This window comes from Pithys albifrons, chromosome 4 (genome assembly GCF_047495875.1).
Source record: "Pithys albifrons albifrons isolate INPA30051 chromosome 4, PitAlb_v1, whole genome shotgun sequence".
In the NCBI taxonomy this organism is placed as follows: Eukaryota; Metazoa; Chordata; class Aves; order Passeriformes; family Thamnophilidae; genus Pithys; species Pithys albifrons.
Genome location: NC_092461.1, coordinates 54852898 through 55141255, shown reverse-complemented (window position 1 = coordinate 55141255; position 288358 = coordinate 54852898). Strand labels below are relative to the sequence as shown.

General features: G+C 36.3%; 1 protein-coding gene across 3 annotated transcripts; it reads right to left on the bottom strand.

Moving 5' to 3' along the window:
- Nucleotides 1–69934: 69934 nt before the first annotated feature.
- Nucleotides 69935–246203, bottom strand: MMP16 (matrix metallopeptidase 16). 3 transcript variants are annotated; one of them, XM_071554216.1, is made up of 11 exons: nt 245812–246203; nt 162552–162700; nt 156886–156900; nt 154415–154537; nt 145474–145778; nt 127100–127261; nt 124605–124825; nt 98776–98914; nt 90791–90941; nt 86155–86270; nt 69935–81273 (listed from the first exon to the last, which is right to left on the bottom strand). In XM_071554216.1, the coding sequence occupies exons 1-11, from the start codon at nt 245941–245943 to the stop codon at nt 80939–80941; spliced, it is 1848 nt and encodes a 615-aa protein (XP_071410317.1). In that variant the 5' UTR covers nt 245944–246203; the 3' UTR covers nt 69935–80938. The 3 variants fall into 3 exon arrangements, with proteins under 3 accessions (XP_071410317.1, XP_071410318.1, XP_071410319.1); XM_071554217.1 differs by lacking the exon at nt 156886–156900; XM_071554218.1 differs by lacking the exons at nt 86155–86270; nt 90791–90941; nt 156886–156900.
- Nucleotides 246204–288358: the final 42155 nt, after the last annotated feature.

The window sequence follows — 288358 nt, the reverse complement described above, 5'->3', positions numbered from 1 at the left end:
TCTTAACACACACTAAAATTTTTCACTGGATAGTCATCCTTAAAATGAAAGGTGCTGCCAAAAGCTAAAGAAAGTGAAAGAGAAAGCAATACCCATATGTGTGTCTCATTTTCTCAAGCTGAATAATCTGAGCATTATCTCTACTCTCATTCATTGCAGGTGTGAATCTACTTTCAGCCCCAAATTTAGGCTGATTCTCTCATACTCTCAAAGTGCAGTGGAATGCAAATCAGACTGATAAAAGTACAAGTGTCAATACAAACTGTTATAGTTTACAGGATATGGATATGCATCTGCTCTGCTTCTGCTTGTTCTTGTCTAAAGAAAATAAAAACTATCACTGAGCTATATGCAAAAAGATGGAATAGGTGAATATGTCAATTTGGGCGTATTCTAATTTATTCTCTCAAGTATTTTCCTTACTTTACAGGCTATGACTACTCTGGTCAATAAAAATGGCATAAAGACACAGAAACAGACATTGATATACAACTTTTAGACTGTTAGCATAGTCCCTGGCAATAGTTTGAACTCATGTGATTGAGTGCTTGCACAAATTATAGTCTGGAGTTTAGGGGATAAAAACCACTCCTAATGGGCCGTCTCTGGTTTGGGTAGTTGAAGAGTTTAACTGCGGGGACGTGAAGTATGCTGAGCCGGAATGAGTCCCTGCCTTGTGTTATTTACTGTTTCACAGAGGTAACCATAGCAGTCGTGGTCACAGGGTTATGCAAACTGCTCTTATTAAAGAAAAGTTCTAGCTAAAACATTTTATTTGTGGCTAGATAATCTATTTGCAATTATTTGCCCACAGAAAGACTCTTGTAAGCAGCATTTATTTTTCCATCTAAACCTGGGATGAACACAAAAGTCACATAAAATAAAGACAAAGAAGTTCCCTTTTAGCGGCCATTAAAAAACTGGAAGACCTGTTCCTGCCCTCTGCACTGTGCTGCAGATATTCTGTTTCAGGATGTTGTGAGTACTAAAAGGATATTTAAGGTCATACCTCCTAGCTCTGTTTAATATGGCTGCTTTTCTTTTCCTGATTGCTATGAGTGACTGCTTTTCCTAAAATAAATAATCCTCTTCTCACTGACAATCTTAGTGCAGAGAATCTTCTAAGTGGTAAGAGGCAAATCTCAGTAGTGAGTCATCCAATCAGTCAATCAAGAATATAGTGAAGGTTGGCCACGCAGCAATCTCATACATATATATTCCTTCTTGTTTTGCCCATTAGTGTCAAATTCAAAATGCAGGTGCGTAAATGCTCTTTGATGGTTGCACAGTCTTCTTTACATACTTCAGCCAGTTGATAGGTATGCTCAGTAGTGTGAATCACTATTCAAATTTTCTTATCACCAAGGGAAGTATTTTGTTTTTTCCTTGGTGACCAATGAGTTTGAAAGAAAATAAGAGATGGACGGAACAGCAAGGGGATTCTGTCTTACTGGTACAACAGTAGGCCTTTTCCTTTTTAGTCAGCTACCATTCAATGTCTTCTCCACGTAGAGGCCTGAAGTATAACCCACTTTTAGTAACCAAAAGTTGACATTCAGCGAGATTATAAAAATGTTGACTGCCTCCAATTCCAAGCTCTCTGCATAGGTAGTTACATCAATAGTCTTGATTTCCTAGACCTCATGAGGAGATGGGGTTATCCAAAAGACAGTTCAAGGCCTGTATATTTGCCTGCTTTTCTGAATAGTGGTATGGTACGGCCTGTTTTTCTGTGTTGCTAATGTCTTAATGTGAATAAACTGATTTCATAATTCAGCCATTAACCTTAGCCATCTAAAATTTAGTATGAGAGTATATTTTTTTTAGTGTTCCGAAACTTTTGAGGCCGATCTAAGTTGCTATTGTAACACCACCTTATCTCCTGAATGCAGTCAGTTGTACTATCTTTTCTGGTATTTCCTGACACTGAAGCACAGATGAAACCGGCAAAATATTTCAGGGTGCTGTCATCATGTAAAATGACTTTTTTGAAAACCTGTCTGTTGTTTGAGCTCCATCAGCTGTCTCACATCCTTTGTCAATGAAGAGAGAAAGAACAAAATGAGAAGTGTGGGACTCCAGTGTAAATAAGAAGTGGTTTAAACTAGTTTATAATTTTTTTAAAAAATTACCATGAAGTCAAAATCCAGAAGAATGTAATATGTTCAAGATCCAACATGCAATATCAATCCATGATGCATGGGATTTCGTGAAAGGTTTCAAAATGCTGACTTAGACAGCTATACCTCCTGGCTAAAGATGCCTGTTTCCTACGTAACAGGCAGCAATGGGCCCTCACCATGGAGTGGGAGACCTGAGGTCCAAGTCCTTAGTAGCTGAAGGATACTGCAGTGTAACATGCCCCCATAGTATCTTGGAAAGAAGCATCCATCATCCCTGCTTTGGAGTTGGGCCACCGTGTGTCCTGCAGCAGAAAACTCCTGTGCTCAGACAAAAAAAAAGAAAGGTCCAGTAAAGAACTCTGTTCCTGAACCTGTCTCCATGCACATGGAGAAGCAGACTTGAGTTTCTCTGTGTTGGTTCTGAGGGTGGCTGCATGAAGCTATTCCGACCCATAAGAAATATAGAGGATTTTCTGTGGCACTATGCCTGACCTAGTAAGTCCATGACTTATTAGCTTTGGCACAGCACCAGCCCAGCATGGCTAAGCAGTTCCTAGTTCTGTCCAGCTCAGAGTCTGAGCAGAACAATACTAGGCCTGTCTGAATTTTTTTGAGTACATTATGTGTCATGGCATTTGATTTAGTAGTAAAAGCACTTCAATACTGCTGTTTAGGCTGTATTTAAGGATGAACGTCAAGCAGCTACAGTTAAGGAAGGTAGGACCAAGACCCAGGGACTCCTCTTTCTAGTTCAGAATTTGACTTTGCCTTCCACTTTTCCTCTACAGTCTTAGCCTAACTTGGTGACCTAACCTGGGAATAAAATGAAAGCAGAAAATGGAGAACTCCTTTAGTCCTCTAAAGCCCTATACACGGAGATTGAAAAGAGGTCAAGGGAAGCTTCAGAGTACCATGCATAGGAGACAAAGAAATGGCTTTGTTCCTTTCCAATTCCCTTTGCCTTGTTGTTTTTCTGTCCCCATAAGACTCATGAACTTCCATGTCATAGAGAAAATCATCTTCATTTGCCCTGTGGAGCACATAGTCTCCTGGGCCCCAAGATACTTCAATTCAAATCTACAGCAACTAAGACACAAGGCTCTTAGCACTGGGTCTTCCATTCCCCGATTAATTATGGGGACTGCTCATATGTCAATATTATTATGTCTTTCATGTTCACTGCAGACCCCAGAAAGCCTAAACCTTTGGTGTCTTTAAGATTTAAATGGTTGTATGCCTAAATCTGGAGTGCAGAGGAGGTATAAATAGAAAGTAGCACCTGTTTTTTCCAGAAAAGGCACTTTTGAATGTAGTTATGTAACTAAAATTATTTTCATTCAGAAGCTACAGGTTAATAAATAAGATAGCCATTGCCTTTAGGGACTCAAAGGGCTAGTCAGACCTTGAAATTCAGTGAACTGTTGTTGGGGTTTTCAAGGGCTTTGAGACACTAAGACAGACAATGTAAGCTTTAGCCTAACCATTAACTGAGGAGAGAGAATTCCTGCACCATTTTCTCTTCAAGCATTCTTCATCCTATGGGGTGCATAGGTCTTCCTCCTTCAGAAGAGGTAAAGGGTGACACTTGCTGCTCTCAGCACTCAGAAAAGTTTTCAACCTGGTACTTACAGATATTCCACTTGAGTGTAAATGTTATTAATTCAAAGAACTTTCTTCTTACTTATGGAAGGAAGAAGTTTTCCATTTTCTAGGTAGGTATCCACTGAATCTGGCTGGTATTGCCTGGCCTCTAAGTTTTGAGTTGGACATATACAGAGTCTTAGGAGAGTATTAAGTGAATGAAGGCACAGAAATACTAAGCTTCTGTAACAAAAGCAACCACAGGCGAAAGACAGAAATGGAGTGCCAATCCTGATTGTGTAGAGAAAATACAACTACAGTATGGAAATACAGCTGTAGCCTTTTGAAACCATTTTTGCCTGAAAACATAAGCAGCTAGGGTTTTTAAGCAGGTTACAGTGGGATGAGGGGTAGCTTTTGGATAGCTCTTCTGATCTGAGGTTTTTATATTCCATTTAAGGTGTTTACGAAGTATTTTCATAGTCACCTTAAGGCCTTGTGAAAAATTTACTTCAACTTTTGGCTCCTTTGCTGAAAGTAGAAATGTCTTTTTTGTCTTCTTGGCATACCCCAATCTTTTGCTTTTATATGAGATACATACTTTGTGCTGGTAATGTTTTGGCTCATTCTCTATTGTGTCTCCTAAAAAATACCATTATTAAATGTATTCTCTTTATTTTAAAGATAGCATAAGTGTAAACTCATTATATATTTGTTCCATTTAAAAGTCTCCAGCTATGATTCTTTTATTTAATGGTGTTGGCAGACCCAAATAGTTTAGTGTTACCCAGAGACATGGAAATGAATGCAAGAGTTTTATCTTCCTCTTAATCATTTAGATGCATACTGAATGCATCAAGTTCAAACTTTTGCCTCTTGCTATATTCCACTAACTCTTGAAAGACACTTTTTCTTTTTAAACAAAAAGAAAGTATTCAATTCTGCCATCACAAAGTGGCCAATTTTTTTAATATCTTACTGCTATTACCATCTATGTTTCAGTTTCATAGTTTCAAAGAATATTCTGGTTGGAAAGGACTCACATGGATCTTTGAGTCCAGCTCTTGAGTGAATGGTCCATGCAGGGATAAAACCCACAACCTTGGTGTCATGAGCACCATTCTTTAAACAACTGAGCTAATCTCATTGGGTTGACCTTCTAAATTTTAGTTAATTCAGTTTTAACAGCTTTCATCCAATAGTTAATGTGTTAAAGTATAAGTATTTCTGGGTATTTTAAGGAGCTATTTTCTCTCATGGTAGATGGTGTCTTAGCTGGGATACAGACTAAGAAATAATAATTACATGGCATGTTGAATATAGATCCTTTTGGACAGGTGATAAAAATCAGGTAAAATTACCCTTGCTAAAAAGAATAAAGGATTTTGCATGGTTAAAAACTGCACATGGACATGGGACAGTTATATGACCATGTCTAGGATATCTACCCTTTGCAGTGGTTCACTGTCAGCATTTAGATCAGTTTGAATTGGGATAGAAGCCATCTGAAGACCTGATTTGAAGGAAGGCGAAACAAGGATATTTCACCTGAGCATTTACATTGTCAAGGGTTTACTATTGTCTTCTTTGGAAAAAAAATTCCTTTTCTAAATGTGTTTATCATTTGTACCACAGACAGACTTTCTAGTTGCTAGGCAGAAACATAAGCAGTGTTTATAACAACCGTAAGTGGAAATATATTAACCAAATACTTCATTTGAAATGAGCAGTTAAAGAGTAACTTGGAGTTGCATGCTACCGAATCTTAGAACTTCTGGCCCTGTTCCAGCACCTAAGGAGTCCCATTACCTTCAACTCTTATTCTGTAACCATTACTGTTGGAGTCAAGCAGTGTTCAAAATGAATAAAAAACCTCATAAACCAGCCAGCAGTTTCCATCCCACTTCTTATAATCCACAGCATTTAATTAAAGTAAATTTTATTCCTCTTTCATCCAAACTATTGCAATTGCTGTAGGATACATCTAATCAAATATAGTTGCAAAACATAATTATTTTGCAATCATGAGCTGAATTTTTCAAAGGAAGTTTAAAAGAGATTTCATGCTGTGATAAGTTAAATATGGTCCAGTATCAGCACTTGAAGAGGAAAGAAAATATAATAGGTGTCCTTAAAAGAAAAAAAAAAAAAGAAAAAATATTTGGTTTGGAATTTTATGTGTTTTGTATTAAAGGGATATGGACTTTATAAAGATTGAACAGCTGGAGAAGAAAAGTTTTTTTTTTCAGTTATTCCGAACTTACTGAGGTATTTTTTCATGTCTGAAGAACTAGTGAGATAAAGATATTAGAGAGATCATTGATATGATATTTGTGGCTGAGAGATAAATCTTAACCATATTCTGTAATCCTCTCTCTGACTGTAAATTTTCACACAGGTCTAGATTGATATAGTAATATTTTGTAAAAAGAACATCCCTCCAATAAACCTGGATCTGCTCTAACATCATTTATTGAAGAAAATGAACAACAATAACAGAAAAAACTTAAGAAAACTCACATACTGCATACTTCTACATCCTGAAATGAAATATCCCAGTTGACTTTTTTTACATATGTGGAAAAACTAGGGTAGAGTTTTGAAGGTACAGACTTATATCCATACTAAACTACATATACATCTAAAATTAAGAAATATTCACACAGAGACCCAAAGGGAAAAAAGAAGCTCAGCCAACTAAAATCAAACCAAACCAAATCCAAACAAATGAATAAAAATCAAACCAGGACAAATATAAATTATAAATTTATTACCTTCATTTTTCTTATAGTCTCCTGTTATAATATTTCTAATTATATTTGTTAGAACTGTTTTATAAGTTATTGAAGCAACAGAAGATACTCTGAGTTTTCACTACATTAACGGACTTTGAATTATCTCACAGACATATGTGGTAAATTGTTACTGCTTTTTACAGGTTCTAAAGTTTATACTGTGAAAACAATCACTTCTTACAAAAGCTATTCATTCTCCATATTAGTATGAAGGACAGTGATAGAATTGTCAGAATTCCTTTCCTTTAAGGAACAGGGATACATTTGTGGCAAAGGCGATGAGCCTTTTTTGAAAAGTTTGGGATTGCTTACCAAAAAGCCCATATAAATCAAATTTTTGTAGCCTGTCTTTAGGCATGCCAAGGCCCCTGCACCTACTGAAGTTGAAATTTTTCACAAGTTTTCTAAAACTTGCTATTTCAGACAGTAAATGTTGTTTTGCTTGGTGCTTAATCTAGTCAAATAATGAGAGATTTCACACACTTAGCTACCACATCCAAAACCAACTTTCTCATACAGTTGGAACATAAACATTGGTTTTCTTAGCTGTCCTGAACTTGGTACGTGTTATATGGAATGCAATCACGCTCTGGCTCTGAGGGCTGGCTTGAGAAATTTCTTTTCCCATGTTAATCTTGCCAGTGATCTGATGATATTGTACATGCAGGATATTAAACTGAAAGACAGACCCTACCACAAACCCCATATTCTAACTTGTTTGGAGCAGAATCAATGCATTCTCTTTGGAAAGCTCTTTTGTTAACATCTGCTGCATTTATTAAAAAAAAAGTTAAATAATTAAAAATATGAGTAGTGCACACATGCAATAGTAGTATTGTAGTGCTGATTTTCAAATAATAAAATTGAGGCAGCTTGTTGAGAGATTTTATATCTTTTACTAAAACACATGATATTTCTGAAAAAGAGAGGAGGCATAAGGCTTATAAGCCTTTGTCCGAATGACAGGAACATAAAAATAAGAAATTGTTCAGGACAAAGGTGCTAAATTAAGAATAAATTAAGAAAAAAAAATTTCATGAAAATTCATTAGTTCTTTTGTATAAGTTCTTGAAGACCACAACCCATTTTGAATCTGCTGTTAGCAGTGAAAGCTTTGATAGGTAGATACGTTTTCTGATAACAGGAGGAAATTCAACATAATTTGTGGTGACTTTAAAACTCATGGACTGAAGCAATTTTGAGAGAAACACGTGATCTGGCAGTGTATGAATAATACTGCCATAATTTGATTCTTTTAGACTGAAATAATAAAAGAGACAATTGTAAAATGGCAGGTAATAGAAACATCTGGTTTTCGTAAGTGAATGAAATCAAACAGCACAATAATCAGTGTTAGGCATTTGGAGGTAGTCTGCAGCTAAGATGACTGGTATCAGTGCTCTCCTCTCAGGAAAGAGCTGATAAAGAATATAACTCCCAAATAAGCTAACATTTTTAGCTTATGCAAATGTGAGTGTTATACAAATCCTAAGTATTGTCATCATTGTTTCTTGCATCATGGTACTGAAAGGTGCTTACAACTTTTGATAGGATCAGTGGACAGAGAACATTACATGTTTCAGTAGAAAGCTTCAGTTCCTTCAGATGGGGTCTGGGGCAATGCTGATGACTATATCAGAAACAGTTATTCATGTTGGCCATTTGTCACTGCCTTCATCATCATCTGTGAGAAAGTCCATGGATATGTATCACACCTGTATACATATTTTTCCTCATTTCCTTTCTAGAGTCAGGATCCTGAGGGCATTGATATTCCCCAGAAACCTTGACAGACCTCTTCTGGGACCCCTACCCATGACCCCAGGCCCAGGGCTCTGTCTAAGGCCATCACACTCAATACCTGTCTGAGTTTAGCTGTAGGATTATCTGTGCACAGCCCTGTCCCCCAGGTGGACTTCAGACCCATCTTTTAGATGACCCCTTCATGTACCTTCCAGCTTGTCTTCAGCCCTGCCTCTAACCTTGTCACCTTGTGACACCAATGGGACCCTCAGTTAGCCCCTGGCCCTTGTTCAGCCCCTTGTCCTGTTACCAGTCCCTGGCTTTAACCCCCTGTTCAGCCCCAGGAGTACATTGCCCAGTCAACACCCTCAACTTCTGCCTTCCTGTCCTCAGTTGCAGCTGGTTCTCACTTAGTCCTGACATGAAGTGGGTTCCCTTCCCATTTATTGTAGCTCTTTAATGATCTTTTTTAGAGTTATAATGAAGAGAAGGCTGTCCTGTGAGGAAATAAGAGAGGTGTGCCCCAAAGATTGGAGTCATGCCATTGAAACTTTGAAAGTATTTGAATTCAGTCACAGGAGATAAGAAGATAAAGTCAGTATCAAGCAGAAAAGTCAGAAATTGACTTGGCCAGACACTTTGCCATTTTACTAAAGATTTGAAAAGTTGATACATAACCTATGCATTCAAGTGAACAAGCTTAAACACAAACAAAAGAGCTGCCAATCTCTGAAATTAAACTACTTTAACTATTTCCATTCAGAAGAGTTTGTTGGAAATGAGGTCTGAACTGTTTATTAGGTTGTGAATTCAAAGATAGCTGAAACTTGGAAAAAGATCTTTGTAGTGTTATCGACAAGACATTTAGGGATGCATTCTGGTATTTGTGTAACGTAAATACCTGATCTAAATATGCAATATAAAATATCTCTAGAAAATTTTGATAGTTTCTGAAGGCTCTCTAGTCACTACAAGTAATACTCAATTAAATAATATGAAATTAGAGTATGACAGTAATATCTGTCTTAGCGCCTACAGTAATAACCACGTTCATACACTTTGGACTTGATGGTCCAGTGTTGGACAACTTCTGTACCTAATCTTGTAACTGGGGTATAAGTTTTGAACACAGTACCAATGTACACGGAGCTGTAGAGTAAAGGCAATAAAGAATATTAGGGAAGAAAATAAAGTTCTCCTGATGATAAATCCTCATAACCAGTCACACATGATAAGATATCAACAACAATGAAGCAAAAGAATTAATGTTTAAGAAATATTAATATTCTTTAATTAGGAAGAAGCTTTATGTAAATCAGATTTGGACAATGAAATCCTTTTTCAGGCAACTACTATCCCTAGGGAGCTGAAAAAAACCCTTCTGTTATAGATATACACAGTCTGATTGTCTGAATAATATGAGCTGAAAAGTCCAACACTGGCTGAACCTATGTTGCTGATGCTTTGAATTTTTGCAAACCAGGAGATACCAAGGGAATTTAACAAAACTAGAAGAGCTTCTGTTGTACTGGCAATATACAGGGAAGAGAAGGCAAGAGTTGCAGCTATAGTCCAGCTTGATTATCAGTGTACACAGGCAGGTGGTGAGGGGGAAAATTAATATAAAACAGAAGTAGTTTAATTAGGAATCAAAACTATTGTAAGTTTTAACAAGTTGGTTTAATAAAACCAGAACTTGTCAACCCTCTCACCCCCTCAAAGCCCCAAACAAACCAAAGCCATTTAGCTACTTTCATTCTTTTCTGAGAAGGCATGTTTGACTCCTAAACATAAGTATCAAGACATAATACAGCTGAATTTTGTATGAGTGTTTGTTTTACTGTTGTTCCTTAACCTTTAAAGTGCAAGATAAGTAGATGGAAGACTACCTTAAACAGTTTTCAGTAGAATGTTATTGAATAATAAGATTCTGAGTAAACTCTGAAAAATTCTTAAGGCCTTGATACTTGATCCAGCTGTATTCAATGTTTCTCATGTAAATCAGGAACACATCTGCTAGAAAATAGTTCAACATATACATCTATGTATAAAAGCTAATACTATGATCACATTAGGCAAAATCTATGGTCAGTCCCTGCTGGAGAATATATATTTGTTTGTTTGTTTGTTTTGTTTGTTTATTTGTTTGGTTTTTATATATATATATTTATATATATTTCTCTATATATAGATATATACACACACATATATAAAAAGAGAGAATGAGAGAGAGAGATAATTGATAAAGAGTAAGTTATTCTTGACAGATTCATACCATGAAATGCAGACTGCAATTTTAAAAAAAATATTTGTTTGTTTGGTTTTTTGTTTGTTTTTATATGCTTCTACATGGCATTGAGTACAAGCTGGAATCAGACCCTAAAGTCTTTGTCTCAGGCCACATCACAAATCTGTAGAAAAACCTTTAACATTTTCTAAAAATTTCTTTCCTCTAACGTTTTTGAAATATTGTTATTTTACTTTCTTTAATCTTCTCTTAAGTTTTAGAAGCTCTATAAGCTGCTGTATACACATTTATTCAACATCTGTTTTCAAATATTATAGTAAACTAAATATAAAGTTAAGATGCCAGCATTTCATTTACTTAATTTCTTTCTAGAAGGATGGCTATTGTGTAACCAATCTATTCCTCCTTTTGAGTGTCTCACCTATATCAAGAGTCCCTCTCAATCCCTTTCTTCCCTTCCCAGCTGTCCTTCCTTGAATCTGCATTCCCGTAGCCCCTCTCCTAGTTGAGTGATACACATCTTTTCTTTGTGCTACATCTAGCGACTGTCTGACCTACCTGGATAAATTCACCCCAGTCACTCAGCAAAACCAAAACTAAATCAAATAAATTTCTGACATATGATTCAAATTAATTGGCTGTAGTCAGATAAAGAGCAAATCAAGAACATGTAACGAACATCACAAAAAAGAGAGCAAGAATGGGAGTGGAGAAAGTAGATTTCTCCATCTTAACAAATACTAAACATTAGGTCAGTTAATCCATAGCATCTGATTGCACCATTAGGAGTCACACCCATTTTCTGTTCTTGGATGGTGTGCCCCCTGAATCTTCATCTAAGACAATCACCATAAACTTTTTCTTTTATATTGATCTAATTTTTCACATTTATTCATTTACTGAAAGTAGAATGTGTTTGCAGTAGTGCACTGTCAGATGAGTGTCTGGGAACTTGAAAAAAGATTTATTTTGCTTTTGTAGCTACAGGGTCTTTAAAAGATGACGGATGGAAATTAAAATTCTGTTTTGACTTTCACCCTGGGTCCTCTCAAGGAAAGGATTTAAAAGAATGTCTAAAATGAGATTGTCATCACTGAGCTTTTCACTCTCTCTAAATTCTGATGAAGAGATAGCTACATGCTGAGATATGAATTGCATTTTATACCTTTGAAAAAAATTATGACAGCAAAAGAAGATGTGAATAAGTAATCCACAATCTAACAGTGAACAACTCTACTTGCTTCAAACAAATAAGTTGACAAAATTGACATTCAGTCTACACTAAATCAGTTTACTGGGAATGGACATTTTCTGAAATCTTACAGATTGCCAGTTGACCAAGGAACTGAAACCTAAACAAAAATATTCCATTGGATGGAATGTTACTTTTTATGTATAGGAAGGGCTTGAGGAATAACTGCATCACTTTACAGCTATGAAGGTTATTTTATGTGATAGCAAACATGGAAGATTCCAACATTATTTTCCTCATTTGACATCATTCATAAAAAATAAGATTTTAATAGGGTAGATGGGAAGTTATATGAGGAATATCTAGGTGCACCTACTGCTAGAAGTTACATCCTTTAGATGTTTGAGTCAGTCTTAACCATGTGACCATATTTTTCCATTTTGTAAGGGACTGTTCTCTCTCTCTAATATTCTTTAGACATGGTTTTCTTCTACATTGAAAGGTTGCTCTTAGACCTAGAAAGATAATAAAATGTTTTCTTCTCTTTTCAGTTATTCAGGATTCATCAGGAAATCAAGTTCATTTTGACAGTGAGGTTTGGGGACTATTAGTTTGAGGAAAGTGTCTGTTATGCCATATAAGTAAGACATAGGAATCTGGAATTATGTAAGATAGTAGATAAACAAATACAGGCAAAGGAGAACTCAGGGGAAAAAGTCCATCCATGAGTTTCCTAACATTGTTCTCAAGGCCAGAATTATTTGTGTTCCACACTAATAAACTGGAAACTTAGCCAGGTGTTAATGTGACAGAGGTCATGCTCGTATTATCTGCCTGCAAGTGAAGGAGTTTGCAAGCACAGAAGAGATTTGTACCATGTGATTTCTGTGAGACATATTCCACATTGCAAGAGTAGGAATGAAGAAAAATGATCTTGACAGTAAGCCAGAGCTATAATGAATGTATATCTTGCGCTTTATGAAACCAGCTGTTAAAATAAAAAAAAATCTAATAAAAGATAATTTAAGAAATATTTGTCAGTTACCAATTTCATAATTCATTTTTCATTAGAAAAACATATAACAATCCCTGACACCAAGTCTCCAGTGTGTATTCACTGTGAGACACAATCTCAGACCTACAGAATCTTTTCTCTAAAAACACATGAGGTAGAGAACAAGAAAGAGGCATTTTGGCTTCTCTGCAATTAAGTCAGCAGCAGAGAAGATGGTGGGACTTGAATTTCAGATTATATCCAGTGGAATATGATTCTTCTTGTGATGTTTTGAAAGTGCAGCCCTTCTTTAATCCCCACTCTTTTTCTGTTCTTAATTGACTGAGCTTCTCTTAGGTGGTGACTATTTCTTTCATGGCTGTAGAGCATGATAATGTGTCAGTCCAGTTCTGTGGCTCTGCTATACATGATAATCATGGAGGGCTATCAGAATTGATTATGTGCTCAGTATAAATAATTGACTCTTGCAGAAGACATCTGCATTCTTGTTTGTAGAATACTGTTGGACAATGATGCAAACATCAATGTGTGAGAGGCAATAGCAATCATTGGAAGAAGAGCAACAAATCTTTTTCAAAGATATAAAATCTGCAGTCTACAGTCCAATTCAGGAAACAGAAGTAATCCTCTCCCCATGTTTTTGTCAAAATGCACTCTGAGCTGAGAAAGTCAAAGCTAACAAAATTGTCCAATCTCTTTTGAAATATTTGTAGCCCCACTGCTGAGTCGGCCTTGTCTTAAGTCTCACCATATGTCAAGTGTTGAGCAGAAGTGTTTCTTCCAGATCCGCTGACTCTGCATGAGATGAGTGGTCAAGCAACTGCCAGAGAGCTAGTCAGAAGTTTCAATTTTATGGAACCTATGCATGGAAGTGTCTTCTCAATCTCAACCTGTGCAACCTGGAAGCAGAGACTTTCTATTTGATTTATGATAGAACCCAAAAATCTGACAGGACACATAGGATTTGTTAAGTACTGTATAATTTATTTTCCTATACACAATGATCAAGAGACAATAGAAAGCTTCAGTTTAACAGGATGAATACCTTAATATAACTGTGGGTCACTACAAAACTTTCTTATTTATATATAAAATATATACCTATATAGTCTTACCTGATTAAAAGTTCTGTCTTTCAAGCATTTGGGGATATAATACAGTAAATTATTGCAGACATCTAAAGGGCTAAAGCATCCTTATGAAGGAGCCTGGAATGTGCAGGACTGACTGCAAGATTATTAAGTATCATGTGAGTGAAATTAGTGCTATTTATTGGCATAGCACAAGGATTATCAGACTACAGCAAAAAGTTCTGACCATTTGTTATCTGGCACTCATGTCACAGCTTGTGATTTGGAAAGATTTTCTTGAATTAACTGTTTCTTTAACCTAGGGAATAGAGAGCAGAGCATCATTTCAAGATGTACTTTCAAAAGTAGTGCAGAGACCTGGGCATGCAAGGTATATGCTGGATACTCAACATGGTTATGAAGTGGATATCATCTTACTAAGAGACAATCTGCACACTGTAAAACACGTTTAGCCTTTAAATGTGGGATAAACCCCTCTGCAGTCCAGAAAACATTCCTGTGATAAGAATGAGCATGTGGAACTTGACCAGTAAATACTACAAATTTTATCAACTTCATTTTTGTAGAATTTTTTTCACTTCTTTAGTAGTGAAAGCTAGAAATAAAAAGGGATTGAAATCTTCCAACTCCATACATTGTTATTATACAAACACCAAAGTTTTAAAGCCTAAAACACTTTGGGCTTTGTTTTGTTTGATCTTCTTACATTGATACAAATTGCAAGAAAATTCAGTGAGGGTCATTACTTTGTTTGGATGTTAAGGATCACTATGCTTTTGTGTTTCTGTTCTCTCAGGATATTTAACTGAAACTTAATGATAATTTATTTTTTGTCTTGATTGAATATTATTATGTGATTCCCACAACAATATCACAACAATATATTGATATACAGTGTTTATAGGATCCTTAAATAATTTCTTTACATCACTTTGGACAACTTTTTTCCTTTATAAATCTTGCAAGAACATGTGTTAAAGAGCAAGCTGCTTAAACAAAACTTTCTAGGGGAGTAAAAAGTAAATATATTTTTTTATAAGAGTAGTTCATAAAGGAAAAGCTATTATTCACATTGTGAAAACTAGGGTTGTTAAGTTGGAAGAGTCTTGGCCTGCACTATATTATAGTGCAGTCCAAAAATGACCAAAATTTAGTGCTTAAAAATATAAGTACCAATCTTGAAAATACAACTGTTCTCCTGTCTGAAGCCCCAAAGAGTCTAGATATTTTCTACCTGTCTGTCTAGGTACTAGTACTGATGCACTCTCCAGACTATGTTGCTGGAAGACCTTTTTCGTTAGTATGATGACAAGTATTATTTTGAAGCTGCTTGAAGTTTTCTTTTTTTAAATTTTTTTTTTCCCCCCTCTATTTACAAAGCTTGGAGGATATCCAGACAAAATGGATTGGACAATTCTTGGCATGGACAATTCCCATGGCAGATGTTCTTCAAATGATCTTTTGTTCCAAAGCCTCTAACCCTGCTCTAGAGTATAGTAAGTTATGTCAATTTTTCAATATACTCTATGGTTGGAAGTAAATGAAGGGCCAGCTTACTTCTGTCCAATTTATCTCTGATTTCCAATAATTCATTTAATATGGGAGAGGGTTTCCAGACACTAACCCATGTATCTTAGGAGCAATTTGAATGTTTCAGTTTACTTAATACAAAACCTTCATGAGAAGGAAGAAGCATCAGAAATTTTAAAATACTGAAGCTACAATAATTTATGCCCGATAATCATCAAAAACTAATTTTTAGCATTGAAACAGACCTGAAATATTTGGCTATTCATTAAAACGTTAAAGATCCTCTCAGATTTGCATCAGAAATATGATTAAAAGATACCCTTTAATATATTTTTGTTTTGCCCTCAGAAAAATACATAAGGCTGGATCCCATTAAGGCCAAAGAGATAAATAAATTTGCAAAGGAACCACAAGCAACAGTCTCTAAAAGGGCTGCACAATGAATTCTGACAGGATTTACTGTAGTTAATATGCTGATTTTTTTTTTTTTCTGTTCATTGTATCTACTGTTTTTCAGCTTGGTGTATAATCATTGGCCAGCTATACAGACTATAATTCAAGCTACACAGACTATTATTCAAATGTATGACTCATAATCATCATGGCCAGGCTTCTCAAACAAAGATTTGTGAAGGGCTCTCCCCACGCGGGTGTGTCCCTCGAACCTGAGCAGTGGATTTTTTAGGTGAGGCACAGCGTGTGCAGAACTGGCCCCATCCTTTAACTCCTGAGGTTCATCTGCCACAGCCAAGCAAGCTTGGACGGTGACAGTGAAGTTCTCAGGACTAGAACCTACAGCACCCTGGTATTGCCAGGAGGTCTCCCATCCAAGTACTAACTGGGCCTGACCCTGCTTAGCTTCCAAGATCTGACGGGATCGGGTGTCAGGGAGGCATTTAACTGCCCTAATGTGATGATTTGTAAAAGTTTGAATAGTTCAAGGTAAAAAGTACAACTAAGATGCTCACATTGGAAATCTTTTTTGGAAAATTAGTTGACCCTGGAGGTGTATCTGCATGCAAAAGGGATAAAGATGTTTGCTAAGTGATCAGAATGCCCATTGTTCTAAAAGTGTAAAAATGTCAGATACCATAAAACTTTTAGAAGAGCTCACTCTTATAGGATATCAGTTTAAAATGTTTTTCTTTTCCAGACATCAGAGAATAAAGGTTTAGAACTTTTATTTCTCTTTGATAGATTTTCTGTTCATGAAGTTTCTACTTCTGTGTAAAATTTTTCAATGCTGCATTTGGAGCATTGTGGGAAATTTGCTGAAGCAAAGAGAACTTTGGGTCATGCAGAACACTCTAATGAAAGATTTGGTTTCTAAATGTTATTAATATCACATAATATATTTGTGGTACAGCAGAGAGTCAATATCAGCACACTTTAATCCATAGATTATCTTTCCCGTCTTGAGAAATTTTGTTCTGATGTCATCAATAGCAGTCATGGGTTACAGTATGAGGAGAGATGTCAAACATGTTTGGGCTTTATGCTAGGTTTAGTCTCTACAAAACAGCAGTGGAAAATGTTTATAAAGCATTTGAATTTGCTTCCTAGGAGGTCCCTAGGTGGAGAGAGAAAGAAACCACATTAAAACTCAAAAGATTTATATAAAATCTAGAAAACACTGGGAAACATACAGGCAAAATAATCCTATCTTTTCATAAAAGGATGGAAAGAGATGATGTAGTCAAAGAAGACCTTTTATTAATGGTATGTAAAATTATAAAGGGCTGGCCACTCGTGTATCTTATGAACCACGGGGTTTTAACTGCTTTTCCTTTGTAGATGAAAGCCATGAGTCCTGCCCCTTATTCAATGTCTTTCCTCAGGTTTTGTTTCACAACATGTAGTGGTCTCTTTTTCACCCCAACCACTCCCACTCCCTGCCCTCCCTTTAATCTGATTTGTTTGGAGAAATTGTAATTTTTACAATGAGACAAGAATGGGAAAAAAAGAATACCATCACTTTAAATCAGGGTGAAAAGTATAATGTATGACCTCCCCCGAGCTGTTTTTGAATAAAGCAACAGCTATGACTCCTTGATCGAAGTGAATGTCATCATTACTAATGAACACGTGTCAAAGGTTCTCTTTCTCAAAATCGTTACTGCCCAGTGTTTTGAGCAACAGAAACAACCAAGCTCACTTTCCTATAGATATGCATATTGAGTGTGAGCTCCAGGGTCAGATTCTCCCTATGAAATGTAAGGGTCCCACACTATAAACTTTCCCTAGTACAGTTTTACTGCTTTAGCCAAGATTCTGGTTTTATGATTCATGGAAATAAGGTCTTGCACTCTTCCATTTATTATGGTTAAGATTGGACAGAGCTAATAAGAGGCTTCATGCATATACACACACGTAAGCCTCATTTTCTTAGGAAATGAACTGACTTATGAAATCCTTATAAAATTTTCATACTAGAAATAGAAGAATGTCTTAAATGAAATAGAAAAAAAGCCTTAAAAAATCTTACCTTTTCCACAATGTCTTCATAAATTAATAACAGAAATATTTTAGTAGAGTTTTACAAAACTTTGTCAGAAGTATTCCCCTTTTAGATAAGTCTCTTAACTGAACCTGAACTGAGGCATAAATTACAGAAGTGAGGGAAGGAATTTTAGACTTCAATCCAAAATCAAACACTTAACGGGAATTATAACAGAATTAGCTCTGCATTTTTCCTTTTAGATTTGGTCTATCTGCAGCACAGATAAGTAAGGAGGTTGATGTCCTCCTTGAAAATTAATTTTTGAATTTTGTTTCAGAAGAGGTAACAGATGTAGAGCTTGCCCCTATTAGGTGATTCAAACCAATATATGTGCATGAGGGTTGCTGTTAAATCATAATTTTTAAAGATAAAAAATTAATCTCATATAAAAAGTTGCAGTTTCATCAAGCATTTTAAATTGTCATGGATGGAGAATTTCAGAAAAGAATGTTTCAGAGAAGACTGGAGTGCAACTGGTAGTAAGTAAAAATCTGAAATAAAAAATGCAAGTTTTGGTGTCCATTGTGGTTGGCTCATGTTCATGAGTATTGATTGGCTAAGAAAAGAATATATAACAGCAAAGGAAGTTTTTCAGTACTTGGAGGTAATAGGCAGAACAGGGAACTGTTAATTTCCAAGAGTAGAACTAAATATGTGACAAATACTGTGTATAATTTCCATGGGTAGTTGCAGACCTCCAATTATGCCTCCTAGGAAACAGCAGTATATTAGCTGTACAACTTCATGTTCAGACTTTTAGAGCTGTGGGTTACTATTAATTTCTGCCCTGAATTCATTCTATTACAAAATTTCATGTATTGCAGTAATTTATGCTCAGCACAGTAGGTTCTCTGCAGTTCAATTCATTAATCAATAACATTGACCATGCACAGAAGGTCTAAGAAAAACCCTCTGCACCACTTTTTTTGCCAGTAGTGGTGACTTCGGTCTTGTAGAACACTTTGGGAAAACTTTCTAATCTGCAGAGCAGTTTCTGACTGATCATTTTGAGCAGCAGCTAGTCCAGTGAGGAAGAAAAAGGCCAGAGTGGGAACTAGACCAAGATGGGTCACTCGCAGAGCTGTAAACCATTGTGGAAATTGTGTCCTCTTAACTGCTTTTTCTCTTCCCCAGTTTGTACCTTACTTCCTTTTAGTGCAATTTCTTTAGGGAACACTGGTTCATCTGTTACAGATCTTGAGTATCCACTAGAATCCTACTTTTAGTGATAGTTCTGGATGCTGCTGTTGAAGGAGAAATGAAGGTGCTACAGAAGGGCTAAATATATTATATAAATTTAGTTTAAAAGCATTAATAAAAGTGGAGCTTTCTCAGAGTCCAATCATTTCCTGAACAGTTATAATCAGTTTAACTCAAATGAAAGTCTTACCTCACTCTTGGGTCTCTTTCAGTCTATACTTTTTTGTGGAGAAAAATAGCTCAATCTCAAATTAAGCATGCTGTGTTACAGTAACTTGAATGTGGCCTAATTTTAGTAATTTCAAGTATTTTATTATTAATGAGAAATCCAACCTAATTATATTTCCTTATGATTTCAAATTAAAAATGACAGACCTCTGCAGAACATAGAGATATTTTCCAGGTCAGGTAATAACACTAGTATGCACATTATTTATTTTTTCTGGCAACTGGCCTTTTCTTTTTAAGCTCCAAAGTGATGTTAATTTAATAATAGAGGATAAAATTCAGTGCAGCAAAAGCCTTCCTGTCCCATCAGGGTTTATACACATTTCTGAACCTGCTCATTCATCTATCTTAAAACCCAGAAATCCCTTTGGTTACAAAAGGAAATGACTTTTGGATGCTCTGATAGTGGAACATAGGGATTAACCTCTTGTATCCCTTGTATACGAAAGTGTTATAACTGGGATTCAGTAAAATCAGAGTTTAGAGTATTTTTTAAGGTAGGGTGATCTATAACAAGTCTCTGGATTTCCAACATAGTTTTTGGGAGGTTTGGTTTATTAATTTTTTTTTAAAGAAAATAAAAATATTTATTTCTATTGTTTAGGTTTTGGTTGGTTGGTTGGTTGGGTTTTGGGGTTTTTTGTTTGTTTGTTGTGGGTTGTTTGTTTGTTTGCTTGTTTTAACCTAAGATACAGTTCTGGTAGTTGCTATACATCTGGGCAGTTTTGCTGCAAGCCATGCCTCTTACTTCTTCCACATTTCAGTCATGCCATGGAATTTTTTGGTGTGGAGACAAAGATTAGCCAAAGAATTTCCAAAGGAATATTAAAGGACAAAATCTGAACCCTCCATCAACCAAACCAAATAAGTAATTCTTCCTGGAATCTTGATGGACTTGGGCATGTCACAGCTTTGACCAGCTTGAGATGTGTCTGCTTTTTCAGTCTACAATATAACCTCATTATCACATTGTCTGGAACTGCATATGATCTACTTGTAGTCAGGGGCAGCTCAGAGAGATGACAAAAAATTCCAAATAAGAGAGAAAGTCAACAGTTCCACAGACACACCTGTGATAGGTAATGCTCTATTTTCTACTTATTTAGTGCCCAGTTATTCTATCTACCTCTGTCCTGTGGAGTCATAAACTAATATTTTTTCTAACACAATGTAGAAGTAAAGCAACACAATTCTAAAATATTGAACTTTTAGGTTCATTAAGTTTGGACACTTTTAAGAAAAAGGAAGTCAGATATTCTCAAAAATTCAAATATTCCTTAATTTCCCACATATTTCTAGTGAAAAAAAATACAGCCTCATTATATAACCCAATGGTTTTAAATTATAAAACACAATAAAAATCTCTAGAATTATGTATTCGCTCAAAAGAAATATGAGCTAAATTTGAGAAGGATTAACAACCTGGAATGTATTTGTTTTGATTTCCATCCCAAGTGATGCCGAAAGGGTTTTTTTAACTTTTCAATTTTCATATTTTGTAGATTTTAGAGACACAGTAGATGCAATGCTGTAGATTTTAGTGAATTAATATTTAGCAGCTTGTAGCACAAAGTCCTTCTATCTCTACCCCTGCTCCAGAACAGGCAGCTAAGATCTGCCAGCTGTTTAGTCTCTTCCTCAAGGTACCTGATTAAGGCATATCAGAAGAGAACATAAACACGGAGCAGTGTGACCCAAAGCCCTGGAGAGCGTCCAAGAGACCTTTGTGTGCTGAAGAAGAGGAGGTGGATGAAGACAGAGGGTCCCAACGACCCCAGCCCCAATTCAACGGGGGTGGGAACTGGGAGGGGACAGAGGTGGAACTGGACATGTGGACAGTAGTGATTGGATAGGTTATATTATAAAAGCTATAGAACTTAGAGCTTGCGAGCGCGCGCGTCGATGTATTCCTGGATGAGCGGGGTTGCTCATTAAAGTGCCTGCCCATTATCTTATCTCCTACAAAACTTGGCTCGGAGTCTTTTTTACAGACTTCTACGGCAACACAAGTATTTCCCCCATACGATTTAAGGAAGTGAAATATATTGTTTACATATGTAGCATCTCCAACAGAAGTAACCATATGCTAAGTCCTTTCATGTTCTTTCAAAACATATTATATGCACTTTCCATTTATTTTTTTGATTGGAATCTCAAAGCCATTTAAAGAAAACAACTGATCCTTGCAGTCTCTCTGCCAGCTCAGTAAGCATTATTCTAATTTAATAACTCCTGTAAGAGTCCTTTGTAGGATTTTCTGTTTTGCTGTGGATTCAAAAGTGAATTCAGATAACCAAAATATTTGTAACCCTTTAAAGAAAGTTTTGTAAACTCATTTCTAGTTTTGACATAGATTAAATGAAATTCAAAAGTTAGAACATATATTGAGCATGGAGGTTTTGGTTTAATTTCAATCCAGGACAGAACCTGGCTCATGGGATAAAAATGCTATATGAAGAATGAATTTCATTTTATCTTGAAAATTAACCTCTTCCCTCAAGTCTGAGCAGTACTGATTCCACCTCTCTGCCCAAAATGGACTATCTCCCACAGTGTTTTCCTTTCTGCTTGCCTTTATGAAAACAACACCTAAAAGAAAGATTTAAACCCAAGTACAATCATTTCTCTGCTTCTCTTGCACTTATTACTAGTTCCCAGGAAAATAAGAATTCATTGCCAAGAGCGAAAGTAGATTTTTTTTTAATATTAAATTCCAAGTCAAATTATAAACCACATAGAAGAAAGAATAGTTACAGCATTGTAATAACACTAAAACACCATTTACATGCCTGAGCAGTAAGACTAGAAGGCTACAAAGTCTTACAGTGGGAGTGATAGGTACAAAATAATTTCCGAAATTCTTTTGTATGAATTACAAAAGAAGATAGAGACAATTTCAAGAAATAGATTACACATCTTTCCCTCTCTGAAGGAACGATTCACTCTGTTGCTGCAATTACTGTAAGAGTGCAGAGCTGCACTCGTCAGCTCACAGATGAGGACTCAGCCAGCTGAGGCAACCGCCATGTTCTCAAAGATTTGTGTTTCCAGAAAATCTTGTCCTGAAAGACAAAACATTTTCCTCTACACTTTTTGTGCATGCAAGCTTTTGATTTCTGCCTCTAGGATCAGTAACTTGGATCAACCTGTAGTCTGGGTTACTTTGAATCACTAAATACATGGAGATATTTAGTAGAAAACATCACATGAATATTCCCATACCAAAGAATTCAGCAAAACGTGTCTATCCATACCACATATTTTTCCTAAGAGACTTCTCATTTCAGCTTTGTAAGAAAACAGGGTATAAATGTACATAGTAGTTAAGGTTAATATATTTTGCAAACAAATTTCTGTATCTAAATCTTTAGTTTTAAATCTTATGCAAATATTAAAGCAGTTGGATCACCAGCTATTTTAAAAATGGCTTCTGTTTATGTAGACTTCAGTGGGAAGTTTTATACCTGGTTTAATGCATTCATCTTCAATTTGTAAAGACAATTCTAACATTTAAACTTTTCTCTCAGCAAGGGAACCTTGTGTCTGATATTAAAAGTTCTTGTTTCTATGCCTCTTCTGTTGGGCTTTAAGCTGTTCAAGGAAGCATTTAGAGTTTTCTTAACTATCCACTTGAATTTCCAAGGATTACCTGATAATCATTATTGATAAGATTATAAGAGGTCAAATGGAAGGTCAAGAATACTGTAGTAACATAATTCAAAATCCCACGTAGGATTTAAACATCAGTCTAAATCTGAAGCCTAATGCTGAGTATGTTCTGGCCACATGCTGGAAAATTCGGGCCATATTGATCATGTGACTTACATCATGTCCAGTAAACCAGGGAAAATTAAAATACACCTGGCAGATGGAAGTGTCTCTCCAATAGGCAATAAGTACTGAAATGTTATGGGTTTAGCCAGGTGGGCCTAAATTTAGGTTTTAAAGTTCAGCTAGGCCTAGGATTGTCAGCTGATTTAAGCTGGGCTGAGCTAGCTAACAGCTGACTTCTTCCAGCCAATAATATTGTATTCCATACCATACGACATCATCTCAAAGGGTGTAAAATCCAGTGTGTGGGAGTGGCTTAGTCAGTTCTGCCATGGCCGAGGTACAAGCCGGACGTGATCCAGCTTTTGTCTTGGAGCAGGCCTTGCTCTGCTCCTGCTGCCTCTGCTTCCATTTTGTTTGCATTCAGGGAAGTAGAAACATTTTTGCTGTTACTCTTTCTGTTTCTTGCTATGTGTCTCTTAGAGTACTTACAGATCTAGTGTAATAGACTTGGCTTTGTATTAACTGGGGAGTGGGAAGTTATCTCTTGTTATACATAACTTGTGTGTGTGTTATATTGTAGCTTTCTCTTAATTTTCTCTTTTCTGTATAAATACATGTAGTTAGTTTCAGCATAAACCTGTTTTAGAAGTTTTTCTTCTCTCTCTCCCTCTTCTTTTTCCCTTGGCTGGTTGGGGGGGGAGGAACACTTTTTCTCTGTCTTTGACAGTTGGCATTTTGCCAGCTCAACCCAGGACATGAACTTACCCTTTGGGGCAGACACTCTCTTAGAGGACAGGCAGAGTTTATGTTCCCTGGAGTTAAGCCGGTTAACCATACAGGAAGCAGCACAGATCAGTCACTTATTTTAACATGCTTACATCTGTGTTCAGAGCAGTTTACAGTTTTTTAGGGCTATCACAAAACCCTTGTTTAGCAAAAAGGATATTACAGCGCTGGACTCAAGTGGATCACCTTCTTTAGGCTGTGGCAAAGAGGAGGAGGATGAGAGTGTGTTGCACTGGGAGGACTGACACCAAGGAGTAAGTGCTGAAACACACTAATGTGTTTGAGCCTCCATGTGGTTTGATTCTCCTTCAATCCAGATACTTCCACACTAAATTCAGGACATTTTTGATATGCACAGACAGTGCATGGTATTCTGAAATGTAAACCAAATGAGATAGTATTTTGGCTGGTTTGTTTCAGCTACTATGAGTCATTGACTTAAAGTCAGTAATTCTAACAAAAGTAACTCATTATCCAGATTCATATGTATTACAGGAACAGTGGACAAAATTGTCATTCATAGGTACCCCTAGGTAGATGTTAAAATGCTGAAACTCTTGTGAAAAAAAACAGTGTACCAAATTGCTAGTTCTTTCGCCAATCCCTACACAAAACAAGAAGGAATGACGTAAAGGCCAGGGTATCTACCTGATGAAAATGTGATTATATAGCAAAAGGAAATTTATCCTGCAGAATCTCTATGAGAATAAGTGAAACAGAGAGAGAATGTGGCACAGCTTTTCAGTCAGGATCTGGGTTTGCCTTGAGGGCAGTTAGGAAATACTTCATAACCGCTATTATTGCAGTTGTTATGCTATTAAACTCAGCAAATCTGCAGCAGAAGTTAGAAGAGAAAATTAGCATTTATTGTGCCCTACTCGTGAGCTTTCAGCATGGACTCACTTAAATTTTCTAATATATTCTGATTATAATAGCTCTTTTTTATGATATAACTATTGTTTATCAGCAAAATCCTTTAAATTACTTGAGTTTATTTTAATACACCCTTCAATGCTTTCCTAAAAGAAAAGCCAATGTGAATTCTCTTTCTATATTATATATTCTGGCATTTCATTGGGACTTGCAGAAAATGTAAGAATCATCATGATGTTGAGCACAGGCACTGAAATCAAGATTTGTCAGTAGCTCATAACCAGCCAGCTGGACATTCTGGGTTGTCAGTGAATATTTCCTTCCCCCGAAATGATAGACTTGCCAGGGTATAGGTGTGTGTCTAGTGCTGGGGTTTTTCTAGCACTGTTCCCTTTTTAGAGAAAAGAAAGAATTATTCAGGGATACTGTTCTGTACTGAAAAAGGAAAAAGAGTTCCAAGGCTTATAGATCAGGCAGTCTTAGATGTATTTGGAGGAAGATGTTGCTGTTGTGGAGGAGTGGGGCAGCAGAGGCAGCAGACAGTGTGGAAAAAACGGCTGCACAGATGCTGGTGGTGGGGATCTGAAGAGCTTCTCTATATAGGTTCAAATAGGAGCAGAATGGGGAGCAGGGCTAAGCTGCACTGCCTGCTGGACTGCAGGGCATGGAGAAAGGGGAGGAAGTGAATGCTGCCCTTAGCCTCACATTGGAGCTTCGCTGCATGACTGAGGTTTTTGTACAACGTGTGTTCCCATCCCTGGAAATGACAAACTGCTGTAAACAGAAATGTACCTCAAAACCAAGGAGTACCTGGAGACTTTCATTCTCAGTATTACAAGAGCTTCATTTCATTCACTACCACTATGAGAGGGTCCTCTTGTATTCCAAATAAATTAATCAAAGTCTGGACTGAGTTTCCTAGAAACTCTCCTTCTTTGACTGTTACTTTTGGGAAGGGCTAGACAAATACTTTAGTATCCACTGTAGGTGTAGGTGGTGTTGGCAGTGTTGGCAGTGTCAACAGGGTCAGTAGCAAAATATTTATTCTTCCTGTATGGGCCTTTGAACACAGTTTCTAAACTCTTTTAAATAGTTTCGGTTTATGATAGGTTAGAAATTTAATTGAGCATAGAAAAAACAGTGGATAGAAGAATATGCATGTTCTTTCTTCCAGAACTCCTGTTAAGAAACACGCACAGCTCTTAAATATAGATCTGAACTAATCTCAAATAATTACCTTCCATGAAATAGTAGATCTTTTTATCTACATATCATTCTCACAAAATATCATTGCCATTTCTTTAGAAAAATGAGCGGCAGCAGTCAAGGCACCTGCAAAAAGAAAACATAGAAGCTGCAGCTTTCTTAGCTGTATTTTCATATAGCTCGTTTAAAAATCTCTTAGTTGAAAGAAAATGTTCCTTCAGAATTGATAACTTCTGAATGCAGAGTTTTTTTCTGATAGTAAGCTCTGATGATTTTCTTGCAGTCTATTTTTCATCAGGCTACTAGAAATGATGAAGTAGTTACATGTAATTTAAACAGGTTTTCCAACATTGTTAAATCTGAAATTTTCTGGTATTTTTACACAACTCTGCCCATAGCCAGTATTAAGTAGCAATTTTCCATCTGGGTAGGATGGCATGTCATCCAGATGGCACTGGTGTTTACTCTAAGGTTCTCTAAACATCTGTCTTGCAGAGAAATTAAAGTATTCTTTCTGCTCTGAACAGAAATTACTACTGAATTTTCTGCACTATAGAAGCATTATTTTCAGATTAGCAGGCAAGCAATCCATTACATCTTTAAGAGAGGTTATGACATAGATCTTGGGGGGCAATAAAGCCTAATTGCAAGGATAAAAAGCTTAAAATCTAAGCCTGCCTGTGTTGGATTGGTCTGCAAAGAGATATCATGCATGAAAAGTGTTGTTTCAGATAATGTGTTTGTTCCTGTGTCACCTAGTAACCCGCAAGCAAATATGAATCTGTAAAATCATTCATTTTTGGTTCTCATCTTCTGGGACACCCAAATCATTGTGCTGTGGAAGTGAGCAATGCCTGCAGCAGTAGATAGCAAGGGCTGCTCCCCCATTTTGCACAGTGAGCTGATTTTGGCTTTGTGGCTGTATTGACAATGCTCTAGATGTGACCTATGTCACAGGGGCTGGAAGAGAGGTTTCTTGGCTGTGCTGGAAGTCAAGTTTCACCACTGTAGTGAGGCAGCATGCAGTGCAGTTGGGGCTGGCTTCAGCAGGAGGATCTTTGATGAGCACAACAAGTTTAGATTTATGTGAATTAGAACAGTTGAAAGGTGGTTCTCAAAAGAAGCTTACATTTCATTGTATGGAAGCATATGAGAAGGAGAGAAAACAGAGATCATTCTCACTGTAGAAAGGGCTGTGGGTCTGCAAATAAAAACATTTTCACATCTAAAATATTTTGCCATGAAAACCTGTAACAACACAAATCAACCTTTGCTACTTACTGTGAAGCTGATTAGCATGGATAATGAGCATATTTCTCAACTAATGTTATCTGTATCATGTTAGCTGGATGGTTAGCTTTACCTTTTGTATAGGAGTGTTACAGGATTCTTTACAGTTATAGCTGGACTGAGCCTAAGACAATGAGAATTAAACCATATCTCTGAAATCATACTCTTGTTATGTCCATTGAATCAGAATTAGAGATGCATTTTAGAGACATTACCAGTGAAACTGATAAAGTCTTGAAGAAAACTCTGGACTTCACTGCTAGCTCAGCTGCTCCCATGCTGCGTGAGCCTGGTGTAAGATATTTCCTCCTCCTCCTTGTTCCTGCTGTGAGCTCTTCACTGTTTCCTACTGGGTGCTTGTGTAGCAGCAGACATAGCAGGGCCCATGAAGCACAACTGCAACACAATTAATAGATAATAATACATCTAGCCCAATGGTCTGCCATTACAGGATTGTTTGCTAAGCAGCATTTTAAAGTGTTAGTGTCATTCCCTTATTATTTAGCCAAGCTACACATATGTAAGTCTTTTGTTGTTTCCTAATAAATCAGTCCCTCTAGCCTCTTCATCCTTTTGATCAAATTTCTCTGAAAGAAAAAAGCTGAAGAGGGCCTAATAATAAAGTAACCCTATATTTTCCATAAGTCTTATCAGCAGTGAAAGTTTTATGTTATTCATAAAAAAACACATGATACCCACAGTCAGACAAGTTTTGTTTGTTACTTTTCTAACCATGCCTCAGTTTTCCCTATACCTCCTCCTTACACATTGCTATCACTTTCCAAGGTCTGCAATAAAAGTTTACAGTCTTGGCAAAATTTAAAAGTGCCTCACTTGACTCTCTATTGTGTAAATTTTGGCCAGCACTACCTTTGGATGCACTGACCCTTGAGTGCATAGTTTATGGATCTGCATGTCTGAACATGCAAATAGATTGAGACAAATAATCTTTATATGAACTCCACGTTCATGCAAACACATGGAGGATGGTTCAAGCCTTTAGGCCAGGTAGAAAGGAGTATATGTGAAACTTCCTAAAACACCACAGGATTGAAAAAGCAGAGACAGACCTGGCTTATTGAAAACTTTAGCATTCTGTCTTTTTCCTTAAGGATAAACTGAAGAATTCACACAATTTTACAAACTATTTTAGATGATAAACTGATTAAATTTGGAACTTGACATGTGCCAATGTCGTTCCTCTCACATAGCACTCATGTCTCATCTTTAATGGCATTAACTATTATATAAATATATAAATTATTAATTATGTTATAGAAAATAACAATAGTATAAGCTATAATTCATTGTATAAACTGTATACAATGTTATTTGAAAGATAATGCTGATAAAGAGATGAACTGCAAAATCTTACACAGCAACCAAAGCTCTATCTACATATTCTCAATCATGCACACACATATTTTTGCACACAACTTGCCATATGACTGCTAGTCTCTTGAAATTCAAGGGTAATGAATATAGTACAACTAAATTATATTTGAGAATTTTTCAATAATTAAAATGTTTCTTTTGCTGTGGCAACAGTTACATTCCTTTAGATACCAGCAAATTTTGAAGATGGCATCCACGTTCTAAGTGGTAGTTCCTCACAAGAGTAAATCCACTGGAGCTGGCATTCCTATCTGAGTTAAGGACCACGCATGGAAAGCTCTGTAAAAAGTCTGTAAAGAATAAAGTATATTATTTTCAAGTTAACTCCTGGAAAGAGGGGAAAAAAAGATTATTTTGTTATGAAAAGGATCATGCTAAAGCTGTTAAGGGAACAAACAGACTGGTATCGCATAAAGTATAGCAAGCCTAGGCAGAGATACTGAGATCACTAAACAGCACAGAACAGACTGAAGTACTCTATTTAGATGGTACAAAGTGTTAATTGTCTGAGTCTCTCTGAGACCATAGGAGTACACATGACCCAGTTCTTATGTAAAGTAATTAAAGATAAGTTTAGGCAAAACTTTTGGCCATTCATACTACAGATTGTGAGGAAATTTGTCTAAGTGCTCAAGCTTTCTGATTTGATTTTATCATTGTGGTAGATCCAGCTCTGAAGGCATGTATGCAGTCCTCAGGTGATTCATATTATTTTTATTAAAGTAAAAAATATTTTAAAATATAAAATAATATATTGTTCTGAATCTGGACTTTTTGGCTTAACTTCATCTCCAGTATTGATCATGTATCTGTATGTTTTAACTCTAAAAATTATGTAGGCTAGCCACTTAAACATGTCCTTATCTCTTTATGTTTGGACATCTCTTTGATTTCAGTGTGATGTCTCATGTATGTACATGCTCTTCAGGATCAGAGCCAAAGTATTTAGTATTTTCCATGGCCTTTATAAAATAGTGATTGCATGTACTAGAAAGTAGGTAGAAGTGTTTCAGACAGAGACATAAAGCCTTCTCCATGAGCCTGTATGTATAAAAAAGGAAACTATGCTTTCCAAAACCAACTAAAAAGTCAAAATGTATTTATAATGTTTTTATTATTTCCTTGAACACAGAAAACAACTCTCACACTAGGTATGCATTACTGGGCTCGTATAGAAAATTATTGCAAATGACTCTGAGACAAGAATCAATAGATGAACTTTTCTATAGCATGACAAACATGCTGAAACAGTGCCTTATGAATGGGTTGCAGAATTGAAGTGTTAGGTATAATCTTGTTTATGTAATCACTAAATAAATAGGATCATCATGAAGTATTAACGTGTTCATCAATAAAATAAGTCTAGATAAGGTCAAACACCTTAGGTGTTATCTCTTCAGCTATAATTGCTGTTGCAACATGAGTTTATGAACAGCATGACACATCCTGCATTTTAGCAGAGGACAGACTGGCAAATAACAGGCTATTTGAAGACAACAGTTAAATAAAGCAAAAGAGTAAGTAGGACTTAACTCTGACAGATGTGGTCACAGGTCTGCATCTGGAACTAGAGCCAGTTCCAGGGAGAGATTCTGCCATTCTGCTACTTTTGCATAAGATAAATGTTGCAATAAAACAAGAAATTAATAACTTCTTTGCAACTTAGGATCCTCCATCGTTTATTGGCTTTATTGGCTTCATTATACTGCTGTCCTAAGGCCAGGGCTCAGCAATAGTTATTCAAAGATGAGAACCTGGCTAGGTTGCCTTGGCTAGCAGCAGCAACTAAATGGCCTTGATGTGTTGTTATTCAACATGTTTGTGCAGCACATCACATCATGCCCAGTAGTTTCTCATCTTCTTTTTGGTTAGACTCATCTTACTCCAGTGCCTACACTTAAGATTAATTACAAGATTTTAAGTGCATTGTGAGTGCAAAGTAAAGAAAAACACTTGCAATTCTCTTGCAGTTCACTGCAAGTACTGCAGGTGGAAGTCACAAATAGTTAGACTGGCTGTGACATACATGGTATTGATTAAATGGACTACAAAAGCTGATAGATACCAGTACTGAAAGAATAAATTTAGCCTTACATAAATCTCAAGATTTTCTAGTGTTGAAGCAAGTTAGACTTACCAATTAGGATACTTTTAACAAAATAAAAAGAAGTCATATAGGAACTAGAAACAGACAATGAATAATGAGAGTTACTGATTCAAAATGTTATACCTTATTTTTCTGTTTATAGACATTCCTTAACAAAAGCAGAATATACCAAAAAGCCCTCCACTGATTTCTCATTTTTACATCACTTTAAATGTATTAGGATTTGGTGAACTGTAATCAGTCAGCAACACACTGAAAGGTAATTTTCAGTACAAGGTTATTTGCAACTGTACATTCAAAGTTAAACACAATATTATGTACCAATCATTCAAGTGGATTCAGTGCAGAAAATCCATATATTGATTTAAAGCTTCATTGACTTCAAGAATAGGCTTCATAAAGGCTTGATGTTGCCAGAAGCAGCATTGAGATCCACCCAGTTATGGTGGTCTATGAACACAGAATTCGCTGAACTTCCTAAAAAAATCAGTGCACAATTGTCTGTTCTTCATATATCCTCTTCTACATATCAAAGTTAGCTGTGCTTTAGTATAAAGAAAAATTATTACCAGCTGCAGTGTCCTGGCAATCTTAGTAATTTTAACCAGCTCTTAGAAAAAACAAAGAAAACTCCCAAAAACCAACCAAACAAAAAAAACCCCGAAACCCAACCAAAAAGATCTGTAGCATTATAAAAATCCTGACACCAATTAATTAATATTATTTCATTTATAAGATTTTGGAAAGCACTGCGGGCTGAAGACAAAAGTACAGTTTCAGTTTTTAACCTATAAGACCTAGTTACTCAGGAAGTTTAATATCATCAACTGGAAAGCCTATTTTGGAACAATGAAAGTGTCTTGATTGCACTGTGTTTCCTAAAAATTTCAGCAAAAATCATGACGTAAATTCTTATCTTCTGCAGAAGAAGAACAAATGGAGAAGACTATCTAACCTAAGTAATCAGTATTATTACTTTAGTTAATGATCTTTGGACAAGAGAGAAAGATCGCCCTGGCCCTTTCACAAGGATAGATCAACCTCTTTCAGTACCACTGGTAATAAAAATTCCCTGACATCTCTGAAGAACCTGATAAGTATGAATGTAACCATGTTTGAATGGCTGAACAATTTTCTCCCCTGCCATTCTATGTAATCTAATGGACAATGACTTTTTCCTTAAGGCTCAGCTCTATTTTGTCATCTCTTCAATAGGCAAAACTGACTTCTAATAGAGAAAGCAAAGCTTTCCCTAAGATGTAGAAATTTCCTCCTATAGTTTGAGACTGTCCCCTCAAGATTAAAAGTTTTTAAGACTGGCAACTGATGTGTACAAAAGATCTTTTAATTCTAGTCTAACACAGCCCTGCAAAACTTAAAACAACAGTAAAACCACACAGGTTTCACATTTCATGGATAATTTGGTATGGCCAGACAAGACTTTTGGGCACAGAAGCTTCATCAGCTGTGAAAATGTATATTTGTAAATTTTCCGTATATGCTTAGTGTGTGCGTGGCCTGAGCCAAAACACTGTCTCAAACAATATTTAGATTTGAATCATGGATTTACATAGATCAAAATCCATTCCTCATCAGTAATTTCATGCAGTCTTTTTTGAATGCTAAGGGTTCCGTGCTATGTAATAAAAAACTATTGACTGTGTTCTGCCAGCTGGCTTCAGTGTCAGAGATCTGTCACAAGCCTTTCACTAATCTTACTCCACAAGATCCCATTTGATCATCTGTAGCTACTTGCCCTCTTCCTCTGCTCCCAAGACTTAATGATTCCTGTAGGTTCCTTCCAACTTAACTCTGTGAATGTGACTCTTTTTTTTTTTTCAAAAATTTGTTTCAATAAATCTGTTCTTCTGTTCATCATTGAGATACTTCAGGAACTCCAAGAAAATAATCTTAGACTGAAAAAGAAAATCACAGATAAAAAGAAGTCCATCAAGATGTCTTGAACAAGAAATATGACCTGGCTCATATGGAGCATCTTCTGAGAAGGGCAACGACGTTGATGAAGGATCTGGAGCACGAGTCTGATGAGGAACAGCTGAGGGAGCTGGGGTCAGTTAGCCTGGAGTAAAGGAGGCTCAGGAGAGACCTTATTGTCCTCTCTACAAGTAACTGAAAGGAGGTTGTACCCACGTGGGTGTTGGCCTTTTCTCCCAGGCAATTAGTGACAGGACTAGAGGACACGGTCCCAAGCTGCACCAGAGAGGCTGAGATTGAACATCAGGAAAAATTTCTTCACTGAAAGGGATGTCAAGTATTGGAATGGGCTGACCAGGATGGTGGTGGACTTGCTGTCCCTGCAGGTGTTTAAGAAATGACTAGATATAGCACTTAGTGCCTCAATCTAGTCGATGCACTGGTGGTCAGTCAAAGGTTGGGTTGATGATCTTGGAGTTTCTTTCCAATCTTAATGATTCTATGATTCTATTCTATGATCCTCTGATTCCTCATGCTGCTAATTGCTAAGGGTTTGGAAGATTTACCAAAGTAATATTTTTATATGTTTATCTTCTTGTACATTTTCTGAATCATGTGGAATGGCTGGAGGGACTGACTGTGCCTATGCTGATGAGAACAACTGAAAAACACCCGTGGGAGAGATGTTATTGTTGTTTTTCACCAGAGGCCTAGGAATTTTTATTACATACTAGCATCATAGAGGATAGAAAAAATTTTAGTCTACTCTATGAGAATATATCTTGCTGATTAGCATGATTATTGTGTGATTTTTCCTGCAGTAATTATCTGTCATTAATGAAAAAGAAAGCTGGAAGTGTTCATATCCTGTTATAATAGACTAATTTGCAAAATCTGTTAATAAGGAGTTACAGTAATATAAAACATTGCTTCCAAATATGATGAGATTAAATATTGATAGTTTCTTTTTGACAACAGGTTCTTAAAAAACTCAAAAATATCTATCAATGCACATACACATATCAAAATAGTTATACACTGCCAAATTTTTAGAATGGAAAAAAAATTATGACTAAGTATATTATCCTAATATCACATATGATTTGTTAGAGAAAATACAGACAAAGGAGCAAGAGCACATCTATTCCAGATTATGTCTGTGAAATATACTAATTATATTGTAACAAATATAAACTATATACAAGCTATGTACTAGTTATATACATACTTTCAAGAACAGCATGTATATCTATAATTATGTATATATATTTATATAAATATATTTATACCTACATATATACTTAAAGGAACAGTATATGGGATTTATCTTGTGTTTATTGAGATCCATGGTATATTTTTTGTTTGGTTTTGGTTTTGTTTCTTTGTGGGGGAAGGAGGGGGGGGTGGTTTGAGGGTATTGGTTGTTTTATTATTAGCAGTCCAGCTATTAACTTCCAGATTTTATTCCTAGGCCAGTGATTGAAAGCAAGAGAAAGTTTTTTCATAAGTATGAATCATAGTCTTCAGTATTTAGTTTTTCCAATATAACTGTTTCCAAGCCATTCCTTTTTGCAGGGCAATTTAATGTTTTAAACTACAAGTTTGACACAAACAATTTGGCTTTTCAAAATATATATAACTTAAATTTTATTTTTATTACATTCAAATCAAGCTGTACACATATTACAGACCTACTTATGAAGTAGCACTTTTTTCACTGGTCCAGTGAGCCTAAATTGCCGTTTATGTTTTTGGTTTTGGGTTTTTTTTTACCGGATGAGAGAGTCAATGAGAATAGACTTTGCATTAAAAAATGTTTCTCTTCTACATGTTATGTAAAAGGTTGCGCTCTCTCTTTGATCTAACACAGTTTGGGTGCTGTCCTATCAACTATAGAAAGTATTTCTCACAACATGCTGAGTTGTGTATAGAAACCAAACTTACTTTTCAATGTAAGCAAAACAAATTGTGGATATCTGATTTTAAGTTTTGGTTGACAACAGTTCATTAACTAAATTTTTGGATATTGTCCATACAGACAATAAGTGTCAGATTTCATTTGGAAAGCAATGTATATAGTGAGACCTTGAAGATCTTTTTTTTTCCATTTTAATATCTTTCTCATTTTTTTTTTTCACATTTATGTCTAGACTGCTTAAAAATAAAATTTCTTGGCATAGAGCCAGAACACAGAAATGTTTATGCAAATAAATTGCTGTATTATCACAGATTGTTAAGCATATCCTTCTAACACTGACAAAGAACTACATATGTCCATGAACTAGATATTTTTTTTGCATTTATCTGATTACAAAACTTACAATATCAAATATATATAATTCTTTTCACAGTATGGGGATTCATCTTCACCATAAATTGAGTGAATCTACAGTGGGGTCATGAATTACTAATGAGAAAAGGTAGTTCATGTTAGGACTCCAGACATCTGTAATATTGTCAATATTTAGCTCAAACCTGGGTTTAGGAAAAAAGCTTGTCCCATATTACTCACTAATTTTGAATGCCTTTTTTGTCCGAGATCTCTCACTTTTTGTTGTAGACACAAATTTAAATCCAGGGGCAACTTTTTCCAGGAATTTGAAACCACTGAATTAGCATTTCTCATCTTGTAGGTCAATTTCTCTCTTCTACCGTCTTTCTCTATTCTACTGGTAATACTAACACATACTTGCAGAAGAGAAAATATTTGTTTGAGCAAAGAAGTATTGATTGAGCTAAGCCCCGAAATGTATATTATTATCATATAATTTCATCCTGTTAAGGATACCACAGAGCAGCAGTCTCCAAACTGGGGTACCTGCACCCCAGAGGTGCACAGTCCATTGGGGATTGGGAAGAAAATGGGTTTAGTACCATTAATAAATTAAAAAATATTACATCTTTACATACTTTTGTTTTGGTTTAACTTCCAAGGGAGTTTTATGTTTTATAAAAGGCATATAAAATACTACAGTGGTAAATTTATTTAATTTATAAATAAATAAATTTAAAATATATTGAGAATGTGTGCTCAAAGCTTTTTTATTGATAAAGGTGTACAATCAAAAATATTTGGAAACCATTGCTCTAGTGCTTGCAGAACTGCACAAAATCTACAAGCCATGCAGACAGCTAGCTATAGCTGTTCTGCAGGTCCCTCTGCTCCAACAGCAACAGTAATTGTAATGGGATACTGACAAGTGACTCCTGCTTATTCTACCACATTCCTAAGGGGTTTTTCCCCCAAGTCCTCAGAATATATACCATGTTGAAATTTTCAGCATCTTTGTCTTGGATCTATAACAGTGGGATTGGCATTTCTTATGTAGTTTTATGGATCTTCTGTAGCAGGTCTACAATTCCTTATCTATTTTTTTCCTTCCTTTTCGGTTTTTTTTTTCAGTACTGTTTTTGTACCCTTTTGTACTCTTTATCTTTCTTTATTATATCCTCTCATTTCCAAATACTTTCTCTACGTGACTGCTTCATCACAGACCAACTTTCAGTTCACACCAATTTAGTAATTATAAACTGTTCCCTATGACAGGAATAAGAGCAAAGAAAGGGAGAATACAGTGAATGCAACTTTTCTGTTATTGTAACTACCATGTTCCTGTGTTTGCAATCACTTACATTGTCATACCTAAGCTTAAACTATAAACTCCTCTAGGCACAAACCATTTTTCACTTTCACAGAAACTGGTATGCCATCTTATTACACTATATAAATGTTGGTGCACATTTTAAAACAAAATTAATAATTTTGTATGTCACAATGTTCATCTATCCAACTAAAGAGTGCTCAAAGGGTTATGAATTTTATCTGACACGTACTGTGCATTTCCTAAAACTGGTGTTTCTTTAGAATGCCATATACTGGGTAACTGAGGTAATTAATCATGCTAGAAAATTTTAGTTAATAGAAACATTAATCTTACATTTTGCACATGAAAATCTCACTGACATCACTGCCAAGAAGAGCAAAGGAAGAAAGCGTAGAATCACATAATCATGGAGTGGTTTGGGTTGGAAGGAATCTTTATCTAGTTTCAACCCCCCTGCTGTGGCCAGGGAACCTTCCACTAGACCACATTACTCAGAGCTCTATTCAGTCTGGTCTTGAACACCAACAGGAATGGGGAGTCCCCAGCCTCTCTGGGCAACCTGCTCCAGTGTCTCAGTACCCATAAAGAATTTCTTCCTAAGATTCAATCTAAACCTGTGCTCCTTCACCTTAAGCCCCCTTGTCTTATGGCTACTTGTCCTCATGAAAAGTCCCTCTCCAGTCTTCTTCGTTTATGTACTGGAAGGCTGCTATAGTTTCTGACCAAAGCCTCTTCTCCAGGTTGAACAGCACCAACCATCTTTATCACACACTGACACACCATGCATATGCTCCAGCCTCTCTGAATAGGAATGCATGAGGCATCAAGAGAAGCACACACCAGACAGAAAAATGCATGCAAGAATGTCTTATGCTGGTGGTTAACCAGGCTAAGATGATCCCAGTGTAGTTACTTGCAACTGCTTAGGACCACCAGACTGAAAGACAAAGGACAATTCTCATTGCCCACGCAGATATGAAGGACTGGAAAGACTGTCAGCTTGTAGAGGACAAGAAACCTATCCAAAACCTATCATCACAAGACAATACCAAGAGATATGAAGAGGACAGAACACTTTACCTCCTGTGTCATCACAAGGAATCCTGCTCAAACTACCTAAATACAAGTGCCTTGGAAACTAAATGAACTCCTTGGACACATCAGTTTTAGTGCTTTTGAATATGTGGGGGAGGTGGTGTTCCTAAGGCATCAGTGTGAGTGTGAATGGATGAAACATGTTTTCTTTTAAAATTAAATCACCTTTCCCTGTAATGGCCAAGGCTGAGTTTTGCTACACTGATGTTGCTACAGCATTGCAGCATCAATTCCTACAGGCTTGTTAAGATGTCATCTCACTTAGCCTTTCAGTTGCTGTGAGTCACCATCATTAGGCACACTAGGAATAATCTCAAGAACTTAAATAATAGCTTCAATTAATGAATTTCATCAGGTACTTGATACATAAATGTTTTGGGTATTAACATGTTATTCTATCACACCTGAATCTGCTTGTGGATCTGGCTGTGTTTCACTCATAATTTATTCATTAGGAAAGATCCATTCTGTTCAACATAGAACTTGTTGGCACACTGAGTAGGCAATAGTCACTTCAGTGTGTGTGTGTGTGTGTGTGGCTCAGCTTTGCGAACAAAGATTTGGGAAGGGCTGTTCCCACCTGGGTGTGCCCTTCCAGCCTGAGCAGTGGATTTTAGGTGAGGCACAGAATGCGCAGAACTGGCCCCACCGTTTAAATCCTGAGGTTCATTTGCCACAGCCGAGCGAGCTTGGACGGTGCCAGTGAAGTCCTCAGGACTAGAACCTACAGCACCCGGCATTTCCCAGGAGGTCTCCCATCCAAGTACTAATCCGGGACTGACCCTGCTTAGCTTCCGAGATCTGACGGGATCGGATGTCAGGGAGGCATTTAACTGCCACAGTCACTTCAGTATTTGACTGGTAAAGGACTTGCATATCTCCTAAATAATCTCACAACAAAAATATATATATTATGGAATGTGAAAATTCCTCTCCCATCCAGCAGCTGTTTTTTTCTGTATTCACAGAAGTTTTGTTATTTTGTAATTTCATTGTATTATTACATGATAAATAAACAAGCACAAGTTTGAATCTTATGAAACCTGAATTACTGTAAAATCAAGGGGAATTTGGTCCTAGGAAGAACATGAGGATTTAGTCAAGGGGTTGAAGCTGAATGTAATGAAATACAATTACTTACTGAGCAGCCAGAGTATGTGGGTCAAGTGAGACTGTGCGGGGGAAGGTTTGAGTATGTGTATGTATTGCTATTTCTAACCACCCTTCGAACAGCAGGTGGTACATTCCGCTTCCCTAACAAGACACATTTCACTCCACTAAAAATAAGTACAATTTTCTTTTTTCTTTTCTCATTTATTTTTATATGCAGTGTTGGGTTATAATGTACAGCTGTAATAACAATAGCTAAAAACATTGTAGGGAACTAGGCAAGAAGTACAGTTTACAGGTGACTGGGAGACTTATAGGGATGAAGCGCTGAATGGGCCCAAGAGCTTTATCTCTTTTTAGTATCAGAAACATATTGAGACAGAAAGGGTAGAAATTTGAATATACAAAATAGCTTGCAATGCAATGAAAAAGCTTATATTTCCTTCTCCCTCTCCTGCAGGAATGTTTTCCTCACAATTAGAATAATACTGTATCACTTGGACCCCGTTGCTGATTCTACACATTACTTTCTAGTGAATGCCACACTTTCTGCAGAGCAGGTGTAAATGTGTATGAAGGTCTCAAGTTTAGGGCAGTCGTCCTGGAAGTGAAAAGCATAGGTTACACATAACTGTGCTGATAAAAGCTCGAGCCTTAGATCAACTATGTTCACACTTACTGCCTTAACACTAGGAAAAAGATAGTCAGCTCTGGGAAAGGTGAGGGAAACCTACAGCCCTTTTTTTTTAACTCATTTCCTACTCCACATATTTGTCATCTCCCTGCACAACATGCTTGGTGCTCCACATCCCACTCTGTACAGTTTATACAGCTATGAAAAGGCAGTTTGCTTTCATCTTTTCCAAAACAAGTTTGCCTCTCCCTCCGTCCATTAAATGCCCTTTCCCTCAGTCTTCACTTTCAAGAAGAAAATGTCTTATGGGAGAAACAGGCAACTTATTCCTATCTCCACATTTTCACAACCACAGATCACATAGCAGAACCAGTTCTGCCTGTACATGCAAACAGCTTTCTTACATAAAACTTTATGTTTTGTCCATGTTTATATTTTAAAGAGACTTGAAGAAATGATTATGCATGCCTGCTTCCTTTGAGCCAAAGCCAAACTGTACCCGTATTTCCAATCATGAGTCACAGCACCTCTCTTCAGTTTTAGGCTAGTTGATTTTTATTGTGCATTTTATTTCCCCTGTAAAAGGAAGCTCAGAGTTCTGTTCACTTTATATCATTATATGCTTCTATTCAGCACATACACATATATACTCCTTCTTTTACTATATGTCTTGTCAAGTTCTTATTCCAGTCTAATGACTAACTAATGACTAGAATCTATTGAATTAAGTCCAGAATTTCATCCACAGTTACAGAAAATATAGCTCTTTCCAGCCTGCAGTTCCAAAAGAGGAAGAACCTTTTTTATCAACAAACATGGTTGAAGTACTGTACTTTATTTGTGAGACAGAATTAAAGGCATTTTTTCCCATCTGGAGGAAACATTCTGTTACCATGGGTTTGTTTTGAAAATTCACAAGACTGCATCCTGGAAGCATAAGCAGAACTAGATTTGTTTTACAGACACAATGGCTTTACTCGAGCATTTGTCAAAACCAAGTGTAACAAGATGCTCTATTCACTGCTTAAATTTCATGATAGGTAGGTTTGTGTACTAGTATTGGGACCAATCCAAGCTGTTTCTTTGTCAAAGTCCTCATTTTCTCATCACAAAACTGCTGAAGGAGGGATATGGTCATTTTCTGTATAGAATATTTTTCTCTGATTCTTTCCTTAATTACAGGTCTCTTTTCCAGATTTTACTGGCTGCTGCTCTAACAGAAGATAAACAAACCAACTTGAGAACATGTTCAGGAATATGGAATAGAAAAACATGCATTGTATCTGGAAGAAAGAAAATCTCCCTGCTAGGACATAGTGAGACTGTGGTTTAGAAAAATGGTGAGGCAAATGGATTTTTTTACGTATCAGAGCTCTTCTACAACCCTTACAATAAAATCAATAAGTGTATAAAAGATAACTGAATGAAGTTCTGGGTTAAAAGTGAATAAAATAACAGTGACAGGTTAACACAGAAAAAGTGATGATCCAATTACTAGTAAGTCAACAAGCAACTAATTTAAAGCTGAAAAGTGAAAGGATTGACATCAGGTTCTTAGTATAGGGTAAGTAAACTGCTGCATGCAGAGCTTATAGGTGTCTTCTTATACCTGCACTCTCATCTGGTGTGAGCATGGAGCAGATCACCAGCTTCTGTTCTCTCTCTTGTCTCAGGTGGATGATTTTACTTCAAGTTCCAGTACAAGGTGCAGTATAATGTAACATTGTGAGTCTTATTGATTTTCATATTGTTATTCTCTGTTTTCTTGTATCGGTATTGCAAAGGGTTTCTGATGGACTGAAAGGGGAAATAAATCATGTTAAATAGGGTTTGTCATTGTTTATTTATAATTGTATTAACCTCAGCCTATTTCTTTTCCTGAGGTATGCTTTCCGTATAACAGATAAAACTCAGGCCAGCTGGAATAATTTGTTGCTATAATTTATCTGACCATGTGACTTCACATTTCAGCCAATAGTCAGATATCTGCATATCTTTGACAATTATAGTCAATAAAAAGAAAATATCTTTTAAACCATGAATTATTTATAACTTCCCACCCTTCCACCCACCCACCTTACTAATGCGACAGATCCACTGTGTTGGAGTGTGCACTGAGGGGGCTTGTGCTACAGCTTTAATATACATAAGCGAAATGAGGTTCATGTTCCCTGTTATGTCAACATAGATAGTTTGGATCTACTCTTATCTTGCAATGAATAGCTACTCTGGCTCACTTTTTTTGAAAATACCAGGAACCTGAAAATTGTCAGAAAGATACCTATATTGAAGATCCATAAATATAGCACATTAAGTTAATTCAGTGAACTGAAACACGTTTTCTGATCTTATAGGCCACAGCTGTCTTAGTTTTTTATCTACTTTTTCATACTATATCCTACTGTACTTTTATACAAAAGATAGATAAGTATGTTGGCCAAATGTGCTCTCTGTCTATGGGACCTGACTTGGCACTAATGATTAGAAGGAGATCTTGCTACTGGGAAAGTGCTTTTCTTACCTGGCATCCAGAAAGGTTTTTCTTCAATAATTAGTAGTCTAGGAAAGCAACTAGAGGGCTACTGAAATAAAGCTAGGGGAGAAAGTGAAGATTTTAGATGTAAAAGAAAGAAAGATTTAAAGAAAGTCGCTGTAATTCAAAGGAGATTATGGTAAAAGGAAAGTTTCCTGAGGAAGAGAGTGCATGAAACACTGACTCATGACCAATTTACTTTTTGAATATTCTATGCTTCAATACTCTTTTAAATCTTGGTTTTAATTGTTTTCTTGTTGCTCTGGAACACACCCCATTTATAAATATTCTTTTTATAAAAGGCATGCACCAAAGCTGAGCATACATTCCATTTCAGAAGCAGCAAAGATTATCACTAATAATGTTATTATATGCTTCCCACTCTTCTCCAGGCACACCCCATTGTTGCAGGAGAAAATCTTGTGTGCCCTCATGAGGTTGTGTGCTATGCTGACAGTGGTATGTGCCTCCGGCAGGGTCTCCCATGCCAGACAGATCTCAACTGAAGGGTCAGACAAAGTGTGTCCATGGGCAGGATGGGCTCACTTCCCCTCTGGCAACCATCCTAGGAGAAGGACAAATCTAACTCCAAACCCCGACAGATGGAGCTTGCTTAGCCCTGTAAGGCCATCCATCTAAGAGAAGGATACTCTAACCAAACCTACATCCTGAGGTATTCGCTGTCACCATCCAAGCTTGCTCAGCCCTGACAGATGAACCTTAAGAGTAAAGGGTGGGGCCAGTTCCCCGCACTCTGTGCCTCACCTAAAAATCCATTGTGAAGGTTCAAAGGGTTCACTCACATTGCAAAGCCCTGTAGCGACAGCCCTGTAGTGCCGTCAAAATGGCAGGTGATAGGAAGTAGCTGGAAGCCGCAGACCCAACCCTGCATGCAGGCGGTTCAGGATATTTGTCATTTGAGACTTGACCCCAGAGATGACAGTCTCGTGAGGAAGCATGCTGAATGACTAAGCAGTCTTTTTTAAGGACAGCACTGCTAGCTCCACATGGAGAGGTGCCTAGGAAAAGTGGCCTAAACAAAGCTCATCTCCAGACCTGATTGGATAATCATGGCCAACCAGCATCTTCCGATGCAGTCAAAGAAAAACAAAGACAAAGAGAATTCAAAGGCATGCACTTGCCTACAAAGTGTGTTCAAATTGACACTCACATGTTGAAACATCAGAACCATGCTTGATACTGTGGATAGTGGATGTCCTGAGAGTCATTCTGCTCTAATTGCCCACGAACTGTCACGACTCAACATCGACTTTGCTGCTCTCAGTGAAGTTCGTCTTCATGAGGAAGGTAGCCTTAAAGAACATGGTGCCGGCTGCACACTCTACTGGTCAGGCAAACCCAAAACCTAAAGTCACCTTTCAGGAGTCGGCTTCATGATTAAAAACTCCATCACCTCCAAACTTGAAAATCTGTTGACAGGTCATTCTGATCGCATTATGTCCTTATGCCTCCCAGTACACAACAAGCAACATGTCATACTTTTTAGCGTATATGCCTCGACTCTCCAAGCTGACCCAGTGGAAAAAGACAAAATCTACACTGACATGCACTGCCTTACACAAAAGGTTCCTGCAGATGATAAGATCATAATCCTTGGTAACTTCAACGCCAGAGTAGGAAAGAACTCTGAAACCTGGAAAGGAGTCCTGGGCAAGCACGGTTGTTGTAGTTTGGAATTATTATGTAAATTCTCTCCCCTGCCACTAACTGCCCATGCCAGTAGTTAACAAAAAAAGTAGATAACTGCTGATCACAAGGGCGGGGACAGGTTTGTCTCCTTTGTTCTTGGGGACAACACATGGCTGGGAGTTGGGGTGTGTGTGTGGGTGGAGGAGAAACCTTCTCGCTGCTGCTGCCTGCCTGGTACTGCTTCTAGCTGTGTCGCTGCTGCTGCTGCCTGCCCGGTACTGTTTCTAGCCATCTCGCTGCTGCTGCCTGTCCCCAGGACTGCTTCTAGCCAGCTCACTGCTGCTGCCTGTCCCCAGGACTGCTTCTGGCCGGCTCACTGCTGCTACCTGTCCCCAGGACTGCTTCTAGCCAGCTCGCTGCTGCTGCCTGTCCCCAGGACTGCTTCTAGTTGGCTCGCTGCTGCTGCCTGTCCCCGGGACTGCTTCTAGTTGGCTCGCTGCTGCTGCCTGTCCCCGGGACTGCTTTCTAGCCGACTCGCTGCTGCTGCCTGCCCCGGGACTGCTTCTAGCTGCTCGTGTTTTCTGCTTCTTGGACAAGTTACACAGGGGAAAGAGACAGAGTTCATCTGAGAGCTCACAACTCATCTGTCTTGCTGTAGAAACTCACTCTGCAGCCAGCCACGCTGTAACATTGACACTGCCTAAGTATAATTTTCCTCCCAGAGGAAAACCTGCTGGGGTTTGTTGTTTTTTTTTTCTTTTTTTCTTTCTCTTGTGGTGTTGGGGAAGCGGTTTGTACAAGTCTGTTTATATATAGCAGTTAAGAACAGTTATCCTTCTTGTATTAAAATTCCTTTTCTTAAATTTGACAAAGAGTGGCGTGATTATTGTGGAAAAGGCCCCCTCCCCCCGCCTGTTGGTAAACATTTTGGGTTTTCCCCTCAAACCAAGACAACGGTGTTGGAAACTGCAATGACAACAGACACCTCCTGCTAGAGTTTTGTGCAGAACAGCAGCTCACCTTCACCAACACTATCTTTCAACAGAAAGACAGCCTGAAGACAACCTGGATGCATCCTTGATCCAAGCACTGGCACCCTACCAACTATGTCTTAGTGCAACAGAGAAATGTTGGTGATAAGCAACATACCTGAGTGATGCCTAGTGCAGAATGTCAAACAGATCACCACTTTGTGCATTACAAACTTAACCTCCACTTTAAGCCCAAACCTAAAGGAGGAGGCATTACAAGGAGGGGGTGCCAAGTTAACAATCTTCAAACAGCTACAGTGAGACACAGCTTTCAGGTAAACCTTCAAACTAGACTTAAAGATAATCCAATAGATCCCTCTCCTGAAGCACTTTGGCAACATATTAAAAATAACATCCTGCAGTCCTCTGAAGAGTTCTTAGGGCTCTCCTCCAAGAAAAAACAAAGACTGGTTTGATGAAAATAATCAAGATATCCAGGAATTGCTGAAGAAGAGAACAGCTCACCAAACACACCTTGCTCAGCCATCTTGCCATGTAAGAAAAACCGCCTTGCATGCAGTAAGCTCCAACAGAAACGTTGAGACATCCAGAAAAAATGATGGCTTAGTCTAGCAGAAAAGACTCAACTATGCACAGATTTGGGTGACCAAAGAGGATTCTATGAGGCCTTGAAAGCAGTGTACGGACCCACATACCAGGTTCAAAGACCCCTACTTTGCACAGATGGCCAAATGCTTCTCACAGATAAAACCTCCATCCTGAACCGATGGTCTGAACATTTTCAGACTCTCTTCAGTGCCAACCGTATAGTCCAAGGCTCAGCAATTCAGCACATTACAAAACAACCAGTGAAAACTGAATTGATTGTAGTCCCTACTATGGGAGGGACACTTAAGTTCATACAGCAGGTGAAAACTGGGAAGGCACCTGGAGTAGATGGAAGTCCACTTGAAATCTGGAAGCATGGAGGTCAAGCTCTCCATGCCAAATCTCATGAGCTTGTTGTGCGTTGCTGAGAACAAGGGGAACTACCACCAGATCTCCATGATGTAGTCATCATCACCCCGTACAAGAAGAAAGGAGAAAAAACAGACTGCTCAAATTACCGAGGTATTACTTTGCTCTCCATTGCTGGTAAAATCCTTGCAAGAATACCTCTGAACAGATTAGTACCTGCTATTGCAGAAGAACTTCTACCGAAAGCCAGTGTGGTTTCAGCGCCAATAGGAGCACCACAGACATGGTATTTGTTCTCAGACAACTGTAAGAGAAATGTAGAGAACAGAACAAAGGTCTCTATGTAACCTTTGTTGACCTCACCAAAGCTTTTGACGCTGTGAGCTGAAAAGTCCTGTGACAGAATGTTTAGGATGTCCCCCCAAGTTCCTCAAAATGTTCATCCTACTACATGAGTATCAGCATGAACAAGATATGGCAATGCACTCTCAGAGCCCTGGTAAAATAACCAATGGTGTGAAACAAGGTTGCGTTCTTGCACCAACTCTATTCACAATCTTCTTCAGCATGATGCCCAAAAGAGCCACGGCAGACCTCAATGAAGAAAACGGCATCTACATCCGATATCGTACCTGTTATGGGTTCACCTAGGTGGGCCTAAATTTGGGCTCTGAAGTCTGGACTAGGCCGAAGCTGTCAGGTGACTTGAGCTGGGCTGAGCTAACAGCTGACCTCTTCTAGCCAGTAATTTTGTATTTCATACCACATTATGACATCATCTCCAGGGAAGTAGGAACCAGTGTGGGAGTGGTTAAGGCAGTCGCTTCTCAGCCCTCCTCTTGGGAGGATGCACGATGCTGTCCCAGGGGGGATGGAGAGGACCAGGCCCACCACTGGCTCACAGGGTATCTCAGGAAAGTAAAATGTGTTGTTCTGGGTCTCTCCTTTCTGCTTGAGTTTGTCTCCCTGGGGAATAAGTATTTTCTAAGTAATGTGTAGTTAAGACAGTTGAATTTGTGTGTTCGTTAAGAAGTTGAAGTGAGGAATTTGTTGTTGCAGACTTGTGTGAGTGTATATTTGTACTCTCTTCTAATTGTTTCTTTCTTTCTGTGCAAAATATATGTAGTTTTAGTATAAACACGGTTTGAAGTGTCTTTTTCTTTCCCCTCTCTTTTCCTCCCTTTCCCTGGTGTTAGGAGGGAGGCTTTTCTCTCTGTGCTTGGGGGGGGTTGGCAGTTGCTTATCTCAAACAAAGACAGAACCGATGGAAGCCTATTCAACCTAAGACGACTGAAGGCCCACACCAAGACCCTGAATCACCTTGTCCGTGAGCTGCTTTTTGTTTATGATGCCACACTCATTGCTCAAACAGAAGCAGCTCTGCAGCGCTTCACATCCTGCTTTGCAGAGGCTGCTGAGCTTTTGGGGCTGGAAGTCAGCTTGAAGAAGACAGAAGATCTCTGCCAACCTGCACCTCAGGAAGTCTTTCAGCAATCCCACATCATCATAGATGAATCAGAGCTTAAGTCAGTCCAGCAGTTCACCTACCTGGGAAGTATCATTTCCTCAGACGGTAAGATTGACAAAGAGATAGAAAACAGGCTAGCAAAGGCATAGAGCTTTCAGAAAACTCCATAAAAGAGTCTGGTCCAATAAACACTTGAAGTACAAAGATCAGTGTCTACAGAGCCATTGTACTGTCTACTCTTTTATATGCATCTGAATCATGGGTCATCTACTTGCCACCACCTGTGGCTCCTCGAATGCTCCCATCAGCGCTGCCTCCATTCAATCCTAAACATTCACTGGTCTTATTGTGTGACCAATGTGTCCGTTCATGAACAGGCAGGGGTCACCAGTATTGAGGCCCTGCTAATGTGAACACAGCTGTGCTGGGCAGGGCATGTCTCCAGGATGAAGGATCACCACCTCCTGAAGGTTGTACTCTATGGAGAACTTGCCACCAGCTGCCGCAAGAGAGGAGCTCCAAAGAAGAGATACGAGGACTCCCTGAAACAACACCTCAGCCTTGGCCATATTGACTGCCATCAATGGTCCACTTTGGCCTCCAATTGGGATTCAGGGAGGCACACCATTCACGACGCTGCTGCTTCCTTTGATAATGCACAGAGTCAGTCTTGAGGAGAAAAGATAACGCAGAAAGAACTGTTCCTCCCAATATCACCAAAGGAGACATTTCACTGTTCTTTTTGTGACCAGACTTGCCTATCCCTCATTGGCCTTTTTAGCCACCAGCACGCTTGCAGCAAGCGTGGGTAAAGCCCTTCCCAAATCTTCGTTCGCGAAGCCTAGCCATGATGATGCTTCCAGCTACTAGTCATCATCCAGCTGTCTGTATGCAATCCCTGTAAACCAGTGTTATCCTGAAAGCTCACATTCAGCTCCACTATGATCTCTCTCAGACTCATTTTGTACCTAGGTTTAATATGGAAGCCCAACCTACATTCTTTATTCTCAGATGTATTTATTATCTTACACTGAGGGAGTCCGAATCACGGATTCTGCCCAGTTTACAAGGTGATTCGGTTTTCTGCATTAGTGACCTGTATTCTTCATTCTAATTGCCACTCCATCAATCATTGCTAACATTAAATTTTATTAGTAAAGATTTTATGTCTTCCATGTCACTGAAAAACTTTAAATACCATACAACGTAGAATAAATCACCATGGGGCTCCAGTAGAATCAGAAATGTAGGTGGTTCTCCATTCAGAATGACATTCTCAAAAATGGAATTTTAAATCCATTTAAAATATACTATGATTTTTTTTATATCATTCTGGTTTCTGATTTAAAATCCAGGAAACTCAAAATGCAACACAAGTACTTTCACTTTTATCAATAAAATCTGTGATTTTTTCTTCCTCTTTGATTATAAGCATCTGGTGATTTTGTTATCTAAATGACCCTTCTTTTATAGCAGTGTCTTGACGACTACTCAGTGCTACATGATGAGAATTTGATTAACTGAGAACTAAGTGCCAGTCATTAAGGCTGCCTATTCAGCCCTCTGTGTAGGGATTTAGATACCTTACCTGAGCATTTGTTTTGAAAATATTTATTGATTTGCATGTGCAACTATTAAATATTATAACTCAGACAAATCACAAAGAACTAGCTCCTCACATGGGCTTAAATATCAAGATTCCAGCTCAGACATTTGCAATTAATATATAACCTGCCATAATGCACTTTATATGCTGAGAGCTAACTCTGGAGGTACCTAAATTCCTTAGAAGCATAAGCTTCTACCAGTAAAGCTGTCTCAGGCACTGAACTGACCTCATGCAAAGCCATCAATGATGTAACAGGAATGAATTGTTCTTTATACATTTCAGGAATATTCATAAATGGTGTGTTTCTATGTTTATCTCACCTTTTATGTTTGTTTTAGTAGTTTTACCAAAATTTGGTTAATGCTTCTGACTTTCCACATGTCTCTTTTACACAACAGCCCAGTGCTTACAGCAACAAGACCTTGAACCAAGACACTAGTTCAGAGTCCCTTGAGACACAGTCCTTAACTACATAGTTGTCCAGGAAGGCTGGTCACACTTTAAAAAGGAAATCTTAAATGCACAGTAGTAGACTGTGCTATCTGCCAAAAGATAATCCAACAAAGAGCAGTTTGGCTGAACAGGGAGTTTTCACAGGAACTCAGGGGGAAAAGAGAGTTTATGACCTTTGGAGGAGGAGGCAGGAAACTCAGGAAGAGTACAAGGGTGTCCTTAGGTCATGTAGAGCAATAATTAGAAAGGCGAAAGATCTGCTAGAACTCAATCTGTCTGCTTTCTACAAAAAGTGTTGGGAACTCTTTCCTAAAATGTCTGTAAGAGTGGTTGCCTTGGTACTTCCTTTCTGTTTCTTTTCTCTCACCCCTTCTAAGTAGACACTCACCACTGTGTTGAATGTACAGACATCTCTCACTTAATCTGTCAATTGAATTTCTTTAACTACAAAGGTAGAACAGAGGTATGCAAAGATTTTTTTTTAAGCAAAACAAAATCCCAAACAACCAAAAAGACCCAGTTCTGTTTAAGTGAAAAATAAGACACACCTGCAGATGCAGGCTGTTCTATGCTACCTGAAAAATTCAGCTTAGAAATGATGATGACACAGACTCAGCAACAGACGGTTCTTCATTGTAACACACTTGGGCAGCTTTCTGGTCTGTGAGCATGCCACGTCTCTTTTAATAGGAAACTGATAAATGACTTACAAATGAGTCTACTTAAGCAAGCCTTAACAATCCATAACATCACTTTAGAAATTTAGATTACTTTGCAGTAAAGGTAGATCCCAGCTGTACACACAGATATATGATCTGATAAAAGTTTTTTTTTTCACTTTTTAAGATGGGAAATATATATTTATATGATTCTTGCCTAGATGTTTCAATTTATTTGATATTTCATGGTCTTGGCTTTGCCACGATTTTCCTTCCTTTCTGGACCTGTCCCTCTGTTTCGCTGCCAGAGGAATGCAGCTGACATCTAAGAAGTTTCTCTGATGTATCTTAAATGTGCTGATTTATCACTTGCTGTTTCACCTGATGAGATTAATCTACCCTTTTGACATGCATTGTAACTCTTCTCTCAATTAGCCTCTATCCAGTAGAAGTTTAACTGGCAGCTATAAGGCGGTGCTTGCTGATAGCATCTTTTGGGAAATACAGAGCTGCAGTATGTTTGCAGTGTTTCTTTTTTTTAACATCTGTCTTTCTGATCACTAGATTATTATTTCTGATTTAAAAAGAAAGTTGTCATCATAAGGAGCAACAAGTGAACCATCCTGTCTCCCCTTAGAACTCAGATTCTCTTGTTTGAAACAGACCTTGGCTCCTATTCCCAGAACAGTTTGAAAGACAAGGTCATATAATGTGACTTCTCCATTTAAACAATATTAGTCAGTAATTTTTCAATTCAGACTACCTCATAATGCTCTGCTCTTATTACTTTACAGACATGAAAACTTCATCTTAAAAAAAAAAGTAAAAAAATCAAGCCAAAGCCATTTTACATATATTAACTTCCTGGAGGGGAAAAAAATCATTTAAAGTTGATTCTGGGAACCTTCTTTTTTCAGTCCTTTACAGTACACTGCCAAATGCATTAAATTAATTCAGCTCCAAATAATAATCACAAGGACAATCAAAAGAAACAAATACACAACTTGTTACCAATCACTTCAATAAAAACAAGTTCTAAGACTTAAGCATAACCAGCTAAGGCAAGGATTCACAATGGAAAGGTGTAACTACTTTTTGTTTTGCCTTGTCTTCTCTTAAAACTATGAGCATCATGTCTAGTTCCAGCCAGAAGCCCTATAAATAATGCCTAAACTCAAAAGTCTGAAGAACTAGGTTATGGGATGCAGGAAGCATCTACTTCTCCCTGTCTGGTCATTCAAATAGGTATGCTCCAAGACTACTTGCTGAATCAGGTTCTGCAGACAAGACAAGACTTAAGCGACAGAAGCATTATTATAGGCTGATGAAGGATCTATAATTAACAGATATGTGTCACTTTAGAAAATGCTTCTGTGGCATCGAAATGTGGGACCTGATAAGGTGGAACGATTCACCCCATCCAAGGCTTACAAGGAAAGATAGTTTACAGTGAGGGAGAGAGATGCACTTGAAGAGGGCCATTCAAGTCCTCTGACTGATACATCTTGTGGTGGTGTTCTCTACCCATTTTGTCTTGGGAATTTCTCAGTTAGTTTCCCACTAACAGGAGAGAGAGTGGGAGGAATTTTAGCCATTAAATAAAGCATTATTTATGTGGCTTCCATTGTCTGAATAATAACTGGTTTTGAGGGAAGGCTGGGAAAGTTGGCATTGTTCAGTCTGGAGAAGAGAAGGCTCTGGGGAGACCTTATTGAGATTTTGCAATACTTAAAAGAGGCTGACAAGAAAGATGGGCAGAAAATTTTTGGTAGGGCTGGTTGTGATAGGACAAGTAGTAAGGGTTTTAAATTAGCTATAAGGAAGAAATTCTTTACTGTGAGTGTAGTGAGACACTGGAACAACTTGACCAAGGAGGTGGTAGATGTCCTGTCTCTGGCAATATTCAGGGTCGGGTTGGATGGGACTCTGAGCAACCTGATATAGTTGAAGATTCAATACAGAGGGTGTTGTACTAGATGGCTTTTAATGGCCCCTTCCAATTCAAACGACTCTGTGATAGATACCAACCAAAATATTATTCTCAGTGCTGCCTGATTGCTGCTTGTTCCCTTTGTCCCCAAGGAGGGTTGTCTTCTGCAAGGAATTATTATCACTAGCTCTCCTTTGAACCTCACATTCTTCAATTATTTACAAATAATGTAACTCATGAATTTGATTGATGTGAATACTCAGGATATTGGTCAAGGAATTGACTGGATTGTCAGTGTTTGCAAAGTATTTGAAGTTAATTTCTCTTTCCCATTAACTTAGGTCTTTATACTGTCACCTGTCATTTAACTATGCATGGTAATGCATCCATTTTCACAGGACCTTCTACCATATGTTCAACCACTGGTAAAAGTAAACTTTAAAAAATCAGGATTTTGAATTGATTGTTGTTTCAGAAACACAAAATAAACAGGAACTGAAGAGGTATCCAAGATATATTGGCTATAATCCTACTAAACCAACCTTTTTGAATTATGTAGAAGTCTGGTGATGGCCTATATTTTATACTTTATTTATTTTGCCTGGCTTTCTCCAGTGAGGGAAAAGCAAACACCCCTGATGTATATTACAGTTCCACTCCTTGCAGAATGAGAGGAGCTTTAGTTTTAACAGGCAGCTAAGAACCCCTAAAAATGAGTTGTCTTGTTCTTCTCAGAATTAAAGAAATTGACATGGTCCTTGGATTTACAGCAGTTTGTTTAACAAACAAACCAAAGAAAACATTAATCGGCAGGAAGATGACAGAAAACAGTTTAAAGTTGATGGCAGTTATTCTTAGACTCCCATCACAGCACAATTATGTTCGAGTTATGAGGAAAAAAACCCAAACCAACTTTAAATGAGATGCTGCCTTAACAGTGCTATATTTAATATAAAATATAGCAGGAGTATCAGAGTTATATTCTAGTTCTTCACTTTTCTAAATAAAATGAGTTTGCGCAACATGAAAGACAGTTTGATAATTCCCTGTTTATTATAGAGCCTGCCTAATTTGGGGGTCTAGTTCAGTCAGTTGTCAAAACAGACGAAGGTAGATGAATAGAATGGCATTCAGATTACACTTGTTAGAATGGCAAAACAGTATCTATTATTATCAATAGACTGATGTTTTCACCTGACATTATGAGGTAAAGTTATTTAAGGAACTATGAATTGTTCTAGTAACTTGTATTAATCTATTGTTTTGGTTTATATAAAATCACAATAATAAAGTTGTTTACTTAAGTGGTATATCTGTACACTAAGCTTGCTTTTCAACCAGCTACTCTCATAAGGCCATATGTCTGTCAAAGAGCTTTAGTTCATTTTGCAGAACAATTTTTAAAATGAAAATGCAGTTACTAGAAGAAACAAACAAACAAAAAAAAAGAGATAAAAAATTGAATCATGAATTCTCTTAGATCATCCTAAAGTACTAATACCTCTGCCCCCCAGACCTCAGACCCTATTATGTCAGGGCACAATACAAATTGCTAACATCTGAACTTCTTTAAATAATTCAGAAATACAAAGCCTGTTCAGACTTAACCTGAGATGCAGTGTCAAAATCCTAAATACTTTTTCTTAATCTTTGTGTAGTTGTGAAAAAATCTCTGTAGTTTTAGAGTCTCCATATATCCTGAAACTCACTTTCAGTGTCATTTATCATTGCATCTGAAGAGAAAGATTTTATAAACATATTTAGTTTATGAGTATAGGCCACTTAAAGGAAGTGAAAGACTTTTTCTCTGAGCAACTTCTCAATTGGCAGTATCTGAAGTATTATCTTTTTAGGAATGAAAACTTTCACTGCATTTATTCCCTGCTGGATGTAGAGTTCAGCACCTGTATGCCATTTTTTGTGAACTAAAATTATCACTAAGCTGGCCAGAGTATTTTTTCATGCCTATTCATTCAATTAACTCTTCCACTGTTGAGCTTACATAGCAGGAAAAGGATTTTATACTACTATGACTATTTTAAAAGGGGTAAATCAATCATAGAATCATAGAATCAATTGGGTTGGAAAAGACCTCCAAGACCATCAAGTCCAACCCTTGGTCCAACTCCAGTCCATTTACCAGATCATGGCACTCAGTGCCATGTCCAATCTCAGTTTAAAAACTTCCAGGGATGGTGAATCCACCACCTTTCTGGGCAGGCCATTCCAATACCTGATTACTCTCTCTGTAAAAAATTTTTTTCTGATATGCAACTTAAATTTCCCCTGGCAGAGCTTAAGCCCGTGGCCCCTTGTCCTATTGCTGAGTGCCTGGGAGAAGAGACCAACCCCCACCTGACTAGAACTTCCCTTCAGGTAGTTACAGACAGTGATGAGGTCACCTCTGAGCCTCCTCTTCTCCAGGCTAAACAACCCCAGCTCTCTGAGCCTCTCTCCATAGAACTTATGCTCTGAAACTGTAGAAACCCAGCATTTAAAAAAAGCAAACTAGAGCATACAATCCTAAAACCTTTAATATTTCTCCAAACCAGTTGCAGGGTGTCTACATCTGTGTAAAACACCTCAAGTTATTTTAACAGATTCAGAATTGCACAAATCTATCTTAAGGATTTCAATAAAATCATACACTCCCCTTGAGCTAAAGTGTCCATCCAGGAGACAGAAAAAAGTCTTCAAAATAGGCAGAAGGATGTGTGAGAATTTCAGTTTGCAGTCATTTAGGTCAGTAGTGGACTCCACCTTTACCTCAACGAACTTTTTCTGTAGAAGCTTGTCTTAAAATCATAAAATCACATAAAAATATAATTTTAATGGTTTTAGCTTTACTTCTGTCATGAAAGCTTCAGTTTATAAATTAGGCTTTGAAACACAGACCGGGAAATATCCCTATTTATGACAAAATTATTCTTTTCAGAGCAAGAACAGTAGTGTATTCACATGCACAACAAGCATCTCCTCACATAATGATCCATAGCCTGAAAAAAATTGAACATAAAGGCTATGTTTACTGATCATAGATTCATTAGGATCTCTATCCTGCTGCCAAAAGGCACAGGAAAAATGTCTTTGGGTACATGTGCTGACTACTCCTAGTGTTGATGGAAGAACTGAAACATCTTTCAACAGCATCTGAGTGAAAGGAGATCTGTGTTCTAGCAGGACTGAAAACACACAGTTTGAAACTCAAAGGTGTATGCTCTAGGAAGACTTAGAAGATGTTTGTTAACTGAGGAGGTTCCAACAGGGGAAGTTGGACTAAATGTGCCACTATTAAATTTATGATGAGTTCTAGAGGCTCAGACACTTTAAGTTTCCAAGAAATCTCAAAGTACTGCAGAATATGAAGGAAAATTATTCTAGCATGTACTTTACAAAAGCAGATTCATTGACTGCATAATTTTGTTTGAATAAAATATTTAAATGAAGTTTAAACTTTGCTTACTAGGAACACAAAATATTTCCATAGTGTAGGTTGCAAGAGATTGAAAAAACAAAGTATGGAAAGTACTCAGTTATTCTATAAGGCCCTAGGTAAAGATATTAATTGCATATTATTATTTCAAATATCAATATAAATAAAATATTTCTCACAGATTTCTTAATGGTATGAGTGATCAAGGAAATAAGTGAGTTCAAATTTGCTTTCATATCAGTTATAATAGATATCAGCTCTTCAGGTACTCACAAGAATGGTCACTTTGACAAAATGTCAGGTGTCAAGAGAGGAATGTGGGTGTAACAGTGAGTGTGCAAAAAGGGACTCCCAAAACTGCCTGAGAGTTCATTTCTCCCCACCTAGAACAAGAATGATGACAAACAGACAGGTTAAATAACCAGAGAATTATTAAAGGACTGTTGAAGAACAAGAAGAGCCAGCTCTAAAAGATGTATAAGAAATGTATTTTATTGTTTAGGGAAGAAACTTTGGAAAGAAAAGATCAGCAACAAGTCTGGCATGACCCTGTGGCACTGAGGCTTTGCATGAACTCGTAACTATGGCCCTCCACAGACACCTCTAGCAGCAAAATTAGTGCACTTATTTTGAAAACGAGTCCATGACTGCTTTCATCATGTCTGCCTCTCAGAAGCAGCCTTATCCTGCCCCTCACCATGACTTTTACTCCCAGGGTTAGACAGACACTCCTGTATAGAAAACAAAATCGAATTTTATACATCAATCCTTCCAGGAACAGTAGTAGTAAGAAAAATAGTAGATGAAGACAGCTGTCCACTCTGCTTCTAGTTAATAGTTTTTTTTTCATCTAATGTCATATGCAGCAGACCCTTGAGATGCAGATGAGAGAGAAGTTGACAAAAAGGAGGGTCCTTCTGCTGGTAATTGTTCTATTTTGTGCAACTCCCAAGCTAGAGAAATTACAGTTATTTGATGCTGTCTTTTAGTGATATTTACAATACAGTTAGCAAATTAGTAGTTTGCACTTGTAGTGAAAGAAAAAGAAAACATTCTTGAAGAATTAGGGATGCTAACATGATCAACTTGAAGAAACAACGTATCTTTTGCTTAGTACCAATTACTCTCAGAATAGAAAGTTGTCTTGCTTCTATTTTATGAATCAAATTTTAATTAATAAAAATGTTCTACTAAAAGATCCTGCATGCGATGAGAATTGCTTTCAATACTTTGCACATCTTGGCTTTTCATTGTCTATCTATCTCTTTCTATTACTATCGCATACTTCAGACATGTGAACTCAAACTCAAGAGCCCACATCCCGCTAGGAAAGTATTTAAACATACACAGACATGTAAGCCTAATTTCCCAGCTGAACAGGACTTAATTCTCCAGTTTAAATATCTTGCAGAGTTGGGGCTACAACGGCTCAGTATATGTTTGAAATTTATCTCTCCATAAGTACATGTGAACAGTTCAGCAGCTACTTATTACATTGCTATTAAAACATGTCAAACCATACCCTTCTAGTCAGATATTTTAACAAATTCAGACGATCACAACATTTGGATATAATATACTCAGTGTTCTTGGAACCTTTGCTGGAACTGTTATGGGGACTTTGGTTCACCAAGAAGGCTTTGAAATGCAGGAAGCTTTGTGAAGAATCTCCCTATAATTTCTTTGCTAAGTTCTCCTGAAGATGTGTATATTTAGGAAACGGTCTCTAATTAAACTGAAACATCAAATAACTTACATATGCACTTCGCTGTTGTAGTGGAATATGTGAAAATAAAGATGTGCAGTTTATGAGGATATATTCTTAGTGGGTACTCAACACAAAAATAATAGGAAAAAAGACAGAATAAATGAAACACCCAGATGCACATACCCTAATGAGCCACAGATAACAGAGACAAGATCAAAGTCCAGAGCTTTCAGGTTCCTGATTGAGACAGGACATGGACAGAACCACTCAAATCCTTTAGAAGGTTCATCCAGGTGTTTTGTAACTGATAAGAAGTAGGAAAAAAGATTATCCTGAGACTCATGAGAAAGAAGAATTTTATTATGGGATATGAAAAGGGGCTTGTGAGATTGTGGAGTTTGTGATAAGATTTTTAGGAGAAGGGCCTAAGCAAGTAGTGTGCAAAGAAGTCACTGGTCTGGCATACTTGACTGGATAAGCCCTGTCCATTTTCATCTCAGTTTATTTAGATTTCTTATTAAACCCTTCTCCTTCATTTTTTTCTACATGCATGTGCTCTGTGTGTCTGCACATGAGTGTTTGAGACCTGCTAAGGATCATGAAAATGGACAAGCCTGCCTGTAGGAAGAGTGGTCTAAATGTCTGTCATGGAAATAGAGACTGTGTGTGAATCAAAGGGTATTATAGGAACGGGATCTGGCAGATGGAGAGACAGACCTTTGGCTGATGGCCTAAGGCCAGCTCCTGGAGAGATTCATTTATATGTGCATGATACCACTAAGTTGCAATCTGGACTAGCCAGTGAGTTGTACTGTAGAGTCTGGGAGCTAGTTACTGCACAGGCCATAAGTCTGAGGCTGGATACTGTAGGTACTGGGAGTAGCTACAGGATGGATCCTAGGACAGGGCCAGCCACCAGAACATCCCATTTGTGAGTGTGGACTCTGTTAGTAAGCCTTGAATGAGCCTGCAGGTGAGAACAAGTTCATAGAATCAGATTCACAGAATGGCTTGGATTGTTAGCGACCTTAAAAAGTCATCTAGTACAACAGGGATCTTCAGCAGGGATCAGAGGTCTTCAACTAGATCAGAGTCCCATACAATATGACCTTGAAAGGTTCCATGGATGGGGAATCTACCACCTCTTGCAGTGTCTCACTCCCCACAAAGTAAATTTCTTAGTCCTGATCTTCACTGCCTTTGGTGTCCCTTCAACCCATAGTCCTAGGGGACCCTTCTGAGTCACACTTTGCATACAGAGGGAGGGATCTGCAGGCACTGGGCTCATAAGCAGCCTTACTCCTCCTTCTAAGAGCCCCTAGGCCCATCAGAGCCCCACATTCCTTCAGCACTAAACTTGTGTGGAGAATGCCGAAAACAATCAACATGATGCAGAAAAAGAAAAGATGGCCACCAGAGTGAAGAATCAGGGTGCCAACGCTCCATTTTGTACAGTAATGGAAAGTTAATTAGATGAAAACTCTTCCAAAGGAGCCTACAGCCATGTCGCGTGCTACAAGATAGACAGCCGAAAAGCTGTTAGTTCCTGTGAATTTGTTCTGGAAGCAGACACAATTCTTACATGACCAGCAGCCTGACAGCTGGTTGGATCTGGGCTACATTAAACAGGCCCAATATACCCATTGACATCACTAAAGCAAAAATATATTTTTTTCCCCGTGTCCTGTACCTAACATGGCCATCCTCTGACTCTCTTAAAGATGCTGAAATTCAGTTCTGATACAGAATTTCCCAAGTATAAGGGAGAAAAAAAATCTTTCTTTTCTGCAAAAGTGCCCAGAGGATAATCTAAACCATGGAATCAATTTAGTACTGTACAGATACACTGCAATGTGTTTCCTGTTATGTATCAAAAATTCATGGCCAAGTGTTATTGATAAAGAACCTATTTTTTTTTATCTTTCCAGTGTACTGAGGGGAGAAGAAATGGTGACAGAGGAGAAATAATGTTAGCGCTATTTCTTTTGTCAGCTAGATTTTCCTATTCTGTTTTGGATTTTTGCTGTTTTTCTATTTTGTATCTATTTGAGTAATATGTAAGCTGCTGACAAAATCACTTTTCCTTGGCCTCTTTCAAAAGACTGGCAAATGCACAAAACATCAGAACAAACTTTGTAGTTTTCACAGGGTAAAACTTTCAGTTTCATTGACAAATTTAAATCTTTTAGGACTAAAAATGTCACTCATGTCCCAGGTCCATCTTGATATTTCCTTGTCTATTTGTTTATCAAAAATTGTTAAAGAACTGAACAGTTGTTAACTATTGAGACAAGTACTGCAGAAAGCCCAGTGCAAAATTACAAGGTGGAATTTGCCTGTGTTACCTGGCTTGCTCTCAAGGTCCATCATGGCCAGGCTTTACGAACGAAGATTTGGGAAGGGCTCTACCCACATGGGTGTGTTGTTCAAGTCTGCACAGTGGATATTTTAGGTGAGACACAGCGTGCGTGAAACTGGCCCCACCCTTTAACTCCTAAGGTTCATCTGCCATGGCTGAGCGAGCTTGGACAGCGACAGTGAAGTCTTCAGGACTAGAACCTACAGCCCCCCGGTATTGCCAGGAGGTCTCCCATCCAAGTACTAACCAGGCCTGACCCTGCTCAGATTCTGAAATCAGACAGGATCAGATGTCAGGGTGGAATTTAACTGCTGAGCAAGGTCGTATATGGTGGTCATAGCTCAGCAAAATTATTAAATACACTAAGGGGTATTAAATTCATTAAAAGATTTAAAAATTATTTATACAGTGATGGTCTGTAAGGAAGCTATCTGAGAAAGTCTTACTTAATCCGTCCTGTTCTACATCCTGTATCTTGAATTAGTTTCTTACACCTTACAAAAACAATATTTTCTTCTCTTGAGAAACTATGGCAAATAATTTGTTAATTGCAAACTGTACATCAGGGACTCGGGTTTTCTTAACACTCTTGCTTGCATATAAACAAATATATATAAAAATATATAATCACAGAATCATAGAATGGTTTCAGTTGAAAGGGACTTTAAATGTCATCTAGTTTCAATTCCTCTGCCACAGACAAGGACACCTTCCATAAGACCAGGTTGCTCAGAGCTCTATCCAACCTGATCTTGAACACTTCCAGAGATGGGGCATCGAAAAATTCTCTGCTTAACCTCTTCTAGTGCCTCACCAGCTTTACAGTAGATAATTGCTTCCTAATATCTAATCTAAACCTACACTCTTTTGGTTTGAATTTTTTCCCCTTGTCCTGTCACTTGAAGAATATAATTTCTCTCCATGTTTCTTGTAGGCTCTCTTCAGGTATTGGAAGGTCATAAATAGGTCACCTAAAAGACTTCTCTTTTCCTGGATGAACAAACTTATTTCTCTCAGCCTTTCCTCATAGAAGAGGTGCTCCAACACTCTAATCATCTTGGTGGCCTTCCTCTGGTCAGTGCCCTTGGGCCTGGAAATAAGGGACCTACCCTTTCTATCTTATGCACTACATTAGCTGGAGTCCTGATTTCTGCAGTCTCTTAAGGCAACACTGTGCTTGGGACCCCAGAGCTGGATGCAGTACTACAGGTGGGATCTCACCAGAGTGGAATAGAGGGGCAGAATCATCTTCCTCAACCTGCTAGTCACAGTTCTTTGCATGTAGTCCAGGATACAGTTGGCTTTCTGGGTTGTGAGAGCATGTTATTGGCTCATGTCCAGCTCTGCCTCTTAGCAGGACTTCTCTCAAGCTGTTTATCCCACAGCCTGTATTGATAATGGGCATTGCCCTGTCCCAGGTGCAACACCTTGAGCTTGATCTTAAACCTCATGAGGTTCCCATGGGCCCACTTGCTGAGCTTTTCCAGATCCCTCTAGATCGCATCCTGTCCTTCAGGTGTGTCAACTGCACCACTCAGCTTGGAGTCATCTGCAAATTTGCTGAGGGTGCATGAGATCCCTTCATCTGTGTCATTATTGAAGGTGTTAAATAACACAGGTCTTAATATGGACCCCCAAGAACACCGCTTGTCACTGATGTCTGTCATGACTCTGAGCCATATACATACTGTATTTTTTATAGGGGGTAATGATACAGTAGATGATACATAGCGTTATACTGATTAACTTGCTGTATTAGGAAGCCATAAGATGTGTTTAAACTAGTCCAAGGATTACTATTTAGTTTTTAATGTAGCAGTCTCAGCTTGCCTTCATATGCCAAGTCAGTCTTTTCATGAGTCACACTAAGTACCAACACACAGAGGGCATATACAGTAGAAATCTTGACAAAGATCTGTAAGACAGTCATAACATGATACACAGGAATATTTGTCTCATATTAGGCCTTCATCTGTGTAAATGTTAATTACTAGTGGTGGGGATTACTGTTATGAAAATTCTCAAAGACATATTATCATGATCATTATCACAAAAATCATCATCTCCCAAGTGGTTGCGTCTGGTTTCAGTGAAGAGGCAGAAAAAAATTGCATGCACATATCTCATTTAAATATTGCCATTAAGTATATCTGCTCACATATGTGTGTTGATATGAAATGTAGCATCCATTAAATGGAGATCCTTCACATTTCCATTTGAATTCTCAGTTACCCAGGTCAGTGGGAAGCTTTGTAGTTTAGTCCTCACTGAGTGAAGTCAATTATAACAAATGCTGTTTGTTTACTAACTTAGTATATAAACACATAAATGACAGTATGGGATCTAGTTTAGTAGCGTGAACCATTTCCTCAGATATACTACCTTAAAGTTGCATTATTCTCACACTTTTCCACAGGCCTGTGCCTTGACATGTCCGGTCCTGTCTGGAGGAGGGCTCATGTCAGTGGTGGTGGTTTGTATTGTATAGCTCTGAAGAGATTTGGCTTCTTTGCAAATGTCAATTCATTTGTACAGTAGATGTTAAATTTTAGTGTCTATGATAATTTGCAACAAGAAGATGAACATCTTATCTGTGTGTTGAGTAAAGAATCTACTATGGGCAGCTTTAAACTTAACACCTGCTGGTTTCATTTGAATCACTTATGGGGCAAGTAAATGAGTGAAAAATTGCTTGCTATACACTTACATAACTCAGTTTGTCACACCATTTCTGTGTTTTCTCTAAGGTACCCTGTTTGAAATGTCCTCCTATACATAGTAGTTTCTTACAAAATAGAAACAACTTTGATAACTTTGCTCATCCTTGTAGCCTTTATCCAAACAGAGATACATTATAGAATGTTATTACTTTGCCTTTATACAAATTTTGACATTCAAGTGGAGAAAAGGAGGCAGAACTTCAAATGGAATTCAAGATGCAGGTATGTAATGGATTTATACAGAAACATAATGATTTTTTTCATTATTGTTATTTTTTTTGTTCTCTATTCCATTCCTAACAACTTTTAACATTTCGTTTGTTTTTCTCTACTGCCAAAGTGTATTGAACTGACACTTTCACAAATTGCTCTCTCATATTCCAAAGAGCTTTTCTCAAACACTAATGTTTGGCTCAGAAAAGATCATTATATACATATGAATTTTTTTTTTCATATGTGCTTTTCTTGTACATAATTTCATTTATAAACAATTTCATTTCCAAGCCCCTTACTATTGTGCAGCTTTTCTTTTTGCAATTATTTACACTCATTTTTGTCTTTATTACTGTATCAGAAAATTTTGTCGGTACAATTCTTTCCATATAATTTATGAGTATAATAAATAATAATCTCTGTCAGAGACTGCTATGAGTTTTATTTATGATATCTCTTTATTGTGGAAACTAGATGATAATGCTTTCTTTTGTTTCTTTTAGTTTAATAACCATGTGAGGACCTTAACTCCTTTTTTTTGTTACAAATAAACTACTCTAAGAGTATTTGGAAAATAATCTTACTAAATGCCTTTTGGAAATCCAGAAAAGTGTATTAACTTGATTAGCATTATTTTCTTGTTTCAAGAACTGTAATATAGTATCCTGTTACTAAAGTAATTCTGATTCAATTCTCATGTATTATATTTATCCATGTGTTTACAAGTCTCTCTCCTAAGGTCACTTTGCTCACTAGAGCAGTTTACTTGCCTGCAGTTTTTCAGATTTTGTACAAAGTACTCTAAAAATTTGTTTTAACCAAAGACAGGGAGATCACCTAACAATCATTGTCATGAGCAAACAGAATAATCTGGTGGGAAATTAATTTAATTTACTGACAGTTAAAATAAGTTTACAAAGTGAGAAATGCAGAAAAATTAAAACCCTGCCTTCTCCTCACCCCTCCATTTTCCCATGTCTCCCTTTCCTTCTTCTTTGACCCTGGTGATTGCAGGGATGCTTCTTGTCAGTTGTTTGGTTTTTTTTTTCCTTACTCCTCACTTTCTAACAACTGTTTTCACCCATTTGTAAATACATTATTTCAAAAGCACGAGCCACTCTTTTGACAGGCTCATTTGTGTTCAGTGCTGGTTCCTTAGGAGCTGGTTGGGACTGATTTGGTGCAGCCTCATCTGACAGAGGAAGTCAGCACCTGGGATAGCAGATACAGTGTAAAAAAATCCTGTAAGCCATCAGGAGGTCCTTGGGAAGGAGATCAGCCAACTTATCCCATTCAGAAGGAGCTTACTGTGACAGGTGCAGCCTTAGAGGGTGAAGAAACACAGAATCATCACAGAGTTTAGCAGTGGGCCAAATAAAGATATTCACAGCAAATAGTTTTTGTTTTCATATCTAAGCTAGTATCTAAATTCCTTCTGCATTGCCTGGAGAAGCACTTTAGAATCAGATTCACATCAGTTGTCATAATATTTTCTAAATGAAGGCTGATGAAAAAACGATACTGAGAAGCACTGAGGAAACAGTACTTAAATAGTATTTAAAGTCCTTCTTCTCTCTCTGGGTTAAGTATATGAATGGCAAAAGATCTCTGAAGATAAAATATCTAAATTTTCACTTTTTAGGCACAAAGAAGACTGAGCTGATTAAAGCCATCTAATTCCTAAGAAGAGATAGATTTTCTTGAGCTCAGGGGCTTTGGAGTCCAGGAGTCTCCACACCCCAGGGGCAAGGCTTGAATGAATCAACCATCTCCAAATGTGACATTTGCCAATTCATCAGCTGATGATGACTCAGAGCTCCAGACATGTCTAGAAGACTAGAGGCAGAGTTGTACTGTTTTTTACCTTCAGTGCTTATTAATAGTAAATGTAAGTGTCACCTTGCTTAAAAGATAGACTATTATTAGTCAAATGTTTGGTGCTTAGGGTATGGAGCGCTTAGTCACACAACTCTTTATTGGTGATTCTACTCATTTTAATACAGAGTATTAAAACAGCTGGCCAGTGGTGATTATGTGAGTCACCAAAGGTCAAAAAAGTAATCTGCCTGTGCTGGGAAGTTGAAGAGTATTCCAGTTAGGCTATCATCTAGCTATCCTACTCAGTCTAGCCACAAGACTATGAAAGCAGCTGCAAAGCTACTTTAAGTTCTATGAAAATGGAAAGAATCAGCCATAGAGGAACTCTTGAGGTTGCCAGGCTGCAGTCTGGGACTAACTGCTGCAATAATCTATGTAAAGGGTATGAAGGAAAAGAGACATGGGGGAATAAGATTACCAATGCTAAAATAATTACTTTTATGTATAAAAAAGAAAGCTCTGCATGAACTGTACAGCTTTGGAGATAAACAGGCATCTATGATTGTGTCAGTGTAATTTGGAGAGAAGTGGGAGAAGTGAAGCGAGAGTTTTTGTCCCCTAAGGAGCTGTTCTTATAGCCCACATCAACAGAGGCATACGTACTGCTCAGCGCCGTGTAGCCTGACCTATCAAAGGAATAATTTAATCTTCAGAACTTTCAATTTCTTGTCTCTCTGAACCACTTAGGTTCAATTCTTTTAATTAACATTTAAATGAGGTTACAATTCCCTGTTTGCATTTTCAAAGGTCATTAGGACTTTACAGCATTAGGCAATGTCTCTTTCATATCAAAGGATTTGAGAAAAGTTCTCACAGCCAGACATTTTGTACTTTCCTGGTACTTTCAATCTGGATTTATTTTGCTGCTTCCTCTCTAACTAGTGATTGTACCTCAGCTTGTTAAGTAATACAGCCAGAAAAATGGGCATGGTCTAGATTTCTTCTAAAGTAAATAGAAACTCCATTGCTAAAATTAAAAAGCTCTGAAGTACTGTTGTTAAATACTCTGTTCTTTATTGCTTTTCTCTTTTGTCACAGATTGTTTATCTTTCCTCCATTTCCATCTATTTATTATGTTCGTAATATTCTATGCATACAAATTTACATGTTCCTTCATCCTCTGAGAGACCCAAGTATATAAAAGGCAATAACATTTCTCACGAGATATAAACTTGAGCTGTATGGTCTAAGCCAGCACATAAGCAAAGTACAAAGAACTGTGTGTACAAAAGCTGTAGTTTGCATTCACTATTACAAGCACAGGGCATTCTGTGGGGGTGAGTGTAAGTGCATCCCTTAAGGAAAGCTGTTTGGAGTTCTGCCTTAAAGAGAACAGAGCTACCTGGAGTATGTGTGGTGGCTGAGAGACCAATGAGAGGCTGTGGTGTATGTAAGGTGAATTGGTTAACCAATTACGTGGTGACATGTTAGATGTGAGAGTGCATAAAAGGTGTGGACATTACTGCATGAGAGAGAGATTTACTAGATGTGAGAGTCAATCAGATCTAGATCTACTAGGATGTGAGGTGATGGAATAGGAACTAATAGGAACTAACTTCTTCTACTATGTGCTATGAGAACTGTCTGTTAACCTATCTTGAATAAACTCTCTAAGCTGTGAGCCTTCTGATCAAGCCTTCTGATGTCTGCTGTGCCTGAGCTCTTCTGACCGTCAGTCCACAACCCAGCTTGGTATAAGGGGCTCCCCCTGTAGTATTCAGCACTGCTTCTCTTTTTGATCCCACATATGTTCTGTCCTGTTAACTGAAGTCCATATGGGATAGTCCAATAAATGTGTCTTTTCTATGCTTTTTTTTTTAATGTACAGTCTCTGCTACACACAAGAGTTTCAAGAGAGAATCAGTGGAGGAAGTTTCCATGCAGCTGATGAGTGACTTAATTATAGCTGAATTTTAGTTGATTTAAATAAAATCAATAAAAAAGGGGTTGTGTTAAGTTTACAGGGTCAGGTTTTAGTAGCAGGGGCTATGGAAGTGACTTCTGTGAGGAGCTGATAGAAGTTTACCCAACATCCAACAGAGCCAATGATAGCTGGCTCCAGGATGGACCTGCTGCTGGCCAAGGCTGAGCCCAACTGTGACAGTGATAGCACCTCTTCAATAATGCTTTTAAGAAAGAAAGGGGAAACCCTGCAACTACAGCCAGAGAGAGGAGTAAGAATATGGGAAAGAAACAGCTCTGCAGACACCAAGGTCAGAAAAGGAAGAGGAGGAGGAGGTGGTCCAAGCACTAGAGCAGAGATTCCCTTGCAGCCTCTGGTGAAGGCCATGGTGTGGCAGCTGTGTCCCTGCAGCCCCATGGAGATCCACTGTGAAGCAGAGATCCATCTGCAGTCTGTGGAGACCCCCACACAGGTGGATTTACCTGAAGGTGGCTGTGACCCCATGGGAAGCCTGCACTGGAACTGGCACCTGGCATGACCTGTGGTCCTATGGAGAAAGGACCCTATGCTGGAGCAGGTTTGCTGGCAGGACTTGTGACCCTGTGGAAGTCCCAAGCTGAAGCAGTCTATTCCTGTGAAAGAGACCCACAAAGGAGCAGGTCAAGAAGAACTCACTGTGTGGGAGTCTGTGGAAGACTGTCTCCCATTGAAGACTCCAGTTTGGTTGTTGCTTGTTCAGTAACCAGTGGCAGTACGCAACTGTAGAAAAGCCAGGTATGCAAGTTCTTGTCATATATTTAAACACAGAAAAGCATCTTTTGAGTTCCCTTTCCATTTTACTTTTTATTTCCTCTTTGTACTGTGATTCAGATACAGTGCTGACATATCCCATTTCTTTTCATTGTGTGAGATCTCTGAGTGTTGCTGTTCCCAGCATTTATTCTGTTGTCTGCATCTCTGTTCTTCTGGCTGAGAGATGAAAGGGATAAAATTGATTTAACTTATGTGTCTTATGAAGAGTCTTAAATTAATTCCTAAATGTATCTGCCTGTTCAATGGAGAGAGAAACTAACTTCCAAAGCCCTCCAGTTAGGATGTAAATCTATTAGATTCAGGTAAAGTCCTAATGTGGTTGCCTAAGGTGCAGGTTATGGGCTACAAGATGGCAGTTATGCCCTTTGCTAGATTTTTAAGGGGAATTTAAGTTGCTGACCCCAAACTGTTTTTCTGATAGACTAGGCTAACCTTGGAGAAAGTCAAACTTTTCTTTACCTCTGAGTTTGCTACAGTTCTGAATACAAAGAGTGCTTGACTAGTTGACAATTATACCCAAACAGAACTCAAAACCTCATCATTCTTCTAACTGAACTTCTCATGAACTGTGAGGTTCTATTTAATTTTGAATTGACGTATTTTCAGAACATGTCTTATGCCTGAAAGTCTTATACCTGCTGGGATCATATGGAAAGGATGATGCTATGTTACCCAGTATGCCAGAGTGATTCCTGGAATAACTGCCATACAAAAGAAAACAGGTTTTTTGTCTAAAAGACCTAGCTAGTACACTCCAAAAGAAAATCTGCAATGTACACAGAATGTGGACTGCTATGGAAACAGGATCTGGGAGAGATTTGAGAACAAAGTTATTTGACATTGTGACAGTATTCCAATGCTCTGTATCTTCCTTGTAAAACTAGTCTTTTACAGATAATTTAGTATTTCCTTAAAAAAGAACAACATGAATAAAAACTCTTCAGGAACTTTTAAAACTGAATCTATTACTTTAATCACAGTATGATCAAAGACATGCAGTGGGAAGCTGGCCAGTGTGAGAGAATAACAACTTCCTGGTGTAGAAACAATGGGAGTGCAGCCACACATCATTTGTCATGGTGAGAATGTTTGACTGATGTTGAAAATCAAAGCAAGAATTATAGAATTATCTATGAACCACAATACAAAAGCACTGCACAGTAAATCTCTTATCTAGCAATTAGACAGCAAATGAACAAGCTGTGGATAACAAGAATGCCTCTACATGTCACTTCAAGGTAACATTTTCAATAGAAGAATCCTGGAAAAGTGAAGAAAGATAATCAATATGGTGACTAATGACAGTAATTTCCCCCAAACATCTGGGAAATTAAGCATCCTCTTCAGGAGTTGTTTCTTGCAGTATCTTGTAAAGGGATGAATGAGTTGCAAACCAAACTTCATGTCAATATATTGAACAGTGAAGTAGTAATGATACATATTTCAGCCTGGAAACTTCAGAAATTAAATACTAATGCAAAAAAAACCTTCAGAAATATTTTTCAAATATTTTTTTTTTGTTTTCTTGAATACTGCTTTTGTTTTACATCTAACTACATTCATTGTCATGAATTGTAATTTGACTATTTGAGATTAAAAATAAAAAAATAAATAAAAAAACTTGTGGGGAAAAGAGGCATTTAAGTGAAATCTATGTCTGTATGTTGCATTTAATATGACACATACTGAAGAAAGAGAATAAGGTTTTGCTAAGTGTTGGAAAAACTCCTTTGCCTTCTGAATGTTTGTGCAGAGGATCATAATGCATTTCCTTTTGAGTTGAAAGTGACTGAAGTGAACATTGGTTAGGCATTGGTCAGGGTCTACCTTTTTGTACAAGTGAAGCACAAACCAAATATGCACCTTCAGTTTACATATATTCTGGCAAAATTCTCCTTATCAATACAAACTCATTTTCTGCAACACCAGCAGTGCATTGCCAATCTACTAGGAAAAAGCGGAGCTTTACTCATGTGTATTGTATAGTTTAGGACTGAACAATGATCATTAAAGTGCAATTACTAAAACCATAGCAGCCCAGAGTTTTTGCAGATAGCTCAGTAGGTGTTCTATAATACATTGGTTTCTTTTGTTCTTTGTTTTGAATGGAAAATGAGCATGTTGCATGCCACTGTATGCTGCTTTCACCTCAAGAAAGTAATATATAATATATTCATAAGTTTTAATTGCATTGACAGCTATTGATGTCCAGATGTTTGGTTGATTGTGTTCACTGTTTGTAATAATTCAAACAAGTAACAAGAAAGTTGTTGGCAAGCAGTGATTAATAATATTTGTTTTTCATAATAATTTTTGTCTAACTCATTAATGTAATACTAATTGTTTCTTGATTTGAAAGGTTTCTGAAGAAGAATAATTCCTGGAATTGAATTTGGGCCCAAACATTAAAACAAAAATCTAATGATCCGCCACAAAATTGTATGGCAATAGATCTGAAAAACATTGTTATGGCATCAAATATGTTAACTGTGATTGTTAGATGTTTACTAATCAGTTTTCTGTCTAGCATCACCTTTACCTGTGAACAGAATGGTATTAGGAAGACATGGATCAACATGGAATTTGTTTTAATTAAAAACTTTCAGAAACAACATGCTACCATGAACTTAAGTATTATAAAATATTTAAGACACTTCCCTAAATCATTCCATTCAGAACTGGTGTTTTTCCTGTCAGTCACTTGCAGACAATGCAGAGCCAGGGACCTTTTCCTCTCTAACGTGTGAGAACTGAAATCAGTGATTTCTGTTTTATACGTGCACCTCTGATTTAGAATGGAAAAGAGCAAAGCTTCAGATAACATGGGTATGTGATGAGTTTGGCCTCAGATCTTGGACTGAGTTACAAGCACTGTCTTCTTTGTTGCTAGGTCACTGAAACAATAATAACTCTGTGTTTTTCTCCAAAAAGACTGAGCTTGTTCCTGGTTTCCTATGCCCACCCATATGCGTGGGGGTAGAAAACCTATAATCCTTTATAGCCTAAGAAGAATTACATTGTTCTTGATATGAGAAAAATATGGATCTTTGCAAAACTGAGCTGGATGGCTAAAGATTTACAAAACTGTCCTTTACATCTTAGTCTTCTGGTCTTCTATTGTGATTCAATTTCAAGAATTTTTTTTATTGTTGTGTTTATCTGTCACCTATTTTCTAACTTGTTTCATTAGACTCACCGTTTCTTTACATTTAACTTTCTGTGGTTTTGTTACATAAAACAAATGAGGGAATTCAGCCACCTGATCATTATTTTTGAAGTGGTTATGACAGCAGTATCTGATGAGTGGCTCTTCAGACATTACAGAACTATGTCCACTGTCACTCATTCCACCTCTTTTCCATACAAATTAGTTTTTCCTACTCTATTTTGCCTAGAAAAATCAACTAATGTTTCTTTCACCTTGCTCATACCCAGATAAATCCATAATATCTCTATACATTTTCATTGTCTGTTATTATATATAGGCACTCCTTTTCTGAGGCTAAATTTGACTTTAATGCTATACAGAATCAAAAGAACATCAGCTATAAATCTTACAGTAATATATACCAATTAAACCACAATGCATTTATGAAAATTTTTTCTGTTCTCTTATTTATTGACAGATTTTTTTTAATTACAACACAATGAAACGATGGTAAGTACATAAGATGCAATAGTATAAAAAGCCATTTTAACCCTTCCCTTGGTTAAGACACTTACAGCAGACAAGAACTGCCCCACCCCAATTCCCCCCTTCTCAAATGAAAACAAAAAATAAATATAAATTAATAAATATAAAACAAATCACTGCACAGCCCTTAACTCTTTGATTGCCATGGCAAGAATCATAATGATGATCCTAGCATGTGACGTTCTGTGGTTAAAGGTTGCCGCAGCAGTCAAAGGGTTATAGCATTGTAAACATAAGTACTTTGTTGAAAATGTTCAGTTATGTTAATGGTCTACAGCAATGAGATTATTATCATGACCCCTTGACCTTTAATGACACAACAGTATAAGTAGTTAAAGAGATTAGCTTGGTGAGCCGTTACATAGATTAATTAACCCATTTAATTTAACAATGCACTATGAGGTCTTGATTTACTAATAAGAAACAAGGTGTGTATAATAAAACACTGTTCAATGCATTGATCAATAAAATCAATGAAAAAAAACAGTCTAAGCACCACAAAATTTTGCCTGATTATATCTGACAGTCATAATACACTTTAGCACCATTTAGTCAGCCTTGCATTTGCACACAAACAAGCTTTGTGTTTGTCAGTAGAAGCTACCTGAAGGAATAACATATGTCAGTTATAAAAAGGTTATTGTATAGAATGCTGTGTGAGCCAATAAAATAAAATAAAATAACAATAGTTAGATGAAATTTAGTTGCAGAAAGCAAATAAATGCTTCACTTATTTTGATACTAACACACATCCTAATGAGCGGGACATGGGCATAAAATGAATATGGGGCTATGCAGAGAAAAGGGAACATAATAAGAAATTTCTTTCACACAGATAAACCATCACATGCATATTCTGACTTATTTGCAGGCTTTGTAAATTAAATGGACAATTGCTGGGTGGTTGAAGAAGTAGAGCTTGAAGAGTTGATGTTTAACAATGTGTGGGTTTTATGGTCATGTTATGCATAAAACCACTTTCAGAGATATCCTATCAAATGCATGAACACCCTTGTCTCTGCATGAAAGGTTGATTTCCTCTTTCTCAGAAGTGGAGGATAAATAAGCAAATCACTGCGTAGGCAGAGGCACAACTGCAGTAGCTTCTAGCTAAGGTATTGGAACCAGAACAATTTCTGTTGGAATTAGAGATGAAGGAATGACAAGAAGGAAAATGGAATCAGCTGCTAAAATAACACCCAGCAAGCAGAACTAAGGAAGAAATCAAGTTCTGATAGATACAAGAACACAGCACTGAGAGAGAAAGTAAGGTGCATGTTATTCAGAAAGAGAAACAAGGATGTATATGAAGACTGGAAAACAACGTACCCTCCTTATATATATCTCCATATCAAACTCTGATGACAGAATGGCAAAACTAGCTGCACACACTTTAACTGCTACAATACTAACCACAGGACTGCTAAGGAGCAATCACCTCCCTCAAACAGCTTCTGATCATACAGGAACACATCACGTAGAGCAAACCTCAGAAGTCAAACACCTGCATCTTTTTCTGCAAGCTGTGACTGAACTGGGCAATGAATCCAAATATTAAAGTAGCAGATGACAAAGAGAGCTCTCCAAAAATATGTTATTTATGATACCTAAAAATTAGGAGCAATCAGAAAACAATGAATAATAGCAAAGCATTCTGCCACGCAACAGTGCATATTATATTACAGCAGGAATGTAATGGTAACTGATGTATGAGTAGGAACTGACTTGTGGTAGAGGAAGGAATCCAGCCATAAAATTCTTTTCTGAATACCTATGACACAGATTATAGGCATCAGAATGCAATGGAGAAAGAGAAAAGGGTATGAACGGGAACTGAAACCACTGGAAATAATACAAACTGTTGAAATGCAGCTTTCTAGACTGTTCACCTTTCACAGATGCCATAAATCATGCACGCAAATAGTATGCAATGGCAGGCATCAAAAATGTAGGTATCTCCTATTACACTATTGTATGTATGACAAGTTAAGTAGTCACAAGATGCAAATAAAGAATTGATGATGGTCAGTGCTGACTGTACCATGCCATTTTCTTAAGGACTTAAGGATGACAATGTCAATGAATGGCAGAGACTTCAATAATCTGATGTGAGTAACCTGGAGCTCAGTGCTGGGGTACTGGACAATGAACAAGATTCATTGAAAGATATACATCAGGTGCCTAAAATAGTCACAAGAGTTTGGAGAAGGTACCACATCTTCACTGCAGACATAAAAAGCTGAATTTCCTAGTGACAAACTGTAAAAAGTCGTATGTGATTAAATGAGGTAGACAACAAAATTGCATTTTTCTAATTTCTTTATATAATGAACAGATCATTTCCCATTTGCCTACCAAGAACATATGAAATTAAATGTTGCCTTAGTCAGTGCAATGATGGGGAAACACATCAAGGTGCAGTGAAAAAAGGGTAGGGGGGAGAAATCAGAAGTTTGATTGCATTTATGAATTTACATATAGAAATTGCAATAGATGGTCCATCCAATGGCCATAAAAGTATTTGTGTTATATACTGGGATATCATGGAAATAAAGATACATAGCTGTCATATAGACTAATTGAGGCTAAAGGCTTCTTTTTCCTTCAGTATTTCATCCAATGGAGTTCTTCAAATTATAGATAACTTTTTGAGTCTAATTTCTGAGAACAAATGTAAGAACATTTCACTCTGATCAGTTTTTCACAGATTCAGGCTGATATTAATTTGACTAAATCTGTCTCAAAAGATTTTGATTGACTCAGATAAATAATGTACTATATTTGCACTCAGGTTTAGAGCAACTATACTGAGTAGCCTTTTGACCAACTGCCTACTGGTGGATTAAGACACCAAGTATGAAATTCCATGGACTTTTTATAGCCTAATAGGAGTGTTTGTTCTTGGAGACCAATAATACTTTCAAAGCTATCACCAACTCCCTAGCAATATCTCTTCTCTTTTATTGTTGATTATATGCAATTTTAGTGGTGTTAGTAGAACATGTTTGCTTCCCTTTCTGACAAACTGGTGTTGTTGTACTTGCAATAATAAACAAAAAATGCTTTCATTCCTTTTCTTATATTCTTCCGGAAGTAAAAAATTAAAATGTTCTTATGCTGCTTTTCCTGTCTGTCTGCAGTCTTTGACCAAAAGACCTACTTGGTTTTCCTGTTGGTTCTAGAATTTGTGGAAAGAAAGTTCATGACTAATTTTTCTCTGAGAAAGATTTCAGTAGGCTTTTCATTCAAAAACTGTATTTGTCATCACTGTGATCCAAGGACTACCACCTTCAAAGGAATGCATATTGATAGCAGATGATGATCTGTGTGTCCTGGATGATGAAAAGGGAAGATCATAAGCCTTGATCTATCCTGTAAAATGATTTTCAACCAGACAATCTATCCTGTAAAATTATTTTCAACCAGTAAGATAGTACTGGGAATGAATTGACAAGAGATGTATGCATGGTTTTGGAAACACAGTAAAGACAAATGTTAGATATATATCTAGTTGACAATGCTTTACCCAACACATTATATAGAGTAAGAGCTGGGAATTATTTGCATCATCACACATTCCTTCAATTCTGGATTCCTATTCAAGGTTAAATTTCCTTGGGTATAACAATCTATTTCTCTGATGTGTGTGAGTATTGACAATGGCTATTCTGAAAGTCTATTTCTTAATACTTTTCATCTACCTGATGATGAATGGCCAGAGTTCATAGCACTTTATCATATGAGGTAAAACACAACCATCTACATACAAGCTGCAGCCACGCCTTGAAGGTATGAACTGTAGCTGTCATGATCATTTAAAACAGTGCTGTAAGTTTGCTGACGATGTCTTCTGGATACATATCATTACATGTACCATTTCCTAAGTTAGATAATTCTACTTATATCTAAGCAGACAAACTGCTCAGAGTTGATTTAAACATGGTGCTCCCATAAGATATGAAGATGATCGGTATTAAGAGCACTGACAATTTTGTGGCAATAGCCAAGCATAGCACACACAGTATGTGCATCTCTGTTTAGAATCATTGTATGCCTAAACATAGAGCTATGCATTTCAATTGCATTATATCAGTTGTAAACCACTACTTTTTGTGCTATATATAATATAATCTAACTTTGAATACTGACAAAGAGTATTAGAAATTGTCACTTTACACTGCGTAATTTCTCTTTAAGGTTGCAAAATGCAAGGAACCCTTTCTTTTTGTTTTGTTTTGGTTTGTTTGTTTGTTTTTAGCACTGATTGCCAGTTGACACTGAGCATTCTTGGCTTCCACAAGGCACATAACTTTATGCACAGCCATGTAAGCTATGAATGTGTGTGTAGACTAGGTGCTGCATGCCAATACATCACAAAATATGGATTAGAAACATTGATTTCTAACTTAACATACTGCTCTGCAAGTGGTGAACCCATATGGGCATGCACTGATTTGCAGTTACACTGTTCTGCTGGCAGTGTGCAAGTAACACAATAGTTCACTAAAAACTCTTCAAACTCCATTGCCATATTGTTGAGGACTAACCAGGTACTTCAGGAAGTTATTTTATTTCAGCCTCTGTTACTAATCCCAATTCTACAAAAGTCAGTTCCCAGAATTATGGATAGGCAAATAGGTTATCCAGGACACATGCATGGCACAAAATGAATGTAATTATTCCATGTTATAATGGCAGACAGCAAGATGGAGAGAATATTTAGTATATTTTTCACTGCAAGAACAGAAAAAAAGGGGCATGAAAGGCTATGAAATAAGATATACAGAGAACTCTCTAAGAAGATTAAGGTTGTACTTATAAGAAAGATGTGATGCAATTTCATAGGGTAGAAATTACTATTAAGTAAACAGTTTATGTGGTGGCTACAATTACAATCTGAGGAGAATGTCATTCTACAGAAGGAGAAGAAACTAATCTGTGTGACTGGGAAAGCTTTGTGCCATCATAAATGCAGCATGTGTAATGATTATTGTTTATGTAGTTTTACTGTGACAGCACGTAGCACTATGCTGCATGCACATCGAAGTATAGAAAATTGTCTTTAGCATGCTAGCTTACATCAGAATTTCTTCATTTATGTCTTCTCTGCCTCTAAAATTTATTTCATTTACACTGTTGGCAAACCAGAGCAATACTTAAGACTATCTCCACAAAGTAAACATACTTTATGTAGACCACTCACAGAATATCCTCTTTCAAAGACATAGTGGGCAGCTACAACTGTAAATGTTCATAAATTGTTTATAATTTGTAGATGATATGCTAAAGTTTATGTATTCTGGGAAACAAGACCTGTTTATGATGCATGTGTTTAGTGCTTTCTATATGCTTCTTTGAAATACATTTTGATTTTAGGAATGGATGCTTCCTGTGGTCACATACTGATGGTCCTTCAAAATATGATCTTCTGGTTATTATTGGGCATTCCTAGTTACATACATACATACATACACCAAATAATACCACATCATACAAAATCTATGCTGCCTAACATTAGAGGCTGCTTTAGATCAAGTATCAGATGGACCCAGTTGATGGTACGCTTTTGATGCTTACCAGCCATTTTCAGCATGACATGATGGCACTGATGACAATGTCTTTCTCCATCAGCCTCTGATGTCACAGATGGCAAGGTACAAGAATGGGTTAGACAGATTTGACTCACACATTACATATTTTTCATGAGACTAGTGGCAGAAAACTCACTGAGTTGTATACCTATATTAGAGATTAATTTTATGAGCACGTGGTTAATTTACACCTGATTTTGTAACTGACATATGTTGCAATGTTCTTATCTTATGAGAGCTGCTCTGTTTGTTTGCACTCTGTAAGCTAAGGAAGTATGCCTAACATTAGAGTGCTGGTGTATCAGTCACAGCTATACCATTGTATTCAATAACAGGTTATCTGTTCCTCAGCTCTCATACAATATAATTTGATTTACAGCATAGCTGAACATGTAAGTGGCCAGTGACATTTATTTCCTCCACTGATAATAATGATTTCCCTTAGGGCTTAGAGAACTGCAGTCATCTACTTACACTTCTGGAAACAGACATGTCCAGAGACAGTCTTGACAAAAACAAAAGGTAACAGGCAGCTATTGTTCTATAATGGCTGCTTCACATCTCCTAATGCCATGGTGCATGGCTTCCTTCACCACTGCAATAGGTGATAAAACTTAGGCCATGTTGTGAGAAGATATGGAAGCCAGGATGGAACAGGCCCCTGCAGTCATATCCTTGCTCCTCCACCCAGTCATCTCAAACTCTCTCCAATTTAGGCTGCTAATGGTACGGTAGCTTGCATTTCTGTCTTAAATATCCAGTGGCTGGAACATTCACTGTTCAGTTTGCTTTATGTCTTTTTAAAAGTTTGTCCTAATGCAAAAAAAAAAATGCAGAAAACAAAAAACAACCCCCCCAAAACACCAAAAAAAATAGAATGAGAATGTAATGCTTCCATTTTTAATAGGCAGATTGACTTTCTAGTCTATGCATTTTTTTCTAACCAACAAACTAGAATTAGATTTTATATAATTTGGTACCAAAAGCTACATTTATCTGACATTTAGACTATGAAGAAGCAAGATCCCAAAAAAAGTTGAAAATTCAAAAATTAAGCTTTACACTCTATTCTTAACCCACTGTGCTAAATGGCACACGAGTTTTGATCAAGCAATTTGGGGAGGTGAAGTATACTCTAAGAAAAAGCGCAAGTCTGTCCCTTATGTTTGAATCTATTAGCTTCTGCTATGTTTATTTGCAAAATTATCCTTAAAAAAATCTTTTTCTTTAATTATCCCCTCCCTTTGCCCCATTTTAAAAGAAGAAAAAGAACAAAAGTTCATAGGAATATATAAAATGTGTATTACATTTATTCAAGAGACTTGAAAGGGCTCCTTTGGAGCCATTTGAGTCTCTCCATCCCAGCCTATCCAGTAAATATACAGTTACATAGTTTTTAAAATGTAATTTTTGATAAAAATTAATTTTTGTCTACAGTCGATAACCTTTTCATAGGTTTATATATTGAAAGGCCAAAGGGAACGCTGCCATCATCTCCTCTGGCCCCCTGCATCATACAGACCATAGTACTCTGAAGATACATGACCTTGTGTAGTCAGCTTGATAGACTGTAGCTGATTAACACAATACATATTCAGTTTTGTATTGTTCCACAGTACAGATCATGACAATACAATATGGAAATGTTTATTATAAAGGTTACGGCACATGAGCAGGAACCCAGATTGCAGAACTGAAAATAGTTTTAATTTGCTTTTTCTTAATTCTGATAATTATAGGCCCTGGTAGAGAAATAACTATTAAAAAAATTTTCTTAGAACCTTTACTCATTTGAGCTCAAAATTAGATTAGGCAACATCAACAGTTTACTAGGAACTTCTATAATTTGAAACTAGCCAGTATGTATTTGGAAATTACAGTGAATACAATTGCTCTTATACCTTTTACTTAAAGCCAACCTTTATGACTGCGTTACAACCTACTGAAAGTATGAGCATGTAACAGAAATGTTACCACAATCTTGCTCTGCATGACATAAACATGCCAACATAATATTATTATTTTCCCTCTCTCTGTATATAGCATATATGCACTTTTAAGTAAAGGAAAATAAACAATCAACTTATCATGTATTCATGTGTCTATGATGTACCATATACCAAGCACTAGAATTATCACAATTACCTTCTTGCATAATTAAATTTTTCAAATACAAATATTTTTGTTACCTTATCAAAGAACAACTGTCAACATGCTCACCACTTCATTACTGTCATGGAAACAGTTACACAAAAAGTTAAAGCTGCCATGAAAGATATTTCAAAGCTGAAGTGAAATTTTCAAGTGAGTTACAAAAACCCAGATGAGATGCAGTTCTGACTTAAAAATAATATTAAGTAAATTCTCCTATTGTAGAGGGGAAAAAATGTAGAATAAGTAAAGCGGTTAGTATTTTCCTCCAATTTGGAACAGCATCAATCATTTTGTTATGTCTGTTGCAGAACATAAGTTTTAGTAGTTTGTTGACAATAAAAATTTCTCCATGGATTAAAATTTGTTTTTGTGTGTTTGTGTGATTTTATAAGTATACAAACACACACACATCTTAACATATATGACAAACAGGCATAGATTTACAAATTCACTAAATGGGATGACCTGCAGTAAAAATCCTGCTACTAAACTGTCAATAAACTATTTTTTCAGTAACAACTGAATTGGATTTGCTAAATAATGCTATGGGCTGATACTGGTGCGCTTCTAACCTACAGTATGCAGTACTTCTACAAAACATCTCCAAAATGCCATCTGCATTGCATATTTGTTGTAAAACTATAATTTTTCTAGTCTTCATTTTTGTTAACCATACATATGCATATCTGTTTAAACTTTAAGAAATAAGTTTGCAATGCTTTATAGCATGCCACATATGTTCGTAAGTCCTCAAATCAATAAAAAAATCATGTAATTGAAAAAAAAAGAAGCATACTATTTTTCATGCTATGCTCAATATAAATTCAAGGCAGTCAAGCTATCCATTACCAAAACAATAATAATCATAATATATATGTATATATACCTACACTCTCTAAAAAGTGATCGAGTTATGTGGATTAAGAAACCAGTAAGAAATTGGTTGAACGTAGTATAAAAGTCTCATTTCATGTAAAAGCCCATACTGGCCATTTCAAGTATTTTTATACTTTCCTATAACCTTTTCATCAATAATTAGTTATTTTTAGAAATAATAATTTTACACTGAAAAATGTATTCAAGTTAAATAAAAATTAACTTCTGCTGTAGTTCTTTTTTTAGAGTGTGCATGTATACATAGCAAAATACCTTTCTACAGATCTATGATAAATATTTTAGTCTATGTCAGTTCTTTCCTACTAAAACACTTCCATGTTTTTTTCTCAAATGTTGGATCATGTCTATCAGGCCTTTCAAGAAATAAAACTCACCTTAGTTCATTTGCAACTCCAGATTCCCTTCCATTTGTGCCAGTTTGCAAGTTAAAGGTCAAAGACATAGGACACTACACTTTAAGGAAATTCAGACAGTGAAACTGTTCACAAAAGACAATGTTTACCTTGGTAATGACAGTCAACAGGTCAATAATCAAGTTCAAGGCAAGCTGTTCATTGTTGCAAAAGTTACTCCCCTCAAATCCTGGCTTTCATAAAAAACCAGGTGTCTGACTTTTGGGGTGCATCATTCTGACCATCTTTAATAAATTCACAGCCCAGTGACTGTAAAGCCTATCACTGCGAGAAGCAGCTCCTAAATCAATAAAGAGGTCTGTCAGTTGCTGACTTTTCTCTAGGAAAAAAATATTGATACAAACCTGCTCTGCAGGTCACATGAAAATGACAATAATGCTGTTAGTACAAATCACACAGAATGACAAAATGTTTTGGTGGTTCCTTGGCTCAGTCAGTGATACCATGTTCGACTGAAGGCCAGAAATTTGATTAACCCTTTGAGAACTATGATGAACATGCAAAGGGGCAACACACCAGAGGATACTCATGCAATATCATAGTCATCATCTTACCTTTCCTTTGAAACTGTAATTCTTCTCTGCAGAGGCAAATGGAACTGTCATGCAACATAGTTTCAAAAGAGAAATCCAAGATGCTTAAGATAAGAGCCTAAACTATAAAATTGTTGCCAGCTCAGAAAAATCCTTGGTAAGTGGTAGAAATTATAAAATAGGTTTGGTTCTTTTAAAAAGAATGTAGCTGGTAAACATATTTTGCATTCTATTTAAGTTAAAAATGCTTTTCTATCAATTATGCAAATAATAAAAACTCTCACTTGCAGTCACAGGAAATCTGTTTTGAAAAACTGATTTTCTTTTTAAACCTTTATTACCTAAACACAATACTATAATTTAATGACAATCAAGATTAACATCCACCAGACTCTGAAAACAGATGCAATAGTTCTCAAAGGGTTACACCACCAATATAATACCAGTCTCAAGTTTATCAATAGCATGTCTGTTGCTTTAATTCATTGACGCACTGCTTTTTACCATGCTTTGGAATGAGTGCTCCTGACAGACCTACAAAAGGCCTGGGGCAGTCAGCTTGATACAGTTTGGGAAACATTATGTAGGAAAACCAACCAAAAATCAAAAAAATCAATAAAAAGGTTCTGTTTGAATATAGTATTGAATATAAATGAGTTTAAAACATTGAGGACATAGCCCAGAGCAGCTGTAAAAAACACAAAATGAATGTATTATTAAGGCTGTTACTATATTGCAGATATTTTGGCCCCTTGTTTGTTGGAAAATGGCTGTCCGAACAGTCTGAAGTCCTGCATGTCATCCGAGTCTCCCACATGACAAAACTGGAAGTGGGAGTATAGGACTTTATCTGTAGCAGACAGAAAGCAATCCTCTTTGGAGACAAAGCTGTTTTGGGTCTTCTCACTTTCCTGAAAGTTCCATTGTTGGATGTTGTGTTTCTCTAAAAAAATTTACTTCCAGCAAAAAATTTTTCAAAGGGGAACAGGCCTTAAGGAAAAAATGTAGAAACATTGGATACTTTTCTTCCTCTTTAGATAATCCTGATAGTTTAGAGGGCATTGAGCGTGCAGAGGAAAGGCCTATAATCGAATGACAAAGAAAGACAAAGGACTGAAGAAACAGCAGATACTCTGTATCATGGAAGCTTCCCAGCTGAGCGAATCACCACTCATGCACAGGACAGGCAACCCCCTGGGTTTTAAAGATCAGCTTTGTTTCAGACTGACAGATGCCCGCCCCTAGCTGGGAAACTGCTCTTGTGTTGAATCTCAAGTTACCACAAACTCCTGGGAGGGAAAGAAAAAAATCAAAACCCTACATCACACCCACTCTTGCATAGAGCGTTTGCAGTACAGTATGTGGCGGGGTGTTCCTTTCCTTTTGAACTGGAACACAGTGTAAACCAAGACAAGGAGGCACAAGGCCAGGATGCAGGGAATGACGATGGCTATGGCTTTCACAGTGCTGGCTGTGTTGTCCAGTTTGATGACAATGTCAACGTCATCTTGAGGGCTGTGTCGGTCTTTATCTCGATCTGTTGGTCCATCACAACCCATAAAATCCTTAAGGATGGATCTGGGATATCCAGGTTCCACCCTGAGCATCTGGTTATTGAATTTCCAGTACTCTTTTCCTTTGTAGAAATATGTGAAGCCTGAGGAAAAAAGTTGCAATTATTCACAGTCATATCAAGTCAAATAGTTTCATCAAGACATCATGATGGAAAATACTGGTATTATTTTTTCTTTTTGTAGTTTAAAAATTAAAAAGGTGTAAGGAATTCACTTTGAGTGTTCTTTAGAAATTTAATTTCTTCACTGTCTCTAGCAAATATAACATTGGGAGTTTGTGTGGTTTGTTGGTTTTGAGGGTTTGTTGCTTTGTTGTGGTTTTTTTTTTAAATTCAATAAACTGGGGTTTTATTTTCTTTCACTATTAAAAAAAAAAGAGATAAAAATTAAACAAATAAAAGAGGAATTCCAGAGGATATGGTCTATGACAAACCAGGGTAGAGCTGATTTGTTCATTCACTGAAAACCCAGCTGGAGTTGGAATCCCTAGAGCCATGACTTTAATGCATCACAACCTCATTAAAATGGGAAGTCTACTGAAGTAAATTGCAAAGCTGTGCTATGCTATGCTATCCAGAAATAAGAACAGTTCCTCTTTAATGGCACATAGTCTATTGCTGTACTCCAAAAGGAAACTGGATAAAGTAACAGCATCTTTCACATGAGAAAATAGGTGCAACCAGATTTAAGTTTTCTATAAAGAACTAGTATCTGTTCATTCAGACACAATCCTATGTTACTATTGAAGATGCCTAAATGGAAAAAAAACGTGATTCTTGCCAAAAAACCTACATTTTATTATCCCAACTGAAAAATGGCATTGATCTGGCAAGAAACAAACCTTCAGGATGGGTGAACTTCCTTCTACTGCTTATGAACTGAATGGAAACAGCTGGATTTTTCTGTATCTTCATTTTATAGGATCTCAGCTTATTTTCTGCAGTACTAAAGGCTACTAAGGGAGATTGGGCACTATTCATCATTTAACAATGCTTCCTGGAAAGTAACTGTCTATCTGAAGATAATATTAGTAACTACCATTCAATCAGCAGTTATTTTCTTAAACTCTAAAAATAGAAAGAAAAATTTGATAGCATATTTTTTAGCTCAAACTATAAAAAAAGACTTCATCATCTAGTACCATTTTCAGAATATTTGAGTATTTCAACATTCTTTTATATTATGGGGGTTTTTTTGTCATTTTGAAAATTTTTGACAGTCTTCCTAGCCAATGAAAAGATATAATTTTCCTTTTCTTAATCCTCAGCAGTTTTATTACATGAAAATATGCTAGATCTATTGAAAGGTCTAATGAAGGTCAAAAAGAAAAAAAAAAAAAAAGAAACCAAAAGCACTGAGCTGTATCAAAACAGCAGCTAGACTTGTTCAGAAAATGCCTTCTATTCCGATTGGAATAAAACAAAAAAAGGGAACTGGAATTCTTTAAATGAGATAAAAATTTAAAATTTTAGCATATATAAGTTCTTTAAAGCAATCTGTAGTTTAAATGAAAAGTATTATCAAATGCAAAATTACAGTATTCTGAGCCATAGGTTACCCCATATTTGCATTTCATGTAACAATGTGTATGTAGGAAAGTACTGCAAATACAGGTACTGGATAATTTGATATATTTTTCTCTATCAATATTCTAATATATAGAGAGAGACCATATAAAAACATGACATCTCTACATCTGTATTAGTACATGTACGCAGTATGTATACATCAGGGATACAGGTAAGTCAGAATAGAGATATTAGTTAGTAGTAATTGATATTATACAACAAAAGGTAAAATTAAAACTCTTAAAATCAAAGTAGCAAAGGTATTGCCAGCCACTATAGATCAAATAAAAATTTTTCAGTCAGAGCACATTTTCCACCAGAAAACTCTGCAGGTAGTTTTCTGCCATTTTTGCTGAAGCAGAACCAAGATAACAGCCAATTAGAACTAAAAGATGGAAGTTACCAGCAGAGAAGTGTAGTTCTAAGAGACTGAGTAGTTTTACTGCTTCTTATAGCAGAAAAAATGAATTCACACAACTGCTGAAAGTAGTTTCATCTAATCTGCTTGCCTTGATGAAACTGCTTTGGGAGCTGCTACTTACAATTTTCCAGATACTAGTCACTGAGAGTAGTGAGCGCAATACCTGACTCAAACAGCATTGAAGGGCTTAGCAGTCACTAATATGTTAAATGTACTTATGTAGTAAGTACAAGGCAAAAATAGGCCAGTGGACTAATAAATTAGACTACATTTTCTCCTTCTTCTCCCTAAAAGTTGCCTCCCCATTCACTTTAGCAGAATTTCTAGTTGGAAGGTAAATTTTCTGTGTTGCTCTCATGGCAACAGATTTCTTCAGTCTAGACAACTTTGTGTGATCTCAAATTCCATGATAAAAAAAAGAAAGGAAATTTCTTCTCCACCTTCTCCTAAGAGTTACTATCACAGTGTTAGAAAACAAATCACAATATGAGAAGTAGCATGGAGAGTTTCAAAGATGTTACCCATACCTTACTAAGCTTTTAGGACACTGAGTCTGGATGCTGACTAGTGTAGGAAATTGTTTTAGCTCATCCTTCCCAAATTTTTGCCATCAGTGAAGGAGACCCCTTCATGATTGGAGTTATTGCAGGTGTTCATTTGCATAGTTTACACAATAGAAAGACAAGGGAAAGAAAAAAGTATCCTTTCAAATGAAATCGATTCACTGAAAAACTTGCTTTCAGACGTTCTCTTATGAAGATATATATTAAAACTTATTTATCAACTCTGCTCCTGCCCAAAGAATAAAACCAGTTTCAGATGAAATGCAATCAAGTTCTTTACAACTAAGCTGTGATATTTCTTACTTTTCTTTCTTACTTTCCTCACACATATGGCAGCGCAGTTGTGAACTGTATCTTATGACTTCCGTTTTCTTGATTTCAAGGAAAATGTCTGAGTGGTCTTCTTGGGAACTTTATGGTGTGATTTTGAGTCCTTTTTTTCTCCCCTAGGGCCCTTATAGGCTTTCTGAGACGCCCAAGAATTCCCTCTTTCCTTTCAGCTCCTCCACAATCTCACTCAAAGAGTCAGGCAGACTATTAAAACCACTGAGGTTAAAACGAATGGCTGTAGTGTAACCAAAAGTCTTTCCTGCCTTAGCAATGAGTGCTCTGCTTCTACAGCGCTTTCAAACTCACTACTCTGGGTATTACAGTAAGACAGTTTTCATTTGTAATGGGAGGCATGTGTACCTGAGCTCCGCACAGAAAACTTATTATGGGGAATGCAATCAAGGCAAGAAAACACTCCAAACACATGGATACATACACACTCATATATGTATAGGTTTATGCATATGTATACGATGTATATATGTATGTATGTGTGTGTGTGTATATGTGTATATATATATGTATCTTTTAAATACCTTTTTGGATGTACATTTTTAAAATGCACTTTAAAATTAGTTAAAGGAAGAGGCTATATGCATTCTGTTTGTCTGTTCATTCATAATGTTTGTGATTATTTCCACATATATGCATATTTGCAAACAGTTAATTACTGAGTGTGATGTATGCAGAACCTCATCTTGACTGACCTACTTTCCTGATAAAAGCAAGACAAAAAACTTCAATCTAGCCAAAAGGCCAGAATACAGACAGGGTTTCTTCTTCTGGATAAAACAGAGACAAAGCAAGGAAGCAATTAAATATATTTCTGAAGAAAAACCAAAAACCAAAACCAACCAAAACCCAACTTATAAACAAATGCAAAAATTTCCACGGTAAATTACTTAATCAAGTTACAGGTTGATATAGAAGATTGAAATGTTTTATAAAAGGAAACACATATTTTCTTAGCAAGAGGAAATTAAAATAATATGGCAATGTTTGCTGTCTTGTAAGGCAAACAGAATTTACTAATTAATAAATAAATTATATAAGCCACATAACAATTGCCCAGCAAAGTGAAGTGACAACAAATGCATATTTTTATTCCATCAAAAGAACCCAAACTCTGTGCAACTGAGGGCTCCGTTGGCAGCCTGCCAGCATCCCCTGGGCAGATTTTGGCTGCTCTTATTAATTTGGAGGTGTGTCCAGCTGAGATTCTAGGTTCGAGGTGTGTAATGCATCTTGATACATGTACTAGTACTTCATAGTAATATCATTGGTATCTGTATTTGTGCGTCATGGGCTTATGACATCTTTGATTTACATAAATTCATAGGGATATTTCGACTTAGATAAAAATTTTGCTTCTCTTGTCTAGTTTTTCAGAATGAAAGCAATAACTTCTAATCTTTTTAAACCGCCAATATCTTGACAATTGAATAGAAATATGTATACATGTATGGCTTGGCTTCGCGAATGAAGATTTGGGAAGGTTTCTCCCCACATGGGTGTGTCCTTTGAACCTGTGCAGTGGATTTTTTAGGTGAGGCACAGCATGTGCAGAACTGGCCCCCACCCTTTAACTCCTAAGGTTCATCTGCCACGGCCAAGCAAGCTTGGACAGTGACAGTGAAGTCCTCAGGACTAGAACCTACAGCCCTGGTATTGCCAGGAGGTTTCCCATCCAAGTACTAACTGGGCCTGACCCTGCTCAGCTTCTGAGATCTGACAGGGTCAGGCATCAGGGTGCTATTTAACTGCTTATTCAATAGAAATATACTGTGTCCATGAAGCTTGTTTTAAGATATGCTATAATTCAACAGAGAAGAAAAATAAAGTGAATTGAGACAAAAGAAGAAAAAAAAAAAAGGAAAGTAGTGTTTATAACACTAAATTTGGAAACTTTTTCTCCCTTCCGAACAGACATATTCAGTAAACCCAGTTCTACAGCAGGAAACATTTTGTTCATAAATCAAGAATTCCTTCACTACTTAACCTGAATAGTCAATCATCCTTCTGCTACTGTATCTTACAAAGAGAGTGTAAGTAAATCATTAAAACAAGAATGTGTTTGCATACCATTTTCTTTGTGGACAAAGGCCCCCTGAGGAGATTCTGGGATACCTTTCCAAATTGTGATTGGCTTGGGGTAACCAGGGTCCATGGATCTCATTTCTTCACTGTACCTCCAGTACCTGAATTTTTTTTGAAGGAAAAAAGCTCATTTTTAAGATAGCAGATATATAACTTTATATTTTCCCCTTCTAACACTTGCTACTTTCATTAGCCTCAAATGGGAATACTTAACTTCTTCTCTTTGAACATACTACCAGATTACAGAGAAATATATTTTCTGACTGGACAACTGTTCCATGTAAGTAGACAGAAGATAAAAGACTTTTGCACTTTGACCAGTAAACCAGCATGCATCTCACTTATAATTCCCTCAGTTCTGATGCCTAAGACTTTTGTACAATGACACAGAGAGATGCAACATATGCAAAAAAATACATCAATGTTTTAGTTAAAATTTTAGTAAGGAAAATGACAGCAGGTTCAGATTAAATACTCTCAGCAATATTGACTATTTATATGCATGCATGACAGTAGTTTTTTCTTTCATTAACACTAAATTGATGCAGCAAGAAACAAAATTCAACTTTCACAAAATCACAGACTATTCTGAGTTGGAAGGGACCCACAGGATCATCGAGTCCAACTCTTAAGTCAATGGCCCACACAGGGGATTGAACCCATGACCTTGGCATTATTAAAACCAAGTTTTAACCAACTGAGCTAATCTCAGGGTCATTTTTGTGCTTTGTTGCCAACCAGACCCTCTAAAATTTGAAAAGCTTCAGAATGCAAATCAAATTCTAGTATTCCTGAACATGTAAGAAGTATTTATGCTTGTGATTTTATTTACACTTACAGATAATATTGATAATTTATTTTTTCTTATACTGCTTGATAAATTGCCATGCATATCTTATAAGCTAGTTCTAAGAATTAACATACTGTGTATCTAGTATCCTCTGTGTATCCTGATATATTTCAGTGGGTTATTTCATATTGACTCCACTAATTTAGAGTGTAGTTTTCTTGGACAATGTCATTTTTTTCCCCAACCAGTTTTATTCATATGAAAAATTACACAAAAAAAGCAGACATTTGCCATTTCAGGACATCAAAAGCCTGAGAATGTATCACCATCATTGATAGTCTGGTACTGCTGAAAACTTGACCCTTTTCCTCTTTTGACTTCAGTTTTTAGAAATTCTTGTTATCATCATCATTCCTCCTATATTAAGAAGTCCTTAAGTGGATATTTTGCCCCTATGAAGGTATTTAGACACTCTAATTGATACACTTTTTTTCCTTTAATAAAGTGTTCTAGACTCAGTTTAGATAATACTCCCTGTGAGGCATTTCTCTAGGTTTAATCTTTCAATGAAAATAAAAGGTGGCAAATTTCAAGTGGGTTAAGAGTTAACAAGTTAGATTAAAACCCATTTATATTTTTTCTTATGCATAAATTATTTTATTAGCCTGACTAATATAGTCACATATGCATCGGCAATCAGCCAACAAAGCAACACTATTTGGAAATGTAACATTTTTGAGAGTTTACATGCAGAAAGAAACAACATGTAATAGTAAACAAAGCACTGACATCAACACTATTGAAACCAGTTCTTCTTCATCTTTTACTTTAAGTTTCTACATCCTTACGTTGCATTTTTTAAACAAATATATTTTCATCTATCCCTCTATCCTAGAACTCTATTTACTTCCTGCATAATTCCACTAATTTTCCTTATTTCTCTTCCAACCTTTTCACATTTTTGAGTTCCTTCTTTTAATAACCTTTCTATTTTTCCACTATCCCTAAAACGACTTCAAAAAATATACTTTGTCATTAAAAGTTTTTGAGGACATACTCAGTACACACTCAGAAGTCCACAAACTGTTGTTTCTTTCAGCATTGATGAGATAACCTACTAGGGAAGGATTGATCATGATATTACCTCAGTAATCTGTGCTGCAATAATGAACATGTCTGTAGGGTAAGGAAAAGCCTAGTCTTGATTCTACTTGGCATGCCAAATGATCACAAGCAATCTCCCTAATGACGACTTCAGCTTTACAAACTATATAAATTGTATATAAATTGTGTTACTGTATCTCAAAGACTCATGAACTAACAGAGGGAAAATTAATGAAAGTCCACTTTGTAACATTAGAAATTGAGAATTTTGAAAATATTTGCTAAATATGTTCTATATGTAAGCCTATTTACTTAATGATATCCTGACCCATTGGATGACAAAGTTTTATAAGGTAATATACTCATTTAAACTCTTAAGTACAGAAAACCAGTTGCACCCGACAGGGGCATAAACAAGGCCACGTGTCAAGAAGTGCAGCAAACCTATTATCATCCAGTTCTGTATTACTCAATTCTGGTTGGAGAGGAATGAAAGAGGGAAAACATCATCTGTAGTCGTCTTTTCCTCCTCTTTAAATTTCATGCAATTATTCGGAGGAATTATCACTGCTGTTTAAAAGATAATTTCAAATATTAACAACAATGTTCCACACATAGTTGTTTTAGACATATGAGTATTATAACAGCATTTACTGTTTTGACTTTTAAATCTTCTTACTGGTTTGGTTTATGGGATTTTTTCTTTGTTTATTTGGTTGGTTCGGTTTTAATTATTGTTTTTATCTTATAGCAAATATTTGATGCTTTGTATTCTATTACTCTAACTTTTTTTAGGTCTACTATACTTCTGAGAAATTTAATTCTGTCTAGATTCTGGTCTGAAGCTCCTTAACTACAGATTATTGTCAAAACAAAGTAAGCATGCAGGTCCTTGAGTTCCCTAAGGATGAACACACTTTGCTACATTGATTCCAGCATAAGTGTTTGTTTTCCTTTCATTCCTAATTTATGCCACCAAGAAGTTACATTTATGTTATACCTTCTTCAGGAAAAGTTCGACACCTATAACAGACTTACACATACTACTAAAAGCAGCAGGAGAATCCAACTCCAACTTTGCATTAAGAAAAAAATGTGATATAAGCAATACACATTGAGAAACTTAGTGGTATATGGATTTATTCCCACTGATGGTCAATATCTTCTAATAGCTCAATTATCTTTGCAAGGCTTATGTTCAATCTTCTCCTAACATACTGTACTGCATTTATATCCTGCTGGGCTTCATTGTGCTTGTTAGCTCTAAGTAGCAACTTTTCTACAAGCAGATGTTTGCTCTGCTTGTTCTTTTCATCTTCTGTTATTACCAGTGGTGTTTTGGGAAAGTCTTGGCTATAAGTAACTGCCTATGCATGGAAATATAAAAGGACACTGCTGAATAAAGCCTAAAGAAAGTACAAGCTACAAAAGATGACTTTAATAATATGTATGTGGAGGTGGAAAATTATTACCTGAAAATGAATTTACATGTTTTAATAAATCTACTCAACCATAAGAGCAAATTATTTATGTGACCTTTTACTGCACTGTGGAAATTGACTGCTTGTAACGATACCTAATTTTCAAACACGACTCAGTATGAGTGGTGGAGAAATATATTTAAAAAAAACCCTTTAACAACAACATTTGTTGCAGTAATCTGTAGTGCAATATTACAGTACTGATAAAAAAATTACCAACTGTAGTGTGCTAAACATATTCTATGATGTGCATTAAATTAACCTCTTAAGTCATCCATGAATATTATCAGAGAACTCTCAGTGCCACACAATAACAAAAGCAGTAATACTGTTAAGAATACTAATAGAAATATTACAGTTATTAATAAAGAATGTTTTTTCTCTGAGCACACAGAATTTTCACAGTGATACATCAATCAACAAACATAGTATCGTACTGAAAACCTGCAAAATCCATCATTCAGATAGATAACTTGGAGAGTTTAAAAACTAATGAGTTCTCCTGACACCTCTATAAAGTAGACTAATATTCTTTCCCTTTTTTAATAGACAGAGGAATGAAGAAACAGACACACTAAGTGACTAGTGCAAATCTTTTTAGCAATGGAAAAGAACTCAGATTTTGTCTTTTTCGATTACAATTATTATTATTGTTATTATCAATAATAATAATAATAACAATAATAATAATAACAATAACAATAACAATAATAATAATAATGTGTCACTTGTGAAGGGAACGATAAGATTTATTTTAACAGAATTCCAAGAAACCCTTCAAACGTTTCTCTAGCTTCCAGGTTTAGCTTACATCTCCCTTTTACACCTTATTTTTAAATAGTAGTAAAGAAATAAATTTCACTAACCTTAAAAAGCTTTGGATCATGCCTTCCTGCTTATGTGCTAGCACTTAGAAGTTTGGAGAAAAAGAAGCAGGTAAGAGTGTACACAAATCCATTATTTTGAATATTTAAGTTTAAATTTGCCACAACTGTGACTTGCCTGTTGACGTCTAAAACATAACTTTTTTACTGGATATACATATACCCATTTCAGGATATTCACAAAATATAATTTAAGTTATAAGAAATGTGAAAACAGTGTGGCTGTCTATGGAGGAGGAGTTAATTTCATTCACAGAATATGAACTGTTTAAGTGTCTTGACTTCTTTTGAGAAGGAGGAAAAGGTTAACATGTTTAGATGATATCCACCAAATTGTTTCCTTGCAGAATTCCTATACCAACCTATCTCCTTTGAAGAAGTAGGTTTTTCCAACATCTTCCCACCAAATTGCTGAATCAATGCCATGGGAAGGAATTCCACTTCCAAGTGTTATCAAATCATGAGGATAACCTGGCTGGAGAGTAGTGTCCTTGAAAACCCAGAACTTGTTACCTGTGCAAAAGCATATACATACACATGCATATATGTATGTTAGTCATCAGTACTCTCAATATTAATACACTCCTATGAATTAAGAAAGACTCCGAAAGGGCTATAGTAGAGCTTCTGCCAAACACAAGCAAATGAAAATTCTTCTGTCACTGCAGATATGCAAAATTAAATATGCCTTACAGACACCTTGCTTTTTAAAAGCATCTTCCTTTCAATAATCCCACAGAATATTTTGATACCAGCTATGTAGCGATCAAAACCAGAATGAAAATGAAGTCATCTTAAGAGCCTCTGTGATTGATAATGTAATATATTCACAGAAATACTACAAAACAGTTTTACATTTCATGAGGAAATAAGAGTGAATTTTATAAGATGATAAGGTAAGAAAATATATAAATAATTTAATAAATTAAAATTAGAAATTACTATCCTGATAGACCATATTCTCTTATTACTCTGTACTTCTCAAGAATTTAAATTACTTATGAAGGATGTATGATTATTACAGAAACAACCAGAATTTAAATTTTTTGACATATTTTCTGGCGTGCCCTAAAGACAGCCACATGAGATTCTGGAGTCCCAGAAACTAATGGGGCATTGTCAGTGGCAGTAAGACTGAACCTTTGGATGTAGGTGATGAGTAATTCAGAACCATCCAACTGACTCAATACATGCTAAAAATACAAGGCAGTTGTATGACTCTAGCTGATGTTAGTACAGTGTCTGCACAAACCTCAGATTACGCAGGTTACTCAGCTTACTGTCCTAAATATGAATATAGCCTAGTGTTCCTGGACTGCAGTGCTCAGTGTCTGAATCCCTACTGTTGCTGTTTCTAGATAAATATATTGCCTGTATAGGGGTATGCATGCCTACAGAAACAGCAGTTGCACCAGTATTTTATAGTATAGATCTCCCTGTACCTGTTTCTACAGAGGTGCTTCCTTGTGCTCTGTCTTCTAATGGTATAGCTTACCTCACCAGTCCACAGCTCCAGTTTCCAAGATTCAGTTTTTGCTCTAGCTTCCTAGCCAATCTTTTCCACACTGAAGACTTCCACAATTATCTCACCTGTTTCATCATCTCATATTAAGCCTATAGTCCAATATTTTCCCCAATAATAGTGACCCCCTAGGGTCTTCTCAACATACTATGTCTCCTGTCCTATTCTTGTAACTATCTTCACATTTTTGCTTTCTTCTAATTCTTCTTCAAAACACACTTCTCACCTGTGTCTTTTCAGCAGAGACTTCTCTTTCAAACACAGACAGCTTTAGCTGAAAAAAAGGGAATAAAGATCCTCATATGCCCTCTAGAAATAGGGAAAAGGGAGCTTTATTTGCATTTATGTACTTATCGGAAGAGCTTGCTTTGATGACTGCCTTCTCTTTGCACTGTCACCTAGACCACAAGGACACTCTTTTCAAGCTAGACTATAGCCTCCTTTGTGTAGGAACCATGTGTTTATTTTCTCTTCAAAGCACTACCTTCATCCATGTTTCCAAAAAGCATTGCTGTTTTTAGTAATAATTATACTGAAGGAGAAGATACTCTGACATCATGTGGACTCAGAATTCTGAGTTAAATCACAGAAACATCGAGAGAAGATACATGAATGTATATATTGAATTGGCCTTATTGGATACTTCATTTTGGTCTATCCACTGTTATTTAGGATGATAATATTGAAAATAAAGGGGGAAAACGTTGAAAATATGTTTTGCTCAAACACATTTGGAAAGAGAACTTAAGAGATAAAATCATGGCTGTTCACATTAGTCTTTGTACTTACCTGTAAGGCTAGACTGGCTGTTATACAGGTTTTGGAGGTTAAGGTACTATGTTGCGTAAATATTTTATAAGGAAATGTAGTATTACCCCAAAGACCTAGGATCAAGTGTATGCCAGAATCATCAAAATGGGAAAATCTGGAGAGATGCTTTGCAGTTGTTTTTTTTTAATATTTTAGCTGTCCCTCAGTGATACTAAATGTTTGTTTAAAGGGAGGGTTTTTGTTTGTACTGTGGTGATTTAAAGCATGTTTTCATTTTAGCACAGTGTTAATTAGAAGAGGGGGTATAGTTTCCATCCCTTCCATGCTGGGTTTCCAGAGTTAATTTTTTATCAGCTGTTTTATAGCTACTTGTCACTCACTTCCAAGCACAGACACTACAGTTTGATCAACAGATCCATCTTCTCAACCCTGCCAGTTGGAAGAAAAAAGGACTCAGAGAATGAGCAGGAATCGAGCTTTTTGAAGTACTGAAAATAAGAGACAGAGACAAAGTGATCTATGAAGAACAGTCATGGAAAGCTGAGGTCTGTGTTGATCAGGGATTAAGGTCTGTGCTAACCTATGATTTACCTTTAGTGAGATGCCTTAGAAAATTCACTTACAGGGTTTGATCTTAAGTGATAATTTTCCATCATTCTCTGTCCCTCCTCCCATGTGGTTTATACTTTTTGCTAATTCACATGACCTGACACAGAAGGCTTCAGATGTTAATGGCAGTTTCAAATGCAGTGATAAGACAAGTCCTGGGTTTTGGACCTTACTAGTTGGTACTTATGGTGTGAACAACAGATGGCATCCAGTAAATGACACTGAGCCAGCTCTTTTCTATTTCAGAAGATCATTCAAAATGACAGCTGTTGCACAGCATTGAGAGGCATATGCTGTGATGTATGTAATGCCAATACATTTCTCCATGCCTCACAAGGAATAAGTAAATGCAAGTGTTATGAATAGATCATGATCAGACATACCGAAGGAGGCAAAATTAACTATTAACAAGATCAGGTCATACCAAAATAAACAAGGATTAAGCACACACTGTTCTAAGTGACACCACCACTGAGCCAGGTATTTGATACATATTCAGATACACTGAAGTAGAAGGAAAGTCTACATGTGGGAACAGACTTACGAAACTAAATTCTTCTTCACATAATTTCTTAATAAGTTTTCTTAGTAAACTGAGAATAGGTAAATTTAACTGTATTGTAAGGAGACAGTAGGGCATTGAGAGCTCTAACATATGTGAGCAAGACCTATTGATGCTAACTAGACAGAATTTTATTTAACATTTGCTTGGGAAGACATGTTTAGTCTGCTATAACTGTGTCGATTGTTAATGAGAAGTACTGTATATAAGAAATCCAAATTTTCCATCTGGCTGGCAGTTTTCACTGTGGTCTTTTGTTTGTTTGTGTTTTTTAGAAGGTTTTAGGTGGTTCATTGTGGGTTTGGTTGTTTTGTATTTCTTTTCAGTTTAGCTTCTGTCACTCCACTGGAGGAAAGTGGGTGACTACTGATAAGAGGCTTTCTGAAAAGTCAGAACCCAGTATCAGGAGAAATTAAAGCTGAAAATTAGTGCCAAAAAATGCCCAGCTGTGATGAGCATGAGCTAATTTTATTTCTAACATATTTATATACCTTAAAATGTATTGCAAAGTAATGCTTATCACTATGGTTTCATGTAGCTCATGTTCCACTCTCACCAGTAAATAGTCAATACACTTCATTAATTGTGATTGTAATGGGGAAATAAAGAATATAAGACAAAAGCAGAGTAGTTACATTTTTATTCTTCTTATAGATAATTAATGCTTCTTTAGAGTCATAACCTATGCCCTTGGCAGAAATCACCACTATATTTATTTTACAAAGTGGTTTTTTTAAGCTTTTGTTGGTAGGTTTGTTATTCTCACAGCGAATAAAGCACCACATGTTTCAGGAAGTCTGGCCGAACTTCAGAATGTTTCATCTCTCTGCTTTTATTCCCTAATGTGAGATCTAATAAAATAAGAAGCAGATTGGGAAGGTCAAAAGCTGAGAATGAAGCAAGTGATAAAAAAGTTAAAATGTCTTACTTTTTGCAATAGTACTTTGTTAAATATCATCACTATGGGGAAACAATTGAGAAGGATGAACCATGCAATTATTTGATGTCTCTCAACATCTACCTTTGACATTCCAAAATTATTACTGGAAATAAAGGATACCTGTGTTGCTATGCTTCACTTAAAATAATGAATATTTACCACTACATATTCTTCAAAGTATTTAACTGCCTACTGATTACTGCAAACAATAATGCAGTTTTTAGCAACTGCAGTTCTTCCTTTATAGAATTGGAATGACAAATATTTATACTCCTGGGTTGCCAGCATCTGAGGTTTTCCTTCATATTATATGAAATTATGATGTGTGTGTAGTGCAAGAAGTGTGTGGCACACAATCCCTGTGTTAGAGTGGAGAGATGAATTGTCAAAATTTTAAAGAATTACATGCAGTTGAAATCAGTTAAAATATCTACTATCTAATTCTGAATGTTATTTTTTTCCCAGTCACTCTTCCTCTTAATTTTGGTCTTTCAGGCAAGGATCAAGTGTCTCTGTACTAGTATCTCCAAATTACTATTCAAGCCTCCTTTTTCTTCATTCTCTATTTCCCACATCAAGTTTCCATCATTTCTCTGTTCTATGATCTGACACTATATAATATATAAAAATAAAACTGTCAGGCCATGGGGTAAGTGCAGTTGAAAGTTATGATGGAGGCACTGGTAGTATGAGTTTTACAGCAGCCTTCTATTGCTACATTTAGTTTATCATGATATTCAACAGCACAGATGGCTGGACAATTTCATTTTTAGCATGATATAAGTTCCCACAGGTACCCAGAATGAATTTTACTATTCACATTTTCTCATTAGGAAAAAAAAAAAGTATCTTTATGGTACCATCTTCTTATTAGAATTCAGCACAGACACCAGCAGTGAATAATAACAAGAATGTAAACATCTGGTTTCCATAAGTAGCTATCCACAAGATTACTGTGTACTTTATGAGCATGGTCTGGTCTACTGGAGGCTGATGGGGCCCATCTGGCAGAGAAAGGGAAGAGCATCTTTGTTCCTAGGCTTGCTAGCTGGTAAGGAGGGCTTTAAACTATAGTTGATGGCGGAGGGTAACCTCAGTCCATTCCACTCCTACCACTTTGATGCCGGTGCCAGCAAGAGATGTCCAGAGCCTGCAGAGGGATCACAGGTCAGCAAGAGAGCACCTGAAGAACAGCACAAAGGAATTTCGGCCACCCCAGCCAGTAAGTCGATCTCATCGGGGGCACCAATTTATATGCCTCTATAAAAACACATGTATTGTGAGGAATAAGCAACAGGAGCTGGACACATGCACACACCTGCAGGGCTGGGGTCTTATTGGGGTCACAGAGACATGGTGGGGTGGCTCCTATGACTGGAGTGTTGGAATAGAAGGCAACAGGATCTTTAGGAAGGACAGATAGAGAAGAGGAGGTAGGGGTGTCATGTCAATCACCAAGTTGAGTGCAGGGAGCTCTTCCTGGAACAGTTGAGGAGCTGACCAAGAGCTTATGGGTCAGCAATACAGGGAGGGAAGGAATAGGTGACATTATAGTGTGGATCAGAGGAGTGCATAGTGACACTAATCCAGTATGTTCTCTGCTGGTACCTACTCATCTTTTCTATTTTATTCTCTGAATAACAGATGTAAATATTGGCTTAGGTATGTGCTTTGTTAACACATCTGTATGCCAGGCTTCATATTTAAAGCTCCTTCTAGAACTTACTTGTTTTGACCAGTTTTAGATTGGTAAAGCACACTGCCTGGATGAGACATTCTAGTTGCTCATCATCTTAGCAATGATCAACTTGTCTATTTCTAGCAACTTTGGGAGGAGGACATGTACTCTTTTCCAAGGAAGAAGTTTTGTGAGGCAATGGGAGAAACATGACAATGATTGTTTACCTACAGTCTTATATAGACTTCTGTAATCATGTCCCATGAGGCAGCTGAGATTCTGGGTTAAAAGGAATTTTCAAGAACAACATACAAAAGACTCAGTTGAATCTTTTGATTCTGTGGCAGTGGAAATACATGAATTACACTGATAAACACCATCAGTTAGATATTAAATATCATGAAGAAGTAGCAGAGAAGCAAAAATTTTTTGAAAAATCACACAAGGAAATATGTGGACTTTTGACTTTGGCAAAGGAACAATACAAATGTTGTTGGAAAAATAGTGGAAGGAACTTTGAAAATAAATCATATGGAAAAATACTGGCAGCACTGAATCCAAGTATCATACGATATCAGCTAGAAGGCACAAAACTGCTCTGAAATCAGCTTATGCTGGGGATGATGAGAAAGGAAAACACAATATTCTGACTTCTAAGAGCACAATCGTGCTGCACATCCTTGCTTTAATTAATTTTGGTTTAATTTCCCAGGTAGAAAATAGAGACCTTCCCTCCTCCTTCTGTTGTTTGTTATCTATAACCTACAGACTTAACCTACTTAATCAATTCATTCCTCTAAGACCTAACAGGAGCCAGTCGGCATTGGGCAAAGAGTTAAATAATGAAAAAAACCCAACATATTTCAAGGTCACTGGGAAGGAAAAGAAAGCAGGTATAAGAGTAAGCTTGATCATTTCTGTCTGGAACTCAGGTAACAGATCCCAGCATTATTAAAGCAGAGATCTGGAATTCACAGGGTACTTCCCTTTCTCTGTGTAGCAGTAGTGAGCAAAGGAGAATCTACCGAGTAATATTTGTATTCTATCACATCCAATGGACTCAGAAATCAAGAAGAGAAATGAAGGTACCTTGATGAAGATTCCTGGCCTTATCAAGTTCCCAGAGTTAATAGCTTGAAGGTCATTTTATGGAAACAGAAGTAAAAGCATATGCCATATTCAAGTCATACAAATTGAAAATGTATGATATGGAGTGTAATTTTCCTCACAATTCACATAAAAATACAATTTTCCTATCAGCAAAATGTAAATTTCATTGTACTGTTATGTAGTGTTTCTGCAAGTTATTAAATATTTTTCCTTTAACATTCACAAGATCATGTTTCCACATGAATGAAATATTATTTCTCACTCACTGTCAATGATTTAACTTATAAAAATTAATTCATTTTTGCTATAACAATGTAAAAAACCACTAATTTTTTGTAATGACTTAACAAATGAATCAATCGCAACACTAAATAGCTGAATAATTTTTCACATCTCTGTATATCTACTCAATTTCTTCTTTCATCTCTCAAATCATCTTATAAAACATTCTTTACATAATTTGCAAACTTTTGTTGCTAAATGTGCATTTATTAAATATATAGGATAATTTTCTCATTAAATCTAAATTAAGTACGTGTTCAAGGACTTTTATTTTGAAGAAGAGCTGATGCCTGGAGCAAAACTATGAACAGAAAGATTAGCAACAATTCAATCTATACCTCCTATTTTCTGGAGTTCATGCTTCTTTAAAAATGCTAAATAGACATCTATGAAAAAGACAATTATTTTTCCATCCTGAAACTCTTAACATCACAGTTCTTAGATGAAACATATACAGTGCAGTACAGTGAGGTATTTATAGCAGAGATGACATTTAAATATATGGAAATTAATTTGTAAAAAAGAAGAAAATCAAAGAAAACCACAAAGAAAATTTATAATGGAAACATGCTCATTGTTGCTTCCTAATCCACATTTTTTCAAAAAGGATTTCATGGTAGATCACTGCCATGTTATGTCTCATATTTATACTTCCAAATTTTTACTGAATATGTAAGAACAAATAATCTGCTATTGTGGAGGGTAATCATGAATTAAAGATGTAGTTGCCAAATGAGAAAATGTAACTCATACACTTTTCATTTAGTTACCAATTTGCAACAAGATTTACAAATCACTAGTTAAAACAAGCAAGATATATTTCAAAAAATCATCAGAAAGTATTAATAAAATCTTACTTTTTTTTCTTCTTACCTTTAAAGAAGACAAAATTCCCCTCACTGTTTTCATAAACAGCATCAATGCTGGGAGGCAGTCCCCTCCAGAAGTAGGTAATCTGCATGGGGTATCCATCCATCACCCTGTTGTTTCTGACCCGCCAAAACCACTGATCCTGGAAACCAAATATACATCTCTTACTACGTTTATATGTGTTCAGATGCTGTCTGGAAAATACTGAACAGCCTATCCTAGCATTTTTAGAGCATGACCTTTTGCTGTTTGCATAACCATATTGTGTTTGCATTCGTGTCACATCCACACATTACAAATGTGTCAGAACTAGTTGTTCCCTGAGGTGGGAATAAGCTACACATGCGAACAGTGTATTTGCTGTAGATAGCCTTTGGCAGAACATACAGCATGCTGTATTTCTCAGCTCCTATAAGGGATCCAATTTAAAATCTGTGGTCTGACTACAAGTGCTTTTAAGACTGACCTGTATGCATATGTGTATGCATAATAGAATGGACTCCAGACAGGTTTTGAAGATCAATTAATTCTGCAGTCCATTTTTTTGCAATGGCTACCAACAGTGAAGGGTTGATATAAGTGTAACATTATTACATCAGTCCAATAAGACTACGATATGATGTAAATCTTTCCATAAGATGTTAAATAGAATGATTAATATTACAGACATATATACATATATTTATGTAAAGTAGATTCTAAATCTAGTGTGTGGCACATTAGGTGGGTATCAATAGAGATATTGTACCTCTTCAAGTCTTATAAGAGCAACTGTTTCAGTTCATTTAATATTTAGAGATGTAGAAGGATAAGGCAGAGCATTTAACTTCTTACAAACGTTTGCATATTTTTCGGCATTCATATTATAGAAAACAACACTGCTCAAATAATAAAGAATGTGTGTGCTAGGTTGAGCTGGAAAAATGCCAACTGCCTAATACAGTGAGTTTCCCTCCCCCTGCTGATAAAAGGGAGAAAAAAATCTTAAAACGGGTTTATATATTTATCAAGAGAAAATTAAAACTACAACACACACCTACACGAGTTAGATATAACAAATAATTCCTTCATCTCTCCCAACCAACAGAAAACTGAAACCTTTGAACACACATTTCACTATTCTGACTAAAAAACAACCCAAAAGAACTCAAACCCCTGAGGGACAGACCCAAGCAGAGAGAAAACTAAAAATAAACATTTTATTTCCCTAAGATAACATGGTAGTAAGCTGGTGCTGGGCCTAGTCCTCCTGTCCCTCCCTGGATGGCACAATGTGTCCTACGGGGACCACTGCCATGAAGGAACTGGACTAAGCCCTGTCAGTAGAGTCAGCTGCCAGCTGGCCTGACCCAGCTCTAGTCAGCTGATAATCTGAGACCTGATCTAACTGAAGCCTAAATTTAGGACTACACCTACTTAAACCCAGGACAATGTGCTGTTCCGTCAGATATTTGTCATGGTTTTACATGGCAGTTCTTCCTGTATAGGTCAACTTGCCAAGCAAGAGAGATCCGTGCTCTTACAGGAATTGGCCCAGCTTAGAGACAAAATGAATACTTTGAAGGAGCAGGCTTATGATGAACTGTATTCATCATCTTTCCAAACCTGAGATCACATCTCTCTTTCATTATTTTTCTTTCCAATGACTTAACAATTTATAAAACTCTACAAAAAGTATCAGCCATACAAGTATAAACTAGCTCAATATATATACAAAAATACATCTCAGTCATGTGCATAAATGAGTCCAAAATTGAAAGTATTGCTTTGAATGCCAATTATCTGAGAAATTCAGTATTAAAAAAAAAGTTCAAATAGTTACACAACCTGAAAAAAATGTTATATAGGAAAGTTACAATTGTCTGGAAATAATACTAATAAAAATTCTCACTTTTTTATGTCTATTCAATTCATTGATAGTATAACATGGTTGCACTATTCTCATTCAATTAGATTCCTAGTTTCAGCTTTCATTGGCTTTTTATTGAAAAATGTATTATAACATTTGAGGAAGGTCAACAAGACAATTTTTTTTAGGATTAATTGACTAAATTACAGTAAAAGAACTGGCAAAATTGGGGAATACAACTTAGAAGTATTTAGGAACTGAAGCGTTTGTTCTGAATGCTGAAACTGATAATGTCAATCTCTGTTATTTTTTAATACAGTGTGTAGATAAAACATTTGGAAGTACTTTTTCATTAAAAAAGTAATAAATGTATGAAATGGATTTTCAGGTCAGATTTTTTCAGCATCATCAATCTATGAATGACTTAGGGAGGAATGATGTAATGTGTTAAGTCTTCATAGGCCAAAGAGTCCTTTGTCCTCCCTAAATTTCTATAAACCCTTCAAAAGTCAGACAGCAACTCAGATATCACCTATTATTTTTTTTAAATGAACAAGCAAGTAGCAAGCTGCAGTGATTTAAAACTGTAGAATATGTGTTACCTGCTACCAGTACAATGGAATATTTCAAGCTTGTCTTTTTTTTACTCTGAGACAGATAACCATTTTTATCTGAATTTGGTTGCAAAAACACATCTTTGGGAACAATGTTTAGTTGAAGGATGGAAAATACCCATCTCTCCTAAAATGTCCTCTTACTCAGGACAATCCCAAATTGATCAAGTTGTGGGTACATAACAAGCAAGATATTTAAAACTTACAAAGGCCAACTACTTTGCTGAATAGAAAAGGACATAAGTACATGCACAATCGCTTCATTGAACAAAGGTCATAAGTGAAATGTCCTGGCTTTCAGGAGTTTCCTCAAAGAACACACATACTTTGGAAAATCTGGATATCAGTGCTATAGACAAAGCTTATAACATTTCAAGTTGGCTAATAAATCTCAACATTTAGCTAGTAAATCAAAGCAGATCTTGCAAATCATATTAATGTGCTACAAGGAAGGATTTGTGTAGTTCTAATGATAAGAATAATCTTTTTGATCAGACTTAAATTACATTGTTAGATATTCAATCAATTTCATTGACTGTTTTGATTTGGCTTCATTTGTTTTGTTGGCTTTTTTTTTTTTTTAAGGGGAAAAAAGAAATAACACCAACAAACAAAAATACCCAAAATTTAAATAGACTTGGCTATATTTAGTAGTTCACAAACTTTCACATTTTAAGGTAGAGATGGCTGGAGTAGCAAGCAGTCATTTTGGTTAGAGTAGTACAGCTTAGTATGATCCCATCATGATGATTCTTAGTAAATACCAAAGTGTCAATGGAATGACTTCAGTAAAGAGACTAAGCATGGATTCTTGAAGAAGCCAAGTCTGTAAGGAACACAGATTTCACAGTGCAGCCAAACCTGTAAAACCCTCAAGTCAACAAATATCTTCTTCTTGAAAATGAGTTATGTTTCAGCCTCACTGATTTGTGGAGTATATTTGCATGATTTCATTTAGATCACAAGTCCAATAAAATTATATTCTTCAGATTTGGTATTGAGCTGTATGTCAAACTGTATTTCATACTTAATATTTCTGATTTGCAGTATAATAGTGAGAATATTCTTATTTAGTTTTTCTGCTCAAACTCCTTAATGTCTTAGTTTGAGGGAAACCAAAATGTTTACCAAGACCAGAGGAGAGGATTCCTCCTCAATAACCATGTCACCTCTTATTAAGTTTATGGAAAAACAAAATTTTAATTAGAAAATGTATAGAAGAAGAATAACTGTTCTTCTTTACTATATATAGATATAACTATGAACTGACAAGAGCAAACTACTCCCCCAGCACCAAAAAACCCAAACAAACCAAAACCAAAAAAAAAAACAAAACAACCCCCAAAAAAGAACTGTAGGTTTCTTCTGGTGCAGTTATTTTTATGGACAGTGTCAGTGTCACACCTCGGCTGGCTGTGAGTTGAATTCTCAGTGTTTTCCCAGTGAGGCATAGACCAAGGGGTGTGTGACTCATGTGGATGGAGCCTTTTCAGAGGGGAGGAAAGAGCAAACTCTCTCTCTCCTTGTCCTGTGTTCAAAAGAAGGAAATGCTGGGAGTTGAGGAGTGGTGGTAATTCCCAGAAATCTCCTTGCAGTCAAAGTCGGTCCCCAGGGGGAAAAAAAGGTCTGCAGTGTGTCCTGAAGCAGCTATGACCCTCCTCTCTCTCCTCTCTCTAGCTCAGGGTGCCCAGAGATGGAGGGAGGAAGGCAAAGAACAGAGCCAGCAGGAGCTTTCCCCAGCAGCTGCCCAAAAGGAAGTGAAGCCAGCACACAGGAAAAGCCTCTCTCCCTCCCAGGTGCATGGAGTCTGTTTACTCACCTCCGTCCCACCATTCAATTGGAATCTAGACCCATCAACCACTTCTTTGTTCTCAGTCCTGGCACTTCGACTGCTAAAACCTTTGTGTTGGTAGGGTTAGAAGGTTAGAGTTCCCTGAAGGAACTCTTTGACACTTAGCAAGCTAATAATTTTCCCTGCTATATAATTAAAATCTTCACAGTAATACAATTATGGCAAAACTGGAATGTTTGATTCATGCAGCATAGCCCCATGATTTTTTTTAAATGGGTATATATGTGCATATCTATGTACATTATTGTCAATACTATGTATCCATAAGCTTTCAAGAAGAAATAATTCAAGGCATCTGACAAGAAATTAATTCTTCAGTGTATTGCTGTGTAAAGACAGCTGGACTGGCACAGGCTTTTTCACCTAAGACTCATTATAAAACATCACTATCCTTTCCTATAGTAATTTTAGATATATGCCCAATAGAATGGCATTTAAAATGGTATCACAAAAAAATCAGAAATCTTCAAAGTATTTTCTTTTCTTCTTTTATTTTTTTTTTAATATGCACCTTGTAACTTCCCAAATTCTACAAGGACATGAGACTACTAATTCTGCACTAATACTACTACATAAGTGCTCAGTGAGTTATGTAAGTAGAACTGTCTTGACCAGACTTAAATATCTACAGTGTACAAATATGTTTCGCAACTAATCAGCCAAGCCGGCCCAATAAAGGTCCTTCACTGAAACATTCTAAGGTAAGCATCACTTGGTTGTTTATTTCTCTACACTGATTATAAAGGGAACCTGGAAAACTGGATCCCATTTAGATGTCTGCAAAGTAGAAAGTGGAAATCTAAATGCAAGCTAAAGAAATCCTGCTTGTTGTCTACTTTTTGCCTCCTGGATTCAACTTGTCATAATGCAAAGAATATAAAATCAAAAAGTTGACCACATAAGGCCAGATCAGGGTACATCTAGGCCTGTATCCTGTCTCCAGTGGAGTCACTAGGAAGTTAACAGATAAGACTTCAGCCTTGAAATGGTAAAGCAATTGGACTAGATGACCATTGTAGGTTCCATCCAACTGCGTAACTCTACACTACTCTACTCTGTTCTGTGATGACAGAAAGAAAGGGAACATGCAATGATGCCTCTCTGAGATACTCCTCCAGTTATCCATCACTTGTGGTTCAGGGACCTCTTGAACCAAAGGAAATAATTTTGTGATTGATATCATTTGATGGGCTTTCATTCCTTTGGACTCCTTTCTAAGCACGTGCAAACTTAGAGCAGCTATCTGCAGAAATGTCTATAACAATGTAACAACCCGTGATGGATTGAATTCTCTTAATGTCTTAAACATTATCAAAATCATAGAAAGACTTTTTGTCAAACTGCAAAGAAGCAACTGCCTGTCTGAGATCACCAAAGCAATGCCTCTTTCCTAGAATTAGGACTATGGCTTAGAACTTGAGATAAAACTATTGTCAGGTCTGAGGAGACGAAAGCAAGGCCCAGGGGGTGGTGGAGGAGAAGGGTTTTGGGTGTGTGATGTTGAAATCCCTCCTCATCAAACCACAGCAGTAACCCCCCCCTCTCCCCCCACCTGCTCTGGGAAGACCATGTACACACGAGACATTCACAAGAAAGGCAGATAAAAAGGGTCATAAACTATCAAAGATCCCCAAAACACCCCCCCAACTCATTCCTGAGGTCTTCAACCACCAAAGGACTGCACGTGATCCAAGTGAAGTGACAAATCCAGGGCCTGTTGCATGAGATGGCAAAGCTTCTCCCCTCACCCAGGGGAAGTGCCAGGACATCTCCTGAACATATTAATCCACCAAATTCTATGTGTTGTGGGACCCTTACCACCAAGAAGACCAGAAGAACCAGACCAATGGGATGCCACCACATTACATGGAATGGTAATATATTTTCTATTTGAATTTCTCCGTTACTTTATTTCTTACCCACCCTTCTTTTCTCATTTCTTTCTATCTCTCTTTCTGCCTCACATTTACCATTAAAAGAAACCCATACTATTGACTTTGCAATATGGTTTGTACCATATCATTTGTACCTTAATTCGGGCAGAGGCATTCATAATGATTTTAATAACCGGGTCATAACACAACCCTTAATGTGAAAAGCCATAAGCAATCAGCAACAGCTATTGCTGCTCACTGGTGTTCAACCTTCATCCATCTTATTTCTTTTTCTTTATCACCGAGAACAGTAGCACTTTGACAGCAAGATCTAATTCAGGGTCTTTGTTACTTCTCATTAAAAACACCTTGTAGATTAAATCCTTCTGCTTGTTTTCAGGAAACCTGTCTACACTGTAACATATCTGGCCAATATTAAGGTTGATGGATCTGTGGCTTGAAAGATCTTCCTGAGCCATTGCCTTTAGTATCTAAATATTTCATTCTGAAGCATAATTGTGAAAGTGTTCTCTTCTCTATAGGACGGAATTCTATAGAGTCCTTATTTTCCTGATCTAATTCCAGCATATTTACATTACATTGCAATAATCACGAACAATGGGATATTACTTATCCATCAGGACCCTATAGGTTTCCACAAAACTAAAGTTTTTGAAATTTGTAATTTTAGCATTCTTATGGTCTTGTTTAAACAGAAAGAATTTACTACGTGATTTGTCAATAGATGCAATTTCAGAGAATCAGCAAATATCTGGAAACGTTTTTGGCCCATTTATAAGATTGAGGAAGGAAGGTGTTGGCTGAGGTTGATAGAACAATCTATTTGTGCAAGTTTAATTCTGTCTGACATTCCTATGAAATACTGGACTCAAAGGTTTTAGACTGCCAGAGTTCAGACTCTGGAACTCAAGAAACTCCAGCGTGTGGCTGTAAAGCATGATAAGGATCTTTCTGAAATATCAGACGGGATAGGCTCTGCTTACAGAAAAAATGCATCATTTTGGCACATAAAAGTAAATGCATGTAATTTATCTTAAGCAAAGTTGCTTAGCAGAAATTTTATCATCTGCCTTTTGGTAAAGAGCTGCAATTACTGTTAATGTGTTTTTATAAAAGTTTAACTATTACTGAAATTCAAAAGAGGCACAGTCTGAGAGAAAGCATATTGACACTAAGAAAGCTTTCACACTTGAAGTAAATAGCTTGAAACAGTTTCTCTGGCAAAACACTTCTCAGTGTATTTGTTTATGTTGAATAAACACAATTTTGTCTCTTTTGAGAAATACTGTGTATTGAAAAACAGTTTGCTGTTCCCACAATGTCAATTGAATATACGTTTTTGTTATTTTGTTTCCCCAAAAGATAACCTACTGCAGACAGGTTGAATTCATGACTCGTCACATGCTCTCCAACTCAAAGCCTGACAAACAACTACCTTGAATGCATAGGTTTTAGTGTCTCTCCTTGCTGGCTAGAAAATGTCTCTTTGTAAGCATCTGCAGGTACCCAATTGCTTCAAAAATACAGATCACTCCCGTGCAGCTGTGATCTGACACAATAATGGATCATTAAATATTATGACTACAGATGTACTAAGTAAATTAAATTTGGACAATTATTCCCAGTTCAAAAAGCAGAACTGAAAGAAACTAACAACAATCTAACTAAAAAGAGAGAAGTATATCTAAGAACGAGAAAATGGACATTGACTGAGGAGAGACTATAAGATGTTTCATTAGCACTATGATGGATGAAGAGTAATAGTAGTATGAAGAAGCAGAACCAGTCATTCAAATTCAATGTTTTGAAATGTTATTTAGAATATAGGATATTTCTGAGAAAAAACTACAATAAAGCTTTTTAGAAAAAGCAAATTGAACAAAGGTTAGACATAAATCACTCTGCACTGTCAGTAAATGTCTCGGGTATTTATTTTCTGTGCATATGAAGGGACTAACATAACACCTTCCTCAAAAAAGCACTTCTTTATTGACAACTCAGAGAACCTTGAACTGAAGAGTTAGAATCGAAAAATCTGGCTCTCAATGCATGGTTTTCCTACTTTGCTGTTAGATACAGTCTCCTCCTAATCTTAGAATATACGATGTCAGCTTTTTTAGTGATGATTGTGTTACATTGTTTTTCCTGTTTCATTCTATGAATGTTTGAATCTTTACTCTTGTAAAAAAATGACTTCAATTTCAGTATTTATTCTCATCCTTTGTGTTCCTTAAGGGACACAACTGATGTGAAGAAGAATTAAAAACAATCTCCAGGTATTTTGGTTTACTAAAATACACAAACCAGAGAAGGTTTTAGTGCAAAATTAATGACCTTTCTTGTCTGAGCACCTCATTTTCTCCTGTGTCTCTGGACCAACAATCAGTGGCAACATTAAAATACTAATTTGCTACAAAATGTGTAGAGCTCTAAACTTTATTTTAAACCTAATGAACTCGATATACAATTCTGTAAAGACGTGACTCTCTGACTCAGGGGTTTAAATGATACCCACTAAAAACAGAAAGATTGCCCAATGTCATAGACATTCTAAAAAAAGCACAAAGAGCTAGAAAGATTTTAAAAACAATCAGAAACCTTTGAAGGAGTACCTTTTGTAATTCCTTGCAGACGAAAGCACAAAAAGACTTAAAGTAGACAGTAAGACAGGTGCAAAACAAGGACAAATTGCAACTGTAAATTATAATCTTTGACTATGATTATAAAAACGTATGTGAACTGCCAGCAATTTGTGAAATACCCTTGCGTTGTACAGCAAAAATCTCTGGGTGAATTTCTCTCTGTCTTGATGCTAAAGTGTGTGTGTATATATGTGTGTGTAAATAGACAGATACATAGATAGAAATAGAGATGATATAGATATAGATATAGATGATAGAGATATAGATATAGATATAGTGCTGTTGATGGTATTCCCTAAACAAGGTGGAATGAGATGCCAAATTGAAAAATTTCATATCTACAGCTGATAGAGACGTTTTGCAATGGCTAGATTACACAGGATTACTGTTTAGCCTATTAATTTGGGGGGGGAAAGGCAAATACATACTTCTGCCCTAAATAAATGTTAATCAAATGTTGAATTGCAATTATTAGTGTAGATTAATATTATTGACAACATACATTAGCGCATCACATTGGGTCTCATCTTCTCCCATTAGCATACTCCAATCCTTTACAAAAGCAAGCCTTTGCCAATGTAAGTTTAAACATATCCAGCAGCTAAGCAAAACAACAGCAGCAGCACACATTCAGACAAATGAATATCCTTCTGATTTTTCTCTTATTTGAACATTGAAAAAAAAATAGTGGTAAAAATATATTAAGGTGTTTATTAACCTTAAATTCTCTTCCAGAGAAAGTTCCAGTTATGTACAGGGAAATTTACCAAAGGACAGAACAAGAAGAGACTATATTTCCAGATTGTGATCAAGGAGACAATAAAGTTCCCCTACTATGCACCTTTATGGGAGTATTAAGAAACTTCCTGAATTTGGGAAAGTTCTTGTATCTAAGTCAAAATAAATTAGGAATATCTTTTAAAAAATCATGATCTAGTCTCAAAAGGCATTTTTCCACATCTTCTTCACTAGTTCATGTGAATTCATCAGGTAATCTCAGTGTTGGTAATGCCTGTGGCATATGGAATTAAAGGCTTTGTGCCTTCTCATTTGGGGAATTCCACTGTTATTTAGTGACATCCATTTTAACATTCCAATTTTGGAATTTATAGCATTTAAGTCAAAGACACCACTGTACAGAACAGGAAAAAAACATCTTGAGCAACTTTCTGTGAAATAATTTTCATAGAGCAGAAAAAAGAAGATACAGTCCAGGGGTTTTAAGTGTAGAAAAAAATATTAGCACAATTCAGCTATGAGAAGAATTGCTGAAATATTTTTCCCCAATGTATAGATTAGCCCTACTTCACTTCATACTGAATTCCATAGCTGAAAACAATTGGCTTTACTGATACCAGAATCAGACATTAAATAGATGCTACCAATCTAGCACATTTTAGGAAACCATTAGCTAAATGGACTATTCTGTACACAGATGGAATACTTTAGCTCAGGTTATTATTAAACTGATTCATATTTAGAACAAACAAAACTCCTTTAAAACTAAAAAGGTGATTCGTTCATTAACAGATGGATGTGCAACACATCAAAGATGACTTATTTGTACTTATAGAAACAATTCATCTTTCCTAATGTGTTTGAGACAACAGTGGGGATCTAACAGGGTAAAAATGTGGTCCAAGAGCCACTATGAGAAAGAGCAATTAATGTTGCACAGGAAAACCTTAGCACATCCTATGATGATATCCCGAACCTCATGATAATCTTCTCACCAGAAATGAGACCAACCCACTAGATTGAAAGCAAAGAGATGCAAAAACATCACCAAATGCTTGTTCTGTTGCTCTCTTACTTTCACAAGTAAGGAATTTACTTCCTTGATGCAACTTATGAAACACTAATAATTACTATTTATTATTGGCACCCTAATCAGACACTGAAGCACACCTGCATACAGATTAAAATCAGTTTATTACCAGCTTATTCTTTTAACATTGTTGTTTATGGGAAGTGCTAAACTGAGCCTGGTTTAAAGTATCTGTCTTCAGCTAAGCTGAAGTTCACCGGTGTAAATACATTTTCAAGTGGAAAAATTATCTAGTGATTTTATGCAGGAAATCTTTTAAGGAGTAGCATTTTTTTCTAGTATCTGTTCTTATCTGCTGTTCTGTATTACTGACAAATTAAAGTAATGTCAAGCAATTTGTTCAGGGTCAAAAATTGGCACAGTTTATGTTAAAATCTCCCTTCTTGGCATCTTATTCTGAGTCCTAACTATTGGCTTGAATAGCCTCTTTCGCGCACTTGAGTTATGCGCAAAATCGTTTTTCATTGCTTATGATGAAATCTATAGCTATGGGGTTTTTTAAAAAAAAAACCCTAAAGTAATCCAGACATTAGACTTCAAAGATTAAGGAAAATATAAAAAAACCCAACCAAAACCAAGGAAACAAACAAAACAAAACAAACAAAAAACAACACAAAAAACCCCCACCAAAACCACATTTCTTTTCCAAAGGACTCTCTGACCTTACCTCATGTGTAAACTGCTCTACAGATCTCCTTCATGGACTGCTTTTACAACAAAATTGCAACATGCAGTCTTGTCATCTGAACTCTGTTTTATGCAACACTAGGACAACAGGATGTAGCAAGAGAAACTATGACTGAGGCTGGAGCAAAAATACATCCTTTATATTCAACATCAAATGCCTAAGTATGGTTGATTAGCCAAAACATTGGCAATCCCACTGAAACACCTCCTGACTTTTTGTAGTAATTTCAACAAAGTGCTACTAGCTGCAGTTGAGTATTCCCAATTTCAGTGCTGCACAGTGATAAATCCAAGATGTAGTTTCTCCTCTTTTATCTTTTAATTTCTTCCTTTCTCTATAATCTTCCTTCTTTTACACTTTCTCTAACGCATGCTTGTGCAAATTGTTCGTGGTCCCAGTGCTGGCAGAGGGAGTTGCAGGGTGAGGGAGTTGCCTGAAGAGAGGCTGCGGCTAACCTGTGCCTGACCTCTGCAGGGCACAGCTGAGCCCCTCAGCCAAGCTGGTGCCTCTTTGGTAACAGGTATCAGAAAGCAAAAAAGCATGGCTTCCTACTCAGAGGGTTTTTTTCATAATCAAAAGCTTTCATGACTAGTAGCAGACTTGAGATATTTCTGATTTTTTCCCAATACACAAATACGGAATGTCTGACAACAAGCTATACAAGAATTCTGCTGTTATCCAACAAACTTTGAATAGCACCCATTTAGTTTTAGACTAAATTCTGCAAATCACTCTTTTATGCTATATTTTTTCTCATTTGAAGGACAACATATATTCTTCAGCTATTTCAAAGTGGTGTTATTTTGTCTAGAATCATCCACATAGAAAGAAGATAAAACTATTCATATTTTTAACATACGTTTTTGAATACTGCATGTATAAGATACACACATACACACAAAGAAAAGCATCTCTTAAAAATAGACCATTGGCTTAAAAAAATGGACAAAGGCCAGTAATACTTTTTTTTTTCTTTAGGAAACAGGCTTGGTCTAATCCAGAATCAACTGGCTGAGAAAGGACCTCTTTAATGAAGGTAGTGAATGTATCCTGCTTGCAGAGGCATCTACAACCATGGCTAGAGTTCCATTTTGAAGGTTGTCTAGATTTAAATCCTGGCCCTTTCATGTCTCTGCTCAGCTGAGTGCACAAAATAACTGCAGTAACTATCTAACTTACTTTCATCTGCAGTGGAAAGGGCATATTATTGCTGTTGCCTTTCCAGTTTCCAATGCAGATGAAAAAAGTTTTTTTTAAAAAATACCTTCTCTACATTTCAAATTAATAAATTTATATTATTGCATATGAACATATTAATTCTAAAATAAGCATCTCTTATAACTGCTATTATTATATAATGTTCTATAGAAGTAATTAATTTAAAACACTTTGATATATATTGGGTTAATATTTAATTTTGAAATACTGCATGCTCGTTTTGTTACAGCTCTGTTTGCATTAGTAAATTATTCTTTCATTATAGTCTTTTTTAATTCTTTCAGTATTATTCAAAAATATTTTATCATTTCTTCACTATGAGATCATATGTGAACTTTTTATAAAATTTTTGATGTGTATCGATCTGTCCTCTCTATGTTCTGGTGTGGACAGCAAATGGCATTTAACCGTTTCTTTTCTTTCTTTACATTAACCTTTCAGAAATACTCTGAAGCAATCAAAACCAGTAAGTAGTTATAAAGTGCTTTCAATTCAAGGAAAAACTGTTCTGCAGAATACATATAAAACATGCTATGCCGTCTTTGGCTAACATTAGCGGCTGCATGCCATTAGATCTTACATTAGGCATGAAACTCAGCAAACTTCAAGAACCCTAACAACACCATGGGTTGATCTAGGCCTTATGTGGAAGGTCACCATGTACTATATGACTACCATATCAAGGGCACTTGAACCTTCCTGGAAAATCTTTCACATAAGAACTTGTCCACCATATCTATTCAGAATAGAAGTATGACCACTACAGATCTTGCACTATGGTGCAGCTGGAGGTGATATTGCCTTTTCTGAAGTGTCCAAGAATATCTAGATAAATAGTAACATCTCAGGTAATCAATGCTTTATTTTAACTGACTGATAATTCAATTAAAAAAAAAGAAACAAAAGTAAAAAAAGGAATAAATAATCTCAATTTAGGTGGGTTTCTCTATTTCTAGCTGAATCGAGCATTTCAATCCATTCTGATTTTTTCCAAACAACTAAACTGACTGAGACTCTATAAAATGTTCCCGTTGCCACATGGTGACGATCCAATATGAAGGAACAGACAGACATATGAGAGAGATGCAATAAAGACATAAAATCTAGGCTTGCAGCCAGGAATCTCTGGAATGCTCACATTCCCCTTAATGCTCTGCAGGTAACAGCAGATGCCCATGAAGTACTGCACAAAACCCTTCATCCACATGATGAACATTAGGCCTTTACAGCAGAATTAACTATTCTTCAGTAGGGAGTGCACCTTGAGCCTACAAAACCACCTGTAAATTTTCTCAAACCCAGTTCTGTTGCCTGTACTCATAGGGATTTCAGATAAAATCAATGAGTTCATGAGTTCATGGAGCAGTGGTGAATTCTGCACCATGGAAAGGGAAAAAATCAGAGACATTTTATTATTAAAAAAACCCCCAATTTTCTTGTTTAGAATTGAAAGACTTCCTCCTGGTATTGAAAAAAATAGCATTTGGACAAGGTATGCTATATTTAAACTTTAAATATTCTAAAAAAAGATGAGTCAAATGTAAAAAAAAAATTACATGTTTTCATTCATACATGCATCATTCAAACAAGAGATTCTTGCTAGATCCATCTTTGAAACTGGCAGGTATAGGGATTAAACAATGAAAAGAAGTTGAAAGGTTACATAATGATATGAGGAGAAGACATTTACTTTGTAGTAACTATCCTTTCTCTTTACAAATAATAGTGCCAAACTAAGTTGGAATGATGGCTGGCTTTCTGAGAGGCCTGCATTTGCACAGGTTATGTCAACACATAACCATGGCTCTTGGAAATATCATGGGATATATGATGAACATAATTTATAATTTATAATAATTTATAGTAAATTGCATTTACCAACTCTACGTCATGATTCTTTTCTTACACTAACACATTCCTCTTTTGATGCACTCAGTATGAAACTAGATAACCCATCATTCTCTGTGACATCTTGTTAGCTTAAATCTGACAAACATATGAGCCTCCATTCTATTTGCAAGTCCATTAATACTAATTGTACAGCTGTCTCCATCCCCCAAGTACTAATTCGTATTATAGGTCATACTGTTCACTTTTCTTCCATCCTTCTTTACTGTTTCATTAAAACAAAAAAAAAAAAAACAAAGCCAAAACACAAACAAACAAACAAAACCAAGAACCTTGGACCACCTTTTTCACTCTAATCAAATTGTCAAAAAGATTTGAAAATGTGAATTTTTTTTAGAAATAGACAGAATATCAGCATACAATATTTTCATGATTCTTCTCCCAGCTGCCCAGTATTTCCTATCACGACACCATATTGCTTTACTAACAAAGCAGAGACTTTAGAACAGAAATCTCCTTCCTGGAGTAGACCAAGTGTACCACTTAGGATCCTATAGAAAAATGAAGGATTTTTTCCACAGTTCATAAATAATTTTTGCAATCCATCTTAGGCCATGAAAATACAGAATAATCCGTTTGTGTGCATACATTTTTTTCCTGTAATTTCACATACAAATATGTGAAAATCGACCAGCACAAGTCTCCAGTTCCTTGGGGAGCCTGTTCCAGTGTCCAGTCACCCTCTGGGTGAAGAAACTTCTCTAATATCCAACCTAAAACTCCCCTGACATAACTTTAGGCCATTCCCTCGGATTCTGTCACTACTTATCACAGAGAAAAGATCAGTGCCAGCCGCTCCTCCTCCACTCATGAGGAAGCTGCAACTGCAATGAGATTTCCCCTCAGTCTCCTCCAGGCTAAACAGACCACATGCCCTCAGCCGCTCCTCATACAGCTTCCCCTCAAGGACCCTTCAACATCTTCGTTGCCCTCCTTTGGACACTAAGAGCTTAACATCTTTCTTGTATTTTGGTCCTCAAAATTGCACACAATATTCAGGGCAGAGCAGAGTGGGACAATTCCCTCCCTCAATCAGTTGGTGCTGCTTTGCCTGATGCTCCCCAGGACATGGCTGGCCCTCCTGGCTGCCAGGGCACTGCTGACTCACATTCAACTTGCCATCGAATAGGATCCCCGGGTCCCTTTCTGTGGCACTGCTTTCCAGCATCTCATTCTCCAGTCTGTACGTACATTGGGGGTTGGCCCATCCCAGATGTAGAATCTGGCACCTTTTTAACTTCATCTGGTTGGTGATTGCCCAGCCCTCTAATTTGTTGGTCTCTCTGCAGGGCCTCTCTGCCCTCAAGGCAGTTAACAGCTCCTCCCAATTTATTGTCATTGGCAAACTTACTTGGTAACCCTTCAAGTCCTGTGTTGAAGTCATTTATAAAGATGTGGAAGAGAACTGGCCCAAATATGGAGCCCTACAAATCCCCATAGTGAACCTTTGTCTGCTTGACTTCCAATATTTTGGAATTCCCTGCTCCTGAGCTCTTAGGAGGTGGTATTTAAAAGGTAACCAACACTGATGGACCCTAGATCCTTTAAAAGCATTTTCCCAGGGGACTTTACTCACTAGTTCCCTGAGTAGCCTAAAGTCTGCTCTCTCATGTCCCAGCTTGATGATTTGCTGGCAGTTTTCCTCCAGTTAATGAAGATTTTGAACTTGACTACTGTAAATCACCACTTGACTTACAAGACCCTCTCTGTTAACAACCCACAAATCAAGGAGGACATCTTTCCCAGTTGGCTCCCTTAGTCCCTGTACTGTGCAGTTATAATCCAGGTGTTTTAGGAATCTTCTGGACATGTTGGCACCAGCTGTGTGGTGTTACTAGTGAACATCCAGCAAGCTGAAGTCTCCCATAAGGACAAGGACAGTTGGTCTGCAGGTGTCCCTTCATTGCCTGAAGAATAATTCATCAGTGTAATTGTCCTGGCTGGATGGTCTATCACTGAATCCCATGATGACATCCATGATTTTTGTTTGTCCCTTAATCTGTACCCAGAGTGTCTCAACTGTGTCAATGTCAACTGTTAACTCCATACATTCTATCCCTTCCACTACACACAATGCCACCCTCCCAACTCACCTGTCCTGTCCATCCGTTCTGAAGAGCCTGTAACTCTCCAACAGGTCACTCCAGTCACAGGACTCATCACACCACATTTCACTTATGCTGAGAGGACTGGGCCAAAGCTTTGAGCTCCTCTTGTTTGTTCCTCATGGTGCGCACATTGGTATAGAAACATTCAAAGAGTGATTTGTAGTGTAGATTAAGGGGTCTCACTAGCACTCAGTTCCTTAAGTTTTGGCATGCTATCCCATTGTTTATCACTGGTAAGCCTGCTTTTGTCCCTTTCACCCTTCCAATCTAGTTTAAAGTTCTACCAATGACTTCTGTGATAAAATCCTTTTTCCCCTTTGAGAAAAGTGTGTCCCATCAGGTACCAGGTGTTGTACAGACTATCTCATGGTCAAAAATCCCCAAATTTTTCCATGACACCAGCCTTGGAGCCACACATTGATCTGATGGGTCTGCCTGTTCCTTTTGATATTCTTCCTTGCTACTCAAAGGATCAAGGAAAAAACACTGCCTGTGATACTGATCCTTCAACAAAACATCTCAAGGCCTTGAAAGTCCTTTTCACTGCCCTCAGACTTTTCTTTGTCATCTCATCACTGCCAATGTGAAGAACCAATAGCAGATAATAATCAGAGGGCTGTACGAGACTGGAGAGTTTTCTAGTAATGTCTTACACTTGTAAACAATGTAAAAATCCATTTAATTTTATACATACCAAATTTTCTAAATGCAAGTAAGTATATATTTATGCTAAGCTTCCTCTTTTGTTCCTGTATTATCCTCAGTGGCAACGGAAGTCAATTAATGTAATGCACCAAAGCCAAAATGTCTAAGGCCTCTGTCTCGTAATCTAGCTATTATAATTGTGCAATTAGGAAAACAAGTAGTCGGAGATAGATTGAAACTAGCTAAACAATTAGGTAATGGACTAACAAGAGGCTATGTTTAAATCATCAAATGGCTAACAGATGTCCAAACACCTTACTTGTAAACCAGCAAGATGTGCAAGCCAGGGCATAAACAAATTTAGGTTTTAAAAAAAATACAACATGAGTTAAATCTATGTTGCTGATAACTCAATCTTTCCTGTTCTTTAGGGTATGAATAAAACAATAAAGTCTGATAAACTGGTAACATATGAAAATAGCAGAACATCAGAAACTCTGTGAGTGTATGGGGATTATTTTGGATTCAGGCTGTTTCAATATAGAAGGCTAATATAGGCTTTTAGAACTCACTCTAATGCTTGTGACTGATGACATTGTGCTGACAACAAAATAAAAAAAAATCTGGGTACTAAACCTAACTTTGAATGATATGGGGTGAGGCTAAGTAAATCTTCTCCCCAGTTGGAGTGTCAGGATTAGAAGAAGACTACAGAAGACTGTAGAAGATCCCACAGCAATATTACTGGACAGCAATGGCCAAAGAAAAAACTCAGGCCCTTAAGAGTGGCAAATGCATCAAAAAGCAACCATCTCATCTGTCATGACAATGAAAATATGAAAATGGTAGATATTCAACTGCCTTTGCTCACTGCCTCTGTCACTCAGGTACAGGAATTAGATCATGAAGAAAGTAAACCAATTTCTAACAGTGAATATGTAATACTGTAAACTACATCTGAATACAGATAAGCTGGGAATGTACAATTTAAAGCAGTAAATGACTTTAGGTGTTATAAAGGACTGGCCAGATGTAACCCCGAAACATCAACAAAGTCTCCATCAGCCTGAGGAGAAACACTGGTGAACTGTTAGGAAGAGTTGGAAAGGATTGAACTCTGTCATTATCAAGTATAATCTTTGATCTAATACTGTCTATTCTCCTTGGTAAAGATATTTTCAGCTGACAGACATGTCAAATCATTAATTAAAATGGTCCCTGTGTCATTTTTATTTATTTCATACACTTGGTATTAAAAGCTAATCTGTTTTTATTTAGGTGAGTTACCTCATATATATTAGTCAAAATAGATAGAGTCCCTGCCATGTCAAAGGTACTTAATATGAAGCGAAATCTGCAGTCTCTAACAGTCAGTGGAGTTTTTTCCCATTACTTTCAACTGGGCCAAGTTTTCATTCAGTAGTCAGGGAAAGCAACACTTAAAAAGAGTATTCAAGCTATAGCCTATGAAAAAGAAGAAAATAGGGTATTTAAGCAAATATCTGTTGTATTTTTCAATATATTCTCAATAGTGTGAATAGTGTTTCACTAAGTTGTTGAAAAATAAACATACATGTTGTTTTATATTATTTAAGATCTCAACTGTTTAGTAGTGCAGTGTTTTGCATAGAAAACAGCTAATTCAGAGGAACAAATGAGCTTAGTTTATTTTCATTTAAACTACTGCTAATCTTTTGCATTGTGGACCCTGAACTCCTTGAATGGGAAAAAAAAAGAACCAAAGAAATTGAAATTAATACAAATACTACTAGAATATAAAGGTTTGGCTGTAAATCAAGATTATGTAAAATAAGCAAATAATACCACTGCTTCAAAAGGCTTACATTACAAGGCATTCCAATTGTTTCCCAAAATGTTTACTTAAATTAGTTGAAAGACCACAATTTTATACAACAAGAAATTTTAATTAAGTCTTGTACTTGAAGTGTTTTTGCAATTACTCCCTTTGGTTCCATTAGGATGTAGCCTCAATTAAAATGTATTGTTAATATTACAAGATAACACTTGCTAGTGGTACAAAATTGAAGATATGCCTGGCATGTAATTTTAGATTATTCCTTGCTGTGATTTTTTTGCAATTATTCTTTGTCAATAATGATTTTTTCTATTCTCTTACCAATGGAATATTTTTAATTAGTTCACTCAAACACTGAGCCTCTGAAAACAGGCAAGTTATAAAAAATTAAATACCTTTTGTACCCTAGAATTCAGTTACAGCTTTTTGTTATCCATTTTTGCTGCACTAAATAACAAGTCAAAAATTAATAGGTTCACAGGATTCTCTGAATGTAACAAACAAATATGGTAACTGTAAGGGAAAAAAAAATCAGTATTTGATCTTTCCACTTCAATTTACATCATAGTCCTTAGTCAAGTGATAATGCCCATTGAGGGTATATATTTTCCCCATTGAGATTCTATGTCTATTGTTTAGTAATTCATAAGAAATAAATTTACCAGATTACAGTCTTTTCACGTGCATTTATCTATATGTTTAACGTCTTTCACTTATTTAATAGTACTATGCAGAACTCGAAATATTCTGTGTTCCTTATATTTGATAGTATGTAAAACTTGTTCTGATCAAAACCACAATGAATTTAATGGTCAAGTAGATTTCAGAACAAGCTCTTGATATATGGGGAGGAATAAAGGAACAGTTATATTCAATGAGTGAGAAAAGGAACAATTCTAAATGCACAAGTCACACCATATAAGTATGCTATCATTTGTTGGGAGATCCTTTGAACTATTTTTGGGAGCAAGAAAAAGTAAAAATTCAATTTGTTTATTCAATATTGTTACAAGTACTTTCCTAAGAATATATAAAAATGTGACCCACTCTATCCATTTGCATGAAGAGAGTAACAGAGATCTTCAGATTCTCCCAACTCCACTCTATTTTTTAAAATGCATCTAAAAATGACTAATTCTGGGAATTGTGGCCTATGATTTACAAATATTTAGTATCATTTTTTTCAGTATTTATTAAATTAAAACTGAACCAGAAATAAGAATTTGTTAAGGTTCACATTTAATTGCCCAAATCTTTAGAACATTGTCCCAAAGCCTACCATTACATTTGTATATTAATTGACACAATTCACTCCAGTATTCTTGTTAAATTCAGACTGTCCAACCCTCTGCAAAGTCCCTTGAAGTGTAAGTACTCCTTTTTATCTGTGAGTACTCTCTGGGTTAGGGAGTGCACCTTGTGGCTATTAATGGCTCATCATGAGATGGTGAGAGTCTCACAGAGATAGGACCAAGTCAGTCTTTTGAACAGTCAGTCTTTGAACAGAGTGTTTCAGCCCAGAGCCTGACACTTAGGAAGGAGGGTGATGGATTCCTTATGAAAGCTGACCAAGGGGAAGAAGACAGCAGAGAATCTGTCTCACACATCTGGAAGGGATGGATACCCTGAATTCCTCCCTGGTAAGTTCAAAATTGGCAAATTCCACCAAATTGTTCTTTCAAACATGATATAAAAAGAAGGGTGAAAGAACTCTGTTGTCTGCAGACTCAGTTACTTCTGAGCAATAGTTCCCCATCTTTTACAGCTGAGAAGTGAAACAGCTTTCCCTCTCAGATTGCAAAGTGCCTAGTTCTTCAGGATCCTCTGCTGAACTTTCCTAGGCAGCAGTTGACAGCTCAGACACCCACAGTATCATGTGACAAAAACCAGCTACACAGACCAGGAGAGCTCTGAAAAAAAAAGTCTGTTTCCAAATACGGTGAAATCAAGTCTCACACTATAGCTGTTTCTTTGTCTCTGCTTTTTATTAGTAGTATTTTCCCTCTGTCTCACAGATTTTTAAGTAGACCTACTAGTAATGATTAAATAGACAATGCTAAAATGCTTGAAAAATTCCTTTTGTGTTTATCACATAAACAAGATGAGTTTTTCCCTTTTGTTTTTAACAGCATACCATATATAAATACACAGTTCTGAGAGGGATATTAAATGGAATCTAGACAGTTATGTATTAAAACAACTGCAGTCTAAACTAATGCCAAGGGGTAATTACAGCCTGATTGGCTTGGCTCGTTTGGCGTGTCATAAATGTTTTTACAATGGTTCTTAGCAGATGAAGAGTCAGAAAACAAATTTCCACAAGTTGTGGAGAAATTACTATAAAATAGTGAAACACAGCCCATTAAGGCCTTCCTAAAATTGATTCCATATTCTACCATCTGTAATGTTCAGAAGCCATTTCTCTGAGCTGTAAATGTTATTTTTGTGATGGACTAACTTCTTTCTCTAATACTTAAATAACGTTTCATCAAACTCCCCAGTACACAACAGTGGTTAAAAGTTCTGTTCTTCAAGGTGTGAGTTAACTTTTCAAACATGAATACTAAGCCCCTTAGAGATTGTATAGGATCCATTAATTTGTTTCACAAAGTTTGAGCATTAAACAAAGAAAGGACCAGTGCAACTTCTATTAGATGTTCTTTTGTGATACTTTGTCATATAAACAAAGGCCAGTGACTTCGCCCTCTAACTTGCTGATTATGCAAGACAAAATCCATACATTTAGAGCTTATTCTTGCGGATGTAACGTGTTCAAGAAAACTAAGGATTTTTTTTTTTAAATCTGTGAAACTGAAAAGAACTTAAAGGAAAATGGTATTAGCAGAAGTCACACCATTTGCTGAAGCAGAGGTAGGGGTAATTCTGTTGCCAAGACACACAGTGTGAATTTCACAGGACACAGTAAAAAGTGGAAATATATGCTGCAATCTTCTTCAGTAATGGATCTTGTCTGGTAACCTTAGACAATGGAGTTCCTTTTCATGATTCCCTAGCCCTGGAGGTACTCTCAGGAGACTTTAAGAAGATGGTATTGTTGGATACCACATACTGCTCTACACAATGGCAGAGAGGTTTTTCCCTTAAAGGCAGACAGTGTCACACCACTCTGCATAACTTTTCCAGAAAAGGAAGACTTTTTTTTTTAAATCTCCATTTTCAGCCATTTTCTGTGTCCCAGGAGAGTTCTAACTAAACAGAAGGAGAAAATAGCTGGAGAAAAGATGGGAAATGAGTGTGACAGCTAAGTACCAATTACATCCAGGATACATACAGAAGCTAAGAAGCTATCCAAAGATAAAAACTTGTCACTCATGAATTTTGGCATAGAAATTTTTCTGTCCTGATGGTTCCTTATACCAGTTCAAGCATGCATTAAGTAACAGCAGCATTTATCAGCTGATGACAATTGAAGCCAATAGTTACAGTATATTGATTTAAACTAAAAGTTTTGTTGTATAGCATGCATGACTCCTTGTAGCTAGCAAGGACATTTTAAGGGCTTCTAATTTAAGGGATTCAGGAAGAAGTCCTTTTGGGACAATGCATTTATATGTCAGTAATATGTAATTACTTGATGTAAAATAATTTACTTTTCCTTAAAATCTAATAATTTCTTTCAAAACAGTTTATCTGCAAAATTATAATTTTATTTCACGATCTTGGGGGAATCCTTAATAAATTGATTGCTTTACTTTAATGTTTCTGTTAGATCAAGAACAGTTCCTCTTCATTTCCATAACCCTACAATTTTTATCAAGTCTTGCTAGGATTGTTATTTTGGCAAAGTGGCCACAAAACAGTAAAAAGGGATAGCTAAGTGTGAATTCCATTTTCTCTTTAAGTTTACTGTTATTCAGTTTTACTCTGGATATATACATTTGAGAATGTCAGATAGTCAAAGCTCATCAATTTGACTGAACCTAGAAAGTGTTTCTAATATCTCAACAGCCAAAACAGTGTTCTTGATATTAATATTGTTTGTCATCTACTATGAAAACCCACAGTGTATCTCAAACTGTTAGATATCATTCTTCAGTTTTATGCTTAAATTAGAATTAAATTATTCAAAAGTGCTCACATTCTTTAACTCCATGGCTAAGTTCCCAAGCAGTTTCAAGGATTATTTAAACAAATTGAGCTTGTGAGCTTGAGACTTGCCCAGGACATTAAAAAGTGGCTATTTTTGATTTGAAATTGGTACATGGCATACATGCCATTCAGAAAGCAGTAAAATCTGTCACTACACAATAATTACAGACCTCTGGATGAAGACAAAGAAAGGAAAGGATTTCATTTGATTAGCCTCCAACTTTACTCATTTAACTCTTCTGGGAACTATCCAGCAATAATTATTCCAGTGAAGGTAATAATTCTTTAATTGTTTCTATCTGGTACAGCACTGTCATCAATCCCCTGTTCTCCACCTTTCTGTAGTTGGGTCTCAGTCCATCACTCATTCCTTCCTAGCCTATCCTTATGTTACTATTAAGGGGCAATGGCAAATGGTTTTTTGGTGGGGTTTTTTTGTGTTTTGGTTTTGTTTGAAGGGAGATTTTTGTTGTTGTGACAGACCACAGAATTTCCAGCTTTGTTTCCTCAGTTGTTGGATGAGTCCCCTGTATTCAGTCCCTGTTCCTGGTTATACCTCCTGAGAATTAATTCCTGTCCTATTTCTGCTACAGTCTGGAATGCTGAGCTTTTCCTTATAACCAGCCCCCTCAGGATTCTTCAAGGTAACTTGAAAATTACCAACAACTCATGACTTTTCTAACTCCTCCCCTTTTCTGCTCCTTGCATACTCCTCTCTATACATCACACCTTCTTCCCAAAAAACCCCACATAATGAAAGTCCTGTAGCAGACAAGAATCTTCATGAGTAAATTAATGTACAAACAAGAGAGTTAAGTCTCGCTAACTCAAGCATTCAAAGACACAAAGTCAAGATTTGTACATTTATATAAACTTCATTGCTTAGCACACCACCCCAAGTCGTGCCTTGGCATGTTCCAAGGTATCCTTACCAGAAAAGGGGAACTGTGAGACCATAAAGAAATTAACCTGGACAAAGGTGATTTATCACTTCCTTTACCAACATATTGCTTTTATGATTGCAGTAATTTTGTTTTGGAGAACCAGACATTACATATAAAATCTTTAAATATTTTGCTACTGGCCATCAGTATGGATCACAATAGGAATTTAAATTTCAGAACATAAATGCAGTCTGCACACTGGAAGGCATACAAAATGTATAGTAAATATTTAGTGTAAAAGCACTAAGCAGAAAACATTTTTTGAGAAAATTTAATTCGTATTTTCAATCATAATAGGTAAGAGTGATTAGTAATGGTGGTGTATCTGTTTATCCAGGAACACAGACTTGGCTAGACAGGAAATTTTGGTTTAGTGGAATAGCATTTCACAATTTATTGATTTATGTCTAAACTAAATGAGAATATGTCCTATTGTTCTTGAGGTGGATGACATGAGATTGAAATAGGTATTTTAATATCTTGTTTAATGTCAAGTTAGAAAATTAGGTTTTTCCTTAACCTCCCAGTGTTTGATGAAACGGAATGGGCTGCCAGCCCCAGGCTGGCAAAATCCTTATCTATTTATGGGAAAAATATTTCCTGTCCATTGGGTTGTGAAGGTAGTTCAATAATTTTGAATGAATTTATGTAAAGCTATTTGTCCATATTTTTCATAGGTATTCTAAAGAAAGTGAAAGCCTAGATAGTATCAGTAATAAGATTTATATAGTGAGAAAGGTTATATAAAAAGAAAACACATAAGGGAGACATAGGTCCTATCAGAAAGGACAACAAAAAACATTGAACTGGGAGTTTCATATTTTGGGACAAATACGTTTCCCTTCCCTTGTACTTACACTATTCCTGAAGACATAAGTGTTATCTATTCATATGAAAGACCCTTCTTCTCTACCTATAATAATGAAGTTCAAAAGAATCCTATCATATATTTACAAAACAAAGATCCCACACTTTCTATTGCTTATGCAAATTTAACACACTATTAATTTAAAAAAAAACCAGATTATCTTGTTGCCTGTTTGTGAATATTTGCACAATGTCCGCAAATCAGTTTAAGAGACTGAGTAATAATGATTCTGTAATTTGTCTTCAACAGTCATTGCCTCCCGGAAACCATGCTGCAGACAATCCTCCAAAGATATTTTTGATGTCCATGAGCCTTAGCAAAGTGCTTCTATTAAAAGGTTGCTTTTCAGTTCTGTTTGTTTATTTCAATTTGTTGTATATGCCACATTTTCAGCTCAGAGAGAGAAGATGAACAGAAATAAACAAGGACACATCTGCAATAAAAATGTTGTGACAACAACCTTTCCTAAAAAAACAAAACAAGTATTGAAGACACAGTATCTACTGCATGTCAGCATGTGGCTGTATTCCCAACAAAACCATCCCTATTATTCATGAGTTGATTTACACTTTTATCCCTCCATAACACACAGCATTTATTATTTACCCTTACATTTTGAAGCATTACAGTTTCTGCTGACATGGATATTTGCCTAAAATAGAACATTACAGCAGAACTCTGATAGCCATTTAAGCCATGTGCATGTTTATTTTTTAATTTCTTTCTTAACTTTCTAACTGTGAACAGATTGGGAAAGTAGGTTCATGATGAATGAGAGTTTTCTTTAAAAAAAAAAAAGGAGAAATGTAGACATTTGATCTAACATTGAAAATCTACATCCTCCTACCTTGAAAACAAACATTTCCCGGCGAAGAATAGCCAGAGTGTTGAAGTTCCCATCACAGATGTTAGGCTTGGCTCCGGGATAGGAAGGTTTGTCACCACCAATGGGTGGCCGGGGAGGTTTAGGTTGCCTGTCATTCTTTCGTGGGTCTACTGGAGGGACTGAACGATGCGGGGGCACAGTTGGCAGAGGTCTTGTTGGTGGTGGAATCCTGTCAGGTGGACCTTTAAAAATACAACAGCAGGATGTAATATACATGCCCACTCACAGGAAAAATACACAACAAAAACCAGCTGTAAGCAGTGCAAACCCTAAAGTGAAAAGGAAATGAAAAAGTGACATAACATACCTTTATATTATTAATTCATACAATCATAGAATATCCTGAGTTGGAAGAGACCCATCAGAATCATTAAGTCCAAGTCCTGGCCTTGCTCAGGATACCCCAAGAATCACATCATGTACCTGAGAGCATTGTCCAAATGCTTCTTGAACTAATTCAGGCTCAACGTTGTGACCACTTCCCTGGGGAAGCTGTTCTAGTGTTCAGTCAAGCACTTGTTATAAAGGGTATAAAGGATGACTAACAAAACCAAGGAAAAATATTACTTTTCACTATACAGAATCTTCCTTATTGGAATAACATTTCAATAAAATCTGCAAAGGATGCTTAGGCCACCATCATTTCAGATGAGAAGTAATTCAAAGTGCATTATTTATCAAGTAAGAACTGGTATGACAGAACTAGTGACTTGAATAAATAAATGAAGACAAAAATCCTCTTCCTAATAAGATCATCATCAGTCAATAGATTTTTCAACTCTTATTTTTAATTTATACTCATCAATTCACATATGTATATAAGTAGCCATACCTGATATTTTTATGGATCAAATTTTTAGACCAAGTAATGTCATCTTCCTTAGTAACAAGACATTCTATTTTTTCTTTTTTTTTTTTTCCCCTCCCCAGTGAGTCTTACAAAGCTAGATACCTGGTAATTAAAGGAATTGTTCTGATGATAAATGAATTAAAAAGAACTGAAGTGAAAAACTAAAACCCTGTAGATCAGTCCTAAAATATTTTTCTTCTTTCAAATATATTGTCTCTCATGATATACAGAGTTTGATGACAGGTGGAATAACTTCATAATAAATATGAATCCCATTCATAAATTCTCTACCTGCAAGTCAAAAGGCCATCCTAGATAGATGCTGATCATAACTCAGCATACTGAATGACTTTAAATGAGTGTACTGAAAATGTCTTTCCCCTTCTACACATTTTAGTAACATTTAAATATATATTTTAATGTATAAAAAGATAAGTTTTGATTGAACCAGTAAGATTTCTTGAAACAAGATGAACACTTTAATTTTGATCATTCTATTTGTCTCTCCAAATAATTTAAAAACATAATACATATCATCTTTAAAAAATAAAACCAGTTTGGATTACCAGCTTCAGAAATACTTTGAATAGTAAGGCAACTCTAAAACTGCATAAATGGCATTTGAATTTCTGAGAATTTTACAAAAAACTCATACTTTTAAAAGAACAAGTTGGATTTTGTAAGGAAATTAAACTTGCCAAATGGTTGTCATACAATCACAATTTTAAGATTTCTGACATTTATAATTTACAGTTAATAACTGTGTTTCAAGGAACACTGCAGACCAAAGTAATTATTTTAATAGGTGTGACATTTTTATTGAGGCATATGATTCCAGATCACCACTTGATTTTAAAGGGAGCAAAGGAATCAGTGTAGCAGTAGCTCATGTTGGAAAGTTTTTAACCCCAAATCGAGGTGTTTTATGCCCTTTTGGTGGTGATGTCAGATATCACTTCCCAGGGGTAACACATTTCTCCTAATGTATAGCCCACAGATGTTAGAGCTTAGCAGCTAGTTTTCAGCAAAGTATTCTTGTCTAGAGTCCCAACCTATGAGGTCATGAGAAACAACCTTCCTTCCAGCTAATCACACAGGAAAAAACCCAAACAAACAAAACTGGATCAGCCAATCATTTTGAAATTGTTATTTATGCTTTATGGAAATATATATCTGTGCTTGGTTTTAGATATTTTAAAAAGCTTGTTAACATAAAACACTTAGGATGCTGCAGAGTTCTAGTTAACAGTACCGCAATTTTACATGATCATAGTTGTCCTTTCTAGTAGTAAAGAGGAACAAGGAATTGCCCTGACAATATTCAATGTAAACATGAAAAACCTTTAAGCAGAAGAAATTGGGAGTACAAAATTGAATTCAAAACAGATTTAATTGAGGAATATTAACAAAGACAATTTCAAATTATATGTACTGGATACAGAGCATTAGCTCTCTGGATTATCTATTCACAAAAAAGAACTCTGGCATAACAACTGGTGAAGTCCACACTAACAAACTGTTTTGGAAAGGTGATTTGGACAGCAGGACCTCAAGGTTATTTTAAAGTGAAACACTTGCATTGTCTAATGAGTATGGCATGACATACCGTATATCTTCTGGATTCCCTGTAAATCATCATTAGGTAGTTTGAAGTTGTCAGTTTCCATATACTGGTAAAATGGAGCCATGATTGCAGTGGGATCATTAGAGTGCTCCAAACCCAGAGCATGGCCCAGTTCATGCACTGCAACTAGAAAGAGATCATTTCCTGTGAAGAGAAGAAAAGGAAAAAAGGCCTTTGAAACCATAAACATACTAATAGAAATAACACATGTGGAGGACTCTGCACTTGCAAGACATTTTCACTGAATTTGAATTTCACAAGGTAATGCTTAATAATTAATAGATGAGCAACGTAAATGTGTCCGCTAAGGCAGTTCCCTCCGTCCCTTTTTTTTTTTTTTGGTTAAACAAGGAAGCCATTATTTCTGTAATATATGATGCTCTTACACATATCATAAACTTTTTTAACTGATGCACATGGTCAATATAGGGTTCAAGTGTCACAGCTCATGTCTGAGCTTGTGTGCAATTTCTGGCTTTAAGGTGATGTTGCAGTGAACCTGACTGAAAACGCTTGCCTCAAGACATAGTTCCAAAAGGAAAATATCCTTGCTTTGTGTGGTAAACTTCACAAACAGGACTACCTATTTAGGACAAACCCCACAGGGCACTTAGTCATTCCAACACTTGTAATCAGGCCCCTGCTGATTACTTGTAGCTGTTGTCCATTTCTGAGTCATCATAACTGAATCCTACTGAGGAAAAAATGGGGGGTGTTCTATTCTTCTCAAAATAGGATGCCCTTATGCATTTTGCTGTGTAATTTCTGTGTAGTTGCTTGCTTAAGTGTTAGAACCTTCTTATTTTTTGTAAAGTAAAAAAATAAAGCAAAAAACCAAAGAACACACATTCATGTTATAGACCAATTTAACTTTTCTGTTATTCCCTTTTAAAAAGCATCTTTAAATTTTTTATTACAGGGTATGAGACATAATTGGAAGATTTGGCAGTAGAATTACGGCACTCTGTGAAACAAACACAAATCAAAGCCAATGGGATTGTTTTCTAAAATTTCTAAAAAGTTTTCAGAGCCAGACATCTGTGGTATTAATTTAGTCAATTTTTACTCATCTAAGACCTAGTTCTGCATATCTTTGTATGAGTCTTTCATACAGATAGATTCTGTTGCAGTCAACCTGTTGCAAAATGAGGGGAAAATGTTTTACATAAGGAGAAAGGTTCCGGTCAGCTGGAAAGAGTCACATCCAGAATATTGCTCATTTTCACCACTTAGGAATAGGAGGAACCATCCTCCAGAAGCGTGGTCCTGTCCCATTGACAGGAATAGTACTCTAAATTAGCATCTTATGCTAACCATCTAACTTTTCAATGGTTGGACCCAAGAAAAACTGGTGCCATCTATAGTAGGCAGTTTCTCATTGAAAGAGAAGTATAAATAATGGAAGACCTATACTGTGGCCTAGTAGTCACATATTAAAAAATGTTCAGTCTTAAATCTTGCCCTCTATTTTGTAAATTCTTTGGGGATAGACAGTTATTTTCCACTGCTGGCACTTGATCAGGAATTACTATTATAGCATTAATAGTAATAGTATTAAGTAGTTGAATTTAGTTAAAAATTTGAATAAATATGTTACAGAATGTAGCGTACATAGCTGATAGTATTTAAATTTTTCAAGTCCTTCCTCTTGTTAACATAAATAAATAAACTGTCTCCCAAGTACATATGAAAGCAGAAACACTTGTCAGTAGATGTTTTCATGATGTATGCAGCAATGCTGATGTTTGCAAAATAATGTTTGAAGGAAAGCGTGAAAAAAGGCACAAGTACAACTGGATGCTTAGTTCAGAGAGTCTTTTCATACCTTCTGATTCTTAATTTGGAAATATGAAAATTAAATGTTCTTGATATTGTATTGAATGCAATTCTGCAGAAAAATCACATCTTTCAAAAATTAATGTGACATAATGTGCTTTTAGAAATGAGAAGTTTATCCTATCATTTATAATTATGTCGTTTCTAGATGAAGTGTTTCCTGACAATTTTTTCTTAGATGCAGTTCTTCTCAATGTGCTGTTGCACTAGGTTTGATGAGTTTGACTACCCTGGTGATGAATGGTCTTGACATCTGAATCTGCCCTTCTATATGCAGACAAAAATGATTTGATGTCATCTCATTGGAATAATCCACAGCTTTGCAGCTAACCTCAGCATTGGAAGTGATGCACAGGAAGAACTTTGTTAAGATTTTCATTCTGCACTCATTATGGAATAAGTAATGTTATTTTAAAAAATCATAGACTTAAGTTGAAAAGACACAAAAGAAGAACATGTAGTGTAACTATTGTAATATGACAACATGTCTCATATTATTTTTCAATTCTCTTCTGCATTTTATGAAAGTTAGAGTTCTAAATTAGGTTTATTAGAATGCAAAATTTCTTCCCCTGGTATTAACTCAAATAGAATTTTCAATACTCAGAGATGCAAGGAGAGCCATCGTTAAAACCTCTGCACTGGACTTCCAGAGGGCAGATTTTGGCCTATTCAAAAGACTAATTCAGAGCATATCCTGGGAAACAACCCTTAAAAACAAGGGGGTCCAGGAGGAATGGACATGTTTCAAGCAGGAAATTTTGAGTGCACAGGGATGGGCTAAACCAGTGTGCCGAAAGGCCAGCTGGAGGGGAAGACGGACGGCTTGGTTATTTTATTACATTTAATCTTTAGAAAAAAAGAATAGAAAAAGGAAGTCTTAGTCTGCTGGAAGGCAGGAGGGCTCTGCAGAGGGATCTGGATAGACTTGAGAGATGGGCTGATTCCAATGGGATGAAGTTCAATAAGGCCAAGTGCCGGGTCCTGCACTTTGGCCACATCAACCCCCTGCAGCGCTACAGGCTGGGCACAGAGTGGCTGGAGAGAAGCCAGGCGGAAAAGGACCTTGGGGTACTAATTGACAGGAAGCTCAACATGAGTCAACAGTGTGCCCAGGGGGCCAAGAAGGCCAATGGAATCCTGTCCTGTATCAAAAATAGCGTGGCTGGCAGGACCAGGGCAGTGATCCTTCCCCTGTACTCTGCATTGGTGAGGCCATACCTTGAGTATTGTGTTCAATTCTGGGTCCCTCAGTTCAGGAAAGATATTGAGATGCCGGAGCAGGTCCAGAAAGGAGCAACAAGGCTGGTGAAGGGACTGGAGCATAAGTCCGATTGGGAGAGGCTGAGGGAGCTGGGGTTGTTTAGCCTGGAGAAGAGGAGGCTTAGAGGTGACCTCATCACTGTCTAGAACTACCTGAAGTGCAGTTCTAGCCAGCTGGGGGTTGGTCTCTTCTCCCAGGCAGTCAGCAATAGGACAAGGGGGCATGGGCTCAAGCTCTGCCAGGGGAAATTTAAGTTGGATATCAGAAAAAAATTTTTTACAGAGAGAGTAATCAGGTATTGGAATGGCCTGCCCAGAGAGGTGGTGGATTCACCATCCCTGGAGATTTTTAAACTGAGATTGGACATGGCACTGAGTGCCATGATCTGGTAAAGGGACTGGAGTTGGACCAAGGGTTGGACTTGATGATCTTGGAGGTCTTTTCCAGCCCAATCGATTCTATGATTCTATGATTTAGGAAGTAACCTTCTTTTGCTTTTCAGACCTTCTGAAAGGCAGATTTCCCTCCTAGACTCATGTTTCCTACATAATAATTAAGAATATTAACTAGTCTAAGTCCTATATTAAAAAATTGCACTAAGAAGTTGGCCACAGTATTTACTGAACAATTTTTAAATAATTCTGAATTAATAGTATTTATTCTACCACTATTATTAGACTTGTTAGTATCAGTAGACCAAAGAGTGTTTTACATGTGCTATTGAACCTCTACTATTTGAGGCAGGAGGTCTGTGAAGTTAACTTGTTATACTTCCTAAAATTTCAAGAAACCGTGGTTAATAAACAATCTTGGAAGCATCTACTGCTTCTATTTGTGCCAGTTATGCAATGCAGGAAGAATCAATACATCCTTCACTTATCAGTCCTTATTGAGTCCCCATACAGATCTCCAGGAATTTCTATATTTTGGTCCATTTTGACCTTGAAAGGTGAAGTATGTAGTAACAGGGAAATAAACAAAAGCACTTTCAGATACTGGCCTATCTTCCTTTCAGGATTACAGATAATGAGCATATAGTAGACCGCTTTTAGACTAGTTCTTCTAAATGACAGTGGGACCATGTCAGACAATAGATATTATGCACAGGCTGGCTGTTTCTTATCATGTCTTTCTCTATTGTCTTCTGGATAGGGGAATTATGTAAAAATTTCCTCACTGGGTTTAGTATTTATTTCCACCTCATGCAATGCAAGTTGCAGCCATCAGGGGAGCTATTAAGTGAGGCAAAAGCAGAGCAGCCTTTGAGCAAACGAATATGGGGGAAGGGAGAAGGTCACAGGGAAGAACTGGGAGAACAATATTCTTGCCTGGGGTGACAATGATTTAACAGGCAACATATTTTCTACTTGTAGTCAAATAGCCCCATTATTCATAACAATTTCCATCAGGAGTCATGATTGTCTTCAGGGCATCCTCAATTTAAAGTGACCCAAATAACTTAGTGCATTGAAACTGAGGTTTAAACCAGCTCAAGATGTGCTGTCTGAGTCCAGTGAAGGTAGGACCTTATTACTTAGTTTCCATCTTTCTTTCCTTGCATACAATTAGATTTCTCCAATTAGGCAACAATTACTCAGGCCCTCTTTGCTTTAGGGAGCAGACTTGCCCTAAGCATCTCTCTGTTTCTGTAACAAGGTACTGAGAGGGCTGGACAACCCTAAGTGCTCACTCTCTCTGTCAGGACTGCACAGAAGTGTATTGTGACTGCCTAGCTGATTGAAGGCTAACTTCACTGCCTTGGCCAGTGCTCAGAGTAAGATGAAGGAGTGTAAAGGCAAGTTAACATTCATACAGGCTCATGCTAGCTTTGCTATCCTATTGACATTGCGTACTTTTTACATTTTCAGTCCCCACCATTGAGTCCTAAATGATTCTATATTTCAGTATACATTATCCGAGTAGAAACACATATTTCAGACCACTTGGCAAAATGAAGCACCACCATAAACTTTAAAAAGTTGTGAGTAACACAGTTAAAATTCATATGACTCTGATGACTTTTAAAGTAAAAGTTGCCACCGAAGGCTTTACAATGGTGAACATTCATTGTGATAGCCTCAGTTACATCTTGTATTTATCTACACAGTAGTAGAAAAATACTGAAAAATACATTTCACAATTCCAAAATTTGTGTATCTCTGTTCCTGTATTCCCCTTTAACATGGAGATTTGGACTAGAATGCATGTAAACTCAAAAAGATTGTGATTTTTTTTTCTTATTTTATCTCAAGTTTGATTTCACAAGGGGAAAAAAGATACTATGTGTAAAGAACTAAGAAAAAATTACTATGTTTATACTGACACTTTTCTCTGAGGCCACAAACTATTTTAGGCACTAAATCTGCCTGATTTTACAAGCACTGCCCAAACTCCATAATATAAATATGTATTAATATATCAAATATTCAACAGCCAGCACTGTGGAGCATGCTGTATCGGGAAGTCTTTCCCTGTACCTAATATATGTACTATTTTTCATGTCCACAGATAAACAAAGCTAGTATGTTTGTCCACAGTAAGCTATTAAGAAAACCTAGTTCTGAAGATATTAATTCCCATTCTAAATACTATGTGAGTTCAATTTATAAAAGCAATACCCTACTCACTTAACATGTGACATCCAGAGAAAAACAAAAAAAATCTAGAAACTGAATTTCAAATTACAAACTCTAAAACTGCAAAAATGTTTTATACACATACACTCTTCCAAAGACTATTTCGCTTCATTTTTCATGTGATGTAGATAGATATTGTCCAATTAAATCCATAGGAATCTGAAATGTAAGTCTGTGTAAGAAAGACTTCTATTACAGTCCTATTATCAAGACAGTGGCTCAAAGGCAAACTTACAATTAATCAAAAATATTACACACACACTACCTACTCATGAGTTTCTGTTCAACGTATTCAGAATTTGCATTCTCATTCTTCTGTTTATTTGTACCCCCATTTGACTCATCAAACCAATGCATACAGAAAGTTAAAAAAAAATTGTATCTGTTATTATTATCCTTTCCAGACAGCACAGAATTTTGAACATGCAATTTCAACAGTCAGTCATAAAAAAGATTCTTTCTCTCTCTGACCTTATTACACTAAAGTGGAACTAAGTATATACATTATGTATGCACTTACATAAGCACTATATATGTATATATATGCTACACCGAGAGTATGTATGGACCTAAATATAAATCATAGGTATACTCTTACCCAAATAAAGGTGCTATATTTTCCAGTCTAAGAAATCACATGCAGTTGCCTGACGTTCCCTCAGACTTCTGCCATTGGCACTAAAATTTGGTAACTTGGTGGTTAGTTTGGAAAGAAAGTTTTGCTTAAAGATTGACAAGGCAGCTTTGACAAACAACGAGCTAAACTAATTTTTTGTGTGTTTAAATAAAAATGCATCATACAGAGTATACCCATTTTCTATATGAACTTAGTGTATCTATTTTTACACACTATTTTAAACCATGAGTTTTCAATAATATATTCATAATTTTAGCCTTTTTCATTGTGACAAAAGACAATGACATAAAAAGGTCTTTCACTCTATTATTACATATACTAACAGGCACAATGAAATCTTTTCAAGAAGACTTAGTAATATGTATAAATATATATATATATGCATAAAGAGAGGGAGGTACAGAGAGTTTGTTATATACAAAGTATGTACTAACTACTCTGTGTACAATTGAGAATACCTACAACCATATGTGTATATTTTCATATACTATTCTATTATAAAAAGATTAATAGTGTGAGATCTAAACTTGGTTGCTTGAAATTTGAAAAGGACATATTCTTACACAGAAGACTGTCTTCAGGTGACTCAGATTGTTGATGAGATATGACAAGGACCTGGGAGTTTAGAGGTGTGTATGTCCTTTCTGGAAGTATTTTACTGTTTCTGTATATTCTGGGCATAATTTAGAAGAATTCAGGAGCCCACATTCATTTATAATACAGATCAGCCTGTACTTTAAAATGCAAATGACATGCAAAAGGTAAGAATTTCTGCCTTATTAGTTAGATCTGTTAAAAAGTACATTCTATAACTTTCTAGTAAATGGTTTGCTATGGGTGGAATTAATTTATGTGGTTTTAATTTTCTTTCCATAAAAGGTATGAATATAAGGATATTTCTACTTTGTTTCTCACAGTTTCAATCACTAGTACTGAAAAAATTTTGCAAACTTTTCTGACTAGAGAATCAATACCAACTTCCCCAAAGGGTGAGAAGTGAAGTGGCTAGAGATGATCCTAGGGGAGGTAAAGAAGGCATGAGAGCTTGCATCAATATGATGGTATGTGTTCCTTCTGCAAATATAATGCTTATGGCTTTACTTCATGCTTTGAGGAAACCCTGCTGTGACAGGGAAACTACCAAACTAAAAAAAAAAACCCCTACATTCATGTTGATACTCTAGCTCCTAGGAACAACTTCTTCATCACTCAGGTCCACTACTGAATTTGTATATTATTCTCAGATGGCATTTTCATTCTATTAGTCATATTGATTAGCAGACTGAAAAATTTCATTTTGGTTGTTTTCATGGTCATCTTTAGATAATAACTATCTTAATTTGAGTTATAATGGAATTTTGCTAGAAAAGATCTTAATTTATCTCAGTAAGCTCACATCTGTAAAAATGATTCAAAATACAATGGCAATTACCATTGTTGCCAAATAATATTTATGCTATTTTTCCAGTAGTCCAATGCAATTATAAATGCTGCAAATACTGTAACAGCCTTATCTATTTATACTCTTCCCTGTCTTCTCTTTCTTTTGTTTTTATTTTTTAGTGGAAACAATAAGCTAGAGAAATATTTAAAACTGCTTTTTGAAGGCTATGAGAATAAACACATGCTGGGATTGAAGATTTGGATATGTGCATGAAAAGAGTATATGCCTATCACACAATTCTCAGTTATCCTCTGAGGTCTTGTCCTTGTGGGTAGGTCATGTGGAGGGATAATACATCTTTCTACCACTCCTAAATGGCAGTCTGGGTGAGAATAAATGTAAAAGACCTTTAATTGTCCATGAGGCCATTGAAAAATCAAACCCTTGCTTTGACAAAAACAGATGTAGGGTTTGTCTCTAAGCCACTCAGCTGAAGTGCTGGCTTTTTAACACCGTACCTTCTTTTGTTTTGAATGGATGATATTTTTCCTTTCATTTGCTCTAAAGACCTGTGTATCCACTTATAGAGAAATATTTGTAAATACTAGGAAGAAGGTTAAAGTCACACTGCAAATATTCACAATTGATGTAACCTGTCAAGGGGCAGAAATCATAGAATCATAGAATGGTTCAGGTTGGAAGGGACCTTAAGGGACCCTAAAGACAATCTACTTCCAACCCTCCTGCCGTGGGCTGGGACACCTTCTACTAGACAGGTTGCTCAGGGCTCCATCCAACCTGGCCTTGAACACTTCCAGGGATGGAGCATTCACAACTTCTCTGGGCAGCCTGTTCCCGTGTCACCACCTTTCAGAAATCTGAAAGGGTCTATAGATCATCAAGATTCGATAGAATGCACACAGAATTTAATTTATGTTTAAGTCTTCTGTTGGCTCTCTGCATAATATATTTTACTCCATGTCACTTAAATTACTGAGAATTGTATTAACTCACATGAAACCCATCAAAACCAGGTTATTATTATTAGCATATCATTGTATCTACTTAACACGTACATATGATTTTGAAAATTTTTTTCAAAGAGAAAGGGACATAGTGGTGTGTATATATATATATATATATATATATATATGATTTTTTTATATGAACAGTTCTTCACTGTTATTTTGCTTGTGTAATTCATATTGAGAAAAAAAATGTTGAGATGATTTTTTTTCCACTGGACTGCTGATAAAATGAAGTGAGAATTTTGAATTCTAATTGGCAAAGTGATTAGAAGAAAAAATCATTAAAGTCCTCTGATCTGAAAAACTGATGTGTTTTCTAAGACATCTGCAGACTTCAAAGGGAGACATAATCCAAGTGTGCACCACATTTTAGATTGAGACAACTTCAAACTGGGGATCATGTACATAGAGAAAGAGTAGCAAAAAGACAAATCTGCTACTTTAGTTGTACTTTATCAAAATTTACTTACATAAAATGCTCTGATCTACTGGATAATCTGCTGCTAAGTTCTATGATTCTATACCCATGCAGCTTTATTTTCCTTCAGCTAGAGGAATCAATGTGAGTCTCTCTAGCACTGGAACAATACTGTCAGCTTGACACCAGTGACTCTTAGCATTTGTTGACATAGAGATGCCTCAGCACCCACCTGGAGGGGCAGCCTTCAGGATGAAAGATTGTAGAGGGCAAGGCAAAAGGTGCTGAAGAGGTCAAGATGGTCAGGCAGCTAATGCATATCCTGGGCCTCCCAGCAGAGGAAAGTTGATGGAAGAAATTGCTTAGAGAGGAAGATGAAGGCAGGAGTCTGTTGCCTCTGCCAAAGTGCAGGAGAGACGGGCCATGAGAATGTAAGTCATGGCAGAAGTCAATCCTGGCACACTTCCACCTCTGTGAGTTAGGGCCTCAGCAGGACGCCAGCCTGAGGTGAAAGCAGTTGGCTCCAGCAAGGAGAAGGGACAATGTTAGAGGTTCCATGTTTGACGCCTTTCAGACCTGTGCTTCCTGCTGGAAATTAGGTAGCTGAGGTCAGAGTTACTGTGGGTACAGTCTTCCACAGCTGCTCTGCCACATCCCACACTCAGGCACATTGGGACCATTATCTCTGCACCTCTGCCAGCCACTGTGGCCAGCCCTGCCAGTAGCAGAAATCATCACTAAAAACAAAAACCAGCTTAAGGACTGACTGTTGATAAATATATGTATTTTAGTTGCTAACTCTTCCTGAAGTTCAGGCTCAGGCTTTAATACTTTTGCTGCTTGTGCTTGATTCCGTGACACTAATGTATCATCAGCATCCTGAATCCCATTTCCTCTTACTTACATTGTATTAGTTCCTAAACTACGTGATAAGAAAGGAGCTATGCATGATTCTCAGAAATGAGAAACTAAAAGTATGTTTACATATTATCATACTACCAAAAATGTATTCACATATTCAGAGGTGCAATCCATTTGTGAATTACCATTTTTAGAGCAGCAATTGCCTTTTACTGAGGGCTATACTGAACTGTTTCCAAAACAAGCATTTCTGTGGCTCAGATGGATTTCTTTTAACCCCAGTTAGTATTGTTATTTTGAAGCACCTCTTACTTCAGTTTTCCTCTAATCTGAAATGGCATGATTCAGCATCACTACTGGAAGTTTTCTAGCTTTACAACACTGTAACACAAATGCCTATACCTGCACCTTTCACAGTGAGAGATGAGAAACAGGTATTTCAGAACATGATTCACCTAGCTTATTTTAGACACCTACTTCAGGATGCAAACCTTACCCGAGAAAGCAGTATATCTCTCCTTTAACTCTAAAGGGACTCCATGAGATTAACTCAGATATAAACATCAACATATGGGCAGATTAATTCCACCCCCTCAAGTCTTCTGGCTTTTGACTTAGGTCTTTTCACTTAAGTCAGTGGCAAAACACTAATTATAGAAATATAGGATATGAACTTAAGAGATATATATGCAAAACCAGGAAGCATTCATCATAGACTTGAGGAAGAAACTTAAATCTGTCCACTAGGAAAAAAATACAGAAAAAAATATGCAAAACCCATTAATTTACCTGGTTCTTTTTAATTTTTTCTGCTTTCATCTTTTTCCCCAACCTGATGTTTTAGCTGTCAGTGTTTCCAGCTATTGATGTTAGCTGCTCAGCTCTGTTTGAAACTCAGTTAGGAAGAAGCCTAAATATAGATTAAAAATATTTTGGCCTCAAGAACATCTGGTTTGGGCATTTTGAAGGGAAGAATTATTCTCTAGTCTTGAGAACACATATTGTAGAAAATCATTAGTTAATCTTATACTACTCTTACAAGTCAAATATAGTATTATCTTTTATTTTAGGGTTTTCTGACATTCTTCTACTTCATCAACAACAGTCCACTAAATTTCTACCTAACAGATAAATAAATATGTAATAACTGTAAAATTCTTGTCTCACTGTCTCAGGAAACCATGACAACATCCATATTGGAAACACAATTTTTGAGATTCTGTTTGCCCCTAAAATGGCAGGGGCAGTGCAGTAATAATATTCTATTGAACATCGTTGGTATTTCCTATATCTGCTGTCTTGGTGAAAAAGTTTCCATTAAGTGGTCCCAGCAATAAACAGAGACATGAAGATCTCTGGATCACATAAGAGTTGGAGTGCTAAGCCTGGTGCTTGCTTTCAACTGAAGTGATAGAAATGCCACTTTCTGTTTAAAGGAAGAATTTGAGGTTCATAGACAAGTTTTCTTTCATAAATTTTCACTTCTAGAATATCAGACTTAAAAGAAAAATAAATAATTTCAAGTCATTATTCCATTAGCTGATTTTTTAGTTCTGAACAGTTTTCAATTTGTTTGCAGTAATAAAGGGATTTTATTTTCTTATTTTTTAACAAAAATATTTGAGATGTGGCTTTTCACAAGCTCTTCATAGCAAGTAATCTTTCAAGAAAGTGAAATTCAGTCTCTGGTGTAAAATGTCATAGCTCATAAGGCAGTTTCTTTATTATTACCATTAGTTTAAATACTATTATTTGGGTATCATACATTTTACAGAAATACTGCCTTTTTGTAAGCTGATGGAGAAAACAAAAAAATGCATAGAGGATAAGAAAGAAAAAGCACTGGAACATGTTTATTGCTCTCCTCTTTTCCCCCCTTCTCTATAACTTTCTGGCATGTATAAGAATTGCATGAAGCTCTCTCAGATTCAGCACTCAAAATCTGACAAGCTCCTTTCTAAAGGAGGAAAGATTAAAGGAGGAGCTAGGTATATTAATTTATTTGTTGCGTGTATAGTGTTACCCTTTTTACTTTGTCATTCCCCATGTATGAGGGATTGTGGGGTTGTAGAAACAATCCTGAAGGGGCTGGCCCATATTTTATGTATGGACTCACTCAAAATAAATCTATTTGCCTAAGCAAAAATGGCTTCCCAATGCTCTTTTCTAGCATAACGCAGGGGGAAAATAAGAAAGAAAAATTAAGAGAAAATAAAGACAAAACCTTCAGCATTGTTTCTTTCAACTTATTAATCACTTTAACAAATATTTTTCAACTCAATTTTCCCACGTAAACTCAGTTCTCCTAATAGACTAATATGAAGGTCTGATTAAATGAATCCATTTTGTGAGATAAACTTGACTACATTGTTGCATGAACAGTTGAGACAAACACATTTCTAAAAAAAAAAAAGGCAGTTCTCTTTCAGTGAATGTAGGTGCAAATGCTGCCAAAACTGTCTACAAGGACCCATGTTGCCTTTTAGCTAGATGTTTCCTTGGCAGCAAAGTTGATGTAACAGACAATGTGAACTTTCCTCATTTATTTCCATGCAAAGTCAGCCAGATCGGCTTTAACACTTTTCATTAGCAGTTTAAGATCGGCCAGCTGATTGCAAACTGAGGCAGATGGCAAAAACAAGCAGTTTGTTCTTCTGGCCTTGGTATGTGGGAAATAACCTCCAGTTGCAGTTTCAATGAATAGCTGAGTTTGCAACTTCCCTAAATATTCTGCAAAGGCTTGCAACGATCTGTGTTTACCTACACCGTGATGGAAGCAATATGCAATTTAGTGGCTTAGGTTATGCTGCCTTTTTGGTTTGCATCCTGCATCATGACCATCTCACTGTCAATTGAGTGATAGTGTAAATATCACCTTGCTTCTATAGACACAAAAAGCAAAATGTAACATGTCCATTGTCTACATTTCAAGTGTTTTAATAAAGAACATTGCAAAGTCAATCCTCCTGACATATTCCTCAGCCTCTCTTTCAGTTTGCATAATAGGGCATGTGGCAATTTTAGCACAAGAAGGACACTGAGAACATGATATTGCGTTCTAGGATGTGTGAAAAGCATCGAGTTAAACACGCTTCTAGAACATGGGGCTAGATTCATCCACAAGACTGCTTTCACTGACAGCCAGTGTTTAACAGATTTGCTTTTCAATGACATGCAAATGAAGTGCTTTCCTCAAAGCCAAGAGGGTGCAAAAGCAAAAAAAAACAACTAAAAAACCCCATAAAAATGAGGTCATTATGTTGCCAACAGTTAACATTTTCCATCAGCTGCTTTCAGCCAGTAGATGCAGTCCAGCAGACAGATCCTCTTCTATTTGCATAGTCCTATGTTCTCATCATTAGCCAGGGCCATTTTTTTTTTGTTTTTAAATAATGTCCTGTCTCTTCAATAACTGAAAGTGGTTTTTTTTATTTTCAAGTGCAGTTTTGCATACAGTGATAATATTTTCAAGGATACATTTTATGCTTATGCATCAGACACTGAATATCTAAGAATTACCACTTTAGGTAAGATCTTGGAGTGACTGGATATGGGACAGTTGGGTACCTGCAAACCAAGCAAGAATAATCTGTGGAAGGTTTGGGAATTTTGAGGACAGATGACCCTGTTTAATTCTATCAGCACAACATGCACTTAATGACAGGGAAAGACTGGTTTGCTTTTTAAATACTGAGAGACTTGCATTTTAGTGACAGGATGCATTATTGGCCTTAATTGACTCCTGAATTTAACTGGATATCAGGGGAAATAGTGAAATTAAGAGAATTAACTGATATTCCATTTGCCTGTGACTTGCAAAGTCTTCTAAATGTTATCCTGACACCGTCATAATCATGTAATGTTATAAATGCAGGAGTTGCTTTTTACCATCTTTCATAATAATGCACTCAAAGAGTTTCAATTTAAAATAGAAGTTGTGCTTCCTTAACTTTACAACTACATTTGAACAAAGATGTAACTCAACAAGTTCAGACTTTTTATCTTGGAAACAATAAATGACAGAGGTCCATAAAATATGAATTGAATAGATAGAATTATTCGCAGATTAATTCCTTAGAAAATGAGCATCTGTCTGCCTAAAATGAATTTGTCCATGTCAGGTTCAAAATTCAGAAAGAAGCAATATTTCACATCTGCTTAAACTATAGGACATATTGTCATAGGATGTTGTGGATACCAAATGCTTAGATGAGTTGAAAAAGAGATTACACCAATTCATGAAAGGAAATCCCTCATAGGCTATTAAACACAAAAATATGGCTTGTGCCTCAGAAATTCAATGAGACACAGATTATTGAAAGCTAAGAGGGAATATGCTGGGGTTTTGTTGTCATATGTTTGCCCTGGTCTTATTCTCTTCCTTAGGTATCAGTTAATAGCCATTAAGTGAAGACAGGATATTTCACGGGATAATCTTTCATCTGAACCCATGTTTGCAACTCTCTGTTTACAAGTATATACACAAGAATAATACAATAAGAATTCACATAAAATATTAATCTTTTACATATTTCTCCGAGAACAGAACTAGAAAATAAGCATGCAACAACTGCAAAGTCACACTGCTTGATTAACAGATCAAATTAGATATTGCTAAGTGCTTTTTGAAAACATATATAATCAATTAAGTAAGAGCACTATGCTTTATGAAATTAAAGTCATGTTAATGTTGTACTACAGAGCTTCCTTTGATCTGAAATGTTTGGTTTCCTTTATACCTAACCATAGCATATGACATGAGCAAGGTTCAAGATATAGAGCTCCCTTAGGAGATGGTTTTCACAACTCCACTGGTTCACATTTCCAGCAGCATATATCTCCTGCACTGTGTCAAACACACTGGCAGCCAAAAGAAATTTACTACAAGTTGATCTATGCAGTTCAGAGATCAGGATTTTCATAAATTTTTCTTGGCTGCCAGCACAGTTCCCACAGTACAATCTATGCACTAACTAGAGTACATTACATTAGATACTATATTTGCATCAGGTCCAAGAAGCTTTTACTTGGCAATCTACAAACAGCATGGTACAAATGACAGGTTTGTTTGTTTTCTTTTTATTGCCTGCAAACTTGAATAGTTTTTTGAATGCTGGAGAGGTTACAACCCCTGACCTCCCAAACATTTGAATTTTGGAGTTTGTTTTTCCAAAGATTCAGTTTTATATATACACAAGGTACTAATATTCCATATGTATGTAAGCACTCTGCAGTAATATTCTCCTTACATTTAAATGTCACTGTACACTAAAGCCATTTATTACTTCTGTAATGGAGTTTCACTTTGTTATTATCTATTGTATGTTCTTTGATGGAAGAACTGTTTTATAAGGAATTTGAGTATGGTACAATAGCTGCCTTGGTAAATTTGCTACAGAGGTAAAAAAAATTATGCATTTTAATTTGATTTCTATTTCTCTTGCAGATATGATATGAAGCTAAGAGTCACAAATTACCACTACTGATCTACCTTGCTTGTCTACAGAGAACTTAAACTTAGTTTTTGCCAAATATTTTCTGCTGCTGGAATACAGAGTTTTATGGTCACATTTTATCCAGTAATTGCTACATTACTTATCATGTCTAAGGTGCTTGAAAACTAAGCTCCCAAAAAATCCTTGTTTTCCCCAAGCACTAATTCTAAATCTTGTCCTGTTTTAAAAAGCTGCACTTTTGCAAGTAGGTCAATCTTAAATTAATTGAGTTAAAAGTAGTGTGCTCTCAATTTAAATGGGTTTAACACTCCCTTAAATAGGTTTAGACGCACTCAGTAATTTCCCAGAAAAAATATCTGCTTTAGAAAAGGTTTAAACTAACTTAAGTCCATGTAGCCAGCCAAATGTGAAATCAATTTTGATAAACTAATGCAATAAGTTTTGGTACAGAAAGACAGGGCAAAAGAAAGGATTTTTCTGCAAGCTACTAGAAAATATACCTATCCCAGCCAGTCCTTGGTAGTGACATTGAGTTTCATCACAGTGATTTGAAATATCACCACTGAGAAAAATAATTGGAAAAATATATTTGTTGAGGGTTTCAACAATATCTACAAAGTATGGCTACTCCTCAGAGGAAGTCACTGTCCTTTTCTGGATTTAGATACATCATTCATCTCCATAAATATTTAATTCAAAACCATGGATTGGAGCCATGGAAATCACAAGGAAATCTCTCCCTAGCCTCAAGACTGGCATATTAAGATTTCTTCCTTTTCCTTTTTTCTTCACTTCTTTTTCTTTCAATTGTCAAATTCAAAAGAAAATAAAGACTGAAAGCTTTTCTTAGTAAGTGCCAACTTTTCAGATAGCTATTTATGCAACTTGATTTTCATCTCCTGTTTATTCTTTTCAACTTTTATATTTTTAAGGATACATATTGTGAAACATTTTTCCTGTAATAATCCTAACCATTTTGATTTGCTATTCCTGAAGTTTCTTCTACCATAGTTGTCAGGTGTTACCAGACTAACCTGAGTTTTAATGGAGACTGCCTAGGAGCACAAGATACTTCATAAGATGCATGAAGTAACCACCTTGTTCCAAATAATTTACAAGCCTAAGGCTCTCATCTCACGCTAAAGTCTAGACAGGCAGATCATAAAGGCAATGGAGTCTACTGTAAGTGAAAAGATGTGCTCCCATAAAATAATTTGAAAAGTAGTTGTCCTAAAAGACAAGTAGGAGATGACAGCTGATGGAAGGAAGCCTATAGACCAATGCATGCACTTTGTAGAAAGCATTCAAAGAACACAATTTCCCAGTCCAAAACCCAAAACCAAAAAAACCCAAAAAGTTCAGCACATTTTATCTGCCAGTCTCTCATTCCCTACCAAAACAAATTCTGTCCTTGTTTCTATTGCTTCCCTGTGGTGATGAGCCTCCTGTACTTCTTTATGGCCAACACTTCTAGCATCACCTGCAGCACTATCAGTGAAATTCAGAAAAAAGACCTTCACAGCTCAGCTGGAGTTGAAGTATCACGTGTCCTCTGCTTACAGGGTATTATGAAAACAAGAAAAAGCTTCTTGAACCCATTCCACAATTAAGGAATTCCCTAGTGCCATACACTGCTCTTACTTCAACTGATTGGAACAGCAGAAGTATTGTGCCATTGGAATAGTCACAATACCACATTTATATACCTGAAATGTATTACAGCTTTGTTGCAAACTCCAGGCTACAAATCCTGCTACATAAAAAGCTCTGAATTTTACTTGGAAGATCTCAGGTGAGAAAGGGAAAAGATAGAAATTACATAAATCCTCTCATTGTTCACAAATTCAGTGTAACACTGAAATACAACAGTTCTGCACTTGTCATCTCTGTCATCTTTTGTATGTCAGAAACATCCTATTTGTGCATTTTTGCATCTTCTTTGTGCATCACTGCTGAAAAGACTCAAACTCAAACTCTAGGCTACTGGCTTAGAGAGATCTAATAGGACAACTGAAGCTGTTTGGAGCCAAAACTTGTCAGAGCATCAAGCACAGACTATATCTATAGAAAAACATTTCTTTGATACTGTTCTGCAGAGATGCAAAGGCTAGCTTTAGATTTGGATTCCTATATAAAGGCACTAATTTAGTCACATCTGCTTGGAGTTCAGCAAGGGGCAGGTTATCTGTGAAGAGTCACTTCAAAGTATCTTGATGCGATAAATTTCAGGTATGTCAACTGCACTATGCAGTCAATTATATGACTATGGGGAATGTACAATTTAAGTAAATTGGACTTACTGTAATCAACAATTTCAAAAGACATTCAAAAATTGTTTGGAAACAATAATTCTACTCTTGGAATGGTATCTCTAAGACTTGCCTTTAAATGCTGCCACTGCATCATCATAAATAAAAACTGAATACTGGGGTTTGTGTACATGGATATGCACTGTACTAGTATGTAACCACAGCTTTTCTTAATCTCACTGCCAAAGAATATTCCACATTTTCCCTAAAACTAAATAAGATCTATATGGCAACAAATTTCAAATTTAAGGTAGTTTATGTAAACAGTAAAATGAATGAATACAACTGTTCCTAATAAGAACTCAGTAGTTTTAAAGAAACACCAGTTTTGATACTGCATTACCTTTAGACAGATACTCTTCTGCCTCAGATCCAAAGAGACCTGTCAGTTGAAGATATTCTAAAGTAATGTGAACTTAGGGAAAAAAAACTATGTGACTTTAGGGACAGGGTAGCATGACAGAAGTTCTAGTACCTAAAAATTCATGCCATTTATTTATTTTGTTTAAACTTAAATCTTCTCTTACCATCATGATTGGGATTTCCTAAAGTCCAGGGCTCATCTGAGTCAAAATGAGTGTCTCCCCCAATTCCTGGCCCAGGGAAATATGCATGAGCCAAAAATCCTCCCTCCCCATCAAAGGGAGAACTGTCTCCATGAAAACCTGATGCAAAAATGATAGTAATATCCACATCTCTCTTGCCATTTTCCAGTTCAATATAAGGAACTTCTTCAAATGTTAGGGGAGTTACATTCTGCCACACATCAAAGGCACGGCGAATGGCTTTACGAGTTTCAGCATCACCTACTTTTGGGGTGACGTTCTTTATGCTGAAAGAAACAGAAAAACAACACATAGATTAAATTTAACAGAGTGGCAAGTGACACTGCTAACATAAATTTCCCCCTAATTATTACAAGTCCTGTATTTTTAATAAATTGTGCTAGTCTGGCATTATATGCATTTTTAAACAAACTGGTGCAAAATTAGGGTGTCAATCTTCATAGCCCTTTATGCTAGAGCTTGTTATATGTTAGCTAGCTTACTCCAAGCAGTACAAAAATCTTGTTCTTAGAAGATTAAAAATATTTTAAAATTAAAAATTCTTAACAGTGCTATAATCAAATTAATCAACCACTGACTGTTTACCTCCTGGATGACAATTAAAATCCATCACAGCTAAAGAATGGTATGTCCTATTTTATCAAAAGAAAATTGTTTTCAGTTAAATGAAATTTTAACTTCTTAGTGAGTTCATTAACAAAAGCAGAGCTTCATACTGTGACCACCAATCAGTATTCACAAAGTCTTTTTGCATTTGTATCTGGATAGACAAATTCTTATCAGGAACAAAGCCTTTTGACTTCAATAGAGGCTAAGATGTCATTTTATGATCTGATTACATCTATAAATCTTGTAAAAAACTGTAGAATACATCAGATAAATAATTTTATAGAAGAATTAAGTGCTAATTTGGGAGTATGTACTGAAACAGAAATTTCAGCCTCCATTGCTTTTTCAAATCACACACATAAGAGAAAGACAAAAACCCATCAGAATGGAAATTAAGTTTGCTGTCACAGTTCTTAGTGAATTACAGTGGAATAATATTTTTTAAAAAATCTTTTTTATTTTCATTGTTGAATTCAGAAAAAAGGTCAATAATCAATTTCAGACCTATCCAATTTTCTCCATCATTTTCACTAAATTTATATGGGCAGTAACATCTCTGTTAGGTTTGTGACTGTGAAACTGCTGCAATCAGATGCTCTTTGTTGATCTGAGATGTGCTTGACTGAATGTCCAGCACAAATTTCAGAAACTGCATAGTTTTAGAATATATGTAAGATTTGTGTAAGCTTACACAGCAGGGCATGTTAAAGGAGAACAAATATACTTTCATAAATAAACCTTGAATGATTGATTTGTTTGGTGCATTACATGTGCCTGATTATATGGCACATGTTTATATAAATGGAAATAAATATTTCAAATCTAATGTTATATATTTTACTTCTCATATGCAATATTTTGTTCATAGGTTCAAGTAGGAAATATAAAGTTAACTATTTTGAATTCCATTAAAAAATTATTGTATTGAGTCCAATAGTGCTAGTCTAATAAAAGCATTATTTCTTTTTAGCTTGTATGTTCCAAAGAGATATCAAGATGGATTATAAAATACTGTATTGTAGAGAATCTACTACTTTCCTTGATCTTTTGTTCCAAAGATGATTTAACCAACCATTACATACTTGTGCCTATTCTCTTCCTTGACTGGCTTGTAATACTGGTTCTTTTTCTGCCTTTCTCTTTCACATACATGAGCTTTAAGAACATTTTTCCCCTTATAGAAAGACACTTTAAAACACTTCTGCACTGAAAAGTCATTACCTTTTTGTTGTCTCAAAGAAATCAAAAGTTTGAACTCTTATCTCTTGCTACAAGACATTTTCTCCAGTCTATTAAATACTTTCTGTGAGTTTGATTGAACTCACTGCAATTTTTCAATGCTCTTTTAAAATTATTTCTGTCAGAACTACAAAGTACTGCTGTACTAATCTTGAGATCAAAGAGAAAAATTCATCTACATGACCTTACCCTGCATGATGTAAATGTCATGTGATGTAAAGTGCCTTGTATGCCCTTACATAATTATTTCCTCATCAGTAACTTTATGATCAGTGTTGCATTGTTTTTCATGGGATTAAAAAAGTATTGGATGGATACACTTGACCAACTATCAGTCCTTGCAGAACCACACTCTGAAAGCTCCCTCCTTAGTGAATTAATTTTTTTGAGAAGTCTTCACTAGGAAATTCATAAACTATTCAATCTGCACCCCTTGAGAAAGAACAGCATTTTACAACCTGTTATGTGACACTAAATCAAAACATGTCAGAACAGTACATTCATACTGCCACTACCAAAAACTTGCCAGCAGTTTACCTGTTGCTATACTAATCCTTATAAAGCTGGCAAATGAGCTTTTCGTCAATCCTGCCATGTGCTCTCTAAGGCACGTGTGTTGCCTGAAGCACAGTTCATTGAAGGATTAAAGGCTCTGTTATTTGCTATGTATTATGAATAGAGCAAATGCAACAACAGGCTCTCACAGAAAACAGAGTATGTGTAGCAAAACTGAAATACTGATGTAAGAAAAGTTCATCTGAAATATACAGTTTGTTTTTTATTCTTATTTTTTGTAATTACGAATCTTGGTAATTGTTCTAAGTCACATTTTGGTGTTAAGTCAACACAACAAAAGGATAGTCATATGCTGTTATAAGTGAAATGAGAAAATGCTTAAAAACAGATGCAGTTTTGTATTGGAGGTAAATTGATTAATTAATTGGTCTAAAAAGGTTTGTCCCACACTTAAAAACATATCATTTTATATTTTCTTGCTTTTTTAGTGCACAGAATTAAGTGTTAGTCATTGATTACAAATGAAAAACTGAGACATTGTGAGAGTTTCACACACACAAACTAGGGTTGACTACCTGTGATAGGAGACATTTTCTGTTGGATTCAGCTTTTGAAACAGCATCCTACATCTGAAGATTATAAAGGAATATTTCTTCAAAGCATACTTTCTGCATTAAAACTAGAGAGATTTCTGGCTTCCAAATCAACATTCTGGAATAGGCAACACTACACTGAAAAATGTAGCTTCTAAGAGAAATTAAATAAATCAATAGTTATTCCAACATAAAGAGTATTTCCAGAAAATAACTGTCCATTTTAATGTGTTTAACACAACCCATGTTCAGTCCTAAAAGGGCAAATACCAACACTGTGAAACACAAATATTTAAGTTGTCTTGCAGTGAATTAACCAATGCAGACATATGAAATCCAAGTTTTCTGTTACATTTCTTTTGTGGTGTTGATCATACAACGCCCAAAGGAGAAGTACAGTAAGATCAATCTACACAGGTATACTAGCGTTCATCTTTTAAAAGTCTTCAGCTGAGACCTATCATTGCAATAGCAAGTAAAGTCTCACATGAGCTCTTTTTCTATTACATTGGCTCTATAATATAAAGCCAGTAGTCACCTGGAAATAGTTGTAACTGTCGCAGGCACAAAAAAGAAAAAAAGGAACTGGGGAACTGGGTATCATACACTTAACATGTCCAGATAATGGAGCTCAAATAAAAGTAAAGGCAGGACATGACAACTCAGAATCACTCCTATTGCAAGGTGGCAACATGGCAAGACAAAGGCCATCATAATAAAACCCCAGTATTTCCTAAGTATTACTTTCCTAATCTCTAACTTTAGTGATCGTTTCACAGAAGAGCAGTTCAAAGGAGAGAAAGATCCAAAGCTGACCTTGGCCAGACTGGTAGAGGAACTTTATAAAGATGTTGAAGAACATAGAATTCTTTACAACAGGAAAGTGTTTTAGTAAATAAAAGATGATCGATAAGATGAAACATTTAGTTTTATGTAATTTTTAACCAACTAATAATGTAGTGATACTCTCTATATAAATTTTGAGAGCTGTTATTCTAAGACAACCACAGCCATGTATCAATGGATTACGATTTTTTGTGGTTATTATTGCTATTTTTGCATGGCTTTCAACCTGATAGTTGTTTTAGGCATTATAGCTTTAAAATACATCTTATACAATGTTTTTACCACTGCATCAGGAGCCTCGCAAGACTGTTAGGATATACCTCACTTGACTGTGTAAAATCAGTCATCTGAATTTTAAGTTAAGTAGTACATATCTGCTGTTAAATTTCACTATTTCCTTTTTTCTTCCTTCCTGAGGTATCATTAGAACAACTTATATTTTTCATGTAAATTGGTACAATTCTGTCTATAAAATCAAAATTTATGACCCAAGCTAGATCCAAGAGGCAACATTAGACAAAGCTCAGAATGCATAAAGCTTATTATTACTGCTTACCTTAGCAGTAATGGACTCCACAAGTTCTAATTGACAGACTTCTTCAAGGCCTGAAGACTTTAATACTTCTATTCTCCACTGAATATAGAAAATATTGGTTTTCAATTGTTTCTGTGCTCCTTTGCTCATCAAATCCAGAGTACAGGATTAGCAATGTCTTGCTACCCTGTTGTGCTGATTAGATTGCATTCTAATGAGTGCTTTTAGAATTATTAGGTCATATAATGATGCAAGATGATAGTTTATTTTTTTAGAACTTAAATATATCAATCAAATATAATGAGGAAAATACTTCTGCAATATCATTTCTCTCAAATATTGCAAGATTTTCTTGGAGGAAAGTCATATATTAGAAACCCCATTCTAAAGAAGGAGAGAACACAGAAGATGAAAAAGCAGGAAATTCAGCTGAGTAGGGAAGAAGGTAGAGTCCAAAATCTGTTTGAAGTCAATTAAAGATTTGACCTTAATATGAAACAGTTAAAGTAAAAAGAATTGAAACATACCTTAAATTTCAATAACTTTTTATTTTTTATTCCACCATTAGTTTGATTGCAATTAAGAGATTACCTCCAGTCAAAGACATATTTCACTTTGCACCATCAGTTCTCTTTCTATCAAGTTGCTTCATTAATCTCTCACTGGTGTGGATTTTCACACCTTCAACTTCTTTCCAGTCTCGGCTAACTCTTTGTAGCTATACCTACAAAGTTTATTGGTTTATAAACTAAGAATAATATCTGCATTCATACAGCTCCTGCTCACTTTGATTAAACCTAAATCAGAACTATTTCTTATGGTTTTCTGTGATCACACTGATAGTCAACCTACTGCTGCCATGTTAGAAAGAATTCATAATTATCCTGCCTCTTCATTTTCATGGATAATATTCTCCTCAACATTCACTATAAGGAGATGAAAAGTGACAAAGAAGAGATTTCCAAGATGCCAGAACATGATTAGCAAAATACTTGATAGACAAATGCTTTTATAGGAAAGATGTTTTAAGTAATCTCATGTCACAATTTACTGCTGTAATTTATAACAAGTGAAATGGAACATAAACACAGAATGTTTTCTAAGTCTTACTCTGTAGTAGCACACTCAAAATCTTGTTGCTACTTTGAATTAACATTATTTTCAAAGATTTTTCTTAATCCAGTATTTCCTTACTTTTCAGTGTGGATTTCAAATATCTGAGAAAAAATTCTCTTTCATATTCTACACAATATGGAGCATTTAGACCATGGAAATTACATGGTCTATTGCAAACAAACCAGATAACACTTTTCATTGCATAGGTCCCAGCTAGCATTAATTCATTTATCTGAACAGAATGAAGTTAGAGCTGTCCAAATCTTTCATCTTCAAGAAAGATGAAATCCAGGCTGTATCTAAATTGTAAAAGAAAGAAGACATTGAGGTGGTGCTTGACCCACTGTCCACTGAAGAAAAAGATTAAAGTTTCCTACACTGATTAAACTACTACATATTGCTGATCAATTGAATTTGGTTTTTTTTAATTCCTCATATTAGAAAAAATAGATCAGAATAACTTTTAAATTATTATTTTATTATACATCATTATGAATTCTAAGTAATGGTTATAGTTCAAGGCAAAGGATTTTTAGAAAGAATTCTCCAATTTTACTTGAAAAGTGTTTTACAGATTGAATAATCTGAGCAATCGACAAATGACTGATTGTTGGAGTTCAAATTATGAATAGTATGCCCAGAATTCTGATAAGCAGCTATTCCATATTCAATAACTCTTTGTGTAAAAAGGACATATAAACTGTTATATCCTATTTAAAAAAAAAATGATTATTGATTCACATTTTTGCTTCTTCTCTGAAGCACTGGATGACTTACTTCCCTAGCAAAGACAAGGAGATTACATTTTTGAGAATCATGTGTCTGTAAATACCTCCTTAAAGAAAAATAAAAAATAAAATAATTTTTAAAAATTCTTTAATAGCTTTCATAAATTCCTCCACTGGCTCTGTACAATGTTCTGACACAGCCTAAAATACTAAGGAATAATTAAGACTATATCACTAATATCTCTGTAGTTTTTTCTGTAATGGAGTTAAAATTTTCATGTACTCTAGATGTTCTAGTTCACTCCTGTACTCCTCACAAAGTTTTAAATACTGACTTTCTGTTTCTCTCTTTGTAGAAGTCATGTTAATATACAGCATATGTGCTAATAATGTTTAGAGGGTGCCCTGGCATGAACCATACCAGGCAGAAAAGATGCAGTAAGCTGTGTAACTTCATTAGAAACAGAAATTCCAACACATACCCTATACACCAGTTCAAATAAGCAGAAAGCTGCAATACCCAGGGGGGAAAAATACAATTCAAGAACATATATCAGCTAAGTCCAAAATTTAATATGTGGTCAAAAGGACATTAATGTTTGAAGAGTAACATATGGCAAACCTCCACCCCCTCCCCCCCAAAAAAATAATGTAAATTCAAATTACAATTTTAAATCACTTCTTTGAAATTCCACTTTGAAATTTTGTGAAAGTGTTTCCTCTTGAAAAATTGCACATTGAAAATATGAAAAAGTTCTTGGATTTAGGTGGGGAGGATGTGGTTAGCTTGCTTTGGGGTGTTTGTTGTGGTTATGGGTTTCATTTCCAGAAAACTGTAAAATGTATCACACACTGAAATGAGGGAGAAATTGCTTTCTCTTTGGAGGAGTTACTAAACTCACTTAGCAAGCACACTTCAGACTACAAGGTTTGACTGGCCAGGAAGGTACAGAATGCAGATGGAAAACTGCAGGTTATAGAGAGACTGAGAAGTGGCACTGAGAAAAATGGGGCAAAGTGATACTAGAGATATGATTAAAAGTTTGGAAAACAAAGCAAGTTAAAATGTCATTCATTTAACTAGTATTAAGCCTGTTAGTAGGAATTTGGTGAGTAGAAGTGTGTAAAGAGTTTTAGGGGTTTTTTATTCTTTTGTCCTTATTTCCTTTATTTTCTAATTCAGAAAAATCAATACTGTATTTTTTCATTCTCATCAAATATGGGTTTTCTATTTGAAATGTAATTCTTTGCAAAAAAACCCATTATATAAACTTTCTTCAAAGCTGTGGTTGACTGGAGGTCTCGTCAAAGTGAGAGAGTGAACATTTTAGAACAGCGAAGGCAGGAGGTAAAGAACTGATACAAATCCTTCAAAGTGAGAAAGATTAATAGATAGTTGCCTCTTAGATTAACACTGGGCACCCTCATTTGCTATTTTGATTAATGCCCTAGGTGACAGTATAGAAGATACATAATTGGTAGGATTTAGACAGTTGTAAAAAATTCTGTAATGAAATAGAGAATCAGACTCTGTACAAATCAGAGTGATAGAAAACTACACATAATAGTAGATGATCATGCATGCCTCCTCAAAAGTGTGCAAAACCTAAATTTAAATTATAAAATGCAGATAAATGCGAAGTACTTTAGGTGGGCATTCTTAGTCTAACCAACTATGCATTACACTAACAAAAAACAACTCCAGGCAATAAAACATACTAACCTCAAAGCAGTCAGTTCTCTATTCCTTGATATTATATCTGTGTGTAATGACTTAAAATAGAGTTCTCCAACTTAGTCCTAAGCCATAATATTGACATGGAGTTAGCAATAAAACTGCCTTTTTACCATGGCATGAGAAATAGACTATATATGACCATTAGAGCTTATGAAATTAAAATTTAATACTTGTATGTGTTCATGAATAATGGCAACAATTAAAAAGTTTTAAAAGTACTTTATCCCTCAGAAATTCCTCCTATTAGATATTACAGGAATCCTTGATGAAGTTATGCAAATTTTTCAACAGGCTGTATTGGAATCTTTGGTTTGCTGACAAATTATGGATTTCATATTGTATACATGACACTTTCTTTGGTTGACAGAGCTCTAGCAAGTACATCTTGAAAGTTTCCATTTAACTTTCACCTGTGAAGCTCAGTTTTGACAGTAGGCACACTGTGCAAACCATTACTCAAGAGTGCTACAGAGGCAATGCCCCACTACACTCCTATGCCCACCATAATGTAGGCAGGAAATGGTTGGGGCAGTGACTCATCAAATTATAATCAAATTAATTTGTACTTAGAACAGACCCATAGGCACCTACATTTTGCAGAGACCAAGCCTTTCAATAACCTATTTTACATACTTAAATTAGAGATCTGAGTCGCATTACAGCACTCCTAACTTCAAAGCAATGCTCCCTGAGAAGTTGCCAAGAGTTCAAAGGTAAGGTTAAGGACATACTGCGTGTTAAATTGATGCTATAAGCTTCAGAGAATTTACCAGCTACTAAATACATATAATTTTAATCCAAGAAAATAACTTAATTCTTATGTAGCACGCATATAAGAGGTATCCGAATTAGTATTTTTATATCATATATTAATAATAAACTTTTAAAAGTATTGAAAAATATTCAGGAATTTATATTTACTTTACAGTAAAAGTCATCATTATTAGTGGCATTTATATACTTATAGGAATATCTTTAGTACCTGTAAGTGATATGTTTGTGTTGCCATTTCTGTCCTGTTAACGCATAGCGTTTCCGACGAATATTAAATTTGGAGTTACCTCTTGTTTGGTCAGGCACACCACACCGAGGCTTCTTCATCCAGCTGCAAGAAACATATAAACATATAAACTAATAATTTTTTTTTTTTAATTCAAGATACTGACACTCTATGATACTATCAAGTTATTCTATCTTACTCTCTTTCAACCAAATGAGAAATATCTCATTGCAACTGTAAGCTCCTAGTGGACATATTTAACTCAAAAATGCTGCTTAACAATATTTCATACTCAAAATATTCATTATTATGATGAGCATTAATATCCAATTCTCAATGTCAAGCAGAAAATATCTAAATCACAAACAAGAAAAATGACCATTGCAGCAGCACCAGAATTTCCACAGAAGTGCTGTGTTTAAATGTTTTCCAATATTTCAAAAAAATTAAGTTTTCCAGCATTCAAAATATGTCATAATTAGGATGATATCTAATTCAAAAGAATAATTTGAACAACAGTGTCATTGACCCGTTTCACACTTTAGTGTAAGGCACTCAGTTTAAAGAAAATTGAGCTGAAGTTACTATTTTATATGAAGTTACTATTTTATATGAGTTACTATTTTATATAGAGCAATGTACCATCAGGAAGAGAGTAAGATTGAATTAATTCACTGCATAAGTAAAAGACAAATCTCCTCTGTTACTTTTTCAGTTCATTGGACTATATTTCTATCATGCCAAATAATTACTTATGTGAAAGGTATAGTTTTCCAATTGCATTTACCAGGAGAGTAGTCATACCCTATACTCAGGCTTGCATGAGTGAATTTCTGACCATTAAACCAGCACAGTTTCATAAATAAATGTACATACAGCAGCTGTATGTATGTATGATTGGATGACAGAAAAGTAATTTGAAATGCCGTCTCAGAATGCAGATTCTCTTAAAATATGCACAGATAATAAAAAAACTAAAAAAAAAAAAAAAAAAGCAGACAGTCAACCATCCTTAATCTCTTCCAGTAGATACTCTTGTTTCAATACAAGAAAAATGAAGAAATTATCTTGTTGGGACCAAAAGAAAAATAGAATATTTGCAGCATGAAGGAGATGAGAGAGTATAAAAATATACTCAATGTAATGAATAATAGAATCACAGAATATAGAATGGTTTGGATTGGAAGGAACCTTAAAGATAACTTAATCTCCCTGCCATGGGGAGGGGCACCTTCCACTAGACCAGGTTGCTCAAAGCCTCATCTAACCTGGCCTTGAACAATTACAGGGATGACACATTCATAACTTCTCTGAGCAACCTGTTCCAGTGCCTCACCATGCTTACAGGAAAGAATTTCTTCCTTGTATATAATCTAAATCCACTCTGTTTCCATTTAAAACCATTCCCCCCCTGCTCCCCTCCATTCTATCACTACAAGCCCTTATAAAATAAAATCATTGCATTGTAGGTTTTATACCTACTAACATGAGACAAACCATATTGCATACTAAATGTATCTTTTAGAGATGACTTAATCCAGTCAATATCAGCCTCACTTCTTTTCATAAATGCGTATAAGAGGTTTAAAAGTACAGTTAGACTTGTAACACTTCATATATACTGTAGCTCTGGATATACAGCAAATTATTTTTCAAATGCAGAAGTAGATGTTAAGCTCACCAGCCTGCAGGAAAGTCCAAAATTTTACTGATGGTACCACAATGGCACTGCACCCAGCTTGCACTGGTAAGGACTACAGAAGTGCCTGCAAAAACTCTGATGGATGACAAATCCATTGAGTAGTACAAGTGTGGAAACCAGAACTCATGAATTTGACTGCCTAACTGAAGACAGAGAGTTCATAGTTTTCTGTTTCAAATAATAAATATAGAATAATTTGTTCTAGTTTCTGGCCAGAATAGTTATGCATGGCACATAAACCAGCTGATTATTATTTCTGTTTGCAAGTAAGACAATCTTTTTTCCCTAGTGCCTGCAAAGACCCTACTGCAAAAATCTGTACAATTTTACCCCACTAATATTTACTGAACACCCTGCAACTTTACTTCAGGTTCATCTGTTTCTTCAAATGAAGTAACAGTTCAGCAAAGTAGACATTAAGGATTTTGGGGATGATATATTATTGAAAAGTTTAATTTGCTCTAATAATGAAAGAAAATGAAGGAAAGAAGTAGACTTCAGTTACAGACCAAAGGGCAGACATATTCCTCTTAGTAAAATTATATATTTACACTTCAGCAAATGAGATTAAAATTGGCTCAGACCTTCAAAAACTTTCAGACACATTGTCAGTAATACTTTTTCACAGTGCATGTTAGATCAGTATGCAGCATTATAATGGCAGGTTATATATAAATGATGCTGTTGAAAATGCACACACACACACATTGCAGAAAAAGACATAAATGTAACAAAAAATCAGTGTTCTCACCTTAAGGTGATATCACTACATCAAGAGCAAGAGGCAAGGAATAAAGCAAAATCAAATAACTATTATATTTTTTTAGAAACACTGTACAATGATATTGATATAATATGTAATGTATTGCTTATAGATGTATCATTTCAAGGGCAATAGCTTTAAAGCCATTAAACTAAGCCTCCCCCCAAACAAGTTTACATTATTTAGTTTAACAGATGGACACCTATTTTAATAACAGGGTTTTCTCACTGGCAAGATAGGGGCAGATACAAGTAAATATTCCAAGCTGTGATTTTAAAAATTAATCTTCAAATCTGTTATTGAAGTCATCACTCCAGTTATGTCAAAAATTTCAATAAACTTACAGGAAATAATGTTAACAAAAATTTTTTTGAACTTAAGAAGTTATACCAAAAATCAAGAACAGTAGGTAACATGGATTCAGAAGTCAACATTGTATTATCTTGCTAGAACTACTGACAATCAATTTTTAACAAAACAAAATGTAGTCCAAAATAACATGTTATGAAATTCAAACACTCACAATTTGTTCTTGAATTGATTTTGAAGTAGTATGTAGCTATTAAGAACATTATGCTTGTATCTTTATTGGTTTGGACAGGCAGAAGATGTTCCAAGTTGTCATGCTGTCTGGCCCACTAATATTCTTACTGTTTTTACATGAGGTCTGGGACTGTGGTTCAGACAATATAAATCAAAACATAAATCAAATGGAAGTCATTGCACAAGTGGTTCACTATCTTTTAGGAAATTATCTTTATGTAAAATTTAAGGAGAGATGCAATTTGCAGCTGAAGAGTTTGACCATCACCAAATCTGTCACCTAGATCTTAGCTAAGTTTAGCAGTCACAATTTTAAACAAACTACTGCATGACTAATATTGGAGTTCTGTATTTTCTAGAACAGAAATGAGACAAAATGTAAACAACTACAGGCACATAAATTTTCCTTTTATTTTTTAAAATGTTAAAATATTTTTAAACAGCTATTGTTCTCACACTTGCTGGGAAGAAGACTTCTGTCAGTCGTTATCACTAATGCTCATGACATTTGGCGCACAGTGCATAATATGGTCTTCCATCAGGGGGTTTAGCAAATAAAACATTGATTTCTATTTTCTTCCAAATATAGTTTCTTTTAACATAATATGATCAAGGCCTTCCATGTTCTTGATTGCTTGTTGGAGTTTAATTATTTTTTTTGAAAAAAAAATTAAATGTTTTGAAATGTTTTCAAATGTGTTTCTGTCTAAAACGGTGCCTCACTTTCATCTGTTTGTTTTTGAACTTGTAGAAATCTTTTATGCAGCAGCCCCTCAAAATTAATATTTTATCAGTACTCAATAAAGAGGCTTAATTGTGACTAATGTTCTCTATCTGTACACTATGTCACATCAAACTCCTCTCTTAGTGCCACTAGTTTGCATCGTGAGGAGCTATATATGTCAGGAAAATATAAATGTTTTAGACTCACAACAAATCTAGAAAGATTAAAAGAAAAATATGCAGCAAAACTGTGATGCTTTCAGTAGAGTAAGAGGTGAAACTGAACTTCTATCTCAAGCCAGCTGCCTAATGTATTTTGTTCTTTGTTCTTCTGGGTTAGGAGGAAATATCTTTCCATCTTAATTTTCTTAAGCCTTCAGGAATCAAAACATTAAAAAGCCAACCTTTGGTTAAATGCCCCATGTCATTTATACCTAATCAAAATTGCTGCTCAGTTTGCACAATGGTTTTGTTGTTGTTGGAGTTTGGGGGTTATTTTGGGCAGAGTGATAGCAAAAAAAGGAAAATAAAAGGAAGGGTTTAACTTGACTTATTGCAACTTAATGGTTGGAAAAACTGTAGACATTTATTTAAGAAAACTACTGAATTATACCCTTAAACTCCTAGTGAGGAGAGATAGGTATGTTTTCTAAACATATCTTTTTTTTTTTTTCTACTGTAGCCTGCTATTACAAGACTTTACTGACATTGCTAATAGTAAACAGTGATGTAAGATATTGTATTTCAGCCCTGTTACTGATGATGATTTCTCTTCAGGGCTTATCAGGTATTTACTAAGGGTACAGATCTTATGTATACTTTTGTGCAAAACCATTTGCAGAGAAAATAAACCACTGGATCAATTTCAGTAGCTCAGAATTTACTCTGTGACTGATAGTTAACATATAAACAGCACAGAGTATACATAAATATCTGAAGTATGAATCTTGAAGTAAACTTGGTTAGAAGCTCTAAGCATTAAAATAAGCATACTTGCCATTTATTTATATAGAGTGACATTAGTATAAAAAAATTCTTTGCTATTATTGCACAGATTTAGTCACCATCCTATACACAATCATTCCATCTGTATACCAAGAAGTTTGCAATATACCCCTTTAAACTGCCAAACAAATTTTGGAAATAAACATGCATAGCAGCTTTAAGAAAAGACAACAACTCCTTTTTTCTACTTAGTATGTTTGGTTTAGAGATATGGAAGACCAGGATACCAACAGAGGCTTCAGTTTCAGAATGTTCATTTTCCACAAATCATCGACTTTGGTAATATATAAAGGGACCACAGAAAATACTGTGGCACAACATGCAAAAACAGACAGTATTTTCATTGGGTTTGCCATTGTCATGGTCGTTGTATTCAGAATGTCCCTCATTTTTATGCCATTACAAGGGTAAGTATGCATCATGCTTTTCAAGATACATGAGAAAAAAAAATAAAAAATAATGCAAAAATAAGTGAATGTAGAGTAGTAGGGGGAAGATGAATGCTGTCCATATTTATGCATATCAAAATAGTCGTGGAGGGATTATCTTTTTGCAGAGAAGCAAAATCCCTCCAGTAGACCTTTGATGATGGTGATGAAGGACATTATTTCTTTGTTAATATCCTCAAAGTTGATTCCTATCAAGTTACTACTGTAACTTCTTTTAATTGTTTGTTCTGAAGACCAAGAGGCCCGTCATAGTCTGTTCTCAAGATGTGTAAGAGAAGTAGGTAAATCCTCATGCACAAGATGAGAACATATTCATTTTTTAATGAGGTCCCTGTTGTACTCTATATTTTGTAATGCCAGCATTGCTAGTGATTATAATATATTAATTCCAGAGAAACAAAATGGTAAATTGCCTCATATTTCTGGCCAAGAGAGTATACTTTCTGTGCAGATGAAAGAGAAAATTATTCCAAACATTTACAAAATAATGCCATAAATGAACAATTGTAAAAATATTTATCCTCTGTTATGTAGTCATACCTCTGAAGAATATTCAGTGATGTGAACTAATGGTATCTCAAGGCCACAGTTTAGTTTAAAATGAGTTTTTTGGGGTTTGTTTGTTTGTTATTTTCTTAAGTGTGACAAATCTTTAAGAATCAGTTCTGTTCCTAACTTGACTCAAGTTAATGCAGCTCCAAATACGTAAGTAACTGCAGCATTCATCCATGAAAACGCAGCATGAGTTACAAGTACCTAAGAATTGCAATTCATTAATTTATCTTTCTGTGTAGAAGAAAATAATGCATCAAAAGGTCTGGAACTCTCCACAGCCACCAGTTTATAAAATAATGTTTCGGACTGCTTTGTAGATGAATTTCTTCATTTCTTACATAGCAAAAAAAGTGAAGACAACCTTGTTGGTCAAAAAGCATAATTTGCAAACATAAACCACTTCCGTTTCAAAGAAAAGTTTTGGGTTGGTTTGGGTTTTTTTCAATTCTTTACCTGATACTCTAAGAGACGGCCTCCCCTTTTCCTTATCTTACTGCTTCCAGTGTTGCCTGTACTGCTGTGAACAGATCATTTTACTTTTAGTGAAATATGTTGTCTCTTACAAAGCTACTACTAATGGGTCTTTCACAGGATACTAGTGACAAGTAGCACAGCACTCTCTCCTGAAAGATCAGTTACTGAAGCTATATGAACATCCCAGGCTCTTCATCCTGCAGACTGAACCATAAACATACTTTTGAGCGTGGTTGTCTCATGGAGTATTTACTGCTGTTGTACTTCACGTTCTAAGGTCCTTTAAATTCCTAAACTGAGGAATGTGTGATCAACTCACCTCCCCTTAGGGCAGCCACAGAATCTGCTTTGCTTTTCAATGCAACAGTATATGTGTCAGTGGAATAAAATGATTTTTCCAATCCTGTCAGCATTTTGTGTAGTCTTTTCCCTAAACTCTAAGTGACAGAAAAATCATTAATGTCAGCTACTTTACCATAAAAAAAATAACAAAAGATGACACCTCTGTTTGGGGGTGGTAACTAGGAATCGAGAGAGGATTCCTACTACTACACCCTCCAAATAAGCATTTTAGAGTAGTAGAAACCTATTTCAATGAAGTAAATGTTGGATATGTAGTGACAGTATTATTTAGTTATTACTTGGTTTTCAAACAAAGCAACTTTTTCTAAAGTCACAAGCTTTATTGCAATTTAACCGAAATGAGTTCAACAAGCACTTCAAATCACAGAAGCAGAGAATCATAGAATAGTTTAGATTGGAAAAGACCTCTAACATAATTGATTCTAACCATTAGCAAGGCATTGCCAAAATCACCACAAAAATATGCCCCTAAGTACCACATTTAGACTTCCCTGGGCAGCCTGTTCCAATGTTTGCCAACTCTATTGGTGAAGAAATTTTTCCTGCTATCCAAACTACAACTTCCCAATGCATTTTGAGGCCATTTCTTTTTGTTCTGTCACTTGTTACCTGGGAGAAGAGACTGACCCCACCTCACTACAACCTCCTTCCAGGTAGTTGCAGACAGTGATAAGGTTTCCCATGAGACTCCTTTTTTTCCAAGTTAAACAGTCTCAGTTCCCACAGTCACTCCACATAAAATTTGTGCTGCAGACCCTTCCCCAGCTTTTGTTGCCCTTCCATCAATGCAATATCTTTCTTCCCAGTTAAGGGCCCAAAACAGAACTCTGGATTTGAGGTGTGACCTCAGCAGTGCAAAGTACAGAGGAACAGTCATTGCTCTAGTCCTGCTGTTTTAATCTCAAATACGTTTTCTTAATTGTGTACTAAGATACTGTTTTGTTGTTAGTTTGTTGGTTTTTTTTTTTACTTTCACAAAGTTTCTCTGTGTCCATTCTGTCACTAAAATCAAATACTACCAGCCAGACACAACTTTAGAATTGCAAAGGGCATGCAAAACTAATTCAATTGTAATTCATGTTAAAATGACCACACCCAGTCTTTTGTTCCTGGAAACCACTAAACGAATGGGCCAGTGGAGTCTGCCTTTGCTTTTTTTTTTTCAAAGACAATAAAGAAATTTACACTACAGATTTTCTAATAACAAAAGACTACTTCAATTGGGAAACATTTTATGAATTCTTGCCAGTTTTAAAATAGGTTTCTCTAATACTACAATAACCTTTTAGCCCTTTCTTTAGGGGCAATCATGTGTCCAAAGCCAGACAGCAGTTAGGTAAGTGACTGCCTGCTACTGTAAAATACACAAGATGAAGAACATAAAAATTCAAGGAGAGAGAAACACTTGAACTACCCATATGAAGCTGCAACACTACTTGGACACCCCAGTTACACTGCTACAGATGTTATAAAGGTTACCCAGTTCTATTTTACCCTGCTTGAAACAGTAAAGTCAAGAGCAGTTCAGTACTGGTTACTTACTCAATTGTGTTCCTGTCCACTTTTCCTGTCATATTAATGCCATAGAACTGCTGCATGGCAGCTATAGCTGATTGCATGGTTTCTGCAGAGCGCAACACCGACATTCGGGGGTCAGTTGGTGGAAGGTAGCCATACTTTTGTAACCATACCTGCAATGACAAGTGCAGTGGCTATTAAATAGAAATTAGAGGTAAATAAAACGCTCCCTAGTAATCAGTTTTATACCATATATAATAAAGCTTCTAATTCATGAAGTATAAGTCTTTTTCCTTCAAGTGTTTGGTTTTTCTTTTTTTTTTTTTCTTAATTTGCTGATATAACATTCTTTGAGGCTTTAGTTTCATCTACTTTATTAAAGATTCCATTGTTTTAAATCTTACACTGCTTTCTACCTAGGAGCCAGCTCTCCTGATTATCTGAAACTGCCTGCTTCAATTATTTATTTAATGTATTAATTTATTTGAAGTTACAACTTAAGCACCTAACCCTGGCTCTAGGCACTTCAAGAAATGTTTTAAACGACAAAATATCAATCTAAAATATATGCCACATAAAACTGACTGCCCACAAGGCACATAATAATATTCACCACTGACAATAATAAATCCACAATGGTTCTCACACAGTTACACTATATTGTTATGGTCCCTCAAAGAATATGAAAGAGAGGGTAGGGAGACATTCAGCTTTCTGAGAAGAATATCAAAATCACATAAGCAAAGAAGGTGTCCAGGAGACAGTGAAGTCGGAGTCTGCCCCCACTTAAGGGAAACTTCCTGATAAGAGGAACTACCTTTTTAAACAAAGATGGATTCAATGCCAACTATTTATGCTCTTAATTATGTAGAGGTGTGAGGGAGAAAGCAGGGTCCAAATAACTGAGAGCTTTATGGATTAAAGCCGCTATCTTAAGAGTACTCAGACAAATCCTCTGAAACATGCTGTCTTCTTGAGGCAATATTTCATAAACAACTAGCTGCAGTTATCATAACATTTCTAAGCATTCACAAAATCTACCCTATACAAAGCACAGTGTAAGACTTTTGAAGCTGTAAGAACACTGACAAATCTTTAAAAATGTCTTATCTTCTCATGCAAGGGCTGGAATTACTCACTAGAATGAAAGGTACATATATTGTCAATCTACAAGACTCTTAAAATGCATTGCTACAATTTCACTCTCCCCAAAATCAAAGTACTTATGACCCCATAAATATGACCTCCTGTTCTTTTAAATTTTGTTAAAAAATTATTCAGCCACCTCTTTCAAACATATCACATCACAGTACATAGATTCTGAATTATTACATTAATGAATGCTATCCACCCACTATACCCTTGCAGTGTATGTAGGCTCTTTCTGCCTCATACAAACCCTTATGGGGTTTTTATCTGTTTGAATACACACTGTTTATACACAGTCTAACACCAGACTTTGTAGCTATTTTCAGCTTTAAGTTTATCTTGCAAAGTCCACTCAATTCAGTTCTGCAGCAGGTTCACGATGGTGGTGGGGCACTCCCCTTTTATGAACACAGTGAAGACAATCTAGAAGAATTAACCCATTATTAACCTTCACTTCACTAACACTGATTGTGTGCTGTAGATGAACATTGAATCAGTATAAACAAAAAATCAAACTGGCATTAGACATTAGGGAAATCTTCAGGTTACGAGTTCAGATATTTCTAATATAAACAGGTTTACCTTCCCATAATGTCGTTGACACACAACCTCAACAGTGTTTCTGAGCTCCACACAACAGGAAAATATAACAGGACCGGGAGGTACAGACAGGATGAAGACATCCTATACTCTTCCACCTTCACACTAACTCTACATACATGAACAATTCAGATTAAGGACAAAATTTGGTTTGAAAGACAGGAAAATGCTCTTATTTCCAATATAAATTAATTGCTACAATCAGTAACTGCAACCAATTTATATATTCCAACCTTCTTGCACTTTTCATCTTCAAGGGAGAACTTGTGTACACTGTGTGAAAGATTTGGGTCATCACAGAAATAATATAGTTTGTGTATTATTTTGGACAGGAAGTCAGTTCTTCCTTCCATTTTTGGAAGAGAGCTCTGAAATGACTGAACACGGGCAAGAGCAATGCAATATGTGGAACCAAGACCATGGAAGTAAGAAATAAATAAGTTTTATACAGAGTGAGTTGATTTCAGTGTAGTGCGTACAGTAATATTGAATTAATATTTACAATGATTAAATTTAAGAATGGAGTTATTTTAATATTCACCTACTCAAGTCAGCGATAATAAAGGATATGATCCTTCAGGGAAGAAAAATAATTCTGAGTACCATGTCATTGTCATCTTAGAGGATGCTACCTTCTTGTCTTCTCAGAAAGAATTTGGTATTCAGACACAGAACAGAGGTTTTTATTAATCTCTCAGGTACTAAGGGCAGACTTAAGGTGTTTACTAGGCTTGTGAGGTCACCTATGAAGTCACTGAAAACCATCCTCACTATGGTATAACTGAAGGAATGAGAGGGTTACAAACAAGCAAATTTACTATAAGCTAAAGCTTCAGATATCTGAATTAGGCAGGCTATAAAGACAGAGAGAGAAAAAATATCTTGGGGACTACTGTTCATGTGAGAAGTGGAGCAGGAAGAACAACCTGGAATCTAGCATGAGTGCCACTGCAGAGACACTCTGCAGAAAAGGAAAAGAGAATTGGCTCAGAAACAGCAGGAGAGAACAGTATACCCCTTTCCTGACTACAAAGAGACACATACAAGTTAATACAGGATGTCTGACAGCCACCCCCTATCATTGAACAAAGAAAGTGGACCGCCTGGGTCTTCCCTCAGCCTTCAAAATAGCAAATAGAATACTCAGCCACCATACTGCAAAGTCAGATGACACTCTTAAAGTAAGTTTCTTTATTTGAAAATTCAGACAAATTGACCTTTAGTCTGGTGAATATTTTAGAGCTAGCAGCACTTAGTACTACAAAATTCTGTGCTCTGTCCCTACAAGAAAGGGTCATGAAACCAGACAGCAAATCTGGTTCTGCAGCTTTCTGTTAACATATTTTGAAGGACCTTCACTCAGACTGCCATATATGTGAAATACACACCTCAGATTCTACTGTGCATAGTCTAAATGCTGGGAGTTATAGAGGAGAAGCTTAACTTTAAGTCCAAATTATATAGGTGATTAAAACAACAAAGAGGAGAAGAAACAGAATGAGGCAGACATAGCACGAGAATGAACGAAAACACTTGCCTCAATGCCTTGTATTTTTCAGGTAACCTATCAAAGAAATTATATTCACAAGAATTTCCCCCTCTCCTCTACTGAAATTAGACGTGTCTGCCTTAATGTAATTCAGCAATGACAATGCAGTCTTGGCGAGCCTCATCCTGAAGAAATCATCAATTTTGGAAAAAAGAATAGTGAAGAGTATCCATCTAACATGTCATGTCTCTTACTGAAATTTAAGAATGCAACTTTCCATTTTACCTGCTATGGGTAAGGGGAACCAATTATTCCTCTCCCCTCTACAGCAGCCTTTTATGTGTTTGAACTTTCTGATGCAAGTCGCTCTTTCTAATATTTTTAAAACAAAGAAACCTGTTTTGTTTCATCATATTTCATTAACCACATTAACCTCCAGAAAACTTGAAGCTAAAATCTATCTTTACTAAACTAAATCTGCTTGCACTAGATTTCCATGGTAGTTCCCATTGTCAGCCTATTAACCACAAACACCAGAGTTTAGCTGAAGTGTTGGGAGTAATTCAGAAGAACATGGACACTTAAACATTTCAATCTGGAAAGAAAACAAACAAACAAAGAAACAAACAAAAAAAAAACCAGAAAAAAACCACAAAAAAATCAAATTGCCTAAAAATATTCAAGGCTTATGTCCTATTTAACTATACATTTTAAAATTTTGAACCCATGATTTGCACGTTTTTCACAGCTGAAAAATTTCCTCACCATAATTCTATGGGTTTTTTCACAATTGTAAAGAAAATAATAAACAGAATAATTTTTTGATGAAATCTGTAGAGATGCTAGGCGTTTGTTGAGTACCTGCCATTTCTGCAGTGGGCCAAGGGACCTGTGAGTGTTCAGCATATGAGCTGTATCATCTTCCAGATTCTGGACATTATTAACTAGGTATCTAGGCGTTTGGGTTTTTTCTGACATTATGAAAAGATTTTTTATATTAGTTTGTAACTGCTTATGCAATGCTGTATGGATCATCTGACTATGGAATAGATAGTACTTGGTCACATTACCCAATTGTTTTCTCCTCTAAAGGATAAAGAATGGACTAACTTAGAGATTATTAAACACAGCAATGGATTTTAATCATTCAGAACTTTGCTAGTTTAAGAAGAAAGTGGTCCTAATAATAGAATGTTGACAGCAAACTGTTACTAAGAACAAAGAAACCCCATATATATTCATTAAAGATTAGACAAGAATATTAAGATAATCAGTTTCTCTCCCTTCAGAGAGATTACTGATTTCCAAGATAGAAGAAAACTTAGCAACAAATTATTAATGTTCCTGAATGACAGTACATTGCATAAGTTACAGTACAATTATATTCTATGAACAGGAAGGCTTAGTAAATCAGTCTAATAAACCACAGATCAAAACAATTTCATAAACAACTTCAGTAGTGCAAATGCATTATTATTCATGTATTGCTGTTCCTTTTTTAGATTTATCTGAAAACAAAACTCCTATCTACACTGAGTGAAACTGTGAGATTTCATAATTTCAAAATATTTTGACTTCTGTTTTTTTAATACACTTCCATGAAAGACACTATAAGGGAAATTATTTAAAGTGTCTGAGTAATTCAGGAGATTTATATTTTGATAAGCATACATTTAGGAATCTAACTTACACTGATCACCACAGAATTTAGCAGTTCAAGTGCTGATGTAATTTTGAAAAGCAACTGAAGGCTGTAGTCATTGTAAGGATAAATAAACTAGCTCTTGTATTAGCATCCCTATGACCAAGTCATTTCTTCATTTAGGTCAAATAGTCATTGCTAATGGTGTGTTTTAATTACAGACCTAACTACTGAAGCTAATACTGACTATTCAGTGACAACATCATAGCTAGACACCCAGAAATAAACAGAAGTGATTACACAGAGCTTTATAGGAATCTTCTGATGTTTTTCCTCCCTCATGTCTTTAAGGCCACTGGTTCATCACCGGTGATGTTTTCTCTTTTTAACAGAAGACACTGATGTAAATTTACAAAAGGGGTATATGTTGTGTGGTATCTAGTATGAAAAATATTTCCGAAAAAAGAGAACATTAAAAGAACGTATAGTACAGGACAGTCTAAACTTGTTTATCAGTAATGTCTACAGAATATGAAAGAAATATGAAGGAAATATGATAATAAAATAAAAGCTTAATGGTTATGATTGGTTTAGTACATATGGTTTTAAGTTGGTATAAGTAATCCTGAAAAGCCAAAATTGAGGTTGCCTGTTTAAAGTCCATTGAAGCTCACAAGCAAATCAATTTCTTGGAAGTTGTATGACAGGATGTAAAAGATCTTAAATAGGAGGAGGCATTTTCAGAAGAAGAAATTCTTTTTTATCACTATGAACATGCCAAAAAAATCAAAAGACCAACTGGCAAAATTTAGTTCACCAATGTCCTAAACTAAAAAGTGGCAACTTCTTTTCTTGTGAATTTTTGTGACAACTCCTAAAAAAACAATTTATAGAATAGTTTTAGACACAAAAATTATGCTAATCTTTACTGTGGATTACAGAATTTGTAACAGGGACTTAACAATTCAGGAAAGTCTGTGGGATGTTTAGGTTGCAGACTGCACTATAGTAAATACATAGATGCAGTACTAGAAGAATTGACCCTATGGTGGGTGAAAGATAAATTAGGCTTCGTTGAGTGTTGCTGAAGCTAGTTAGCCCAAAATCAATTGAGGCATCCCCACTATTCTATTCTGTATGTGATTACAGGGATTTTTCTGTGTTCCAGCCACAAAATGGATGTTAAACTGAACAATCATATTATATTTGACTCCAACAGTACAAAACCAGATTTACCAACATGTGATCTTGCATGTCAGCAGAAAGGTGGCAGTCTGGAATTTTCCCGCTTATGTTGTATGGGGACTGAGAGGTAACTCAAGAATGAAGACTGCCACCCAAGGCCAGAAGCCTTAACTTGTTACTGACTTGAACAAAACTCTGAGTCCAAGGAGTGGCAAAAGTAAAAAGGCAAAACGTATTCAAAACTATGTGCTGAATTCTTCTCATTTGTAATTCAAATTAATTTAAATGGTCAAAATAATTTACTGCCACACTTATGCGTGGAAAAACAACGTAGCTTGAGAGCAGCAGAAGTGGGAGGTATAAAAGAGCTGCTGGGGGCACCAGGCCAGAACCATTTGCAGAACCCAGACAGATAGGAATCTACCAGAACGCAGCAGATGTGGGATCTCCATATAGCACTGTTCATGAGAGACTGAAATATGCTTGGAACAGGCATTAGATACTATCCAGCTCCAAATGCAGGAGCAGCATTGTTCATTTACTCCTTCTACTGTCTGTATGGAGAGTGAATTAATGGTATAACAACTATGACACAAATCCTTGGCCTGGAAATAAATAGTTTGTACCTTGACCATTCCCTTTAACAGTGTGCACGTTTAAAACTGACTGTAGAATGTGGACCTTATTAGTTGCTTAGGGAAATTTTCTTCAATCACTAATAGAAATCTCTGGTGAAGTCTGGCATAGATCTAGATCAGAGCAAATACTTCCACAAATAAAACTAACAGTTCTAGTAGATGTAAACAGTCAGTCACACAGCTCTCTTTGTAAGGACACTGTCTCTACATCTTACTAGAATATCTATAGCTTCTAGAAAACTATTAAGTGCTCTGCAGGGTTAAGAATAGGCTGGCTAGGTATGTCATGACTGGTTCCAAAAAAAAAAAACCACCCCCCTCCCCCCAAAAAATAAACAAACAATAACAACAAAAAATGCAAAAACAAACAAAAAAAAAGAATAGAAAAGAAATTTCTAGGGCCATGAGGATGAATAAGAGACTGGAGCACTGGAGCATCACCTTGATGAAGAAAGACTGAGAGACCTGGGACTATTCAGCCTACAGAAGAGAAGGCTCCAGGGGGATCTTATCTATGTGTACAAATATCTGAAGGGAGGGATTGGAGAAGATGGAGTCAGGTTCTTTTCAGCAGTGCCAAGTAACATGATCCAGATATGGGTACAAGTTGAAACACAGGAGGTTCTTTCTCAGCCTAAGGAAACACTTTTTCACTGTGACATTGGTCAAACACTGGCACAGGTTGTCCAGCAACGCCATAGAGCCTGAGTTCTTGGAGATACTTAAAAGTCATCTGGGAAGGGACTTGGATAGATCACTTTTTCTACAATACCTATTCAATAACGCATTTGGTTTATGAATTTCAGATTAATGAAGAACATGTGAGCAATTTTGCAACTTTTTGCCTGATAGCTAAGCAATCTGGCTTCAGGTGTATGTTTTGACTCAAACCTTTTACATTTTTGCCTTTCTGTTCCTCTCTCTGTATCTTCTGAGAGGTTATGTGGTCCTACCTGGAACATCTTGATTTTCCTAGGTTTAGATTTTTCTCTTTCTTTTAGGGTTTTCTATGGCTAATTGTATTACTGGCCAGATCAAGGTGATGTGCATATATCAAAAACAACAATGAAATGGGAGTCAGAGCAATTCTGGTGGAGCCAATGGCCCATGATATGTTCCCTCGAAAATCATCTGGCTATTTTGGTAGCAAAAATAACAATGAGTGATGCTTTCCAACTTTCCTCATCACAGCATTGCAAAAACCCAGACGAGGCTTTGAAAGTATGAATCACTATATAAATGCAACTGTTGTTTGATCATATATCAATGGTGGCAAGAGTTTCAAGTGAGTCTTTCACCACACTCCAGAAGATTAGCCCATCTCATCATTGCCTTGGTATGAGAATCTTTGATCCCTATAGCTTTGCAATACCTCACCTGCAAACTGATTATTTTGGTCTAATCCAACTATATATTGATGGCATAATTTTGAAAATGCTTACTGTCACATTATTTTAGGGAAGAGTTGTTTATTCTCGCTATTTTTAAAAGCAAGCAGGGAACTGAACATCAGCTAGGGAAGCAGTTTGCTGCTTAGATCCCACAGCTCAGGACTTGCTTGAACTTTTGTTTCTTCCTGTTTAGATTTCTCTAGAGAAAGGCTTATCTCCTCTCACACACATATTCTAAACAATCAAAGCAATGAATTTATCATTAATTCATAAGGGCTGGCTTATTACTTCAACACAATCCTACAAACAGCAAAGTCTCCAAATGGTTGGCCCTAGCTGAAAATGACCACATATGATTTTAGCCTCTGAGAATATCATTGCAGGCAATCATGTACTTCAAAAGGGATTTTTCCATATAGACTGAAAAATCATTAGCAGCAACAAAATCAGACAAATAGACACTGTATACTACTGTAACATTAGAGTAAAAAATCTTCGTTATTTGGTATGTCTATCTTTTATAGCACAATTATAAATTACATGTTGTCATATAAAGAAAAACAAAAATAAAATCAGCAGCATATTGACCAAAAATACAGTAGTGATCACTGCTCTTTTTTATATGTCCCAAAAGGTTGTTTCAAATCATTTTATAAAAAAGTATTAAAACTTTGTTCTAAGACATTTACATAAGAAATATGAAAATACATAATGTACCAACAGATGGTGGTGTGCTACTTTAAAAAGGCTTGTGGGAAAGTAGTCCATTGTAATAAGATGAAAAGGTCAAGCTACAAAATTCCTTTGGGGAAATGATTATTCAGACCCTATTTGACACTTGGTATTTGAATCCATTAGATAAAATAACTTTACTATTATAATTTATATGGTTTTCAGCTTACAACAGCAAAATAAATGAAATGCAGGTTATCATCTAAAGGAAATGTCACTTGGACAAACCTTTTTTTTTCCATATCATTTACATTTCATTTTCTTCATTGTAATAGGGCATTTTTTCTCATTTATAAACATAAGAAACATCATATTCTGAATCATAGAAACATCAATTAAATTTCTAAGAAAATGTTTCCTTTATAGACATCACCATCATGAATACTCTCAGATTATGGGTTAAAATAAAATTGCATTAAAGCAAAAGAATAGAAATGCAACAATACAATGCATTTTTTTTTCTTTATTTATACTTCATAGGTACTTACTACACCTTTACAGATAAGACTGCATGCAAATTCATACTGCACCATACATAAGCAGTGTTTGAAAGTCTATGTGTCTCTAAAAAACCCACTGGCTATGCTAAAGTCAAGAGCAAAGTTGCCTTCAGTGGAAACAAGAGGTATTTAACTGAACAAGTTAGTTTCTTTATTTGGATGAACGACTTTGACTTTAATTCCAGGGTTTTTTTGAGCAATCAATGATGTTGTGAATACTTGCAACATAAGCTTTTCATGTCTCAGTATGTTTGTTTACCACAGACAAGCGTTTTTAAATATAAATATATAAATATATACTAAACCTACTTTTAAATTGAAAACATCTTTTTTTTTCCTGTCTCTGCTTTTCAAAGTCAGAGATGTAAGATGTAAAATTTCAGATCTTGCACTTCCTTGATGAATATCACTCCGTATTTTAGGAATCTTTAATTTTTTGACTGGTATAAGATCTGTGACATTTACAGTACAATAATAGCTCTTCAAAAAATCTGATTTATGTTTTTCTGCAGAAATCTGTAGATAGAAGATGAACATGGATTTTATAAATATATGAAATTGATGTATGATTGTCACTTTCCAGGGAGAGACACGAAGAAAATGTAATGAACGTAAAAGGTAATATTGTGGTTTTCCAAATTACTTTATTTGGTCCACACAGGAGAATGAAAAAACAACAAAAGTAAATACTACAATACAACATTTTAAAGAAAAACCTTGTAACTTCTTCAAGGAGACTAATAACAAAAGGAAGTAAAATTCCTGAAATGTATGATTTCTTCATGAGGAGAAAAGACATTTTAGTTCAGCCACTCTCTCATTGTTTTGCAATGAAGACAATCTGTTCAGCTACATAGTGAGGCTATCTGATCAGAAACTCTAACAATGAAAAAAAAGACAGTGCAGAACATAGCTGGTCCTCTATCCCATATTTCTTTTTAGTTTCCGACTTATTTCCCCACTTTTGAAAATGCTCTTCCAGTAGAAGAGTTTCCATGGGATATTTATCTATAATTAATGTTTCCCACTTTGATTTCCAACCCTTCTTCAAACAATGCCTGTGAGAGATGACTCTGCCATAGGGAGGGCAAGGATCAATCAAAACCTAGCACTTCCATTTATACATGCTTACTTCTAATGATTCTCCTCAATAATTTACGCAAATTACATCTATCTTTATTTTCCTCTTGTATAGTGGTTTAAATGAAGCCAGACAGTGCCCTAGAGAGGTAACAACAATACTTGCTATTATTTTTCTCATTTCTTTGTTAATCTTCAACAATGATCACATACCTTCAATTAATTCTGTTATAGTATAGATAAAATAGATGAATACAGTAGCATTTCTGTACAGAGGTCAAATATTAAATAGCAAGAAAAGGTGAATTCAGTACCAAAATTAATGACCTTTGACTCCTGACATAGATGTTACAGTGAAAAAAAAAAAGACAAAGTATAGAGAAACCTATTTTTTTATATTGTAAAGACATTTAAATTCCAAAGTAAAATATTGCCTTTCCTTGAAACAAGATCTGTGTAGATTAGTGGCAAAATATGACCAACTCAGACTAGCTCTATTAGCCTCCTACTTTCATGAAGATAAAAACATCCTCATAGTTCATTTGATGTCTATTTTGCTTACAGTACACTAACCAGCTGTTTGTAAGCCTTCTGCAAGGAGCAGAAAGACTGCATAGATTTCAGTACATCTGCAACTCTTCTTTTTATATCATCCTCTAAATTCTATTTTTGTCAAAGGACAGAATTACAAAAATAGAAGGGGGGAAAGGGAAGTGGTGGATTGATTCATGGGAGGGATGTGACAAGGTGATTCCTGCAGGCAGACAGGGACATAGAGTAATTGTTTCAAAGCCAGCCACAGGATTATCTTTTATTAGCTACCTTATGGGCTATGGTCATGTGTTTTGTAATTTTAAAATGTAATAGAACAATTTCAGCTTTGCTTAATTAGGACCTGATGCTGTGAATTCCTGAGTACTCTCAATAGCCATAGGTTCAGATTGATGCTTAGGGCCCTTAGTGCCCAGCAGAACTCAGTCAGGCATCTCTATCAACCAACAACAAGATTAGGATTTATCCATACTTTTACATATTTTTAAAAAAATAAGTTGCTTAAATAAAATAATTATCTTTACACTCACCACCAGTAATATTTATAAAGTTCAGACATTTTAGATGTTTAGGGTTTTTTTTCTTTCAAGTGACATGGTCTTCCAAGAAATCAAGAATGATAATATGCAAAACAAGTAACCTGGTACATTTTGGAAATTATATTTGCAATTAATAAACATAATAGGTCCTGCATTCTCATAGTAATGTTATTAGTATGCTAATCCTGTGAAACTAACCCAAGCAGCAGTTTATTTGATATTCATTTCTTTTCAGTTTAACATATGTTTTTTAGACTTGGTCTACCATAACTGAAGTCAAAATTAGAGCTGGTTTACCCATTCAACAATTAAATTCAAATTTCCAAAAGTATGTATACATTTTTGTACTCAAGCCTTTTTTTTTTTACTTTAATAGTTGATTTCATAATGCAGCCACTATCTAAACAGAAACTGATGCAAAGGTGACTTCCAGAGTCTAGAGAAGAGTCCTTTCTTTGCTTATTGTCCTCTTTGATGGTCTTAAAAGAGAAATAAGACTTTCCTGAGATGTTAATGAAGAGTGAAAGCTGTGAGGAATCATATTGCTGAGAATGTCACCTGCAGCAAGCACAGGGATGTAAATGGAGGCCCCAAAAAGTAACAGCAGCCTTTCTTTCTTTCTCTTCAAGCCAAATCTGAAGAAGCAGTGATAGAGACCAAGTTTGCAACTTTATGCAAACTTGAAGAAAGTTCTATCTTACAATTATTGAAGGACAGAGCTTCAAGGTTACCAAGGACCTAATGTTATAAGAAGATTTGAAGACCATAAAACACTAACAGAAACTGTAAATAAGTTTCCATTAGTTGTTAAAGTACTTGTCATCACTGAAGCATCTCATTTTTCTTTTCCATGATGTTCAGCATTGTAACGCTAAGGAACCTAAAGCTGGCAGATGGAAAACTGGAGTTTCCCCCTCATTCAGTTTTACACCTAAAAAGTAGTCACACAGTCATATGTCAAAAAAAGTGAGGCATGCCTAATGAATGAAAATATTTCAGAATTTTTAGAATTTTTTTTGATGTCCTAGTATTTTCCTATTGTAGCACACTGAACAGTTGCTGCTGCACTGTCTAAAACATTGCCCAAGTGCCCTCCCTCAGTGACTACAATTAATTTAAAAACCTACAATATGTGTGAAGAATTCAAATTATCCCTCTAGCAGGCATTACTATCAGCACTGAATTTCAGCTGCCACCCTCAATAAATTGACAACCACTCACTCCGAACCACACATCCAGAGAACTGTACTATAGCACTCAGTAAATCATTTCTCTGTCTGTCAATAACTTTAAAATCTCATCATAAACTCATTCACAATAAAATCTGTGGGTAAAAGTCTAACAAGCATAAGTATTTAAGAGAATAAATTTCAAAGTTTTAAGAAATTTTCTTTAAATTGGCAAGTTGAAAATCAGGATGGATAGTCTTTTTCCTGAAGGATGTGTATCATTTCAAAGAAGACTTAGCTCAGAGGAGTCCTATGACCTTTACTTTGGAAGCAGAACAGTCTTCTGTGAGAAAAAAATTCACATTACTTTCCTCCTAGAGTTAACAATCTTCTCAGAGATAATAATTTTTCATGATGAGGAAGATGTGATGGGATACTTGTACAATGACCATGGCAGTAGCTATTAGACTTGCATTTTTGGAAACCATGATCTAGTAATCTCGAGGTTGTCTTCTGTGCCTGTTCACTTTATCTCAGCCCAACAAAACACATGAGGCTGTCACAGGAAAGAGGTAAAGCTTTCTCTAAGTGAAAACTGTATATTTAAGTGATACTATCACCAGACTTTGGGAGGTCTGGCAGCTGATGCCTCCAGGGGACAGTGCAGAAGCCTTAATGAAAAAAAGCAGGACATGGGTCTGCAGAGGGACTAATACAGACCAGTGTGGGGTTGGAAGGATCTGGGAAAGATTCATGTGGTTTTAGTAAGCACTAAGCTGCTTTGTAGGGAAAGCAGCCTCAGAGAAATTGATCAAAAGTCTGCTACTGTGGTCTGGGATGATGTATTGGCTCAACAGCTGTTTACATAAATGGCTTAATTTGTGCTTATAACCTCTAGACAGGTGGGATATACAGATACATTCCTTCAAACTTAACCAAAGCCAGTTTTCCAACATATTATTAAACAATGTTAATTAAAATTTGCTTGTAGACTCAAAATAAGCTGTTTGTTTTGTTCATTTGTTTCTGTAGGGCACATAGGGCAGCTGAGACACCAAGTTCTGTAGGTGTCACTTTTCATAATGGAATACTTGAGCCAAATATTGTAGAATCCTTACAGCTAATTAGTGTGGCTAGTATATATATATAAAGTCTGTTCCCAATCTTGTGAAGGTCATGAAATATTTCAGATAGTGGCAAAAAGTGCACAGTTCAGCATTAGACCAGAAGTGCTTAGCAAGTCTTCTTTCTTCTTCTACTGATGTTATTTTTTATATTCTTCCTTCCTTATTAACTTTAAAATACTGAAAATTTCTAAAACCAGGGAAGTATCTGAAATCTCTGAGAAACATTGTTTTGATTTTCATATCATGTGCTGAAAATTCTGCTGAAAACTTTGCTTAAAAGTGCCATTCCCTGTAATATGGATCTGGTACCGTGAGAGGCTATTCTGCCACTCTAAAAGGCTTCTAGAGTAGATGCTCTTTTCTAGAAAAGCACAGAATCTAATTTTGAAATACTCAGACTTTAAATTTAATTTCCACACAAGACTGGAAAAGGTTTTATTACAGAGTTGTTAATGCAGTACACTGGGTCAAATATACATAAAAATTATAGAGCTTACATTGTCTTAAGAAATGAGAGGAGAGGAGAAGAGTGGAGAGGAGAGAAGCTCCTGGACACAAACTGTACATTCACCTGGTTAATCAGGACAAACATTTATGCTGATACTTTCAAGTTCCTGAACTTGATCGAAATGCTTTCAACTTGATGTTTGACCAAATGCTTTGTAAAATATGTAGAAATAGCCACAAAGTAAGATTTCAGGACAACTTTAGTCTTTAGAAAAACAGGAACCACATGTACAAAAGCACATATATTATAATTTATTTCCATATTCAGATGGTACAGCCAATTTGTTAAGTTGTATTTAACTGTTAGCTAATTTATGATTTGTCTTCTATTTAAACATATACTTTTAAAAACAAACCCCCATAACAGTTAAATACTGGATCTTTAAAAATCTTCACCTATGACTCTTGTATTACTCACTAGTTTTAGAGATGTGTCCTCACACTATTCTTTGGATCATATATCAATTTCCTAAAATACCTGCAAATTTTTCATACTCAAGCAAATAAATATATTTATATTGTATTAGTATTACAAAATATATAGTAACAATTAGCATGTTGTGAGTTAATTCTATGAATAATTTAAAACTATGGAAATAAATAAATATTTATATGTAAGAACAATAAATCACTTAAAGTGTGCATAAAAAATTCTTTATTATTTGTTTTAACCCCAAAATTCAATTACATTCAGTTCTCTCCCAGCAAAATTCTGCTCTCACCAATGAAATACTAAGAACTTTGAAGTTAAAGAGCTTTCAAATAGAGAGCGTTCATTTCTTAAAAATGGATATTTCCCTATTTTAGTGTTATACAACCAGGAACTGAAGTTGTTTTTCCATCTTTTATATATATATTTATTGAAAAAAAACACACATAAAAAATCTATGCTAGTGTATACAGAAATTTCTCTCAAAAGCTTCGATTTATCCAGAATTTCACAATATTTAGTAAATACCATTAAATATTTTCCATTTGCAGTGAATTTACAGAAGTGTGAACAACAGTTTCACGGAATACTTTCCATTTTCACTTCTATCAGATATTTTCATGTTTGAGAAGCTGTTTTCTTAACTTAATTATCTTCCTTTAAACCCTTTATTGTAGAATACTGTTTTCTGGTAACTGTTCTTAGTGCAGTAGCTAAAGCACAACTCTTTTGTTTTTGGAAACCTACATACTTTCCTTGGATAGCATATGCATTATCCCAGATTCCAAAGGTTGCTTTGAATTCAGATTTTTGCTCTTCAAGAAGATCTTTATATCACACAAGTATGCATGAAAATTTCCTTCACGGAAAGAGCAACAAGCAGTCTTTGGTCCCATTCTCCTTTTTCCTATTCTAACCACTGCAATGCAAATCCATGCCATTACTCCCCTGTGGAGGCATTCCCACTACTTCAGGTAGCATTCCTCCTACACAGTAATACTTCTTCAGACGGTGGAGAGCTTCAAACTTACCTGCAGTCTAAGAGTCTATTGAAAGCAAATGCTTTACTTTAAAAAGCATAAGGAAAAATTTGATAACTCCTTAGCCCCAGCTAAGTATTTTTCAAAGACCATACTACTCAAAGAGCTTATTTAACTTGACAAAACCTAAGGAGAGTGGCTGTCACAAACAAACTTATCCTTTCCATAGGTCTGAGTGGGAACTGCAGGTATTGTTTAACCTATGATGATAAAAACTCTGTTCTCCCTTCATACATGATTGTACATGTTAGCATAAACTGTGAATATGAACTGTTTAAAATGTATATGATCAAACAGGTTAGGAAAAAGAACATAACAGTGAAAACATCAGGTCCTATAGAAGAACAGGCAACCAAGGGAGGCATTCACTCTTCTGATCCAAACGAGCTAATCTTTTAACAGTCTTCCACACCCTTACATGTAAAATTTTGAATGCATCTGGAGTTTTGCAAGTTTCATTGATGTCACAAAAAGAAGAGTAACATGGATAATTACGACAAATCCTCAGAAGTCCTCGAGTGGGAGCTTAAGCTATTTAAGTCCAGAGCAGCTTCTCAGAAGCAGATTGAGAAATCTAATAGTGAACTTGAACACATATTCAATGTCAGTTAAAAGCAACAAATTATAATCTGGAAATGCATCTCTTAAAATCAAAAACCTGGAAAATTAAATCAAGGCCTCTTCAGGAAGATAGCTGAGTAGATCAAGTGGAACTGTACACAAGCTACATATTGTGAGGATTTCTTCATTATACATTTCTAACTAGGATGGTTATAGCATAAAGTTTATTTCCCAAACAGAGCCATTTTTTCATACTGTATGCTATTCATTACTGAAGATTTATAAAATATATAAAAAACATATCTTCACAGTTAATTGCACATGCCTGAATTTACATTGATCTTGACCACAAACTGTTAAAAAAAATCTCAAATTAGGAATAAAAACAAGGAATGAAAGCAATACTAGGGCTCATATTCATAAATAATACAATGCATCTAATGTATAAAAAAGATAGTTAACTATCGAAACCATATCTAATTTCGGGGGGCTTTGTTAATGGAGTGATAAAATCAAAAAGTATGGATTTTTCCAAATGAAATTGCAGACTAGTCTGATTAAACTAAAATACCTTATATGCATTTACTGTGTTTGCAGTCAAATAGAAATGAGTTATGAATTTCCCAATGTATTTCATTCTGTTTCTGTTTCTGTTACATTAACTGCCTCATACTTTCAAAATACCTTAATGGTTATCACTTGACTCTGCTAACTGTCCTTCCCAAGTAATTTTACCCCTGTTCTATTATTTAAAATTCCTTTTATTTGATTAAGTGCACTGCATTTCAGTTTACTCTGAAATTAAGTTTTGTTAAGATATATACCTGATAGTTTTTTATCACATAAAATAATGACACAAATTGAGAGATAGGCAGAAGCGTTAAGTTTAGACAGGGAGGCTCCACAGGCACAGTCCTTACCAGGCATTTTTCATGTCCTATTATCAGCAATAAGGACTGTAGATCCATAAGACATCAATTACATTTTACTGTAATTGATCTCAGTAACAATGGCTTGGCTTTCAGTATCTTCCATCTTTACAACAAAATCTGCACATACTTAGAAAAAGTCTGTGCATCACCATACTTTAACATATCAAAGCAATACTTTTAATGTTGCTTGTAACACTCAAGCTCTTCTTAATAACTGTACTTCAGTTAATAAAATGAACTGAAAATACAGTGTCTTAAATTTATGTTACTTTTTCAACACTTGGTTGTGGAAATATGGGATTAAATCCATAGCCAGATGTCCTCCCCCTGTGTTACAGATTCATGCAAGCTTGCACATGAGGAAAGGCTTAGCTCAAAGCACATGAAAGTCAGAAGTTCATTATCTAAATGGGATATTATTAAAATTGGGATTAAAGTGGCCTCACCAGATGTTTAATCTTGTGAAATGCTTAAAAGTAGAACCAAGTTACACTTGGTGTCAACCGCTTACTCGGTTTTTGCTCAAGAACTGGTAAACACTACTTTTTTAATATTTTCTGAATTGAAATAAACTACTAACAGTGTTTTGGAAAGGCAGATTTCCTTTCACTGACTTCACTGTCAAAAATTTTATCAACGTTCTGATATATAGTAGCATGATAGATAAATTTAAGAGCTGCATTTTCAAATAATGTCCAAATAACTCTCTTGTTTTTATCAGCCTACATTTTACTGACCCAAAATTCAAACACAATCTCAGTGACAAGGGATCTGACAAAGAACCTCTAAGCAATGCCATCTGTGACAAGAATCTGACGTGTTCAGCTTTAGAAAGGTCAGTGCAGAAGGACAACCTTGCTGGCTGCATCCATCACAGTGAAATTCAGCAGTTTGGAAAATACTTTTCTTTAGTCTGATCAATCATGCAATATCAGGCAATGTCCTGAAATACTATGAATAAGCACTAACATGTTTGCAAATATTGATTTTTCTTTGATGCTGTCACCTTCAAATATGTATAATACTCCAGTCTGGGAGACTTTAAACCATTTGACATAGTGGAAAGAATGAATTAGAAAAGTTATCAGAAAAATACTTGAGGAAATAGTGTTTTCTTTAAACCACTGCTTTTATAATGCCTCAAAGTATTTGCAAAATTATGCCTTTTTTATAATTGAAAAATATGTCTATGTTCTGGTTAGCTAGTTATAAAGTTGTTCAGTCAAACAACCTCCAAGCTATGAAACCACTTTAATTGTTTATTCTTTCATGAGTTACTCGATCCTGTCTATGCAGACAATGCCTTTCAGCAACTTTCCAGAACTTCTGATCTGTGGGAACGTTTTGACCTTCTGTATGTCTCTTCAAAATATGACAGCAAGGTAGAATTACTCACACTTTGCTTTGCTCAGAGTTCAACTTTTTCCATGGACGTGTCAGAAAAATAGCTACAGCAATCAGGCAACATTTGAGTCATGCAGGAAACTCAGCATTACTTTTTACTTTCATAGGTAACTATGACAAATGCACATAGAAACTGCACATGGAAGTAAGGATGGATGCAATGAACCCTGCACAGACTTAAGGAAAATTATCTAGAAAAAACCCAAACCAGTAGATTTCTATAGTACACTAGTTCTAACTCATCGGTCAGAAGTCTACCAAAGTATAAATGTAGCCCAAATTCTTCCATTACTTTCCCCTGTACCATATACAACAATGATTTACATATTATGAAAATTTTTTGCTTTGGCAAGATGAAGCACTCAAGTGGTTGAATTAAATAATTAATTTAGTTCTTTTAATAGTTCATGGTATCTTTTAACCACCAATGCAACCTACAATAAATAGATTATCATTTCCAGACGCACTACTTGTTTTAATTCTTTCATCCATTCATAACTGTTTCTCCTTTTCATTTTATTAGCACTGAAAGAACAATTTGGTAATAGTCATATTTAGCAAACTGCCTATATGGTCTCCTGCAACTATGTAATGTAGCAGCCTAGAGGCAGAATCACAAACATGAAATAAAGCTAGAGTATGAGGAAGATGCTCAGACCTATGATAGTCATTGACCTGGAAAATTCATTCGCAGTGGTTAGATGCTTCAAATATGATGAGAATGACTTAAAGCTTATTACATCTCTTACCTGCTGTGGTGCCACCTAATGAGCATAAACTACTAAAGCCACTTCAAATTCCAATATTTAATTTCATTAATTGTTCAAAATGAGTGCTCCAAACAAAATGTGGAGTGTGACATAATATGGGCAGTGTGATGCCATTCTTTATGTTAGTTTAATATCCCTAAGTCCCATTGGAATGGTAGGGAGCAGGGAATCACCTAAGGCTGATATTATGGTAAACTGTAAATGTGTTTTACAACATCATCATCTGTGCCACGGGCTTCTTTAAACAAAACCTAGCACATGAAAGCAAGAAAATTACTGGCCAAATCTGTGGAATTACCTCTTAGCTCTTTGGCTAGCCCCTCTTGCTTGTGATATTTTCTAATATGTTATTTTTTTCCACAGGGGTTCCCCTATAAATGAACAGCCACTCTTGCAGAATCAGTGCAGAGTCACACACACACTTAGGAAGACTCCTGTCCCACCCCCTCCATATGGTGATGGTAGTAACTGGCACATCTCTGTGCCAAACACAGATATAGGAGGGGCATTTACTGGCCACCAGATGTCATTTATCTCCTTTGTGAATAAAGGAGTAAGATGTCATGTTGTCCTGCATGCTACTTTGAAATAGGTGGTGTATGAATTGTGAAAAAAATCTAGGCTGAAGTTTGGTAATCCTTGTTTTAGACCAGAACAACAGCAGCAGACTGTTCTGCTATACCCAAGATCAATTCAGCCTTTGGGGCAGCCCATTGCTGGATGTGGTGCAGCTCCATACTTGTCATGAAGAAGTCCAGCTAACACATTTGCTTTACAGTGATGCCCCTTTCCCTCCCCACTCCCTGTACTGTGCAATGATAATTACTGCAAGTAGTGCACACTCTCCTATTTTAGCCAAGAGATTTTCAGACAGTTGGGATGAACAGTGACTCTCACACATTTTTAGAGCATGAAATGTATTCGATCTTCCAATCCTGACAGCTGCACCAAGCTACCCCAGGCCCAGCTAAGGGTAGAAAAGCCTGGAAAAGCAAAGCAAAACAACTGCTGTCCTAGAGGCCCTCTGGGGTCACAGACAACCAGTGCAAGTCAAAGAACATAATTTAGAGTCTTCACCTATGCTAAAGGACTGGCTTTCTGAGAAACCAACCTTGCTTGAAGTGATGTTTCCATCATCCACCACTTAAAATGTGCCAAGCACTACTTTGGCACAGTTATGACTCTAAATTAAAATCTCTACTACTTGGAAAAAAAACAAATACATCCTTCACTTAAAAAAGATAACAGCTTCCAGATGGTACAACTGTCAAGGCAGATAAGCTTCTGAACTAGCTTCAGCTACCTTGACAGTATCATCTTTAGTACAGATGCAAAAAAAGTCCGGAAACACAACAGGACAGATGATATTTGAATTCCCATTGTAAAGTTCTCTCTTTTAATTTTGTGATAAAAGTCACTTTAAAATAATGCAACATTCTGTTATTGCTTTTGTAATTTATTATGCAGCTATATGTTGTAGATAAAATTAAAAAACCCAACTCTGAAGACAGCCAAATGATGCCAGACTAGTATTATACAGTACAGCCCAGGCAGCACATACTTTAGTATTGTTTTAAGCAAAAGTGAAGCAGAAATGATATAGATGAAGTGTCTAAAAGAAATGACAACTATAAGATATCAGAATGTGTAGATGAGAGAAACAAGACATGCCATGCATGCAGACATTGCTGGTACTTGTAAATGAATATTCAAAAATAATAATTTAAAAAAGAGTTAACATCAGTTAAGAATTACATTCAGTTTCAACCAATTAGAATGATATCAAATTTCATTAAAAATTTGAAGTTTTCTCTTCTGTTCCATACATGTTACACCATTATGTCATCTTTTCAAGAATCTTTCTCAAGCATTTGATTATCCAACATTCACAGTTCACACAGCTACAGTCATGAAAGTGCTCAGATCTCTGGCATAAGTGGGCTTGTAGCAGGTGATTTCCATGGTCAAAACATATTTTACAAAAGACCGAATCAAAGTGAGCCATCAAACATCATGTGGAAGATTGTTAATTGCAAGAACTCCTCTGAGGTTCCTTTGGGGATTTCAGTAATGGGTGCACAGGAAGAAAAAGACAAAGAGAGAGGAGTGGAATATAAATATGACAGAAAACACAAAAGATGAGAACAGCATTATAGTATGTATTTAAATGATCTTCATAAACAAAGGTATTTCTAAGCCAAAAATTTCAATTGACTCTAAATAGGTTTCAATATGTACCTATAGGAAAGATTTTGCAGTATACCTATGATGTGTGCAAAACATTTTGATGCTTTTTTCCTCACATAAGCCATATAAGCAATATTTGTAAATTTCTCATATTTGGAAATAATTCCCAGATCATTTTGTGATTTTTTTTCTCCATTTGTGGAAAAACATAAACCCAAACCAAACTCTCAAACAAAATCCAATCCCTTAAGGTTCTTTTGGATGCAAAGAAAATAATAATAATAATTTCAAAACCTCTAGCAGCTGATGGATTGGCATCTGAAAGCTGATGACAGCTCTGAAGAATTTATGGTACATATATGCACTTATATGTTTCCACTCTAAGAATAAATACATAACTGAGCTACCTATTTCATACCATAAAGCAGTGAGAAAGTCAGCTATGTTTTACAGTCAGTTCTGTCTCAGGCCAGCAAAAAACACCTATGCTACTGTTGTTGGTTACCATGCAACCTGGTATATTTACCTAAATGTGTCTAAAGAGTATCCACAGTACATCACAACCTCAAGTCCCCATCACCTTCCAAACATATAAAAGGTGCACTATGAAAGATCAAAATCCTCACAAATTATAATGCTGCAAAATTATATCTTTTTAAGGAATGTTATGATGATTTATTTGGAAATATAGGGTTTGCATCCTGCAGAAGAGAAGCATTGCGGTCAAGGGGAAAACTTATGGGTATAGTATGGTAAGAGATTCTTCTGATTGGTTTCTTATGCCTGCACATGGTGGTGCCATTTATAGCTGTTTGCCATCATAAACACACTGACCTAAAATGGAAATAGGAACCATTACAGAATGACATGCATAAGCTTTCTCGAATAAAAACATGCAGGCAGCCATCAGCAGAACTAAATTCCTATGATCCACCTGAAGTATGCTCTAAAGCAGCTGTGTGGTGCTTACACTGTAAAGGGAGAAATTGCAGCTGGAAATATCTTCAGACACCTTCATGTCTTTGCCCTTTGATTATAAAGAAGTATGACTATAGAGAGATATCAACCCTAAACAGCTTCCAGAGCAGATTATAGCCTTTCTGGCAATGGCCCACATGAGTCTACACAGTGCATTACAGGAGATAATGAGTCTGTTTTGCCACCCTATAAGCTAGCCAAGATGAACCTGCTTTACACAGAGCTAAGTCTGAATTAAAAAAATAGCTCTCTTGAGATATAAAGTAAATCAGATCAAACCAGCATTATGTTAATACAAACACAGCTACTCTCAACTCGGCTCAACTTACATTGCACTTTCTCAAAGCCCTCATGAGAGATCCTAAATTCACCCATAGAGTACCTTAAGAGACATTTCCTCATTCTTCTAAGTCCTTCTCCTCTCACAAACTCATGGTGAATTTATATAAATATGTGGAAACCATTCTGGTTGCAGTGAAAAAACCAAGCCTGTCTTCCAGAGTACTCCTTGTTTACCCTTGGTACTGTTTTGGTAGTTTTCAGGGGGTTGGGATTTAAAAGAAAATAAAAATTCTCTTCCTACAAAACTTCTGCTGAAGGTGCGAAAACACCTAAGCAGCTCTTCTTAGACCACGTAGATACAGAGGATCATTAGCACAGGCTGCTCCTCACTCAGGCACAGCTGCCCTGCATCCGATGCTGATGCCATGGGTTACAGTGTCTAGTTCTGGACTCCCCAGTACAAGGAAGGCATAGACAAATGGAAGTAAGTTTAGCAAAGGGTCTTAAAGATTATTAAGGGACCGGGGCACTTGCCATATAAGAAGCTGAGACAGCAGGGACTGTATAGCCTGGAGAAAAGAAGGTTCAGGAAGGATTGCATCAGTGTGTATAAATAAATTATGAGTAGGAGTAAGAAGACAAAAGCAGAATCTTGTCAGTGCTTCCCAGGGATAGGAAAAGGGGCAACAGGTACATACTGACATAAGTTGACACAAAAAAAATTCCTTTTATACAGAAGAAAAATATTTTCCCTGTGAGGGTTGTCAAGCAATGGAAGAGATTTGCCAGAGAGGTCTTGCAGTCTCTATCTTTGGAAACATTAAAAATCCAGTTGGAAATGGCCCTGCATAATCTGCTTTGGCTGATCATTCTCTGAGCTCGGGAGTTAGACTTTATCATCTCCAAGGATGATTTCCAGCCTTTCACAATTCTGTGATATGTAAGAAATTTGTGCCTTTAGTCCGTTTCTTCCTTTTGAAACTATTCACAACTCCCTCTTTCTCCTTCTCCCATTCCTGGCCCTTTCTCTCTCTCTTCAAAGGCTCATTAATGTCGTCACCCAACAGCAGAGTCACCTCAAATCAGAAAGCAGGTCACCATCCCCACAGTTTTTTGACTTCTGACCAATGCCACATGCAAGAAAGCCAGAGTAGAGTTAATTGTGTTGACTGCACCCCCAGCAAGATTTACATATAGACCAGATAACTGATAATATAAAATTGATTTCATTTCTGTTCTCTCAATTCCTTCTGTCCCTTGTCAACTTGGTCTAAAATGCCTCTGCTTTTTTGTACCAGGTAAGAAGCCAGACTCATTTTGACTCAACTCCAACCACTTCTATGACTCTCACTCATTTACTACAATAGGCCCAACCTGCCTTTTAACCAGGGATATCAATGTAAAGAAGGCCTTAAAACCACGAGATTTCATTATTTTTTTCAGTTACTTTAGTCATTGTAAAATGAGCCTATTCAGAATACAGGCCTTCTCTTCCCGACCCTACAGACCTTGGGTAAAAAACAGCTCTAATGTTCTCATTAATCCTGACAGCTTTGGTAAAATTATTCCTTGCTTTTGTAGATGCAGTGGAGGGAAGAAGATGGTGTTCCACATTGCAAGACATACATCAAAATACTGGAGAAAAAATCATCAAGATTTCTACTGCTCTTTTTTTAAATATTCCATTTAATTACTGTTATAAGAATGGTCCATCACATCCTTCAAACCTTGTTATATATGGCCATACATACAAGCTGACATAAAGAGAAAATTTCAAAGAGCCTCGTTTGTCCAACTGAAATGGGCTAGACTCAATTAAAGAAAAAGGCAAAGTGGTAAATTATTTAATCAGTTTCATGTCTGCATTACTAGAGATTGCAGTGTAATTTAGCTTTCTCTAACAAGATTTTACTATATCCAAATCCAAACAAATAAATTGAAACATCATCCTGCTTCATGAAAAATACAAACTACCAGTGCTGCATTCCGTTATATAAGCTGATACTGCCAAAAGTTACATAGTGCTTAAACTATGTAATTATACTGAATAACAGGGACAAAGCCCTGAGGAGTTTTAAAGTCACAGATAAAAACCAAAACAGTAGATGCAGCTCTGCAGCAGGGAGATGCATTAGCATGCCGCTTGACTTTACTACTAGAAGTAGACTGACAAGGGAAAATCTAGCTATGATAGAAGCAGACACAAGTCAAAAAGAGTGAAGAGCTCTCTGGAACAGAAAGCAGGGAGGGCCTGCTGGATAAGGAGCTCCTATTGTAGCTTGGTGCTTGCAGGGACTATTAATGCCATGACAGCAACTCTCCACACTCCCCCAATCAACAGAAACATCTCAGTGGTGGTTATGTTAGGACAAGGAAGACAGGTCATATGGATTTTCCATTAAGGTGCTTCTTCTGGTATCCCTGGTGTAGAAGTCAGTTTTCTAGGTTTTTCTGCCCATCCTCTTCGCAGAAAAGGAAAGGAAATGAAAGCAGAGTAATTTACTCTTGTTGAGGAATGAAGAAAAAGGTAAATACTAGATATCACCTCCCATATAAAGGGACAAAGTCTGAAAATAAGACCTATGAAAACATATATAAAGCCAGGAAAGCGCCTTAGCCTTCTATGTCAAGCACCTTGGCAAAACCTTGCAGGGATTGCTATAAAATAAAAAAGTATAAGACCAATCTGGAAACTCTCACCACTTACCTACTGGATGTGGGCCATGTAACAAAAAAAAAGAAAAAAAACCAATAGCAAAGAGAAGTGAAATGCAAATGCAAAACTAATCAGTGATGGCAAATGAATAATGAAAACTATACTTGTCATTTTTTGGGCCTGAAACAAAAACATTACAATGGATGAAGAAATATGGTTGCTACAGTTTCAATGGACAGAAGTTCTGTGTGAGGTTGCTTTCATTATCCACAAAGCAGCAAATACTTTAATGCTTTCAAGGAATGTTTATAGCTATAATATAGAAAAAACAATATGACATGGTGGTCCACTATTTATTATTTCAGAATAAATTAACTGTATATACTAGAGTATCATGTATTCAGGGGAAAATGTGACTGTTATTTCCAAAAGTAATAAAAGATCTCAAATAAACCCAAAGCAAACAACTTTTCTTACATAATCAGTTCAATGGTGAAAACCAGAAAAATTGTGCTTACAAAACAGAATACCCCTAGGTACCACCCATCAGCTGTACAGCAGCAAAATAAACAAAATATTGCATTATCACATTACAGCTGCTCCTGAAGACATCTTTCTTTACTCCAGTCAAGAATCTTTTTTTTTTCCCTTTACTGAGCCAACAAAGATGGGAAAATCTCTGGAAATCAATTTCATCATCAGTGAAAATAAAACCTGTAATTTCATATGAATGTCTCAGTTTTTAAATGAAAGGAAGAAAAAATTTTGAAAAAAACCTCTCCAATTATGAAACGAGGTCCTGGTTTGTTACTGAATTACAGAGTTTGACGCACTTGCTTAAGGTTCTCTTGCTTACACAAGCACAAATCAGGAATAATTCCATGAAAGCTTATATGATTGATGGGGTACAAAAGTCATGCAAGCAAATGGAATACTCAGTGCAATTTGTTCTAAGGTGGTGGTGAAATACCTGTTAGCCTGTCTGGTCTGAATTACATCTTCCATGAGACACTGAAGTCTCACCTAAACAAAACCAATGCGATAGAAGAGATCTAATGTAGTAAGGGAGACAGAAAACAAATGTCAAAATACTGGAATTGCCTCAGGACAAAACCTGTGATTCCAGCTAGCTTTAATGTGATGTGTTCAGATATGGTGGCTGCCATTTCCATCAAATAGCCCCAAATAAACAAGATCATAGCCTGGAGAGGTGACATGCTCAGTCCACAGCAGAGAGACTACAGATGTGCATCTGAAGCATCCACAAGACAGAAAAGCATTCGTGCAGAACTATAGAGAGAGTATCTGTGGAGTAATAAATAGCAGCAGTCTGGCAAGTGGCTCACGCTGAGAGGATTCAGAAGTGCTGCTCCCTGCTACTGTATGCGTAAACCTATCTGAAATAACTGATTAATTAAAAAGGCATCATATCTGAGATAACCTATGGGATTCCCCAGATACAAGGACCAAATTTAAAAGTCACATTAAACTAAATCAAATTTTAAAAATAATAGAGATGAGGACAAATCAGAATTTTAACATAGTATTTTGCAATGAACCATAAACAAAAGAAGGTTGCCTGAGTGTATAGAAGTAATGAAGTCTCTTGCTTATCCCAAAAGCAGGGCAAAATGCAGCTAAACTATATAGGTCAGGGGTTTTTTTTTTCCTTAAAATTCCCCAGTAAAAGAGAGCCCTCGCTGTTTCCTGTTGTCAGCAATCCTGCATTTCATTCATAAAAGTGAAGGTTTTTCCACATACCAAATCTGAAGCACTGGCCTTTGATTGGTTGCTCTCTCTAGTAGGTTGTTTGCGGGTTTTTTGAAAAATAAACTCCTTACATTTTTTTGTCTATAATAATCTTTTGCACACTGAAGGCCTATTATCATGAGTTCCACCATTTATATGAAATCAATTGAATTTGTCTTCTTGGCTCAAAAAGGAAATTTGTGACTCTTGTCTGGGCATGCTATAATTTTGAGCTCTTTTCTAAAGTCTTTATCAGGTCCAGAGTAAGATTCTTAATTCACATACACTGCATATGGCAATCTGGTTAATATAACCAGAATAATATCTGATGTTTATTTTTCAAAACCATCATATGACACAGTTGACAAAGTCTGTGATCCTCTCTGGCATTCAGATATTCAGAATAAATACCTTATTGTTTACCTCATTCTTACCACTAAGAATTTTAGTTATTTATTACCAAATTTCAGCACAGTGATGTAAAACTTCTAAAAATTTCCAAGATAATGATCATTCTTTCCTATTGTGAAAAAGCTACAAACTCTCATATTTCATCCATAAAATATATGAAGGAGATATAGATATATAGATACACAGATATATATATATATATTATATAGATATATAGATACATAGATAATATAGATATATAGATATATATATTATATAGATATAAATATATAGATAGATATAGATGTAGATAGATATAGATACATCTATCTATACATATCTAGTCTGCTACAAAGTCATTTATGAAAATGTTGAAAAAAACAGACCTGGAACTGTTGACCCTTCTTTATAGTCAGATATTGATAACTCAGCTTTAAGTATTGTTTCCAACTAGTTATGCACTTTGTCTTAATTTCATCTAGATCATATTGTCCTAATTTATTTACAGACTTCTTTATGGGACGGTGTCAGAAACCTTGCCTGAAGTCAAAATTAATCCTATCTGTTCCCAGATCCGATCAACCCAGAAATCCCATCAAAGAAAGTAATTAGAGTACATTGATGTGATTGTTTTTCATAAAACCATCCTAGCTGTTTTTTCCTCTTTATCTTCTCTATACATACACGTAGAATGCTACTAACTCATTCCAGTAACTTTCCACATGTTGAAATTATACTGATTCATTTGTAATTCTACATTAATCTATTTTATTCTTTTTTAAAGTTACGTACTGTTTGCTAATGGTTTAGGGATTAAGCTAGCTAGGATTTTTAAGTACTTGAGGGCAAATTTAATTGGATCCTGTCAACACAAATACATTATGTTACATTAATATTCTTTGAATTGCTCCCTTTCAAGTCGATTTGTACCTATCTGGCAATGTTGTTTGGTTAAATACATGCCTACAGAAGTGGATTTCTTTCACTTGTCATTCTTCCTTGCTAAGCAATGGACCAGTGCTATCCTTTTATCTTTCTCATACACCATTCTAACACCTTCAGAATTTTGCCCCCAAAGCATTTATTTGTGTAGCCTGATGCATCCATATTTCTGAGCATATTTCCTGTCTTCCTCTCCCATTGTGACAGTTTTCAGCTCTGCTTTTAACATGTTTTCTATCAGTAATTGCTAGCTCTCCTACACTCATTTATCCTTTAGATTATCTTCCCAGGAGACCATTTTTCTAGGTCCCGAAGTTCATTAAAGTATGCTTTTTTGAATTCAGTTGTTCATGTTCTACTACTATGTTGCTTCTTCCTAAATCCATAAATGTTGCCATTTCACAGTCACTTTCACCCCAACTGACATCCAAGTGGAGATTCTCATTGAATTTCGTAAATCTCTTAGTCACAACCAAATCTAACTAATGCTGATCATAATAAAAACTCTCTTTATCTTTTGAAACAAAGCTGTTCTTATGTCAGACCTTCTCTACCCTTACATACGAATTTTAGAATTAAATATCTGATGTTCTCCAATTAAACCACATCAAATCATTCAGATGTTTCTTGTGGATCTGTTCTTCTGACCAAGCTGCCTACATTAGTTTCCAAGAATGACAATGTCTCTTTTCTTTTCCCTTCATAATTGGTGAAGGCTTGCCTTCAAGAAGTCTACTTCTCACTTTTTTTGCCTGAACATTAGAAAACTAGAAACACATTTTTCAAATGAAACTTAACTCTACCAGTTTTCCTTACCTTGTCTTTTCTTAACAGGTCATACACTTCTAACCCACTAGTCCAGATTCATGGCATCTCTGTTACCCACAGTAAGTAATAGTTCTAGATGTCCTTCAGACATTTCTGTAGAGAATGCTCACTGTTTGGCAGTTTTAACTTTTGCTCTTTCCTACTATCCTACTACAATTTCCAGGTTCCTGCCTCAGTTTTCTGTGAATAATTCAGCCTACTGGTGATATCTTAACTCACAGATAGGTCCTTGTCATTAACACATTTCAAAATTAAGTGAAAAGGGCTGGAACACCTTTCCTGTGAGGAAAGGCTAAACGAGTTGGGGTTGTTCAGCCTCGACAAGAGAGGTCTCAGGGAGACCTTATTGTAGTATTTCAATACTTTAAAGGGAGCATTTAAGAAAGCTGGAAAGAGACTTTTTACCAAAGCTTGTACAGGCAGGACAAGAGGCAACTGTTTTACAATGCAAGAGAGTAGAATTAGATTGGATATCAGGAAGAAATTCTTTACATTGACGTTGGTGAGGCATTGGAGCAGGTTGTCCAGAGAAGTTGTGGATGTACCATCCCTGGAACTGTTCCAGATCAGCTTAGATGTGGTTTTGAACAACCTGGCCAAGAGAAAGATGTTCTGGCCTATAGATGAGCTGGACTAGATGAGCTTTAAAGGGTCCCTTTCAATTCAAACCTTTCTACAGTGCCCTGAAAACTGACTGCCCTCTCCCTGTGGCTGAGTGAGCTGAAAATGGAATGTATTATCTTTCTGAAATTCATCAAAGGAATTTTATTAATTTTGTGCCTATATATAGAAAGAAATGGAAAACAAGTCTGTTTACAAAACCCATAAGCACCACCATAAATGCAGTTAACCCTATTAATCAAGTCTTTCAATATTAATACTTTAAAAAACACTATGAACACTTTTGTCATTGCTTTAGGCCCAAGTAATGCAATCCTAAGTGCCTTTTAAAGTAGTAGGTATGATGTGAATACCAGTCAGTCATGTCCCTTGATCTTATTATGCCCAGAATTTTCATTAAATTATCTTCAGAACTGTGAGGAAATTCTTAATTACAAAGATTATAACAAACAAAGTGGGACTTCAGTAAGAGAAATTAATTAGTTTACACTAAAATAGGCACTTAAAGTGTGTATCCAGAACACCGGAAAATTCCTGCTGCAACTAGCAGCACAGAGGTAGGGCTATATCTGGAATAGGAAGTTCCACCACTGACAGTGTAAGACTCAGCTGCAATTTTGAGGCAACCTGCATAGCACCTTCATTGTGCAAGACAATTTATGCAAATAAAGGTCTTGTGTTTTAATATTAGCAGACAGGTAAAGGAAGATTGTTTCCTCAGTAAGTATGCTTTGGAGATAATAGGGATGCACACATAAATTCCTCCATCCTCATAATTAGAAATATCCAAAGGGCCACAACAGCTTGATTCCTACCATCACAAGCTCATCTTTGAAAGGAGGCAAGCATTTTGCAATATATACTTCATAGCCTTTCTCAAGACAAATACATATATTGAGACACTGAATCTGTAAGAACTTTTTAAATCAAAAATATAATCATCATATCTCTAATTGTGTAAGCATATCTAGTGATAAAAACACATCCACAAACGCAAATAGTTAAATAGTTATATATAATTTTAAATAAAGACATAATTTTTATTTTTGACATGGATAGAAGAATACTTATAAAGTCTATACATATTTTGCATTATTCATGTATTAGAAAAATAAAATAAAAATTTAGAAAAATCAATTTGAATTCTAAAACCACTGCTTATAGAAAGTTGATTTATTATGTCAAATTAATATTAACTTAAAGACTGAGCATCTGAGTAAAAAATGTAGAACTCCTTTGTCCCAAAATCAAATTAAATTAAAAAAGAATTTCAATAAATAGTAAGTTCCAGTAAGATTGAATATTTTCATAATAGTCAATGTTATGTTTCATATACACTGCTGCAAAACAAACAAACCAAAACACTTTTTAACTATCAATTGGTACAGTGATATTATTTGCATTTTAACTGTTAATTTTAATTATGCTAATGTTGCAGTTACATGAGAATTACTGAGTACCTAAATGTTTTATGCACAATTCTGACACAGTAAAACTTTTTCAGTCTTCTGCAGTACAACACAATATTTAAGAGACGGTTTCTTTTACATTTCCTTAGAAATGCTTGGCAATTTAACAATCTCTCTCCAATACAAACATTTATGAAAATGTCAATCATTGTGGCTTACACGTGGTTAAAAATATTTAAGTTTCCCCAGAAGGCAGTAAACACTTCCTTGTCCTGTTCTTGATACAATAACAGGCTGCCATGATTGAATATTGCCTTCAGCTTTTTCCCTTCAGATTTTTCTGTTCCCTTCAGCTGGACTTAAATATGATGAGAGGCTGGCTTTTTAAAATATCTTTTTAGAGACTGCAGTAGAATGACCTTATCTCCAGCTCATTTGAGTTTATTCTTGCATTCAAGAAGATGTAGGAGATGGCTTCTAGGCTCTTTAGGTTATGTAAACCAAATCACTAAAATCAACACAGATGTTGCTTCTTTCCCACCATGAGATAGTTAGAATTGTACAAAAAACTATCAGAAACAGCAAAAAAACCCATTTAATTTATTCCATTATTTCCAAAGGTGCCATAATCTGGTGTTGTTTCAGCCATGTTGTAAAGTGACTTCCTCCCAACTGTGCTGAACAGAGTAAAAAGGAGAAACACTTTGTCATACTTTGGCTTATTTCAGTGAGTCAAATAATGGTAGTTTATAATGCAGTGTATGCAGGTACAGAGAAGAAACAGAAACTAAAGAAAAGGAAGAGAAACTGCAAAGATCTAAATACTGAGAGATGACTTCTATTCACTTGCAGACAACTTACATAACCTATACCACAATAACCTCTGGAATTGCACAAACATTTCTAACAAAGTAAATAGGCCTAATGCAATTTTTTTTAGCTCTCTAAAAGTAAGGAGAAAATTAAAATCAACAAAAGACCCACTTAGCTTCAATAAGAACCAGATTTCCTCAGGACACTCTAACACCATCACTCCACTGTCTCAATTTACTAAAAATGTCAAAGCTGAAATAAAATCGTAGTGGTGAAAATAATGAAAAGAAGTTTTGAAAAGTATAATGTGGTCTACGAAAAAGTGTCAGGAAGTTTCAAGGGAAATTCAAGGGAAATTCAAGAATTTCAAGATTAAAAAACAGAGAGGTCAGATGTTAGATTGAATCCATCTTACACACAGTAACAAAGCAATTTAGTCATCCTTGATGTTAAAATAATAAGTTAGCCCTGATCTGTTTCTGCAGTAGCCTACACTGCCTGAGTAAAAAAAGTAAGATGTTTTTACAGTTTTCACAAGAAAGGAACAAAGTTTTTTTCTCTTATTAGCAGAAAAAATACTATAGAAATTCAGTAACATGTACCCAAAGTTCACCTTACACATTGAAGAAAATCTTGTAAACTGAACTTCACTAAAATGTTAAGGAAACTTCAAAGAAGATCATTAAAACAAGGGTTGAATGTGTTCTGATTTATACGAACTTTTTCAAAACTGTAAGAGATATTTTAGCTAAGGAACAGGTCTGAGAGATAGAAAATCACTGAATCAAAAGGAGGTCAATGAGCTGGAGAAATGTGAAAAGAATTTCCTACCATGATAGATCATAGGTGCCTAGACAAGTTATACATTTAAAATTGGATATGATTTACTGAAATCATATCCTTGTAACCAGATTCTCCAACTAACAACAAATTCATCAGTACCTAAATGTCATTGTGCTATGCGTAGATATTTACTAAATACTCTGCTATCAGCAGTGGGTTTCAAGAATCACAGCTACAGTAACAGACAAAGGTTTGGACTCTACCAAGAACTTTTGACCAAAGAATTCTCAAGAGTCGAGTGAAAGCTAGAGTCTATAAAACAAAACAGAATGAATTATCTAATTCAGGCATTTAAGACAAAAGGAGTGTTTTGCAAATGCATATGGGTCAAGCCACAATTCTTTTATCTAGAGTAGAAAATCCAACCCTTCTATACTAACACCTCTAAACAATATCTTTAATTTCTCACACACATGTTTTCATTATTTAAAGGATTTAAGTTTAAAATAAAATAACTCTTCCTTTCATCATTATAATACAATCCTCAACTCTTTTGGAGTCCGTTCCTGGACACATGCAAGAATCTGTAGGCTGTAGAATGAAGATTGCAGAAGAAGAAAAGCATGTCATGTATCTAGAAACCAGTAATTCAGTAATTTATTCTCTGCAACCTCTTTTTGTACTAAGAGACTCGATACTTACACAGGAAGTAGGTTACCATAAATTCTAAAAGATTTCTACTGCACTAACTCCTTTCTGAAAAGTACAGTTGAAATTGGCAGTGTTAAACTTTATTTTATGACAAAGCAGCTTTTCATTTCATTAAGAACCTGCAATGCTTCACAGAACCAATACATGGGAGATTTATATGCACACAGTAGGTTCATGGTAAAAGTTTGCTCATGGAACTTTACCTTGGATTGACTGGGCTTGAGGCACGAGCTGAATGATGGAGACATATGCATCTACCAAACCTAGTTTTCAGTTGTTTCTTTGCTTCTCCTAGAATCTTTCAGCTTTGTATTTACATAATTATCAGACTAATTTGCACCTTTCTACTTTTGACAAGGCAAAGATGTCATATTTGGTAAGTCAAAATAGCTTTTATCATACTGCCAAATAAATGAGCAGAAAGATGCCTTCAGACTACTAAGGTAAAAACATCTGCCCCTACTACAGAGTTCACCACATTTCAACAGAAAATGTTACAGAAGAATGAACAGGGGTGGGGCTTTTTGTGGTTGTTTCATTGTTTCTTTTGTGGTTTTACCCCGGTTTGCTTGGTTTTGAAAGTTAGGCTAAAACATGAAGTATTTACATGTAAGGTGAATCACTAAACCTTAGAGGTGAACGAACAGGAGTCATCATCAAGTGGCCCATCAATATCTCCTAGCAAACATCCAGAAGATAATTATACTAATTTCACACACTAATGGCTTTGGACTGCATCTAAAAGACCTTACAGCCACTTTATGAAAGAAAGGGTGAATTTGAACAATACACAGTTTCTATTTACAGCTCTTGCTGCTGTGAAAGTCATATTTAAATTCTTAGTAAGTAACCAGTGACACTTTTTTACCTTATTTGTCAATCCAATTGTATAAATATTTATTGTCCTGAGTTTAGCTCTAGGAGATGAGCATTGGATCAGCTGAAGAGACAATCAATTTTCATTCCCTGAATGAAAAATGCAAATTGTGGGCTGCTCCAACAAAGCCAGTTTAATTATAGATCCAGGCACAACATATCAAAACTACATTAAAAAAGACCTATAACTAGACTTGAAACTGACTTTTTTCCTGACATACTAAAATATTAGCTCATATCATTTGTTGTTACAACTATGTTAAGTCACATTCAGACTGAAAAAATATGCTGTCATCCAAATCCTGCTACACTGCAGTGGTTCCATGATGCTTTCATTGAAGTTAAAGGGGTTCTCTGCCTCTGACTTGAACACAGCCGTGCACTGTAGCCTTTTAAGGCAATCTGTACCCTTCCAATCTACTCACAATGTATAGACCTGCTAAGCATCTTCTTCTTACCTGTTGTGAATTCTACAGGGTGCAATCAGCTAATTCTGAATAAAAATTAGATTCAATTGTGGATATGCAATAGTCATAGCAAATACTAAATTCTCCCTATTTTCTAACATCCACAGTGCAAACAAGGCCACTTCACTATTTAGTTGACTGCTAGGATAATTGCCAAGCCAATTCTCTGTCTCCCAGGTCATTGCTAGTTCCCACTGGGCCATTTCCACAGCAACTCAGAGGCCACATAGGGAGACAACCAATGAACCAATGTAACTGAATGAAGGGCAGTCACTCATGCAAATGTTCTTACACGTCTGCCTCTAGATATTTATTGAAACATAATATTACAATTCTTTTGGAACTGTGGGATTGGGAAGTCAATTTCATGTTCAATCTGTAGATGCCCAGTGTTCTTATGACAGAGGATGATTTCTATATCATTGCATTATACAGTATTTTCAGTTTTCTTGAGTTTATCTCTTTTTAAAACACTGAAACATGAGTATTTACCATACAACTATTTTTTTAAAATTTAGTAGACTATTGGGGAAACCCTTTGTCGGGGTAAGAGTAGATTAGCTTTGTGGCGGGCAGAGGAGGCAGAGACGACTCAGGCAGCATTGTGATCAGAAGGCTTCACCAAAGAAAAAGGACTTTATTTTTAATAACATCTTCACTTATATCTACTCCTGTATATAACATGCCAGTACACTATTGGTCAGTAGTTCCCCTAACATATATGGAAAGATTTTACTGGTTACAAGGCATCCACATTCTACAGCTAGCTCTCTGGTCCTTAAGGATGCATTCATCAGTCACCTCAGACCTTAAGAGATCCAGACACACACCCCATCACCCTGACAGTAGTCTAAGACAAATGACGTTCTCTCTAGCAAATTGTCACTTCTGTAAACTATGCAGACATTCATCAATTTTCAATTGGTATTCTGAAAAGCTAAAAATTAATTATTACACTGGACTCATAAGAGATTGCATAACAGGTGTCTTCAACTGCTTTATAATAAAAATAATTAAAAAAAAAAACTCAGAAATTTTACTTATGGCCATTTTACCTACACAGTATGTCTTGCTTTTTTTCAGTGATGGATTAGGGCCAAGGTCAAGTACAGAATCCAGATCTGGCTCCAGTGCTCTGCTGTGCTGTCTTGGCACTATATGTCCTCTCTTTACTTCAAAACAAACAGTGAAATACAGTGCCTACCTAACTAACTTCATTAAAAGTATAATTTAAGCATAAGAAGACTTTATTTGAAAAAGCAAATATCCGTCTTTCAGCTCTCATTACTTAAATCTACTCTACTACAGCAACATCATATTTTGAATTCTGACTTTGCTTAATTACAACTGTGGGTAAATCTCCACTGCCTGTGGTTGGCATAAACATTGATATGTATGACCTACAGAAATTCAAAGTCTTAAACCTTATAAAATCCATTCTGACCTTATTTAAAAGTACTCTCCTTATTGCCTTAAATACTTGCAAGATTAGAAATTGTAATTTCCTGTTACAGAAGGAAAAATATAATGTAACCGTATTAACCTGCACAACATGGATCTGTGCTTTGGAGATTGAGTTAGAAATCATCTTAGTTTCCAAATACAATGTTAAAAGTAGTGGCATGTATACTACAGGCCCACAATTCTCACAACAGTTTGTCTTCCTACAATCACTGTTTCTTAGTGTTAACATTGTTTTTTCTCTTTTATAGTGTAAAACATCTACACTAAAAGTGAGAATTGATTTATTAGCAGTCCTTTTAAGTAGATCCAATGCACAAAGATGCATCTGGAACAACTCTCTACTCCCCTGAAAGAGCAAAGTAACTCTGCAGCCTATCTGTCTTTTTCCAAACTTAAACTTATTTGCATGATCTGTGATGTAAGAGATACTGCTCCTATCTGGGACAGATGCTAAACCCAAGAAACAGCTACTGAATACAGACAACATCTTTTCTGCAAAGGAAATAGACCACTCCAATTTGCTTCATATATTACTGATGCTTAGCAGAATGAGAAGCACAAGTTCAGTGATGTAGCACCATTAATTTCCTTACACTTAACTGGGTAGGAATACTTCACAGTAGTAAGCCTCTAATTGCAGACACTGGTAGATCTTCTTATGTGACAAGGGAAAGGCAAAAGTAGGGCACAAAAGCAATGATAAAATTACATGTCTGGTGGAAGTCCACATCCCTACTTTTCCCATTAGTGCAATGTTTCTTTCCATTACATATTTGCAATTGCAAATTGGTGAAGGCCATAAATTTAAAGACATGACAAATATCTTTTTTTCCTAATTTGCTTCTTCTGAGAGGTCTAAACTTCACTTCTAAACTCTACTTGACTGATACTCAATTGAACCACATTCTTTATGCAAACTATATGCAAAACAATGCTCCTGTAGCCAGAAATATATATTTATCTGAGAAGAAACAGATCCGTTTATACATGCATCCAGTTTTCCATTATGAAAATTCTAAATTCTTCTTGAATATCTATTCAGACATTTAAAAATTGTGGTAGTCTATTGCCACATAATAATAAACAAATTCCTATAAATAGTATCCAAATATCATTAATTTTTCTTATTTATGTGAAACCAAAAGTTTTAGATTTCCTGTGAGTTCAGTGGATTGGTTATAATTATAGAAAGACAGAATCATGGAATGCTTAGGGTTTTAAGGAGACCTTAAAGATCCCTTAGTTCCAACCACTCTGCCATTGGAAGGAACACCTTCCACTAGACCAGGTTGCTCGAAGTCCTATTCAACATGACCTTGAATACTTCCAGGGATGGGGCATCTACTTCTCTGGGCAACATGTTCCAGTGCTCCATAACTTTCTAACTAAAGAATTTCTTCCTAACATCTAATCCTAATCCTGCTCTCTTTCATTTTAAAACCATTACCCTTTGTCCTATCTGCCCATATCAAAAGTCTCTCTCCTTCCTTTTCATAAGACTCCTTAAGGCACTGGAAGACCATGAGGAGGTTCCCCCAAAGCTTTCTCTTCTCCTCCGTGAACAACCCCATCTCTCTCAGCCTGTCATCATAAGAGAGCTGTTCCTTCCCCTCCATCATTGTGGTCCTAAACCCTGTTGTCTTCTGTTTCCTCAACTACACAAATAGTAAAATGAAAAGTCTATAATCTCTTCCTCCTTTCAGTGTTTATTCAATAAACACATATTTTAAATGGGTTCATTCTTGATAAAAATTTCAAAACAAAGCCCTGTATCACAGCTTGGTTCAGGTCTGCTGTTCTCACTGAAATGTAGTCTGTTTGATAGAATGGTGTGCTTTACACACTATAAAGTTCCGTCTGTTTAAGCAGTGGGTGATAACAATCATTAGCTTGGCTCTCTAATCCAAATTCTACTCTGACACTATTCCAGGTGAGCAGGATTCTCAGATTCAGCTGCCTCAGCCCTGGAACAGCCCTTCAAGGCTCCTACCTACCACAGCTAATTGAATAAATTTCTCCTAGAAAACACATGGCTGTAACAGAGATGCTGGCTTACAAATTTGTAAGAGAAAGAAAGAATCCAGCTTCAGCAATGGAATTTCTAAAACCCATAAAAATGCTGTTCTCCTGAAAAAGAACATGAGTGAAAAATGTGAAAGAAAAATTAAAAAAAAACAACAAAAAAGTAAGATAGGGGGGCAATGGAGTTATTTCTTTTTCCCCCTTCATATTCCATTTCCGGCCCAAAGCAACCTTCTTTGTCCAGAGAGCATGCTCCTTTTAAATTTTTCTTACTTCTGCTGTTTCAGTATCAGTTCTTTTTGTTCTAATGCTCCTGTCATGTGTTACTGGCTTTCTGGCCACAGAGCTGCTCAGAGTAAATGGCCCTGCCTAAAGGACATCCATACTATTCCAAAAGGGAATCAATGTCAACAGCAATGTTTTTCTCTCTCCCATCTTTGCACACTGGGCAATAGTTTCCTTGTAGAAAAGTTAACTCTTACAGTCTGCAACAATCATATTCAAAATAAGACTGAAAGACACACACACACACATACACACAGAGAAAAAAACCCATCCCAAAACACTAAGAACTTCAAGTCCAGGTGGAGCCTTAGCCATCATCTGGTCTTAGAATGTAGCATAGCAAATATGCTTCTTGAACCAGTGAACACAGTCACTTTTAAGGGGTGATTCAACCCCATAGTGTTTCTGTGAAAACAGCATCTAATAGCTCAGCCTTTATTGTATTTCAATGGTCTTTATCAGAGTACAAGTAACAAGATTATAATGAAGCGTGCCATTCCACCCTTCAGCCCCTTTCCAGCTGTCACCATGAGATACAGAAAGCTTGTTTCTCTCTCACATTTTTCCCAGTAATCTTGATCAAGCTTGTACATAGCTAAGAGAAACTATGAGAAGAATAATTTCTTTGGACTATTTCCCTAATCAGTAAATTTAGAAATGCATAACTATTTTTATTAAAAATAACTATTTGTCTGTTAATATTTATAAATCCTACAGGCATATTCAAACATATCTGCAATCTGTTCCAAATTCTCCAAATTCTGGGCAGTTAAAAACTCCAGGTGCATGTTTGAAAACAACGTCTTTACACACTTTTGGAAGACTAGCAACATCAGATAGGCAACAAAAGTAGGTGCCACAAGAGGTGACTGAGCATTTGAGAATGCTCTTCTATAGTCATTGTGAAGCACTGGGGCCATTTTCAATTTCTAGAAACTCATCTTGAATAAAGGGCAGTTGTATTTCAATTAAGAATGACATGGTTTAAGAGACATTGAAAAACAGATGCATATTTTTGGGCATAAAATTCAATAACAATTAGTCACCTGCTCTTGATACAGACAGTGCACCAGCAATAAGGCCTGGGATCACATTGCCATACTACCCATAGAAGAGCATCCAGGACAGTGCTACCAGGATGGATGCTGCCAGACAGGAGACAGGCAGAAAACATGGAGAGGCAATGCAGTCAAGCAGCTGCATCACACTTATATTGTATACCCTAGCTAAAGAGGAAGGCTACAACCCCGTTCACCTGCTGAGTAAATCCAGGCTATATGAGGCTACAAATCACTACATCCCAACTGTGTTTTTTAATGTCTGCTTGTATTAGTGGTTTAACTACTTTTCCATAATTTTAAAAACTATATAAGCACAATAGAAATCTTGCCTTTTCATCATGACTCAACATCTCATTTGTAGTATTTACAGGTAAACCATCATCTGTGTTAGCAATGAATTATGCTTTGGCAGCTAATCATTCTGACTGCACAAAAAGAACCTCTGCCTTTCATAATATTTTAGGTAGTCAGAGGTTAAATTCTTGATTACCTAATCAAACACCTGCATTTTGCAGCACTTCACTGTGTAATTAAAGGTGCAGCACTAAGCCGGAGTGCTCAAGGTCAACAACTAAAATATCAATCACGTAAGTAATAAGCCCTGGCTGACTCTCCTAAAACCATTCTTCAGATGCAAGGTGTTTCTAAATAGATCAAGAAGATCGCTAGGTTATGAAATAGTTATATTTCTCACTGTCAGACTTTTCAGAAGTTTTAATTAGAATATAAGCTTCAGACACCTCAGCATAGCACACCTATTAAGACTCAAATAGGTATAACCTGGAGTGGTGCTCAATTATGAGCTTGTTATAAAATGGTTGGTATTGCTCTTAAGCTAAACAGTTCCCCTAATACTCTAAATATTATGTTCATTATCTGTTTAATAATGCCCAGAATGGTGTATTGTAGATATAGTTTATCATGTTTCATTAGGCTGTAATTCAAGCATATATTTAACTACTAAGAATGTAACTGATATTATCTAATTCAATGGCTCTATTTAAAAAGCTAAGAATTTCTTGTGGAATGGTTGAAGGTTAGTACCAGCACAGAGACTGTAGAAGCAGTTGTGCTCTAAGGCTGGTACAGGTCACTGGGACGATTCAAGATTTGCTTGTGGAAGGACATTGTGGTCCCTGGAGGGAAAAAAACAGTTTCATACCTGCATCTCACTGAGGGATAAATACAATTAGTCTTTCTTAAGCAAGGCTTCAGTCCCACTTATGTTGTAGGCATTTTACCTGAGTAACTGAGCTAGTATGAAGCATTGAACTAGATGATCTTTAAAAATCTTTTTCAACCCAAAGTATTCTATCATTCTATGACTCAATAATTTGGTCCAAAACTGCCTTTCTGAGTTTTGCAGTTCAGCATAATATAGAAAAGTAATCCAAAAGTTTCCTGAATGTTTGACTATGCTCTTTCTTTAGTCAAACATCCAAAATCACCTCAGAGGAGCTATACTTCTCATTTTAGCTGTTTAAAAATGGAGAATTATATCAGCCACAGGCATTGAGAATATTAAAAATATTGAAAATGTAAATATCTTCCTTTTTTTCATAACTCTCAAGCACTCAGGTACATACGTTGGTTGGAAAGGTCATGTACTGTAGTTCAGTGCAAAAATGTTCACAATATTTTTGCATGACAATGCCACAAAGGAATAATTAAACTCATTTACGTTTTAGTCACTGTTACGGAACATAAAATTCTCCTCCTGACATTACGTAAACTAACTCTTTGTCATGTAATGTATGATCATCATCCCATAGAGGCCATATATATCTGCCTATACATCTGTTTGAAACCCATACAAAAATACAAAGCCTTTTAGTTTCAAAGTAATGCAGAGAAGTTGGTGTTTACATTATAAGAGAGACTAAGAACTGCCTTAATTCCTCATACAGTAGTATATACATCAGTTATGGTGCAAGTGATACCATCCTGAATTTGCAAATCATTTGAGATCTAAGAGCCCTATATCACTCTTTTTAAGCTGAACCATTTATTTGAGGGTATAATTTCTCCTTTGCAAAGGGTGTTTCAAATGACTGCTCAGAGTATAGATAAATTTCTCAGAAAACAATAACCACTCTGTTATATTATCATGGTTCTGGTATCTGAGCATATATCATACAAAGCACTTTCAAAGACTAGACTGGAGGCCGTTCACACCAAACTCATTTCCCATCATACATGACTTGCTTCTCTTTATTGTCTAATTTCAGTCAAGTGCATAAAACATATGTGTTTTGAACTCCAAATTCTCAGAAACCTATACACTCAGAAATAATATCAAATATCAGCAAAGAATTTAAAGAAAAAATATTTTCTATTTAGCAGTACTTTTCTATCCTTTCTAGGTAAGAAAATGATCAATACATGTTCCTGTTTTTCAGTGCACTGAGTGCAACAACCCAATAGAAAATGTAACATACAGCAAGAGAATAGAGATACACTTTCATATATTTACACTGATATATCTGGAAAATACTGATTTTTCTCCTTGTGCCCTGAACAGAAGTTAAAATTACATGTCTGAATTTGTTTAAGAATAGTAGCTTCAACTTGCACAGTGTCATCTTCATGTTCCCATACATCTCTATCTGTGCACTATCACCATTTGACTGATAGTTGCATAGCTCTAGGAATACTGATTGCTTTTCAACTGTATCAGCATAACAAGCAAAGAACCAAAATGAATGTGTACTCCAAAGAAAGAGTAATTTTAAAATCCTTATATCATAATACAGTAACAGCTACCCATCCTAGGTAAGGGGATTCATAAGACTATGACCCAGCAGAAGATAACACTCAACAGCTGAGCCTGATTTGATGTCTGACACACTATTACATAATAATATATCATGCCATACTAATATCTCTCTTCTGGCTACACTGCAATTGAAGTAGTCAGATTACATAAGAAACAAACTTTTTATTTCATAGAATCTAAATTTGTTTTTTGTACTGTTAATAAAGTCACAACCACTGCCGTGCTTATGTCCTGAAGAGTCTGACTTCTAGTAAGACAGAGAGGAAGGAAAAAGGAAGGAATAATTATTATATAAAAATTATTTATATCGTAAAGAAAAAAATAACTGTATGCATAAAATGTTGTAAATGGATGATATATGGAGTCAATTACAAGTATCCCCACAAACACATTGTTCTAGTTACTTGTAGATACAGATCGTCAAAGGCATTTGGAATAAGAGGACAGCGTGTCCTTGAGGATAGTCCCTGAGTTCTGTTATTATTGCAAAGAATCCTGTCTTTACAGAGGTGTTATTTCACTACAAAAATTCTTGTATGCACACCTCTGTGTGACAATTTCAAAAAAAGAAAAAAAAGAAAAAAAACTTTTTCTAAAGTAGAAAACTGGAGCTGGTCATGGGTATTTCATTTTGTAACCGGTAAGGAGCAAGTCATATTTATAAAACTGCAGTCCATCTCTGAATTACTTCTATTTGACTCAGAAGTCACTTACAGACAAAAAAAAAAGTGAAGTTTTTCAAATAGCAGATCTTAGAGTAATAGCTTTAGCTAGCTGGTACTGTGGGATTAAACTTCTTAATAGCTCATCAGCCACGGTTTAGCTCAGCCAAGACAAATTATGGACAGAGGTTCGGGTACAGCTGCCTTTAGCTGATGAGTTCTGGGATAAGCAATGCAGGTTGTCTATTGCTGTCACAGACCAAGAAAATGTGCTGAACCTCATGTTTCCTTCAGTTTATACAGATGAGCCTAACAAAAAGGCTTTCTCTTCACCCCTTCCCTATAAACCTTTTTGCAGAAGTATATCTATTCTAAAATTTTAAGCATATATTCATATTCTAATGTATTATTGAAATAGCTTTTGCCAGACCTACCTGTGGAGTGCTTACTTTTCTTAAACATTCTTCTCCTATGCTTTGATATCTGCTTCACCTGCTGTGCCTGCAGTCATGCAGGGTATGTTCTGCAGTTGCTTCATCCCATATTCTCATTTGAGATGTTATCAAAACTCCATCACCCAGGACATGGTTTTGCAAATGGAGAACAGAAAAAGGTAGCTAATGGGACAGTGTCCCAGGAGGGACATGGACAATGAGAATGGAAATACGATGGAAGAATAACAATTGAGAGGTAAAGTTGAGGAAGAAAAGGGGAAGAGAAGGTAGAAGGCTTGGGGACACAGGACAATTATAAAAGCCTTTTGGGAGTAGAATTTTAGGTCAACTTCTGTGGAAAGGGGAGTAAGATAAGCAGATAATGGCAGAAAGTGGAGAGGAGAAAAAGGGAAGAAAGAAAAGAAAAAAAAAAACAAACAAAAGAAATAGGAAGCAATATTGAGGTTTTTAATATTTTAGAATATGTTCACCTTAGTCAGTAATTTCTAGATATACCAGTGAAAAAATAGCTGTCTATTGTCCTGGGCTGAGCTGGCAAATCGCCAACTGTCCAGGACAGAGTGAAGAGGGTTCCTCCTCCCCCCAACCAGCCAAGGGAAAAAAAGAAGAGGGAGAGGAAAAAAAACCCTCAAAACCAGGTTTATGCTGAAACTAACTACATGTATTTATACAGAGAAGAGAAAATTAAGAGGATACTACAATATAACACACACTTACACAAGGTACATACATATATAGCAAGGCATAACTTCTCACTCCCCAATTAATACAAAGCAAAGTCTATTACACTAGATTTGTAAGGACTCTAAGAGACACATAGCAAGAAACAGAAAAAGTAATAACAAAAATGTTTCTACTTCCCTGAATGCAAACAAAATGCAAGCAGAGGCAGCAGGGGCAGAGCAAGGTCTGCTTCAAGACAAAAGCTGGGTCATGTCCGGCTTGTACCTCAGCCATGGCAGAACTGACTAAGCCACTCCCACACACTGGATTTTACACCCTTTGAGATGATGTAGTATGGTATGGAATACAATATTATTGGCTGGAAGAAGTCAGCTGTTAGCTAGCTCAGCCCAGCTCAAGTCATCTGACAATTTCAGGCCGAATTTGAACTTTAAAGCCTAACTTAGGCCCACCTGGGTAAACCCATAACATCTATGTAAATAATTAAAAATATTTAAATCTCAGCATGAGAAAGCAAAATCACCCTTTCTTTGAACTATTGACTTTGCCTTCATCTTCTTACAGGAAAATGCATTAGTTAACTTCAATTGATGCAGTCCGTTTCACCAAAGGAAGTTAGGGCCATGGGAATTCTCCCCAAAATCTCTTCTTAGATACAATTTGTTTCATTCACAGGAAATAAGATTCAAGACACTTCTCAAAACTCACTATTTATATATGATGCTAATTGGAAATTCAAACAGTAGATAGAACCAAATCTAGTCAATGAAAACTGTAATGGAATTCGAGAATTGCTTGCAACAATTTTTTTTTCTTTCTTTTAAATTTCAGCATGTTTCTATTGAAAATAATAAAACCAAGCAAAATATCAAAAACTGGTTCCTATGGCATCTTTGATTAGGTAGACTTTTATTTTTATTTTTTATTTTTTTCAAGCATAGTCATGGAAAACAGCTATTGAGTTATCTAAATATTTAGCAATCTGTAAAATATTAGAACCAGACAACTCCTTGCAATATATTCCTGGTAAGGTATTCAAGTCAGTTTAAAGAAAAAAAAAAAGAAAATAAAAGAAAATGCAAATATAGCAAACCCAAGAATAAGGCAAAGCAGTCTATTTTTGGCTACCTACTTATAAAAAACCTGACTACTAATCATATTCTGAACAATCTAAAATAAACTTGCGTAGATAATTCTGGAAGATTCAAGCAATCAGAGAAGTGAAATCCTACAGGATTAAATAAAAGTCTGCAGCTGCCATCACTTATATTGAACTAGTACAAGCATGTCAAGATTCAGGCATAGAAACGAAACGTGTAGCAACATTTTGAACATAAAAGCTCAATACAAAAACAGAGTGTGGAATGAAAACATACCCTTTTTAAAAAGATTATTCTATTTTATCATAATAGGATTCATATGCATTTTAAATTTCAGTGGACATACAAGGAAAGAAAAATAACTGAGTATCTTAGAAAGCTTGCCAAAATCAACACTCGAACAGCCACCCAGAAGATAAATTTTAAATAAATGATTACTCAGGTTTTACAGATCAGCATTTACATTCACTTACAGAAAATGCAAGATATAGTGGGCATCAGCATCAGCCAAGAGTTTAGCTTACCAGAGACCATATGGGAGGATGTCCTCATAGGCTGTGTATCTTGTACTCACATGGCATCTGCAGTACATAGCAACACTTTATCTGATGTAATAACACCTTCTGCTCTTAGCCTTACTGTTATAAAACAAATGATTAAGTGATTTCACTATAAGCAGCCTCATGGAATACTGACAAGGTGGGATGTATAGAGGGAGTTATCATTCCACATGCTAGGCACCTTGTAAGTTAATATATTAGAGTTACAGCCTAAGTTTATCCTTTTTTTAGATCATATTGCTTTTAAAATGAAATTATAACTAGCAAATTGAGTGGAGTCTCTTGGAACTCTGTTTTTTTAAAATGCTTATGTTAGTGGAATAAATAAATTCAATGAAAATACAATAAAATCAATGTAAATCTCAGTTACCAACAAAGTGCTATTGTGCTTTGAAGTTTTTCAGTTAGCTAGAATGCAGTAATGTAACCAGCACCATCCACAGCAGCCACTCTGTAAGTTCAGAATGCATTCACAGCAGTGCACCTTTAACAAATACTAAGAGAGCACAAATGAATTCAGCAATTTGTGTTATGAGCTGCAATCTTTTAGAACAAAGAATCTTCCAATGGGATAGGTGCTTCTTGTAGGCACTGTCTCCCATTGCATCATTGGATTAGTTAACAGAAATGCTGGTGATATACACTGAAGGAAAGGTGGAATGCATCAAGAGAAAGATGCTTTCCAACAAAGTCCCTGTCTCAATCATATCTCAAAGAAGGATGGAAACATTAAAATTTATTGCAATAAACCTAATACCAGCATTCTTTTTTTTCCCATATAAGTACTGCCATTAAATAAGACTTTTAATATTTTCTAAAATTAGAATATGTATTTAAACACAGAGAGAATATTAGCATCATAAAATTAAGGAAGAATAACATGTATTTAGCTCTTTAACTTCTGTCACCAGACTGATTTACCCAAACAAACATTGACACAAAAATAAACTCAGGCTCTACTTGATGGGAGTCTTCATCACAGAAGAAAATAAGACTAAAAGAAAACATACTCTAGATTTTTTTTCATTTTAGCAAGTAAATGTTTTCTGACACATGTTCTTCCCTAAAAATAAAAGTCCATCTGGTTCTTACCTTGTCCTGTCCTATGCTAAAAGCACTGAGCAGGAAATGGTCTCAGTGATGTCAAAAAATTAAGAATATAATAAAAATATCTTCAGAGTACTGCATCTTCTAAAAGAGCTGCCTTATACTGTCTGCATCCAAAATTATAGCTCTACTGACAGAGCTAGTCCAAGACTGGACCACATTAGTTTTAGAAATTTCTGCAGTGATGTCATGGTCTCACATAACAGGGTTTAATCAATGACATGGGAGTCTTGTGTTATTACGATCTCAAATTTAGTATACTCTGTCTGCTTTTAACATTCTTCAATGTTAAAAGCAAACTGTGTTCATCAAGTACTTGAAATTATTTTTCAGAATTATAAGAGATGGATTATCCAGAAAGCCATAAAGTCAAATTTCATACTGCTTTTCATTAAATATTTTTATCCTTAAAGGTCTTGACTCTCTAGTCATCTCTCTTAAGACATAAAATGCATCTCCAGGTAATCTAATCCTGTTTAAGCAGGGGAAATCCTGTCATATTTTTATCAATGTCTGTAACAGCTGTGTCATCTTTTGGCCTCACATAAAATGGCCTTAGAACATAGTAGATTTTTTCACCCCCAGGATGCTTTTGATTAACATTCTGAAAATCACAATTATTTTCTCTGTAATAAGTATCTCACTAACAGACTATTTCCAATTGTCTGCTTAGAGCAAAAGAAATACAACTGTACTGGTTATAAAAGAGATCCTCTAATTTTATGCATCTGAATTTCCTAAAACCTACCTATTAAATTGACTGCTGAGGAGATTATGAAGTTTAAGGACTCATCATTTGAGAAGCTCCAAAAACCTCAACCGGGTTATGGATTCTGAACATCCTGCACAAAAATCATATAATCTCCAAACCTTTTTTGTAGGTAAGTGGTCAATCCTCAGCAGGGCTTTTGAAGAACTGTCTTTCAATTCAAGTGCTAACATTCTGCCTGAATTCTCATTCATATGCCAGAATGCTTTTTGGATATTTTCTTAAAAAGGGATAACAGAGAAAGAAGGTGCTTTCATGTCTGAAAGCACAGTATGCTACTACATACTGCAGATTGTCTATTATCACTGAAGAATGGGATGGGTCAGTAGTTACTTCCTGCTTGAAAACTGCCACTCATGTCCCAATAGACTTCATGCAGTACAGTCACTCCATAACTAATCATCAGTAATGAAAAAGTAACTCATCTTCCTTCAGTAGAACTGCTAAGTTGATATCTAAAAGGATCAAATAAAATCTTTAAATAACATGTCTTAGTTTAATTATGTCTCAAGCCATGCCGAATGAAATATATCCAGGCAACAAATGTGATTATAATGAAATAGAAGTGCCACTCTTTTCCCATTCCAGCCACTGATAGAGATCTCTCACCGTCATTCTCAGTGTGAACATAAGATTTTTATGCTTTTTGGTCTAAACCCAGAAGTTATTACATTATGAGAAGTTAGTTTCAGACTTAGTTTTTTGGCACTGCCTTTAATTTTGAAGAGAATTCTCTAGGTCTTTTTTTCCTACTTGAATGTTTTTTTAATAAGACCTCTTCCCTATAATTCCTGTTTCCATCTGTGACTGTTTTCTTCAAGTTTGTTCTCAAAGAAGGATAAAAAGATTCGGAGATGGGTGCTGGGAGGCAGAATACTAAGCTTTGCTGGATGTGCTAATGTTTTTACCATAACACTGTCACTGTTGTATGTAAACAAGATCACACAGTAAGAGCCAACAACACTGGTCTCTACCTGGAGGTAGAACGGAAACTCTTGGTTAAAAAGAGTAGGAAGAAAAGAGAAAAGAAAGAATGAGTAACAAAGATGGAGAAAAAAGAACTGAGCAAACTTGTGCCAGAAAATAATAATTATTCAGATTTTTCCAACAACCAGGAAGGGATATCAAGCTTCTACTAATCTCATCGACTGGTGACATTTCCAGGTCCAGTGAAGGAAGATACAATCAGGAGTATTCTATTTAAACTGACAGTCCAAGGAAAGGTGGATTTGACAGATTGCGGGAAAGAAGTTTGATATCCAGGTAAATAATACTGATCCCAGGAAATGTTTGTCCCCACAAGGCCTTGGTTATAACTACTGTGTTTAAACCTCCTTGACTTCAGTGGGAGGGGAGGGTGAATTTCCTATGCACAGCTGTGGGATTGACTACACAACCTCCAAATAACTCTCCATGATAATTCTAAACTAAGAGAAAATCGTAGAATAATAAAACGTTAAGGGTTGGAAGGGACCTTAAAGATCATATAGGCCCAACCCCACCTGCCATGGGCAGAGACATTTCCCACTAGACCAGGTTGCTCAAGGCTGTATCCAACCTGGCCTTGAACAATGACAGGGTTGGGGCATCCACAACCTCCCTAAGCTACTTATTTCAGTATCTCACTATCTTACATTAAAGATTTGCTTTCTAATTTCTATCCTAAATTTCTCCTCTTTCAGTTTGTACCCATTACTCCTTGTCCTATCACTACAGACCTATCAACACAAAGCAATTAGTGAAAGAGTTGCCCCACTTGGTTTGGTACTATTGGAAGCTGGCATTAACCAATCCATTCCAGTTCACTCAGTAATAATTAAGGGCTCAGTTGTTCTGCTATGAAACAATGCGAAGGTACAACATGGTGAGCACAGGGAAGCATGTCAGCAGAAAGCAGCGAGACATGTCAATACAGGAAACAATTTTAACGAAAACAGACTCCTACTCATCTGCTTGTATTTTTACCTGGTCACAAGAATCTCCATGCAGTCTGGCTCTGAGCTGTAACGTTCTTGTTCCGCGTAGGCAGTAAGCTGAATTCCAACCTATGTCAGCAGGATATAATGCTGCCAGTGGAGTTGCACAAGCTAGCTCAAATACTGGAGTCACTATAGTTGTGCTTTAGAAGTGCCACAGCTGATTAGACCAACCACTGAATCAATTTGTGGGAACTTTCCCTAGGAGAGTTCCTGAGATCTGACACTAGATTTCTCTTATATTTTAATTTCCAAGGTAGTGTATCTTTTATTGAATCTAGACTGCTTCATGGCCTTTGAAACATTCTAAACACTGAGCTTTCCCATCTGAACTGACTCAGAACACCCAAACTAATTCATTTGGGTTGGGTGGGGCCCTGGCTACTATCACAGCTTCTTGGGTTCTTGCTAAGTTTCAGGCTATTTTGTGAAGCGGTTCATTGTTATCAGCAAACACAATTGTCAGTTTCTGTTCCAGACAGATGCTCAAATTACAACATACTACAGTAGTGAACCCTGAATGACATGGAACTGTTGGAGCTCAGTCTTAAAAAAAAATTGTAATTCAAGCTTTTTTCACTTCCAATGATTTCCCACATCTTCCTACTCCATGTTTTAACAAGAAGTCTCATTGCTGTTTGAAATCCTCAGCAGTCCAATAGTTTTGTGAAAGTTACAGAAACAGTACCTGCTATTCCTGAACCAGAACAGCCAGTTATTACTCATATCCTTCACCTGGAGGCTTTCTTACATTCTGCTCTAAATATTTCACCTTCGAAAACTTTGACACTGATTTACAAGTGATACTCTGGTACTCTGAGAAGCACTTTACACTGCAGAGTGGATGAATTTACCAGTTCATATTCCACTAATGTCTAACCTGATATTAGGAATTCCTTAGGTAAGTTTTCAATAGATTTGAAAACAGATTTGAATCCTAACTTTCCTGAATTATATAAAGAGATAAGCTTCTCTTACCATGCATACTTTCCTCCTGTAAATTCAATTTTTATTCTTCATCTAGATACTGTCCTAAAATATATACTTCATTAGGACATCAACATTACCATATTTTTGCCCATGCCTGCTTTAAATTTATAATCAGTCATAACAGTTCAGATTTTTTTCTGATCACTTAGCTAGCTGACACTCAAGAATCCAGAACCATGAAATCTATTGCAGAGATACACAATATCTATTGAATAAAAATCATGAAAAATAAGATTAAAATGTTCTAGAACGTAATCACAAGTACAAGATTATGTAATTATTTCTATGAGGAACATCTGGACTTCTACCATGACATACCGCCTACTCAAGACACTAGCATGCTTATATATTTTTCTGAGACTGTAAGGACTGCATGCATGTTCAAATTTAAAGAATTTTGGCACACAACCAGATTAAAATTAGAGAATTGGCTGTCAATGCTTGAGAAGGAAAAATCACATTGCATTAACTATTGTAAGCTTGCCTTTCTCATTTAACCTGTGCAGTGTCTGCACAATATTAGTTTAGCAATATTACTTAACGAAAAGAGAAGCTCCTGCAAAATTTTCCATATCCAAAAAGGAATGAAAAATTATCAATTTCCATATAGCCTTAGTTAGTACAGAAGAAATGCTGACCTCACTGACTTATTGTCTGCTTTTTAAATAACCCTCTTCTCTTTGGATAGAGTTTCTGAATGACAGGTTCCAGTTTATCACAAACTGCTTGCCAGACACTTCTTCCAGGATTTCAACATGCATTAAAATACAGTATGAGGGTAACAGACAGACCTGGAAAGCCTGTGTTGATCAAGTTATGGTGAAACTTTCACACTTCTCTTTATTTTTATGTTCTCTTTACTTTTTCGTACACAGTCAACAACCCAAATAACATCCAGTTAATTCCCACTATGGTGCTCTGCCAAAGCTTTACCATACATAGTGTTTCAATGTCTGAACAGCTTTGCACTATCTTTGCTTCAGACATGCAGCAATGCTTATATGTCACACATAACTTTCAGAAATTAAAACGAGATATTAAACTTACTATTTCCTTACTTTGAATTGTGAACATGAACAGTAATTTGAATGAATGAATGAATATTCAGCTTTAATCTACTGCACAGCTGTGGATGCAATGATTCTTCTAAAAATCAGAGAAACAATGCATACACAAATATTTCCAGAAAATGAAAAATGTTAAATAGCAATAAAGCGGCAAGTAACTTGCAACTTCAGCAGGCAGATTTACATTACTGTTAAATCTCTTTTGATAGTATTAAATAGGGCCATGATTCAAAGGTTTTAAATGCATGCTGTACTTATTTCTATGGAAACTGAAAGTTTGCTTTCATTTAGAGTTGTAGATCAAGCAAGTCTTACAAAATCGATGTAATCTATTTCAGAAAGAAAAGTGCCCAATTCTCAAACAGTCACTTATCACATCACACCAGAAGTGCTTTCATACATTCAACCTACATACCTAACCAGCTTCACAATGAATGAAAGGAAAAGAAATAGCTTGCAGAATTTTCTTGGACACTAAATAGGGGGTGAATAAGGACTCTGTATTCATAAGACAACCCTGAAAATGTACACAATCACCAACCCTGTGAGCTGCATGTGTACACATACACACAATTACAGAGAGACCAGCAAAATCAAGAACACACCAATGACTGGATGGCTTGTTCTCAGGTACCAGGATCACTGCTCTTCATCATCATCATCAGATCATCATGAGCTAAAGGGATGCAACACTGCCAGTATGCATTATTTAGAGAAATACTTCTGCATGACTATTTTGAAGGCACATTTAGAAGTGATTCTCCTCCAATGAAATACCTTCCTTGAAATTCAGTACAATCATTTTCAGATGAAATCACAAAACTGTCTGCATGCACAAGGGAATGAAAGCAATCTTAAAATCGTGCAAAGACAAAAATAGAAAAAAAATACTTCACAGACAGCCATGAGTATTTTTCTGAAATTATGTGCTGCACATTCTTGGTTGCAATTGCCAGTTTTTGCTTGTATACCTAATGCAATTATATACATAGGTTATAGAATAAAACAAAATTTGTGGATTCTTTTAGTGTAATAATTATATCCCTGCAACTGCATCTTCTCATTTAGATATGGCTGTACCTTCTCCACATTTGATTCTACACACCGTAATAACTTCTTAACTTCCTGCTTGCACATCTTCAAATTGATAAACTAGTATCAAGCACCTTTATGCTCAGGTCAATCCCATCAAGTACTACTAGAGTAGAGTTTGCTTCTTTACCTGTCTCATTTACTGCTAGGAAATAAATCTGTAGTGGGAACAAGTGGTAATGGACAGTTCTTGGTTTTCATTCTTGATTGCAGTTATGAAAACTTCTTGAGAAAGCATCTGTTGAAAAGAGGATATTGCTCCTTCCTTGATGAAGACACTGAGCCTCCTCAAAGAGAAAAACATGAAGTAAAGGAACCGGCATAATGGTACAGAGCTGAGAACACGCAACTCACTTCAAAAAGTGAAGAAAAGATGACAAGGAGCAGGTATTTTTTCCTATGGGTGGCCCAGGATGGTGCTGAATCAGGAGGAGGGGGTGTTTTCTGGAAAGAAGGATCAACTCTGGGAAGGCATTTGTTTCTAACTCTTTCTTACTTCTATTTCATTTACTAAGCTCTTTGAATTTTCTTAGGGAGCTAACCAATGTAGTTTTATGCTAATAAACCATAAAAGTAAGTTACTTCTTTAATTATTTATTTAAAAGCATTTTGGTTTCTTTTGAAGAAAGAAATTTGATAGACATCTGCCTTACAGTTGTGATTGATCTGGGGTACCATAACAGTGAAAACTAAATTATCACATCAAGAAAGCCTCAGAAGTTTCTAGTAAAAAGAAAAAAAAAATCACCAAGAAAAATAACTAATAACAGAACTGAGCTGTACCTCATCTGTTGGTCTTGCAAGTTCATAGATTCAGTTACCAATTCAAGAACTCAATCCCTCCTAATTTTTACCACTGACTGCTATCAGACTGCTACTGGATGGAGTAAGAAGTACCTTATGAATAACAAAGCCAGATTCCACCCAGCTATTTGAAAACAAGGAAGGTCAAAACCGTAGCACCAATCATCTTTCTGGAGCCCCATTACTCTTTACGCTGTCAGTGTGGTCTCAAACTGACATTGCCCAGAGAAGTTGTGGATGCTCCATCCCTGGAAGTGTTCAAGGCCAGGCTGGATGGGGCTTTGAGCAACCTGGTCTAGTATAAGGTGGACCTAGATGATCTTTAAGGTCCCTCCCAACCCAAACGATTCTGTGACTACTCCTTAAGTATTTTTTACTCTCTTTAATCCTTTCCTTAAATCTAACTTTCATAAATGTTTCTTTGAAGCTTATGATTTGCAAGTTAGTCTGAACTTGATCCTTTCTAATGTTAACAACAGCACACTGAATAATACCAATTTCAGGGCAAGTTCATGCTCATTGTAATAACAGATGTATACCTATACCAAGAGCAGTTTCTGAAGCAACACACACAAGAAGGTGGGCAGTTGCAGTGGGTCAGGTGCAGGGTAACTGTCCAGCAGTGCAGGGAATACAGTAAATTTTGCTTGTGAGCTTGCAGATTCTTTTATATCTGCACCAATCACCAAACCCATACAAGGCAACGTCTTTTCCCTGAGGGCCATCCCTCTCTGCAGTTCTACAGAAGCTTAGATATGCTGTGAGAATGCTCTCATGCGTCTTTTTCTGTTTTATTCATGTCAATGTTCAACAGATGGAAAATACCAAAAGCTGATTAAGGTAAGTAGTCACTAAAGGATATTCAGCTCACTGCGCTAACCAAGAAGAATTAAAGTTTCATTTTTCTAGTAACAATGTACAATATAAACTTTTTCTGCCATATGCCAATTGCATAGCCTTTTTGAAAGGCAAGCCAGCTAATATGAAAAGTATTTCTTAAACTATATTGGATTTAATTGCATAAAGTGTATTTCTCACTCCTAAATTTTGGAACACAGTCTTCTACTTCAGCTGAGCTATGAGATCATACAGTGCATTAAATGTTAATTAGGATATTTTCTTTTAGTTTCTCCTTAAATTTGAAGAAAAAGGAATGAATTCTATGCAACAACTTGGGGCAAAACTCTTCCTTTTTATCTAGGGTGCAAATAACAGGTGTAGCAGTAGTGCACTTGAACATTTTTCTCTGAGTAAAAACTGTTTAAAATTACAACTGACTTACCAAAAAAAATTCTATGATTCAGAAAACAGGTCAGGAAACATTAGAAATAATATAATAAACTGGATAACAGACTTTTAATTGTTTTGGAGAACTTTGCTTGCAGTTATTATAGTATTTTCAAAAAAGATGGTTTTCAATTTTTTTCACAAAGCACAATTGCATTTCCTATGGCATAGTTAAGTAACAATATCTTAAAGGAATTCCTCATTAAACACAGCTGCAAACTAAAGATGTACAAGCCTCAAAACATTTCTTTAAAATACCATTCATCCTTGCTCCAACCACTTCTGTTTTAAATAACAGAAGAGAAGGTAAGGAAAAATATGGGGGATATCCTAATTTAATATCACATTATACAGATAGATCATTGACAACTTAGTTTAACTATGGTGTGACAAATTTTTAAGCCTAGTGATTAGAGGTTCTACACCTCACTTCTGACTATGATTTTCCAATATTTAAAAGAAAGCAAAGATACAGAGATTGAAATCCTTTCTTCACTAGGTTCACTGGGAAATGGAGTTATTTCAACAGGGCAACATGGTACAAAGGGATGTTATTAAAATAGTCACTTTTATTAAAAGCAGTGCTGAAACATCATAGCCAAACCCACACACTGCATTGCTGGTAGAATTTATTTTCACATATCCAGCAGGTTATCTCATAAATCACTGTAACTGTTAATTAGTAATCAAAACTGGTAAAGGGTCTTGAAGCACTTTGGGCCATGGTTGTAGGAAGACAGCCATCACCTTGACTGATTAATGCAAAGGGCCAACACTGATAAATCAATACTGTAAAAAAAAAAAAAGTATGTCTGAAAATATAGTATCTTACATGCTATTACTTCAAAAGCAAAAAGAATCCATTCCCATCTTTCAGTATCTTCTTTAGAATTACAAGTTATCTAACTAATGTCAATGAGATCCATCTAATGAGATTTTACAATGGTTTTCTATCTGTTGCAATGGTATTTCAGGGAATTTATTTAATACACTGACAATTGGTTTTTGATGGTTTCTACAAAGATGCTTTAAATTTTGAAGTCAAGTTTTTTGTAAGATTTTTAAAGTGAAAGTATAAGCTTACATATTTTATTGTTTGGGAGTAGATCTAATCCATGTAATTGCAATACCCAGAGGTTCCACATGTCAAAAATAATACAATCTAAAAAAAAAGGACTATGTGAACTCCAGATTTCAGCTATAATTAACCATCTAACAGTCTTATGTAGAGCACCACTTCCAGATTCAGAATCAGTTCTCCCAGGAATAATGAATATTCCTATAAATGAAGAAAAATAAAGGTGATAAAATCTTAATGAAAAAAAAGAATACTTGATTATTCACAGAAAATGTGGACTTTATAATTTCCTATAGTGAGAAATCTGTGATTTTTTCCTGATGAAGCCATCAATGCTTCTTCACTGTAGTGTTTTAGTACTGTGGTGTGTTTGCCTGAAAAAAACTGACAATTTATTTTTTTTTATCATTAACTCTCTGCCTTTGAAATATATTGTGTATCTTTACAGTGACTTTGTAAGGTCTTCATATTCTTGTATTCTCTTGACTATAACTGAGCTCTGTATTTACTAATTCACCTTTATTTGCAGCTGGCAGATGCAAAGATGTTAGCTACACTCAGGAGATTTTGACATGTGACTTTGTGAAATGTAGAGGAGATGCAATTTTCCCCTTAGCAAATTATTCTATTTTGCGTTTTCAAGAAATGTGAGTCCCAAGGTAAAATGAGATTATTAGACAAACTTACGCACTTTCAAAATAAGGGCTGAATAATCAACATGCAGCTTTTTATTTCTAATAACCTTAGCTAGCTAAGTTTAGTTGATGTAACTGCTGGTTAAAATGAAAGCAGAGTGCAAGGGAACAGAGTAAGCTCAACCACCTGATTCTGAATCCTGCCTCAGACTCAGAGGCTGATAGAGCTGTGAAGAGGATCCTTCTGGTTGAGGATGAAGCTGCAAAGAGGAATGGAGTGAAGGTTAGGCTACCTTGCAAGCCACCAGTGATGAGGGGTAGCACTGGTAGCATTTCACTGAGTTAGTTCAAGACTCACATGGACTAATTACACAGTATGTCAAGCAGGGAACATTTCTTCTGCAGGTTCAGATTTCATGCAGAAGGTCAGTTACATATGTCCAAACTGAGAGGAAGTAAGTCTGTTCACCAAAAAAATATACCTGAACTTCAATCCCCTGACACAGACATGCTCCTCACTGAACCCATCAAACAGCTCGTTTGTAATCCTTACTTAGTGCTGTTGTACAAGGATGGGTCATAAGGTGAGCTATTGTATTGTTCAAAAGCATGCAAAAATACACCAGTCCAGGATGAAAATTATTTTAAGTTTTTCACTTTATTGACATGAACAGGATACTTAGTGAGTGGTAACATGAAATAATCTCTCTTCCTTAGAAAGAAAACTAGGGATTCTTTGGAAACAGAGGGCATGAATCATGCATACGCATTTAATGGTACTCTGCCCTGAACTACATGCGCAGGAATAATTCTTTGTAGACCAAACTTTTTAAAATCAAGCTAACTGGTCAAATTTGTCTCTGAAGTCTGAGGTGCCAAACCAGTGTACACTTGATACATTATCTCTTCCCCTAATATTCCAAATGTCTTCATACTCACAGCAGATAATATTGCTAAAAATAACAGTAACTTCTGTCTATTCTGCGTAAGCTCCTTACCTTCAGGTAGGCCTCAAAAGCCAAAATTGCATACATGTGGTTTGGGTTGAATATGTGTAATCAAGTGCAATAATAATGCACAAACAGAATAAAGGTCAGTTAACAGCATCAAAAGCAATTGACAGCTACCAAATACTCTTTAACAAACAGATACAATCATCTAAATACACCAAAACACGTGGCAATTTGGGGCATAATTATTTCTGGGCTTAATAATTCAGTTTATGATATTCTCAAACTCTTGTCAAAATTTCTATGAAAGTGTGTCGTTAAAAATGGAACAAAACTGTTTGAACATAAATAAAAGATCAACAAAGAAAAAATAGACTATCAAGTCACAGAATAATTCCCTTATTTTCTGTTACAATAATTGACAAAATGAGGGTATCCAACACGGACAATGATAAATAGCAGAGCCTTAAGAAAAGCAAGAAGGAAAAAAATCCCTCTGCTAGCTCATGAGAACCCTCAAGCACATTGGTATAAGCCAACTGATGTCACCTTACTGCTTTCCTCAGTTACTCACTAGGAGCCTATTGCCGTACTTTTTTTTCCTTCAGCAGAGCTAAATAATTCATTAAGGCACAGCACTCTGTGAGCGGGCCAGACTGCAGGCATCAGGCCAAGACCAAGGTCGCCATGGAGACCTACAGGCAGCATCCTCCCCCACTCCCTCTGTTGCAGAGAGCCTATGAGAAACGGCATCAGCTGAGCAGCGGTGCTCATTTCAGCAGTGAACAACAGGTATAATAAAATAATAATAAAAAGGCAAAATAAATATGTAAAAGCATTTGCTGTAACTGCATTGAAAGACTTGAATGACAAATGAGTCATTAAGCAGTTCCTATTTGGACTGCTACAAGTATTGTTTTACATGAAAGAAGTATTAATCCCCCCATTATTAGTAAGAGCTATTGCTGCTTTTCAAACAACTAGATTACCCTATACATTGCAGATGGCAAATTATTAAAGATATATTCTCTTTAGAACTAATTTTTTTACTATAATAGAGTTATGGGGTAAAATTAAATCCTAACACAGAAATAAGATTTATTGTTTAGATTTCTTTTACCGTCTTATGCATAGTTGCTGCAGACTACTAATTTTCAGAGTTGTCTCATCATTCTTTAAAAAGACAGGCATATTTATTATCTAACACAAAAAAAAAAAGCTGTCAAAAATGCAAAAAAAATTACATCAAAGAGGAAAAATGCTTTTCAACTGTGTTTATTGAAAGTTTGTTTTATTTCTTGCTAAATGTTTTTCATTAACATGAAACCAGCATTTTTGTACACTTTATGAATGAAAAAATGAAAATTTATTCTGAAGTATTTATAGTAGATCTGCTTAACTACAAAACCAGTATTCTTTCCTTTTTTTTCCTATTGTGTACTGCTGTTCTTTGACTATTTTGTTCTCCAGGCACCTGTTACTAAACATTACCTTATTTTATTACCCAAAACCACCTGTAAAGCAAGGGCTTGGTCATGTTTTTTTATTAGATTTATAAAGTATAAACCTTAAAACCAACTATATTCTGCAACTTCCTAAAGTTCTTGATTTTTTTCCTCACTTCTAAGCCTGTTTATTTCAGAAATTATATAAAACCACTCCCTCTAGCACATTCCCACATCCTCAAGCTTACACATTTATTGGAAAAAGTGATTCTGTGGAATGCTGACACCACACTAATACAGCATAGTACTCTATATATAGCCTTTGCAAGCCACAGTGAGCGTTCTATAGGTGATAATGGGAATATTTACAGTATGAGACCCCAAGAGCATAAGGGAGAGGACCACAGAACTTCCGCGTGGTAAGCTTGAAAACAGAATATCTCTGACTACTTGCCCTGGAAGATCTTAGAGAGCCTCCCACTGCCACCAATATACTCCTGTTTAGGGCTGCAGAACTCCATATCTAGTATGGACTAATCCCCTTAATTTTTTCTCTATAACTGTCAATCCCACCTTACACCTAGTCTCAATGCTTTCTAGAAACAGTTTTGTCTATCACTCCTTGCAGATTTTTGATTTACTAAAAACTGCAGTCAAAGTATGGGAGGGTTGAGTGGACATAATAGACCTCTTCTGATTTTTGGTACTCCCACAGAGATCCTCCATGCTCAAATTAAAGTTCATAAACAGAATTTCCACATTTTGCAGCAGTGTTCCCTCTGGCAATTGCATGTATGTAAGTCATAAGGAATTAGAGACCAAATTCTACCAAGGTAAAGCTGACAGATAAAAATTGGAAAATAGTGGTCCTTGAAAAAAATCTGCAGAGATAAAAATAGGCAACCCCTGATGTCAGAACCATCAGGCCTAGTTTAAATCCCAGTCTAACAAACAAAACCCACTCTATCAATGTATTTCTTTTGTCTTTGCTGTCTAATTATTAAGGAGGAAAAAGAGTTAAGAAATAGCTTTTTATGTTATAGAGGTTGTTTTTTATTTTAGAATAATATTTTTGCATTAAACGGTTCAAGATCCAGGTACTATCATGTGACTGGCTCTTACTATCACATATTTTCTGGACTAGAAGGAATGTAGGACATCTTTACACTATTTCGTTCCACCAGTCTAGAAACAGACTACTAAATCACAAAAAAAAAAAAAAAAATCTCTGCTGATACTCTGATACACTTCAGACAGAAAATTAGAACAAGTCCCTTCACTCAATTATGAAATGGTAAAAAAAACTAAGGTTAAAGCCTTGCAGCTCAGGTAGAAATAGCAATATCTGTCTCTTGGAAGACCAAGGGCCACTACGGGACGATGGCAGACCTCTGAGGGGAGTTTCCATTCTTGATGATCTAACTGCAGCTTTCTAAGCCAGCTGGCCATTACATTTATTTTCCATTGGATTTGACAGGTCTGGTCTGCTTCCAAGGCTGCACACAGAACAGCCTGAATATCATGGATCTGAAGACCTCATTACGGATGTGTAAAAAATCCAGATATGGTAACACAAACACCAGCAAGTGTTGGACAACTGAAGGAAAGTGCTGATGGTTCTGATACCCACACTGATTTAAATGCACTAGAAGAGAGTTAATTTTGATCCACTCTTCATATAATGCCAGAGTCAGGCTTTTTATCCTCTCCTGAACATAGACAGCTTGGAAAACAAGTTGTTATTCATCTGCCTTAAATTTATCTATTGTTTCATGAATATTGTACTTACACTCATGTAAATATTTGCAGTTACTGATGTTAATCTCTTTTTTTTACAAACTGTTACTTGTAAGGAGAAAAAATATAAAATCTATATAGATTAATTTGCTTTATTTCTAAAATGTGTAAAATAAAAGTCATAAATCAGTGCGTTGACACATTTTTCCTTTAGAACACAGCATACATGGACACAGGAAAACACATAATAAAAAACATTTATCATAAAAATTTGATGGAAAATATTGTTACAGATAGATTCAGTAGCTGCTGAGGGTATATATTGTAGAAATAAAGGGAATAAAGAAAAATCACATTTCCTGACATACAGCTTCTTCTTCTATTGTTATGATCATGTGGGAGATAAACGACATAGGAAATGGGTTCTTTTAGTGTCTTGTTTTTCAGCAACTGGCCTGTTCTTTCAATCTTTTTTGCACAGGATTCCTACACGGAACATAATAAATGTTATTTACAGAACTTAAGATTCCTTTAACAGAGAAGAGAGTAAAGAAATAGTTATTCACATGAGGTGCACTAAATTTCACCTTGTCCCAAAGAAATTACTTCTTTCTCCTTTATACTTTTAGGGGAAAGGAAAGATGGGGTAGAATGTACAAGCCCTTGTCTTCTCTCTTGGGAAGCCACATCTATAAACAGAGGGAGGCCATTTTCTCCTCTTTTTATGGCTGCTTGGTTCTCTTTCCATCTCCAGGTTCCTTTAACATCTCTTAAACACTCTGATATTAGTTATTTGATCCACATTTCTTTTCATCTTGTGTAACCCTTTGTGAGAGTGTGACTTACATGCTAGCATACACAGGATTTTAAAGCTCATTAACAGGAGAATGTGTGACAGTAGTCTGACACTACTTTTCCAAAGATATTGATCATGAAGTCTCATTCTGCCTCTTGCAGCAAGGTTTGGCAGATTAACTGACATCAATTTCCTCATTTATATACCTATGACAGAATAACAAAAGCACCCAAGAATAATCCCATTTGACAGAGTGCATACTTTTGTTGGTATGCTGAAGTTTCACAAGGCTAGAATGGTACAAATGTACTAGCATCAAGTATGGTGTACTGCACATTGCTTTTAATCCCACAGATAACATTACCAAACACCTCACTTATACCTGAATTAGTACATATGAGGAAGCCTTTTGGAGAAAGAACTTTTGGAGTCATACCAGAATTCCTAAATTACCACCAAACCATAGGTAGCTGCAATAGCACTTGATAGATCCATAGAAACGATGGGGATGGTGGGTGTTTCCTGAATGGGATATCTAAAAGAGAGTGAGAATGTCTAGAACATAAAAGCAGTACAGACTGGAGACTCAAAAAGAACTACAGGACTGTGGCAGTTGAAAAGTCTGTCTGGAGTGATGACTAATATTTTCCAGCATATATTCATAAAATTTCAATAAATGTCTTATCAAATGCTACAGAGATAATACTTTTACATAGCATTATTATTTTTAAGAGAATTTTTTGAAGCTGTTTGTCAAGCATTTTGGACAATGACACATTTATATGCAGTAACAAAAAATTAGTGATATCTAGCTGCTGACAACTATGAAAGAATGTAAGGTTCTTCCTCCAAACTACCACCAAAACTTCATCTTTGCATCCTGTTTTTCATTCTATGCACTTAGGAATCATGGCAATGTGTGGTTTGGTTCCACTATTTTAATTGCTGCTCTGGTTTTAGATAAGATAGTGTTCATTTTTGACATGATAGCTTGTATCATGCTACGTTATGGATTTGTGATGATAATAGCATTGATAACACTGGGATGTTTCAGTTATTGCTGAGCAGTGCTTACACAGCATCAAGGCCTTTTCTGCTTCTCACACTGCTCCACCAGTAAGCAGGCTGGCACGAAAAGTTGGGAAGAGGCACATGTGGGTCAGCTGACTCCATAGCATATAGTGTCATGTTCAGCATATAAAGCTAGAAGAAGACATGGGAGGATATTCAGAGTTATGGCACTTCTCAAGTCACTGTTAGGCGAGATGCAGCCTGGCTTTCCTGGGCATGGCTGAACCATGGGAAGGGGTCAATTAATTCCTTGTTTAGCTCTCCTCATGTGCACAGCTTTTGATTTACCTATTAAACTGTCTTTACCCCAGTTCATGACTTTTCTCATTTTTTCCCTTCTGATTCTCTCTCCCATCCTACTGCAGGAAAAGTGACGCACTGGCTGTGTGGGGCTCAGCTGCTCACCTGAGCAAAGCCATGACAACTCCTTAACAAAACACTAGGTTGACTAGCAAAATGAAATACAGTAAAATGAACCTTAAAGTTAGGAAGGGATCTCCCCTAGGTCTCTGTCCCAAAGGACTAAAGTGATGTAGGTCTGGGTCTACTCATGCACACATTAATTTTCTGTCTTTAGATATAGGGATTTTGGTGTCAGGCATAGCTGTATATGATTGCTATTGGGAGCCCAATCAAGTATCTGTACCCAGCAGACACCAGAAGTTTCAGGATATCCGTGTTTTACTCTGTAATGTAGGACAAATATGCCTTGCATATTACAAACAGTATTGCAGATCTATATGCCACTCATATATCTAAAAATCTCATATATTTAAAGAAACCCACTTCATTTGGTCCTTGACTAAAGAAAAGAGTAATATTGCTAATGCCAGTAGAGTTGCAGTGGTGCAATCCATCTCGCACTCTCCTCTTCTGCATAAAAAGGAACTGCAAATTATTTGTCCCAGAAGCACTTGAAGCAAAGGGGCTGGATCAAAGTAACAATATTTAAACCTTGTTCTGCAGGTGGATCATTCTGACCAAATTTAAGAGAGAATAATTCAAGTTGGTGCAGAAACTACATTGTCATTTTATATTATAAAATATAAGAAAAATATTACTACTGATCTGCTATATATTGACCTGGCGGATATAGGTAAGTTAAATATTGATAATCATTTGCAACATTTTTCTGTAAGTGACTTCAACTTAGGCGTTGACTTGAAAATTGTCAGACATCTTACTCTACGAATTCCTACTCAGGTTTCACTCAGTGCAAATATGTTGCCCCACTTGATATTTTGTTACATTTTAACATAGTCTAAATAAGTCTTAATGACTTGAAGCTACTTCACCAAGTACACATGAAACATGTCTGGAAAATTATCTCCACATTATCATCCTGCAAGAAATACTCTCCTGAATTACATTTATCCCATAGTCCACAGTGTTCAACCTACAGCAGTGATGTTAGTATGAACTAATCCCATGAGCAAAGACCAGAGAACAAAAGCAACAAGAAACATTCAAGCTAGTGACAGGGGATTCACAGCTTCACACCTAACTCCTCACATTTCTGTGGGAGCATAAAATGTGGGAAGATTGGTTGGGAAATCTTCCGCCCCTTGGAAAACCAACAGAACTTGAGAACGACGCCACTAACAGAGTTGAATAAACGTCTGCAGACATCGCTGTCCCTTGCATTTAAAAGAAATATAGATTGCATATGTAAACCTTGCTCTGTATCGAGAGTGTAAAACCTATGTCAAATTACTCTTTGTTCTTCTCCCCTTGTTTCATGAATAATGGATTAGCTTTAGGCCTCTGCCATAGACAGATATACAAACTGTAAATTCCTTAGTTAAGAACTATTTGCATGTTGCCTGCCCCTGGATTATAGAACCCTATATTAAGCAAGAAGCTGTACAATAAAATGTCTTTATTCCTCCTTCTGAATAAAGTCCATTTTTGACCGTCTCACATTTCAACTGAAAGCTTTGTAAGAGAAGTGCTCCAGGTGAAAGCACAGGCATACACAGGTCACAGTAAAACTCGTAAATCTCAGACAGGACACAATTTTACTCTAGGAATTTCACTGTCACTAGCACTGCTGTATTTTCAATATCTGTCTTCTACTTAGAATAAAGAAATGAAGTTAAAAAGCAGAGAGGAAGTATCATATACTGTATGGTAATAACTACATTTACATAAAAACCAAGGGAAGATGTGAAGAATTCCAATGCAGTAACTCTGATTTCACTTTTAGGACATAAATTGCAAATGCCTTCTATGGCCTCATTTACGAACTTTAAAACTGCATGCAGCATAGACCAGCCAGAGTAACTCAAACTCATTAAAAAAAACAATAATAACAACAAAAAAACCAGCAATACTGTATGTATTGCTGATACGACAGATGATAAATGTGACACAAGGCACATTTTATTTATCTCAATTTCAAATCAGTTAATGCTGCATCACACAGCAGTTTCACCTACAAGGTCAGACGCTGGAGAAGTTGCTCACAGAGATTAAGAACTAGATTACAAAACAAGAACAGAGGGTGTCAGATCAAGAGAAAACATTTGACTTATGTAGGAGTAATAAGCACAGTAGGTATCAATAGCTTGATTTTGTTTATACAGTTTATACTGAAGACAGTATTTCACAGGCTATTAGGGTAGGCTAATAGTATCAATGACAAAAAACCACGAGGTTTTCTCCTTCTAAAGATGCTGACTGGTCCAACTTCCCTAAACACAGTACTCAACAGCTTGCTTTCCCAGATCAAGGCTAAAGTCCTCTGCTGTGTACCAGGCTGAGGTTTATAAAGAGAAATGGAAAGGAATAAAGCAGAGGAAGACTCATTTTTCCCCATCTAAGCACTACTCTGAACATGGTCTTGGAGGCTAATAATGCCACATCATTTGCTACTACAGGAGTTCAGAGGGCTGCTAGCACATAAAACAAGTTGAACATCCCAGCTCCATTCCCAAAAAATACAGTACAGATCAATTCTCAGTGGCATTCTTCTTTGACAGTCTTAAGAAGTACCAAATAGTGAGGAGTCCTGGAAAGCATTCTTGACTTACGTCACCTTCAGCACAGGTTTCTTCCAACCACTGTCTTCTTCTTTTCCCTGCATCATATACCAAACATGAATCATAGCAGCAGCATACAACTGTCCATATGCCTCAAAGGGCCTTTGGTTTTCTCACCAAAATGTGACACATTTTCCAGCAAAATGAGATGAGCACACTGTGAGACAAACCCAGAGATATGGACCAGACTGTAAGGCAGCAGCATTAACCACAAGCTACAGCCTTAATGGAAGTCATAAGGAGGTACAGGAAACATCCAAACTGCAGGGCAGTGTTTCACAAGAGCCAACTGCGTAGGTCACGAACAGAGGTAACAATGTTTCTCCTTCAGCTAACTCTTCTTTCGCCTGTGGAGACGCGGGTGCTCCTTCTATCCTTATAGAGACCTTTTGTGGAGCTACACATAAAAAGGAATCTAACTCTATTAACATAAGCAACAAGGAATGCCTGAAGGGATACCTCCTCTGTTCTTTAAAAATCAAGAGCCTCACTATCCACTGCATTTCTGAGATACTACAGTGTGTTTCTCTTTCTCTCTTACTTTGAAATTCATAACTTTGCTGTCTCCTTTCTACCTAAAAGATGTTTTCTAAATTGTTGACAGAAATGAGTTGACTGATTTAAAATGCCCCCCATTATAAATAGATATGATTAAAATAATCTTGAATTCCCTATTTGCATTCTTGAACAAGTAGAATCCCTATTGTCAGGTTTTCCAAACACCATCCTCTAATTTTCATCTCCTGATCCATGTATAAAGTTCAATAAACATGGCAATTCTTACTGAAGTTTAAATTTTTAGGCAGTCAACTATCCATAGGGTCATCCCCCTTCAACCAATATTCATAGAGCATATATCAATCACTGGCATTTTTCACATGAAAATATTATCTAAGCAGCCAACCACTAAGCAGTCCTATGTTGTTAAATTTCATATGTTTCAATCAAAGTGAAACAAAACAAAAATAAAAGAAAAAGCATTTCATTATATAGGAGGAAGCAGGGCTTATAGTATCTAAATACTCATCTAAAAATTAATTTATATTATTTAAATACTATTATCTAAATTAAACTCCTTAGTTCACAAATTGCTAGTTTATGAATAAAAGTACATGTCACTATTTTAATACACTGCTTTTGAATGTCTTATCCTGACCCTCTATGACACTAGTCATCCTACCCCACTACAACTCTATTTGTCTCTCATAGATGCTACAAAATACCACATCAAGGGTACTAAATCAGCAACTTAGTTTAAAAGAAGTAAAATCGGTGTTTTCTTTGTTTGTTTTCCAATTGAAGAAATTGCAGTACCTATAAAAAGAAAAGCTAAATTTCAGGATAACTACCCAGTCCAGGCTGCTACAAAAAATTAGCATTTAAGTCTTAAAATCAAACAGACTTCTCCTGCCACAGGGATGTACAAGGTCAGCCAGTTAGCCACCGTTAAACAGTTCCATGGTGTTATGCAAATTGTGTAATGTTAGTAGTCATCATAAAATGAAAAACAGTGTTTGTCAGCAGTTAGAAGTACTTTGACCTTTTGAAGTGGCAAGGTTTAACAGCAGCAAAAATAGCAGCAAATACAATTTGAAGACAATCAAAACTGAAAAGAGGTATGAAGTGAGCACTGTTGATGATGCTAGACAGCTTTAATGTTAAACTTTTGGAAAGTTTCCTGAAGACTTGGCTTACCGCATATAAGGAAAATATTCAGTTTTTTCTTTAACTATGAATTTCTCACTCATTTCAGAAAGAAGAGGGAGAAAAATAAAAGAAAAAAAAAGAAATAAAATGTGAACCCAAGAGCCAAAAGAAGAGGACAACCAAAAATATTTGGAAACCCCTTTTTTGATTTTCAAACCTATCTGGTTGATACCACAGACATTCAGAATTTTCAGCAATGCATTAAATGTTGTTGGAAAAAGAGACCTTCACACATGGTGACTGAGAACTGTAAATGAGATAAAGTAATGAAGCAAAGAACTGTATTGATGCAATATAGCCCACATTTTCAGTCACATACAATAACTATAGACTTCTTAAGGTAGGCAAAGTAAAGCAGAAGAATAAACATTACAGTCAATGGCTGTCATTAGAACCATCAGCTGCACTGAATGAGGAAAATTACTGTTAGACTGAGGATATAAAACAAGGAAGGAATCCAGCCCATTACTGCTGATGAGAGAAGTTATACTATGCAAGTCTCTTCATTAAACTGTTAGATCCCATTTCAAAACAAGTTTACTTTTCCTCCACTACCTAACCCCACTGCTAGTCTTTTTGGAAAGTAGCTCAAGAATACCACCCCTTTAATGATTTTAAACTTTCTTGTAAATACAAGAGTCAACTTATACACAGAGAGTGTATCTTCACTTCTTTTTGTACTTATTTTATCCCTTATGTATAGGTTAAGCCTATGGATTTGCACACCAATGTTTATCTTACGTATTTAATAACTAACTATAATAGATATATATTAAACTATATGAATTCCCAGCCTGGAGAAGAGAAGGCTCCAGGGACCTTCTAGCAGGCTTCCAATACCTGAAGGGGCCTACAAGAAATCTGGAGAGGGACTTTTGACAAAAGCATGTGGTGATAAGATCAGTTCCATGAAGTTAGAATCTCCAATGAAGACCATTAGACACAGATATTTTATTAGGCTAATAAGTACATAAGAAAACAAATAACAGTTATGTAAAAGAAAGAAGATTAAGAATGGGTGGATTCCTTTTCTTCTTCCTGTCTCTAGCTTCTTCTTATCACTGAAATGTAGGTAGTCTATGAGCTTCAAAAAAAGAAAGCATGCATCAAAAGTATACTTATACTCACAACTTCTATATAACTGTGAAGGCGCTTGACTTCAGTCAATAATTCTGGGAATTCATTTTTTCAAATGAAAGAAAGCAACTATTTTTTACTTTTTTTTCTAGAATACTTCACCAAATGCCATAACACAATTTTCAACTACACATTTAGCTATTTTATTTCTAAACACAAGTTAACACATATAAAGGCCTTGGATTGTAGAGCATTTAAAGTTAAAAGTCCCTCTCTCCTTTTCTAGCTATCAGGATAAAGCTAACAGGGATGATGAATGTCTCTATTGTATTACTAGAATTGGGACATGAGACAAGCTACGGTTGCTTTAGGCTTCCCTGTCCTTCATCCCTCATAACTTTTACAAAACATTACAGAATGTATTGTTCTAACATTTTAAAAGCTTAGTTTTGCCTTAAGAATCATTTCGTCTGCTGCTGAAAACTTAGATAAGGAAATAGTCATAAAAACATAAAAAACCCCCAAAAAAACCTAACCCTCTTAATGAAATGAAATCTCCATTTGTAACAAAGTTAGAAAAAGAACATATTTCTATAGAATCCCAATCTTTCAGTCCAATTTAAATTGGCATCACCTCCTCAGGAAGATCTTGCATATATAGAAAAAGTCTCTAATGTCTCAGCGGAAAAGGCATCTAAGCAATTAATCTATGACGAACAATTACTCTATCTTTATCTGACTGCTGGGACAAAAAGTGAATTCTCTTGGCAGCAGAATTATTCACAAAGGGTCTAAAATACTTTTTTTTCTCTAAATGAGCTTGTCAGTGCAAAACAATAGGGTAGAGCTATTACAAAGAAAGGTTTTCTGGATTGAAGGATTGCAGATATAGCACTCTTCTTTCCCAAATGCAGATCTAAAAATCAACAGCAGATCTAGTCTCTCCGGAACTACGTGATTGCAGAAAACTCATTTAAATAGTACATCAGGTAGCATAATCAAGTATTTCAAATTTTTGAGTTATAAATTAAGTAAATAAGCAAAAATAGAAATACAAGCTGGCCAATTACACTCTTAATCTGACACATTTAGTATCATAGTTTTGAAGACCTAAAGCAAGTAGTGTAAATAAATCAATGAAATTACATACCTGTCTATGATGTGATCTAAATTCTGGTATTAACACAGAAATGTATATTTCTGTTGGGTTAATCCACGTTTTGCTTTATTTAACAGAAGTACTTGAAAATAGATAATTATTCTTGATGGCCTAGATGTCTTATTCAAAGAAATTATTAAAATGTCATTTTCATTTTATTTATTTTGTCTATCAGACAACAGACACTTAGTGAGCCTATTCCTCTAAAATGTATTTTCTAATTACTTACGTTTTTAAAAAATGCTTAATACTCTGTTGTCTCCCCTTAAGGGTAACAAATAGCTTTTTAAAGGTGCGTAAGTTTAGCAGGAAAGATAGCCTTTAAAATCATTTATGATAAGGCACCAAATAACAGTCAGAAGCACTAAGTTTATAAAATCTGATATAAGTATTCCCTTTAAGTTAGGTAATATGTTTTATATGGATTTTAACAGGCCCAGGCCAGGTCTCATTACAGTTGAAGGTAAAACTGCCTTGTTGCCAGTAGGGAAGTGATGTGTTCTCTATATGCCTAAGTATTTGGAATACATGAGATCTAAAAATGTAAGATAGTGTTAGTCTCTTGCACTAAGGGATACATATATTTAATATATATATTTGATAATGTGCAGGGAACTAGAGAGACAGGGTAAAAAATGTAGTGCCATAAGAAAAGAGTTCTACTCTCACTTTTGTCAGGAGTACAGGTGTCTGGTGTGATCTGAGATAATCTACATTATCCAGGGGATGGGAGATGTATCATCAGAACTTCAGAAGGCCTACAGTTTTTTGGATCAATATCTAGAGATCAAGCAAGTCAGACTAAAAGGCCTAAACAGCACCAGGTTCCTACACAAGGGTAATGAACCCTACCATTGCAGAGGGAAGGGTTTCAACCCCAAATTACAACATCTGAATGCCAATGCCTCTCTGGGAAAGCCCCACAGATATAGGTCTCGATACTCTCCAACATCACTTAAAATTAGGAACAGGATTTAGTTACCTAAACAGAAATGTCTCATGTCATTTGAGATGACTTAGGGCACACAGACTGGCTTTCTCTTGCTAGCCTAAAAAGATGGAAGCTTTCTTTCATCTGATGTTATTCCTGCCTGCCTAGTGTACATCTCTGCCAAGGACACCTTAAAAGGTGCTGGCTACTTACATGCAAGCAACTGAACCCCACTACTAGTCAATACCAACAGCATAGTTAAAAAAAACAGTTCAAGTCACTCTGATACACACATTAGCTGGTTGGTTGAACTGGTACATATTAACAGGTAGCTTGGTTTTCTGTTTCATTGACTTCAGGAATCAGATCATTATTAATATATAGGAAACATATAAAACATGTAAACACTTAAGTGTTAGTACTGTTCTTTCTACCTGAATACTCTTCCCCATCTAACCCTGCAACTTGCACACTTGCTGGAAAATATACCTAATGCAACTCATCCTGCACAAATCTAAACATCAGGATGCATGTCAGCAAACAAACTCAACCTTTACACATCAAATATCTTGAGATTCTTGTTTTACAAGTGTTGCAACATTTGCAAAGCATGGACACTCGTATTTGTCAGTGTCATAGGCATCTTTAAGTCTGTGTTTGTGACCTTACTAATGATGCAATGTGTGAAATACCAAAATGGAACTTTTTAACAGAGCATACTATCTAGATAACCATTACACTTCTACTCGTATCCAATTTTCTTAATAGGTAGTAACATTTAAATACAAAAAGACATGTATGTATGGCTAGGCTTTGTGAACAAAGATTTGGGAAGGGCTCTCCCCATGTGGGTGTGTCGTTCGAGCCTGCGCAGTGGATTTTTTAGGTGAGGCTCAGCATGTGTGAAACTGGCCCTACCCTTTAACTCCTAAGGTTCATCTGCCACAGCCAAGAGAGTGAGGTTGGACAGTGACAGTGAAGTCCTCAGAACTAGAACCTACAGCACCTGGTATTCCCAAGAGGTCTCCAATCCAAGTATTAACTGGGGCTGACCCTGCTTAGTACTCCAAGAAAAACATCATAAACTAGCTCTCCTGAGACAGTGTCAGCAGTCTACACACATCTACAAATATTTTAAAATCAGGCAGTGTTAGTCCATTTCAACTGCCCTAAGTATTTAAAATGGAGTGAACATTTAAATCAATCCTCCATTTCCCTTGCCCTTTTTGTATTTTTCGTTCTGTAAAGCCAAAGAAACACACTGAGTTACCAATCAATGCATGCCATCTATACTCATGCACAGCTCCTGTCATCTTGGATTATAGGACAGACATATCTTACAATCAGAAATTGCCTAACCTGAGCCAACTTCTAACTGCTGTCAGTAGCCAAAGGAAAAATCTATTGAAGAGAATTCTTCCACTGTAGTATTCCCTACTCCACTTTTATCACGTTTTTGGTGTTTTGTTTTGTTTTTTAATTCCAAATTTGGAAGTCCCACCACTGTGGATTTTAAAACTTTACTTGACAAAACTCCAACTATATTTGCTATATTGCTTTACTTAGCAATCCTGAACTGGCAGAGAAATAGGTTCTTACTAACTCTTTCCCCTCTTGAACATAGTCAATTCTATGGTTCAATAATGACTGATGATGTTCCTTGGCTGCAGGTAATGGGTCTGAAGGAAGACAAATTGAGGGAAAAGAAACGAAAGAAAGGAAAAAAGGGAAAAAAAAACCACCACAAAAACAAGATGAAAAGAAGATATAAGAAAGAAGCAAGGGAAAGAAAAGTAAGGAGGAAAGGGAAAAAAGAATGGTCATAAAGTGAACACATGGTACAGGAACCCTGAAGAACAAGGTTCAGTTTCCACTTCTATCATACTTAACGTGGCAACACAGCAAATCTTATTTGCCTAATCCTCCCATCATTAAGTTTTTAACATCCAGGGGCATGTGAGTAGCATGTCTCCCTGTTAGTGGTGTCTAATAAAAAACATTAAATACCTGGAGAAGTGTATCTTTTATTGTTTCTCACAAAAATCCACAAATATTCAAATAAAAAAGAAGGCACTTAGGTATTGTGATAACAAGGAAACAAAAATGTCTGTGAAAAAAATTACTTATTTAAGAGTACATTCATCCAAAAACAGAACAGTTTTTAATTTTGCATTGTGTAGTATCTACAATCTAATCCAAAATCAATTTACTCATTAAGACTTCTGTATTTATTTAAAAATGTTTTAAGGAAGACTGTTTTCATATTTGGGTAACAAAAATTATTTTATAAACACTTTCATTCTGAGACAGACTGTGATACTCTCTGTCTTCAGTCATCTAGTGACGTCCATCGCATAATCCTAACAATGTTGTCCCCCAAGTTTTAGTACTGGCTACTTTTAGTCTTTTAAAATATAAGACCAAAACAAAAATTAAAAAACCCTCAAAGCCAGGGTTCAAATGCTCTAGTACTTGTCTCTTGAACTTATTCACCGATTAAATTGAAATGCTGTATTTATATTTTATGATATTCTTCTACTACAATTTATTAAAAAAGTGAAACAGTGCCAGAAGTGAATGATGAAGATAAATTCCTGGCTCTTTTACATCACTTCTATTGCTTTTGACGTGCATTGGAAAAGGCTGAAAATACTCTTCAACTAGTTCAGTGCACATTTGTGCAAGGTAGGTTACAAAGATGGATAAGCTACATGATCAATATGAAGACTCATGATGGAACAGGACACACGACCAGGATCTCAGATCCCAGCACAATGACTCAGTAACTTAGATCACATCCTTTCTCCTACATATTTAAAAACATATGCAACAGAGAAAAATATAATAAAGACGTTTCCAATGCTGACATTTCATGTCCTAGTAATGAAGGACAGAAGTATCAAAGTCCAGTACTTTGTAATCAATAAGGAAAACCAAAAAATGGAACACCATCCTGAGATGTTTGGGGCTTTTTGTTGAGTTTTTTGTTTAGTTGGGGATTTTTATTATTTCATTTTCCTAAATACATAGAAGAAATCAAATGAAAAAAAAGCTTTACTTGCCAAGACTAAAATCATGCTGCACAATTAGCACTATAATTCTATTATTTCTAGTAATAATCATAGATTTTATTGTGTGAAAGATCATTTGTTTCACTTGCAATTAAACATAAACCACATCGTAGATAAATGCAATCTGCCAATTTCTCTGCAAAGACAGTGGGTCAAAGCAATTTCCTAGACGAGCCTCACACAACCAGTGTCTGAGGTATGAAAGATAAACGTGACAGGATCATCACCTTCAGATTCCGATGCGGTACAAAAAGAACACAATTTCCTTGTTTGTACACTTTGTAATTATCTACCAATAAGGGAAGTATCTTCCTCTTCATTGAAAGGGAGGTTTGTTTTTCCATTTTCCAATCTATGTTTTAAAGATACTGTAATTTTCTGTCTCCCTTTCAGTTCCTAATTTTCTGAAAAGGTCTTTCCCTTGCCAATCTGTATTTCATACCTGTAAGTGGATTTATGATTACATGCCAGCAAAAATGAACTGCACCAATGAAACAATTTTTCCCTAAAAGATCATGAGAAAAAAATATTAAAGATCAGATTTTATGACATTAGCATTTCTTTTCAAATTATCTATACAGCTTTGAAAACAGTTCAACTGTCTCTTAAAAGGGAAAACACATAACACACATTTTCATATTGCCACTATGTCACAAGTGGGAAAATACATAAAAATTTATATAGATTTGTCTTACAGCAGTTACTTTGTTCCTCATAATGTGGGATGGTATGAAGAATACTGGTGAGTTAGTACAATCAGAAGCTCAAAGAGGGCATTAGTCCCAGAGGGACATACTTTTACAGAATCACAGAATGGGTACAGTTGCTAGGGACCACACTGGGCCATCTGGCAAAACCTCCCTGCTCAAGTAGGGTCATCCCAGAGCACATTGCACAGGTTTGCATCCATATAGCTCTTGAATATCTCCAGTGAGGGAGACTCTACAATCTCTCTGGGCAACCTGCTACAGTTTACCCCCGCAGTAAAGTTCTTCCTCATATTCAGGTGGAACTTCCTGTGCATCAGTTTCTTCCCATTGCCTCTTGTCCCATCACTTGGCATCACTGAGAAGAAAGAGCCTGGCTGCACCCTCTTGACACCCTCCCTTCAGATACTTACAGACACTGATTGATGGAGTCCTCTCTCAGTTGTCTCTTCTCAGGCTGAACAGGCGCAACTCTTAACTTTCCCTTGTAAGAGAGATGCTCCAGTCCCTTAATCATCCTTTTTGTTCTCCACCAGACTGGCTCCATGTCTCTCTTGCACTGAAGGGTGCAGAACTGGACACAGCATTCCAGATGTGCCTCACTAGGGCTGAGTAGAGCGACAGGATCACCTCCCCCAACCTCCTGGCAATGCTCTTCCTAATGCAACCCAGGATACTACTGGCCTTCTTGGCCACAAGAGCACTGACAGCTCATTGACAGCTTGCCCACGAGGACCCCCCAATTCCTTCTCCACAGAGCTGACTTCCAGCAGGTCATTCCCCAGCCTGTACTGGTGCTTGGAGTTATTCTTGCCCAGGGCAGGACCCTGCAATTGCCTTTGCTGAATTTCAGACAGTTCTTCTCTGTTCATCTCTCCAACCTGTTGAGGTCCTTCTGAAGGGCTGCACAGCCCTCTGCGGTATTGGCCACTTCTCTCAGCTTTATATTGTCAGCAAACTCACTGAGGAGGCATCTGCCCCTTCATCCAAGTCACTGATGAATAAGTTAAACAACACTGGGCCCAGTATTGAACCTTGGAGGACACCACTAGGGACATGTCTCCAACTAGATCTCACTGATCTCATATCTCCAGAATTTGCTGTTCAGCCAGTTCTCAATCTGTCTCACTGTCTATTCATCCAGTCCATACTTCTGAGTTTGTCTGTGAGGATGTTGTGAGAGATGATGTCAAAAGTCTCGCTGAAGTCAAGACAGACAATATCCACTGCTTTCCCCATATCTGTCCAGGCAACTGTTTCATTGTAGAAGGCAATCAGGTTGGTCAAGCATGATTTACCTTTAGAGAATCCATGTTGACTACTGATCAGCTTCCTGCCATTCTTGAGTATAGAGATACCCTCTTTTGCAAAGCTCTAAATCAACGGTTTGAGAGGCAAAGCTAAAGAGAGGTAGCAGCAGAGACACAAATCTGCTTCCACCCTGGCCACACATTGTAGATGTTCTTTTAATATATATCCATAAGGAATTTTCTCCCATCTTCCTTACAAAGACATCTTCTACAAATACTCCATAGCCCAACCATACCATTCCACATGGCTATTCTACGTAAGGGTCAATTGTGATATAATTCATAAGGAATTAATACAGAAAGCAAAATATTTTTTTATCCACAGTCACAAACAATTGTTGAATCATGCTTTATGAATGTTTTTTTACAGTATAATAAAAACTGCTATTGTTCTACAGAGAAAAAGCATCAAATGACTTTAATGTTCTTCAGAGCTATTGAGGCTTATTGCTTCAGCTGCACATGCCCTAGCACAGCAGTTTTAACTCCAGAATGTTAAATCCCTTTCCCAATAACTGTGTCAAGCCTCAGCACTTAAGATTGGATTGCCTAATGTTAAGGAGGCAATTAACCAGGCATTAGTTTTCTTGTATCCTGAAGCCTTGATCTTGAAATTAACACAAGATTTTAAACATGGCAAAGACACCTGAACAAGCCCCTAAGTCAATTATGTGCTGAAAAACCTCAAAAACTATGCTAGAAACATTATGATCACAGCTAAGTGGAGGTAACGCCTCAGCTGGTATAAACCAGATGTTAATAAGAAGGGAAACATTGTACCAATAGTTTTGGTTAATAAGTAAAAGTACAGAAATACTTTTTCTTTTATCTGCAATTTATGCCAATTTTAATTCATTACAGAAATAAATTGTTACCACTTAATTGCTCTTACTGTACAGCAAAGATGCTTATAATGAATGATGATAAGCCAGAACATGAATGAACAGTTGCCAGGCAACCAATAAATAAAGGTTCCAAATAGCATGACCTCTCTTTAAAGGATAAAACTCTAATCATAATTATTTTTCAAATCCATTCCAGTGCCAACTAAAATCATGTTTGCAGCACTAATCCTAGTCTTCCCCATAAAAAATGAAACCAAATCTGTCATTTGACATATCACAGATAACAAATTAAACAGACTCAACCTCTTCCTTCAGATTACAGTCAACAGTATAGTTTGAGGATGGCAAACAGGCTGGACAATGAACTGGAATTTGAAACACAGAGCTGAGATTTAAGCAATTTAAATAGGGTATTTTTTTTTTGCTGAAGTTACATTGTTTCCTTCAGGATCTTCAAGTATCAACACAAAATCCTTCAGTGTTTAACACCACAAAATGATCATTCAGTAAAGTAGAAAGATGAGAGAGACTTTAAAATACTAAAACCAAATGCAGTTTGAAATGCTCTAAAATCTATATAATACCACATTCTATCTTTATAAACTCTTATAACAGTCTTGCTTGAGTGCATAAGCAGAGCTGAGGTGCCTAGAGCAAGCACTGACCTTTTAGATGGATTCAAATAAAACTGACAAAGAGCAGCATAAATCTTAAACCAGTTAAAGAACACAGTATATCCACTCTGAAGAAACAATGAATGGCAAAGCAGGAGCCTTCCAAATAATGGAATGGGGAGACCTTGGGCTTGTTCAGGGTTTACTGATGGACTAATAATTTGTGTATTTATTTTAGCAAGCTCTCAAGTCAGAAAACATTATGAATCCATGCTTTTGTGGGTTTATCTTTCACTACATAAACTGATTACATAAATCTCTTTAACCATTTTAGATTTTCGAGATTCACTAATAGCTGTGATGCTAAAACACTATGTTAAAAATTTGCAACGGCAAACCAAGATGAACTACAATTATGAACAAATACGTCTTCCACCCAAGGTCTAACATTCTATGTCAACTATGAACCCGTAAGAACTGGAACAATCTTTTCAACCTGTCTTAGAACAAAATACAGGGAACAGAATTCATTAACTTCTCTGCAACATTAGTAGCATAAAATAATCTGATACTTTACAGTAGAAAATACATTTTGCCAACTAGTAGTCTACACACATATTTCTTCATAACAAATGAGAGCCAGTTCATTATATAGGAGGTATTCATCTTTGACAGAAAAGCATTCTGTTGCCTATCCACCAAACATAACTTTCCAATTATTTTCCTTATCTAGATATACCTGCTCATCAGAGACCTTTACAGGAGGTTTTCTTCATATCTGTATTTCATCAATAAGCAAACAGGAAATATACCACAGAATATCTATATTTTTCTTGACTAATATTTCACTCATTAACTTCCTTCATCACTTGGTTCAGTAACTCCTTTCCATCCTTCTAGTAATTTCAGTTTGAACTTCTAACAAAAGCCCAGTTCAATTAGTTGATATCTCGTGCAGGAGCGAGACTCAGAATTTAAATAATTGATAGTCATGCATACTGACTGCAACTAAAAACAAAGCAGAAAATCCTGTAAATTCCTTTTGGGACACGTGGCATAATTGATATTTAAACCACCTTAATTGTTTCTCCATAACTTTCAGCTTGCATTTTAACGGACTCTAAAAATACTGTGTTGTGCTTACAAACCTCACAACCAAGCCCACTAGTTGAAAAGTGTGTAAAGGTGATAATGGAGGATTTTTTTCCCCCTCCCAAATGTTTATTCCTTTTAAATTGCCAGGTAAAGAATGAAACCACTCTGGTTTTACACTTAAAAGACTAAAAGCTTATGGAATAAAAGGTCATGCATCACCATTCAGCAGGAGCTGGATGCTAATTGTAAAATTTATTAACAATAAAAACAATGGGGTTCTCAACCACTTATTCCCACGGAAGAAACTGATAGTATTTTTCTGAAGTTTGGATTCCACTGTATTTTGTTCCACAATACGCAATTTAACTATCCCACTTCTGAAAACGGGAGATGACTGCTTGCACCAAAATGTCATTTTAAGATCTCCCCTAGGGATTCAAGGCTATACATTTAGCATTAGAAGGAGGAAAATAGAGCGTAACTGGCAGCTTGAGGAAAGAGATGATGAAACATGCTTTCTCTTCAGTGTTTCCCACATCACAGATTCAGTCAATGAAACTAGGATACTATTCTAAAAACACTTCTTCTCTCGACAGGGTTTAGGCAGACACTCAGCTAAGTAAGAGTAAGCAGTATTAGGTTCCTGAAATTAATAATATTCTAGATTCATACTGATCCTATCTTCTGACCAAGGTATTCTTCTTTCAATAACCATTTTGGTTTTCATTTTATTATATTGAATATTTAATGGTTAATTAAATATACACATACTTATTATTTAAGTATATAAAGGACATTAGAAGATAAATTCATAGAAAAAAAACATCCGAAACAGTACAATATCATCAGGTTTAGGAATGTATATATATAAATACATGTATATATGTACATATACACACACACACACACACACACACACAGACTAGATGGATGATACTTGTGAAAGACCATCTACAGACACTCCCAGTAACATGCAAAGGAGTTATCTTCGAGCAACACAAAATATTATTGCTATAGTGAGGAGCCCAGTAGGGGTAAAAAGATAGTTGGTTGCTCTATCATTTTTCAGTACCAAATTATCTTCTATGTGTTTGATTCAGTTTGACATTTAAAATGCTCTTTTAATAACTGTTATTCCATTCATTATCCCACTGATGACATAGTCTTCCACCAATACACTTACTAAAAGAAGTTATTGTTTTGGACCAAGAGTTCAGCACTGAGAAGAGGGACCTAACAGTGTAGTCCTTAGTTTTTCTCATGATGTCAGAGTCTCACAGAAATGCCATTGGTAATCAGTGACCTTTGAAAATTAATGCTAAAAGACTGTGTGATTCCTAAACGTCATACTGATTTCTTAACCTATCAGTTACAGTTGTATCTTATGCAGCTTTACCACAAAGCTCTCACTGATACAGAGCGCAACCTTGTCCTCCTATGTCCCATACTCCATGATGTGAATCCTACTCAGCTGTGTCTATTACAAGTCACATACATAAATACATTTCAGGATTGACAACTCAGTTATCAGTTGAAACTTGAGGAATTCATCTATGCAGTTGTTTGAGGAATTCATCTATGCAGAAATTTCACAGAGGGACAACCAAATTACAAGGAACAGCACTGTACATACAAGGTTGTAAACTTCAGCTTTGTGTTTTACTTTTAGAAGGTAACATTATTATTTAATATCTTTGAGCTACAACAGTATCTCCTAAGAATTGCCCAGCAAACAGCACTGACACAAATAAACCAAAAAATTCAACACGACTACACAAATTTTGCTTATCAGTCAGGAATGTGGAAGAAACGAGACAGAACAACAAAAGGAAAAAAATTATCTCCACATTTTAAAATGTTGAACAGGTATTATATGTACTTTATTTAAAGACAAGAAAGAATGAAAAACAAAATCTTCTTTAAAACCATCCTAAGCATTTTTTTCAGTGATACTTCATTCAACTATATGCACCTCACTTCTTTCCTGAAGCCTACTTTGCATATTTATTGTCATAAGAAATCTTTGTTATATTTTCACATTTCACTATGAAGTACATCTGCTTTATGCACTTGTGCTGACACACAGAATTGTACAACACAACAAATACTTGCTGTTTCCAAGTCCTTTGCCTCAAATTTCCCACGCTTTTAGCCTTTGCTATTCACAGAAAAAAGAAAACTGAGTTTTCAGCACTACCTAATCAATACGAACATGGCAATGGCTGTTCTGGGACAAATCTCAGGTTCATTTAGCCCAGGACCATGTCACTAACAGTGGTCAAAGGCTGTGGCCTAGGTAAAAGCCCCATATCACGGGAACTGTCAAATACTAGAGTAATTCCCTGGAACAGTCCTCTGGCTCCCAGCAATGTGTGACTCAAAGACTTAAATAAGAGGAGACTGAAAGCGTTGGCATATGACAACACACTTTGTCTCAGATGGGCTAGAAAGAAGAATGGGAGATGGCATATTTCAAAAAGGAGAAATACGTGCCCTCATCATATATACATGCTACTTCATCCATCCAACAATGCTTCTTGCTCCTGATACTGCCTTTGCCCTCAAAATGTGCTGTTCTCCATATGGAAGAGGTGGTAAAAATGAAAGTGTTTCCCTTCTTTCCTCATAAAACCTCCTCCTGAGTGGAGCTGGCCTCCTGTTCATATTCCACTTGACTAAACCAATCTTTTTCTCCTCCCACACTAGCTCCATCTGCCGCTCGTCTCTCCAGCAGAGCCAGATGCCAGCAAAGCAGACTGCTGTGGGAGGAGAAAGTTCTGTCGCTGGAATTTCATCCCTATACTCTGCTGGGGGGCCAGCCTGTGAAGTCTGAAGAGGATAGAGAGAGCAACTTCCTCTCTTCCACAGTGCCTTCCCCTGCTCATCAGTGAAGAAGGCAGCTGAGGACATGAGCAAAAGAAGGATATAAAACTTCAATGCATGCTTCAAAATTGGCAATTTTAATATTTATATAGCAAAAATATCACAATTCTAGTCCAGACTTGAGCATGGTACACACCACATAACATATGAGATATGAGTCCTGCCCCAGAAAGCTTATAGTGAAACAGAAACAGAGATGCACATTTGTGATAAGGTATAAAAAAAGTGACTGGAGTATAGATGACAGAGAAAAAAAGACTCATTTATATTCAGAAGAGATCTGAGTGATGGAGTAAAAAGGGAATACCTTCTGGAGTGATGGAAGTCAAAGAGTGTTAAGCTGAGAACTGCATTGGCAAAGGAAACTGCCTGTAGACAAGGAAAAGAAACTGCCTGTAGACAAGGAAAGACTAGGATGAAAGTAGACATGGAGAAAGAAAAAGTAACTTTTTTATACATACATGAGGTGATCTTGCATGAGGCAGAGAGAAAAGATGCACAGTTAAGAACATTAGGCAAAAAGGGAGACAGTTTAGGAATGGAGGAGCATCTGCACAAGCAATCTTGCCAGAGACGGGAGCAAGAATGAGTGTCACTGAGTGAGAACAAGAGCTCATATAAAACAAGCAAGTGTGCATATGTGTGAGACAGCGCAAGAGACACAGACTTCATTTCTCAAAAAGAATTATGGGAACCCAGAAGATGAAAGAGACTAGAAACAAAAAAGACTGGTGTTTTGGTGCACCAAAAAGTTTTGAGTGGGGTTGGCAGGGCAGAAGAAAATGAAGGAACACAGCAATCCAACAGAGAAACAATTATTTACTATAAGTTTAAAGAGTACATATAAATTACAAAAGCATAACAAGAAAAATCAATAAGTTGAACAGACAGGGAAAAGAAGAAGAAAACAGACACATCACATTAAAATAGAATAAGGGCTCACAGCAGAACAAATGAAATGACAGGACAGAGAAAAAAATGTATGCAAAGATGATAAAAGTAAAATAAAGGGACATTATTTAAAAAGTATGTAAAAAGTATGTAAAAGACATTATGTAAAAAGTACCAACGGGAAGACTGGGAACACAGATAAAGGTGAATCGAAATGGATGTTCACTGAATAGTCACTGTAAAGTCTTAGGGTTTGCCCCATCTAGGTATCCCCACATTTTAATCTTCATTTTCACTTGGAAAAATACTGTTTTCTTGTGCTCCACACCCTCTAACTTCTCTGCTGTAGTTGCACCTTGATACCGTTTGTTTGACTGTTTCTACTGACAACTCTTTTTGTGACGTTTAAATGGGAAAAATCTTACTTTTTTCAAATACTCTACTACAAAGAAACGTGCCAAAATTCTCAAGTTTCCTTCCTCCTGTCCCCATAATGCTCTTTCATTCATTCTTCTTTAGGCGAAAAAAAAAAGTCTGGGGAAACTCAGAAATACGGCAGTATCTTAAGTCCAAGACACTCACAGAACCTTCCCTGAGCTGCGTGTACATACTGCGCCTCAGGTTTCCTCCGTGCTCGGGTGAGGGTTTCCCGTCTCCGGTGGGCGAGGTCAGCGGGAGGCACGGGCTGCGCTCCAGCGCCCGGCATCGCGCTCCCGGGATAACGGTATCTCCGGCTGAAACGCATCCATCGGGCGGGGGAAACTCGGGGAGGGGAGCTAGCTACCGGCTGCTGGAAAGAAAGCCTACACAGACGTATGCCCTGGCTGCTGAAAGACATGGCTGGCTGCTGGCTATTTGATTTCATTCGATTTAAGGGACATAGAAAAAGGGAAGGGAGGAAAAGGAGAGGGGAAAGCACGAACGGTCGCACACGCAGCCGGCTGATCTTACCTCCACATTGAAATACTGCTCCGCTTTGCACACTGTAGCACATAAAATCCAAATGAAGGTTTGCAAGAAAAACGCCCTGGACTGAGACACGAAATCCAACCGGCTTCCAGTGCTAGATGCGAGTACGATCATAGTGAACTGTGCTTCAGCGGGTGGAAGATATCTCTCTTTGCCTTAAACAAATACACAAACAAACCAACCCCCTCCGTGTCGGTGAAGAGCCCGTAGCGCAGGTTCACCCACAGCCGGGGAGGAAGAGACACTTCACAGCACAGGCGGTGGCGGCAGGGTCAGCTCTCGCTCATCCTCACCGCCAGCCCCGTAGGGAGGGAATGTGGCGTCCGAGTGCAGCCGCAGCTTCTGCACGACTCCTCTCTGCCCAGCAGCAGCAACCACCTCCCCGTGTCCTCCCTCCCTCCCTCTCTCTCTCTCTCTCTCCCTCTGCTCCCGCCTCCTCCTCCTCCTCCTCCTCCTCCTTCCTCTTCTCGTCTTCTCCTTCTTCTCCTTCCCTCCTCCCCTGCCTCCTCCCCCTCAGCCTCCGCCTCCTGCCAGGGGAGGCCGGCTCGGCTCGGCTCCGAGCTCTGCCTCGCCTCGCCCCCCGCCGCTCCTCTCCACTCCAGAACGTTCAGCCGAAACGAACCGGCCCCGCCCCGTGGGCGGCCCAAACCCGCGGGCCCAGCAGGCGACCCTGCCGAGTGGCCGCGGCGCGGCGCTGGCCGGGCCCAGCGCGGAGCCTGCGGAGCGGCTGCGGGAGGGAGGGCGGCGCTGACCCCCGTGCCCGTCCCCGCACAGGGGCCAGAGCCTCCCGCCCTCCGCACGGGGAGTCGACCGCGCCGAGCGAACGCCCCGAGTCGCCCGGGGGTGCCGCGATTCCCTCCCTGCCCGCTGGGAATCGCTTTAACGCGTCTGAATACGTGGTCTTACACTTAAGGGAAAACACCGTGTAAAACACTATAGCACGGACAAACTTTATGCTTGATGTCGTCACGTTCGAAATGCCTTGCGGTTACAGCATATAAACTACTCTTGCAGTGATTTTATGGTGAACAGAACATTTTAGGTAGCCCTTTCTTATGTCATCAAGTGAAAGGAAGGTGAAATGATCCGTAACATCAGTGGGACAAGATACTGCAATAATGTATCTTGGGGGGAAAAAAGAGGGAAAAAGCATGGGGAAGAAGACCCCAATACAAAAGCAAAACACAACGGAGAAAAGAAACTAAACCCTAACCACAAGTTTACTGAATAAAACAAACAAAAAAAAAAAGAGAGAGAAAAAAAGGCAATTTTACTTGTTTGGTTATCAAAAACGATGCAAAAATAATTGACCAGGATCTGGCACAACCTGGAAGTAAAAAGCATACCTGACATTCCCGTATTCTCTGATAGTTGAGGTCAGTGCCCGGAACTAAACCACATGCAGACTAATGTTTGCAATTTTGACAACACCTAGTAGCAGGATGTAGGAATGTGTTGGGTTCTCCATCATTTGATATCTTAAGAGTGAGGCAGTTAGTTATCTGAAGAAGTTGTGATCTGTCTAACCAAAAGTAATGGTGTTTAAGCAGAATTCCTTACATAACATACTTTTTTCAGTTAAACTTCTTGATCTAAAGGCATTTTCCACTCTTCAGATTGTTAGTGATGCGAATGATGAAATTACAAAATATGGAGCTGTCAGCAAGCTAAAAGGACCTGTTTGCACTTTGGTGGCAAATATCAGAAGTCAAATTTTAAAAAATAATAATAATTATGTACAAATTAAAAAAATGTCTTGGAAGCATTGGAAGGAAACAATATTGACAAATGCAAATTACATTTCAGAAGAAAAATCAAAAGTAAAATCAAAGGGACACTGGTAAAACAACAGCCCTTCGGAAAAGAACCTGGGGGCTGTAATGGACTGTAAAGTAAATATGAGACAGCAATGTTCTACTATTAAAGAAAAAAGACAAGACTGTCTCATCGTGGAGTGTATTAATAGGTGTGCAGTACATCTGACAGGAAAGATTACTTTTCTGGTAAGGATTGATAAAGCCAACTGTGTTTGGACCTTTCAAACTGAGGACAGTCCAGAGAAACTAACAAAATATTAAAATATAAAGTTAAATGTATGGGTAAAGGTTGAAAGAATACTATTTTGTCTGAGAAGATAGAAGGTAAATGGTCTCTTTATATGGTAAGTGTTGCTGTGAAAGTGACAGAAACATTTTTTTTCTTTGTGAAAAAAAAGAAGGAAGAAATTAAACATTTAAAGTGTTCATAAAGTTCAGATTCAATGTGAGACAAAACTTTCAAAAATATTAAGATTTATATATTGGGAAATGTATTTTTATATAGACAAGAAAAATAATGTTCCAAAATTAGCATTTGGAACAAGATACCTAGTGGAAGTGTGGAATCTCTGCCATAGGTAGCTTTGATAGACAAGATCATTATGGTCATCCTCCCTCTATTTTTAGAGCAGTGGATTGCATTATAAAATCTAGTAAACTTTTTTGCTTTTAGCAAAAATAATTCATTATTTTTTTCCTTTTACTACTCTACGAATTAATCACTGTAACTGGTATAAAAGAAGCACTAAGTCATTAACTTTATACTGTCCTTTTTGCTTTTCCTCTTTTCCAAAGGGACTTCCTTCTTGTTTGTACCCTCAGTGAGCATTAGCTCTATTTTTGCAGGTAAATTTTGTAGTCTGCCATCAGTGTAATATCTCAAAATGGAAATGGAAATGGAAATAGATAAGTTACTGTAACTGGAATTTCTTTTGTCTGCCCTGCCAGGACTGCTGTGGCTATTTATTATGAAAAGAACAGAGCCATAAATACAGCTACCTCCTTCCCTTACACTGTATCCATTTGAAGAAGAAAGAAGAAAAGCAATGGTATGAATGGAATGGTGGACAACAAAGGCACCTGAATATTTTTAAAGCATATTTGAGAAAGAGAGAAGGAGATCACGGAGGTAAAAAAAGAGATTGGTAAGGAAGGAGAGTGGCAATGTGTGAATATGAGTACCAAGGGAAGAGACTAGGCATATGAAGGACAGAGAAATCTTTGAAGTGAAAAATATCATTCAAGAATGCTTGTGTGAGTAAAAAATGCCAACAATGATGGAAAAGGGCTTTCAATATTTATGAGTAAGCTGTGGCAGAAACATATAAGAGTAGGGTCAGAGCCTCATGGGACATGTAAGAAGGTAAAAGAAAATAAAAATTAATTTAAATCTCAATACAGAACATTGTAGTTATCTGTGTATGGGATGACAATAGAGATTAAAGAAAAGACAAAAAACACAACAAAGAGGAAAGGGTAAGTAAACAAGTGAAGAAGGAAGGAAGCAGAAAAATTAAATTGGAAAGAAATGGGAACTGTTTGTGGAAGTGCTTGAATGATTCAAGTTACATACTTTATAAGTGTCTTGCAGATTTTTATCTTTATCAAACACCAATATGATTTTTATATTCTTGCCTATGGCACTTACCATCAGTATTTAATAAGTAGTGAGCAGGTTTGCAGGGAAGAAAAATTGAAAAACTAGAATTGAACATTTCAGTTCTAAAGCTTTTAGCCTTTTAAAAAGCCAGGAAGAGATCTTTCTCCCATTCTCTCAACCAGCCCATTTACCATCTGAGTTTCGTAGACTCTATAATATATCTTTTATGGATGACTATAGTCACAAGTTTGCAGTGGATGAATATCAGAATCAGACACAGACATTATACATTCCCATGTCCAGCTTTGAACACAGGGCAAAAATCTTCCACTATCTGTATATCAATGATAAATAGAAATTCATATGATAAATAAAAAAAATCAAAATATTACATGTTGTCCCTTCTGCATTTTGTGTTGCTTAGCTGTGGATGCTATCAGCTAGAACTTTTGAAGAAGAAAGTTTTATTACAAGATACAACAAACTGCAGAATTTGAAGGTAGATATCAAGTACTTCACACTGTTATATGTAGTTTTGGCTTGGAAAAGATGTTCTAAACACTTTGCCTTTTACTCATGGAATGAGACTTTCATAGATGTGTCCATATGAATTCTGTTTGACTCTTTGAAAGGTCGTACAGGATGTGAAGGCAATGGATGAGTTTAACAGTGTAGGAGGGATTATTACTTTGAATATATATTCCTGGCAGGATCACACTCACATTGCCTGTGTTCAGATATCTATTTATCCCAAGTTCACTGTAGGTATAAGGCTATCCTGCCAGGAAGTAGAACTGACCTGTACTGTCAATGCACTTTACTGTGTTGTCTTACAGCTACATCAATTGGCTTTATAAAGAACTTAAGTAAAGGTAACAAGAAATGACAGTGTAAATCCTCACACACTGTGGTTGTAGGATCATAAGGAAATGCCCGGTCATAAAAATCAGTAGTATTTCAGAATATTTTGGTTCATGGTTGGAAGAGCCAGTGAAGTCAGTAAAGTCAGAAAGGAAGAAAGTATGTACATTTTGTTTTTTGAAAAGGAACTCTAAATGGAATTTCTAATTCATAGACCCATGATATCATAGATAAGTTTAGGTTCAACAAGACTTCTATAAGTCATCATCTCCAAGTCTCTGCACAAAGCAGAGGCAAACTCAGGTTATTTTACTCTATTGCTTGTTCAGGGAGTTATGAAACATGTCAGTCTAACCCAAGCATCATTTCCTAGTCTGAAATATAATTTCTCTGTCTCAGGCAGCTATTTTGAGGGTCAAATCTCTTCTGTGAGGCATTTGTCAGTCTGTTGGTTATTTTGGTCTCTGTAGTGACATCACCTGTTTCAACAAGAACAGCAGGAGAATAGTCAATAGAAATAGGTACAGAAAATATATTTCTGTGGCAGAAAACTGAAAGAAATACTTTTTAAAGAGAAGGAACATGTAGTGATAAAGAGAAATGGTCCCTGGAAGAAAAACATCAAGTATACAGTAATAACAAAAAAAAATTTGATTGATAATAACATTTTTAGGCATATGAGTCATTATTGGGTTAGTGAAGAAAAGATTTTTAAAAAATGCAGTGAAGTAGTCAAGTCCTTACTTATTTACTTTGTGTAACTGTTCCCTTGAAACTTTATTGTCTCTACTTTGTGGCAATTTTCATGCTGCTTTTTTCTCTCCCACTCTTGATGTGTTCTCTCCATGCTTTCTGATTTCTGGCTTTCATGCAGTGTGAGAAAGGCCCATTCAAGCATCAACTCCATCAGCAATTTCCCAACATATATATATCTCAAACTAGAGAATTCTTTACAGTCAAAGGCTTATAAGCAGTCCAGCTGTCCTTTGGCCTATGCTGGTGATTATTCACTGAGTTTCCAGTAGTGTCAAAATGACAGATTGTTGTAAGAGCTTAACCATTTGTGTTGAATATTATCTCCTTCATTTTTGCAAGGTGCCCTGTGTTTAAGATTGATATTTTTAACAGCTAAGAGAAAAACACAAGGCATGAAACAGAAAAAATAACACAGAGTAATGTCAAGGGAGTCTGATAGATTTCAGGAGGAAGACGTGAGGAGTTCTGAGAGATTGCATCATCATAGCAAAATGGCTTGAAAACCAAAGAAGCCCTTGTAGAAATATTGAAGGGTTTGGTCAAGAAAGACACAAACAGGTATCCATCATAAATACTGAGTTCTGGTGGTTTGTAAAGGTTTATTTACTAGGTGGTTTCTATAACAAAAATACAAAGGTCTTCATAGCTCTGTATCAACTAGAATCTTAAATGGAAGGTAATTATCTCAGATTTTGTGTTGTTCAAACCTGGCTGGAAGTTCCACATCAAGATGGTTGAAATAGGCCTTTTTAAAATTTCTCTACTATTAACCTCCACAAATTAACTGTACTTAGAACCTGCATCACATTTTTTACTGTCCACAAAAAGTATTTTTATGTTGTCTCTTTTCAGCTTTCAACACACTATTTAGGTACATTTTCTTCCCATATGTTTACAGCACAAATGAACATTAGAAACGTTACCTGGGGAAAGATAAGTCTTGGCAATTGGAATTTGGGAGAAGCAATGTTGCATTTGGCAAGAACAAAACTGAGACTGTAATTCATAGGTGGATTGGATGCATCTGGCAAAATAAGTAGCAGTATAATAGCTAGGAATATTATCATGTAAATATCATTGGTGAGTTTCAGAATTAATTACAACTGTCACTAAGGAAATCACTGCACCTCTTAAAGCTATTCTTCTGAAGTCTCAGGAAAGAAAATAATTATTATACTTGAAATATACATTTAAGGATATCTTTAATATGACAGCATAATTTCTTTGCCTACTTACTTTTGCATCAATTAAAGGTTAGGTTCTAAAAAGTAATTTTGCTGCTTAAATAGCCCAAAAAATGGAGTTACTCCTCTCAAAATCATCAGACACATGTGACTACTTAAGATTATTTTACTTTATACCATATATATATGAGATTTGTGATCAAGAAGTGTTGAGAGAAAAGTTTAGAGAAAAAAATAAATACTGCTTGTAAAGACAGAGCAGCATTAACAGTAGAAAATGTAAAAGGGCATATTTGAAAAATATATCTGAAGAGACCAGCCTGCAAGAAAGAAGATGTTTCTTAAGGTTAAGCTTTTATATTACTACACTCTGCAATAGTGATACACCCGAAGTGACAGAGACCTATTCAACAGAAACAGTTGTTCACTTGAGAGAGGGAAAATCACACACAGAGGTTTCAGTTTCCCTGTGTCTGTATTCCTCTAACTCCAACCTGTTTATTTTCCCCTTTTATTGACAACCTTCCATGTTAGGATTATCTTAGCACCTTTTTGCTGTAATTGATCAATTTATTGTCATTTGCAAAGTAATGGTAAGGTCTAAGAGGACTATAAACAATGCACATTCTCATGGGACTAAGGTTAAGGTTCCATTAGCAATTTCCACTTTTTATCTTGAATGCTAATTTCCTAATAAGCAACATTTAAAAGCTTTAGAAATGCAGCTTTTAAGTGCAAGAATTTTAGAGTGTGGGTGAACTTTTATAGTCCCACTTATCCCAAGGTGAAAAAGGCAGAAAGTGAAGGGAAGAAAAGTTTCAGAAAATTAATTCTTGAGATTAGTAAGTAAACATGTTTACCAGGGCTATGCTATCTGAAAATGGATGGCACACTCACAGGATCTAGTTGCACCCTATAGATGATTTTACGTATCTTTGTGAAATGTAAGTTTGGACCTGACTTGTTTTTTCTCTGCCCAAACTACTCTAACTGAAACATGTTTGGTTCCTCTGTTTTTAACACAGTTTACTTCTTCATTAGAAAAATGTGAATACTTTCTTTTTACTGTTACAGGTGGTTCTTAATTTATAATGTTCTGGAAGGAGAAGATAGGGAATGATTTTAAACTAATTAAAACAAATTTTACCTTGTTAACTTCTTTTGTCAGTCAAATTTTATGGCCACTCTGGCTATTTTTTGCTATGCCACTGTAGTCATGACCTTAGCAACAGAAATTTAAATCATTAGCCTAAAATATGTAAAAAAGGGTGAAAGTGCTAGTGTAGTTGTGGTTGTTGGGAAGATTATTGTCATAATCTGATGGTCTACCACAATATTAGAGCATTTCTGGTGGACACAACCTCATACAAACCTGTCTGCTAGGTGTTGTATATATGAGGCTGTTGTAGATGTGTGTAGAGCCACTTAGATAGATTTAAATTTGTTGTGTTTCTAGTGCACACAGGTGAAGAAAAAAAGATGGAAAGATCAGGAAGGTTGGAACTAGATGATCTTTAGGGTCTCTTCCAACCCAGAACATTCTCTGATCCTACGAAATGGTGAGGCACAACTGAAAATTATTAACTTTGAAAAGTCTGTTTATACCTGGCTGGTGGTGACAGTGACATTAGCAAGAAAGTAAGAAAAGCTGTCCAGCTTTACACCTATATTCTTGGAGGAACATATGTAAAGTAGTTAGATTATGGTATGGAGTTTTATAAAGTCTTACTGATTCAGTGTGATATGACCTGTATCACATAGGCACAGAAAAGTCACACAAAAACTAGTGAATATTTTTGCAACACACCCCACCCACCTGCACCCTCTTGCACCCCAATTCTGCTCTGTACTGTGTATAAGCAAAAATATAGTCCTGGTTCTTGCAATGTTTTGTATTATCTTTCTCCAAGAAAGCCACTATTTATATATATATATATATACCTTTAATCTTCCTTCATCTAAGATGTACAGGTTTTTATATCTTTCCTCTGCCTGAATTTTTCTGATCTCAGTTTTATTTTCTTCTAACTTCTGCATTGAAAAGCAATCCATAAAACCAAAGTACTGGCTATACGGTATTTCCGTATCATTAAGGAGTCTTCCAGCAAAAATCTTATGCATATGTTCTTGCTCATGCATGACTGAAGAAGAGGCAGAATTATGCTTAGACCCTTAGCTTGAGAGAGGCTTACAAATAGTCTTCATCCTTTCAGGTTGACATTTCAATGGAACCTAACAGAATTGAACACCTAGTTCTCATTAAATTTTTAGGGGAACTGGACAAACTTATCCCACAGGCATATTGGAAAATACCAGGCACACTTTACCTATTTAATTGCCGTGTGTTGAAAAGCATGTAATAAAAATGAAAGAAAGTAAAATTAGGAGAATTAGAAAGAGGCATACCAATATAATTGTTTTTAAAAGTGCATTTGCTGTTTATTTAGTTGCTGAGTCATTACCTGAGATTGGTACAAGGTTTACATTAATTGACTGATATTGCATTTGTTTAGCTTATTAACTGCTCTGAAAATCTTTCTTACTGTTCATACTATTTCCATGGTTACTGTGTCCAGTCATTCATTGTGAAAAATCACCTTCTTCATGTAGTGAATGGCCTTTAGGAGATTTTCAAACCTTCACATCTCATTGACCCAAAAGCAGATGAAAATATCTGTACCTTTTAGAACATTTATCACATTTTTAAGACCATTTCCAGGTTGTCAGGATAAGTAAAATTTCTGGAGGACAGAGATGACAACACCATCTTTAGGTATACATGGGGCTTCTCATTTTATTATCACACTAAAGTTGCTGTTGTCTCTAGGCATGCATGAACACAAGCCTGTGTATGAGAGAGAGGGAGGGATAGCACAAAAGGTAGAGTTCTGGATTATTTTAAGAAGCCTAATGTGATGTCCAGTTTTTCACTACAAATACCCAGAGAGCTGCCAGAAAGTAGAGTGAGAGGTAGAGTTCTGAGACAGAAAATTCTTGCTTTTCCCAAACTCATAAAGGTGTTTATCTTCAAACATATGATGGTCATCCATGTTTAGTATTGAACAAAATGAGTGTGAAACATATACACAGTATGCAAATGAGAACATAAATATATATATATATATATATACACACACACATATATATACATATATATATATATATATATATATAAACCAACTCTACCTCATCTGGAACATCAAATCTGTAAGTTTACCATTTATTATTAAGCAAATAAGTGAGCTAGTTTACTTTTTAATTATCATTACAATTTTGAGAATGGAACTCATAAAAGAATTTAATTAGAATTTTCCATTTTTATGCTTTTTGGGGTTTTTTTGTTTGTTTGTGATGTTAACCTACATACAGTTGTAGTGTGTGTCTTGTACAAGACACATGGAGAGAGGCTTTTTTACAAGGGCGTGTAGTGATAGGACGAGGTGGGATGGTTTTAAGTTGAAACAGAATAGGTTTAGATCAGATATTAAGAAGAAATTCGTTATTGTGAGGGTAGTGAGGCACTGGAGCAGGTTGCCTGGAGACATTGTAGATGCCTTATCCCTGTGTTTATGGCCATGTTGGATTGGGCTGTGAGCAATCTGGTCTAGTGGAAGATGTCCCTGCCTATGTCGGGGGGGTTAGTACTAGATGATCTTTAAGGTTCCTTCCAACTGAGACCGTTCTATGCTTCTCTGAACTCTGAAATTTGTAGTTGTTTTGATTCCTTATATAATGTAGTTCTAAGTAAATCTTATCATTGAAACATTCAGAAACTAAATTTTAAGTGTTAAAAATCTAAATATCCACAAACCACATAAGTTATCAATAGTCTAAAGAGAATAGATGAAGAATTCAAATACATCTGTAAGTGTCTGATCATACAGAAAATATTCAGGGACCATAAGTAATTATCAAATGGCTTATGAAGCTATGCAGACTCATACAAAATTTGGAAATTTCCAGTAAGTGTTCTGCAAATAACTAGTGAATTAAAAATCTTTTGCTTAAAATTTCTGCTCCAAAAAGGTGTAAAGTTGATAGAATCATCTCCAGCATTCAGGTAAGGGTTCAGCTCAATGTGCTGTAGAGTGATACTTTCTTTGCTTTCAGTGAAACTCACTTTTACAACCAAAGGACCTGTTTCATAAAATCTGCATTTGAGCTAAATCATTCCCTGTAGCATAGTACAACCAAATACCTTGATAATACATCAGAGAACGGATTAATGTTTATGTGATAAGAGAAGCACTAATAACCTTGCAAACTACTTATTGTTTTATTTTTTATAGTATGAATTTCAGGTAAGTGCAACGTCTGTGGAACTTAGGTCTTCAGTCTAACAAGAATACTTCAATATTCAAAAGTGGTTATGATGTGCATTAAGGGCACCTCTTCATTATGGCATTTTACAAATATTTTATAAAATCTAAGTCTTTTTCCTATTCATGCTATACAGTTCCTTGGACTTCTACTAACTTTTTCCCTTTTAAATCATAATGATATAGGTAACATGGTTTGCCACCATGCCATGTACACTCAGTTTTTCTCTTTAAAGTATTTTCACTATATACTTACTTTTCCAACCCACAGGAATTTCAAGTTACTTGACAGTACTTCTCACAGGAACATTTGGCATCATGGTTTCAAACTGGCACCTAGGGATCTCCATTTTCTTACTGTCCCAAAGGATCAAAACAGTTCACATTTTATGTTTTCAAGATCTCATGGTTCAGTTCGAAATTTTGCATAACATTGCATTGTATATTTTAGCTGTATGCTTCTTTCCCCACCAAAATATTTTGTTCTCTGATGAAACAAATATTTCTATTTGACTTGATACACTCCCCAGTCAGTTTAGTATATATTTTTTCATATAGGGCAGCAGGGATTTAAGTCTGAAAATGTGTCATAATGCATGACTAGGTGATTAAAAAAGTTCTTTTTTTAATGTGAAGTTTTTAGAAATCCATCTCTTTAACAGTATACTACCATGTTAATTTTACACAGTTTAGATTAAATTACCAGAAGAGGTTGAAATAGCATTGACAAAGTTCAGTTTTTATTAGTTTTGTATCAAACTGAAAAGATGGTACATGTCTGTCCTGTTTGACCCATTCAAGGAAACAACTACTCTGAAGGTCTATCCCATATTTTCATTAATGATTTAAAAGAAATAAAGGGTGTACCCATTCAAATGACAAATAGCACAATATTTGTGGAATTTGCAAGAATTCTGAAGATCCACATATGTCAGAGAAAAGTTCTCAAATCTGATTAAACTTAATAATGATATACACAAGTATCACGCTTGGCAAAGATTTTATATGGGCAGTTACAAAAGGAGGAAGAGCAATGCAAGAAATACTACAGAAAAGAATGGATGTGCTGTAATCTGAATTAAGGTTTATGTGATGTTGCCAAAAAAAGTAAGTGTCATTCTGGGAATGGTTTATGGAAAACTGACAGCTCTGAGTGATATTTTTACTTCCTTCTTCAGTCTTGGCAAGGCTTCAGCTAGAAATTACGTTACGGCAACATTCTCTAAGAAAAAACAAAGTGATCAGAGATTTAAAGACACTAGAAAAGTTTTTTTTGTCTTGAACTGAAAAGGATGGTGCAGAGGACATGGTAATGATATCTATGAAAATCTACAGGTATCATGAAAACCATACATTTGCCCCACATCACTGTGGAATAAATTTGACTTAATTTAAAACCAAGACAGTTATGTTAGACATATTTTTTCCATTGCTGTAAAAATATGTAAATATTGGAAGAGGCTACTCTAAAAAGGCCATGAAAATTTAAAAAGTAAGAATGATTGAAGTTACTCCTGCCTAAAAGCAGAGTAGATTGACCAAATGACTGACACATTTTTAATGAATTACAAGTAATTAATGCAATCAACCTTAGAAAAATAACAAAATGGTATTTGATCTGGGGTTAAATATTTATGGAAGTTGTTGGGTGTTTTTTCATAGGAAGAATTTTTTACTAGTTCCACGCCTTCAGAATGAAAATGGGACTGAGAAATACTACCATTTCTGCAGTACGTCGTGAAGTTTTGTGGGGTTTTGTGAAACACATTAGTGTGCTGACTAATGGGATTTCTCTTTGAAACACTAGTATTCTCTCCTTTCAGTTTTGCTGACAGATGATATATTTTTCCATAGCTCTTGAAACTAAAAGCTTCTCATTTAATGATTAAAAAGGTACTTGCTTGGAATGGTTTGTTTTTGCCATTCTGAGAACAAGATGACAATAATATGATTGTTATGTAGTTACAGCATATGCAACTTTGGGAAGTGATCTCATTTTCTGAAACTCTAGGTCCTTATAACAGTTACTGATAGAGTCTCTGAACTTGCATTTACAGGTGGGAAAAGTTTTTTGCCTATGCAAATGCCAGTAATCAGAGGGTACTTATCTTTTAGGGCATTCTGCTACCCTTTCCAAAACATGAACTAAAGGATTCTGAATTGCTAAAACTACTGAACACACTTGTTTATTTTCTAGATATTTTTCCCTCTGTTGGTAGATGAATAAAATAAGGAGGCAAGATAAAATGTTTCTGGTACATAAACATGGATAACCTCTTCCAGTATTTTTGTTTTGGTTTGTATTTTATTTTTCAGGAATATATGCCACTTGCCATTTCGAGGGGGAAAAATACAAGAGCAGATTAACTTTTGAACCTTGGTCCACATTATTGAATACCACTAAATTAATACAACTGTAAAGGGATCATTTCAAGTCAAGCAGTGATAGTGTTCACCATGTCATTCTTCTGCTTGCTCTTTGCTATATTAAACTGTGGGTCTTACTCAGCTTAAATGTATACAGTCAGGAAGACCATTGACTTAGTTTTGATAGTGAAGACAGGAAAGAAGAAACAGCACATCTGAGTTTATAAACTGCCTACTAATCAGTCTAGAAACCTTTCAAGTAAGTAGAGCAATAGTATGACATAGAAAAGTATGACACAGTGGTGTTTAGAACAACAAGTGAAGTGAGGCACACAAAGACATGACCTTGTGTTGAGCAGCCTACTCTTTATGCAAGCAATTTTCATTAAAGTAAGCTGGTGAGTGCGGGAAAGAATTTCAGTAAATATTATTTTATATTTAGTTAATTCACTTCAGCATTTTATTTCCTGGTGATGTTTGTCTGTGAATATTCTAGTGAACCACAGTCAGTGCAGGACTGTACTTATGTAGCTAGCTATTTTTAGGAAATATTTCATTTAAAAGAAGCGCTACATAATGTTTAGAGAAGATGAGTCTTGTACATATAATCAAAATTAGTCATGACAATTCAAATACATTGCAACTGGAAACCTCGTCAACTGCAGGTAAACGCGAAACAAAGAAAAATATTGTAGGCATCCCATCCCCCCCTTTTAAAATGAGTGAGGATAGTAATGTCATTCTTAAGTACTTACCTCTCCTTCTTTGAGTTATTCTCTGGGATTAAACTGAAGCAGCTCAAAACACTGTATTTCTGTAGCCTCCCAGTCAAAGTCTTTCACTTATAATTTCCTTGAAATGAGAGAGAAAATAATATTTTTTCCCCATGTTTCTGTTCTCTTCTTACCATATGCATTCATTGTACTCAAAGGATTTGCAATTGTTCCCACCCTCAGAGAAGTGCATGTGAAGGGCAAGAGTCTTTGGGTCTCCTTTCCACAATCTCCTCAAAAGTCCTATCCTAAAATCATGTATACTACTTCACCAGTACTTCATCAATATGGTGATACCTGTACTGTGGAGCACTTAAACTGCTTAATTTTTCCTTATGATAAAGCACTCACTTGTCAGATTACATTTCCTTGCATTCTTCTCTAAGGATGTAAAAGATACAATATATCTGTCCACATTTTCACCACTGGGTTAATGTTGCACACTTCCCCCACCCCTAGAGGTTAACTCCCAGCTAGGCACTGAATAGTCCAAGGATGATTTTTCTTTGCTTAATTTTAGATTTCAGCTGTGGATGGCTCTTCTTTCATTGTCCTTTTGATTGTTTTTTATTTCCTAAATCAACAGTTGCTGTGAGAATCTACTTGGCAAATTATGCAATCTGAAAGTAAATTTTAAACTGTAGATACAACATAGCAGTTAAAACTCTAAAAAGGGATTATAGATGAAGGGTAATTTATATGAATATATTAGGCTTCGTTATGGTAGGAGTAGAATAGCAGCAGATTAGAACATATTCAGAATGATGGCAGAAATATGTTGTAGAAAAATTTACTCCTAATTCCTTATGAGTGATGTGTAGAGCGTATATGCAAACATAAATTTGTGCCTAATTTGCTAATCTTGGCTGTAAATCTGTTAGAAAAAAAATTGTAATTTACTCACCTGCTCCAGGGAGCAGCAAGAGCGCTTGGTTAAAGGGGTCTGGTCTAGTTCAGAAGAGGATAGTCCAGTGGAAGACTATGAGGTGATCCGTTGAAGAGTATGAGCCAAGAGCTGAGAGGAGCTGTGGCACGGGCAGGACAGTTCCGTCTCTGACAAGGTACAGCCCTACTGCATCGAAGCAGGCCCATGAGAGGGACAGAGTTCATCAGCAGTGTCAGTTAAGTTGAGATAAAATCTGGGGTGATCTCAGGGATTGCCTCAGGAGTGACAGGAGGCAGGACTGGAAACAAGGCTACTACAGAATATTTTCAAGGTCTGTTCAGGAACCCCTTCAACCAGGACAGCAGGAGTCAGGTCTGGGCTCAGGGACACCTACAATGTAGCTCAGGAAATGTGTGAACTTCAATGAAACCTCCAGGCCCATGGGAAGAGAGGTTGGGTGAAAATTCAGGTGAGGCTGCCTAGGGCAGCTAAAGCCTATTAGTGTACTCCATGCCCTTACATTGTAAATCCAAAGTAATCCAATTCACTAAAAGTCATAAGCAATGGAATTTGCAGTAATCAGTCTCTCTCACTCAAGTTTTCAAGCCTATGTGCTAAGAAATGGTTTTGAAAAATCATGAATAATTTAATAAATATTTATGTTGCTCCTTATTGTGTGAAATAAATATTATTAATGGACTTCAAATATTAAAAAAACCCTCACTGGATAGTTAAAGAGATTAAATTACCAAATTCTATTAATATCAGAAATGCTGCAGCTTGTAAATTTGTGATATTTGTGAAGCCATATTTTGCTCCCATTAATTCATGTTTCATAGGAATTCTGACACATTGTATCCCAAAGAGACTTTAATTGATTCCTGTTCCAAATTAAAATATCTAAAGACTACATTTACTACACATACGAAGGGGTCTGGCTATGCAGATTGATGCTCAGAGCAATTTGCAATGGCAAACAAGGTTCATTAAACACTTTTAGAAATCAGCGACTTAAGTACCTACTCTAGCAGGTTCTTTCTAAAATCTCTCTACATTTTTATTCACCTTCATTATATTTATTAGACTAGTCCTCTCAATTTTAATCTTTATAAAACTTATATTTTATGCATAGCCTGATAATTCTCCAGCATACTTATGACAACCTTTTCTTTTGCTGCCTCTTAGTACTTGCCCTTTACTTTTTCTCTCTGATAGAACCTTATCTAAGGTTTGCTCTCTATCCCCTGCAGAGGCTGTGCAAGTTTAACATGCTGACTAATTTCAGAAATTTAACCAAGCATTGAAGCTACAATAAAATATGAATAATGGCCTAGCATGATTGAAGCTGATTAATGTGCATACTGAAGAGCTGAAATCATAGAATCATAAAATGGTTGGGGTTGGAAAGGAAGGTAATATCATCCAGTTCCAACACCCTTGTCATGGACAGGGATACCTGTCACTAGATTAGGTTGCTTAAAGACCCATCCAACCTCTTCTTGAACACTTCCAGGGTTGGGGCATCCACAACTTCTCTGGGCAACCTGTTCCAGTGCCTCTCTACCCTTGCAGTAAAGAATTTCTTCCTAATATCTAATTTAAACCTACTCTTTTTCAGTTTGAAGCCATTACCCTTTGTCCTGTTACATGCCTGATTTATGTTTTGGACCTTAGGCAGTCACGCCATACTTGATTGGTTGGTGCCACTGCTAGGTAGATTTTTGAACCTTTATTGCAACAGATTTTTCTCATTGTTTTATGTAACACAAGAAGTTTCCTGTCTTCCAATATAATTTACATTTTATAATCCCCAACACATACCTTAAGAAATGTAACTCATGGGGTATTTTTCAATCAAGGTTATTTTCTGGTTCAGACTCACTCTTCTGTGTAACACAGCATGTGTTTTTAAAAATCTTTTCAGCTTAATTTATGTGATGGCAAGTAAATAGGTCCACTAGAGGGCAATAACATTGTTAATCAAGCTAAAATAACAACATTTCACTTGATTAAAACATTTAAGTGAATACAGAAAATAATGGGAAATCATTTAAGAGACAGGGTGTTTGTACTAATTGCAGACTGGGAACACTACTGTCCAGCTTCTTTAGTTCTCCTATTCCAGACATAAAAATGAACACCAAAGGTAAACATTTTCAGATGTGTTGGTCCTCTATTCCATGAACTGAAAAGGAAATGTCCAAAGAACAATTTTGTAAGTAGAGAACTGCAGGAATCCCATTTACCTAGTGTAATTCAACCTGAAATATTAAGACCTTCAGTCTTTATCCTGAAAAATAATCACATGTTCTACTAGTTAAAATGTCCTTTTCTTATGTAAAGCAGTTGCAAAAGTAAAATATTTGTCATCAAATCCCTTCCTGACCTGAAAAGTTCCAGAAAGACTTAGCAGTGTCTTTAAAAAGCTATAATTTAGGAGTACACACCAAACTTTACAATGTGAGAAGGAAAACATGAGTAAAGAATGGTAGAAAAGATAGAAGAATAGTTAGTAGTTTCCAAATGTTTTTACTGGAAGAAATGGCAAAAAGAATAGTTCTGAAGGAGAGAGGCCAAGACCATATTGACCTGTGTCCACTCATCTTCTCCACCTCATTCCTCAGAGCTTTTCTGGGGCTTTCTGTCCTGGCTGTTTCACATATGATGAAATGAGTACTAATTTCTACAGTAAGTGATGGATCCATGGGTGGTACAAAAAGCATAGGAAAATGATGAATACAGTGCAATTTCAGATTTGTATGGGACAAATTATACTGATGGATTAGACATTTTACAAGGATATACAGAAGTCTGCTCATTTGTCTTTGTCTTAGTTTAAGGAGAAAACCCAAAATGTTTACCAAAAAGCAGAGAGGATTCTTTCACAATAATCACGTCACTCTTTATTAAATTTAAGAAAAGGAACTTTAATTAGAAAATGGATATAAGAAGGATAACTGTTCTTAACTACTATATATATATATATGTAGGTATAGATATAACTGTAAACAGACCAGAGCAAACTACTCCCCCAACACCACAAGTAAAAACAAAAGGGAACAACTCCCAAACCAGTAGGTTTCCTCCTGGAGAAGTTATATTTATGGACAGAGTCAGTGTCACACCTTGGCTAGCTGCAGGGTGAGTTCCCAGCCTTTTTCCAGCGAGACGGACGAGCAGTGAGCACTCAGATGAATTCTCTCTCTCTCTCTCTCTCTCTCTCTCTCTCTCTGTGTCCTTTGTCCCAAACGAAGAAGGAAAAACCAGGAGTGGAAAGCCGCAGCATGTCCCGGAGATCAACTGTGGTTTCTCTCTCTCCTGTCGCTGGTGCGGCGGGGGCGGGCAGGCTGCGGCACTGCAGGTGACAGTGAGACTGGAGTGGCAACCGGGTCCCCAAAACTGAACTAGGAGAACAGCCATGTCAAGGAAGGAAAGGAAACAGCTTGCTAAAAAAAGACAGCAGCAGCAAGGAGCAGGAGAAACGGCTTCCCCTCCACAGCAGCACACATACAACTCCTGTGTTCAGCCGAGCTAAAAATGGAATGTCCCCAAAAACAAAAGAGGCAGTCTGCCCCCCACCCAAACAATCAGGAAGGAGCCGATAGCAGTTAACTACTTCTTTTGTTAACTAATGGCATGGGCAGTTAGTGGCAGGGAGGGAATTTACATTATAATTCCAAACTACAACAGTCTTTTTAGATAAGGCTAATACAAGACTGTTGTGAAAGTTTTGGTGGAATAACACATATGCTTAAATCATCTGCAAAACAGAATAAAACACACTGTTACTACCAGTAAACTATTTCATTTATATAATGAATTAATTTATTGCTTTTGTAAACAAGGTAAAGAAAAAAGGTGGGAAAAAACCCCAGGAAATTAACTTTTGACTTGAAGTATATTAGGTGTCAAAATTAATGATGATGTGTGAAAGATCTGCAGTAAATTTATTTATAGTGTCAATATGTATCTTTTTTCCAGAATATTCATAAACATAGAATTTGATTTAAAACATTGTTGAAGTAAAGTTAGGCTCCTATATTCTCATTCATATTGCTGTTTAGCTGAGCTCTGTGAAGGTACAGTTCTGATGAAGCTCACCATAACTGAGATTAAAACTGAGTGAAAAATAGGGATTCCTGGTTTTCAGTGAACTTTTATTGAGAGCACCTATTTTTAATGAAGGAAGTACTGAATTAGTTAAGAAAATCTAGCAACTGTGTGATGATAGCTAAGTCATTGGAGTGCAATGGCTAATGAAAGTTTTTAAAGTCTATTGGTGTTCTTTGCTAGTAGCTTTCTACTTTGCTGCTTGTGACCACAAAAGGCACTACATGCTTTAGCGCATGCATGTAGCATGTGGCCCTCTATTTTCATGCCAAACCCCCGTCTTTTCTTTGGGTTTTGTCACTATAAGATGCTATTCTGTTTGGTATTATGATCAAATTGTCTTTTCTATATTGTGCTTTGCTCCAAGGAAAAGCTGTCATTACCTGCGAATCCTGGGAACAGCACCTGGAGAAAGTTTAGGAAACATCACTCAGTAGTTGTGACATTAAGCAGTCTCTCAGACATCCAGGACTTTGCAGTAGAGGACATGTGGATATTAAGTAAATAAGGTGTTAACAAAAAGTCACATGTTAGAGCAGTCTTCTGAAAAAAAAAAAAAAACACAAAAAAAGTAACATGCATTTATTAAGAAACAACAAATTCAGCTAGTGGATGTTCAGTTGTAAAACTAATTTTGCAGATTAATTTGAGCAATCAAAATAGAAATAAAAAACTCTTTAAATTTCACCCCAATTTTAGCAAAGTTTTAATGACATCTCCAGTTTTTATATACACAGACACTTACATGCAGGGTCTGAAATGGATTAAGGAAATAATAAACACGCCTATGAAATTATAAGTAAATCAGTTTAAATGGAAATATGTTCCAGATGCCAAAGGAGATGCTGCTAGAATGCCTGGGATGTGACGTCAAAGATGATGGGTAAATGTGGTTTAGTAGTAGCATTGAATTAATCCTGAAGATGAAGTAGCATTGATGTATGCTCCAGGAGGAATTCACACAGGAAACTGTAAACTAGAATGTTATAACTGCTGCATTAGATGGATGGGGAAATATATTCAGCTTGAGCCTTCTGTCTGGCACAGCATGGGTGCCCTGTCATGCCAGGGCTGCTGAAGTCCATGTGCCTTCTGATAGGTACCTGGAATCAAGGAAATTAGAACATGAAAACGTCTTTTCCTTTATCTAGATAAGTCCATAACTTCTCCCATTTTTTCCTCAAATGTACCAGTCCTGTAAAGTCATGGTACCTGCATCCGTTCTGATTTGTCTTAATCGCCTCTAAGTAGCATGTATGTAAGAAAAAACAACACATCTATATTAAAACTCAAATTGGAAAACCTGGAATGTTTTTATCTCCAGAAGGTCCAAGTGAATTTTTGATGCAATAATCTTTCAGTAAAGTCATCTGCTCTACCTAATGCAGTGAACATTGTTGTCAGGACCCCAAGGGCACCTCAGCCCCAACTGCCCCTGCTCAGCCCCCCTGGAACTCCCCACCCTTCCCACAGCCCAGGGCCCCATGTCAGCCTCCCAGGGCTGTTGGCTCCCTGTCTCAGCAGCTCTGCAACAGGGCCAATATCCCTATAGCCCTGCCATGCCATGGGCGCCTCCAAGCCACGCCCACCCACAGGCATGTCCCTGTCCCCATCCCCAGGGACATGCCTGAAGCCTTGGACTCCGCTGTCCTTGGTTGTCATCACCAGACATGAACTTGACCTACCCACTTCACTTGACTTCAAACCTGCTTGATCAACATTACCTTACCTAGTCATCTGAACTCTAGGATGAACCTGTCTGTCATCTTCTGTCCCGACCTTCACCTCAAAGGGATGGTGGGATGGGCTCCCCAGCCCCTGGCTCCAAGGGCTGCCTCAAGCAGCTGCTCCTTGCTGCTCCCCAGCAATCAGCTTCTGAGTGAGTTTTCACTAATAGTGATTGTAAAGCATTAAGAAGTAATAGAGATCTTAATTGATAATCATGAGACAATAAATTCCACATCCGTGTGAACCTATGCTGTTCTCTTAACCTGGTAGATATGTCTTAAACCATTGTGTCCAGTGCATTATAACGTAGATTAAGGTACAGCACAGTTAAAATAAAGCACATACTTCATTAGAATTTTTTCTGTTACCATGTTCCCATAAATTCAAATGTTACATTCATGATAACAATATTTTTAAATGTTATATGAAGTCTTATCTTCGAAGAACTACAAGGTCCTGACTGTAAAACAACAGATTCACTTCTGTAAATTTTTGGTAGGAAGGTGTCATGTCAGCAACAAAAGCTCATACTCACTGTTATGCAAGTCTCTTCTACATACACCTCAGTAACTGGGTGAAATTTCAGTAAACTCATAGCCCATATTATTTGCATATGGAAACTTTTCAAATTAATCCTTCAACAACTTAGGAGAAATATTCTTTTCATCTTGTTTTAAAAGGGATCTTAAGTACTCTAACCAAGACCAGAATCCAAGTAACACAAATAATATATAATCTTATTAATTTTCTGTTAGAAGATTGACTTATTTCTAGATTTCTACAAAATATCCCTTATAAGACCATTTTAAGTGATAAGTAGTGGGTTTTTTGGGGGTTTTTTTCGGTGTTTGGTTTGTTTGGGTTTTTTTTTTGGAGTTACTAACACATGCCAGGAGGTGGAGTAGAAACAGGATAATCTCCACAGCTCTTTTCTTTGTCAGTGAGAGAAGTTCCTCCTAAATGAACAGGACTTCAACTTAACATTCTGAACTACCTCTGGAGGAAACTGTCTACACAGATTATACAAGAAGCCAAAGCATAGGCATAATTACAGGTATACTTATAATAAAATATTTTTAGAATAAATTGATTCCCAACCCCCCCCCCCCCCCTTTCTGAGGATAAGCCCAGATGTGTAGGCTTTCTCTACCTAGTATATGATTTTCTGGAAGTCTGAAGTCATGCTATTGTGATGTCACAGAGGTAGTTAGATCATTAAATAGTATTCCTAAAAGTCAGAACTAAAATCCAGTGAAACATAGACAGGATGGTTGTGATCTAATTTTGTTCTTGAATCACAGTAGTTAGATCATTAAATAGTATTCCTAAAAGTCAGAACTAAAATCCAGTGAAACATAGACAGGATGGTTGTGATCTAATTTTGTTCTTGAATCACAATCTCAGCTAATTTTCTTTGACTGAAAACTAATGCATAAGTTTTACCAAGTACCTAGCCTAGCCAACTGAAAAAACTGTGGGGAAAAAGTACAAGGCAACATGTTGATTTGTAAACTAAAGTATTCCATTAAGAATTTTCCTTTTTTTTCAATGTCTTCATTTTCTTCATATGATTTACAAATTAGTTTCCCTCAGAAAAGTAAGGCAAGAAATGACGGAGGTATATTTAGAAAATTCATCTTTTAAAATTATTCTTCAGGAAGCTGCGTCTATGATAAGATGACTCAGAAAGACAAAAAAATAATCTTTCAAGAATTTTTGATGTCTTATAGTTAATGCTCCTCAAAAATGCCTGTAGTTTTTTTACTGCTAAAATAATTAAAGGCTTCTTATGTCATTGCAATAAGCAGCCTTTTGTGTCTAAGACACCAGGAACCAGACAAATAAGGCAAGAAATACAGGTTGAAATCCTTAATTCACAGAAATATAGATCTCTAAAATGTGACTTTCTCTGTCCAGCTCTCGGATAGCACCGCCTTTACTTATGCAACCCTCTAAAATTTTGTAAAGTCAGTGACAAAGACAGACTGGATTCACCAGTGTGCCCTGCTCTGAAAATGTACAATAACTGTCAGCTCAACTTAACTGGAGTTTAAATTGCTTGGCATGGTAAAAAATCTGATGTCAACAGTTAAAATATTTTAATTTTTTAAGAATTGCTATTTTACATTCTTATGTCATTAGAAGTTACAAAAAGAATATTCTCTGATTGCATCTTATATCAGTTTTCTCGTATTAATTGTTTGGTAATTCTTTAAATGTAAGATGAGTAAAAGAATTTTTTAAAAATATTACTTTTTTTTCTTGATGGGCCTCTACGATTAATTCCCAAAGGAAAGGCACAGATGGTAGCAGTTTTTTATAAAATTAAAGTCTTTCTCAATCGGGAATTGAATTATGCAATGAATATGCTTGGGTCATTATATTCAAGTGGCCTCAAGTTCACTATAAAATAACATTATTCTCCCAAAGTCTTTGCAGAGCAATGTCAGAACAATATGAAAACTAATATTTCTGAGCATGTTACTCTGAATTAGAGCCACTGACTGTGTCACTTCAGATGACAAGTGACTTTGGTGATTCTCCTTGAAAAAGGTTTTGTGTCTACATATTAAAAGAAATGCTCATTTCACTTTACATACAGATTTCTTTTAAAGGTAGAAAGTAGCTCTGTCATGCTAGCAAAATGGAACTAATTTTAATATTTCATTTATATTTTCACTAAGACTTCCTTTTTCTATTCTTTTTTTCTAAAGATTAAATGTAATAAAATCTTTTTTTGTTCACTGTCTTCCACTTATAAGGTACCCTGAAGTACATTACAAAATAATGGGACACAAGCTGTTCTTTTCAATTGATGTGTAAGAAAGAGTAGAATGGTAAAAAAAGGGGGTGATCTCCTTATCTTTGCGGGGCTGACATATGTATTGACCTCATGCAGAACTGTCCTTTACAATAATTGTGGGCAGAGCTTTTGCAAGAGGAGGACAGCCCTTATAAGCAGGCAGCCCAAAGGTTATCCCTCCTAAGGAAAGAGATAGAGCTGAAGTACCATTGGAACTTCTGCTTCAACTTCGCAGATCAGCCTGTGACAGGCTATCTTCTGAAGTACAAATTAAAGGAAAGAATGGAGAAAATGAAGCCAGAACACCAGGATGTAAATCTTTTTCTTATTATTCAATCACTTTTTTTGCCCCATACAGAATCAGGGCAAATAAATATCCATTTGGATGCACAATAATGTCTTTTGGTTTTAGGTATTCGTGCCTTCATCACAGAAGAAATAAATAAATGAGAAATTGTTTGGGAAAAGACCCCCTGACATTTTAAACTGTCAGAAGTTTATACATACCAATATCACTTGCTCTTGCCCATATTTCCTGACATTTCAGCAGATACAAGATACCTTTAACAGTACAATGAAACCTAATAACTCTGGGCAGAACCACCAAAGTGTTCAATGTAGTGGACACATGACTCAGGCTTCCCATACCACCATCCTCTATCCTAGGAGTGGTTTCTAAATTAGGCTTCTAAATTACTTCTATAGTCATCCTTCCTGTACTGCTGTATTCCTTCTATAAGAGGTTGCTCATCTTCAACCTGAAAGCATCATATAAGTGGAAACTTATCTCTTAGTATTGATAATTAAAGAATAATACCTTAAATACAGTAAGAATGGACAACACACAAGCACACAGGGAATGAAGCTACCTGGTCTCTGCTGTCTGCATCCAGGTTAAACATACCGATAAACATATTAGCTTGTGGTCAGAGTAATATTAGACTTAGAAGGGTAGTGGCTGTGGCAGGATATATTTTGAAGGAAGAAAGACAGCATCTTATTTACAACTAGAGTCTTTGCTGTACATAATAAATAAATGAATAAGGATTTTATAAATGAAAAAATCAATTTTTCTTTAGAAATCTGGTGTATTTTCATTCATGTGCTAAGTTAATGTAACTAAAGTAACTAGTGGTATATTAATCATAGTGGCAGGGAGTTGTCTTGTCAGAGTTGAGTATTTGATTAGTGCACAAATAATGCCTTGGAACAAAGCAAAGTGGAACTATGGAAGGAGTCAACTTCTGGAGAACCTTACCTTATCAAAAACTAGAAGAGCAATAGACTATTTTTAAATAATGTTTCAGATAGAAAGCAGTATCTATTGGTAAGACTTTAGGAGCTGTAAAATGGGTTATACTTAAGACATGATTCCTCAAAGGGCTGTTTGTTTTGAATACTTTCCAGAAGTAGCTTTTAAGATAAATATAAAATATTTAGTCACATTATCATTTTTATCATGTATGAAAAGCTCCATAAAGAAGGTGCAGGCAAAATGCAGTGGATGACATTAAATCTCTTCAGTTAGGAGGGCATAACATTTTATTCCTCAAAAATGGCTTACTGTTGTTTTTGATATTGGTGGCAGGTTTTTGGTACATGGGCAGCAGTTGTGGCTGTGATGTGGGAGGAAACCCAAGACAAATTCTGTCTGGCTCTGACACCAGTGTGAGTGTTTCACTGTGTCCCAAAATCAGTCGCAGGAGACAGTGCCATGGCTCTGCCATGTTTAGGAAAGAGCAGCAGCCACTACAGAGGAAATAAAATGAAGTTCAGAGAATCACAAGAGAATCACAAAATCACAGAATGTGCTGAATTGGAAGGGACCCACAAGGATCACTGAGTCCAACTCTTAGTCCTGAACAGGAATGCTCCCAAGTGTCATCCCCTGTGCTTGAGAGCATCATGCAAATGCTTTTTGAACTCTGCCAGGCTTGGTGCTATGACCATTTCCCTGAGGAGCTTGTTCCGGTGCCCAACCACCCTCTGGGTGAAGAACCTTTTTCTAATATCCAACCTAAACCTCCCCTGACACAACTTCAGGCCATTCCCTCAGGTCCTGTCACCGGTCACTACAGAAAAGAGATCACTGCCTGCCCCTCCTCTTCCCTTTATACGGAAGCTGTAGACTGCAATGAGGTCTCCTCTCAGTCTCCTCTTCTCCAAGCTGAACAGACCAAGTGACCTCAGCCACTCCTCATATGACTTCCCCTCAAGGCCCTTCACCATATTCACTGCCCTCCTTTGGACACTCTCTAATGGCTTAATATATTTAGTATGTTGCAGTGCCCAAAACTGCACACAATATTCAGGTTGAGGCCGCCCCAGTGGAGAGCAGGGCAGGACAATCCCTTCCCTCAATCAACTGGACATGCTTTTCCTTATGCCCCCCAGGACAAGGTTGGACATCCTGGCTGCCAGGGCACCGCTGACTCATATTCAACTTGACATCAACCAGGACCCCCCAAGTCCCTTCCTGTGGCACTGCTTTCCAGCATCTCATTCCCCAGTCTGTACAAGCATCCAGGGTTGCTCCATCCCAGGTGCAGAATCTGGCACTTCCCCTTGTTGAACTTCATATGGTTGGTGATTACCCAGTCCTTTAATCTGTCCAGGTCTCTCTGCAGGGCATCCCTGGCTTTAAGGGACTCAACAGCTTCTCTGAAAGATGTTGGAGACATGGGTGAAGGTGCCCTCTTGGAAGAAGGTGCTACATGAAAGGCAACATGCACTCCTGAAGGACTGCTGCCTATGGATAAAGCACACCAGTGCATGGAGATCCCTGAGAGACTGTGGCCATGGGTGACCCTTGCTGGGGCCAGAGCATCCCTGGGAGACTACTGGCAACTCAAAACCAAGTGAGAGCAAGGAGAAGTAGAAAGAAACCCTTATGCACTACCTTCCAAGCTCTTATACATTGTATCAACAAAGGAAATGGGATGGACTGGGCATACATCATGGTCAAAATCAGATGAGCCAACACCAGAAAGGGATTAAGAAAGATGTTTGACTGAACTTGAGCCTGGAAAAGAGGGAGAAAAGAAGTTTTGTAAGTGTTTAATTGTTTATGGGGTTTTTTTTTCAGTACCTGTAATGGTTTGACCCATGGCTTCCTCAGTAACCATTGTATCTAAGAAAGTTACAAGTATTCCACACGTGTCTTCCACGTAGCAGTAGGGGAGTGGTTTTTGTTCCTGTCTTCCCTGTCCTTGGCTGAGGAGCTGGAGGGAGGTGGTTGAAGTCTGGTCCCTCCAGTCCCTGGTGGTTCTCCTGTCCTGGGTGAGATTGTTTCATTCTTGTTCCCTTTCCTTGAGGTTTTTAATTGTGTTTGTTTTGATTAATTCAGTTTCTTTAGGTTGGGTTGGTGTCTCCCCTATTTTCCGGCTAATCAATCCCCTTTTCTCCCTTCCCCTCTCCCCTGGGGGGTGGGATCCTATGTATTGTGTATACTGTGTGGTTTGTAAATGTTAGTAAATATAATTTATTCTTTTTATTCAGTTCAGTTTCTTTAGAGTGCGTGTCTTTTCTGGTTTTTTTTTTCTCCTTTCCTTTGCTGGGAAGGTTCTGGGAGGGGAAAGGGGGGGGGGGGGGGGGGGGGGCAGTCCAGGGTTGGCAAGAGCTAGGCCAAACCTGCAACAGTACCTAAATTAATAATTAAAAATTTGTCAATAAATAAAATTAAACGGTATTCTCCACATCGACTGTTTTGCTACAACACACATTGTTTTCAGAAACCTGAACACAGAGAGATATTCAGCAATGGATATGAAAGAGATGCAGAGATCCTGGAGAGAGTTATAAAAAGGAGGAGAACCTGAGAGTGCTCAAACTATTTAATCTAGAGAACATAAGGAATCTTGTCAATGTGTACAAATATCTAATGGAGGGAGAAAGAAGACCCAGCCAGGCTCTTCTGGGTGGTGACCAGTGGCAGAAAAAAGGGCAAGAATCGCCAGCTGAAATACAAGAGGTTCTCTCTAAGCATAAGGAAATACTTTTTAGTGTGAGCATAACCAAGCACTGGTACAGGTTCTCCAGAGAGGTTATGGAGTCTCCATCACTTGAGGCACTCAAAAGTCATCTGAGCATGGTTCTGGGCAATTGATTCTAGGTCATCATGCTTGAGATGGGGAGATTGAACCAGATAACCTCCAGAAGTCCCTGTCAATCTCAGCATGTCTGTGATTCTATCTGATTTTGTGAGATAAAACCAGCTGTTTTGCCCATAGGGACTCAAGTAATTTGCTAAAAGCAGTATCACACTGACCAAGGGACCTCTGGGAAAATGCAAAAAATATTACCTGAAAATACAAGGAGTGCTTTCAAAAGCTCATTCACTTTACAGCAGCCCAGTTTGGCATACATAGAGCCAGCTGAAGAGTGGCATTTAGCAGTAGGTGTTACCTTTGAATGAAATCACACACTCGCCTGTTATCTGCTGCATTTTCAGACAGAAGCCAAAGAATAAAGTTTGGAATGGTATGGCCCTGGAAGCAGCTGACCCAGAGTGAAACATACCCCTACCACCCACCTTGGCATCATCCACTAGACTTTAAATCAACAGATATCCAGATAATTTTTCCATTACGTTGATGATGCATTAATTGGAAGAACGATTCCAGAAGTGCTAAGTTGAGGAAGCTTAACCTTGGAGTTCAGTCAGATACTCATACAGCCACTTAGTTGCTCCACCTTCTCACCGGGGAAGAGCAAGAACAAAGGATGAGAATGCCCATGGGTCAAGATGAAGACAGGTAAATCACTTACCAGCTACTGTCATGAGCAAAATGCACTTGAACTGAGGAGAATTAATCTAATTTATTGATAGTAAAATAGTTACAGGTAGTGAGAAACAAAGGCAAGAATTAAAATATCCATGTGCATCCACCCCCATTTTCACTGGCTCAAATGAATTTTCCAAGCTGCTTCATTCCTGGCTCCTCTATCTCTTCCCTACTCCATGAGCAGTACAGCATGGATGGGGAACAGGGACCTATGGTCATTTCATAACAGTTTAACAGTTATTGTCTGTTGCTTCTTCCTTCTCACACTTTCCCCCTGCTTCAAAATAGATCCTCTCCATGGACTGCAGTTCTTTGGTAAATATCCACCTGCTCCACTGTGGTCTTCTCACAGGCTTGCAGGGAAATCTCTGCTCTAGTGACTGAAGCACCTATTCCCCTCCTTCTTCTATGACCTTGTTGTTCACTGGGTTGTTTCTTGCTCTTTATTTCTCCCTTCTCTTCAAACAATGTGGTGTATTTTGCCCTTTCTCAACTATATTTTCACAGAGGCACCACCAGCACTCCTGAGTTGTGTCCTGCAGTGAGTCTATAATAGAGCCAGCTGGAAGCAGCTGTGTCTGGAATGGGGTAGCCCCTTGTTTCTTCTCACAGAGACCAAAACTGCAGCCTTTCTCCAACTTTGCCATGTACACAAAATAAAAGATCATCATGTAGTCACTACTTTTCCAATGCCAGATTTGCCATTAAGTGTTCCCAAAGGAACCCATGCAAGGTCCAAGGAAGAAAGACATTTCTTAGGTTTTTCATGGCTACATGTACAAAGCCATATCACAGCTTAAGAAATTGCTCATGTAAATGCCTTGGATGCCTATCTGCAAATTAACAATGCCTGCAGCCTACATCTTGATGTATGGATATCCTCAGTTACATCCAATTGACCAAACCTTTATATTGTGACCTCAAAAAAAAAAAAAAAGATTCATTTTGAGTGAGAAGTAACATTGAGGTTTTGATCAGGTCAATCAGGTAACTCATGAAATTGCATTAGTACCAATCCAGAAAGTGAGGCATAAAAACTCCATTGTATACCAGCACAGGAAAAGGACAGCACCTTGTGGCAACAAGAGCAAGAGCTTGTGGTAATGAGCCCCTCAAGAGATGCAATGAAAGCTGCTGGGATTCAAGAGCTGTAGCCACAAAATATTACAAAAATATTTATATTTCTGGGGAGTAAGAGGTTCAAGCTGCAGTTGAGGGCATTCTGCATGCCACTGCAGTGTTAGGTACAAAGCAATCACTGTGATTATATCCTAGACTACCTGCCCTGAATTTTTTTTCAAGGATTCAGAGCCCATTGGTTGAAGAATAACGTGCTATGTACCAAAAATGTGTGCACAGTAAATATGTACTGGCTTAAGCTCTGGATTGAAATTAGCTGAGTTTATTATTCTGTAGCCAGTAAATAAAAAATGAGAGGAAATGAAATTCCTCAGGCTACTGATGCCTCAGCATATGGTGAATCAAGTGATGTAAAAAAACTCAATGCAGTTTGTTTAAAGATAGGTCTTGTAAAATTGCAACAAGAATTGAGAGGTGGTGAGTTGCTACTTAGAACTGGAGGGTCTAGTAAGTTTGCATAAGTAATAACCTTGAAAATAACCTTGAAACACCTTTGGAGGCATCACTGGCCCCAGTATCTGTACATACAAACTTCTGGACAGTGGCTAATGCAGTGTAAAAATGTCTCAAAGACTGTAACTATGTTAATTAGCAGCAATGAGCAGGTAAGCCTGGAGAGAGGGCAAGAAAATGTTAAATTGTGTATGTTTTCTTTTTTTTTTCAATGCCTGAATCAGTAATCGAAAGTTTTGATTAATTGCCAAAAACATAAATAAAATTCCTCTAACTCAAAGTATTTTACCTCTGACAACTGTTGACAGGTGCTGTAAAGCAGATTTCTAGGCAATGGATCTGAAAAGCAAAATACTGATTCCATCAGCTTTCTAGCATACCCTTACTTTATGTAAATGCTAGGAAGGATCTAAATGGATGGACAGATCTTAAGGAACAAAGATGTCAAGTTACAGAGGGCACTGTAGAGGTAGCCATTGCAGGTTTAGGAGCAGACCTAATAAAAATGGATGTTTCATGCTGAACAAATGTGGATGTGTATGCAAGATTATTTGACATGGGTTTGAACAGTACAGAAGACATATAGTCTCAACAAATTCTCAACTAGACCTAGAAAAGATCAGAGGATCATTTAGGAAATATATGGATGACCGAAGATCATTTTCCAAATTTCTGAGAGAAAGTACCTCTGGAGGGCAAAATATGTCATAAGGCAACTAAAGACAGATTTTACAATTTCTGACCTATCTGACATTGAGTCAGGAAATGAGAAGTACAGTACAGAAGAAGTCAAGTGGTTCAGTAGCATCTGGGAATCTGAAAACATAATGGATAGCAGTAGGCATGCATAATCCCTTGGAAAGACATCCAAGAAACTAATAGCAAGGGCAAACAGAAAAGAATCCTTACCCAGTAGTCTTGGATCTGGCAACACATCTTTCCAGGCAAAAAAACAAAGTGTGAAGAAAAAACATTTTTATCCCCGGAAGTCATCTGGACCTCATTAGGAAAATGACAGACCCTGTCACAGTTAGGAGACAGCCAAGCAATGTGGGCAGCCCTCTATAACAAGGAAGATCTACAGCTGAGCACGATTGGATCCGACTGTCTAATCGCCACAGAAACAATGGCAATAGCCCATGTTCCCATGGAAAACCTTGCCTGTGAGGTAAACACTGACTGAGAGAACAGTGAAAAGGAAGCTGTGGACAACTGCACAGAATTTGCAGACAGGCAGTAAATAAAGGACAGAAAGAAAGTGATAGTGACCTAGAGTGATCCTATGATAAATGAATTTGCCTAATACATCAATGACAAGAGTTATGTGAGCTGACGAGTCCTCATAGGCACCAAAACTACTTATAAAATCATACTTTCAAAGACCAAAATATTTTAATATTGATAAGAATCCTGAAAAAGATCGTTCCCATTCTGATTCAGAACTAATTATCAACTTTTACCCTGAAACAGAAATTCTGGATTTCTGGATTTAGCCAGCTGTACATCAAACCTGTTTCAAACTGATGGCAAGATCTTTGATCTTTTCCACCTGATCCCATCTATGACTTTGTTTTAATGGCTAAGCTATTATAGTATATAGAAAAATACACAAAATGAATAACTTAAATAATATCAGCTGTTTCCAAGTGTGAATAATTTAAGAATATATTAATGTGGTGCAGATCCCTTAAGCAGTTAATGCAAACACAGAGATGAAATTTGTTTTATTAAATATAGGTTAAGTTACCAGAATATCAGATTTTCCTCTGATTTGATGTTCAAGTGAGAAATGTTTTATTCATCCTATATGATCAATATTAAGGAATATTAAGGATCAATATAAGGAATATATTCTTTCATATATTGATAGAACACTTTGTCATAAGTATATTATCTGTTTTGTGGATTCTGACTTTAATCTAAGTTAGAACTCGTTACCCATGTAAGTCACTTACAGAATTACAACAAAATGAAATTATACAAAATTTTTCTCTACAGTATCAGAGAACTTAATAATTAATACAATTTAGAGATTTCAGTTTTTACTTAATTTTTTTCTCCACCTCACTAGTATCAAGGGAATATCAGTATTTTAAATGGAAATTAGCATTGGCAGGTGAAAATTTGATGAGAAATAATGAGATTGCATTTATATGGGCAACTTCTTCCTTAGCCTCCTCTCAGTGAGACTCTAAGAAAGCTGACAATGTGACTGTGCCCATTTCAGAGTTTATCCATATTTTTCAGGTAGCCTTATTGAATGGAAACTCTCACTTAAATGAAAAGTATAATTGATCCAAAGTGGACAGACAGAGTAGATGAGGGAAGTGACGCCAAGTACTGTAAAAATAGACCAAATATACATATTGCCGTGAAGTATGTGGTATGCTTGTTGTGAAATATTAAACATTAGACCATTTTAAAGTACAGCCCTAGAGAATCATGATACTTAGGTTTCAAACAAAAATCTGTGAAGTATCTATAATAAAAGAGATCACCTCTTTTGACATATGCAGGCATAAAATATGATGGAAGTTTGGCGGTTTTTTTTGTTTTGTTTTGTTTTTTGTTTTTTTTTTTAAAATAGAGAGTTCTACCTCTTTTGCTTATTTTGTTAAAATATTATGCATATATTTCCAAAGCTTTCTGTATGCTTATGGATATTCATATAAAATATAAATCCATTCAGGGAGTTATTCCAGTTAATGCCACTTATGGAAAGACATTAGAGATTAAGCTTTAATCCAAGTTGCCATTATAAATTATAATTTCTTGAATATTTCAACACCAGATGATCATGGGTTTTTAATACAATATCTGGATTTTATCTAGAATACCAAACCTTAAAGTAGGAAGATAATCTAATGAGATAGTTTACCAAAATGAGAAATAGATATCACATTATGTTTCACAATTCATTCCTTTAGTTAATGAAGGTAATTAACCACTGAGACAGTTTAACAGGAACTGTATTAGATTTTCATGACAATGAATTGAAAACTGAATGCATTCCTAAAAGGCATGGTCTAATTAACAAATGTGTTAAAAGGCATGTGGTGAATTTCTTTTCCTTTCATATATGCAAGATGTAATCTATTGATACTTCTCACCTCAAGTACTCTAAAAAGACCTCTTCTCTAGCAACATACCTGTAAATTCTCAGGACATTAGGAATGAACATATTTCCACCATAAAGGAAAAATTAAAAATCTCTTAGTGCTGATGGCATGCTGAGATGTGAGAGCATTTTTGCAACACCCTCCACTTCCATTCTTCTTGCCCCTCATACAACTTTCGGCTAGCAATAAAAATTTGAAGCACGTGAAAACAGAGAAGTATTTCCTGATTTAGGATATGGAAAATGTCTCTGGAAAACATTTTTATATTTTTTAGCTGGAAATGTTATTTTAAATATATATAGATTAAACTTAGATTTTACAGATTTTTTAATTGCTCCTTCATAGATGTGCTCGTGTTCACATAGATATAATATAACGTAAAGTGAAGAGGGAAAAGTTAACAAACTTAGAGTCTGTTTCTACCATATTTTTATTGGAATGAGCTATCCATATCACTGTATCATTACAGTGCGGATTTAGAGACTTAAAAGGTAATATATAATTTCCCAGTGTGAAAAAGAAGTGAGGGTTGGAACATAGTGAATCTACAAGGGAAAGAAAGGGTTGGAAATAAAGTAGGAAATTGTTGTTAGGTTTTTTAAATGCAAATTTTAAATTGTTAAAAATAATTTTAATTGGCCTAGCATTGCATGAATGTTATTGGATTAGTCATTAATTCAAGCTGGAAGCAGGTTTTTTAATACCTTTCCTACTTTCCTCTGTGAGAAACTGGATCATTTTTAATGGATATTTAAAGCCTCAAGATGTACCTCATAATGGAAAAACTTCAATGCAAAACTGGAAGAACCAAAGTGACCTCCTAATTTTATTGGAACCGGCCTCAATGCAGCTAATATGTCACACAGAGATGTCTCACAAAAAGACAGCTCTTGTTTACAGAATGACAGCAATGGTAAGATTTGTGCTGTGTCTTCTTTCCTTTCCCTACTTGCACGCTGAGCCTCACCTAAAATCCACTGCGCAGGCTAGAAGGGCACACCCACGTGGGGACAGCCCTTCCCAAAATCTTCGTTCGCGAAGCTGAGCCACACACACACACACACACACTTGCTATTTTAAGGTTAGAGAGCAGCTCATGTAGAAATCTGCTGCTTCCTTCCAGTCAGTGACACTTTCACTGAGGATAGTTAGTGGGGTTAGAGAGTAGTTTGGAAAATAAATTATTAATAAATAATTCTAAATTAATTGGTTTCCAATGGGTTGTATTTTTCTATTCAAGGTTGGACTAACCACAGCCTTGAAATAAGTAATGAACTTCTCTGAGGATAGGCAGAAGCCTAGATTTAGTGAGAGATTTAGGCACACAAAAGTGTTTGACAGCATCTAAATGCATCTTTCAATGTAGTTTCCCCAGATAGCTCAAAAAGAGATGATCTGCCTCTGCTAACATCCCAGATTACTTGCCCAGATACTGAAAAGGTGCAGTTTTGTTATCGAAGAGACTCACATATCTGGAAAAAAACATGCTATTCAGTGCAGTGCCATGCACAAAAGCACAAGTGTTCACTGGCATGTCAAAGCATACAAAACCCTAGTAAAATGTAAGCATCTTGAGGCCTGTTGCACTGTGTGGTACTTTTTTACATATTCTTGACCCTAAAATCATGAACATTTATTCATTTATCTAAATAAACAAACAATTGGAAAAAAAGCCCACAAAAATTTCATAATTCTTAACTACACTGGGCAGTTCTTACTGGTGTCCTTGTAAAAGGTGCTTCAAACCTAACAATTAAGTCACCAACAAGGCCCTTATTACTGTTGCAACACTAATAATCAACAGTAAAATTTTAAACCCATAGGAAACAAAAACCAACCAAATCACATGAAACTTAAATAATAAATGAAAGTGAGTAAACAAAATATTGCTAACTGTAATACTATATTCCTCTTTTTTTTTCTTTTTTTTGGTCCTTTAGTTGTTTGGAATCCTACACAGGAAAAGACTTACTTGACAGCATTTTAAAAACATTAGAGATTATAGTGTTCAATATGCTGCTTTTGTCAGAAAAAAGGCAAGATAGGCTATGTTATAATACAAGCAAGGACAGGAAAAATATAAAAAGTTGGTGAGACTGGGTCTCGATTGCAACTCACAAATAAGGAAATTAAAAGTTAAATGTGCTCTCTTATCTGTAACTTCCAGATTTGATAAACCTCTACCCATGCCTGCGAACAGAGGAAGAGTCCCACGTAAGAAAGCTTAAGTTTCCTGACTTATACAAATTTGTATAGGCAATCTGTGGATGTAAAGCAACCTAACCCAGCATTTTTAGTCCCTTTTCGGAATTTATATTATACTTGAGTTCATCCTGGCCCATCTTCAGTCAGCTGGAGAAAGTGCTTTGTTCCTAAACCCTCACAGTACTAAGTGTTACCTCCTCATCCTTCATTCTGTACATTTGAAATGGAAATCCGATGAGAACTCTTGCTTAAACTATGTAAAGAAATGTGATTTTATCATGCTTCATTTCCTAACTTCTGCATTTGTTCAACAATGTCATTTATGGATTGCCTAGTATGTCATGTACACCATGCTCAGAGATCAAGGCTTTTAATTGTATATTTTAGATTCCAGACTGGTTGATCTCATGTCAAACTAATAGGCTCCCAGGGATAAATCCCATTCATTTAACTTAGATAACTGGCTAACACCTCCAATTTTAGGTGTTTAATGAAGTAGTAAGATTTTTATCCAGTGCAAGGATGCATTTGTCCCAGGTTAAGCACTTAAATCAGACAGATATGTCATTCATGAGGACTTCAAAGGCACTTACTCTTCTGATTGACCAGATAGATGTGAGCTCTTCGTCTGAAAGATTAAATGCTTTTATACACCTAAAATGGAAGGTAAACAGAGTAAGCTATACCCTGAGAATACTTTGGGGTCTAGCCTGCAATGCCTGACCCTTCATTTTGAGGTTTTTTATATTGTTCCATTTACATTTTATTCCAGTCCTCAATCATTCACTTATCTTCTCATGCTATTCTGTATTTAAAGGGTTTCCAATTCTATATCAACAATAAATTTCATTGTCACATTGACACATTTGCTCCAATTCCTAATGAAATCTCTCAATAACATCAAATCCAAGGCTAACCTTTTAGGAACTTCACCAATAAGTTTATTCCATAAAAAAATCCATCTAATTTCAGTTCTTCTTCAGATTTCATTGGTCAGTTTCTTACCTACCATACAGTTCCTCCATTTGTTCCTATTTTTTCTGATTTAGTGAATATCCCATGTGACACTGCATTAATTTCTTTTCGTGAAGAACTGATTATATCTGCTGTATTTCTTGAAATGGCTTAGAAACAAAGGAACATGACCCATTATATTACATCAGCTTAGAAATTACATCTTAGAAAAGTTTAGTGTAAAGAGATAATAATTTTAAGATATGAATCAAAAAATGAGAAGCAATATTCTCAGAATTCACCCAGAGCCCAAACTGAAAGACCTATTAAAATAAGTGGAGAAAAAAAATCAAAATTACACTCTTTGGGGGGGTGGGAGGGAAGGGGGGGGAGGCAGGTTAAAAATTTAAGCTTTTTAAAATGACAGTTATTAACTGAGCTATTTTTAGTGACCTGATATTTCGATACCAATCAGCTTGATACCCTACTCCCTTGGTAACTGCAAATACTGGCTCTACAATATAATATGATGCTTTATTACTCTCCTCCTTGGTTCTTTTTTTTCTGACAATGTGATGAATTATGTTGGTGTTGGAAGTTATTGAGTCACTAAAGTTAGAGCACAAACTCTTTTTTGTGACAGCACTAAGGTATTACTCTGTCTATTCCTTGAAAATGAAGGGTCTTTTTGAAGTTGCAACTTCTTCTACATGTACAAAAAAACCCTAATTTCTGTGCTCTGCTTAAAAGAAATACACATCACTTCATATCCATGTGTCATATATGACACCAGTAAACGCTGATACATTTCTTGCTGGGTGTTCATATCAATGCCTGAAGTACAGCACTGCTCCTGAGGAAAAGAATAGCCTGGGAAATGCAGATAAACAGACAACTCTTGGGATTCACAAGCACAGAAATATCTTACAGCGTGCCATGCTGAACATGTTCAGTATATTATTTTCCATCCGAGATAGACTGTATTTTTTCTTCTTCTGTGAGAAGAAAAGATTAGTACAGTGATGTGTAACAACGCTTATCAGACAGCAAAATCAGTAGACAACATCAAGAAAAATTATTATTCACAAAATATAAGATTGTAATTTAGGGGTGATTTCTGAGGATAATTATTTTGGAAAAAGGCTCAAATATTGCCTGTTCTGAAATGCTGCCATCAATTTGAACAGAGAGAAAATTCTTACTTCTTGTGTTCATCTTCAATTTCACATGTGTCTCTCTTTGACTCTCTGGACACTTTGTATTAATAATGTGTTAAAAATTGTTCCCTTTTTCAATTTGGGCTTAGGAAAAATTTACACATCTTTATGTCCCAAGCACTTGAGTCATCTCACGATTTTTGTTTGATTATTTATGTAAGCAGATTTATTCTTGGTCATTACTGTGGAAAGGTCTGGAGCACCAGTGAGAAAGGCCATCAGGTGAAAGGCCATTAAATAGATTTGACACAAGTTCAATGGGAAGTATCTCTATCTCTAAAGCAAACTTGTGCTCTTAAACACTCTGAAAGTTATCTGCAAAGATGCTCAGAGAAAACAGCCTATATGAAGAGATTAAGAGAGGGTTTGACTGTCAGAGGGAAGATTAAGGGACAACAAAATAACTACTTGAAGGGTAGGTACAAACATGAGAGAGCAAAACGCTTCTCAGCAAATGTTTAAACAAGTGACAATCAGATTATTCAGGATGAACAGGAACTCAGGAGGTCTCTAACTTCCTACTCAAAGCATAGTCAACTGTGAGGTCACACCCCTTTGTTCATGGCTTCACACAGTCCAGTGTAAAAATCTTTAAGAATGAAAACTGCATAATCTCCCTTGCCAACCTTCCATTTTTTCAGTTCCCTCATTGTATAAATGTTTATCTTTATATCCAGTCTGAGCCTCTGTTGCTTCAGCTTATGCATCCTCTACCTCATTTACCCACTATGCACCACTGTGAAGAGCTTGACACCATATTCTCAACACTCTTCCTTTTGATCCTTGTAGATTGCCATTAGGTCTTTCTGAAGCCTTCTATTCTCCAGTGTGAACAAGTTCAGCTTCCTCAGTCTTCCCTGATAGGGTAAATTCTCCAGCTCAAACCATCATGGTGACTCTCTCCTGAGTTTGATTTACTTGTTCAGGATATTTTCTATACTGGGACATCCAAAACTGGGTGCAGCATTCCAGATGTTGTCTCATGAGTGCTTAGTAGAATGGAACTTCCTCATATCTGTTTGCTGTGCCCCTGCATATTTCACCTAGAATGCAGTTGGCCATCTTTTTTGCCAGGACACACTGCTGGCTCATGCTCAGCCTGCTGTCCATAAAGACCCCCACCTCCTTTCCAGCAGAGCTGTTCCCCAGCCAGGCTCTTCACAGCCCATATGGTTTCTTCTTTCTTAGATACAGGACTTTGCACTTGTCCTTGCAGAATTTTATAGGGTTCCTGTTGGCCCATTTCTTCAGCTTGTCCAGGACACCTTGGGTGGCAGTCCTGCTCTCAACCATGTCAGTTCTTCACTCCATTTCAACGTGATCTGCAAAACTGAGGAGGCTGTACACAGTAATTTCTTCAAGATAATGGTGTTAAATGGAACAGATACAAGAGCAGAACCCTGCAGTTCAACACTTTTTTACCACCTCCAGATAGAGCACACACCAATTAACCACTACCCTCTGAGCCCACTACTCTCTGATCGTCCTTTTGCCTCTCTAGACCGAATTGTACTGATTTGCATTCAAGAATATTGTGTAAGTCAGTATCCAAATATTTGCTAAAGTCAAGGTAAATTATATTCACTGCCATCATTTCATTCACAGACCTTGTTATGTTATCATACAAGGCAATCAAGTTGTTATTTTATCCTTGGTAAATCCATGTCAACTAGTTCAAATCACATCCTTCTCTTTTGTATCACCAGGAAAGTGTACCAAAAGGATTCTTCCATTATTTTCCTATGGACCAAGCAGGCTACCTGGCCTCCCACAAACTGAAGTTTGGAATTCTGAGGTTTGTTATTAGAGAAAGAAATTGATAAGGATTAATACAACTCTGGAAGAGATGATGGAATTTCCATCTCTGGTGTTTGTCAAGGCTCAGCTAGGCAAAATTAGTATTGACCTAATTAAACACTGATGATCTCCTGCGTTCAAGAATCCAGTTGGATTAGATGACATGAAAAAATCTGTCTGAAAAGCACTTCTATGGTTTGTAACTCTTTGATATAATTAATCCTAAAAATCACAAGGTCTTGAATATTATATATATGATGGGATGTTGAGATGCATTTGTTGCTCTTAATAATAACCCTTTTGAAAACTTGGCTTGTTTTCTACCACAATCACATTTTTATGCACATCTGATTAAACCATTTTGTGGCTTTCATAGCATATATGGGACTGTGTTTTGCCTATTGTAGATAATTTTTAAATTACTCTGGGGGAAAAAAACCCCATCATTAGGGATGCTGTAAGGCAACATTTTAAGTACAGCCAAGAGAGCTGTAGAAAACATTATGGAGAAAATGCACAGCCATTTAAAGTCTGCTCTAATATGAAGTTCAAAACTACTTTTAATATTTGTAACAGAATAATTAGGTGGCATTGTCCCTCCTGAACCACCCTAAACCTTATACAGTGTGCTGGTTTTGGTTGGGGTAGAATTAATTTTCTACACAGTGGCTGGTATGGGACTATGTTTTGGATTTGTGCTGAACACAGAGTTGATAATAGAGAAATGTTTTTGTGATTGCTGAGCAGTGTTTGCACAAAGTCGAGGTCTTTCCTGCTTCTCATACTGCTGCACTGGCAAGGAAGTTGTGAATGCATGGTAGGCTGGGAGGAGACGCAGCCAGGACAGGTGACCCCAACTGACCTGTTGTAGTTTGGAATTGTTATGTAAATTCTCTCCCCTGCCACTAACTGCCCATGCCAGTATGATCACTTGGGTGGGGGCAGGTTTGTCTCTTTTGTTCTTGGGGACTACACACGGCTGTGAGCTGGGTGTGCGGGGTTGAGGAGAAGCCGGCTCGCTGCTGCTGCCTGCCCGGGACTGCTTCAAGTCGGCTCGCTGCTGCTGCCTGCCCCGGACTGCTTCTGGACGCTCGTGTTTCTGCTTCTTGGACAGGGAACACAGGGGGAAGAGACAGAGTTCATCTGAGAGCTCACCACTCATCTGTCTCGCTGGAGAGGGACTGGAAACTCACTCCGCAGCCAGCCAGGCTGTGATACTGATACTGCCATAAGTATAACTTATCTCCTGAAGGAAACTTGTTGTTGTGAGGGGTTGTTGCTGGGGGGGATTGTTGTTTTGTTTGTTTTTCCTCTGTGGTGTTGGGAAAGTGGTTTGCTCTGGTCTGTTTATAGTTATACCTATACCTACATATATATATATATATATATATATATGTGTGTGTGTATGTATGTATGTGTATATATATATATATATATGTATGTGTATATATATATTTATAGCAGTTAGGAACAGTTATCCTTCTTGTATTAAAATTCCTTTTCTTAAATTTGATAAAGAGTGATGTGATTATTGTGGAGAAGGCCCCCTACCCCCGCTTGTGGGTAAACATTTTAGTTTTTCCCCTCAAACCAGGACATGACCAAAGGGATATTCCATATGGTATGACATAATGAGCAGTATATAAAGCTGTGGAGAACAAAGGAGAAAGTGGAGATGTTTGGAATGGTGCTTTTGTCTTCCCAAGTAACCATTACATGTGATTGGGCCCTGCTCTCCTGCAGATGCCTGAACACCTGCCTGCACATGGGAAGCAGTGAACTAATTCCTCGTTTTGCTTTGCTTCTGTGTGATAAACTGTCTTTATTTCAACCCATGAGTTGTCTGGCTTTTAGCCTTATGATTCTTTCCCTGATCCTGCTGGTGGGGGAATCAGTGAATGCCTGTGTGGGGCTGGGCTGCTGGCTGCAGTTAAACCACAACATACAGATGCTGAAAGAAGTTTTAAGTTCTGCCATGTGATGGGAATAGCTGCATTTCATGCTGTGTTGCATTAAAAGATGACCTGAGTACATTATAAAAGTTTTTGAATTATAGCAATCATATCGTAAAGATGGGAAATTAAGAAACAAATTGTTTCAAGATTGGCATTTTAGTAGTGTTATGAGCGCTCAGCATCTTGCAGGATTATGCCAAATAAGCTCCATTCAAGAAAACTGTGTGGAATAGAATTTTTGGGAATTGTGATGGATAGGATGTTTTTCCAATAAAGCTGCCTTTTCCATTTTTTGTGTCATTGTCATATTCAGTAAGACCTGTGTGCAAATGACTTTGTGTTGCTAAGGGTTTTTTATATGTAGACAGGGTTTTTTTCACTACTTAAAAGATGTGTTATTACAACCTGACTGGATCTTCAGAATCAAAAATCTTTTAGTTATTGAAACTAATGGGGATTTGACCTGAATAAAAACTTAGCAAAATACATACAAAATTCTCAGATTATATAGCAATTATAAGAATTGAGAATACCTCACCACACAATCTGTTAAAGTATATTGAGAGGTTTTTATAGAAACTAAGCATGGTGCAGTTTCTATTTATTTTTTTCAAACTGATCTAACATTCTTGTGTATTTGACTGCTTTTTTCAAATCTGTATGAAATCTGATTTTCTCTTTAAGTGCATTATATACACTATATAATTATATATATACACTATATTATATACATATAATATTAATATAAATATTATATAATAGTGTAAATATTATATACACTGTATATTCTATATATAAAATTTTCCATCCACAAAAAGTAAAATCAACACACAGAAAATGTATTTTTTTCTTGTCACACATTGCAGACCCTAGTGTTGCATCCTTCTTTTCATCTTTGAAATGATGATTCCACAGAAACTATTTTTAAGATCTGGGCTCAAATCTAGCTCAGTATTAAAATGGAATGAGCAGGTTTTCCATTTCTTGCTCAGAAAAAAAAAAAGAAAAAAAAAACCAAAACTCCAACTTTGTCACATTTTAAGCATACATATTAACCCACAGTTGTTGCCTTTGTTAAGAGTCAAAAAACAGTTAGAGATCTCAGAACTGAATGGTGAGCAAGAACTCAGTATTGCAAAACACTGGTGAGATTTCAGTTGCATCCTTTTGTTACCAACTGTGCTCTATAAGTGTGTCAGAAGGGGTCTCTAGGGGAGCTGGTCCTCTGGCTCATACCCACAAGGTTCTCACTGACTAACAGCCAGGCCTGTTGCTCACCTGCTGCTGGGTGCCAGACAATGGCAGATGCTGCCCCAGCATGTCCCTCACTAGATGCCAAAGGGAGCCAACTTATATCTCTCCAGACTAGTCTTATCCTGTTTGTTATCAGGCCAATCCTTGCTGCTTTAATATTTATCTCTAACCAAAGTATTTTCACATAATGAACCTAAAGCAGTTTTTTTTTTTAAGATCTAAGCTTTCTATATCATCTGATTACCTGCTAGGAAATGAGAAGAATAAGCACCATGAAATCACTCAGGCTGGACAGATTAGTAGCCCTTGAAAATGTGAAGTATCACCAAAGAGCACACAAATATTTTCTCATGTGAAAGCTGTATTGTGAAAACAGTCTATAGCTGGTTGGACAAAAATAAACAGATTAGTGCCCCATGCAACTGATGTTTTGTACAGTTTGAGCAT

Excerpts from the sequence above, each read along its gene's own strand:
- MMP16 (XM_071554216.1), bottom strand. The coding sequence starts at position 245,943 with ATGATCGTACTCGCATCTAGCACTGGAAGCCGGTTGGATTTCGTGTCT. Across the intron at positions 127,262-145,473 it reads AGGAAATCCCAATCATGATG|GAAATGATCTCTTTCTAGTT; the intron begins GTAAGAGAAGAT and ends TTCTCTTCACAG. Across the intron at positions 124,826-127,099 it reads GGGAATCCAGAAGATATACG|GTCCACCTGACAGGATTCCA; the intron begins GTATGTCATGCC and ends GTATTTTTAAAG.